The sequence below is a fragment of the Oryx dammah genome, unplaced genomic scaffold, assembly GCF_014754425.2.
Source record: "Oryx dammah isolate SB20612 unplaced genomic scaffold, SCBI_Odam_1.1 HiC_scaffold_10, whole genome shotgun sequence".
Lineage (NCBI taxonomy): Eukaryota > Metazoa > Chordata > Mammalia > Artiodactyla > Bovidae > Oryx > Oryx dammah.
In genome coordinates, this window is record NW_024070194.1 from 46,623,994 (window position 1) to 46,912,351 (window position 288,358).

The 288,358-nt window shown below is 39.5% G+C and overlaps 2 protein-coding genes and 1 non-coding gene across 5 annotated transcripts in view; 1 reads left to right on the plus strand and 2 right to left on the minus strand.

Annotated features, from left to right (window-relative positions):
- Positions 1–25,681: 25,681 nt before the first annotated feature.
- On the minus strand, positions 25,682–187,803 carry ODAD2 (outer dynein arm docking complex subunit 2). 3 transcript variants are annotated; one of them, XM_040248017.1, is made up of 20 exons: positions 187,764–187,803; positions 183,638–183,902; positions 176,561–176,718; positions 174,050–174,251; positions 173,314–173,420; positions 173,010–173,146; positions 170,171–170,287; positions 156,419–156,615; positions 145,258–145,356; positions 137,402–137,549; positions 119,092–119,238; positions 118,461–118,670; positions 114,213–114,455; positions 113,548–113,658; positions 110,880–111,034; positions 109,631–109,873; positions 85,970–86,084; positions 71,027–71,215; positions 68,894–69,115; positions 25,682–27,220 (listed from the first exon to the last, which is right to left on the minus strand). In XM_040248017.1, the coding sequence occupies exons 2-20, from the start codon at positions 183,859–183,861 to the stop codon at positions 27,107–27,109; spliced, it is 3,138 nt and encodes a 1,045-aa protein (XP_040103951.1). In that variant the 5' UTR covers positions 183,862–183,902; positions 187,764–187,803; the 3' UTR covers positions 25,682–27,106. The 3 variants fall into 3 exon arrangements, with proteins under 3 accessions (XP_040103951.1, XP_040103952.1, XP_040103953.1); XM_040248018.1 differs by lacking the exon at positions 187,764–187,803 and having other exon boundaries at positions 183,638–184,640; XM_040248019.1 differs by lacking the exons at positions 173,314–173,420; positions 174,050–174,251.
- Positions 117,628–117,700, plus strand: TRNAC-GCA. Its single transcript has one exon. It is a non-coding gene; the product is annotated as a tRNA-Cys (tRNA).
- A 57,716-nt stretch (positions 187,804–245,519) lies between the features above and the next one.
- Positions 245,520–288,358, minus strand: part of MPP7 (membrane palmitoylated protein 7) — a 226,725-nt gene continuing 183,886 nt past the window's right edge. Inside the window, exons 12-17 of the mRNA XM_040248020.1 lie at positions 275,960–276,130; positions 259,465–259,545; positions 252,959–253,052; positions 251,138–251,246; positions 249,931–250,074; positions 245,520–248,419 (exon numbers count right to left, since the gene is read on the minus strand). Coding sequence (XP_040103954.1) covers positions 248,240–248,419; positions 249,931–250,074; positions 251,138–251,246; positions 252,959–253,052; positions 259,465–259,545; positions 275,960–276,130 — 779 coding nt within the window. The 3' untranslated portion in view covers positions 245,520–248,239. The remainder of the gene's footprint in view (positions 248,420–249,930; positions 250,075–251,137; positions 251,247–252,958; positions 253,053–259,464; positions 259,546–275,959; positions 276,131–288,358) is intronic.

Consider the following 288,358-nt stretch of genomic DNA (forward strand, 5'->3'; position numbering starts at 1 on the left):
GCAGATTTATTGGATAGGAGATGTGAGAGAGGGCATCTTTTTCTTGTTCATTTGCTCATGAGGTTCTTGCTATCAAATAACATAATCTGGAAAAGTCTCCCACCCAGCCCTGGCACATGGTAGTACTCAATAAATGTTGCCTATAATAATAATAATTGCTTCAATTTCTATTATATTACAAAGCAGTTGGTTCTGTTCTATTCTACTGAGGAGCTTGTTATTATATTTAGGTAATCATGTATTTTCTCAGAACTTCCAAGGTCACAAATTTTCTTCTATGGAGTAATGTGGAATAAATGTAATATCTCTTCCAATTGAGGAGACTTCAACTATTTGGAAGAAATGTACGCTGTTTTGTACTTTGGACATTCCTCCCCATCTTTCCCCCTTCTTTTGGCAGATTGCCTCTGCTTCATTGCATGCAGTATCAAGAAAAAGATCAGCCAAATGAATTAGTTTGCTCAGGCTGCCCTAACAAAGCACCACAGACTGAGTGGCTTAAACAATAGAAATTTATTTTTTAACAGTTCTTGAGGCTACAAGTCCAAAATCAAGATGTCAGCATGGCTGATTTCTTCCGAGGCCTCTCCCCTTGCTTATAGACAGACATCTTCATGTTCACGGGGAATTCTCCCTCTGTAGGTGTCTGTGTCTAAACGTCCTCTTCTTGTAAGGACGCTAGTCATCTTAGATTAGGGCCACACTAATGACCTCATTACAACTTGTGTGTGTGTGTGTGTTAGTCACTCAGTTGTGTCCAACTCTTTGCGACCCCATGAACTGTAGCCCTCCAGGCTTCTCTGTCCATGGGATTCTCTGGGCAAGAACACTAGGGTGGATTGCCATTCCCTTCTCCAGAGGATCTTCCTGACCCAGGGATCGAACCCTGGTCTCCTGCACTGCAGGCATATTCTTTACCATTTGAGATACAGGGAAGTCCCATTACAACTTAATTGCCTCCTTTAAGACCCCCTCTTCATATACAGGCATCACGTTCTGAAGTACTAGGACTTCAACATACGAACGGGAGGAGGGCACAGATCAGTCCACTCCACCACACTCCAGACTCTTCTCCAGGACTCTGAACCTCAAGCACAACGACCAAGGGAAAACATGACTGCCTCACCAGGGCAGGAGTGTCTGGGGGGGGGGGTCTCTCTATCAGAGCCCCATGGTTGCTCTGTCTTAATTTCTGTCCTTCCTGACATATATTTCTCTTCTTTTCTATGAGTAACCCTGGTATCATTATGTTAAATTATTTTTCTTTTCCTATTTAAGCTAGTCAGAGTCCATTTCTACTGTTTTCAATAAAAAGACTCTGAGACCTACCCCTAAGTCCATTCCCCAAATGCGTTTTCTACACCATGGGTGCTAGAAACGAGTCTCACCTCTTTGAAGTTCCTGTTACCAGAACCAACACATTCCCAATTTGAGTTGGAACTAAAGAAAACTCTGATTGTGTATGTGTTTCTATAGATATTTCACTTTACAACTGGATTAAATTGTGTATATGTTTAATATTAATATGTGCTGTAAAGTATTAGGATAAAGTGCTCAATGATTTTTTTAAAAAATTATCATTGGGAACCATTATTATAGGCAAATAATCTTTTTTGTTTGCTTAGTTTACAATTGTGATCTGTGATGAAGACCAGGAAAAAAGCTGAGTTAGAAGCAGTTTCGTTGGAGCACAGGTTTTGTGTGCAAAGACAAGTGTTGCTTGGGAATCAAAGGTTACAATGGAAGGTCAAAGCCATAATGCTTGATTCACAGGAAATAGTTGGCAGCTCTGGCAGATACTGCTAAACGTAGTCAAGATCCATGTTTTCCCTTTTTTATATTGTTGTTATTGTTTAGTCACTAAGTCAAGTCTGACACTTTTGTGACCCCATGGACTGTAGTCCACCAGGTTCCCCTGTCCACGGGATTTTTCAGGCAAGAATACTGGAGTGTGTTGCCATTTTTTCCTCCAGAGGATCTTCCTGACCCAGGGATCAAACCTGTGTCTTCCGCATTGGCAGGAGAATTCTTAACCACTGAGCACCTTTATGGTATTAGACTATTCTAGCTGGGCACATGGGCACCCAGAATAAAGGTGGCATTTTCCAGTGTGTCTTGCTGGTAAGTAAGTAAGTGTTAGTCGCTCAGTCTTGCCCGACTCTTTGCGACCCCATGGACTGCCGCCTACCAGGCTCCTGTGTCCATGAGATTTTCCAAGCAAGAACACTGGAGTGGGTTGCCATTTCTTTCTCCAGGGGATCTTCCCTGATCCAGGGATCAAACCTGGGTCTCCTGCACTGCAGGCAGATTCTTAACCAACTGAGCTACAAGGGAAGCCCTCTTGCTGGTAGGTGTGACTGTATATGACTGTGCTCACCTGGATGAGATACATACACATATTTTCTTGATGTCATAGATGGTAAAGAATCTGCCTGCAATGCGGGAGACCCAGGTTCAATCTCTGGGTTGGGAAGATCCCCTGGAGAAGGGAATAGCTCCCACCCAGGACTCTTGCCTGGAGAATTCTATGGACAGAAGAGCCTGGTGGGCTATAGTCAGTCCATGAGTTGCAGAGTCAGACACGACTGAGAGACTAACACTTTCACTCTCATCATATATGCAACCTCTGAGATTTGTACATCGTCCTTCTTTTTCTAATTGTCAATCTAGTGAGTTCTTCTGGGTTATGAATACAAAGCAACACTGCAGAGGATTACTAAGCTAAGAGAGAAAGAGCACAGACATCCAACGATCATACAGGATAGAGCTTTGGCACCAGCTTGGATGCTTGTGTGATGCAGAAAAATAAGCATCTGTCTTCTTTCAGAGTCTCTATTTTTGTTTGACCTACAACAGTTTTTATGTTCTAAGTGATATGCATGCATGCATGCTAAGTCACTTCAGTTCCTTATGAACCCACCCCCATCTCTTACGTCTCCTGCATTGGCAGGCAGATTCTTTACCACTTAGCGCCACCTGGCAAGCCCAATTAGTTCAGTTCAGTTTAGTTGCTCAGTCATGTTCAACTCTTTGCAACCCCATGGACTGCAGCATGCCAGGCCTCCCTGTCCATTACCAACTCCCTAGTAGTGGCCATTAATATGCTTTCTATCCTTGATTAAATATTGAGACAATAAAGACCATTTCAATGACTTCTGGTGGTTTGCTAAAGGAACATGTGTTTCAGTCTAATTGTTTTTGTTAATGCTTGATTCTATCACTTTAGAGCCAAAAATAACTTAATTTTTAATGTTGAGGATGAGAGAAGAGAATATCTTAAGAAAACCAAACTCTGGTGCAAACAGCTCTATCACTATGTGTATGACTTCTCAAACACTGAATATTCAATTTTCTTCCATCTTTAGAGGGAAAAAAATAATGACATCATATTGGGCACATTATAAAACCACATACATATGCTGTAACAGTGGGAATGCTTTCCAGAGTCCAGTGAAACCAAAGAATGGAAACCATTTGCTCCAAACTCCCAAGTCGAAGCCTACAGCAGTCCAGCTTTTGAGTGTGTTATACTCCTTGATTTAGTCTTTGACAGAATGTTGAAAGTAGTTGGAAATTTCTCTATAATTTCAATCCAGATATCCACATCCATTTGTCAGAGCCAGAAAACATTTTCTGCCTGTTCTGGTGAACTGTAATTGTGAGTTAGAACTTTCTTATCTTGTAGAATAAAAAAGAAAAAAAGAAAAAAAATTTGGACCTGGACCCTGACCTAATACTTAGCTATTCCTTTTTAAGATTGATGTAGATTTTTGGTAAAAAGATTGTAAATGTTGAAATCCCTTGACAATTACATATATTTTTAAATCCTTATGAATCTTTCTGGAGAAATTTACCTAAAAATGGATGGTCTGTATACACATCCAATGTTCAATTAGAGGATCTTATAGAAATATAAAGAAAATTACTAAAATTTAAAGAAATTTAAAGAAAATTTAAAAGAAATTTAAAGCAAAACTACTCAAAATCCTTTTTTTTTTTTCCCCTAGAGTTTTCATTCTCAGATTCCTTAGGATTGAGATTTTTAATTTGGATCCCTGAGTAGATTTCTGGGACTATAATATGGATAGAAATGACAGGCAAAATTTCGAGAATACATATCCATGGGTTTCATCAGATGCCTATAAGTGTCTATGACCTCCAAATAGATTAAGAACCTGTAAAGTATCGAATAATAGGTAGTAAATAAGTGTCTAATATAAGCCTGGCTCTGTAGCATTTAGAAGATTAAAGCAGTTTAATCCTGTTGGAATGACAAAAGCAGAACATCTGTTGCAAGAGTCCGTGGTTTTCAAAAACCTTGCTGTTTTTCCTCAAGTGTGCAAAATCCTGCTTGCTGTCTATGACACTGAAGCCAGAGCCTCGCAGAGGCTTAATGGAGGCTATAACCCAAGATTGGGATAAGAGTTTGATGTTTACTGCATCAGTTTCAAAGTCCAGCTGTAAATATACTATAGTTGAGAGATGGAGCAATATAATCTTTTCAAGCTTGAACAAACAGTGATGCATAGCCAAATACTTGGAACTGTTTGCTTATTTAAGAAGAAGTCTATTTCAAGATTTGATTACCACTAACTCAGACAACTTTTTCATCACTAAGTCCTTTCAATTCCATATCATGTGTTTCAAATTTAGTCTGCATAACTTATTTTTGTTCTACTTTTCTGTCAAAAACAATGTGGAAATCCCAGGTTATATAATTGAGGTCTTGGAGAGGCAATATACATCTAGCCAACCAAAATAAAATGAAAGCTATTATCATGAAACATGCTTAAGGAAGTCTATCCTTTGTTCGGTTATGAGTGCCAATATTTGTGATCCTAGGATGAAGTCAAAGGAAACTAAAATGGGTTTTCCTTAATGCAACCATGTGCAGAATCGCTCTTTATTGTAGCAGATGATCTGTAAAAATATTTGCGGATTTTTAAATACCCATGAGAAGAAATCAACTTAAAATATAACAAGAATGTATTATTTTTATAATGTAGGTGGAAGCTGAAATCATTATATTCATCCTCCTTAGTTAAGTTTATTATCAGCCCTATTAGACAAGTCAAATGAGAGACTCTTCTGCAAACCCACTCTCTTCAGGGCAGACACTAAAATGATCATTTCTTCCTTCCTCTTTCTTTGCATCAGGTTGATCACACAGTTCATTTGAGTTACAGCTAGAAGGGACATGTTGTATGGTTTTGCACCAATAGAATAACTTAAATCCATAGATTTTCTAATTCACATATGAGGAATGTTCCAGCAAGAAATCACCAGTGTGCAGAGTTGTGAAGCTAATGATGAGTAGACGAGAAGATGGTTAGTCTGGCAATACCTGGGGCAATTTCTTGGTCTTGTGGTCCAAGAAGGGAGTAAGAGATTCATTGATAATCACTTGATAGAATAAAGAGAACATTCCTGTCTCTCTGTGTGTGTCTGTCTGTGTGTGTGTGTTGCGGGGGCAGCACAAAAAGGCTAACCGTTACTGAACTGGCTATTTCTGTAAAATTGCCACAAAAATGCTTACTAAAGAGAAAATGAACAGCATATGGACTCTAGTTGAGACTTCACAGAAACACCCAGGGAAAGAAAGAACAGAGGGCAGTCTTCCCAATGAGCATGGAAGAAGTAAAATGTTTCCCTAAGTTTTTCTATCAGTGTCAACATTTTGGATGGAATATGCTATTAGGGGAAGATTAGCTTCGGTTTGCTTAGAAAGAATTTTCCCTGCAAATAATCCTGGGTGAGCTTTTAATATGTAGGGCTTACATTGTCAATCATTTCTATTTGGCTGTTTTTAATATGATTTCTTTTTTACCCATGAATTATTTAGAAGTGGGTTTTAAGTTTCTGAATATATTGATTCTTGGCTATCTTTAGCTATTGATTGTATTTATCAATTGTATTTCTAATTTTAATGCATTAGTTGAATAGTGTTTTAGGGTGAAGAATATGATCAGTTTTTGAAGATGTTCAATGTGTACTTGAAAATAATATGTAAACTATATTTCTGTGGGATTATATACATGTACAGTGGGCTTCCTAGGTGGTGCTGGTGGTAAAGAATCTGCCTGCAAATGCAGGAGATGCAAGAAAAGCAGGTTCAATCTGTAGGTAAGGAAGATCCCATGGAGTAGGAAGTGGCAACCACTCCAGTATTCTTGCCTGGAAATTTTCATGAACAGAGGAGCCTGGCAGGCTACAGTTCATGGGTTGCACAGAGCTGGGCATGACTGAGTACACGTGCACACACAGGGTGCTTAGAACTCAGTTGAAACACAGCAGAAGAATGTTCAAGGAAAGTAAGAAAGACTAGTAAGTCTGAAGTTATGACATGTGAGTCTTGGTAACTTACCAAGGAAAAAGTTCTGCCATTTCAAATGCCTTTGAAAACCAATAGCCTTAGTATCTGTGCCTCAGTTTCCTCTTCTGTAAAATGGGATAATAAATAATACCAACTCCCTTTAAGTCTAGTCTGAAGACAGGGTGAACAGAGGTAAAATGGGATAACAATGATATTAAGGTTATATAAAAAAAGGTAAAGTAGAAGTTGCTCAGTTCTGTCAGACTCTTTGTGACCCCATGGACTGTATCCTGCCAGACTCCTCTGTCCATGGAATTCTCCAGGCCAGAATACTGGAGTGGATTGCCATTCCCTTCTCCATGGGATCTTCCTGACCCAGAGATCAAACCTGGGTCTCCTGCATTGCAGGCAGATTCTTTACCATCTGAGCCATTTGGGGAAATTGCCAACATCTGCTGGATCATCGAAAAAGCAAGAGAGTTCCAGAAAAACATCTATTTCTGCTTTATTGACTATGCCAACGCCATTGACTGTGTGGATTACAATAAACTGTGGAAAATTCTGAAAGAGATGGAAATACCAGACCACCTGACCTACCTCTTGAGAAACCTATATGCAGGTCAGGAAGCAACAGTTAGAACTGGACATGGAACAACAGACTGGTTCCAAATAGGAAAAGGAGTACGTCAAGTCTGTATATTGTCACCCTGCTTATTTAACTTATATGCAGAGCACATCATGAGAAATGCTGGGCTGGAAGAAGCACAAGGTGGAATCAAGATTGCCAGAAGAAATATCAATAACCTCAGATATGCAGATGACACCACCCTTATGGCAGAAAGTGAAGAGGAGCTAAAAAGCCTCTTGATGAAAGTGAAAGAGGAGAGTGAAAAAGTTGGCTTAAAGCTCAACATTCAGAAAACGAAGATCATGGCATCTGGTCCCATCACTTCATGGGAAATAGATGGGGAAACAGTGGAAACAGTGTCAGATTTTATCTTTTGGGGGCTCCAAAATCACTGCAGATGGTGATTGCAGCCATGAAATTGAAAGACGCTTACTCCTTGGAAGGAAAGTTATGACCAACCTAGATAGCATATTCAAAAGCAGAGACATTATTTTGCCAACAAAGGTCTGTGTAGTCAAGGCTATGGTTTTTCCAGTAGTCATGTATGGATGTGAGAGTTGGACTGTGAAGAAAGCTGAGCACCGAAGAATTGATGCTTTTGAACTGTGGTGTTGAAGAAGACTCTTGAGAGTCCCTTGGACTGCAAGGAGATCCAACCAGTCCATCCTAAAGGAGATTAGTCCTGGGTGTACATTGGAAGGACTGATGCTGAGGCTGAAACTCCAGTACTTTGGCCACTTCATGGGAAGAGTTGACTCACTGGAAAAGACTCTGATGCTGGGAGGGATTGGGGGCAGGAGAAGAAGGGGACGACAGAGGATGAGATGGCTGGATAGCATCACAGACTCGATGGACGTGAGTCTGAGTGAACTCCGGGAGATGGTGATGGACAGGGAGGCCTGGCGTGCTGTGATTCATGGGGTCGCAAAGAGTCAGATGCGACTGAACAGCTGAACTCAACTGAACTGAATGAAGTTTTTGTTTGTTTCTTATGGGCACAACCACCAACTTTAAGTTTTAATTTTAATGCTGAATTAACTGATTTCTCTTTGATAGAAGCTCTGGTCTGAAGGGTATCTGGCAGTCAACGTTGGAGGGATGGCACTCTTTACCCATAAAGTTCATGACTCAACCTCTCTATGATGATGTTGTCACTGTTATCACCTGACTGGTCAACGAAGGTGACAGAACACCTCAGCTTCACCTGTCTTTGAGGGGGTACGTTATTTGGTCACTTACTTGACTAGATCTGCCTACGGATATCCTGGCCCCCGGTGGTAACAGAGAAGAATATCTGAGTGGTGCCTCCATACCACTTCAAATCCACAAGAACCACACGGCACACTCCTTGTGGGGTTCAGAATTGTTATTTAAGCAAATGGTAAGACAGTCACTAATAACTTGGTTTTTATTACTGCAGCTGATTAAGTACTTTCTGATGTCTTTTATTTCTACCCTACCCAGTATTATCTTTCCCACTTTTGATGTGGTCCCTACCCATTTGTTCATCCTTGGTGATCTGGCTGGACGATGTTTCTTAGTTCCCTAATTTGCCTTTCAGACCTTTGCACAGCTCTGGTTTGCCAATTTGGCCAGCTGTTCCCTGTCCCGCACGCCCTGTGCAGTCTGTTCACCTGCCAGAATTGTTTGTTTAAAGACCATCCAGCTGCTTGGGCTCCTTTCTTCCTAACAGGGTTTTGTTTTTTTTTTTTTTGCCAGTGCCCTAAACTTGCTGAAATTTGCTTTCCCAGAACTGATTATTTTTTTCTCATCAGCTTCTTTCCTTTTCCTTAGGAATGTTCAGCCTTTTAAAAATTATTACTTTCACAGAAGTTTCAATTCTCTTTTAGTTATGAACCCTGCCATTATTAAAAATTGAATTAGAAAGGCTCTTTGCCTTCTGATGAATTTGGTAACAAGTAATTATCTCCAGTGGACTTAAAATCTATTTCACAGTTTGTGGGTGACCTATTTTCTATAGCAAATAGCAGGATAGTTAGAAACCTGTCTGACTACCACAATGGAGTGTTAAGATGCATGTCCTTATGTAATTCTGTATTGGATAAAGCAAAATAAAGAAGCCGTAAATATGTATTTATATTGTTGGCGTATCTTAATGACATTACAAAATTTAAAATGAAATTAACATCATAAACCCAGGGGACTTTTATTTTTAATGCCCATGCCCCAACACACACACACTGGCCCTATTTCTATAAGTTCTCAGGAAGAGACAACCCAGGGGCTTCCTTGATGGCTCAGAAGCAAAGCATCTGCCTGCCAATGCAGGAGACACGGGTTTGATCCCTAACCCAGGAAGACCTCACATGCCTTGGAGCAACTGTGCACCACAGCTATTGAGCCTGTGCTCTGGAGCTGGAGAACTACAGCTACTGAGTCCACATGTCGTAACTACTGAAGCCTGTGCATCCTAGAGCCTGTGCTCCACAACAAGAAAAGCCACAACAATGAGAAGCCCTCGCACCGCAGCCTGAGAGTAACCCCTGCCCACTGCAGCTAGAGAAAAAGGCCACGCAGCAGCAAAGACCCCAGCAGAGCCAAAACTAACTAACTAAACAAATAATTTCTTTTTTTAAAAAGACAACCCAGAACTTTAAGAGGTGGTCAAAAAATTCTCTGAGGGGGAAAAAACATAATTTTTTGTAAAAGCAATTTAAAGATTATTGATTGTGGAAAGATAGCCCTAAGGATTTGTCCTGGATGGGTTCAGAGTGAGGCAAAGAGAGCTAAATGGCTGTCTGTCAGGGAAGTAAGAAACTGTAGTAAATTATTGGTTAAATGCTCTGGTATTCCCCACCCACCCCCCGCCTGCCATGGGCACACCTCCTGCAGTGTGACTTGTAGCTCACGCAGTCAATGGAGACATTGCACTTGCTCTGACAGATGAGTGCAGCACAGAGACGGTGGATCAGTTGTTCCTAAGGTTCAAGAGCCTTTTTATAGAAACCAGCCCAACCTCTTTGTGAACAAGCCCTGGCTAGTCCACTGGAGGATAACAGACTGCCCGATGGCAGATTCAAATCAGCCCATTTGACCCAGCAGAAGCCCTAGGGAACACAAGAACCCAGCCTCTGAAAACAAAGTCAGTCTGCCCTGTCAGCAGATGTCTGAGGTGCCCAGCCAAGTCCAGTCCAATTGCTTCCCAGCAAATTCATGATTCATGAGGTCAGCAAATGGTTGTTTGAAATAGGTGACTTCCCTGGTGGCTCAGACGGTAAAGAATCTGCCTGCAGTGAGAGAGATCAGGGTTCAATCCCTGGATCAGGAAGATCCCCTGAAGAAGGGAATGGCTACCCATTCCAAGATTCTTGCCTGGAGAATCCCATGGACAGCGGAGCCTGGCAGGCTATAGTCCCTGGGGTCGCAAAGAATTGGACGTGACTGAGTGACTAACCCTTTCTTTTCACTTTTGGAATGGTGTGGTGAAGCAATAAAAACTAATTGATACAGAAATGTTTAAATCTCTAAGGATAGCCTCATGGGGGCCAGGAGGTGGCGTGGGGGAAGGGCAAGAGTCTGGGAAGGAAAAACAGGAGGTAAGGGAGAAAAGGCCAATATGCTTTGTTAGTTTCAGGCACATAGCAACATAATTCAGTTATATTTTTCAGATTATTTTCCACAGTTTATTACACGATGTTGATTATAGTTCCTTGGACCATACAGTAAATCTTCGTTGCTTATTTATGAATAGTAGTAATAGTTTGTATCTGTTAACCCCATACTCCTGGTTTACCCCTTCCTCCTTCCTCTGTGGTTTGTTTTCTGTGTCTGTGAGTTTGTTTCTGTTTGGGTATAGATTCATTTGTAGCATTTTTTTTAATTCCACATATAAGTGATATCATACAATATTTGCCTTTCTCTGCTGACTTATTGCAGCTAGTATGACAATCTCTAGGCCCATTCATGTTGCTGAAAATGTAAGATTTCATTCTTTTATATGGTTGAGTAATATTCCATTATAATGGAATATACATGTAATATATGTATATATATATATAAAATTTTCTTAAACCAGTCATCTGTTGATGGGCACTTGAGTTGTTTCCATGTCTTGCCTATTGTAAATAGTGCTGCTATGAACATTGGGGTGAGTGTATTTTTTTTTTCCCAAGTTAGAATTTTCTCCAGATATATGCCCAGAAGTGAGATTGCCAGAAGTGGGAGGTTCTTGATGGGGAGAAACACTGGGAGACAGAGCTGAGGCTGGTATTACAGAGTGACGTTTTCCTCATGCCGCCCTAACCCCAGAACCTTCTGCAAATGTCTCCTGCTCATATTTGTCTTGGATGAGTAGCATTTTTCAGAAATCAGAGAAAAGGAGTTGTGTTACATATCACATACCTGCCATCACACAGTGAGGAAGGGAGGAAGGAAAGGGAAGTTGCCAGAGGTGAGGCGGGAAACAATTGAACATTTAAAGGAAGCAGGCAATGACCAGAATCATGAGGTCACTGGGAAGAACATGTCCCGCTCAAGAATTCCTGGAAATGCTCAGAGTGTTGAGTTTTTCACTCTGTCGAGGTTCAAGCCAATTTTTGTCTAAATCTTAGTGGGCAAAATCACACCCGCAAACCAGAGAACTTTCAGCCACCAGGAGCTGGCATCAAGTTATACAGAGTTTCTATTGACCATACATAATGTTTTTTATTTCATTCATTTTGAAATTGTGTGGTATATCAGTTCAGAACCAGTACGAAGTTGTTTTCGTCGCTTCATTGCTAACATGTTTTTAATACGTCTGGAATCAAAGGAAAAATTTCTCACCAACCAACATGAAAAGCCAGACAACAGCAAAGTGTGAAGTCAAAACTGAATTCCTGGATGTGTTTGAAGGGACGGGAGCAACACGGGCAAGATGTGGAAGCAGCATGGTCCAGCATATTTGGGGGAATAGAAACAGTTTAGCTTGGCTGATTACAGTGGGCAGTGTTTTGAAATGCCATACAATGTCTTTTTCCTCCTCAGTAGTTCCAGAGTTGGTTTTTGTGTTTGTTTGTTTGGTTAGTTGGTTGTTTTTAAAACCCGGCAGCCTTCCCCTCCATTGAGCCAAGAAGCTGGGGTTATTTTTTTTTTACAGGGAAAAGAAGACAAATACTACCCAGAACAAAAGAAAGCCTTGCTCGGTTTTGCATTTCAAACTAGATTTTTCAATATAAAGTTGATAGATAAATAGGAGTCTCAAAAAATTAGACTTTCAAGCAGGAATCGGGTATTTTTTCTGACCTCTTCCAGCAGAGTTTTTATATAAAAAGCTTGGAGGGTTGCCTTCAAAGAAAAATGGAGAATTTGTTTCTAAAAAGGCCAGCCACACAAAGGAGGACTGAGTGCCTGGCAGAGTCGGGAAGAGAAGGGAAAGCTGTTGCCCCAGAAGCTTGGCCTGCTTGGAGGTTTGTGGGAAATGAGATTGGAGAGAGCCTAGAGCGGGTGTGGCCTCCAGAGTCCGTAAAGGAGCAGGTGTGGCTGGGCTAATGGAGCTCAGGGGAGCTTCCCCAAGTCCCCACATCCGGCTTTACGGTCCGGCCCCTCGGAAGGCCTGGCTCTGCCTCCCAGACCTTCCCCGACACCGGAGGAGGCCAGGTTCCCAAAGGAGGCTGCAGAGATGGGGCGCAAGGGGACCCAAGGCACTTCTGGGGTCAGAACCCCAAGGACACGGGCGGCTCAGCTCCTGGAAGTCTCTGCGCGCTGCCCCCACCCCGCCCTCCGCTCAGGGCGGGGCGGAGGAGGAGAGGGGAGACGCTTAAGAAGCAGGAAAACTCTGAAACTCTGAAGTCTGTAGGAGTTAACCCCAAGGAGCAGTTTTTGTTTTTGTTTTTTTGTTTTTAAATCCTTTTTCACCTTTATTGGGACTTCCCTGGTGGTTCAGCTGGTAAAGAATCTGCCTGCAATGCGGGAGACCTGGGTTCCATCCCTGGGTTGGGAAGGTCCCCAGGAGAAGGGAAAGGCTACCCACTCCAGTATTCTGACCTGGAGAATTCCATGGACTGTATAGTCCAAGGGTTCACGAAGAGTCTGACGCGACTGAGCGACTTTCACTTTCAAAGTGAATCAGCCATATATACACATATATCCCCTCTTTTCTGGATTTCCTTCCCAGTTAGGTCACCTCTGTCCGTGGAATTCTCCAAGCAAGAATACTGGAGTGGTCGCCATTCCCTTCACCAGACGATCTTCCTGACCCAAGGATCAAACCCCGTTCTCCCACACTGCAGGCAGATTATTTATCATCTGACCCACCAGGGAAGCCCATTTAGGTCACCGCAGAGCACCAAATAGAGTTCCTTATGCTCTACAGTAGGTTCTCATCAGCTATTTTATACATGGTATTAATAGTGTATATGTGTTAGTCCCAATCTCCCAATTCATCCCACCCTTCTTTCCCCTCTGGTATCCATACGTTGTGACTTTTGTTTGCTTTTGAGCAGAGTACATGTGGAGTATATTTGGAGCAGAACCTTGAGGGGAGGAGACGGGGTGGTAGGTTGAAATGAGAACACAGGAGAATCTCTGAAGAGAAAGGTTGGGGTTATTCTTGATAATGTGAGAATAAATAGAAAGCTTTCTCCTGGAGGACATCATGCTTAGTGAAATGAGCTAGTCTTCGAAGGAGAGATAGCACACAATTCCACATCTGTGAGGTTGTCTAAAATTGTCCAACTCACAGAGGCAGAGAATACAGGAGTGGTTGGGGGTGAGGAAATGGGGATCTAGACGTTCAAAGGTGTAAAGTTTTATTTAGAGTTACACTGCCCTAAACAGTGCTAGAGACCTTTGTACCCATCATTGCTACAGTCCCAGACACTGTGCACTTCAGATTTATTCAGAGGGCAGACCTCATCTTACGTTCTCTCCACCCACAGCACACACACAAAAGCCGCACACAGCTCTGGGAGGTGTTATATGTCTAGTATCTTGATTGTGGTGCTGGCGTGACTGGTGTTTGGTGGGACCAAACTCCTCAAATTGTGCAGATTTGAAGTGTGCATTATTTGTATATCAATTGAAAGGGAAAGTGTTAGTCTCTTAGCCATGTCCAACTCTTTGCGACCCCAGGTTCCTCTGTCCATGGAATTCTCCAGGCAAGAATACTGGAGTGGGTTGCCATTTCCTTCTCCAGGGGATCTTCCCGACCCAAGGATTGAACCCATGTCTCCTTCATTGCAGGCAGATTCTTTACTGGCTGAGCCACCAGGGAAGCCCACTGCGTATCAATTAAACCTCAATAAAGCTGTATTGTTTTGTTTTTCAAGAACTGAGGGTTGTCTAATGCTCATGAAATATTCTTTCATTCTTTCTCTGAAACATCAGTCCTCTGCCTAAAGGGCATAATAAATACCCTTTTTGAGGAAATGATCGACAATATTATCCCCTCCTAAATGAAAATCTCACACAGCCAGAGAGGAGGGAAGGTCCGTTTGAGCACCTCTGGGCCCCTGTTCAGAACCTGCAGAACTCGGAGGAGGTGGGCCACAGTCTTGGCTGGAACACATCTGTCTCCTGCATTCATTAACGCTCCTTTCCTTCTCACCTTCAACTCTGTTGTTTTAGCTCATAAGTAACTCAGTTTAAGGGAATAATCCAAATAAATTCACCTCAGGGATGACAGTGTGGTTGCTTCTCTTCTGTTTTAAATCAGTGTCAGCTGCTGTTTTTTGCTTCAAACAGGAGATGATAATTAAGGTGATCCCTTCATGTTTTATACCTTGCAAATGAAGATTAGGAACAACCATTGAAGCTGAAAAAGGCAACACATTCCCTTCAAAGCAAAACAGGGCTCTAACTGTGACATCCTCCCCACACGTGCACAACATGTAAGGGAGATTTGGTTGGGGCCAACACCTCTGTGCGGAGAAGGCAACGGCACCCCACTCCAGCACTCTTGCCTGGCAAATCCCATGGACAGAGGAGCCTGGTAGGCTGCAGTCCATGGGGTTGCTAGGAGTCGGACACAACTAAGCGACTTCACTTTCACTTTTCACTTTCCTGCATTGCAGAAGGAAATGGCAACCCACTCCAGTGTTCTTGCCTGGAGAATCCCAGGGACGGGGGTGGCCAGTGGGCTGCCGTCTATGGGGTCGCACAGAGTCGAACACGACTGAAGCGACTTAGCAGCAGCAGCAGCAGCAACATCTCTGTGTTGCAGAAGGGACGGCAGTACAGACACAGACAGAGGCATCTGCAAGCCGTCAGGGAACCAGGCACACCATCTTCATGGGCCTGGATCACACCCATGATGCAAACTGAGCAAATTCTCACAGCAGCTTCCATTCTGGGAATAGTTCTCACAACTCCAGCACTAACTTTTCAAAGGCCTCCAGCCTCTTTTTCTCTCTAAAAGTGCTGAATTGTTCATAGGAGTTGCAGAAAACTCACATTTGCCTTTTAGCACAACCTAAACACCACCCAATGGAATTTATGAGAGTTATGATCATTTTTAGGCCATTTTGATACAATTAGTGGCACAGTTGTAAGACCTTACTATTTTTCCAAAAGTATGACTATGTCTTCTTAAATGCCTAATTTGCACCCACTGAATCACACACTGGGAGAACTTGGCACATTCAGAATTAAAAATATACTGAACTGACTGAGGTAACATGAGGGGATTCTTTGTCTATGAGTCAGTGACTGTGTGACTGTTGAGATGTTTAATAAACAGGGTGCCTGCTAGAGACGCTGTGGAGTGCATCTCATGTCCACTGACTGCTGGTAAGGATACCCCGAACCAATTTTTTTTTTAATTATTATAGATTTCACTAGTTAGGCTTGAAAAAAATGATTTTATTCAATCCAGCTATTCCACTCTTGGGTGTACACACAAGATAATTGGAAACAAGGACTTGACCAGACGTTTGTACACTCATGCATATGGTAACGTTATTCACAACAGCCTCATGATGGAAGCAGCACAGTGACCACCCGTGGACGGATGGGCAAGCGAAACATCGCATGTGCATACAGTGAAATATGTGAGCTACCCGTAAAATAGAAGGGCATTCTGACACACGCTACAGCACGGAGAAAGCTTGAAGGTACTGTGCTGAATGAAATAAACCAGACACAAAAGGACAAATACTGTAATGGTGCTGCAAGGAACACTGGGGTAACTCAAGTCTCTTTGAATTATGGTTTTCTCAGGGTATATGGCCAGTAGTGGGATCACTAGGTCATATGGTAGTTTTTTAAGGAATCTCCATACTGTTCTCCACAGTGGCTGTATCAATTCACATTCCCACCAACAGTGCAAGAAAATTCCCTTATAAAGGAGAACAGATCTGTTGACACAGCAGAGAAGGAGAAGGTGGGATGAACTGAGAGAGTAGAGCTGAAACATATGCATTGCCATATGTAAAATAGATAGAGAATGCGAAGTTGCTATATAACACAGGGAACCCAGCCCAGGGCTCTGTGACAACCTAGAGGGGTGGGATGAGGTGGGGGGTGAAAGGGAGGCTCAAGAGAGATGGGACATATGTATACTTATGTCTGATTCATGGTGTTATACAGCAGAAACTAGCACAACATTGTAAAGCAATCATCCTCCAATTAAAAATAAATTTTAAATTTTTAAAAAATGGACAAATATTGCGAGTCCACTTACTTGAGGTAACTAGGAAGATCAAATGTATGGAAACAAAGTGGTGACCAGAAACTGGAGGGAGGGGAGATTGGGAGTCAGTGCTTTTAAAGGAAGCAGAGTTTAAGTCTAGGAAGATGAAAACATTCAGGAGACGGAAAGTGGTGATGGTTACACACAACATGAAAATATTAATGCTCTGCAACTGTACAGTTTCTAAAAAATGGTTGAAATGGCACATTTTATATTATGTATAGTTTACCACAATAAAAAAAAATAATTGTACACTAAATATAATGTTGACTGTGGTCTGTCAGGAGAAAAAGACTAAGATGGCTTAACCCAAAGAAATAGTAAAAACTCACATAAATTGAAACAGTTTTGATAAAAGAAACCAACCCCTTAAACTAGCTAAATGGACAGACTAAATGTGGCTAGCCCAAATTGAACTGTGCTATAAGTGTGAAATATACACCAACTTCAAAGATTTAGTGAAAAACAATGTAATATATTTCATTAGTAATTTTTATGTTCATTAAATGTTTAAAAAGGTAAAGTCAGTTGCTCACTCATGTCCGACTCTTTGCTACCCCATGGACTATAGCCCGCCAGGCTCCTCCCTCCATTGAATTCTCCAGGTAAGAATACCCAGGTGGGTTGCCATTTCCTTCTCCTGGGCATCTTCCTGACCCACGAATCAAACCCAGGTCTCCAGAATTGCAGGTAGACACTACCGTCTGAGTTACCAGGGAAATGTTTACAATATTTGGGAGACGTTTGGTTAAACTAAGAATACTAAAATTAATTTCATCTGTTTTTTTACTTTAACTACTAGAAAATCTTATTTTGTATATGCATTAATGTGTGTACTTTATTTAAATATAACTGATGTACAACATTAGTTTCAGGTATACAGCATAGTGATACGGTGTTTGTATCAACTGTGAAATGGTCACCACAATAAGTCTACTTAACATCTGTCACCATACATAGTGACAAAAATTTTTTTCTTGTGATGAGAACTTCTCAGATTTACTCTCTTGGCAATTTTCAAGTATGCAGTTCAGTATGATAACTGTAGTCACCATGTTGTACATTATATCCCCATGACTTACTTATAACTGGAAGCTTTGTATACTTTGAAGTTTCACCCATTTTGCTCACCCTGCAACTGCCCACCACCACCACCTCTGGTAACCACCAAACTATCCTTTGTATATCCTATCCTGTCTATGAGTTCAGTTTTATGGAGATTATTTTGGGGGGAGGGTTTATATTCTGCATTTATGGATCATATGGTATTTGTCTTTCTGCCAGATTTCGCTTAGTGTAATGCCCTGAAGTCCCATCCATATTGTAGGAAGTGGCAATATTTCATTCCTTATTGTGGCCAAAAATATTCCATTGTATCAGTCAGTCAGTTCAGTCACTCAGTCGTGTCCGACTCTTTGCGACCCCATGAATCACAGCACGCCAGGCCTCCCTGTCCATCACCATCTCCCGGAGTTCACTCAGACTCACATCCATCGAGTTGGTGATGCCATCCAGCCATCTCATCCTCTGTCGTCCCCTTCTCCTCCTGCCCCCAATTCCTCCCAGCATCAGGGTCTTTTCCAATGAGTCAACTCTTCGCATCAGATGGCCAAAGTACTGGAGTTTTCAGCCTCAGCATCAGTCCTTCCAATGTACACCCAGGACTAATCTCCTTTAGGATGGACTGGTTTGGACTGGTTGGATCTCCTTGCAGTCCAAGGGACTCTCAAGAGTCTTCTCCAACACCACAGTTCAAAAGTATTAATTCTTTGGTGCTCAGCTTTCTTCACAGTCCAACTCTCACATCCATACATGACCACTGAAAAAACCATAGCCTTGACTAGACGGACCTTTGTTGGCAAAGTAATGCCTCTGCTTTTCCATATGCTATCTAGGTTGGTCATAACTTTCCTTTCAAGGAGTAAGCGTCTTTTAATTTCATGGCATTGAATATACTTATACATTTTCTTTGTCTATCTGTCAACTGATGAACACTTACTTATCTTGGCTACTGTAAATAATGCTGCAGTGAGCAACAGGGTGCATGTATCTTTGCAATTCACCATTTTCATTTTCTTCAGATAAGTACCCAGAACTTGAATTGCTGGACCATAGCTTAGATGGTAAAGAATCCACCTACAATGCAATCTATCCCTGGGTTGGGAAGATCCCCTAGAGGAGGGCATGGCAATCCACTCCGGTATTCTTGCCTGGAGAATCCGCATGGACAGAGAAAACTGGTGGGCTACCATCAATGGGATCACAGAGTTGCACACAACTGAGTGACTAAGCACATGGTGATTCTATTTTTAATCTTTTGAGGAAGCTACATACTATTTTTCATGATAGTTGCACCAATTTACATTCCCAACAACAGTGCACAAGGGTTCCCTTTTCTCGACCTCCTTGCCAACCGGTACTCTTGGCCTTTTGATGATAGCCATTCTGATGGGTCTGAGATGTTATCTCACTGTGGTTTTGATTTGCATTTTCCCTGATGATTAGTGATGTTGAGCAGAAAATTCTGAATTACAGTGTCTTGTCTTGTGTTTCTGTTGGATGGCACTGCTCTAGAGGTGTATGGGGTGGTTCATGGTACGACAGCACAGAAGTAGATTTCATGACTATGGGCTTCTTCTTTAAGGCATAAAAGACCAAGTTTTAAGACTGTCAGTTCTGGTAACTTTCTATTCCTATGCTTTAATCTTGGCCTGTATAGCAGGCCCACTGTTCATTCTTTTCATTCCTCTTTATATTCTATTTGTTGTAGCCCCACCAGATTAACTTTTAGGAAATCCTTTGTATACATTTTCTTTTTCATGATCAAAAAAATTACTGCCTAGGAAGTTTGCAGGTTTCCAGGTTTGCAGAAATCCAGGTTTCCCAGTAATTCTGTATGGGTAGGTCAGGGGCAGGACTGACACTTTGCATATTAACAGATATCCCAGACTGGCTTCATGCAGAAGACCTGGGGAACTGGCCTGCAGGATTAAGCCAATTCCTCAAAATATTTCTCAAGGCTCTTTCTATCTTCATAAGCTAGTTAGTCTAATCTGTCTGAGAGAGAATGGGAAGCAAATACCTAGCTATCCTTTGCAAGAGAATCAGCCTCTGTCCTGAGCAGCTTTGATTGAGGGCAGGTAGTTGAGCCCTAAAGGTATGTCCAGTTCTGTGATTCTTTAGCCCTAAACCAAATCATGATTATTTACATCCTCAGAGTACTTTTTTCCAAGCGTCAGCCTGAATTTGAGGAAGTCAGCCTCTTCGATGTTGCATTCTGTAGTGCTGACATCATAGTATAAATCAATTTGAACCAAGACAGTTTTGACATGTGCCCTTTTCCAAAAATTATTTTCCTTGCTTTTCTACTGATTAGCTCCAGGCATCATTAGGGATGTTCATGTCAGGACTTTACACTCTCATTCTAATAGATAAAGATGATGACATTGTAGACTGACAAGCTGAAGGCCGTATTTGGCTCGTGGAAGCATTTTGATTTTTCTGCATGGTTGCTGTTATTCACTGCATGCGTGTGTGTGTGTGCATGTGTGTGCTCAGTTGCTCGGTCATGTCCGACCCTTTGTGACCCCATAGACTGAAGCTTGTCAGGCCCTTCTGTCCAGGGATTTCCCAGGCAAGAATACTGGAGTGAGTTGCCATGCCCTCCTCCAGGGGATCTTCTTGACCCAGCAACTGAACCCACGTCTCTTATGTCTCCTGCCTTAATCCCACAGGACTAGGGTTCTTATAGAAGGAAAATATACCAGAGATTAATCTCTTTGTGAGCACACAGCAAGTTGGGAAAGAGGTCTCATCAGAAACCAACCTGTCAGCCCCTTGTTCTTGGTCTCCCAGCATCTCGAGCTTTGAGAAAAAGAAATGTCTGTTTTCTGTCATCAAACTGGGTGGCTTAAATAACAGACATTTATTTTTCTCACAGCTGGCAAGCTATGCCAATACTTAAAATTTGGAAGAGTGCCTATAAAAGTCTGAATTTCTCTTGAAAAATTATAAGATCCAGTAACCATTAGCTAGAGATGAGTAGTCATCTCTCTTCACTCCCCATTTCTCCACAGTCTCCACAACCCCCTCTTATCTCCCAGACATGGAGGCTAACAGTCAATTGGCAATTGTATCAGTATTATTACCTTTAATCTAGCTCTTATCATTCATTTACAGTACTTACCTTCAGATCAGTCCAGTCGCTCAGTTGTGTCTGACTCTTTGCAACCCCAGAACTGCAGCACGCCAAGCTTCCCTATCCACCCTACCATTGTGAATTTAGGTTTGCAACTGATAATGTAACTAATCTATTGACAAAGATCAGTTTTCTTCCAATAATAAAGTAGGACTTGCATTGAACTATCCACACTATCTTATCTGAACTCCTTTTTGATAGGCGGTCTTTCTTTACGAGGACACTACCCAGCTGTAGATTCTGTATATATATGAACCACATTGAAATATACTATTATACCTGTCTATCATGAAAATAAATTAGGACATAAATCTAAATTGTAATGACAAATCTCAACTCTGAACACCATGAACCAATTATATAATTTGCAAAGGATGTCTTTTATCAACTAATAAATCAGGGTGGCATGAACTGGCAAAAGAAAAGCTCCCTTTTGTTTTGACAGATGTAAATAAAGAGTAAATTACTTTTACCTGAAAATTTGAAAATAATGGATTTGGAGTATAAGAATTCCATCTGTTACATGATTTCAAGTTACCCATGACAGTTGCATCAGAAGCATATTGAAATATTAACTTTATATCTTGCATTTATAGAAATTAAAGCATCAGACATTTTAAGAAGCAGAAAATACAATAACCATTTGTCAGAGAAAATGGGAGCAGAATCTGGAGACACAGAAAGTAGAATAGAGGAAAAGCAAGGAAAGTAATTGCTTGAATGAGGGGAAATTAATGTAACAGAGGGAAGAAAAATCACAAAGAAAAACATGATGCTTTAAAGGAGAATAGAAGTTTATGAAACTGTACTATGTTTATTTATTGATTGGGAGTGTATTTCCATTAGACTAATTCAAGCAAAATATATAAAGAGACAGTAAATCACAATAATATTTGTCTTAGGGATCTACAGCAATAAACAAATGAATGGATCAAAATCATTCTTTTCAAAACAACAGTGTTGTATAAAGCAATCTGTCAGTGACTTCTGAGTTATTTGTTTTCAGTGCCCCTGGAATAGAATTCAGCTGTTAAGGCAAAACTGAAAGTTCAGAATTTACTATGGGCCATTTCAGCATGCATCAAGTATTGCTGTTGCTGTTCAGTCACTAAGTCATGGCTGACGCTTTGTGACCCCATGGACTGCAGCACACCAGCCTTCCCTGTCCTTTGCTATCTCCCAGAGTTTCCTCAAACTCATGTCCATTTAATCAGTGATGCCATCCAACCATCTCATCCTCTGGTGCCCTCTTCTCCTCCTGCCCTCAATCTTTCCCAGCAAGTTCACTGCATATACTTCAAGTATGCTTCCAGTATACTGTACTATCCTTAGCGGTAGTTGAAAGCTATTACAAATGTCTGTTTTGTAGATTAAAATGTATTATAGGATTTTAGATGCTGAAACAACCATTCTTATTTTATATATAAAAACTTATTTATTTTAGGTATGTTCATGGCATCTGGTCCCATCACTTCAAGGCAAATAGAAGGGGAAAAAGTGGAAGCAGTGACAGATTTTATTTTCTTGGGTTCCAAAGTCACTGTGGACGGTGACTGCAGCCTTGAAATTAAAGCAAACTTGTTCCTTGGAGAAAGGCTATGACAAACATAAACAGCATATTAATAAGCAGAGAAATCACTATTTTGCAGACAAAAGTCCATCTAGTCAAAGCTATGGTTTTTCCAGTAGCCCTGAAGGATCTGAAAGTTGGACCATAAAGAAGGCCAAGTGCCGAAGAATTGATGCTTTTGAATTGTGGTGCTGGAGAAGACTCACAAGTCTTCTTGGACAGCAAGGAGATCAAACCAGTCAATCCTAAAGGAAATCAACCCTGAATATTCACTGGAAGGGCTGATGCTGAAGCTCCAATACTTTGGCCACCTGATGCTAAGAGCTGACTCATTGGAACAGACCCTGATCCTGGGAAAGATTGAAGGCAAAACAAGAAGGAGGCTGCAGAGCATGAGATGCTTATCCTCTGATGCATCACTGACTCAATGGACATGAATCTGAGCAAACTCCAGGAGATACTGGAGGATAGGGGAGCTTGGCGTGCTCCACTCCATGGGCTCGAAAAGAGTCAGGCATGACTTAGCACCTGAACAAAAGCAATGAGGAGGAATGTCTGCCTTAGAAGTTTTCAAAGAATGAAAAAAAGAAAATTCACTGGGAGTGTTTTTATCATAAAAAAGTAATTCATGTTTATTGTAAATTAGTTTAGAAAACAGAGATGAACAAGAGAGACAACAGAAATCATTCTTAGTCCACCATTCAGAAATAATCACTTCTTCAACTTATCACAGTTTGGTGTGTATAAGTCATTTTCTTTCACTGTGACTAGCTATGTGTATACAATTTTTAAAATGCACTCACACCATATACACTGCTTCAGAATCTGCTTTCCAATTTAACAGTATCTTATGAAAACCTTTGTCATGAACTATTATCCTACAACATGTTTTTATGCTAAGGTTGAACCTGAATGGAATTAACCAATTTTTCCCAAATATTTGCATCACTATAAATAATGATGTTGTGAATACCCTTGTACATAAACCCTTGCATATAATCCAAAAGCCACAAAAATGTTTAGAGCTTCTGGTATGCATTGCCAAATTGTCCTTGTGGAATAACTGTGCCCATTTCAATAGACCGTAGTATGATGTGAGATTAGCTATTTCACCACTTCTCTATTTTAAATGAGATAGAGGGTCAGTTCAGTTCAGTCACTCAGTCGTGTCCAACTCTTTGCGACCCCATGAATCACAGCACGCCAGGCCTCCCTGTCCATCACCAACTCCCGGAGCTCACTCAGACTCACGTCCATCGAGTCAGTGATGCCATCCAGCCATCTCATCCTCTGTCGTCCCCTTCTCCTCCTGTCCCCATTCCCTCCCAGCATCAGAGTCTTTTCCAATGAGTCAACTATAGAGGGTAGGAAGTACCTAACACAGTGCCAGCATTTGGTAGCATCATATTCCACGTTTTCTCTTCCTACTCCTCTCATTGAGAAGAGATTTCTCACTTTCTGAACTTATGTATGTGAGGAACATAGATATCTTCAGGCACTTAATGCATTTGAGGCAGCAAGGTTCTTAAATAAGTGGGTGTCCCTACTGTTTTAACTGAATCATAAGAATGGATGTAAACTACTCCATCTTAATCTTTTATGGAGATTACACACTGTCAATTATTAGAACTACGAAATAGTTTTCCTAAGTGGAAATAAAATTTCCAAGTATTTTGAATCATTGACCTTCAAGTCCATGCAAAATCCATGCCTTAGAGAGGCATAATGATAATTCCAAAATCTATCAAAATGATAGGATTTGCAATGTCATCTCACAAGACATCTAACCTTCCACTCACTTTCAGAGCCTAGTTTTAAAAAGAAATTATTTTAGTGCAAGTCATTCTGAAAGAGGCAAAATAATAGTGACTACAAACAGCAGAATGATTGTGGCCAGGATTTCTAAAAGGAAACCTTGCAAACTAAAGACAGTGGAAAAGCAAAGAATATCTATTTAAAATTCCTTCCACCTTAAGGTTCTCCAGGCAGAAATAGCCCGCTATCACAGAAAGCATATTGGATTCCCAGGATGTCCTGGGGAAGAATAAAACCTAAAAAAGAACTTGCCACTGAAAATTCAGAATGAATGTCACCAGCTTTAAAGCAGAAAATAACACACAAAAATCTTATACAGAAACCTAGGCCAAAAAAAAAAACAAAACACCACAAGGTGTTCTTCCATGGAGAGGGCCAAGAAATGGTCCTTTGGCCTGGAGTAGCAAAGAAACAGTGTGATCCTCGGCTTGTTTGTTCTGTTATCAATGGATACTTTCACTCACTGCCTCTGACATTTTTCTAATAAGGTCAGAGTTTTCTGTTATACCATTATACACACACATACACACACAGCCAAAACTGACCTTTAAATTCAGTTTCTTTTTTATTTAAAGGTACTACATCCCTGGTACATGCATGCTCAGTCCTGTCTGAGTCTTTACGACCCCATGGACTGTAGCCCGCCAGGCTCCTCTGTCCATAGAATTTTCCAGGCAAGAATACTGGAGTGTGTTGCTGTTTCCTCCTGCAGAGGGATCTTCCTGACCCAGGGATCAAACCCACATCTCCTGTGTCTCCTGCATAGGCAGGCTGATTCTTTAACACTGAGCCACCTGTGGGAAGACCACTACATCCAGGGTGCTTACCAATTAAAAGGAAACAACTCTTAGAAATACCCCCAAATGATTTTCATGTTAGCTTACTGTATCTGTTCCCACAAGTTCAGTTTCCTTTAAAATGGTACTGTTGCTCTCATTTTATGTCTTTAATAATCATAGAAATGAAGGTCCCACACTTGTACATGGTAAAGGAACTTATCCTTCTCCACTACTCATCCAGTTCTCTTTGTGCTGCTGCAGATGTTTGATGGTTTGTTTTCTATTGCTTACTTCCCTTCTCATGCATGCATGCTAAGTCACTTGAGTCAAGCCTGACTCTTTGCAACCCCTCTGTGTGATTCTTCAGGCAAGCTCTCAGGAGCCTCTAATTCCAAGAATATGTAACAATCTTAAAATGATGGCAAAAGCTTCCTTTAACAATAATGTAACAATAATATATTTATTCATTTTCTATAACTGTCATAATCCATGATTTCTAGATGTATTTTTAATATTAGTGAAACACACCTAACCAGTGTCTTTAATAATATCTACTGTTGAGAGTTTGAGGATTTACACTATTATTTAAAAGGCTTCCCTGGTAGCTTAGATGATAAAAAAAATCTGCCTGCTATGCAGGAGATCTAGGTTGGATCCCTGGGTTAGGAAGGTCCCCCAGAGGAGGGCATGGCAACCCACTCCAGTATTCCTGCCTGGAGAATCCCCATGGACAGAGGAGCCTGGCCGGCTATAGTCCATGGGGTCGCAAAGAGTCTGACATGCGTTTGAGGATTTACACTATTATTTAAATTCAATTCTTTGTTAGCATTGATACCATTTCCTTGTTTCTATTATCCTCTTTTATAACCTCCTTTGAAAAGCAATAAAGATGAATTGGTGTTTTACAAAATCTTAAAATTCTCAGAACTGCCTTACCTTTTTATCGGAGAGTCTAACACCAGGATAATTTTCATCCTGTATGGGGTTTTCATTTCATACAAATTATTTACATTTAATTCAATTAAGTTTACGATCTTCTCCAAATTATGACAAACATACACAGTACTTCATATTTTTCGATAAAACCTTGCCTGTTCTTTAAAGCGTGAGATTGTCGGTTTACTAAGTGGATATACACGAAGGCGTTTTCCTAGCTAGTTCTAGATGGGGGGACGGTTAGTTCCCAAACATTGTAGCACACCATAGTTACATATGTGATTCTTTTAAGTGGCTTCTCATGTTTCTATAACTTGATAAAATGCTATTAATCCTTTGTAGCCACTTTTTAAAAAGTACTTTGTATGCTGAAAACAAGTTCACAAACTCCAAGCAAGTTTATGTGAAAGTAATATTATCCTTGTGTTGTGAGGTGTGCTTACATCAGCATAAATTAATTCTTTCAATAAAAGTGTTGGTGTATCCTGTGAGGGAAATAAAACATTTCACTGTTTATGCCTGGGAAATTCAAAAGTGAAAATCTCACTCAGTGCTTATGTTTTTGTGATTTGTGTTATCTGGTACAGTGACAGTTATACGCTGTCTTCTCAGATGTTGGATAGCTTTAGGAGAAACTTGGAATGACCTCAGGACATTCGCTCTCAACCCAGCTGCTGAACTCTGAATTCTGTTCCATAACCGTTCGTCAAGTCAGCACATCTCAGAGCTCTCCTGTGGGTTGCCAGTGATCAAACAAACAAAACTATAGTGACAGGACAGTTAGACTGGTTTAACAGAAAGGGAGTTTTAAAGACATTCATGGATGACTATAAATACACACAACGGGAAGACCATATCTTTTATTAAAATCACCACAAATACAAAAGCATCACTGAAATATATATATATATATATATATATATAAGTGTATATATATATATATATCTGTATACATGTATACAGCTGTATACATGTATATATATTCTCAAATTCCTGAAAAATTATCACAAACATATTGGGTTTATGTGTCACCACATGGCATATCCCTAAATTAGAACAAAAATACCCATACAATTTTGAGATGAATCACATTCTCTGCATTTCTAACTTCCTGTGTTTTGAGTCAGACAGTTGTTTCTAAAGGATCTGCTATGAAGTGTTTCCCAATTTAGGCTTCATGGCTCTGGGAGTGACATGTACAGTGTCGTAAGATTTGGTAGCTGTCATGTCCATTCAGGTTCAACTGTATCTCGCCTTTTCAATAGCAAGAGCCAACCTGCGGATGTTGGATATGCAACCTGCAGCAGCTTCCTGGAGTTCCTCATCAGGTGACCCAACCATGTCCAGTAGAAGCTGCCACACATGGAGGGAAGAGGGGGAGGAGGGAAGCAAGAATAAAAACATTAATCTAAACCTGTAAAGCCAGGCTATAGAAACACATTAAATATGAAATATTTTTTAAGTCACCAAAAAAAAAAAAAATCCTAGAAATTTCATGACGGCAAAGGTAAATATAAATGGTATTTAATCGGATGCAGGAATCTCTCATGAAATTCTCATGCTTTTTATTTTTTAGAGCTGAGCAAGACTGAAGCTCCAATACTTTGGCCACCTGATGCAAAGAACTGACTCATTGGAAAAGACTCCAATGCTGGGAAAGACTGAAGGCAGGAAGAGAAGGGGACAGAGGATGAGATGGGCATCTTATCACTGACTCGATGGGCATGAGTTTGAACAAGCAAGCTCCAGGAGTTAGTGATAGACAGGGAAACCTGGCATGCTGCAGTCCATGGGGTCACAGAGTCAGACATGACTAGGCGAGTACGCTGAACTGAACCTGTTTCTCCCTTCTTTCTTTGGTCATCTGACTTTTTCTGCTTTGGAATTTCCCTTGCATCCACTGTAGATCTTCTACCTCCTGGGACAAGCCAGCAGCATGTCATGCCTAGACTGTTACTGTATCCTCTTAGACTGAATCTCTCTTCATTCCAGTCTGCCCCACCATGTCATGACCTAGGTAGGTCAGTCCCTTAATAGAGACTTTCATTGACTCCAGGGCAACTAACTAGAGGCCAGTCTCCTTACCTGTCCTTGAAGGATTTCTGTGCTCTGGCCTCAGCCTGTCTTGTTGGCTGTTCATCTTTCTCTATGTCATCCTGTACTCCAAGGTCACACTTTCCCATTTCTTTTGCCTTAATCAGTGCCGCTGCTGCTGCTGCTGCTAAGCCGCTTCAGTCGTGTCCGACTCTGTGTGACCCCATAGACGGCAGCCCACCAGGCTCCCCCGGCCCTGGGATTCTCCAGGCAAGAACACTGGAGTGGGGTGCCATTTCCTTCTCCAGTGCATGGAAGTGAAAAGTGAAAGGGAAGTCGCTCAGTCGTGTCCGACTCTTCGGGATCCCACGGACTGCAGCCCACCAGGCTCCTCTGTCCATGGGATTTTCCAGGCAAGAGCACTGGAGTGGGGTGCCATCGCCTTCTCCGGATCAGTGCCACTACTTTACCTAAAATGCCCTCCTATCTCCTCTTTCTGTTGCCCACCTTTCACGACCCAGTTAACTTTTCTACAAAGCCTCCACCGATTTCTGCCAAACAAAGTGCCGTTTCTCCCTCATCGGAGCTCTCAGTCATTTACTCAAATGCCTATTGCTTCATTTACATCTGCCCTTTTCCGCAGGTATTTGTATTCATGCTTTTTGTGCTCCTTTAGATTGTAAACTCTGGAAGAATCTTATACCCTATATATATATATATATGTATGTATGTGTATATATATATATATATATATACACACACATAGAATAGAGAATCTACTATATACTGCTTGATACAGAGTAGATGCCAAATAAATATCAAATAATTTAATTAGAACTTTTAAGATCTATCAATTATAAGTCTAGCTAATAGTTCTGATAAAAGACTTAAAATGTAATTTGAATTAACCATTTTGGACGCTTTACCAGCTTGCGGCTCAACTGGTAAAGAATCCACGTGCAATGTCGGAGACCTGAGTTCAATCCCTGGGTTGGGAAGATCCCCTGGAGAAGGGAAAGGCTACCCACTCCAGTATTCTGGCCTGGAGAATTCCATGGACGCACAGTCCATGAGGTTGCAAAGAGTCAGACACTTTCACTTTCACATATGTGGATAATGTCATAGAATGAGGATATATTGATAAGCAAAGCAATATTGTAAATAAAAATATTGTGAAACATCTTAAATATGACAGGCTTAGAAGCCTGGCTTTTATTCTACAGGGAATGAAAGGAAGTTATTGAAGCACTTTAATCAGGAGAGTGATGTGGTCATATTTGTATTTTAGAAAGACAAATTTTATGGACTGTGGAGGGGGAAGATTGATGAGTACTATAGTACATCAGCCCAGAGTGATATGAACTGAATAAAGCAAAATCAGTAATAGCATAGACAGAAGGAATTCAAGGGATATTTAGGAACTAATTTATTCAACACATGGCCCAAGGACAGTTGGTTATCCAAATGGAAGAAAATAAAAATGGTACTTTCATATCACACATAAACATCCATCCTAGGTAGACTGATGATTTAAATAAGAAAGCAAAACATGAAATGTTTAGGAGGCTGTATACAAGACAACCTTGATCAGGCTAGGGTACTGAAGGCTGTCTGGCCTCTCTATTTCTTGACCCCCCCCCCTCCCCGTCAATGGTCTTCACCACACTTGAGCTCCCATTGCCAGAGTCACACCCTGGTTCTTATTTTTCAGCAGTCTGAACAGACTAGCCTCCAAATTCTCTTACAACAACTTCTTCCCCTCTGATTTGGCCACTGAACTTGTTTGTTCTTATCATGACCTCCAGTCCATTGGCCTATATGCTTTTCCTTAAACCATGTCCTGTCTTCACTTCCTCCCATGACCAGTTTAGATTCCACAGTCCATCTTCTCATTCTCTTACCAGTTTCTTAAACCTCCTCATGACATCCATCCAACAAAATCATAATCAACTCTGTCTTCCCCACGCCCTCAGCTCATCAAGCCCTACTGGGGATGATATGTGCACAACAAAGCAAATGAATTCATCATAAATCCAACTTCAGCTGGGTTCTCTCACTCCCCAGCAATCTAAGTATGTCTCTCTCTAATTAGGTTACTTCCGGTTCTTCTCAATGCCTATTTAAAAATCCTCCTTCTTTTCTAATTGCCAACTCTTCCTCAGCAGACAGCTTGTCAGGGCTCCTTTACAAGCTTGCCAGAAGTCATTAGACAGGAGTGGTTCCAACCAAGTCTGCAAACATCCCTACATCATGGGGCTTCCCAGGTGGTAAAGAATCCACCTGCCAATGCAGCAGATGCAGGAGACACAAGAGACATGGGTTTGATCCCTGGGTCGGGATGATCCCCTAGAGTGGGCAAGAGCAACCCACTCCGGTATTCTTGCTTGGAAAATTCCACTGATGGAGGAGCCTGGAAGGCCCCAGTCCGTGGGGCCGCAAAGCTTGGGACATGATGGAACGAACACACGTGCATGATGCTACATTGAAAGCTTGATTTCCACAAGCAAATGGGATGTAGAAATAGTCTTGTCTCCAAATGCCCAGCATATGCTGTGTAAGAAGTTGGAGAGAAAGAGATCTGCAAAGACCGTCTACAGAGAATTCACCTAATGCCTCCCTCCCAGGGCCTCTGCTCTAGTCTCTGTCTTTCCTTCAATGGGTTTTTGTTGTCATCGTTTTTAAACCTGGGGAGAGGTGAAATGAAGTTCATTACTCAGGTGGTGAACCCAACTACCTGAGTAAGGAACTAGACAGCGCCCTTATGCTGTTCAGTTCCTCTTTGGAAAAGGGTGCATCAAATAGAGGTCAAAGTCAGAGGCGCTGAGATCATAGCTGCATGGATTTGTATCCTGATTCATCCACTTACTGGACAAGTTACGGAACCTTTTGGTTCTGCCTTCTCAAGTGTTTAATGGGAAGATGGGTCATCTGAGGGTCACTGGGAAGATGAAATGAGACAGGACACACCTTTAATAGAAATGCTTTTCCACCTGTGTTCATGGGCTCTCTATATATCTTTTGATCTTTGTATCTGCCCCTTTCCCTCGTCCCATTTTGTGTGATTGTTTCCTGAGCCTTCTGTGGATCCAAGTGTGCCACGTATGAAAGGAAAACTCAAACATGTAAAGAAGCACAGGCAGGGGGAGTTTATGCCAGCAAGGGCAGAGGACTCCTTGTGTGAGAGGAGAGAACTGCAGGCGGGGAAGCAGAGGAGGGAGGTGAAGGAAGGAAAGAGCTCCCTCCCACCCTGTTTTGAAGAGAGCTTGGGAGTACAGGGGTTATTTGGGGAGCAACTTCAGAGAGAGAGAATGCTGAGTGGAGTAAAGGTAGGAGATTTTTAAAGAGCTTCACAGTACATACTTGTGCTCTTCAGCTTCAAAGACAGTGAAACTAGGGTACCAATTACTTTCACTTGCTCCTTGCCTGCCAGGCTTCTGTGTCTAGGACTTCATGTCCCAGTCACGAATGGACCGTGAGGAGCTTGGCTCTATACAGGTTACACATTCGAATCCCATAAACCCAGGGCCTAGGACAAGGTTAGGTGCTCCGTAAATGCTATCCATTATCAAAGTGATGACTTCACCAGGTCTGAAGTCTGGTTCTGGCATTTACTCTTTGGAGCCCAGCCCTGGTTAGTCTGAGGGTTAGTGTGAGAGGGACAAGGGAGCAAGAGTTTTGGCAGTCTGCCCCCATCAGCACTTTGCTCCCGGGGTACCAGTGGTCCAGGCTTCACGTGGCATCACCATTGCCCCCGCTGCCTTGCAGACTCCCTTAGAAAGCAGCCCCTCTGGCTGATGCCTGTCAGAAATAAACCACTGTTTTGCCCCTCCTCCCCCCAGACCTGGTGGTGGTTCTGTGGTTCCCTCTTCAGATTTCCTAGAGTCAGAGGCATTTATTCCCAAGCCCTTGATGCCAGTTACATAATGTCATATTACATAAACCAATGAAGGGTACATGTGAAACGTCTGGCATGCTGTGGGCACCTGGGTCTTTGATGGAGCCCACGGTGTGCTTGCTGGCTGTCCCTGGAGTCTTCCGGACAGGTTTTCTAGAGGCGCGTGCACCAGACCGTCACACACATTATGTCAGAATCCAGTGTTTCCTCAGTGCTGGTGCCCTTTATGACTCAACTCCATACATGACATTGTTACCTAGCTTATAGTCCTGAGTTCACCAAAATGACTCCTACTCTTTGTGGAGTTAACTTTCCCTAAGTTTCTTGCACTAAACATGAGGTTTCCTTCCACATCCAATAATGGTGGTTACTGAATGTTTAGCCTAACAGCTTGATCAGTGGAGTCCAGCAGTCCAGACTTTTAAATGACTAAAAGGTAGACAGGGTTGAAAGTTTTAAAAATAGATGAAAGGAGAAAAGTATGGCTTACAAAGGTACTTGTGGTGGGCAGTGAGAGCGGCTTCCTTAAACAGAACTTCAGTGACTCACTGGCCTCAGGCCACAGCTTACCTAACGTTTGTACAACGTGAAATGATTTTATTAGCTACCAAGCTTACTCTGTGCCAGGCACTGGAATTCTTTCTTTATTGGTTAATTTTATCCTGCTCTGGCCATTTTCCTTAGCCAGGAACATTCTCAATCAAGGGTACAGAGATGGAAGTGTAAAATTTTCTGCATGCTAGAGGCCTGGAGAAGGGCATGACAACCCACTCCAGCATTCTTGCCTGGAGAATCCCACGGACAGAGGAGCCTGGCGGGCTACAGTCCATGGGGTCGCAAAGAGTTGGACACGACTAAGTGACTAAACACAGAGGTATGAAGGGCTTGACACCTGAGAGGCATTTCTAGGGCCCTCTTTTGGTGATGCTGCTCTGTGAATTTAAGTTCCCTAAACTTTATTTTGTTCTCAATAAATGCTACTCATTGCATTCGTAATATACCCAGAGGCTCTGCAGCTAATGCTGCTTCACAAATTGTTTAAGGATGTGTCACCTTTCACAAACCACTCTCTGAACAACATGTGCTGGGTATGTGTCTTGGTTTCCAATCAGGTTCAGGAATAGAGGCTTTTATTTTTCTTAGGAGCTTCACAAGCAAACTAGGCCATCCAGAGAAATGCTTTCAAATGGCTCTAAACAGCCACATAATGGAAACTTAGGGCAAAATCTTGCATTTGAAGGGCAGCTAACAGAAAGTAAGGAACGGCATGACTAACACACAAGGCAAGGGGAAGTGGTATGCAATTCTTCGCAATCATTAATTAACAGGAGTGCTTCCTTAGGAAGAGGGCTTCCCTGGTAGCTCAGGTGGTAAAGAAGCCACCTGTAGTGCAGGAGACTCCAGTTCAATCCCTGGGTCGGGAAGACTCCCTGGAGAAGGGCTAGACTACCCACTCCAGTAAAAAATCTTGCATTTGAAGAGCAGCTAACAGAAAGGAAGGAGCACCATGTTTTCAAATCACTAACACACATGGCAAGAAGGTGGTACGAAATTCTCTGTGATCATTACTTAACAGGAGTGCGTTCCTAGAAAGTGAAAGTTGCTCAGTCGTATCTGACTCTTTGTGATCCCATGGACTATACAGGCCATGGAATTCTCCAGGCCAGAATACTGGAGCGGGTACCCTTTCCCTTCTCCAGGGGATCTTCCCAACCCAGGGATCGAACCCAGGTCTCCCGCATTGCAGGCAGATTCTTTACCAGCTGAGCCACAGGGAAGCCCAAGAATACTGGAGTGGGTAGCCTACCCCTTCTCCGGTGAATCTTCACAACCCAGGAATTGAACCGGGGTCTCCTGCACTGCAGGTGGATTCTTTACCAATTAAGTTATCAGGTAAGCTTCTTTAGGAAGGAGAGATGCAAATTGGGTACAAGTGATTATGGAAGTGGTATGCACTTTTTTCTGGTATATATTTTTTGATTTGTAGACTTTTTCCAACTATAAAAGCATTTAAAATATTATGAGAAGGAAAAACACCTCAGGTTTACTTTTTTGAAGTGTTTGTTCCTTTCAGAAACTTTCCTCGTTTTCACCTCCTCCTCCCCCAAACACACCCAGGTCTTACATTTATTGGCAGTTCCATATATGCGCTGAAGGAAAACCAGCTCCCTTGCTTCAGAACTTAATTGCACAGAGCGCTTTAAAACATCATTCAAACACATAACTTTTTACAGTGTTGGCGTGAACAAGAACAAGGGGAGGGGCAACGAGAGTGGTCTGCGGACTGGGCTCACGCGATCGCTTCCTCCAGTGGCAGAGGCTTTGATCACAGGCACAAACCCTTGGAACACAGCTGTGACCTGAACTTCACATCCCCCTTGGAAGGCGAGACAGAGGTAGCAAGGGAACCCGTATCTGCGTCCAATTTCTGCTTTTACATCTAACAGTTCATGACTTTTATATAATATTTCAGTTGCATGAAAAGTATGTACCAATTTGAGTGATAACAGATTTTCTTGTGGTTTGACTTGACATTGTTTGGGCAAACCCAGACTGGAAATAGGAGTGCTCATTAGAGCCAGAGGAGCCCTGAAATACCTGCATGCGCACCGAGCTCAGCGAGTTTTCCAGGCAGTCCTGGCATTTCTAGAGCTGATCTGAACCCATCTTCTGTTATCTGTTTACCAGGCAATGAGGTGACGTTTGCACAACCTGGGAAAGAGCAGGGCCTTTGGGTCATGCCCTGCAGGCCCCGGGGCCCCCAGGATGTCCAGGCAGCTGGGCTCTGCTGCAGAGGCTCCCAGTGGACCCCCACCCCCACGCTGAGCCTTGGTAATTCATTTCATATGGCAGCTCCTCAGAGCCATGGGCCTCAAAACACATTTTACATTTGATGGTGGGGGCAAATCTTCGATTCTCTTTGGTCAGTGAAGTGAAGCAAGGAGTTTGCCCTTTTGTGGTGTCTGTTTGCCTCCAGGAAACAGGAGTGCATGCCCTGTGACCTGAGATCCACATCCACACAGTTTTGGAGGGGTCTGTTGGTTCCGTCTAGTGCCCTTTCTGCATAGAAAACATCCCTTCACGCTGGAGTAGGCTTTTCCTCTGGTTTTTCAAGTTGTCTTTTCATGAGCCTTCCACTACAGAGTTTCTGTGCCCAGAAACACACCACACCACACCACACCACACCACACCACACCACACCACACACACACACACACACACACACACACACACACACACACACACACACACACACACACACACACACACACACACACACACACACAGAGGAATACTACTCACGCATAATAAAGAATGAACTTTTGCCATTTGTGATAACATAGATGGGCCCTGAAGGTATTATGTCAAGTGAAATAAGTCAGAGAAAGACAAAGACCATACGATTTCATTCACATGGAATCTAAAAACAGAATGAACAAACAAAAACTTATAAATACAGAGAAAAGATTGGTGGTTACCAGAGGGGAAGGGAGTTAGGAAGTGTGTGAAATGGGTGAAGTGGGTCAGTTGTTTGATGATGGACGGCAGCTGGCGTTTAGTAGTGATCTCTTTGTATTGTATACAGATGTTGAATTATATACACCTGAAAGTTAATGTTATATACCAGTCTTTCAATAAAACAGGGCAAAGATCGAATATGCAGAAGTTAGCGGAAACAGCTAAAGTCAGAATTTCCAGCTTCTGAAAAAGACAAAATGGGGTCATGAGTGCAGTGGATGGGAACAGCCTGGAGAAGAAATGCTGAAACGCCAGAGAGATGTTCACACTGAACGTAGCTACAGGTGAATCTGTAGGTGTGGGAAGCTGAGGTAGTTACAGGTGTACATTATAATTCAATGTCTGTATACAATACAAAGTGATCACCTCCAAAGGCCTAGTTACTTAATACATAGACTTATAATTTATAATTTCATGTAGAAGTATTTTAAAACAATAAGAGACATGTACTTTTCAATAGAAAACAATTACCTTAATTATATAAAGGCATTTTCAATGGAAGGATTTTGTTTTGGTTTACAGCTTTGCTCTAGGAAATAGTAAGAATTTATAAAATCTGAGATAAATCTATAAAACTGAACCTTAGCAAGCTAAGTAAGAATTCTAAATTGTTTAAGATTAAGGCCAGGCCAAGAATCATCTAAATATAGAGATATTAAAACGGATGAAAATATTCCATAACAATATAGTCCACAATAACATAACAATATAGTCCACAATATTCCATAACATTGTTGCTGTTCAAGGACTTATGGTATAGCACATGGAACTCTATTCAATATTATGAGGCAGCCTGGATGGGAGATGGGTTTGATGAGAATGGATACATGTATACACATGGCTGAGTCCCTTTGATGTTCACCTGAAACTACCACAACATTGTTAATTGGCCATACCCCAAAACAAAATAAAAAGTTTAAAGTTACACACACAAAAACATGTTGTTGTTCAGTTGCTAAGTCATGTCCGACTCTTTGCGACCCTATGGACTGTAGCCTGCCAGGCTCCTCTGTCCATGGGATTCTCCAGGCAAGAATACAGGAGTGGTTTGCCTTTTCCTCCTCCAAAGGAACTTCCTTACCCAGGGTTTGAACCCTCATCTCCTGTGTTTTAGAGTCAATCTAAATTCTTAATGTTATCTTGTTTGCATTTATATGTATCTCTAAAAAACTGGCACATTATTAGAAGGAATTCAAAATTAAAAACATGTTAGTATTTAAAAATACCTTACTGGGTTTGGAATTCATTCCTCATAGGAGTAAACACGGAAAGATATCCAAAAGAAACGAAGCCAAAGATTTGAAGAGGGGGAAAAAAAAAACCTTTAGTTAAACCACTTTCCCAACTTTATTTTGATTTCTTTTTAACTTTCAGAAGCAGATTAATATGGAAAAATAAAGCACAAGCCTGGAGGAAAGAGCCACAATTTTTCTTCTTCAGTGTCAAAGAAATAGCTTTCCCTGCTCCTACTAAATTGGAACTAAGCTCATAAGGTTGAAAATAAATGACTAATTTCTTGGGAAATAACCTTAAGTGAAAGAGTCTTTTGGCCCAATGACTGCTTTTCTTAAACTGCAGTTGACTTAACCTCGTTCTCAAGGCCTCCTCTCCCTTCTTTCCATCTCACTCTGTCCGTATCAAGTGACCTTAAAAGTCAGTCTCGTCAATTGCTACCCATCTCGGGAATGTTTTCCTTCTCTGATACAATTTGTGGGCAGAAATAAGTCAAAAGTGATTGTGCGCTCTTCATTTCTCTTTTAAAACCTTATCTCTGATGTCAAAGATCTTTAAAAAATGGAACCGAAACAATATTACCACAAAATTTCACAGACATTTTCACCAACTCTGGAAAAAACCATGATTACCCTCTAAAATGTTTTAATGCATCACTAAATGTTAATTTTCATCTTCTCCTTTTGCTAAATTTATACAAAATGATACTTCTTAGTCTCATCTATATAAGAACCTCAAGTTTCAGTGAAAGAAACAATGAATTTTATAACAGAATGATCTCTTCCTCTTCTGGCAACAACCCTGTTCATTTCAGAGCCCATCTTGCATTACTTTTTACCAACTTTAGCTGTTCAGAACAGCAGGGCTGGCTCTAAGCACGGTATCTAAGCCAGTGATTAAATTTTTTTTTTTTTCAGCAGCAGAACTCCTTTCCTTTCCTTAAAAAAAGTTTACTGAGTATTTATCACGTTCATTGGAAGGACTGATGTTGAAACTGAAACTCCAATACTTTGGCCACCTGATGCGAAGAGCTGACTCATTTGAAAAGACCCTGATGCTGGGCAAGATTGAGGGTGGGAGAAGGGGACAACAGAAGATGAGATGGTTGAATGGCATCACTGACTCAATGGACATGGGTTCGGGTGGACTCCAGGAGCTGGTGATGGACAAGGAGGCCTGGCGTGCTGTGGTTCATGGGGTTGCAAAGAGTGGGACATGACTGAGTGACTGAACTGAACTATCACTGAATTGCTGAATTAACAATGTATAATCTCATTTCTAGGCATATTCAGAAGCAAAGTTTACAAACACTTATCATAAAATATTAATAGTAAGTAGCAAGAAAAATAAAATTTTGTTAATCCTGGAACTATCTTGCAATATTAATAAGAATATTTAGGCCTGAAAGTTATTGGTACAAACTGGAATGATGAAATACATCTTTACCAAATGCAGATGCATTTTCTTTTTGTATTACATATATCTCCTCTAATTTTTATTAGCAGTGCCTTGAGTTGGGAGAAATTTTAACATCTAGATGTACCATGTAAAAGTAATACCTATATAATTTTTTGAAAACTGTTTCAGTTTAAATGGAAGCATTCCTTAGCTGTGTAATGATTCTTAGAATCTTTCTTTTAAATGTAGTTCTCAAAAAAGGATAAATACATTAAACTCTGAAAAGTTTTGATATATTTTCTGGCACATCTGCAATTGGTTATCATAAACTTTAAATGACTTAGTAATTTCTTTCTTAATACATAAATGAATTTATATATACTCTTCTATAAAGTTCTGGAAAGACTTAGGAACAGAAAGTCCTAGGAACTTTTAAAGAGTAGGAGAACTCTGTTCTTTTTTTCTCCCCAAACAAAAATTCAACTCTGCTATGAAATTCACAGGTACATAAACATACTATGTCAGGCAAAATGGAACATCAAGAGGAGACGCAGGCTGTGGGTTCCTAGAACTCCTCCTGTTCCCTCTTGCTCCCCATACGGAACCTCAGGATCTAGACAACTCATCTCCGAAACCCTTGACCCTGTCACCTGTTCATTTCCATCCTCACAACAGAACAGCTCCCTTTGCTGCTCACTGCACACACATCTTCCCAGTCCACACTCACTCCCCCACCAGTTGCCCCACCATCCTAAAAACGGTCATGCCCTCAGTTCTGATGGTCTCAGCTAGACAGTTTGGAAAGGAATAGTTTAAGCACACCCCTGGCTCAGTTTTAAATGAGTGACAGACTTGCCTTATGCTTCTTCGATTTCAAAATTTGCGTTTTTAGGCTCAATCTTTAGCTTACAAGATTTCAAATTATGTACCAAAGTGATATGTCTTAGGCAGTACAAATGAAAGAGCTGCATCAAGGAAGGGCTTTGGGGCCTCCCTTGAAGTGATACATATGGAATGTTGTTTCTGTGTGACTTGAGTCAAAATCCTCCTGAGGAAACCCAGATGGACCTGCATCTCTGAGCCTGCTCCAGGACCAAGCCAGAGCTCCTAATCCAACATGTCAATATAGTCATCCTTTCAATCTCACTTTAAAGTCAAGGTGGAACCCAGGTACTAAAGTAGTTCATTTGTGTCAATACTTATTTTGTGTTAATCTAGCTTTCTTCAATGTGTATCTTACATGTCTGGTAAGATTTTCCTTTTAATTTTCTTCCCTCTCACATCTTTTTGGCTGTGATGAGCACAGGTGGGCAGGTCTTTGTTTCCTTGGCAACCAGAAAAAGACTTGGTCACCTGCAATGTGATGTGAAAGGCACGATGAGGGAGTCATGCGCTAACCCTTGAGGAGGGTAGGGGGTGCAGAGTGAGCCAAGTGGTGGATGGCAGTCCAGGAGAGCAGCCCTTCCTCTGCCCCATGTCCTCAGACTCAGAAAACAGGTGTGGGCTGTATCTCTCCCTTTTACAAAGCAAAGCCTAAGAAGACTCAGGCAGGCTTTTCTCAGTTCATCACCGAGTCTCTATCAGAAATGATGTTTCCCACCCCTCCTACCACAGAGATCCAGAAAAGGCAGGGAGGCTGGCTATCTCTCAAGGAGAAAGGGGGTAATAATAACAATGACCAACATTTCAACCAGCAGTTAGTACTCACCATGTATGAGGCACCATCAAAGTGCCCTGTGTGTACTAATTCATTTAATGCTCTCAACAAACCCAGAGTTAAATATTATTAATATTCTAGTGTTACAGATGAGGAAACTGCAGCCCAGTTACAGAGCTTGGGAAAGCAAGGATTTGAACAATTAGATTCCATGCTTCTACCCATTATGAACACTGCCTCCTTTGGCATGAGTGTCCATGGAGAAGGAGCTGGTCTGGCCTGGTCCCTGGACTCCTGGTGCTGGCATTCCCCGAGGCCATCATGCCCACACCCAGTGCTGAAATCTGTAGTCACAGTCAGCTGCCTCTACTTGCAATGATCCCACTCAGAGGCGCCTCTTTGTTTCTGCGAATGCTCCCTGTGGGTCCCCTGCAGACCAAGTGCAATCTGTGGGGTCCAGGCCCTACCAGAGGCTGACCTTTTAGACGTTTGTCTGCACCGGTGGTGCATCATCACTCTGGCACCACGTTGACCTGCAGTATGCTTAGAGCTTCTCCTGAAGACTGAACCCCTTCCTTTCATCTGCGTATCCTCAGTGGCTATGACAGTCCCACATAGTTTTAAAGTTATGATGCTCTACATATTTCAGCTTCAGCAACAAATGAGGCTGAGACGGTTTTGAAATTACTCCTCTGATCCTTCCAGTCATACCCATTTTGAAATGTACTTGAGCTATTTTTCTCTGGTACAAGAGAAAACTTGTCAGTCACTCTTTCCACTCTTTTGGGCACAATGTATGAATCTCTCTGGTTTAATATTCCTAACAGCTTACTTGCGTTCACAGACTGTACTGTGTATGTTGTTTTTCAAAGTGTTCCATAAGATTCTTCCCAATACTGACCCTGGGAGAATGCTGCCAAGGACGGGTGCTTCCTCTGTCTACTCTGCCCCTCGTCAGGTTTCTCACCCATAAAATATCCCCCTGCCCCCTGTGTTGTTCTGCCTCAAAAACACACACAACATTTCTTTTCAATTGCTTTGGTGTAGAACTTTGTCACAAATGTCCTAGAAATCTACATAATGACCAGTTTTCTCCTTTTGGGGGCCATCAAAGAGTCCATAAACTACCTGTGAGCACATTTCAAGCATTACCCAAATATACAGAACCAGAAATGCTCATTTTCCCCCCTCCAGCCTTATTGCTTCACATGTAGGGCAAAATGACTTAATGATGCATTTCAAGAGGATACAGTGTGAATCTTATTCTCCATGAGCCAATGGTATGTTAAAGCTCTCATGCAGTAAAGCTGAACATCTCTTTTTCAGCCTGTCAATTTATTCTGACACAAGCCGTTGCTGAGAAAATCAAACTAACGAACACTAGAGGAATAACTAACATAAACAATTTTAAAAAATTATTTCAATAAAGGTGGAGGGTATAAGAAGAAAGTATCAGGGCAAATGGCTCTGCCAACTTGGCAGTGGCAGGTGGAGTCTATGATGAAATTTTTACCTTAATGCAACAGAATAGCTTTCTCCTTTGCCCAACCATGATTTTGAAGCTTTTCATATACCACAAAATACATAATAGAGGGCAGTTAAAGTCACTGTGCACCCCCAGCTACACGACCATGGCATATTTGCAGGTGACTGTGAGGTGCATTCCCAAATATGGTGCAATGCCTTCTAAATTTACAGTCTGATTTCCTGCTGCCAGTTATGACTGCCAAATGCTTCTGACAGTGCGGCCAGTTTGTGGTGTCCCTAAAAATCATCAGCAATTTGAAAACATTAGCACCCGGCAATAGTCATACTTTGCCATCATTGCCTGTATTTATCACCTCACTTTTCCAGGGGACAAATTGAAAAAAAAAAATCAAAGAGAAAAATTTTCTACTCAAGCAGCAGGGAAAAATACAGAGTTGGAAACCAAGTGCATTAGAGGAACTCAGCCCTTTTCTACATTGTCCATAAATTAAACAGTTTGAGCTCTAGGGCTTAGGTGGCTATGGCGAAGAAAAATATTATAATATGTTTCCCTCTGTCAAATCCTTTTCACTTGGTCTCCACATTCGCAGAATATTTGGATATTTGGATATTACAGTTATGTGGCATGACTGAAAATGCAGAGAGGTTCATTGCTTCATTGGACAAATATTTACTATTTAATATTTCTGCTGTGTGGCATGAACCATGCCTGGAAATGCAGAAGTGGATGAGATAGGCCTGGCTTCTGTCTTCAGCAGCCGTGGTCCCCTGAGACCCACAGTCCCATCATGATAGAAAAGAAGCGATGCACAAGTCTCAGGAGATACAGATGGGGGCAGAGGGTAGGAGGAGATGTCCCTGAGGTACAAGAGGGAGTCTGAAGCCTGAGAGATGGATGTGGAAACACAAAGTGTGGTGCGGGGGCCTGAAGGGCACTGCAGGCTGAGGAAGGGCAGTGGGGACACCTATAAGAGATGTGCAGGACACAGACATGTGACATCCAGCTTCTACCCTGCCCTGCTCTCCACTTGTACATCCTGGCTGGTGGCTGCCTCCAAGGGCATGTTTTTCTTCACACAAAAGTAGCCAGAGCTTGCCAAACCATGTCCCATGAATGCATTACTTTGAGTCCAGGATAAACAGTTCTCACAAAACAACCCCCAAACCCTAACCCTAACCCAGTTTAGTGGTTTAAGCAACCTAGAAGTTTGTCTTCCCTTGTGTAACTCTGCAAATGGTCCAGGGCTGGTAGCGCAGCTCTGCTGTCTTCAACATGCTGGCTAAACTCTCAGTCTAAAGCTGCCTGAGTGGCCTCCACCCCTCAGCCATCGAGTTAGGAATGGGACCCAGGGATATGCATGCATCCTTGATGTACTGCAAGAAATACGAGTTGCCCGCATCACTTCCTCACACGTCCTGGGCTGGAGAACTTAGTCACGTGGTCACAGTGAGGGTCAGGGGAGGCTGAAAAACGTGTTCTGTGCTGTGCTGAACGTGGTGGGGGAAGGAAGAGGCAAGATGGTGGCAGAGAGGCAGGCAAGACTCAGGTTATGCAAGGTCTTGCTCAAAGGAAAGGTTAGTGTTATAAGAAGTGCTGGGACAGACTTATGAGAATTCGCTTGCAGGAAAGGCTGGATGACGGTAGACACAAGCTAAGGTTCCCAGTGAGTCTCCCTTTTAATTATCATGTGTCTTTGTTCAGCAACAATCCAAATTCTGCATTCAGAGGATGCATATCTGAGTCACACAGCCTTGAAGGAACTACTTGAGAGCTTATGTTTCAACAGAAAGGTTTTGGTGGATACAGACAGAAACCTGCAATATTCTGTATTATTCAGCTTTCCCCTGTCGTGACTCTCGGACATGCCCCAAGTTTATGTACAGTCCCAGGTCCCAACAAACCACACCCCTTTTAAGGTGCAGCGGTGACAGCATTTGTAGATAACAAGTGTGGCCTGCACCCTGGCCAAGCCACAGGAGGACCAACCCACTCTCAGGGGTGGCACAGACCTGCCAGCCGCCTCTCTGAGGAGCATCTGATCCTGCCAAGGGTACAGGATCCGTCCACATGTCACTCAGCTCCTCAGGAGAAATGCTGCAGGAAGCCAGCATCTTAGATTGTGTCTACACTGAAAACCCCAAGGCTGAGGACATGAGAGCTGCCATCTGATCTGGTTCACTGCACAAGAAGAGGATCTGGTTCCCAGGAAGAGTGCTTTAGATACCTACCCCACCCCCACAGCCTTCGCCAGTCAAAATTCTGCTCCTAATAAAAACAGCAGCAGCATTTGAATGTACCCCCGGCAGGCAGGCTCTTAATATATACAAATCTCTCTATATATACTCATTCTTCTCCTTTCATCCTCTCTGTAACTCTCTGAGGAAAATATCATCATCCTTCTGGAAGCAGTAAGGACAACTCAGGGCATCAGGGTACCTTGGCAGCTGTACCCAAACCAGGACTCAAGCCCACGTCTAGTCTGGCACCAAACACACGCTCATTTCTCTGCATCCTGTGTTATTTATTTAATGGGTAGTTTTCTCCCTCAGATTCATCAATTTTCTAAATTGGATTAATGAACAACCTTTGGGATATCTGTCTAAATTACACCTGTATATAGGATATCATGGATCTGAGCCACCTAAAATGATTTTTTTCCCAAAACCTATCTAAATTTGCATAAAATCACTGACTATATCCTATAAAAAGTTCTCACTCTGGCAGAATGTTTTGTGGTAGCTTTAGTGCCTACATGCTGTCAGGATCCTTCAATCATTCTTTTTTATGACAGGCCATCACTTCTTTTAGGATTTCAATGAATATGAAAAATATGGGTAAGCCATACTTGGTTTGCATTTCCCTGATGACTAGTGGCATGGAGCATTTTTCACATGCTTGTGTTTGCCATCCATATGTCTTTGCTGAAGTGTCCAGAAATTTTGTGAATTTTTAATTAAGCTGTTTATCTTCTTGAATTATAAAAATTCTTTATGTAATTTGTATAATACTTTTGTCAGATATGTATATGTATATATGCATACACATACTAGTGGCTTTGATTTAATTATTACAAGGGTTAGCAATTAAATTCTGATTCATCTATTATTAAATTAATTGAACAGTTAACACAGTTAAGACTTGAAATGGTGCTAAACCATGGCTGCTGCTGCTGCTGCTAAGTCACTTCAGTCGTGTCTGACTCTGTGCGACACCATAGATGGCAGCCCAACAGGCTCCCCCATCCCTGAGATTCTCCAGGCAAGAACACTAGAGTTGGTTGCCATTTCCTTCTCCAATGCAGGAAAGTGAAAAGTGAAAGTGAAGTCTCTCAGTTGTGTCCGACTCTTCTCGACCCCATGGACTGCAGCCTACCAGGCTCCTCCGTCCATGGGATTTTCCAGGCAAGAGTACTGGAGTGGGGTGCCATTGCCTTCTCCACTAAGCCTCCATAGAGAGCTCCATTCCTCCTGAACTTCTCCTGCCTTCCTCTGCCCTCCACTCCCACCACAGACCACATGGACTATAGCCAGTCAGGCTTCTCTGTCCATGGAATTCTCCAGGCAAGAATACTGGAGTGGGTAGCCATTCCCTTCTCTAAGGAGTCAATTAGTCAACTCTTTGCATGAGGTGGTCAAAGTATTGGAGTTTCAGCTTTATTATCAGTCCTTCCAATGAACACCCAGGACTGATCTCCTTTAGAATGGACTAGTTGGATTTCCTTGCAGTCCAAGGGACTCTCAAGAGTCTTCTCCAACTCCACAGTTCAAAAGCATCAATTCTGGGGCACTCAGCTTTCTTCACAGTCAAACTCTCACAACCATACAAGACCACTGGAAAAGCCATAGCCTTGACTAGACGGACCTTTGTTGGCAAAGTAATGTCTCTGCTTTTGAATGTGCTGTCTAGGTTGGTCATAACTTTCCTTCCAAGGAATAAGCATCTTTTAATTTCATGGCTTCAATCACCATCTGCAGTGATTTTGGAGCCCCCAAAAATAAAGTCTGACACTGTTTCCCCTGTTTCCCCATCTATTTCCCATGAAGTGATGGGACCAGATGCCATGATCTTAGTTTTCTGAATGTTGAGCTTTAAGCCAACTTTTTCACTCTCCTCTTTCACTTTCATCAAGAGGCTCTTTAGTTCCTCTTTACTTTCTGCCATAAGGGTGGTGTCATCTGCATATCTGAGGTTATTGATATTTCTCCCGGCAATCTTGACTCCAGCTTGTGCTTCTTCCAGCCCAGCGTTTCTCATGATGTACTCTGCATAGAAGTTAAATAAGCAGAGTGACAATATACAGCCTTGATGTACTCCTTTTCCTATTTGGAACCAGTCTGTTGTTCCATGTCCAGTTCTAACTGTTGCTTCCTGACCTGCATATGGGTTTCTCAAGAGGCAGGTCACATGGTCTGGTATTCCCATCTCTTTCAGAATTTTCCACAGTGTATTGTGATCCACACAGTCAAAGGCTTTGGAATAGTCAATAAAGCAGAAATAGATGTTTTTCTGGAACTCTCTTGCTTTTTTGATGATTCAGCGGATGTTGGCAATTTGATCTCTGGTTCCTCTCTGCCTTTTCTAAAATCTGCTTGAACATCTGGAAGTTCACAGTTCATGTATTGCTGAAGCCTGGCTTGGAGAATTTTGAGCATTACTTTACTAGCACGTGAGATGAGTGCAATTGTGCAGTAGTTTGAGCATTCTTTGGCATTGCCTTTCTTTGGGATTGGAATGAAAACTGACCTTTTCCAGTCCTGTGGCCATGGCTGAGTTTTCCAAATTTGCTGGCATATTGAGTGCAGCACTTTCACAGCATCATCTTCCAGGATTTGGAAGAGCTCAACTGGAATTCCATCACCTCCACTAGGCTTTGTTCGTAGTGATGCTTTCTAAGGCCCACTTGACTTCACATTCCAGGATATCTGGCTCTAGGTGAGTGATCACACCATCGTGATTATCTTGGTCGTGAAGATCTTTTTTGTACAGTTCTTCTGTGTATTCCTGCCACCTCTTCTTAATATCTTCTGCTTCTGTTAGGTCCATACCATTTCTGTCCTTTATCGAGCCCATCTTTGCATGCAATGTTCCCTTGGTATCTCTAATTTTTAGTATAGCCAATTACAACACTGTGATAGTTTCAGGTGAATAGCAAAGGGACTCAGTCATACATATACACGTATCCATTCTCCCCCAAACCTCCATTCTCATCCAGGCTTGCCACACAATGTTGAACAGAGTTCCCTGAACTATAAAATAGGTCCTTGTTGATTATCCATTTTAAATACAGCAGTGTGTACATGAACATCCCAAACTCCCTGTCCATTCCCCTGGCAACCTTAAGTTCATTTTATAAGTCTATGAGTCTCTTTCTGTTTTGTGAGTAAGTTTATATCATTTCTTTTTAGATTCCACACATAAGGGATGTCGTATATTTCTCCTTCTCTGTCTGACTTACTTCACTTAGTACAACACTCTCTAGGGCCATCCATGTTGCTGCAAATGGCATTACTACCTTCTCTTTAATGGCTGGATAATATTCCATTGTATATATATACCTCATCTTCTTTATCCAGTCCTCTGTCAATGGGGATTCAGGTTGCTTCCATGCCTTGCCTATTGTAAACAGTGCTGCAGTGAACACTGGGGTGCATATATCCTTTTGGACCATGTTTTGTGAATTTTTAAATGAGTTGTTTATCTTCTTCTTGAGTTGTAAAAATTCTTCACATAGTTTGAATAATTCAAGTCCTTTGTTAGATATGTAAATACACACATACACACACACACACAAGGGGACTTGCCCTTTTGTAGAAAAGAGCTGGACCCAGTGTTGCTTCAGTCAGGCTCCTGAGGCTCCCCTTCTAGATCGCAGACAGCCCCACTGCGAAGGTTTCCAGGACTTGTTCAAGCAAAACTGAGGGACATTGTGGCACAAGAAAAGTATATGTCCAGATATATGGTAATCTGTCATCAACACACAATTGCACTTTCAACAAACCAGCACCTTTGCTGTCTCTCCCAGTCACAGAGAGGACATCACATATCCGTCTGTGCTCTCCTGAGGCCACGCATAGGTGGCTGGCTGTCCAAGACGGATCTCTGGTGACCAGGCACCACAGCTTGGATGAGTGTTTCTACCCTTCTTTGGCCAAGGTGACAATGTTCAAAGAAGCTCTTATGTTTTATTTCTCTGCATGCAAATTGGAATGAAAAATAGTGGGTCAACATTCTGACATGAAGTTTCATTGGCAAGTGACCGACCATCTAAGAAAAAGGACCTTAGAAATTTATTTTCTCAGAAATTTGATCAGATTTCCCCCAATCAGAAAATCATGGTCTAGTGAAAAATATCAACATTTGCAGTAGTCAGTGTGCACATTTTAAGTTACTTCTTACAATAATCAGAGGTATAAATACTAAGCCCTGAGTTGTAAAGAGACCCCCTCAAACTGCATGCCGATATTCCTTGCTGTAAATGGAGCATTAGGAGGGCTTTTCTGATTTTTTTCCTCCTCAGGGATTCAAACTTTAAACTTGGGTTATAAAGAATGTTAGCTTAAACTTTAGAAATATTTTTCTTACTTTTACTCACAGGTAAACAAAGACCTAGAGAATGAAGTGATTGAAAAACCAAAAGCATATTGCAAACTAGGATATTATGAACAAGTCTTGACTTGTTAACCAGAAGCGTAAGCCATTCTGTTTGATCACTCCTGAACCACAGGCAATGTTGTTTTAATTTAAATATGCATACATTATAATTAAGCTGATTTTTAAAAACGTAACTCTTATTGAGCACATGTATTTTTAAATTTGTGTCCAAAGGCATTTCAAAGGAAGACATCTTACATCATGGCAATGGGTTGCAAAACAGAGAGAGATCACAGCCTCTATGAACTGAAGGGCTTTATGTTTTTTTAATTAAAAAAAAAAAACTGATTGATCTTGAAGGAAATGAAAAAAAAGAAGCCTTAGAAGGGACTGTTAATGCATGCATAATTTCGGTACCTTAAAGACTTCAACTCACTAATTCAAGCTCTGTTTACTTTCTGTATATAACAGGATTGCTGTTTTCAAGGGAAAAACAGAAGATATTTTCTGAGTGCCAAAAACTACTTATTCATGAAGTCTGAAATACCATTATTATTATTAATTCTTATGTCTAGCATCTGTGAATAGCTTCTTATACGAGAAAACCATTTTGGGTCAGCTGGAGGCCAAAAATAATGAGCTGGCCTCCTGCCTTTGTGCACTGAGGCCAGTAGCTGCCAATTAATAAAATTGATTTTTTTTCTTTTTTGTTCCTGAGATAAATTTCAGAAAGGGAAAACAAACAGTTGTTGGTGCTTTTTCTAAATTTCCAATGGAAACGATGTATTTCTCAGAAGTTTAAAGACCGACAGCACTGTAAGTAACCAAACAATTACGAGAAGCTTCCCGGTATATTTCTGTGGTTTCAAAAAAGGGCCAAGTCGGAAGGAAAAAACATTCCCGGCATTTTCTGAAGCTAGATAAATACAGAGAAGAAATACAGATGAAACATGGAACTACTCTCTAGAACTCCTGCCAGATTCCTCGACTTTTTGGCAGGCTAATTGAATTTGGCAAATGCAGCCAGTAGCACTCTTTTCCATTAAAAGGAGCAGCATATACTTTATTTCACCATACTGTTTGTGCATTTTTGACCCTCTCAGACTGACTCTCTTTTTTAAGAAAGTGATTCTTTCTGCAGAGTTGGCTGCAACTGCATTTATTAGAAACGGATCGTTTATTACCAAAAAAGCTGTGGGGCAACAGCTACTGCTGAAGGGCTCAACGGACCTGCAGTTCGACAGGAAAAGCATCTTTTTTCTGAGACCAGGAGATGCTTTACCTGTGCCAAGAGCATCTTATGCCAACCTAGCACCATGATAGCTGGATCCATTCGAATTTCAGGAGTCCCAGACTGTACAGGCAAGATAAGCTACCTAGTCCTGTCATTTTCTTTTATCTGTGATCAGAAAACTGTAATAGAGCCCAGTGTTCCTAATTTTGGTGACATGATTAGGTTAAGAGAAAGACTCACTCTCCAGCCCGAAATCTGAATTCTGTGGACTCCAACACCCATTAGCCCTAAAATTTTTTATTTGGCAGTGATTCCATAGTCAACTTATTAGGATGTAAGAATAACAAGCTCTAGAAATGTGATATTCAGGAACAGATATCAAGGTCACGGTTTCTGGCTTCACCCACCTCAAGAGGGGAGGTGCACATCTGAGAGTCTTCCATGCCCTCAGATGGCAATGACTATTTGTTTTTACCTTTCATTGGTTTCCTCTAAACTAAATGAAAAAAATTTTTATAAATAGTGTGTTTACTCTTTGCTGTGAAGTTTTTGAATACAGTGTGACGGACAGATGTTTGGTTTTTAAACAACCCCAAATTCAAGCAGCCTTTGTATCTGAATATTGATTTGACAGTAATTTGAATATATTATTGTTCTGATACTATTTGTCATCTTGTGCATCATTCTTAATCACAAAGTAGCAGCTAATTTAAAGACAGGGAAAAGCATTACCTTGGTGTGAGTGCCAGGTAAACCCTGTGGTTTCAATTTAAAGTTTGGAGCCAACAGTGACAGATATAAAAATAAGAATCTGTAATTTGCCAAGTTTAAAATCCCAAAACCAACATGTGAAAGCTTCACAGGTTTATATGTGCATAAAATGAAGACTGTTTTGCATAGCATTTTAAATGGTGAAGGAGTGTCTTTTCTTAAACTTCGGTTGACAGTATAATAGTTTAATCACAAAGTATTTGACAAAAAAAGAGCCAAAAGTTACTGTTTTAAATTTCAGAATGCTAAATCCATACTAGCAGTTGGCAATAGCAAGATCTGGAATATTTTCAGTAAAAATTATAAATAATTACCTCTCACATTTTATGGTTTACATCCATTTAACTCACAAAGCTTGCTTTATGAAAGAGTTCTTTAATAAAAATAAAATACTACTAATAAATAAAGCTAGCCAAAGCTGTTAGTTGAATTTATCATTTTAACAAAAAAGGCACATCATTTTAGAAGTGTTAGGTACATTTTTGAAAGACTTACAATGATACTGTCATAACAAAAGAGTATATATATATAACTCTAAATACAGGCAATAATAGCATGACGGATAAAACACAGTCCACTGACACAGAAATTTCTCATGTTGCTGGGTCCAGAAATCTAAGTCATGGCTTGTCACATTGGTGTGCCCCTTTCTGCTGCCTTCTCAGCTCACCAAGAACACCCCTAGCTGTCCTCGTCCCTCATCCCCAGGGGCCACCTTGGCAGCCATTTGGTAAGAGAATACACTGTTTTCTCATCCACAGCTGGTTGGACTAAAGGTAGGTACTTTTCTCAAAGTGTGCCAATCAGATTTCTTTCTCTGAGATTTTTGAATTAAAAATGAAAATATTATGTGGCCTCCCTGGGTGACTGCAGAGTAAACCTCGTCAAAACAGTGGAGACAAATGTGGAAAAACAGAGACAACTCTCAGAGAAAGAATAAAATGAAACAGACACAGAAAGGAAGTGAAAACACAGGTGAAAGAAAAGATGCTACAAAAGCTGCAGCTCTTTTCCCACCCAGCATCTTCTTAGGCTCTGCTGCTTTCTGGCCCATAAGATCTGTCACAATGCCTATGGTTCTCCTTTGGAGCCCAAGTTTATCTGAGCTGTGTTGCTTGTGATTTCTGGAATCTTAAATGGATCCTACATTCTCCCTATGGGACATTCATGGGACATTGGGCACATCACTGAGACTGCTGAACTAATGCTTCCCAATCTTTAAACCAGTCATGGTAATGTCGGGATCATGGGGTGACTATGAATATAGTGAGAGAAAGAATAAAGCACCTAGCCCAGCAGAAAACACTAAGTCATTGGCAGCAATTTTAAGAAGAGATTATCCTGTAATATATGTTATAAAAATATATACAATTATTCATATTAACTAATCATTAGTCTAAGAAAAGCACTGCAATCTCTTATTATTAAGTCTAATAGTCTAATATTTGCTAACTTTTCATTTAATGGATGACTCCAAATTACCTGGTGAAATTTAAAATGAAAATGGACTTGCAAGCAACTGTTATCACATTACTGTTTCCTTCTTTATAGCACTTGGTCTGTGCTTATGCCCACCAAAAAGTTATGTCAAGGATGCTCAGAGAAGCACCATTTGTAAGAGACCTAACTCATTCTCACTCCGGGCTTCCCCTGTGGCTCAGCTGGTAAAGAATCAGCCTGCAATGTGGGAGACCTGGGTTTGGTCCCTTGGTTGGGAAGAACTCCTGAAAGGCTACCCACTCCAGTATTCTGGTCTGGAGAATTCCATGGACTGTATAGTCCACAGGGTCACAAAAAGTCAGACATGACTGAGCAACTTTCACTATTCTGACTCTAATAGGTAGAGGATTCAAAAAAAAAAAAAAAAGCTTCATGTTCAAATTATCCATTCACAAATTTTTCAGAAGTTGGATAAATACTGTATAATTTGTGACCAAATGTTTGAAATTATATATAAAATAATATATATTCCCTAGAATAAATTAGAAACTGGTATCTAAAATGAACTAGAAAACCGTATCTGGAATAAATTAGAAACTGGTGTCATAGTTAAAAAAGAAAACAGACTGAAGCTACTTGTGGAGTATAAAGCCTTAAAAATAAAATAGAAAGAGCCCATCTGCACACAAATCTGTGTGTGAAAATCCTGAGGATTAGGAAAAGATTCAGCTGGATAAATAATAATAATTTGTTTCCTTGGAAAATACAGCAGTGGATGAACACCACTGTAGTGGATGCTGTGGTATGCTCCACAGTGTAACTGAGTAGAAAAGTAACTGGTTGATGAAAAGCAGCTCTTCATGTACATGATTGCTTGAGAGGTAGCTATAAATGTTAGCATTTAAATTTAACAAATTAAGATTACTAGTGGACTAAACGTGGACCAGTTCATCAAATTTCAGGGCATTCGCGTGTCCTTTTCAACAATGAAGTCAGCAATGCTGGGGAAAATAAAAGGTTGATTTATATGGAGAGTAGGAGATTTAAGGATTTTCTTGTTTAAATGGTGGTTTGGGATAAATATATGAAATACTCAAGAAGGGCTTAGGAAAGTTATAGTGACCACATGTTCTGATCCCTAACCAGAAATTTTAGCAATTTATAGAAAAAAGTTTTATAATCACATAAAAATCACATCTAAGTCAACTTTGCAGAATGTGTTCAAGCTACAACAAATTGGAATAGCCGGTAAAGGCAGGAATACCGCAGTATTGTTTGGTTTCTTTTTCTAAGTTTGCCTGAGAGGATGTGCCTTATCCAAGGCTTCTCAAACTTGACTGTGATACGAATCATCTGGGAATCTTATTAAAATGCAGACTCTGATCCAGTAGGTCTGGAATAGGGTCTGAGATTGTGCCTTTCTAACAAGCACCCTGTGCCGCTCTGTGCCTGGGACCACACTTTGAATAACAAGCCCTTAGTCCTGGGGCGCCAGGAGAGGCTGAGAGCCAGGAAGGGCCCCTGGCCAGCTGCCTCCAGGCCCCACAGTTTTGTCCATTAACAAATATTGAGTGTTTTTCTGATGACAGGAAAAAAAGGTTATTCTGTAGGATAATCATACAACATACACTTTTATATCCTTTCAAAGGCAATTAAGTTAAACTGGATTGGCCTGGACTGGCACACTGTCAGATCCTACATTCCTATTTTCAAAGCTGCAAACTTTGAAGATGGTATTTTAAAGCAGGTAACACATAAATTCAGTCTTGTCTCAGTTAAAGGAAACTTTATTTTTATAATATTAGCAGAAAGTCTTCCTTGTCGGAACTTCCCTGGTGGTCCAGTAGTTAAGAATCCACCTGCCAATGCAGGGGACACGGGTTCAATCCTTGGTCTGGGAACTAGGATCCCACAGGCTAGGGGGCAGCTGAACCCCTGCGCCACAACTACTAAAGCCCAAGCACCTTGGAGCCTGTGTCCTGCAACAAGAGAAGCCACTGCAACAAGAAGCCTGCCCAATGTAGCTAGAGAGTAGCCCCCACCTGCCTCAGTTAGAGAAAGCGCGCACACAGCAGCGAAGTGCCTGTGCCCCACAATGAAAACCCAGTCAGCCAAAAATAAATTACAAGTTAATAATAAAAAAGTCCCCCTTGTCTTGTCTTTGATGAGGAGCAAATAAAGCATCTTAGATACACTGTCTTCACACTGGCAGAGGTCCTGGAAAACAGAGTTCCACAACTGCCTGCTCTCCCTAATTTCACACAGACAGGAGCCACGTGACTCCTGTTCACCATGACATCACACCCCAGAGAATTCCGAGTGCACAACCAGCATTTTGTGGGTGCGAAGGAATCATCATCGGGCTCTCTGGCTTTGCCTGTGAAGAGGCTGAGTTCTGAGTGTCAGGGGATGACAAATGTCAGTAATGGTCCGGTGCCCTCAGTGGATCAGTGGTTCTCAGACTTCCATGTGCTTCCCCATCACCTTAGCAGCTTAGTTAGAATACAGTTTCCTGGTATTGTTTACAGAGTCTCCGTGTCAGTCAATTCAGGGTAAGGACCAGTGAATATGCGTTTTTCAACAAGTTCCATTTTGCTTTGAGATGGGCAGACTGTGGACCATGCTCTGGGACAGGATGCTGTAATGGACCGCAGTACACTCAGGTGGCCCAGGAGTGGGGCTGCTCCTGATACTCAGAATATTGGGTGAGGAGATAGGAGAGTTTTGACTCACAAGATGTTGTATGACTTTAAGAACAGACACTCTCATTCATGATATGCTAAGAGGCCTGAGACTTTTATCCTAAGTTTCCAGGTTAAACTTAGATCTTGAATTTCTTTGATTAGGGATTTCTCCTTTTATAGTGTCATAATTAGTAGTATTTATAATGCCTAGAAGTATGCCCCTTGGTGGTAAGAGATGCTTTTAAAAGTAAAAACAATACAAAGATCATGGAAGTTTGGAATATACCTCATGTAGACCTAAAAACTTGCTGTAGATTAGCAAAAAAAGTTTAAATTCAGCACAAAGCTCAAAGGAACTGTATTTTAGTTTCAATTTTCTTAACTCTAAAAATGTCAAGTATATACATATACACAGAGCATAAAATGCCATTCATATTACTAAATTAACTGATATTAACTAATATATTATTACCATTGGTAAAGGCAGCTACCCTTATTAACATCTAACTCAGTTGGTAAAGAATCTGCCTGCAATACAGGAGACCCCGGGTTCAATTCAGAAAGATCCACTGGAGAAGGGATAAGTTACTTACTCCAGTATTCTTGGGCTTCCCTTGTGCCTCAGCTGTTAAAGAATCCTCCTGCAATGTGGGAGACCTGGGTTCAGTCCCTGGGTTGGGAAGATCCCTTGGAGAAGGAAAAGACTCCAGTATTCTGGCCTGGAGAATTCCATGGACTATATAGTCCATGGGGTCACAAAGAGTCAGACATGACTGAGTGACTTGCACTTTCAAAGATTAGAAATGTAATATTTTAAATCACGAAATCATCTGGTTTTAAGTTTACATACTATAATTCTTTCTGGTAATAATGTTTAATTGGAATACATTAAGAATAAGCAAGAGCTTCAAGGGCAGCATGAGAGGCTGGAAAATCATGAAAATGAAGGAGAAAATTATAGCATTTTGGACATAATTCAAGAAAGGATGTGAGGGTTAGGCTTAGGAGCAGGCACTCGACCACCACAAGCAAGTATGTTCTGCCAAGTCCCATTCCTGTTCTTGCCTCCCCAGCAGCTACTCTGCCCCATAAAGCAGTTTCTCAAGCAGACTCAGTCCTTCAGACAGAGCCTTCAGTGCCAGAATCTACACCCAGGTGTGCACTGGGGAGGGGGGGTGGGCTTCAACTTGACCATGCAAGGGTGGGTGAAGAGAACAGACTCTGTAACCAGATTCCTTGAGTCCCTCTTTCTCACGACCTGGATGATTTGAGGCAAGTTACTTAACCTCTATGAGATTTTGTTTCTTTATCTATAAAGGGAGAAAAATGACAATTCCCATCTCACTGGTTAGCGGAGAAGAATGAATGAAAGAATATATGTGAATATGCTTTTAGAATAGAATCTGTACATACGAAGCTGAATAAATGAAAATGATATGACTTTCATTATTATCTAGTGCTTTTGCTTTACATGCAGCTATCCTCTCATCTTGTCCCACCTTTAGCTTTCAAGAGGTGGTGGATTGTTTTGTAGAGGGGAGGGAAGCTGTAGGGGAGGTGGGGAGAGTGAGTGAGCAGACACAGGGTGGACTCCTTCCTGTGAAGCAGAGCTGGTGTGGAAGAAGACACGTGTTCTGTTAGCTCAGACCCTCTGAGATACAGTCAGTTCTCCCCAAATGCTACATGAATGGTTGAAAGACCACTGACCACCTCAAGGGCAAAGGCATTGCCTAAAGCTCTCCAAGGGAAACTTAAACTAAAAAAAAAGAGTCTTTCTCATATCAGGTTTTTATATGCAGTGTACTTGTCAGAATACAAAGAATTAAGATTAGAATTCTTATTTTCTACTGGAGAGATTCTTATTTTAGAAACCTTCTATCAAATGAAAGCAAAGTGCAAAATAAATATGAAGAGGATGTCTCCTATTAGGTTGCATAAACAACTATTAAAGGACAACATGGCTTCAGGCAGTAATTTTTGATTCTTTTTAAAGCAGCCAAAGCTTTTATGAAGCAATCTCCTACACAAGTTTAATACTCAAAATGGAAAAAATAACTGCTCTGACTAACATGGGTGACTATACCCTGCCTGCCCTGCTTCCTGGGGCCTGACTACCAGGTGCTGATTTTTCCCCCCCGGGAACTCTAAGGGTCATGAGACATGGTTTGAAACTCACTCATCTAATGGAAACAGCACTCAACTAGACATCACAATCATTAATGATGTTATGACCTCTATTGACTGTGCAGTTTCAGGAACTTCACTTACCTGGCTCTTTGTTTTCTCATCTGCAAAACATGTGTTTAAAATGGACAACTTGCCTCTGCCAGCTATCACTTTCCATGAATTTATTACATAAGAGAAAATCTAAAAGGAAAATAAGAATTCTGCTTCATGCCAAGATAGGGTAATAGAGACTGGATTTGCTTTCCTGTCTCAAGTAATGGAAAAATATAAAAAAACAATGGCCTTCAAGTCATTGGACATCAGATGCAAACAAAGCACAGTGATCGCTGAGAAAAGAGAAACAAAAATGGTGAGCCCTAAAGGGTCTCCCAGCCTACTGCCTAGAAAAGATTTACTGCCTGGAGAGACTTTGCTGCCTGGAGAGAGTTTCCAGGTTGCAGCACAGGAAGAGAGAATGCACACAAAGCTCAGCCATCTCCCTGAGCTGAAGAGTCAGAGAAGGGAGTCTGGGGGACTATGGTGACTCGAGTCTTCAGGGCAGGTTACTAGAGGGGAGAGGCAAGACCTCTCCCTGCATCTGGACCTCTGGGCAGTACGGATCATCACCTGTGTGATGGGAGACTACTCGAGGACAGGAAAAGGACCACCTGAAAGATGGAACAATCTCTGAAGTTCACACACAGTCAGGAACAGTACCTTAGAGTAGAAGACTTCATAATTTACAGGGTGTCAGGTAGAATAACCAGAAGGATCTTTTGCCCAGAAAGTGGGGAAGAATGAGACCTACTCTATTCCTACCCAAAACAGCATTAAAGCAAGAAGTGAAAGGACCAACTTGTGTCAGAGTTGCATAACTGCACCCCAGAAAAAAACTCAAGGATACTTATATAAATACAAGAAAAAGATATCCAATACTCAACACATTAAACACTCACGGCCTGATGTCCAATGATTCATGATAGATAGAAAAGTCAATCGATTGACAACAACCCAGAAATGATATTAGAACTGTAATTAGAACTCAACGTTGTACGTGCAAGAAGCCAGAGAGAAGACTCACCATATTAAATAGAGATATAAGACTCAAATTGAATTTTGAGAGGTGAGAATTATAGTATCTGAAATGTAAAACTCACTGAGTGTAAATAAACGCTAATTAACATTACAAAAAATTCTCCTTGAGGACAAAGAAATAGAAATATCAGAAATTAAACACAAAGAAAAAGGACTAAAAAATCTAACACCATGGGAGGGAGCTGTAGGAAAACTTGAAGCAGCCACATATCAATGGAAATGGAGTTTCCAAGGACAGTAGAAAGAGACGGAGAAAAGGAAAATATTTGAAGAATGGTGGTTCAAAAATTTCCAAATCCAAGAAGCTCAACAAACCTCAAACACAAGAAACATGAAAAAAAAGGCTCAAAGGCACATCATAATCAAGTTGCCCAAAATCAGTGAAAATAATACAATTTTAAAGCAGCCAAAGAAAAAAGACACTTGACATGGGTGAAGCGGCATAAAGATGACAGCAGATTCTTTTCAGATATAAGGCGAGTGAGAATAAAATGGGGCAATGTGTTTAAAGTTCTGAAAGGAAAAAAAAAAAGTCAGTGTAAAATTCTACACCCAGCAAAAATATTTTTCAAAAACAAAGACAAAATAAAATCTTTTATAGACATAACAGAAGCTGAAAGAATTTATCATCAAGAGAAGTGTACTCTAAGAAATGTTAAAAGTGCTTTGGGCAGAAAGAATAGGACACCAGATGAAAATGTGCACTACAGAACAGAATAAGCAGTACTTTTTTCCTGTTGGTTTAAATATATGTCAACGGTAACTACTTATAACCCCAAATGAGAACAATGTATTGTGGATTTTATGGAGTTGCAAGAGTTGGACACAACTTAGCGACTAAACCAGGACCACCAGGACTCAAGGGCATGGCAACAGTAGCACAAAAGTTGAGAGGACAGAAATGAACTTATGCTGTCTGATTCTTAGACTATCTGTTTCTATGTATGCTATAACTTGAAGTCCACTACTATGCTGAATTAAATATGTATACTTAAATATGTATGCTTTATATAAATTAAATATATATATACTGAATGTAAATATATATACTAAAATACAACAAAGAATCATAACCAGTAAGGTGACAAAAGAGATTAAATAGAATAATAAAAAACTTAATAAACCCAAGGGGAGACAGTAGAAGGAAAGAAAGAACAGATGGGAAAAAGAGAAAACAAGCAAGATGATATATTTAAAGCCAGTCATGTCAATAGTACATTAAATGTAAATAGTATAGGCTCTCCCTCTTATATCCCCCACAAAGGCAGAGGCAGTGATCTGAATAAAAAAGCAAGTCCCAACTATATGCTGCCTATAAATAACCACTTTAAACAAAGACATACAAACAGATAAATGGATAGAAAAAGCTATAGAATTTAGCATGCTACTAGTAACCTAAGAAAAAAATATCAGGGTTTCTATTAATAGAAAAAGTAGACTCCAAAACAAAAAATATGACCATAGATAAAAATCATGTCATAGTGATAAAGGGTCATTGGTAGGATATACTATTTCTAAATATTTATGCAACTAATAAGACAGCATCAAAATATGAAGGAAACAAAAACTCATAGAACTGCAAATCCACAATAACTGGCAGGACAAATAATTACAAAATCAGTGAAGATGTAGAATACTTGGACAACAATATTAACCAACTTGACTTTATTAAACTTTATAGGACGCTTTACCCCAACTACACCAGAATACTCATTTCTTTCCAGTGGACATAGAATATTAACAAGTCAAACCATGTTCTGGGACATAGAACAAGTCTGAAATGTTTTAAAAGTCATACAATGTGTGTTCTCTGACTACAATGGAATTAAATTTTGTAATTTAATAACAGAAAGAATCATATATAAAGGATCATTTATAATTTAATAACAGAAGGACCTGTGGATCAATAACAAGAAGACCACTGAAAAAATCCCCAAGTATTTAGAAACTAAACATCACGTCTTTAAATAATCCACAGTCCAAAGAGGAAATCAAAAGGGAAATTATAAAGTATTTCTAATTTAACTTATGAAATTAAACAATATAAATGAAACTATAACTTATCAAAACTTCTGAGATGCAGTATTAGAGGAAAATTTGGACAACTAAGGACATTTATTAGAAAACAATAAAGGTATCAAACCAATTACCCTAGTTTCCACTTTAAGAAACTAGACAAAGAAGAGAAAATGAGACCCCAAAGTAATCAGAAGATAGGTAATACAAAAGATCATAAAAGAAATTAATGAAAGAAAAAGAAATAGAGAAAAATCAATGAAACAAAACTGGTTGTTTGAAAAGATCAATAAAATTGATAGACTTCTACCCAGATTGATCAGGATAAAAAAAAGAAGACAGAAGTTACCAATATCAGGAATGAAAGTTGTGCTGTAACTACAGATTCTATATATATTAAAAGGATCAGGAAATACTTTAAATAACTTTAGGCCAAAGCATTTGATAATTTAGATGAAATGAAATAATTCATTGAAAGATACAAGATATCAGAGCTCACTCGAGAAGAAATAACATGAATAGACCTATATTGATTAAAGAAATTGGATCCTACCAAACGTTTAAAGAAGAAATAATACCAGGGCTATAAAACTCTTCAGGAAAATTGAGTAGGAAGAAATACTTCCCAACTCATTCACTGAAGTCAGCATTATCCTGACAGCAACACAGAGGAAAGACATTATAAGCAAAAAAAAACCACTATAAAAACAAATATAAATGCAAAACTATAAGCAGCATGTCAGCAAGTTAAGTTCAACAATGTATGAAAAGGATAATACATCATGACAGAGTGGGTTTACCTCAGAATGCTGGGTTGGTTTAACATTTGAAAATGAATGTAATTCTCCATAATAAGAAACTAAAAAAAACTGTAAGATGGTATCAATAGATATACAAAAAGCACTTGACAAAATGAGCATCTATTTCTGATAAATTCTCATTAAAGTAGTAATAGAAGAGAACTCCCCTAACCTGATAAAGACTGCCTCTGAAAGACCTACTGCTAACATTAAATTTAATGGTAAAAGATTGAATGCACCACCTTAAGACTAAGACATCTGCTCTTACTGCTTCTTTCCAACATTATGCAGAGTTTTCTGGCCAATGCAATCAGGAAAAAAAGAAATAAAAACATTCAGATTGGAAAAGAAGAAAGCCTTTATTTGAGATGACAAGATTGTTTATGTGAAAAGTTGGCAAGGCACAATTTGTTTTTGTATGGCTTACAGAATATAGAGCGGCTTTTCCATTTTTATACGGTAAATAATAACAACAATGGCAACAATAAAAGGAAGAAGAATCTGCAATATAGACTATATGCCATCTATAAAGCCTAAAATATTTAATATCTGACTTTTTTTTAGTATCTGACTTTTTAAAGAAAAAGTTTGCCTACTCCTGGTCTAGGTAGAAAATATGAAAGATCTCCAAAAACTTACTAGAGTAAATAAATAAGTTAGTTTCACAAGATTACAGGATATAAGATTAATATACAGAATCAATCACATTTCTGTATAATAGCAATTAACAACAGAAATTGAAACTCAAAAATACTGTTTACTGTGGCATCATAAAAGCTTGATTACATAGAGATGATGTGAAAAACCCATACGATGAACACTACATAATGTAGCTGAGAGATTTTAAGTGAGATCTAATTTAATGGAAACATAGTTCTTTTTAATGGATCATAAGATTCGATGTTGCTAAGATACCAATTTTTCCCCAAAGATCTACAGATTTAATGTCATTCCAATCAAAAATGTCCAGAAGCATTTACTGTAGAAAGTTATGAACTGATTTTAAAGTTTGTATGGAAATGTAAAAGAATTAGAATAGCCAAAACAACTTCAAGACAATAAAGTAGGAAGACCTATACCATGTAACTTTAAAGCTTTTTACAAAGCTGTGGTGATTAAGATAGTGTGGTACTGGCAGAAATATAGATGAATACAACAAGGGAACAAAACAGATACGTATTCACTGATTTCTTTCCCCATAATTGCAAAAGAAATCACTGGAGAAAGGGAAATCTTTTCAACATATTATGTCCTTATGCCTTCCCCTAAATTAACTTCAATTTACACCTAGCATCATAAACTAAAATTTACTCATAATGGGTCATAGAATTAGATGTAAAACCCAAAGTTGTAAAACTTGCAGAAGAAAACATGGAAAATCCTTGTGTTAGGCAAAGGTTTCTTAGATGTAACACCAAATGCATGATTCCCTTTTTAAGATCAATTGGATTTCATCAAATTTAAGAATGTCTACTCTTTAAAATACACTGTTAATAGACTAAAAAACCTAGCTACAAACTGGGAGAAAATATTTGCAAATTATACCTATGGTAAAGAACTTGTATCCAGAATATATACAGAACTCTTGAGACTCAATAATAAGGAAACAAACAGTGAAATTTTTAAATGGTCAAAAACTGTGAACATTTTCTCAAAGGAGTTATGGAGCTAGCATATAAACACATTAAAAGATATCCTATATTACTAGTAATTAGGAAAATTGAAATTGAAGCCATGAGATACCATTACATATCTATCAAAACGTCTCAAATAAAAATGACTGGACATACCAAGTGTTGGTAGGGATGCTCCCAGACATTGCTGGTGTGAATGTAAAATACCATGAACACTTTGGAAAATAGATTTGGCAATTTCTTCAAAAGTTAAACATGTACCATATGATCCAGCCACTCACTCACAGGTATTTACCCAAGAAGAGTGAAAGCATATGTCCATACAAGACTTGGACATGAATATCTACAGAAGTTTCATTTGTAATAACCTAAAATGGGAAATAACTCAAAAGTCCGTCAACAAGTGAAAGGACAGACAAATTGTATGTCCATACAATGGAATACTACTCAGCAATAAGACTGAACTAGTGATACATGTAGGCACAGAGATGAGGACAGAAACAATTCAGCTGAACTGAAAGAAGTCAAACAAAAAGTCGAGCACATACTGTATGACCCTATTTATGTTAAAGTCTAGAAAATGCTAACATATTCTATATTGCTAACTAATCTATATTGATAGAAAGCAGATCAGTGGTCGCCCCAAGACAGAGTGGAGCAGGAAAGGTTTGCCAAGGGCTAGCAGAAAACTTTGGGACATCATTATCTTGATATTTTAATAGTTTCATGTATGTGTGTGTGGGGGGGTGTCTGTGTCTGTGTGTGTGTGTGTGTATGCATAGTACATACATATAAATGTCAAAATTGACCAAATAATATACTTTAATTATATACATGTATATGTTAATTACACAGAGTTAATAAAGCTATTACATTTGTAAGTTAAAAATAAAAATAAAATGAGGAAAATACTTGACACATAAATAATATTAAGGTTAAATATGATAAACTAAAACCTAATTTACTGGAACCCTACTCAAACAGAAGCATTCTTCCCTTACTCTGCCACTGCTGGGACTACTCCAGGTTGCATTTCTGCAGCCTCTTCAATTTCCTGCCTTTCAGAAAGATATTGGTAGTTTTTATCTGCCTGGTATAGACATCTGCATAAACAAACCCAATGTCACTATGGAGAAGGCAGTTTCATGCCTCTTAAAGGTACTCATCATCTTTCTATTTGATCACTTTTCTGTCTTAGGAAAGCGCTTGTCTTGCTCAGTTTTTCTGCAACTTTTCCCCCTCTTTCAATCATTTTCTTATGTTACAGTTTTGCTATGATCAGCAAATGACTGATATATCTCCTGGATGTCACAGCTCTGCTTCTGTGTTCACAAGATTTTGTGATGACACAGACCGTGGGCTGATACTTGGAGAAGGAAGTCTGCATGAAACCATAAAAGGATAAGAACGGGATTATTCCTGTCCCATTGTATCCATTAGAGCAGAGTATTTACTAGTTCTTATAGAAGAGATTTTAACCTGGAGAGGCTCTACTGCAAGGATTATTTTTTAATAACTCTTTATTTTATATTGGAGTATAGCCAGTTAACAATGTTAAGCTTCAGGTGGACAGCATACAAGGATTATTTTTCATCATAACTGAATTAGGAAATCCTTGTTGACTGCTTAGCGTGTTTAAACACAAACCCTTTGGTAACCTGTTCTTTCTTTGGCTCCCAGAACTCCTGGTTAACATGCTGACTTCCTAAGTTCCCTGTGATGGCTCTTCCTCATGGTTTACAGGCTCCATGACTGACAATGTAGACATTTCCCAGGCTTCTCTAAACTCTCTGCCAAAAACATCTTATCCACCCTCCATCATGACTTAATACCTCTCCAATGACACTTCCTGAATCTTCCTGCTCTTCTGTTCTTAGGCCAATGCTGTGGAATAAGAAAACCACTAACCACCTATGGAGAACTTGAAACATGGCCAGTCCAAATTGAGATGTATCATAAATGTAAAAACATTCACCAGATTTGGAGATTTAGTACCAAAAAAGAGATAATGTAAAACATTAGCATTTTATTTCAATGATTATATATTGAAATAATATCTTGAGTATACTGGGTTAAATAAAATATATCACTAAAATTAATTTTGCTTGCTTCTTTACCTTCTCTTAAACTGGGGTTACTAGAAAACGTAAAATGGCATATGCAGCTCACATTACATTTCTACTGGATAGCATTGCTCTAGACCTAAAACTCAAGCTGACCGTTTGAATGGAACACATTAGAAACTGAACTCAATCTATTCCAGACCCTCAAGCCTGCTCCTTTGCTGTTACTACAGAATAAAGACCAGTTGGCATGAGACAGATATACTGCATAATGGCAGCTGCTACTGTTGAGGAAATTGTACAGGGAAACAGCTAACTCTAGAATAAACTACTTATGAACAGGGTGACAGGATGACTCTGGTAATTGTCAAGGAACCTGTCCACTTTGCTCAGAAGCAGCTGCTACAGGAGTGTTTGCAGGTCTAGGAAATAAAACTACACAGCTGTCCCTCAAGGATTGGTTCTAAGACTCCCGTGGATACCTAAATCCATGGATGTTCAAGTACCTTATATAAAATGATTTAATATTTACATATAACCTACACACATTGTCCTATGTACTTTTTAAAAACTTTTTATTGCGGTATAGTCAATGGTTAATATTACGTTAGTTTCAGATGTACAACATGATGATTCACAATTTGAAAAGATTATATACTCCTTTATAGTTATTACAAAATATTCGCTATATTCCCTGTGCTGTACAATATATGTGTGCATGCTAAGTCTCTTCAGTCGTGTACGACTCTTTGTGACCCTATGGACTGCAGCCCACCAGGCTCCTCTGTCCATGGGATTCTCTAGGCAAGAATACTGGAATGGGTTGCCATGCCCTCCTCCAAGGGATCTTCCTGACCCAGGAATTGAACCTGTGTCTCCTGCAACTATTGCATTGCAGATGCATTCTTTACCACTGAGCCACCAGGGAAGACCAAAATGTATCCTTGTAGTTTATTTATTTTATACATAGTAGTTTGTATTGATGGGCTTCCCTGGTGGCTCAGGTTGTAAAGAATCTGCCTGCAGTGCGCAAGACCTGGGTTGGATCCCGGGGTTGGGAAGATCCCCTGGAGGAGGGCCTGGCACCCCACTCCAGTATTCTTGCCTGGAGAATCCCCATGGACAGAGGAGCCTGGATGGCTGCAGTCCATGGGGTTGCAAAGAGTCAGAGACGACTGGGCGACTAAGCAGTTTGCATTAATACTTGTTAAACCCTCACCCCTATTTCTCCCCACCCACTTCCTTCTCCCCTCTGCTAATCGCTAGTTTGTTTTCTGTGAGTCTGTTTCTTTTTCCTTATATTCACTAATTTGTTGTCTTTTTCAGATTCCATATATAGTGATAACATATAGTATTCGCTTTTCTCTGTCTGACTTATTTTACTTAACATTAACGGCCTCCAAATCCAAGCATGTTGTTGTAAATGACAAATTTTCATTCTTTCTTATGGCTGAGTAATATTCTATTGTGTATATATACATACATTCTATTGTGTGTGTGTGTGTATATATATATATATATATATATATACACATATTGTGTATATATACACACCACATCCTGTTTATTCATCTGTTGATAGATATTTAGGTTCCTTCCTTATCTTGGCAATTGTAAATAATGCTTATATGAACACTGGGGTTCATGTATCTTTTCAAATTAGCATTTTGATTTTCTTTAGATATACACACAGAAGTAGAATTGCTGGACCATATGGTATTTCTACGTTTACATTTTGAAAAATCTCCATAGTGTTCTCCATAATGGTGGCACCGATCCACATTTCCACCAACAGTACACAAAGGTTCCCTTTTCTCCACATTCTTGCCAAACTTGATATTTGTGGTCTTTTGATGACAGCCATTCTGATAGTATGAGGTGTTATCTCTCTGTGGTTTTGATTTGCATTTCTCTGATGATAATGATGCTGAGCATCTTTTAATGTGCTTGCTGGCCATCTGTATGTCTTTAAATCTCTAGATTACTTACAATATGAAATACAATGACCCTGATGCCAGGAAAGATTTAGGGCAGGAGGAGAAGGAGGCAACAGAGGATGAGATGCTTGGAAGGCATCATTAACTCAATGGACATGAGTTTGAGCAAACTCAGGAAGATAGTGAAGGACAGGGAAGCCTGGCGTGCTGCAGTCCATGGGGTTGCAAAGAGTCAGACATGACTGAGAGACTGAACAACAACAAATGCAATGTAAATGCAATGTAAATAGTTGTAAATACAATGTAAATGATATGTAAATATTTGCCAGTACATGTGGCAAATTTCAGTTTTGCATTTTGGAACCTTCTGGAATATTTTTTTCTGAATATTTTCAATCTATGGTTGGTTGAATCCATGGTTGTGGAGTAGAACCCACCAATAAGAAGGGCTGACTGTCAGCATTTGACTAGAAAGGTGCTGTAGCATTTAGGAACAAAAACAGTCAGGGATTTGCCAAATTAGTGGATAAAGTTTACGTACATTTGAAGTCAGAAATGTTAGCATGTTAGCAGTTACACAATGCGACACACTGACTGCAGGTACTGTAACACCCTGATATGCCTATGAGAGTTGGACCATAAAGAAGGATAAGAACCAAAGAACTGATGTTTTTGAGCTGTGGTGCTGGATAAGACTCTTGAGTGTCCCCTGGACAGTGAGGGGGTTAAAACAGTCAATCTTACAGGAAATCAACCCTGAACATTCATTGGAAGGACAGATGCTGAAGCTCTAATACTTTGGTCACCTGATGTGAATAACAGACTCATTGGAAAATACCCTGATGCTGGGAAAGATTGAAGGCAGAAGGAGAAGAGGGTCACAGAGGATGAGATGGTTGGATGGCATCACCAATGCAAAGGACACAAACTCGGGCAAACTCCAGGACATGGTAAGAGACTGCACACTGCAGTCCATGTGGTTGCGAAGAGTCAGAAAGGATTTGGTGACTGAATAACAAGTGCCTATATTTTCTTGCATTGTCTTGTTTAATGGAAACTTCCTCTTCACTTAGCCCAAAACTTGGAGGTAATTTTGATTCAACACTTTCCTTTATTCCTCACATCCAAGAAACTATCTAACCCCACTGGGTTCTACCAACACCCAGTACACTATCATCCACAATTTTAACTCTTATAAACCAAAGAAGAGAGACACAGGTCCTCAGGCTTCCCCCACAGCTACATGAGGGAGAGCCCACCATACAGACAGTCTCTGTGTCAGGACAGAGCAGCCTACAATAAGCTTATAAGAATCATATATTTACACTCACCCTCTATGAGAAATGGCAGGTAGTTGGGAATGCAGGTGAGCAAAGCAGAGAGAACCTCAAGACACCCTTAGCTGACCTGGGAAGGGGTCTCAAGGGCAACAAACCCAATTTTCTTTGTTGTTCTCTATCCTGTCCCTCACCCTAATCATTTTTGTTACTTTCTTTTTTTATTTACATAAGCTATGTGGATGGGTGAACACGGTTTCAATACTTTTCATAGCACAGCACAATTCGTAAATTATTTTAATTACCTATGGATTTGTGTTAGAAGGAATAACTGAGACTTGCATTTATAGCTGGTATAAATGGAAATTGAAGTGTAACAGGTAAATATTATTAAATTTGAATTCTGAGTAGTCTAGAAATTCTCTTCTTAAAGGAACTGGCAATTGTCTAAGCATGGTATATGTCTGACACTTTACCAGGTACTTTTATAGTTTTTAATTTTTTTAAAAGTCTTTAGGCTATGCATATTAGACTGTACTTATTCAATAATAGAATGTATAATTTTAAGTTAGAAAATCTTTTTTGAAGTGTGAACATGATCACATAGAAGTGATGGCATTTTCACCATTCTTTAGCAACTTCAAGTTAACATTCCAGTATATCTTTTATAATTAACTTTTAAAAATTGGTGCTTAGTTTAAAAGGTGCTTTTTATGCCAGTTTTTTTTTTTTTTTTTGCTTGAAGAAATCAATATGGCCTAACTTATGTGCTGTAAAAATGGATTTATAACGGAAAAGCTGACACACTTGGGTTTAATCGGGTTTAAATTCAGAAAAATTAACATCATATTCTTCAGCTATAATAGGTTTAAAGGATAAATTAAAATAATCACCTCAAAAAATTACCAACTGGCATTTTAAGAATCTTATTCCTCTGAAGATGTTTTGTAAGTTAAAAGTTAGTTGCTTAGTTGTGTCCGATTCTTTGCAACCCCATGGACTATAGCTTACCAGGCTTATCTTCATATTCAGCACATATAAGTTTGAAAGATACATTAACTGAAGATTTTATTAGCTTTTGTTTAAAAGATCAAGCTATCTTTAGACATACTTTTCAAAATGTAAATGCCTCTGGCTGTCATAGGCTCCAAACTGAGACACTGGACAGTAAAATTACATTGTACAAGGAAACAAGCTGTAGAAAAGAACTGTAACTTGGAACTAATTTTTCCTAATATTTGTAAGCTATACATGTACTCTTAAGTATTTTTATATACATTGTCATAAAAATACTCCACTCAGAAGCTCTAGGTAGTTCCCAACATAGAGATACATCAAAGCCTATGCACAGAAACTTTCCTACTGGATATTAGTTAAAGGCAAAGAAAATTTGATGCACAGTTTGTTTTCTTTAAAAAAGTGTCTTTGAATTGGCTCTTTGCTTATGGGTGAGACTGGCAGGACTATCTAGCTGCTGTTTGTCAGCTCCTTTCCTGTGTAGTTGGTGCCTCTATTTACTATATAAGTGCTAAGTAAATAAAACATTAAACAGAATTATGAATATCACTGATTGTTCATGCACTATATATTTTGTTTGAAAAGTGTTGTTTGCTCAGTTGTGTCCAACTCTTTTAGAGTCCACGGACTGTAGCCTACCAGGCTCCTCTGTCCATGGAATTCTCCAGTCAAGAATACTGGAGTGGGTAGCCATTCTCTTCTCCAGGGGATCTTCTGACCCAGGAATTGAACTGGGGTCTCCTACACTGCAGGTGGACTCTTTACCATCTGAGCCACCAGAGTCCCTCCCTAAAAACATATGTTTTGTTTAATCCAATTCGAATTATGGAACAATTACTTAGTTAACTGAGTACGTATTATATTCTTTGATTTAGAAGGAATCTATTTTCACACAAATTTTCTGCAGGACAAACCATGATAATGGTAACACACAACCCATCCACAGTCATGATGCAACAAGTGGGTACTTTTGTGTGTTCAAATACCCCTTCTAGTAAAACCTTCACATTACTTAAGTTTCTTTCCAGTGTACACTGACTTAACTTGGACTATCGCACAAAGTTGACCAACAGTACCTTCACAGCACCGTTCTCGTGCATGGTGATGCAGTTGTCGGCATCTTCCGAGAGCTGGTACAAGGCCTGGGCTGTTGCTCTGTGCACGTTGGTGTCATTTGATTTCAGGTACCGCACTAAGGGAGCCACAGCCTTGTGCTCGCCGAAGGCCACTCTGTTTCTGCCCCACATACAGCAACGTGAAATCGTTTCTGCTAAGTGACGCCTCAGTTTGTCGTTATTCTGCACAAAGAAAATGAACCGTGGTATGTGCATCGTAATGACTCTGTGATGTTTATGCTCTAGATGAGGGGTCCCCAAAACTGAACAACAACAAACCTCTAGGCTCTAATGCCTGAAGACCTGAGGTGAAGCCGATAAGAGAAATAAAGTGTACAATGAACGCCAATGTGCTTAAAAGTCAAGGTGTTAGTTGCCCAGTCCTGCCTCACTTTTTGCAACCCGGTGGACTGTAGCCCACCAGGCTCCTGTGTCCATGCAATTTTCCAGACAAGAATACTGGAGTGGGTAGCCATTCCCTTCTCTAGGAGATCTTCCCAATCCAGGGATTAAACCTGGGTCTCTTGCATTGCAGGCAGGTTCATTACCATCTGAACTACCAGGGAAGCCCTTGAATCATCCTGAAAGCATCCCCAACCCCCACTCCTGGTCCATGGAAAAACTATCTTCCACAAAACCAGTCCCTGGTGCCAAAAAGGTTGGGAACCACTCTTAGATGTTAACTACCCACTGGCTACATAGTTGGGGTCTTGATGGAAACTAGTATTTTGGGGGGTCACCAATGGATCAAGGTTCTTTTTATGAACTGAATGGAATACATGCAGGCAAAGTTGATCACGTACCGGGCATTAGTTATTTGCTCAAGGTTCAATTTCCTTCTGAGTGAGTCTACTCACAACACAGAGCTACAGATCAGCAAGTGGTCAAATAATAAAAAATAATTAAGGAGTATTGGACATTCTTAAGGGACCCTGTCAGATAACTTGGATAAGTGGATTCATTCTACTTCTTCACCCAAGGAATTCGTACACATCAGTAAGATACCTTGGTTCCTAAGAGGGAGAAGACAATGCAGTAGACAAAGTCAAGTGTTGAGTTAGCCAGTGTCCTTTCTGATTGCGTGTGTGTGTTAGTCGCTCAGTCGTGTCTGAGTCTTTGCGACCTCGTGGACTGTAGCCCGCCAGGCTCCTCTGTCCATGGGATTCTCCAGGCAAGAATACTGGAGTCGCTTGCCATTCCCTTCTCCAGAGAATCTTCCTGACCCAGGGATCGAACCTTGGTCTCCTGCATTGCAGGAAGATTCTTTACCCTTTGAGCTACAAGGAAGTCCTTCTGTACTGTTTATATAGACTATATCCTTCTTTTTGGATGTAATTAACTCATACAGGTATAATACAACTGCATAATGCTCTAATTTTCTGTTTATTAATTACACTGTTCTCTTGATTAAGGACTTGGGAGTCCTTAACTGGAACTGGCAGATATTCTTAGGAATTTAGCATTAGACCGGCCCAAAAGTCTTCTAGATCAAACAGGCTTCCAATCACTGAATTTCTGCTTTATGATTTTTCTGCCAAGTGGCAGACCAAGCCATGCTCAAATATCTATGGTCATGGTGAAGTCATTATCTCTGAAGGCTGCTTGTTCTATCTGGTACAGCTCTGGATAGAGAATACAGTGATTGCCAAAATCTTCTAGCTTTCACTTCACTTTTCACTTTCATTCACTTCACACTTTTCAAGACTGCCATCGACACAGGCTTGCTAAGCTTAGAAAGGAGCATTTAACTTCTAAAGTTGGCATGAATAATCATCTTAAAGATCATAATAATGATGACGGTGATAGGATAGTTAACACTTCTATAGTAACATTTATATTTGCCACCACTTTACTTGCCAATGATAAGTGAAAAATAGCCTCTATTTCTACAAAGATTCTGCATATTAACATTTTACAGTTTGAAATATACTTTCACGGCTATTTGTCTCAGAGAAATTAAATGAATTTACTAAATCTCATACCTCATAAGTGATAGATATTAAACTTGAATCCAGGTCTCTAGATTTGGAGCTCATTGTTTTTGCTACTACTTATGACAATATGCATTTTGAAATAAAAAGATGCATTACTTACTGTATTTGCTAGCTTGGACAGTAAAGGAACAACTCCATGATCTGTGATAACAGCTAAATTTTCTTGATCTTTTGCTATATTGGTAATAACAGCACATACACTGGCCAACACTTCTTTATTATCTGATTTCAGTAAATTGACAACAAGTTCCAAACCACCAACGAAGGAACGAACCATTTCTCCAGCATCCTAGATAACAATAAAAATAAAGATGATATCAAAAATAAACCCATATTTAGCATTTTTTTAAAAAGCACAAAGTAATAATAAGGCTGTGAGTTGTACCTTTGGTATGAAAAAATTCAGTTTATTTATATGTTATATAATGTTTATGTCTGTATATGTAACACATGCTTTCCTGGTAACTCAGTGTTAAAGAATCCACCTGCCAGTGCAGGAGATGCAGTTTCAATCCCTGGGTTGGGAAGATCCCCTGGAGAAGGAAATGGCAACCCATTTCAGTATTCTTGCTTGGGAGATCCCACAGACCGAGGAGTCTGGTGGGTTACAGCCCATGGGCTCACAAACGATCATACACGACTGCGTGACTAACCATTATACAGCACATACACAGACACGGCTCAGTTTCAACAAATACATACTGAACAACCATCACATGAGTCAATGTGATAACTTCTGGGGATATAGAAGTTAACAAAACACAGCTGAGTCTTAATTAACAAAACACAATTCAGCAAGGCAAAGACAATGGGAAGAAGAGACAGGAATGTACAGATGCAAAGAGGGGAAGAGTTCATTTCCTTCAGGACCAGGTCGAAACAACATTCACGTATTCTCCCAATCTCCTGTCTTACTTCCCAGTATGTTATTGTTGCTGTAAGTCACTAAGTCATGTCTGACTCTTTTACGATCCCATGGACTGTAGCCCACCAGGCTCCTCTGACCATGGGATTTCCCAGGCAAGAATACCGGAGAGGGTTGTCGCTTCCTTCTCCAAGAGATCTTCCCAACCCAGGAACTGAACCTGTGTCTCTTGCATTGCAGGCAGATTCTTTACCACTGAGCCAGCTGGGAAGCTCTACTTCCCATTATACTCTTCTGCATAAACAATACTCCAGACTCTAGGATTATTGCTGTTCCCTAAAGTACCAAGTTATTTTCTTTACCTGGAGTTTAGCCGACCCAACTACAGACTCCTGCTCCCTTCTGAAAATCTGACATCTTTTAATAGCAGCTTAAATAACAGCTCCTCCATGAAGTTCCCCACCCATCCACCAGCCTTCCCTTCTCAGTGTGGTCACTCCCTCCCCTCCACATTCTTGTAGGTAGTTTTCTCCAAAAATCCATTTCCTCATCCTCTTCTGTTTGCCAAGTCCTGGTTTTGCTTGGTTGTCTAATTCTCAGACAAGTATCAGGAGAGACCACCTCTGACCTGGAGCTTCCGCCTGTCCTGGAAGTCTCCTGCCCCTTGCCAACAATTTGCTTAGGGGCAGCCTACACATATGGCCCAATTATGGCACATGAGTTCTGGATGATAAATCAGAAGTCTTCTGGAAGGGTTTTCCTATTTATAACAACACTGAGAATGGTAGAACAGGAGGAGGACAAGAGCCTGGTCCTTGGAGACACTGCTGAGATGCTGAGTCAAGTAATGCTAAAGTCTGATCTGGCTATTTAGAACCAAAGGAATCTATAGCTGTTTTTTCCGTCATATTGTAATGATGTTCTTATCGATCCTTTCCCCATTAATACGTGAGTTCTTCAAGAACAGTCACCAAGTGAGTCAGAAAATCAAATATTGTATATTAACATATATATGTGGAATCTAGAAAGATGCTATAGATGATCATATTTGCAAAGCAGAAATAAAGACACAGAGGTAGAGAGCATATGGATACCGATGGGGATGGGGAGGTGGGACGGACTGGGAGATTGGTACTGACAAATAGACACTTTTGATGTTATGTATAAAATAGGTAACTAATGAGAACCTACTGTATAGCACAGGGAACTTGACTCAGTGCTCTGTGATGACCTAAATGGGAAGGAATTCCAAAAGGGAGGGGATATATGTATCTGCATAGCTGATTCTCTTTGCTGTACAATAGAAATAAAAATCAAATAATAAAATGTAATAAAAATTAAATAAGATTTTATTAAATATTCAATAAAAGTTTTTTTAAAAAAGAGAGATACCTGGTCTTTGACTCTTACTTGGGCTAGCTCACTCTGTCACTCAGAGGACTTTTAATCAACGTTTGTTGAATTATGAAAAAATAAAAGGAATAAGGGGACTATAACTTTAAGATACTTAACCACAGTCACAAACACTAAAAAGAAGAGTGTGCTAGCTTGGTAAAATAGAGTGTAAATGAACTGGCCTGCCAGTCTAGTGACTTCCTGGTTCTCTGAGAGCAGTTATCATGGAGCCTGTGAGCCACAGCACTGGGCAGCCCCAGGACAAATAGCAAAAGTGACTACACCTGCTTCTGATCTGGGAGCTCCCTGAGGTGTGTGGTGCGAGATCCAGGGCACCGGTGTCAGCAAGGTCACGGGTGCGGCTCACCAGGGTCTCATAACAGTTTATATTGCTAATCTGTGCTACACTCTGGAGAAGGCAATGGCACCCCACTCCAGTACTCTTGCCTGGAGAATCCCATGGACGGAGGAGCCTTAGTCCATGGGGTTGCTGAGGGTTGGACACGACTGAGCGACTTCACTTTCACTTTTCACTTTCATGCACTGGAAAAGGAAACGGCAACCCACTCCAGTGTTCTTGCCTGGAGAATCCCAAGGACGGGGGAGCCTGGTGGGCTGCCGTCTATGAGGGCGCACGGAGTCGGACACGACTGAAGCGACTTAGCAGCAGCAGCAGCGCTACACTCAAGGCCACAGGCCCCTCTAGAGTTTGTTTTGAAGGTGAGCTTTCTTTCTTTTTTTTTTTTAGGTTCAAAGGTTTTAGACACATGACTTCTTGCCTCACGTAGTTTCTATGGAAAGGGAGACGGTATACTTGAGGATGGAAAAAGTAATTCCTCTGCCAAAACTGTCTTTCACTAATGCTGAGCGACTGGGCAAATTCACTACATTTTCCACCTTCTCACATATCTTAAAAACTAGTCTTTGCCAGTTTCGTCACTGGTACAATATTGGCTATAGACAATTCAACTTTTCATCTATAATGAAAAAATCTTTAATGATGATGATGATAATGATGATATTAATAATAGTACAATAACAAGAGCCTTTTTTTTTTTTTGCAATTTACAGAAGACTTCGGCATACATTATCTCTTCTGGAGTCCACAGCTCTGCCTAAGGAACCATGGCACCTTCATTTTACAGACAGGCAGTCTGAAGGTTCATGCACAGTGAGTGACAAAGCTAAAAAAGCAGATCTCTTGATTTCTCATTTAGGATCTTTTCACTACACACCGTGTGCATGGACTTGGAAGTACCAATAGTTGAAGTTGTCACATTAAAGTTAGTTTATAAACAGTCAGAAGAAGCCTCCCAATTTAGAGAGTTAATAATTCCAAAAGGGATGAAGCTATTTGCCAGTGAAATTTCCTAAGACAAAACCCACAATTAAAAAGAGAATATGAAACACCTTCATGCTGCTATTAGCTTGAATGGTTGAATAAGTAGGGAAAGGGGTCAAGATCAAATTAAACAAAATTAAGTATTTAATATTAAATATTTTTGGTTAAAATTCAACTAATAGGAAAACATTAATGCAGATTATTATTTACAGACTAATGAATAAAACAGAAAACTGGATGTTTGGCACAGAGCAAGTAAACGAATAGGCTTGAAATTCCCTCTTTTGCCTCCAGCAAAAAGAACCGGCAGCTTTCTGATGAGGTGAGATACATACAATGCAACTTTAAAGCACATGCAAGGCAAGTGTAACGTGACTTAAGACAAAAATTTTTGACCAGAAAGGCTATAAAAACACTACACTACTCTGGGCCATATAGACACCATACACTGTATAACATTTGAAACAGATTTTAAAATAGCACACTGCATATAAAAAAATTTTTCAAAAATGCTACATTCACATTAGAATAGCACATCAGAGAAACTAAAACTGAACAGGCAAATCTTGCCCTAAAGGTAAATTCAATAAATTTCAAATTCTAAATATACCTCTGTATACTCAAGAACAGTTCGTCTGTGGGCTCTATCATAATAAGGGCCTTGTCCCATTGCTAGTAAACAAGTCCTACAGCTTAAAGATATACACACATACATATACATACATACACACACACATACATACATATATATATATATATATATATATACACACACACACACACATGATTTGGAATTACCTGACACTTTCAAATATAGTCCTTCAAAACTGGAAAGTAGAACCTCAATTATTATTCCTTTCCTTCTGAACTGAAGAAAAAATACATTGACTTTTGGTAAAAAAAAAAAAAAAAAAAACAACAACGATGCAGTAGCTCAGTCTAGATCTATGTAGCAGAAAATGTATTAAACTTTGAAGGTGGCTTTATCCAATTAATTTACACAAGATAAAAATTTTTTTAAGTTAATGGTTCTGATTTTTCTCTATTTCCTTAGCCGAATTTAAGATAATTTTTAAAAATATCACAGTCAACTGTGATTTTTTTTTCCATTTTACTACGCCTTGTGTTGATTCTACTTTAGATGCAATTCTATTAATGAGAAAGTCTAAACTGTGAAGCACCCTTGTGAATCAGCCTGCAATGCGGGAGACCCAGGTACCATCTCTGGGTTGGGAAGATCCCCTGGAGAAGGGAATGGCAACCCACTGCAGTATTCTTGCCTGGAGAATTCCATGGATAGAGGAACCTGGCAAAGAGTTGTACACAATTGAGCAACTAACACTTTCACTTTCACTATTGTATATTCAGAGGTTTATAGAGGCAATTAAAGGACATTTTTAACCGATGACATATTTTAAAGAAGTTTATAAGTACAAGATGCTAAATAAGACATATTATCATCTAGTAGCTATTATAGGTAAATCAACTGTGCATATATAAGCTTATAAATATTTTAATTTTAAAATACATATATTTAGAATTTTTCCCACTTGTAATCAGTAACCCACAGATTAAGATGTGTAAAACACTTTCTGGTTAAGATCTAATCAGTGAATTGTATAGGTCAGGCTAAGAATAATACTTGAAACCATAAACTTAAAAAAATTAACTGTATGAAATATTACACTCTTTAAAAAAAGTCTCTAATTTATGAAGAGGTTCTTCTCCAACAGTTTACTTGTTGGGTCTGTTGCATTATATTTTCCTGTTGAACAAATTGAGTTAGGAAGTTTGCCTCATCTGCCATATTCACCTGACCTCTTGACAACCAATTACACTTCAAGCACCTTGACAATGTTTTGCACGGTAAACTCGTCCACAACCAGCAGGAGGCAGAGTTCATCAAATCCTAAAGAGTGGATTTTTATGCTACAGGAATAAGTAAACTTATTTCTCGTTGGCAAAAAGGTGTTGACTGGAATGGTTCCTGTTTTGATTAATAAAGATGTGTTTGAACCTAGTTATAATGATTTAAAATTCATGGTCCAAAACCACCATTACGTTTGTACCAACCTAACACCGGCAATGAATCTTCATGCTCAGGAATGTTCTAACATTTGAAACTGGCTCTCTGGTCTTCCTCCTCTTCTGTGTACCTGCAACTGATTTTCATAGTAAGTGGTTTTCATCGGTCTTCCCTCTCATTTATCAGACTCTCTGAGAACACACCTAGAATTTAGCAGATGTGGTCTGACTGGAGCAGAACTTGGCAGACTTCTCACCTCCAAGAGCTCCACTTGGTGCTTCTGCTGCGGCGGCTACTTCAGCAGGTACAGGGCCAATGAATTCATGGTAAGCTCTGAAATTCAGCCAAAACTCCTACATCTTTTACAAGTGAGTTCCTGTATAGCTAACACTCTCCTATCCTGCATTTGTGAGGATTCTAGCTACTTTTTATTGCATAAATTGGGTTGGATGATTTTCACGTAAAAGAGATAAGCTTTTGATTAAATTTCACATGGTAAAATTTATCTGTTTCTGTTTAATACTGTCCTTTGAGAAACCAAGGAAGCTACCTAGGATATTTAGAGGTCAATAGTTTATCCAAGCATTCTCATCTTAAAAAAAAAAAATCCTTAAGCAGGTAAAAGTACAGTTGTTAAGGCAACAGTTCTGAAACTTTGTGGCACATTAGCCTCACCTGGGAGACCTTTTAATGTTCCATCAGCTCAAGTTGGGCCAAGTGAAACAAAGCATGTGGGGGTGGGAGCCAGCACCCATAAGGTCTTTAGGTGACAATTCCAATGTGCATCAAAGTTTGGAAAGCCCTGGTTTAGGATTTTAAGTCACATAGTGAGAACAGCTGGGAGCATAGCTTGGTTTCATTACTATTGGCTGTATTGCTTTGAGCCGCTACCTTCTCTAACTTTCCATTTCCTCATCAGTAATTAAACAACACACTTGTAAATAACCACTGAGTTAAAGAAGAAATAACTATTTCCTAAAGAAGAAAATAGAAAAACAGTAGAGAAAAATCAATGAAACCAAGAGTTGGATACTCAAAAAGATGAACAAAACTGGCAAATCCTTAGCTAGATTAAGGAAGGGGAAAAAAAAAAAAAAGACTCCAAATCCAAAAAGAAAGAAGGTACAAGACAATTTAGAGAAATAAAAAGGGTTGTAACAGAATGCTATCAACAGTTGTATGCCAATAAATTGGATAACCTAGAAGAAATGGATACATTTCTAGAAACACATTGTAGGGAAATAACAATCAGCCAAAATGGCGGTGGTCAGGCTCTCACCCCATGTTCTCTCTCTCTCGTCCCACATTGTTTACAAAGTCTGTGAACAATGACTTTGCATGGTATGATGCAACAGCTGGTATCATTTATAGCAGAGCGCACATGCATCATGCCTACATAAGCACCACGTGAAAAGCCTTTGCAACCCACTGCAGAAGCGTCAACCATTAGTGAATAAAGCATTTTGGTCTTGCAGCTGCAATACTGTCTGCAGTACCTAGGGCTCCTCGTAGGGACTTTTTCCAGCTTTCCATTTTCTTCCAGCTTCCCTGCTTGTCTACCCTGGGTTTAGCAAACAATGAGACACACATAACCTACACCAACTGAACCATAAAGAAATAGAATATATAAATAGATCTATAACTAGTAAGGAAATTGAATCAGTAATCAAAAATCTCAAACAAACAAAAGCTCCAGGACCAGATAGTTTCACTTGCAAATTCTACAGAACATTTAAATAAGAATTAACAGAAAGCATCAAACTCCTCCAAAGAATTGAAGAGGAGGTACCACTCCCAAAGGCAGCGTATGAGGCTAACATTACTTTGACACCAAAGTCAGATAAAGACAATATAAAAAAGGAGAACTACACTCCTCAACAAAACACTAGCAAACCAAATTCAGTAGGATTATACCCAACAAAGTAGAATTAATACCTAGTAAGTATGAGTAATTCAGGGCTTCCCAGGTGGCACTAGTGGTAAAAACCCTTCTGCCAGTGCAGGAGATATAACAGATGCTGGTTTGATCCCTGTGTCGGGAAGCGCCCCTGGAGGAGGGCATGGCAACCCCCTCCAGTATTCTTGCCTGGAGAATCCCATGGACAGAGAAGCCTGGCAGGGTACAATCCATAGGGTCACAAAGAGTTGACACAATTGAAGAGACTTAGCATGCATGCATGGGTGATTCAACATAAGACAATCAATATACTGCCCTACATTAACAGAATAAAGGTCAAACCCGTAAGAGCATGTCAGCTGCTGCAGAAAAAGTATTTGACAAAACTTAATGTCCTCATATGATTTTTTTTTTTAAGTTCAACAAACTAGGAATAGAAGAAAATGATCTCAACATAATACAGGCCAAGTAGGAAAAACCCACAGCTGAGATCATACTCAATGGTGAAAGACTGAAAGTTTCTCTCCAAGATCAGGAACAAGTGTGCCTGTTTTCAGGGTATACAGCCAATATTTTATAGTAACTATAAATGGAATCTAACTTTTAAAAATTGTGAGTCACTGTGTTGTACACCTGAAGCTTATATCGTATTGTAAACAACCATATTTCAATTTAGAAAAATTAAAAATACTATGTGCCCAGAGAGATGGAGAGACACAACACTGCATCAGAAACTGGGGTCCTAGTCAATGTCCAAGTCTGTGAACTGTGTTGGCACAGTTTCTGATGGTGGTCAAGTACAGGGTGTGTTCCTGGGAGTTCTTGGCTGAGTGGGAGATGATGTAACTTAATGGATGACATTTTTCATTTAACAAAGTAACTGGTAGCTGATAAGCTGTAGTTCAGTAGCTAAAGTGGTGCCCGACTCTTTGTGACTCCATGGAACACAGGCTTCCCTGTCCTTTACTATCTCCCAGAGCTTGCTCAAACTCATGTCCATTGAGTCAGTGATGCCATCCAACTATCTCATCCTCTATCGCCCCCTTCTCCTCCTGCCCTCAATCTTTCCCAGCATCAGGGTATTTTCCAATGAATCAGCTCTTCACATCAGGGGTATGGAACTTCAGCATCAGTCCTTCCAATGAATATTCAGGGTTGGTTTCCTTAGGATTGACTGGTTTGATCTCCTTGCTGTCCAAGGGACTTTCAAGAGTCTTCTTCAGCACCATAGTTTGAAAGTATCAATTCTTCGATGCTCAGCCTTCTTTATGTCATCTGTATATGACTACTGGAAAAACCATAGTTTTGACTATACATACTTTTGCCAGCAAAGTGATGTCTCTGCTTTTTAATATGCCTTCTAGGTTTGTCATAGCTTTTCTTCCAAGGAGCAAGAGTCTTTTAACTTCATGGCTGCAGTCACTCTGCACAGTAATTTTGGAGCCCAAGAAAATAAAATATGTCACTGTTTCCACTTTTCCCCCATCTATTTGCCATGAAGTGATGGGACAGATAAACTGTACTTTCAAATAAAATGGTTAAATGGGGATGTCCCTGATGGTCCATAGGCTAAGTCTCCATGCTCCCAAAGCAGGGGACATCCTAAACTAGCAACCTCATTGCAGCCCTCTTCAGAACAGGGGCTGAGAAGCCTGGAAGGGGAAGCAGTCACAGGGCAGGAGGGGAATCCAGGTGAAAGCAACACATCTGCCCCACAGATAGTGGTCCTTTCAGCTGGGATCTGAAGACAAGCTTAATCACACCCTCACCTGTTGTGGCCCTTTACGTCCCAAGCTGAAAATCAGCCGCACAGAAAAAATATCTGTAAAACAGTTAACTTTAGTTTACAGGATTTTAGAAACCACGGGCTAGATAAGGAGCATACTTGGAACTGTTTGGTGACTTGAAAATAACAGCCGACCCTAGATAGGTAGGCCACCAAACACGGACTTCGTTTTAAACAGCTTTTCAGTGTTTTAAGAACCTGTGCAGCTTCTTTGGCACATGATGGACAGCTATGCATTCTTTGGCCCAAACACGACCAAATTCGAGCTCCTTAAGCTGTGTCTGTGGCCGTCGTCTCAGTGTGAAATTACACCTCTATGTACTTCTTGTCCAGGTTCTCTCTGGCTTCCTCATTGGACACGGCTCATTGGGCAGCTGAAGTTAAACAGAGGGTGATGTCAGATTCCTGCCCGGTTTCATCAGCTGCGTTCTGTCACACCTGTAGTCAGGAAACTAAAACTTCCCAAGCTTGTATTCTAATCTCTCAGAAATTAACTTTTTCTCCTTTCTTTTGGGGAATAGCTCTCAAACATCTTCTAATTGGCTTCTGTTTGGGGCAGATCCTGAGGCCACTGGTTTTGAAGTTACTAGAGATTTTTTTTCCCCTCTAAGATAAAAATTCACAACCAAATATTATTTTCTAAACAAGTAGCAAAATTGGGTTTAAGAAGGTTACAAGGCCAAGTGATTGCATAGATACATTGCCGATTTGGTAGACAGGTTTTCTTCCTAGTGTGACAGCTGTTTTAATTATAGAGAGTATTTATTTCAAAATAAGATACCTGTTTCCCATCTAATTCACAAGGAAGTGGTGACTGCAAATTAATATGAATTATGTGAATCATTTCTTATAAAAAGGCCAATGAGCCTGGTGGGCTACAGTCCATGGGATCGCACAGAGTCACACATGACTGAGCGACTAACACTTTCTACTTTTTATGAACAAAAACTTTTAAAAGTCATTAATGAAAAGGAACAGAATTACGAAAATTAAGTACTATCTTACATCATTCACAAAAAGAAAATATTAAAAAAGGCAGTCATAGTTTAGAAAAGAAACATGCTCTTATCAATGCTGGAAAAATGCTTGAGGTAAGTGGTGTAACATATTTACACATTCTTTATGTGAATTCTGTAATTTTTCATTATCTCATTGTTCACAGAGCACAAATTTGAGTTGATTTTCTGCAGCAGGAAATTTTGGTTCTTAAGAACAAAGAATTTAATACATGGATCTTTGCCAGATTCAGTTTTACATTCTATACATCACAAGTTCATAATGCTGAACACCTGTTCAACCACTGTTTTTCTCCAAAGTGTGTTTGATCATTCAGCTGGAAAGGGACAGCTTTTCACTTCCATTTACAAATATCTTGCACTTTTTACAAAACAGCTCTTCATCTGCAGCCAGACTTGCAGCTCATGAATTTTACTAAATAACATCACTACAGAGGTCACATCTTACGATCTCTGTCCTTTTTAGTAATCTTAACGGGAAAACAACAACAAACTTTCCTTAAGTCTTAAATAAATCCTTTTAAATAAAACTACTTAGCAAAATATGCAGTGAATTTTTATACTTAGTTCACTTTTAGTTCAGCCTCTGTTCTTTAGATCTTAAGAGACTGAAGAACGTTGAGCAGCTTTTAAACTGAAGATGCTCATTTCCTATCTTAAATACTCTTTAAAGTTTAAGGCCATAAAACAGACTTACATTTCACACCCTGATTTTTCAATCATATAAGGTATGAACAGATAGTTATTAGGCTGGTAAAACATTTATCTTTCACTTAGTACATTTTTTAATCACCAATAACTGATCAAAAACTATAATATGTAGGCTTCCTCCAGAATGAAGGAATATTTGAAGCTTCTAGCTGAGACACTGGCCTCCTGGGAAAAATGTCAACATTTTGTACTACAAAAACCCCACATTCCATTTGTTAATACATCTAATTACAACATAATACAATGCAAGTCCAGTGGCTGCTTACGTAGTGACTCTTAATTTGTCACAATTAATTCATTACTGAACTACTCTGTTGCCTCACTCATTCACTGATAGGGAGCTTTAAATATTTCCCTGCAAGAAAAGAGGCAGTCCATTCACTACATGTAATTTTCACATCTCATTTTCTTAACAGATCTGAAAATGTGTTCTCATGGATATGCTGTTAACAGTGTAAAGAATGGGTAACATCTGTCTTCAACAGCTGACATCTCACCACGTCGACTCCACATGGACACGTACGTAGTGTGCTCAGCTTTTACGATGCCTGACAGATGTTCAGGGACCCTGAAGTAGAAATGACCTGTCTGAAGACATGCCTCCTACTTTCTTCCCACTGCGGCTGCCCTTGGCTATAACTGACAATAGCCGCATTGCTGTCAGTGCCATTAATCTAGAAAAAGAAGTTATTTATTTCAAAATGATGCCAACTCCTATGATTCATAAGTTAATAATTCTAAAGTGACTTGCAAAAGTATCTTACGTGAAAATGTGGAAATGCTTTCTTACAAAATAAAAGGAAATTTTTCCTAGAAAGCTGAGTCATAAACTTACCTGAAACAAGGAGGCATGAGGAGGAGGGGGAAGGAAGAATGGGCCAAAATATTTGGCAGGACCTCATCTGATTCTGTTACTTCACTGTGAGCAGGATGCCCAGCATGTTCAAAGTGTTTCTGCCTCTATTCTCCCACAGAACTTACTCTTATTTGAAAACAATTTAAATTCACCTCCAAACAACAGAATATACAAAATGCTACTTGAAGATTCTAAATTGAACATAGCTAAGAGGATTAACCTAGAGAAGGGAATGGCTACCCACTCCAGTATTCTTGCCTGGAGAATTCCATGGACAGAGAAGCCTGGCTGGCTATAGTCCATGTGGTCTGTGGTGGGAGTGGAGGGCAGAAGAAGGCAGGAGAGGTTCAGGAGCCTCTCTATGGAGGCTTGGTGGAGAAGGCAATGGCACCCCACTCCAGTACTCTTGCCTGGAAAATCCCATGGACGGAGGAGCCTGGTAGGCTGCAGTCCATGGGGTCTCGAAGAGTTGGACACGACTGAGCGACTTCACTTTCACTTTTCACTTTCATGCATTGGAGAAGGAAATGGCAACCCACTCCAGTGTTCTTGCCTGGAGAATCCCAGGGACGGGGGAGCCTGGTGGGCTGCCGTCTATGAGGTCGCACAGAGTTGGACACAACTGAAGTGACTTAGCATGGAGGCTTGGGTCTAGACTGGTCCTTCGGGCCAAGGGTTTAAACACAGACAAGATGAGTTGTTTTTAAAGTTTGAATGTGGTTAAGTTTAGGTTGTTAGCAAAGAAGACCGGTTGGGTATTCAAGACAGAAATCCTGGGCAAGAATAATGAATACGAAAACATTAGAAAATCTTTTAAAGCCAATTACAGATAAGTAGGCAGATTTTGAGTTGAAATCCATAGGAATAAAGGATGTAATTAACATATAATAACAACATTAATAGAAATGTTATCCATAAAAATGGTACCTCACCAATGATAGTATTAAATTCCTATTTTCAATGATGATTGAGAGTTAACCAGTGTCTCTAACAAGCTTCTCCAGGAAAAGGAAAGACCTTTGGTATGTTTTTACCTATTACCTTCCACTACCTAACATGCTTTCCTAATCATCTGATAGTTTAGATTCAGATTGTTACTGTGACAATACCATCTTTTATTTTAATGGCTTTTATTTTATGCCATTACTTTTAAAGAAATTCTTTCTTAATAATTTGATAAAAATTGAAAGCCCTATTATAATACAAATTCTTATTTAGCAAAAATTCTAATGATTTACTTGTTTATTATTATTTCTAAAACTCATGTTATTTTCTTTCTTATAATCTTCTGTTTTGCTGGAAAACATTCTAAAGTAATTTTTTTTTTTTTTTTTCAGAAAAGACTCATGGAGGATAACTTTCCTGAATCCTAACATTTCTAAAAGAACAATGTCTTTATTCCATCCTTACCCTACACTCACTCAGGTGCTAGTTTTGCAGGATATAGAATTCCAGGATAAAAAATGCTTTCTTTTAAAGACAGAAATATTTTTGTTCCATTTTCCTTAGAATTCACTGTGAATGATGTTAAGTCTAATAATGGTGTGATTCTTGTTCTTATATAACTTTTTCCTTTCCTTTAATTTCTGGAAATGCCAAATTTGAATTTGTGTCTAGGTACAGATAAATTCATTTTCCCTACTGGGCACTAAATGGATCTTTCAATCTGGAGACTAGAGTCTTTCTTCAACTCTTCAGTTTATAGAAACCACCTCCTCCTTTTATAAATGACTGTTTATTCCTTTTGCTTTCTTTTTGTGTGCTTCCCATTCTTATTTTCTTTTTTACATTTACTTTACATTTTTAGTTGTTTACTAGACTTTATCATCCAGATTAATTGCTCAGTCATATCCCAGTACCATACATAATGTAGTATTTGTCTCTTTTATTAAATTTATTGTTTCCCAAATATATTTTTAATTTCCAAAAGCCCTTTCTTAATCTATGAATACTTTTTCTTTAGCCATTTTGGGCTTAGCAGTATCCCTTGGGTCATTCTAAGGATGTTAATTTTAAAAATTTAATTTTGTCTTCTGTTCCTCTGAAGTTAGTTCTGCTTATCAGTCTTGGCTTGTCTCTAAAACCAATTAGCTTTTGTTAAAGATAATTAAGATCATTAAAGATATGAAAGATTGTTTAAGGAGGATTAAGATCTTTCTTAAAGAATATCCTTAAAGAAATCCTTCAAAGATGTGTAGCAACCTTTCTTCAATAGGCTTCTTTCTTACTCCCTAAATAATATCATTTATATTTTATATTAAAAAAAATTTTGGACCTTATATAGTAGGATTATATTGTATCTCTGCTTCTGAAGCTTGCTTTTATTTTGGTCAGTATGTTCATGAGATATACTGATATCGATGCAGACATTGCTGAAGTACATTCATTTTTTATTGCTGCACCGGATGACATAGTATGACTGTGCTGTCATCTGGTTATTCATTTTCCTATAGGGCTGACATTTGAGGTGTTTTAATTTTTTCCTCTTTCATTGTTATAAAAAAACCCGTCCATTAACCAGTTTGTAATAAGTTTTTTCTAAATATTAGTATATATCACAATTCACTTTTTACAATTACATCTAGTCACAAATATTAGGAAGATAGAGGCATGTTAAATTTATTACAGGAATTAAATGCTTTCTGTAAAAATACTCGACAGAGAGAAATCTCTAGACTTTACATCTAGTCTTTATTAACAGATAAGAAAAGTGCAATTCATGACATTATGTGACTTTTTCAAGGTAACAAAGAACTTAGTGATGATGTTTCATGGTGGTAAATCAGGCAGTAAGTAAGATAGAGGTTATCTTGGGCTTCTGAAAGTAGCAGTAATGTAATTTTCTTTTCACCCAAGAGGTAAGAACAGTATACTTTCCTTCCCCTTGATGTACCTGCGGTATTTGTTTCAATCCCACCAGCCAGGTAAAACACAGTAAGCTCTGCCATTTTAGCCCAGTTTCATTTGACCTCTAAAAACTGACCAGGAAAAGGTATTGCTCAAAAATTATTTTGGCACAAAAGTTCAGTATTCTTTTTCCCAGGTAAAAATCTGACCATAAAGAAGTGAAAAGCAGTTGGTGACCTGTGGTAACATCATTCACCATGGTATTAGATTCTATGATGGACTGACTTTCAGTCTCTTCTTACCTTTGCATTCTGGATGCAGGGACAGAGGGCCCAAGCTGCACTGGCCTTCACATCTGGGTGAGGATTTTTTAGCAGGGACCACAACAAACGAACTCCATCTAAGCGATCAATTATCCTATTGTGAAACAAACAATAAAAAAAAAAAACAAAAAAAAAAAACACCAGAGGTATATACTGTAATTAGTAGATGAAAATAAAATTTAAATGGCCTATCCACACAGTTCTAATTATTTTTTTCTCCTTTTGACATTTTGCTTAGCTTTTTTTTTCCCAAAACTTTAACAACAGCAAGGACTTAACATGCTGTTGATTTGTCAGTTCTCTGATTTCAGTTTTACACTCCTGATGCAGAAAGCAAGCTCTATAATAATTATGATTCACATAAACTAAAAATCAAGCCATGTAATTTTTTAATTAGCTGTATACAGACTGTTGCCTGAATGCAAAAATACTGATTTCTTTCATATAGTAACATCTAAATACTTTTCAAGACAAATATTTACGCCTCAAAACTGTGCAGTAACCTTTTTTATTTGGTCTATGTTTAATTGACTTACCGTATAGCATGACATATTTTAAACTCCTCCAGTCCTAATCTAGCACTAGGAATTAAAATCATTACGCCACACTGCCTCCTTTGTTGGGCAGCAATAACACGTAACTTGTTTTCCATGTGCTTGCTTCCCAGAGAGACTAACATTGCAGACTGTGTTATAATTACTTAAACACACTGTAATCAAAATATCTTCTTGACTAGCTGAAAAATGAATTATCATCAGAGTCATCTCCACACCATCTGTCTTCTGTTTATGCATCAATCAGTCCAGGGAGCATAACCTCGCATTAAGGTCCGTTGAGTACTCACAGTTGAAAAGAAGGCCAAACAAAACTTAATATCCTTTACAAACATGGCTTTGTTCAGAAAGATATACTAAACTATGAGCAGATGGAAAAAGATAAAGAATATCAAAATTTCTTTGATTTTAAACCTCGAGTTAAATACATGTAGTACTTAGCCACAGATAGAATAAATACTACTAGCTTAGTGCCATTCAATTTTTTTTCTTGAAAATTGACTAAAAATACTACATTTCTTGATTATCTGAGATGAGTTTGCCAGAAAAAAAAAAGTATTATTCAAAAGGTTCCAAGTTGGATATAAGTTTTCCATAACCTTAAAAAAATTGGAAGTGCAAATAGCTTATAGTAAGATATAAACTATCTCTTTAAAAGATGATCTTTAATGAGAAAAAGTACATTGAGAAAGTGTTTTAACCCCATGTTTAACTAAATAGTTTTCTAAAACTAAAGCTCTCTGTCACTATCTTGCTAAGGGAAATTAAAGATTTTATTTCTCAATTTACAGAAAGTATAAAGATGGTGAATACACTGTACTTCACAATGAAGGATTTACTTTACCAACTTAAAAAAGCTTACTGTTTTACACATGCCACTGAAAACATAATTAATGGAGATCCCTGGGTCTCTATGTATTTTTTTCACGTGTGATTTGCCAAAGAACAATAGTGAATGATAATCTGTTCTACTCTCTCACCAATGTAGTCAGTACTAATATTTGCATTAGGAATATTTAGCCATACAATGCAGGACATAGCTTGTCATTAGAGTGGAAGTCATTGGGATGACACACATTTTCAGTTATAAAGAGGGATAATTCAACTTTGGATCCCTACCCCAGGCAAAATTTCACAATTAACAATAAAAATTCACTGTTCATTCTAAAACCAGATATACTGTCCTTGACTGTCACCCTAAACCCTAGACAATTCCTCAGCTGCTTAGTTACAATGGATGAGGACTATGACCTCATTACAGATGACTTAAAAGATAGCATGGTACAGAGTAATTACCTGAGATGAGGAAAACATTAAAAAAAATTGCAAACAGAGGAACTAACAAAGTCAAGGGCAGCAAACTTCAGAGTTTAACCTTGTTCCTTCATTTCCCTCATCCTCTGGATCGAGTCAAACTGTGGATTTGCTTCACAGTAAGTCAAGCGTCTCCCCTACTTCTCTCTCTCCCTGCCAGCACCCTAACTCTAGTCTCTGTTACCTCATATGAATAGCTACAGCAGTAACTTGGTTTTGTGTCTTCAGTTTCTCTCAATTCCAATCCACCCTATAGATCCCTACACGATGGATTCCAATCCATCCTATAGAAATTAATCCTGCTGAAAGAGTATTTTAGAGCTTCTGCAGTATCTCCTTGCAAGCAAGGCCCAGGGATATTCATTCTGTCCATCACACCAGCCAACACATTCAGTTAACGCTTGGTGAACAGTTCACAACTGAGAGATCACTCCCAGGGGGCAGTCTCAGACGGTTTCTCACTACCTGCAGGGTAGTCACACCCCAGTCTTGAACTCAGTATTTAACATTTCCAATGAGCTGGTTTATTCCTCCCAATTGCCTATATTCAGGTGTTTGCTCATAAAACTCTGTGGCCACCTACTAAACATTAAGTGCTGAGCATACAGAAGTAACAGATACACTCAATTCTGGTTGCTCAGGGTAGTTAAATTGTATAAAGTCACAGCAAGCAATGAATTTTTAAATACCAAATCATTGCTCTCTGGGGAATATGAAGTTTTGTTCCTAAGAGCCTCTGGTGAGAATGCTTTGATTAACTCATCAACATATAATCTTGTTTTACATGTGTTTCTGTTTAAAGACACTTTCCTTAATAATACATTTTTGATTCATTAACACTGAACCCACAAGCAATCCAGCACACACCTTTTTCTCTGTAAGGCACATGGAAGTCTTCTTGTACTTTGGCATTAGGCTTAGGGGCCATTTCAAACAGGAAGATCATCAGCTCAAAGCACAAAAATGCAAAACATGTGGCACTAAATACCATGAAGATGACACATTTACAAAAGGAGAGCGGAAACAAGGCAGAGTGTGGCCGTGTTCAACTCCAGCTGGTAACACATGCATGGAATAACTGCAGAAGTGCTATAAGGATTAATTAGGAGGATCACAAATACATTTCAGCAAGATATGAATACAAGAATAGTGAAGTGAAGTCGCTCAGTCATGTCCGACTCTTCGCGACTCCAAGGACTGCAGCCTCCCAGGCTCCTCCATCCATGGGATTTTCCAGGCAAGAGTACTGGAGTGGGGTGCCATTGCCTTCTCCAAGAATACAAGAATAAAGGCTCTGCAAATAAAAGGGATTTTCACTGTCCTTCAGGAAACTGCAATCTAGTGAAGGTGATAAAGAGACCACTGCAATCTATTCTGGTAAATGCTATAGGACAGTGGTCCCCAACCTTTTGGCACCAGGGACTGGTTTCGTGGAAGACAATTTTTCCATGGACCAGGGGTTGAAGGAATGGTTTCAGGGTAATTCAAGCACATTACATTTATTGTGCACTTTATTTCTAGTATTATTATATCGGCTCCAACTCAGATCACCAGTCCCAGAGATTGGGGACCCCTGCTAAGAGATGTGGGCATCAGACTCCACATGAACACAGAGGGGAGACACTGGTTAACTCACAAGTCACAGAGATTCTCCCAGCTCTAAACCTTTGCCCACACCACCTCCATCTTTCGCTGTGACAATGCATATTTTAAGGTCTACAATAAAACCCCTCCTCAAATCCTCTGGCTTCTTCCTCCTCTGAGAACCTTTTGAGTCTTGCTGCCCTCGTTTCTGGCTCTCATCATATACTGCCTTGCAGTGTGGTCATGTGTGTATGCATCTTATCTCCCCAAGTGCTGTGTAATATCCTTGACAGGAGGAATCTGCTACTGCCCACCATGCTTTGCACACATTCCTGAGCCAGTGAATATTGGTTAAATGGACCTGAAACAGAAGTCTTTGCCTACTCCTTTTTTTTGCTGAATCAAAAATCTCTCTTGACACAAACACACTCATTTTTAACCTCATACTTGAAAAGCATATATTCAAATTCAAAATCTAACCAGTAAATTTTTATTTGGAGTTCCTTCTAGGTTGAAAGTGCATTTTCATAGATATTCTTTACAGCTTTATTGCTTTTTGAATGTACAATGATGGGCTTATAGCTGGTATTAATTACACCACTGTCCACCACACAATTACACTGTGTCCAATGGACACAGTGTAGTGTCTCCTTTCATATAGTTCTTTAATTTTACTAGTATTTTGCTCTGATTTCATTTCCAGCAATATGTTAACTCTTCTTGTTTTTATTATCAGTAGAATTTTACATTAATACTTTGATATTATAAAAACAAAACTGAGTTATATGTTTCCAAATCTTCAGCTTTATCATAGAAATCAGACTGTGGGCTGACAAAATAACAGTTCTTGAAAGATGAATATATGTTCATTGACTCTTTATAAAAAGAAAAAAAAATACAAGAAAACACACAGCGGCTTGTTATTAGTCTCAGTTTCTTTTGTTATGTTAACTTTTGTCAGGATTGTTAAGAAGTCTGGCTGGCTTGCCTGCCCACCAAGGCCACATATATGAACAAATGTGGACAGTCTGCACCCACATGGCCAGTATGGCTGAAGTTGCAGAATTTCTGTCTGGCAATGCCAGTACATCTATTTTGAAACCATAATTTGATATCGTGTCTAAAAATGTCATAATATTTGCAAATTATGCTGATAAATACCATTGTCAGACAACGGCTCAACCTAAATGCGGTTAGCCGGAAAGAACATGATGTTCTTAAGCCACATTTTAAATTGCAACTGAAATCTATACGTTTTAAAACCACACTGGCAATTCTGTGAAAATGGAAACATAAATGCAGGTCAGGATTAATGACTGTGAAAAAAACTATGATTAGAAAAAATTTAACACTTTTATAAAAATTCTCAAAGTTTTAATGTTTCTATCTCTATGTACTCTTTTAAAGAGACTATAGGAAACCATGTAGGCAGCTGCGTGGCGCTGGAGTGGCAGCTGTGTGGCCCTGGAGCAGCTGTGAGGAGATAACCCACATCCAAGAGCAAAGGAGAAGCCCCAGCAAGATGGTAGGAGGGGTGAAATTGCCTTTAGAATCAAACCCCATACCCACCAGAGATGCTCAGAGGGCTCAAAAATACCTTGTCCACACCAGGACCCAAGACCCACAGAGACTGAGACAGAACTGTGTTTGGTTGTCTTCTGTGGAGGCCCGGGTCAGCAGTGGGCTGCTGGGGGCAGGGGCTCTGGGTGCAGCAGGCCTGGGTATGGCAGAAGCCCTCTTGGAGGAGGTGGCCGTTAACCCACCACAGAGCCGCCAGAACTTACACAGAGCTGGGGAAACAGACTCTGGGAGGACACAAACAGAACCTTGTGTGCACCAGGACCCAGAAGAAAGGAGCCGTGACCCCACATGAGACTGGCCCAGACTAGCCCATGAGTATCCAGGAGTCTCTGGCAGAGGCATGGGTCAGCAGTGGCCTGCTGCAGGGTTGGGGGCACTCAGTGCGAAGTGACCTGCATGGGACCCTTTGAAAGAGGTCACCATTATCTTCATCACCTCCACCATAGTTTGTCCTCAGGTCAAACAACAGGGAGGGAACACAGCCACACCCATCAACAGAAAATTGGATTAAAGATTTACTTAGATTTACTGCCCATTTGAATAAGACTCAGTTTCCCCCTCAGTCAGTCTTCCCCATCAGGAAGCTTCCATAAGCTTCCATAAGCCTCTTATCCTTCTCCATCAGGGCAGACAGACTGAAAACCACAATCACAGAAAACTAACCAAATGGATCACATGAACCACAGCCTTGTCTAACTCAGTGAAACTACGACCATGCTGCGTAGGGGCATCCAAGACAGACAGGTCATGGTGGAGAGTTCTGACAAAACGTGGTCCACTGGAGAAGGGAATGGCAAATCACTTCAGTATTCTTGCCTTGAGAATCCCATGAACAGTATGAAAAAGCAAAAAGATAGGACACTGAAAGATGAATGCCCCAGGTTGGTAGGTGCCCAGTATGCCATGGGAGATCAGTGGAAAAATAACTCCAGAAAGAATGAAGAGACAGAGACAAAGCAAAACAACATCCAGCTGTAGATGTAGAAGTCAAATGCTGTAAAGAGCAATACTGCATACGAACCTGGAATGTTAGGTCCATGAATCAAGGCAAATTGGAAGTGGTCAAACAGGAGATGGCAAGAGTAAACATTCACATTTTAGGAATCAGTGAACTACAATGGAATGGAATGGGTGAATTTCACTCAGATGACCATTATATCTACTACTGTGGGCAAGAATCCCTTAGAAGAAATGGAGTAGCCATCATAGTCAACAAAAGAGTCCAAAATGCAGTACTTGGATGCAATCTCAAAAATGACAGAAAGATCTCTGTTTGTTTCCAAGGCAAACCATTCAGTATCACATTAATCCAAGTCTATGCCCCAACCAATAATGCTGAAGAAGCTGAAGCTGAATGGTTCTATGAAGACCTACAAGGCCTTCTAGAACTAACACCCAAAAAAGATGCCCTTTTCATTAAAGGGGACTGGAATGCAAAAGTAGGAAGTCAAGAAATACCTGGAGTAAAGGACAAATTTGGCCTTGGAATACAGAATGAAGCAGGGCAAAGGCTTACAAAGTTTTGCCAAGAGAATACACTGGTCATAGCAAATACCCTCTTCCAACAATACAAGAGAAGACTTTACACATGGACATCACCAGATAGTCAATACTAAAATCAGATTGATTATATTCTTTGCAGCCAAAAATGGAGAAGCTCCATACAGTCAGCAAAAACAAGACCAGGAGCTGACTATGGCTCAGATCATGAGCTCCTTATTGCCAAATTCAGACTAAAATTGAAGAAAGTAGGGAAAACCACTAGACCATTCAGGTATGACCTAAATCAAATACCTTATGACTATACAGTGGAAGTGACAAATAGATTCAGTATTAGATCTGATAGACAGAGTGCCTGAAGAACTATGGATGGAGGTTTGTGACACTGTACAGGAGACAGGGATCAAGACTATCCCCAAGAAAGTGAAATGCAAAAAGGCAAAATGGTTGTCTGAGGTGGCCTTACAAACAGCTGTGAAAAGAAGAAAAGTGAAAGGAAAAGGAGAAAAGGAAATATATAACCATTTGAATGCAGAGTTCCAAAGAATAGCAAGGAGAGATAAGAAAGCCTTCCTCAGTGATCAGTGCAAAGAAATAGAGGAAAACAATAGAATGGGAAAGACTAGAGATCTCTTCAAGAAAATTTGAGATACCAAGGGAACTTTTCATGCAAAGATGGGCTCAATAAAGGACAGAAATGGTATGGACCTAACAGAAGCAGAAGATACTAAGAAGAGATGGCAAGAATACACAGAAAAACTGTACAAAAAAGATCTTCACGACCAAGATAATCACGATGGTGTGATCACTCACCTAGAGCCAGATATCCTGGAATGTGAAGTCAAGTGGGCCTTAGAAAGCATCACTACGAACAAAGCTAATGGAGGTGATGGAATTCCAGTTGAGCTATTTCAAATCCTGGAAGATGATGCTGTGAAAGTGCTGCACTCAATATGCCAGCAAATTTGGAAAACTCAGCCATGGCCACAGGACTGGAAAAGGTCAGTTTTCATTCCAATCCCAAAGAAAGGCAATGCCAAAGAATGTTCAAACTACCACACAATTGCACGCATCTCACATGCTAAGAAAGTATTGCTCAAAATTCTCCAAGCCAGGATTCAACAATACATGAAACATGAAATTTCAGATGTTCAACCTGGATTTAGAAAAGGCAGAGGAACCAGAGTCAAACTGCCAACATCCATTGGATCACTGAAAAAGCAAGAGAGTTCCAGAAAAACATCTATTTCTGTTTTATTGACTATGCCAAAGCCTTTGACTGTGTGGATCACAACAAACTATGGAAAATTCATCAAAAGATGGGAATACCAGACCACTTGATCTGCCTCTTGAGAAATATGTGTGCAGGTCAAGAAGTAACAGAACTGGACATGGAACAACAGACTGGTTCCAAATTGGGAAGGAGTACATCAAGGCTGTATATTGTCACCCTGCTTATTTGACTTATATGCAGAGTACATCATGAGAAATGCTGGGCTGGATGAAGCACAAGCTGGAATCAAGATTGCCAGGAGAAATATCAATAACCTCGGATATGCAGATGACACCACCTTTATGGTAGAAAGTGAAGAACTAAAGAGCCTCTTGATGAAAGTGAAAGTGGAGAGTGAAAAAGTTGTCTCAAAATTCAACATTCAGAAAACTAAGATCAAGGCATCTGGTCACATCACTTCATGGAAAATAGATGGGGAAACAGTGAGAGACTTTATTTTGGTGGGGGGCTCCAAAATCACTGCAGATGGTGATTGCAGCCATGAAATTAAAAGATGCTTGCTCCTTGGAAGAAAAGTTATGACCAACCTAGACAGCTTATTAAAAGGCAGAGACATTACTTTTGCCAACAAAGGTCCATCTAGTCAAGGCTATTGTTTTCCAGTAATCATGTATGGATGTTAGAGTTGGACTATAAAGAAAGCTCATAGCAGAAGAATTGATGCTTTTGAACTGTGGTGTTGGAGAAGACTCTTGCGAGTCCCTTGGACTGCAAGGAGATCCAACCAGTCCATCCTAAAGGAAATCAGTCCTGAACATTCATTGGAAGGACTGATGCTGAAGCGGAAACTCCAATACTTTGGCCACCTGATGCGAAGAACTGACTGATTTGAAAAGACCCTGATGCTGGGAAAGACTGAAGGCAGGAGGAGAAGGGGATGATAGAGGATGAGATGGTGGATGGCATCACCGACTCAATGGACATGAGTTTTAGTAACCTCCAAGAGTTGGTGATGGACAGGGAGGCCTGGCATGCTGCAGTCCATGGAGTCACAAAGAACTGGACACGAATGAGTGACTGAACTGAACTGAACTGATAAGAGACCAAGTACCTAGGTAGTCCTTGTCATGGAGAAGAACTCATTCTCAATAAGTGTTAAGTGGAAGTTAGTCATCATTACAGTCATCAGATATTAGTGCTGTCATAGTGAACCTCTACTCAAGTGCTGTCATTAAAAAACAAAAATAAAAACAGGTAAAGTGGCTTAACTAATGCTGTATAATGTATTTATTGTATAAGCAAATAAAACAATTTATCTTTTCTTACTTTCATGAAAAAAAGGCAAATGGTTTAGATGGGTGCATTAAAGACAGGTGAGGGAAGGTTCACTCAAAACAGAAATAAAATGAACCAATGCAAATGTTCATATGCTTGGTCACATCCCTACAACCACTCTTCTGGATATAAAAGAATAATTTTGTAACAGTGGTCTGATGAAACTATAAACATCCTTAAACGTTTGGAGTAGTAAAATAAACTCTTTCTCAAAGTAGTTAGACATTGTAAATCATTACTGGATACATTTACATTTGTATCTGTATTTGAGGGGTTTTATGATTATGACTTATATGACTGTGATCATATGATTTATGATATGTATTATCACTGGGGGTTTTCCTGGTGGCTCAGATGGTAAAGAGTCTGCCTGTAATGCAGGAGACCTAGGTTCAATCCCTGGGTCAGGAAGATCTCCTAGAGAAGGGAATGCTGCTGCTGCTGCTGCTGCTGCTGCTAAGTCGCTTCAGTCGTGTCCGACTCTGTGCAACCCCATAGACGGCAGCCCACCAGGCTCCCCCGTCCCTGAGATTCTCCAGGCAAGAACACTGGAGTGGGTTGCCATTTCCTTTCTCCAATGAGAAAGTAAAAAGTGAAAGTGAAGTCATTCAGTTGTGTCCGACTCTCAGCAACCCAATGGACTGGAGCTTACCAGGCTCCTTCGTCCATGGGATTTTCCAGGCAAGAGTACTAGAGTGGGGTGCTACTGCCTTCTCTGGAAGAAGGGAATGGCTATCCACTATTCTTGCCTGGAGAATTCCATGGACAGAGGAATCTGGCAGGCTACCGTCCATGGGGTAACAAAGAGTCAGACACAACTGAGTGACTAACACTTTCACTTTTTCTTTTTTTCATGATTATGACTAAGTGGATACTCTTCAAAAATTATAAAATAGACAAAGGAGTAAAGTTAAGAGTAATGAACACCTAAGTGTGTATCCTGTTTATTGAAAGAGCATAAGAACTGTGGGTTGAAGAAGACTCTTGCAAGTCCCTTGGACTGCAAGGAGATCCAACCAGTCCATCCTAAAGGAAATCAGTCCTGCATAGTCATTGGAAGGACTGATGCTGAAGCTGAAACTCCAATACTTTGGCCACCTGATGCAAAGAACTGACTCACTGGAAAAGACCCTGATGCTGGGAAAGATTGAAGGCAGGAGGAGAAGGGGACGACAGAGGATGAGATGGTTGGATGGCATCATTGATTCAATGGACATGAGTTTCAATAAGCTCCAGGAGTTGGTGATGGACAGGCAAGCCTGGCATGCTGTAGTCCATGGGGTCACAAAGAGTTGGACATGACTGAGTGACTGAACTGAACTGAATTGAAACTAGATAATTATAAATCATGTATTCAAAAACCAGGACTACTACCTAGAATCACGATATTGGGCAAATGTTTAATCTCCTGAAGCTTGAATTTCCTCATCTATTAAAATCAGGTCATATTACCTACTAATGAGATATCCAATATAATTACAAATAGATATGCAATTAATGTTAGTTTCATTTCTGAGATTAATAAACATGCAGATAAACTTAGATTGATCTGTGACTCTATCTATATCCAGTAATTAGGCTAAGTCAAGATTTAAAGTGGATATTTATTCAGAGTATACTATAAACTAAATATACACTAGAAATATAAAGTATTGAACCAAAAAATTCTGATTTTATTCAGGCATACAGCCTCACTTGAGTATATGAGCACTAAGTTATCTGTAGAGATAGGAAAGATAATATAGTTGATTTGGATTTGAATTCAATTAAATAAATTTGCACTGACATTCTATGTGATCAGTAAAATAAATGGTTCTACTTTAGACAACAAAGATTTATCATACACTATTGATTAGAATATTGCAAGAATTCCACATTTTAGTAGTGAATTTAAATCCCTATTTCAACTTCATCAGAAATGTCAGAATTATATGCATATAGACTAAGAGAAATGAAAGAGGCATTTGCAGGCTAAGAAGATGAGCGGGCAGGGAAGGAGGCAACGTGGGCAGAGCAAGAGGGACAAACACTGAGAAATGGAATCAATAGGTAAGGATTTTATATATTTTAAATTTAAATATGTACCAACAGACTGTCTTCTATAAAAGTTATGTTATGTTATGTTATGTTATGTTAATTTGATTCCCATAAGGGCAAAAAATTTTTGATCTTATTTTTTTCCTCCCTTCAAACACACTTAAGAGTTTTCCTAAAAACAGTAAAATAAGCACCAATAGACATAGCCTTCAAAATCTGATCTACTTGTGTTATCTATCAATATGAGTATTCATTTTTTCTAAACTGTTTGCAAGCAAGTTACAGATACAACAGCGTATAACTAAAACTTTCATGTTTTAAAAATAAGCACAATCTTTTGCATTATCATTATACTATTCTTACATTTAAGAAAGGTAAAAGTAATTCCCTGATATTATCAAATATCCAGCTCAGATTCAAATATTCCCAATTCTCAAAACTTCCTTTAGAGCTTTAAAAAAAGCAAATGAAACCTGGATTTAAATAAGGATCATACACTATGTTTTTGATATATCTATTTAGTCTCTTTTAATCTAGAATATTTTTTATGGCACTGACTCTTTTAAAAGATGAAGACTGCTATAGAAAGTCCCACCGTCTGAGTTTGTCTGGTTGCTTCCTCAAGGTCTCATTTGACTTTCCTCTCTTAACTCTGTGACTTCCCTGGTGTCTGCCTACAATGTGGGAGACTTGGGTCCAACCCCTGGGTTGGGAAAATCCCCTGTAGAAGGAAATGGCAACCCACTCCAGTATTTCTGCCTGGAAAATCCCATGGACAGAGGAGCCTGGTAGACTATAGTCCACGGGGTCGCAAAGAGTAGGACACAACTGAGCGACTTTACTTTCACTTTCTTATCTCTGCACAGATCTTTCTCAACTGAATGATGCAGCTATATCCTAACAAAAATAAACCCATCGGAAGTCAAAAGTATCATACATTGAAAACACATTTAACACATCTAACCTACTGAACATTAAGCTTAGCCTGTGCGCATGCATGCTCAGTCGCTTCAGTCTTGTCCAACTCTTTACGACCCCATGGACTGTAGGCCAGCAGACAGCTCTGTCCATGGGATTTTCCAGGAAAGAATACTGGAATGGGTTGCCATTTCCTCCTCCAGGGGATCTTCCTGACCCAGGGATTGAACCCACATCTCCTGCATTGCAAGTGGATTCTTTTACCACTGAGCCATCTGGGAAGCCCTTTTACCCTGTTGCTGCTGCTGCTGCTGCTAAGTCGATTCAGTCATGTCCGACTCTGTTCGACCCCATAGACAGCAGCCCACCAGGCTCCCCCGTCCCTGGGATTCTCCAGGCAAGAACACTGGAGTGGGTTGCCATTTCTTTCTCCAATGCATTAAAGTGAAAAGTGAAAGTAAAGTCGCTCAGTCGTGCCCAACTCTTAGCGACCCCATGGACTGCAGCATACCAGGCTCCTTTGTCCATGGGATTTTCCAGGCAAGAGTACTGGAGTGGGTTGCTATTGCCTTCTCTGTTAAAAGGACTAAATTAAAAAAAAAAAAAAGGAACACTAAACATTGGCATCAATGGGAATGTAAAATTGTATAACCACAGTTGTGTACTATCTGGAAGTTTCTAATAAAGTTAAACTTCTACCCTATGAATCAGAAATTCTACTCCCAGAACAGGCAAAACTAACCTATAGTGATGGAAATGAGAAAGTGGCTTGGGGTTAGGGTGGGGACTGACTGGTAAATAGCATGAGTGCACTTTCCTGGGTGAAGGACATGTTTTACATTTTCTTTTGGCTGGTGGTTATATGATTGTATACAATTGTTAAAATGCATCAAACAGAACAGTTAAATATTAAAATAGCCTACAATTTTGAACAAAAAAAAAATCAGACAAAAATAAACACATACTACATGCTTCCATTTGTTCCCAAATAGAAATAAAACAGAACTATACTTTAAAGGGAGGCATTCTCAAGTGTAAAATGTGTAAAACACGGCAAGATAAAAATTACCATAAAGGTAAGAGTGGGCTCTCCCCAGCCTGCAGGGAGGTGGGCACGGGGTGGGCTGGGAGAAGGACAGGCAGCTAGGGGGTCTTGTAAGGCAACAACAATATTCTGCTTCTTGGCTTGGGGGGCAGGTACATGAGTCTTCCCTTTTAAAAATTTACTAATGTATACACTTGCTAATTTATACACTAACGTATACGTGTACTTTATGTATACAACATTTTACAAATTAAAAGCTTAAAAAATGTGTTTTAACTTCCTTGTGAACACACACACACATACTCTCTCATACACAAGAAATAATACTGAACAATTGATTTATTCAGCTATTGAACTTATGCACATGTCACAACTGGATGAATAAGATATATAAGCAGATAAATAAAATCCATATAACCTTCAAATTAAACATCCTCAGAGCTTGTTTAAAATGAGAAAACTAAGACTCAGAAGATAAAATGATTCAAATAATTACTTTTCATGTGGCATTTCGGTATCTCAGTTAGATTCATATACTTTTGAAAGTATGCAGATGAGAAACAAATAACCAAAAAATGTAAAAAGGAAGGAAAAATATTCTTAATGACACAAACATATGAAACATATGTTCTATTTTATATCTTGCATAAGCCCTAAAAGGTCATAAGGACTGGTTTTGTGGTAAATGAAATTTCTGAGCGGCTTGTTTGTATGCAAACAAGCATAGCTTTATTTTTTCTCCCCTTTTTAAAAAGAAGAAATAAGCCCAATGTAAAAAAAAAAAACTATGTAAATGCAACATAATTATGTTTAAACCACAGAAGACAGGAAATTTAGAGTTACAGATTCCATGGTAAGTTTTAATTCTATCCTTGTGTATATGTTTTATAAAAGAGTCTTTCATTACATGATCACATAACACTGGACTATGTAACAATCAGTTCAGCAAATGTTTGTTTTATAATGTGTGGAAGGAAAATATTTTATAGGATAAATTGTAGGAAATTAGTATATTATTTAGCAAAATTGTTACATAAAACTTCTTAGAATCTTGGGCATTTACAGAATATTAATATAAATATTTTTCTTGATTATCTTCTAAAAAACATGAAATTTAACCCTTTTGTAGGCTCAGTAGTAAAGAAGCTGCCTGCAATGCAGGAGCCACAGGAGATGGGGGTTTGATCCCTGGGTCTGGAAGATCCCCTGGAGGAGGGCATGGCAACTCACTCTAGTATTCTTGCCTGGAGAATCCCATGGACTGAGGAGCCTGGTGGGCTACAATCCATGGGGTCGCAAAAGTCAGACACGAATGAAGTGACTTAGCATGCATGTCGGCAGGCACTTACAGTTGAAAGCTGATCTGTAGGTTTAAGGTTATTCTTAAGTAATGAAAAACTTGAGACATTAGAACTTTAGCATGTTTTGAACCATGTGTGGCAGGAATTCTGTCTTAAAATTAACAGCAGAGACTGAAGTAAACCATGAGGATATATAAGTTCCTACCAAGTCCAAAAAACAGCCTTTATCATCACTGTTGGCATTTGCCAGGGCTCCTGACAACTCATGTATCTGAAATTTGACTTTTTCAAAGGGAGAAAAAAGCATTTATCCTGATTTTTCTCTATTAATTCTATTTCAGGTTAACCAAATGATTAGCAATGAACTCTAAGATAAACCTGGAGATGCGGGTAAAAGTATTAGATCATAAAGGTAAAGAAAAATTTCTCAAGGCCTCCAAGCAAAAAGATCAAAAAACTCACAAAGAAGAACGAATTTGACTAATATCACAATTTTCACAAGAAATGTATGAAGTAAGGCAACAATGAAGCAGACTTTTTTTTTTAATTCAAGAAAGAAAATGGGAACCAAGAATTTTACATCTAGCAAAACTGAAATAAAGAGAAGAGCAAATATAACAGAATATGAATAATTATAAAATATTATGAGACCAAACATCAATGAGTGTATGTGGGTTTAGCTTGATTATTAAAAATATGTTTAATTTGGTGTACAAAGCAAGACCTATCTATAGACTACAATAAGACACCACACCTAAAAGAATGTGGTTCAAGAAAGACTAAAAACAAAAGGTAGGCCAAGATACTCCCAGAAGTGGAAAAAATATGAGAGCAGGGGTAAAGATTCTTATATCAAAGTAGAAATATCAAGCCAAAACCCATTAAACATGACAAAGAAGAGCTCTTGAAGTATTAAAAGCTATAATTCACAATGATTAGAACATTTATGCACCAAATAATATAGAGCCTGCCTTTAAGTAGCAAAAGCTATATGAGCTATAAGACAACACAGGTAGAAGCACGCTAATAATGCCACCACGTTCAGTATGAGACAGATCGTGTGCATGAAAAACAAATAGTAAGGAGAGAGGGCTTATGTAACATAATGAATCAGATCTTAAGAATATACATCAGATTCTACCCTCTGTTGTATATTCTTAAGGTCTGATTCATTACGTACCCTCTGTTGACCTCTGGTGGCTCAGGTGGTAAAGAATCTGCCTGCAATGTGGGAGGCCAAATCCACGTTTGATCCCTGGATCAGGAAGATCCCCTGGAGAAGGAAATGGCAACCCACTCCAGTATTCTTGCCTGGAGAATTCCATGGACAAAGGAGCCTGGCAGGCTACATACAGCCCATAACGTCCCAGAGAGTTGGACATGACTGAGTGACTAAAACTTCACTTCACTTCTAGCCTCTGTTGAAAGGGAATATATCTTCACCCAAAGCACATATAGATGTTTTGGAAAAATTCATCTTATAGTAAGTCATAAAGGAAACACCAGTATGTTCCATAAAAAGTAGAAATAAAACACTCTGAGTAAACTGCAACATAATAAGAAATAGCTAAAATAAACAAAAAATAAAAAGCTTCCCTTTTGTGGAATTAAAAAAAAATTCCATTAAGCAACACATGGTCTAAAGGGAAAATGCAAATTGAATTTAAAGAATTTCTTAAAAATAATAATAATGAAATCACTACATATCAGAATCTACAAGGGACATTTAAAGACGTGTCAAAGAAAAGTTCATAGCACAAACTACTTTTGTTATTATAAAACAAGGGAACTCCCTGGCAGTCCAGTGGTTAGAAGCCCACACTTCCACAACAGGTGGCCTAAGTTCCATCTCTGGTCAGGGAATTAGGATTCCACAAACTGCACAGCACAGCCAAAAAAATAAAATGTCGTCCAAGCTCAAAAAATTAGAAAAACAGTTACAAAATAAATTCTAAAAAGACAACATAAAGATAAAAGAAATTTCTGAGGTAGAGAATAAAAGCACAGTGTATCTAATTAATTAAATTTTTTTCAGAAAAAATCAAAATAGGGAAACTATACCAGATAATTTGATCAGGAAAAACCAGGATAAAGCTCACACACACAAACATAAATTGACAAGTGGGAAATAACCACTGAAAAAAGACAAAGTTTAAAAATCATAAGACATTGCTTTTCAGATCACTGTTTAAATAAATTTGATAATGTAAATGAAATTGATCATTTTATGAGGAAATACAGATTGCCAAAACTGACCCCATTCGAGTAAAAAGCATAAATGGATCAGATTTCATAGAACTAGAGGAAACCAATAAAGAACTAAAAAAACACAGATTGGGCCCACATGACTGGACAGTATACTTTTACCAAACCTTTATCCCATTGTTCAATAAATTATTCCAGAGCACTGAAATAAAAGAAAACTTCATAATTTCTTTTTAAAGTAGGTATAATACTGATACCTAAATTTGATAAAGATAGCCGTTTTAAAAAAGAAAGGAAGGAAAAGAAACAAACTACAGACCAAAATTAACTTGATATCATTATCGAAATATTAAGATCAGCAAATAGAATCCTATACCACATTAAGAAATCCGCACATCATGACCAAGTGAAACTTATTCCCAGAATGCAAGGTTGGTGCAGTGTTTGGAAACCCATGAGTATTATTCATGATGTTGATAGATATAAAGGGAAAATCATACTGGAGCAAATGGAGCATAATCTCCATAAATGCTTAAAAAGATATCTGACAAAATCTAATACCTATTTCTTTTTTTTCCTGTGAAAAGTCTTTTCAATACCTATACATGACTTAAAAACCACTCTTCAAAAATAAAAATTAAGAGGTTTTGCAAAATATGATAAAATGTATATACCTTAGTCCTCAAGACATTATTTCACCTAATAAAATAGCACTAAAGGCATGTCCACTAAAACCAGTAATCTCCATTACTAGTCAGCATCATGGTATGAAACCAGCTAATGAAATCAAACAAGAAATCAATCTAAAGAATAAGAATTTATAAAGAAGACATAAAACTTCCTCAGAAATATCCTAGGGAAGAATTCAGCAATTTTAAATTAAGCCCTGGTAGCAAGTATATTAGTCTTTTTGGGTTATTTGGTCTTTGTCACAACTACTCAACTCTTCCATTTGTAACATAAAAGTAATCAAAGACAATACATAAATGAATGAGTGTGAGTATGTTACAATAAAACTTTATTTACAAAAACAGGATTTGGTCCATGTGCTATAGTAAGTCAACAACTGTGCTAGAAAATCAATAATAAAGTGAACTTGATAAGAGAATTCTGTTAGGTAGCAGCATATAGAATTAATACACAAAATTCAATAGTTCTCATGAAGTGAAGTCAAGTGAAGTCGCTCAGTCGTGTCCGACTCTCTGTGACCCCGTGGACTGTAGCCTACCAGGCTTCTCCGTCCGTGAGATTCTCCAGGCAAGAATACTGGAGTGAGTTACCATTTCCTTCATAGAGACAACCAATTGAAGAACGTAATAGCAGTGAAAAAAAAATTATACCACCAATAAGGAAGTTTAAATACTTGGAAATGAACTGAACAAAAAAGGACAAAATCCACATACCATACTCTTCAAATTCTAAAACATTAGACTTGAACAAATAAAAAATGTTTCTATAATTTCACCATGGTGTGTAGGATGTTAAGGGAATATGGGAACTCTCTATTCCATGCATTCTATATTCTTGCAACTTTTCTGTAAGTCTAGTGTTATTTCAAAATAAAAGTTTAGTTGGTGGGAATGTAAATTTGTGCAGCCACTATGAAGAACAATATGAAAGTTCCCTTAAAAACTAACAATTGAGCTATCATATGATCCTGCAATCCCACTCCTGGTCATACATTGAGACAAAACTATAATTCAACAAAATACATGCACTCCAATGTTCATTGCAGTACTATCCACAATAGCCAAGACAGGGAAGCAACCTAAACATCCATTGACAGAGGAGAGGATAAAGAGGATGTGGTACACATATACAATGGACTATTTCTCAGCAATAAAAAGAACAAAATAATGTCATTTGCAGCAACATGGAGGGACCTAGAGATTATCATACCAATTAAATAAGTCAGGTAGAGAAAGAGAAATATTCTATGTTATTACTTACATGTGGAATCTAATAAAGAATGATACAAATGAACTTATCTTTACAAAACAGAAACAAACTCACAGACAGGAAAACAAAGGGAAAGGAGTGGGAGGTATAAATTAGGAGTTGGGAGTAACATATACACACTACTACATATAAAATAGATAAACAACAAGGACCTACTGTATAGCACAGGGATCTATACTCAATATTTTGGAATAACCTGTATGGGAAAACAATCTGGAAAAGAATATATATTAATATATATACACGAATCACTTTGCTATATACCTGAAACTAACACAACATAGTAAATCAACTATAATTCAATAAAATTTTTTTTTAATTTTCTAAAGGTAAGTAAAGAGCCTGAGGTATGGAAAAGAAATTTTAGACGTATAAGTTTTTAGTTTCAATACTTTTTAGTCGTTTGAAACTTTATAGTACTTTATGAGAAAGTTACATTCCCCAGAACATAAGCGTTAACAGTTTTTTGCAACGTTCATGTGATTTTTATATACTTGAAGGACAAATTACCTCCAGATGAATTCTGTACATATCAAATAGGCATTAACAAGTCAACAAAAAAAGAAAATCCAGCATGAATAAATCTACTTTTTCATGAACCTAATACATCAGGATACTGGCTGTTCATGTCAGGTCCTCAGGAAGGGCATAATTAAAATGAAACTATTTATACTGAGTCTTTAAGTAGTCTGATGTACTGAGAAAAGTCAGTAGAGTTTTCTGAAATCACTGGTGTCTTAAAAACAATTTTTGATTCAGTAGCTAAACTGTTATTTTTAACATGTTTTGTATTCTTACTGAAAAATAGATATGGGAAGAGAATTGTGCATTCTATCACAGAGCTAATAAAACTCTGCTATGTGTATAGATGTTTACCCTCATATGCCACATCTAAGTTTTGGCCACAGCCACAGACATCTCAAAAAGCAACATAAAACTGCTAATCATTAAAACAAGTTCCTAACCTATGAATTATTTAAAACTTACACAAGAGAGAGGTATTTGTCATTTCCTTACCATTTAACTTGAAGCTTGAAGACTCAATAAATCCTACAAATCTAGCAATAATAGCCACGTCTGAAATATGACCACATGTAACGCTGTTGGATCCTTACCAAACTCAAAACACTGTTTTCCAAAACTGACTTTGTGTGTTTCTAAAAATATCTGTAAGAAAACCATATCCACAAGTACAAGAGGGTTCATCAACCTCCCTGTTGCACAAGAAAGAACAGTTTAGTCTTTATCTTATGAGACTCTGTCACAGAATTTGACACTTTTGACCACATTTCCCCTTACACGCTCTCTTCCCTTTGTTTTTTTCCACATCTTGTTCTTCTGGCTTCCCTCACAGCTGGGGCTGTTCCTTTGCTATTTCTTTACAGGCACCTCTTCTCTGGTCCACTCATTCTTCTTAGAAGAGCAGGTTGAATAGGATTCTGTTTTCGTCTTCTTTTCCCTTTTCTTTCTCTTCCTCACAACCTCACGTATATTCATCACTTAAGTTGCCAAATGTTCATAATACTACATGCCCAACCCACATTCTATCCTAAGTTTTAGATATGAATGAATATCCAATTGACTAGTTATCATCACCACAAAACCTCAATGTGTACTGAATGTAACTGAATTCATCATTCATTTCGTGTACTTATAAATGTTCTCTGAGTGCCTATCCTGAGCCTGGGACTGGGTTAGACAATGAATGTACAATGATGAACAAACTGGCTTTGTTTCTACCCTAGTGAAGTTCATTCTGCCTTCACCATTCCTCCAGCTACATTCCCTATATCAGTTAGTGTTACAAACATCCATCTCATCTATTCATAGTTATCCAAGTCAGAAACCTAATTATCACCCACGACTCCTCCCTCTTCTTTGCGACTCATGCTCAGTCATTCACCTGGTTTTATCTATTCTCTTATTTTATTCTTCTTTAATCTTCACTTTTTTTATTCTTTAGTATTATATATTATATTCCATATGCTTAGTGTAAACGACCTTCACCTCTGGCCCACAATGGTTTCCTAAATAAGCTTCTCTGTTTCAGGTTATGCCTAAAATCCTTTAGTAAACTTCAACCAACTTTAAAACAAAACCCAAGCTTAGCACAATACACAAAGGCCTGAATTATAATCACCTACTAACATGTGTATGTCACACCCTCAAAATTCCTGATTGCGGCTGAGAAGACCCATTCAAGATCCTCTTATTCTTGATTTATAGCAAGTTAAATAACATGATTAATTTGATAAAAGAGAAATGGACTCACCTATAGATAAGTACAGATACTAGACACTCTGACTTTAATTTTGTATTTGTGTTATTATTGGTTTAAATTGCTATTAATTAAAGCTACTGCTATGTGAATGATACTAGCCAACACTTACCCAACACTATTATCAAGTACTTTACATACATTAATTCACTCAATCATTACAACAATCCAATGAGACAGGTACCATGACTGTCTCCAAGTTATTTATTTAGGAGCCAAGGCACCAAGTACTTTAATAATTTGCTGTAGGACACATAGTAAGTGATGAGACTGGCATTCCAGGCAAAGCCTCCAGAATCTATACTCTGAACCACTGTACGCTATTCAGGAGAAAATGAGATTGTGCAAGGTACTAAGCAAGAACTTTATTTTAAAGATGACACATATTTATCATACAAATTGTATAGAAAATATAAAAAAAGAAAGTACAAAGATCCCAAATACTACCATGCAGAAATAATAATCATTAAAATTATTCCAGGGCTTCCCTTGTGGCTCAGTGGTAAAGAATCCGCCCGCCAATGCAGGAGACACAGGTTTGATCCCTAGTCCAAGGAGATCCCACATGCCACAGAGCAACTAAGCCCGTGCATCACAACTACTGCACTTGTACCTAGGGCCCTAGAGCCACAATTTCTGAGCCCACATGCGACAACTACTGAAGCCCACGCACCCTTGAGACCGTGTGATGCAAGAAGGGAAGCCACCAACAAGGGAAGCCACCACAAAGAGAAGCCTGCACACCACAGCAAGAGAGTAGCCCTGCTCACTGTAACTAAAAAAAAAGCCTGAGCAGCAACAAAGACCCGGCGCAGCCATAAATAAAATTATTTTTAAAAAATCATTTCAGTTCAGTTCAGTTCAGTCGCTCAGTCGTGTCCGACTCTTTGTGACCCCATGAATCGCAGCAAGCCAGGCCTCCCTGTTCATCACCATCTCCCGGAGTTCACTCAGACTCACGTCCATCGAGTCAGTGATGCCATCCAGCCATCTCATCCTCTGTCGTCCCCTTCTTCTCCTGCCCCCAATCCCTCCCAGCATCAGAGTCTTTTCCAATGAGTCAACTCTTCGCATGAGGTGGCCAAAGTACTGGAGCTTCAGCATCATTCCCTCCAAAGAAATCCCAGGGCTGATCTCCTTCAGAATGGACTGGTTGGATCTCCTTGCAGTCCAAGGGACTCTCAAGAGTTTTCTCCAACAACACAGTTCAAAAGCATCAATTCTTCGGTGCTCAGCTTTCTTCACAGTCCAACTATCACATCCATACATGACTACTGGAAAACCAATAGCCTTGACTAGACGGACCTTTGTTGGCAAAGTAGTGTCTCTCCTTTTGAATATGCTATCTAGGTTGGTCATAACTTTTCTTCCAAGGAGTAAGCATCTTTTAATTTCATGGCTGCAGTCACCATCTGCAGTGACTTTGGAGCCCAAAAAATGAAGTCTGACACTGTTTCCCCATCTATTTGCCATGAAGTGATGGGACCAGATGCCATGATCTTCGTTTTCTGAATGTTGAGCTTTAAGCCAACTTTTTCACTCTCCACTTTCACTTTCATCAAGAGGCTTTTTAGTTCCTCTTCACTTTCTGCCATAAGGGTGGTGTCATCTGCATATCTGAGGTTATTGATATTTCTCACGGCAATGACTCTACATATGACATCACCAGATGGTCAACACCATAATCAGATTGATTATATTCTTTGCAGCCAAAGATGGAGAAGCTCTATACAGTCAACAAAAACAAGACCAGGAGCTGACTGTGGCTCAGATCATGAACTCCTTATTGCCAAATTCAGACTGAAATTGAAGAAAGTAGGGAAAACCACTAGACCTTTCAGGTATGACCTAAATCAAATCCCTTATGATTATACAGTGGAAGTGAGAAATAGATTCAAGGGACTAGATCTGATAGAAAGAGTGCCTGATGAACTATGGATGGAGGTTCGTGACATTGTACAGCAGACAGGGATCAAGACTATCCCCATGGAAAAGAAATGCAAAAAAGCAAAATGGCTGTCTGAGGGGGCCTTACAAATAGCTGTGAAAAGAAGAGAAGCAAAAAACAAAGGAGAAAAGGAAAGATATAAGCATCTGAATGCAGAGTTCCAAAGAATAGCAGGAAGAGATAAGAAAGCCTTCTTCAGCAATCAATGCAAAGAAATAGAGGAAAACAACAGAATGGGAAAGACTAGAGATCTCTTCAAGAAAATCAGAGATACCAAGGAACATTTCATACAAAGATGGGCTCGATAAAGGACAGAAATGGTATGGACCTAACAGAAGCAGAAGCTATTAAGAAGAGGTGGCAAGAATACATATAACTGTACAAAAAAGATCTTCACGACCCAGATAATCAGGATGGTGTGATCACTCACCTAGAGCCAGACATCCTGGACACATGGATAGATAGATAAAACTTCTGTTTTAAACACTATCTATTGATTTATTTATGTGCAAGACAGAATTTGCACACCTACTCATCCACTCTTCTCATTTTGTCAGTTGTATTATTATATTACTGTTATCAATATCTATAAAATATAGATGATTCCCCTAATGATAATTCCACCACTGTTTTGATTGATCACTGGGTATTTTAGTCAGTACCTCCAGCTTATTCAAGGGAACAATCTGGCTTTCTAAGTCCGATTTGGTCACCTTGCGGTTATTTATAAGCACATTTTACTCTCTCATCACTCATGCACACCAATTCTAAGAGATGACACTCTTCCATGACTTCTCAGCATTCCTTCTAACACTCTCAAAACCTTTCAGCCTTGAGGATCACTTACATCATACTTTCAGGCTCCATCGCACAAGCACCAACTGCTTTTGTGACATTGACAAGTAGAGCTTGGTTTATCCCAACGAGGAGGTTCACGAGTGGCTGGATGCCACCACATCTCCGGATGATGACTCTGTTCTCATGTTCTTGGCAGCATTCTCCCAATGCACCAACCACGTTCACAAGCACTTCCTCGGGCTGGTCAGTTAAAAGTCCCACCAGGGTTTCGATGGCTTTGTATTCCCGAAATCTGAGTTCATCACAAAGCAAAAGAGGGTAGGAAGGGAAGGAAAGAGGTGAACAGTGTTATTCTGATATTAGCTGATAGCAATCTTAGTGATAATATTAATAGCTAAAATGTACTAAATGCTAACTATATGCTCATTCAATCATTATAACAATTCTGTGATATGGATACTATTATTACCCCCATTTTCAAAAGGCTAATCTGAAGCTTGGTAAACAGTGAAGCCTGCATCCACACCCACTGTCTGTGCTCTTAAGTACCACACTGTACAGCCTCTGAGACAATTATAACTTTTTTCAAATCTGAGCATCGACATTCTCACTGCCCTAGGGGTTTTCCCTCACATTTCAGGAATTATTTTACATGAACAAAGCAAAATAAATCATCATTGCATTAGACAGAACATGTAAATTTCTTGTCAAAGAAAATCATCACCCTGAGATAGGAAAAAGCTTGCCTAGAACATCCATCATAGAGTGTGTAAACTCTAAAAATATATATAAAGATAAATTCAAAGATTAAAATCAACCAAATGATCATAAAGTTTACAAATATTTTAAAATTCAATGAAAGCGTATTTGAAAATGACTACACTTGAAGATTAATTGGTTAGTTGGTCTTTAGCTGACTCATCTTGTTTATCTTTAGAAAAAGAATAAAACCAGTTCCTTGTCTAAAGATTCTGTGGGAAATTCATTCTTTCACCTTGAAGGGTCTCTACAGGAAATATCAGGGGTGCTTCTCATTTAAATGGCTGCCCACATGCAAAACAGCCCACGGAACAGGGAGAATACGTCAGCCCCTTCTTTCTATTAAGGCATGAAAATCATTTCCGGGTGGTGGGGTGAGAAGCAGGCACTTTCATTTCATTTCATTTAGTCCAGAATGTGCAGCTTTCAAAATTATAGGAGTAGCATTAGAATCAACTCTTTATTAAAATAGCATTAAAATGGAAGGATGTGTTTTGATGGCCGTAGCTTAATACAAAACACGGAATGCCTTCTCTTACTTGGTCACATTCTCTTTGCTGATGGAACATTTCCATATGGCCCCTGTGGCAGCGGCCAACCGCTCTTTGTTGTCAGTGTTGTTGAGGAGGGAGGCCAGGGGTTTAAGTCCTCCATGCAGCCTAACCAGGTCGCGGGTTTCCTCGTCTTCCGCACACTACACAAAAAGCCAAGTCAGACGCTGTCATGGTCAAGGTTTATCAAGCTTTCAGTGACTGCTAAAGAGGCTGCCAATCTAGTTGCCACGAAACTACTTTTAAAAGAGTGTCATTTTCTGAAACAGCCTTCCAGTAAGACATAATTCTAGTCTATACTGGCCACTGTCTGACAGTGTCTCTCTTCCTTTACGTGGTTTTGGGAATATTAGCAGTGTTTATATCCTGGGTTAACCTCCCAAGCCAGTTCTGGGGTAATCTGGGCTTCTACCAAGACAGAGGCAAGGTCAGTGAGGAACCTAGAAAATGACACGCATGGCAGGAGAATTTCTGCAGTGACGTAACCCACAGCCTTGGGAAAACACAGTAGAGAAGACAGATGAGGGAAGGGAGTTCAGCCAGATCTTTAATAACCCCCAAAGTGAGGAATTTCCCCAACAGAGCCCAGAGCAGCGGGTGGTAGGGACAGCAACCGACATTTTATTCATACATGTTTATCCGTATGTTTGTGTTATCCTCTGAAATAACACTAAGACTGCACAGTGAAAAGTGAAAGTGAAGTCGCTCAGTCGTGTCCGACTCTTTGCGACCCCATGGACTGCAGCCTACCAGGCTCCTCCGTCCGTGGGATTCTCCAGGCAAGAGTACTGGAGTGGGTTGCCGTTTCCTTCTCCAGGAGATCTTCCCAACCCAGGGATCGAACCCGGGTCTCCCGCATTGCGGGCAGACGCCTTACCATCTGAGCCACCGGGGAAGACTGCATAGCTGTTCCCAACTCATGATGCTTCCCAATTTATGAAGCCAAGAGATGACACATGCAGCCGAGATTTGCTATTCTAAGCATACGATTGGGCTCTAAGGTTGTGGGCTGCCTGTCATGTACCATATGTGCCAGGTACAGCCCGCGGAAGGACTTGAAGGGCATTATGCTAAATAAAGTAAGTCAGAGAGAGAGAAATACTGTATGCTGTTGCTTATATGTGGAACCTAAAAAAGACAACAAACGTGAATATAACATAAAAGAAGCAGACTCACAGATCTAGAGATCAGCCTAGTCGTTACAGTGGGGGAGAGGGGCATCCCGGGGGTGAGGGGGCGGGACAGGTACTGTGGATGAGACAGGATTAAGGATGCACTGTACCACGTGGGAATACAGCCAATATTCTGCAATAACTAGGCATGCTAGTCGCTTAAGTCATGTCCAACTCTTTGCGACCCTATAGACTGCAGCCTGCCAGGCTCCTCTGTCCGTGGGATTTCCCAAGCAAGAATACTGGAGTGGGCCACCATGCCCTCCATGAAAGGATCTTCCCGAACAAGGGATCAAACTTGTGTCTCTTACAGCTCCTGCATTTGCAGGTGGGTTCTTTATTACTACCGTCACCTGGGAAGCTCTGTGATAACTGTATACGGAAAGTAACCCTTAAAATTACATAAAAACTAAAAATGCAAAAGTTTGATATATCCCTGCTATGTGTGAGCTGTTTCCTCTCACAACTCAGATGTTGAGGGCCTCACCCCCCTATGTCAGAATGTGATGAAGGTAGTTACAGTTATATGAGATCACGGAGGTGGGCTTGCGTCCAGAGTGCCAGGTGTCCTTATAAGAAGAGGACATCAGGCCACAGAGGAAGACATGTGAAGACAGAGGGAGGAGAGCAGGGGAATGTGAAGATGTCCGTCCACAAGCCAAGGAGAGATTGCCCAGAAGAAAATAATCCTGCTGACACCTCCCCTGAGACTTCCAGCTTCCAGAACTGTGAAGAAACCGCCTTTCTTGTCATTGAACCACCCACTGTGCATGGCAACACACTCCAGCATCTTTGCCTGGAGACTTTCCATGGACAGAGGAGCCTGGTGGGCTACAGTCCATGTGGTCACAAAGAGTCGGACACAACGGAGCGACTAACACTTTCACTCATGTACAGTTATTGCAGCTCCAGAAAACTAACACAACTCTTCACTGACATGAACCTTCCTCTGACTCCATCTTTCTGGCTCATTCTCTCACTTTGCACATTTAAAATGTGTTCTTCTAGGAAATCTACTCTGATTAGGCAGAAATTGGTGCTGCTTGTAGCCAGCCAGAGACAAATCTGTCAAGACCAGCTCTCTGTCCCCTTTACCATTCTAATTTGGTGTTTTGGTATACTATGGAACTTGTAACTCACAAAGAGTTAATGAAGATTTAAAAAGCAAATAAATAAAAAGATAAAATTAATAAAAAGGTAAAACAGGAATACACCCACTCATTCATCTATTGCATCTTGGTGAGAGATGTATTTCCCAAAACTATTGTGTTTGAATAGGACATATGAAAGGCAACACAGAGCCACCATGTACATATCTGGCTATTTTACACAAAGCACATCATAACAGAATAGTAGTTCTCAGACCTACGTGTGCATCAAAATCCCTAGGGGTTCTTATATATGCAGATTCCTGAATCCCACCCCCAGGCAATGGGACCTCATGAAACACCACCTTAAACTCCACGCAGGAGAGCCCATTGTACCTGGTAGATGGCCATGGCGCAATGCTCCTGCAGCTGTTCATTTTCACTGTTCAGGTTCTTTACCAGATTTTCAATTATCCTTTCAGCTTTGATTGCAGCTCGGTAGTTTTCCTAGGAAAATAAACTTCAATAGTTATACAACGCTTAAATAGGCATAAATGTGTCTATTCACATTTGTTAATAACAACACTGAACAAACTTTCTTAATAAACACCATAGTCTGAGCTTAACATACTGATATAACAGTAAGAGAATTTAGTCAACATTTTAAAAAATATATCACCCAGGTACCAATGTAATTGGGCTTCCCTGGTGGCTCAGTCAGTCAAGAATCTGCCTGCAATGCAGGAGACCTAGGTTCAATCACTAGGTCAGGAAGATCCCCTAGAGTAGGAAATGACAACTCACTCCAGTATTTTTGCCTGGAGAATTCCATCAACATAGGAGCCTTGCAGGCCACAGTCTATGGGGTCACAAAGAGTTAGACATGACTGAGCGACTAACACCATTGTAATTAATTTTCTATCTGATTAGAAAATCTCTCGCTTTTGTAAAAGAATTGTGTCTTCTTAAAAACAAATTCCTTAGTAGTTATCATAAGTTATTTTTCCACTAAAGGAAGTCAAGGTAAATTAGAGCACAGTGGGCAGAGCTGGCCTGTGTACCTCTGAGGCACATTCCTGCAACGTCCCCACCACCGGGATAAGCATGTTTTCATGAGAAGTCTTCAGGAGCCGAGCCAACAAAGGGATGCCTCCTGCTTTACGAATGGCCTCTTTGTTCGCATAGCTCTTGCTGCAGCTCCACAGTGCCAGCGCCCCACAGCGGGCCACCTCCACGTCTCGGGTCTCATACAGGCTGGACTGAGCAGGTTCTGCAGAATGCTTCCTACAGTCAAGCAGAGCGACCTGCGAGGGCAGATCAATACAACACATACGGAGATCTTTAAACCACTCACAATAGCCAGGACCTGGCAGCAACCCAACTGTCCACCAACAGAGGAACAGATAAAGAAGATGTGGTGCATCTATATGATGGAATATTACTCAGCCATAGAAGGAATGAAACTGGGTCATCTGTAGAGACCCGGATGGACTGAGAGACTGTTACACAGAGTGAATCAAGCCAGAACGCGAAAGACAAATATCATACCTATATTTACACATATATGTGGGTGTACGTGTTAGAAAAGTGGCATAGATGATCTTATTTGCAAAGCAGAAACAGAGACACAGATGTAGAGAACAAATGTATGGATACCAAGGGGAAGGGGTTGGTGGAATGAACTGGGAGACTGGGACTGATATATATATATATATATATATATATATATATATATATATACAGACACACACACTATTGATACTATGTACATAAAATAGATAATTAATGAGAACCTATTGTATAGCACAGGGAACTCTACTCAGGGCTCTATGGTGACCTAAATGTGAAGGAAATCCAAAAAAAGAGGGGATATATGTATATAGATAGCTGATTTTCTTTGCTGTACAGTAGAAACTAATACAACATTGTAAAGCATCTATACTCCAATAAAAATTAAGTTAAAAAAATAAAATACTATTTGAAAAAAGAAAAAGACAACCCATCCTGCAATCACCTCAGGGTTGCTACTAAGCTCACCTCCCTCAAAAATAAGAATCCTTTAAGAAATTAACTTTCAGCAGTCAAAAGAACACACAGAACCTTCAAAACAACGTCCTTCAGATTTGGGAGCTTTTATATTTCCTTCCCACATGAAATTTAATCCCCCCAAGATAGCATTTTCTTAATATGGCTCTGACGTCTAATGAGGAAGATTTGCAAACCACATCCTGATTCCTGGTATCTCAGAAAGTAGGCTCCCTAGAGCCGTGAGAACTTTACAGAGAGAACTGAAAAGTTCTCTGGCCTGTACACGCCTAAAACCATGAGGCCTTTCTGGAGGACACAGCCATCACCCTGAATTTTCAAAACCTACTGGACCAAATGCACAGCTGTCAGGACCCTCTTTCCTCTCTGCAGTAACCAGTCACCGAAGCCCTCAAGGGAGAGGCAAGGTGCATGCACACAGCGGGGTGTCAGGCTGCCCATGAAGGACAGGGTGTGAAGCCAGCCACCCTGAGCTGTCTTTATCCCCCGCATGTCTTCTCCATTCCTCTCTCACCAGAGACCAAATTCCATGGATACTGCCCACTTAGTCTTGACTGCCTTTTAGAAAGGAGCAGCAGACAATTCCTACTTCCACTGATTCCTAATTCCAAGATCATAGAGAGAGGACACTGCCTTTAATTAGTGCTCACTCATGGTCTAATTGGACCTCTCAGGTGGCTCAGTGGTGAAGAGTCTGCCTACCAGTGCAGGAGATACGGGAATCTCGGATTCGATTCCTGGCTCAGGAAGATCCCCTAGAGAAGGAAATGGCAACCGACTCCAGTATTCTTGGGGGGAGAATCCCATGAACAGAGGAGCCTGACAAGCCACAGTCCATGGGTGGCAAAAAGTCGACTGAGCACACATACACAAGCACATGGTCTACACAGCACAGCACATGGTCCCCACCCAAGGACAAGGGTGGAGACTATTTAGTGGCTCTCAGGTAACTTCTGGGCACAGGACAGCAGGAAGATGGGCTTGATCACAGGGAGAACTTTCTAAAAGGACCTGCCCATTGGTTACTCTAACTGTACCAAGTCCAGTCTCCATAGCTTACTGGATAAGACTGTGTGTGATCCTCATGGTCCTCCAGCTTCATCTCACTGCTCAGTCCATCTCATCCTGGGCCTGGTCATGTTACACCACCTACTTTCCAAGCATGCAGTGTTGTTTGCTAGCTCCAGGCTTTGCCAGCACAGCTCCATCTTTAAACGCTTTTCCCTGATGTGTCTGCCTAACACATACCTGTTCACCTTTCAAGATGCAACTGACCTCTCCTCTCTTCATCTCTCTTTTTAAAATTTATTTAAAATTTTTTCTATCTTTATTAATTTAAATGTTTAAAATTTTTATTGAAGTGTAGTTGATTTACAATGTTTTATTATTTTCAGTTGTACAACATTCACTATTTCTATATACTCCATTTAAAGCTATATATTTAGAATTAAAATTAAATAGATGGCATTATTTTGATTAGGTGACTGCAATTGTCCAAACTCCAGTCTACAACACACGTTGCATAAGATGCCCATAAAAACATTTTATTGTTGTATCATTCTTATGAAGCAGTTTTGGTGGACAGTCACACCAGCCTATCACATGATTCATTATTTAAGCAGAATAATGATAATCAAAGTAATAATTCCCTTTCTCTCCACAGTTTATTATGAAAATTTTCAAATATTCATGAAGGCTGAAATATTCATGTGGCAACATCCACACATCCATCCCCTAGGTTCTATAATTACCATTTTTCCACATCTGTTTCATTACATAGCTATCTATTCATCCATCTATCCAGCCACAAGTCCATCTTATTTGTGAGGCAAATAACTCTAAGCTTTAGTGCTCTACAGATTACAACTGACTACACAGCATCTCTTCCAGGAAATTTCTGAACATGTTTCACCATGTACATATTCACATGGAATCTGCATTGATTCAATAGATATTTCTTAACTGTTAATGTGTGTGAGGTCCTGGGTAAGGTGCTGAGGATGACACTGAGATGAATAAGACATGTTTCTCATCTTCAAGAAACATAAAGTAGGAAAGCGGTGATGTCATCCAGTGTGATAAATGCTGTGGGAGCGACTCAAGACACAGTGAGGATGAAAACGCACTTCCATACAGCACGTTATAAATATCCCTCCTGGTGGGGCAGAGACCCTGAGCCAGCTTCTTTCTTCCAGTGACAGTTACTGAAATAATCATGTTTTCTGATTATATATGTAATATAACAAACTGGCCAATGTAGGGAGGAAAGTTGGTAGTCATTTCAGAGAAAACCCCTTAGGAACAATTTTGTGTATTTCAAGTGATTTTTCTACACTTGTTAGCTAAGGTCTTTAAAAACTGGGATCATGGATATCATTAGTTTTTAATCCTGTGATGATTTTATATAATATTAAACATATATTTGGGGCTTCCCTGGTGGCTCAGATGGTAAAGCATCTGCCTGCAATGCAGGAGCCCCAGGTTCAATTCCTGGGTCAGGAAGATCCCGGAGAAGGAAATGGCAACCCACTCCCATATTCTTCCTGGGAAATTCCTCTGTTCGAGGAGTCTGGCGAGCTACAGTCCATGGGGTCGCAAAGAGTTGGACATGACTGAGTGATTAACACTTTCACTTTCACACATACATTTATTCCTTGTTACTAAATAAACTTCTAAGAAACAATACTGACAGCTGACAATGGATACTTCTTATGGATGTGTCACTTATGGTTTTACTAATCTCATCCTGTAAAACATGTTGTTTTCAGTTCTCACTTCTGTAAGTAACAGTAGGATGAGTGTCTGCCGCTCTGTCTCTGTGGGGGCAATTATCTCCATCTCCTCATAGGATGTGGGTCTCCAGACGGTGTCCCACTGCAGAGGGCTTCATCCACTGTCAGCCTCTTTTTTTCAAACTGCTTATTTAATATTGGACTATAGTTGATGAACACTGTTGTGGCAGTCTCAGACTGAATGAAGTCAGTCACCACCCTCTCGCCGCCACTGCCTCCCCTGCATATGAGTGTATCCCCACCTGTGTGATAGATGAAAATGACATCTATTTTTAAAAATTCATTATTTCTTTGAAAAATTAGGTTGAACATGCTTTTTTGGCTGCTTGCCAACGTACATACACAAAAATAATTTTCAAGGGCATGTTACACAAGAAAAAGATTCCCAGAACATAGCCAGGTGTTACTGAGTGTCCAGGAGGAGCAGGAAAGGACAGGGGATACCCGCCCCCATGAGTGGCACCTACTCACCAGCTTGGTGATGCCTCCATGGCGTCTTACCACCCGCCGGGCTCTCCTAAACTTGGCAACATTCGCAATTGTCTCAGCTGCCAAGCATTTCAGACTCTTATGTGGAGAATCAAGTATATTAACCATAACTGGTAAGCCCCCAAGGTCAACAATATTACGTCTGATTTGAGGATTATGACTGATTTCCTTCAGGATTTTTAATGAACCAATCTAAATGAGAAGAAAAAGTTACAGATGAATGGGTGCTTAACGCAGAACCAGTGCTATATTTTTTAAAAATTCCAAGTCTACCTAAAATCCTTCCCCAATTAAGTCTTTTAAGGGAACTGTTTATTCCCAGGTGTTATATACATCCCCCAAGTCCCTGCATTTTCCTGCAGTTAAATAAACAAACATTCATCATTTAAGAAGCATAAGCTAATGGAAAGAAGCCAAAAAGACAAGGAAGAAAAACAGAGAGTTGACAAAGGTAGCTAATTGTAGTAGAAGTGAGTTATCAGTAAAAATTAAAGACCAGCAACAAGCAACAGGAAGGGCAGATGCCCAGCACTGAGAAGAGAAACACGTGAAGAGACGCATGAGAAGCACATGTGTATCAAGGCTCCTCGTCCACTGTGATCAAGACACTCACCTTACATTTGACTTCATCTGTCTCAAGTAAATTTATTAAAACTTCAAGGCCTCCAACATCCCTGATCGCCAACTGGCAGGTCTCTTGTGCTAAGTTAAAATCCTTCATTGAACACAATGCAATCACGGTAGCCGTCTGATTTCCTCCCTGCAAAGACCCAAGGCCACAGAAAGGTTAAATAAGATCACGCTCCCATAGAAATTTACTAAACGTTGATGAATCCATGAACTGGGAAGTGTGTGTCCCCATACACAGCATGTTTCGTTTTTTAAAATTCTCTGAGTGGGTTATAATTTGTTAAATGGATCATGCTGAGCTAAAGCACAAGAAAGCTGTCCAGGGTGTCATAAAACATTATTCCAATTAAGAGTCGACCATGTTAAGGTGGTCTGTCTGCTTTAAACAGCTGCAACATCAGGTGGAATTATGATATTAAATAGAGTCAGGGGCAAGCCTTGAGAGAGGTTCTGAGGAAGGTGAGGTTTGCGTGGGGTTACAGGCAGTCCCTGAACTGTGTGAGCTGCAGTGCAAACTGTGTCTGAAAGTTATTCTTACAGATGTACACAGTATAGTCTAGAACACAGAAAACGTGCAGAAAGCAAACTGCCTGGTAGGCAGCACAGTGATCCATGTGGGATGGAGAATAAGCAGGGTGAGGCTGTGAGGCTGGGAAAGAGGAAGTGATTCCCCTAAAACCTGGGAACCAATGGGTGGACTGAAGGAGAGAAATGTCATGAATGAAATGCTGGCCAAATAACATGCAAATCAACGTCTGTTTAGCTAATCACCACATGTAAAGAGCAGTGGGGAACAGCTTCTTCAAAAAATCCAAGAGATATAAAAATTTTTTAATGATGATCAGTGAATCAGGCCTGCTAGGAAATTAAATAAGAATTCATTGCTGAAATTAAGTAACATCCACTGATCATTAATGCTTTGAGAAATTTTTAAGAACACAGCATATATTACTTCTACATGCATATATTACTGCTACTGCTATTGAGAGTGGCTGCTAAATAAGAGTTCCTAGAATAGTTAATAAGACAGAAAAGCAATACTTCTAACGGAGCCAAGAAAAAGCTATTTTATGCAAAAGGTGTTCATAAGACAGCCTTGGGTTTCTATGTCAAAACACAGTAGCAACGGCCTAAATACATATTTTTCTTTTTTTGAGGGAAGACATCTTCAAATTATAATTACTATCATTTGCTAATCATGGCTTTACATTGCTATATTATATATATATATATTATATGTGTAGGTAGATAGACTTAGCACAAAAAAATGGAAATTATACTCAAGCTTCCCACCTTCATATCATGCAAATACATGCATGCCAATCCTCCTATAAATTCAACACAATATGTTTATAACTAAAGTGGGATCTGTAGAGGGTGAGCATCAAAAAGTGAAGAAATAAATGTTTAGGCTTCAGAGACTCTGCTTGCTCCCTTCCAGAATATTCCCTCCACATCTCTAAAAGTGCTCTGAATGACATTTCTGCTTTTCCTTCTAATTTTCCCTCTGGGTCATCTAGGCTGTCTTTTATATTCAAGATTAAGTTTAGAATGACAAGAGCCTTAATTTTATCACTTACATTTAAAATAATAAGTTTTGTTCTTAGAGCTTTTAGCATCTTTTTCTCAATAACAAGAGAAATTTAATGCCACCAATTTTCCCACAGCTGGTTTTAAAACATGAAGCACTGTGTCTTCTATCATTACTGTCAGTATCATGAACCCCCTGTTTGGGACACAGGACCCCACACACCAGTTCCTCTGGTGCCTCTCTTAGAAAAAGGTAGATATTTTGTAAACCATAAGAGAGAATCTAAATACTAACCGTAATTAACTAAGGAAAATAACATAGAAAAAAGAAAAGCAAAGAAGATAAGAGAAACAACTCATTAAACAAGGCTCTTTTTCTGAATTTAAATGGTGAAAAGGAGGCAGAAAGTTCCTCCCAGGCACCTGCAGGAACAGAGCTGGGTTCTTAAGGGTTGGACAATGGAAGCTGAGAGCCTCAGATCAAGAGGATTCTTCAGGCAGTGGCTTCAGACTCAGCACAAGCAGGAGTCTGAGCAGGAAGCAAGTAGTTGTTCAACAACGTGTCCCGCCCCAGTCAGGCCAGGAAAGCCCTTCCCACCAGGTCCAACTCCCTGAAGAAGAATTTCTGTCCTGCTATTCCCAGTTATACATGATGGGGAATCTTCCTGACTCCCTATTCCTGTGTCTAGTTTCTTTGGTAGCAGTTTTCTGCTTAGACATTCAGCACCAGCTTGGCTTCCTCTTTCAAGTTCTTTTCATTTTTCTCCTGTAGAGTATTTCCACCTTTTGAGTTTTACTTCATTATTTACACTATAACGGATGACATAAACTTTTAAAAGTCATGTAATTGCAGCTGATGCCCCAAACATAAGATCTTGTATTTTGCTGAACTATCTTTAGGCCAATTTTGAAACCAAATGATGGAAAATATACATTTGTCATTAAGAAGTTAGATCTTTATAGAAAAAAATTTTTTTCTGTAAATCAGCTTTTTTGAAAATCTGGAAACATATTCATAGGCTTGAGGGATTTTTTTAGAACAGTTTTTTATGAGGGAAAGTTAGTTTTTCCACATTTCAGGATTTACTTCTACTCTTGTCACTGACCACATTCCCCAAAGGATTATAAATCTTTCAGAATGAATACCAGCAGATGGGAGCCAAAATATTCAATGTACAGAGCCACAAACGTTAGCCAATTGCTATTCTTTAAATACCAGCTATGTCAAAGGATTTTCAAATGTCCATTCTACTTTGACCAGATGCCATAAACATCTTACTGAAGAGAAATAGTACAAATATGCTCCTTTTAAATTAAATCTCCCCGAGAAAGTAATTAGTTGCCAATACTTATTTTCACATTTTATCAGAGATTTACGTTTGTGAGGCTTTTTAAGAGCTGGAGAAAAACAGAGTGAAGTATTATTTTACTAGCTTCTGAAGGGTTTTGAAGAATGCTTCCAATAAGCTTTTCCATGTCTTGAATTAATGCAATTCCTTTGCTAGTTGTCCTCCTTCCTCTCCTGCTTCTTTAACATCTCCAACTTCTGCCAGCCTTCAGATATTTTACAGTTCATGCTCCTTTCCATGACCAGCAGACCCTCATGCGTGGTTGCAATCACGCTTCAAACACGATGAGACTGGATGAATGTTGCTTCTCGCTTTTCTCAAAATTTCTTCTTAAACGATGAATAGAGGATTTTTTAAAAATAATAATAATGATAATGTTTTCCTGGACTTAAATAAAATTTTTGAAGTAAGTATTACCCCCTCCAGTATAGAGTAATATCCTCCCTTACTGTTGATAAAGAAGCGATACACATTGTCTAAGTTGAGATGAAGAATGTATTCAGGAATAAAACAGAGAGAAAGCTGCCTGAAATCACTTCTGTATTCTTTCATTCAACAAATTTGCTTACTATTTACTTAGCTACTTGCCAAGTCTGATGCCAGGCCCTGGAGACATCCTGGGAAACAAAAATAGACTTGGGCTCTGCTTTTATGGAGCTCACAGTTTAGTAGAGAAGAACGATTTTAATTTTCTAAAGTCCGTCCATCCCAGTAAACGGAAACTTTAAGTCTGAGCGGGGCTGTAAGGGAGAGGGGCACAGGGCCGGGCAAACCCACAGCGGGGAGGCTTTAACTGGGCCGGGGGCATCAGGGAAGGTTCCCCTGAGGAAAGAATGCCTGGGCTGAGGTCTGGACAGAAAGCAGGCTCAGGTGAATCATCAGGCGCTGTAATGGCTTCAAGTAACCCAGTTCAGGAAAGGATGCCAGAGTTGGCAGATGGGACTGTGATGGCAGACACGCTCACAGGGTCATCCCTCCTGGTGTCCTGTGAGACTCAGGGAGACAGCAGGGTGGGCAGGGGTGGCAAGGGGAGCAGAGGTCCCTCTGTTCCCGTCTCCACCATCCACAATCAGAGGGCGGCGGGTGAGACCTGGTGTGGTGATGCAACCATCACAGCCATCCAACTGGCTTCCAAGGTCCTCAGCAGTTTTTCCTCCAAACATGCCACTCACCGAGCGAGAGCCATGACCACTGCCAACGACTGTTTATTAATGATGACGGGGGGCAGGCACCCAGCGCGGGGCTTGGCTCAGAGACACTTTTTGTCTCTCAGGAGCAGAAATGGTCGAGAGTCAGAGCCCCAAGTGAGTGGCACAGAATCACATAAGCTGATGTAGTAAAACATATTGCTTTGCCTTCTGTTTATTTGAAGACTGATTTTATGCTGAGATTCGGCACTCTTAAGCCTGGGCTGCAAGAGATGAGAATCAAAAGGAAACTGCAAGGAAAAAGAGAGAATACTGTTCCAGAAGAAAAAAGAAATTAGGCTCAGATTGTTGGATTGCAGGCTTGCTAAGAATTTTATTTTATTTTTTTGGTCAGGAATGGTTAAGGAACAATGCAAGGATTCCCTACGCATTTTTTTTAAATCACCATGGAACATTTACAGAAATTGATGATTTACTGGAATGTTACAGCAATGAGGAAAAGTCTGTAGGAAATGTAACAGTCTTTCTAGAAAGATTCACAAGAATGAACTGAATAATTATGGTAATTAATAACAGTAGCTCAGTAAAGTGACTGGATACAAAGGAAATATTCAAAAATGAGTAGCTGAGAATAACAAATCAAAATATGTAATCTGAAAAAAGTTCCCATCCCAGTATTGGCAAAATAATAGTAGTAAAAATATCTATGAGCGAATCTCACAAGAAATGTGCTGCAAATATATGCAGGAAAAGCTATGAAGTTTTACTGAAGTATAGTAAAGATTAAATAAGTGAATGGTCATACTATATTTCCTAATAGGATAATTCAACATTATTAAAACTGTAATTTATCCAAAAATAATTTACAAATTAATGTAAGCCAACCAAAATCCTAGCAGCATTTTTTAGCTTTTTTTTTTTTTAAAAAAAACTTGGTTCTGGAATCATTGTCAAGATGATCTGGAATGGAAAATATGCAAAAAGTAGTTTAAAATATTTTAAGAAAACTCACTGGCCAAATATTTAAATATACCAAAGCTATAATAATTAAAACAGCATGGGAATATCCAAATAAATCAATGTAGGAAGATCTGGACACAAAGTCTTAAAGTGAAATGACAGTATTTGATAAAAGAAGCAACTCAGATTACTGAAGGAAAGAGTGGCTGAACCTGTCATCTGACTTTGACATATGACAAATTGAGAGAAACTGGCACATAACAAAGGATTAATTTGCATCAAGAATCAAAAGACATCCACACAGGGAAACAGGCAAGGTACACAATACAAAACTCATATGTTAACTCATGTGTCAATCTCACTAACAATCAGGAACATGCAAATTCACATAAGATACATTTTTCCCCCTATAAAACAAAAAAAGACTGCAGGGTAAAATTTATAACAGTAAATCTTAATCCTAGTTGAGTAATTTTAATACCCTGGGGAGATTTTAAAGACTATCAATGCCCAGACCCCATTCCAAACCAATTAAATCCAAACTTCCATGAATGGTACCTGGGCATCAGGTCTTTGTTTTGTTAAGAGCTGGGCTGATTTCATTGTGTGTCTGAGGTTGTAAACCTTTGATGTTATTACTGATAGAGTGTAAATGGATGTTTATTTTCTGAAGAGAGTTATCAATTTTTTATGTGGTTGATTACTTTTCATTATATTTCCCTCTAAAATAAAAAAATGCAGTACTTCTCCAACTTCACTGTGCACATATTCTTTTTTAAAAAACACATCCTTACTGAGGTATAATTGATATACAAAAATACTATATATATTTGATGCACACAATTTAATGAGGATGGACACATTCATATACCTGTGAAACCAGCACCACAATCAAGACAATTAATATACTCATCAACTCCCAAAGTTTCTTTATGCCTCCCCACTTTTTGTATGCTAATGGAGCATGGCAACCCGCTCCAGTATTCTTGCCTGGAGAATCTCATGGACAGAGGAGCCTGGCAGGTTAAAGCCCACGGGGTCACAGAGTTAGACACGACTGAAGCGACTCACACATGGCACAACACAATGTGAGATCTCCCTCTTATAATTTTTAAGTGTAAACAGCATTGTTAACTACAGGTACAATGTTACAGAAGTTGTTCACCTTTCATAACTGAACTTTTACACCATTGAACAACAACTCCCCATTAGAACTATCAACATTTGAAATGTGCATACTCTTTCATGCAAGCAATTCTATTTCAAACAACTCATCCTATGGAAATACATACAACGTCCGAAGCATACATAAAAATATCTGTGGCTGAATCATCAGAACAAAAATTGATTTGGGGAGAAAACCTAAAAGGTTACCAACAAGGGAATTGTTAAATTACTGATATATGCATAATGAAATACTATGGAGCAATTAAAAGGAGGAAAGTAGATATGAAAGATCACCAAGACAGAGTACAAAATATTAAGACAAAAAGTACAACGTAGAATCATAGTCTGACTTCATTTTATGTATGAAAGTTACATATGTGTATGTATACACACAGACATCTGGAGGGCGTTCACATTTATTCTTTTGTGTGGCTTGAATAGGTACAATGAGCATATGTCAATGTGTTATCTTATAATACTCTAAATACAGAGGAGATAAAGGATGGACCGGAAGAGGAACACAAGCCTCTGACAGCCTCTGTGTGTCACAGAAGTATCAGCAGGGCATTGCCAGCCAGACCAAGAGCTGGATTAGGATCCACAGCCCCTGCCAGCAGGAAGCTCAGAGGCTAGTGGATGAGAAAGGGACAGAGGATTTCTAGAAATATGTGAAATGAAACATCATTTATATCAAATCTGGTACCTCTTACTCCTCAACCCCTACACTTAGAAATTCTTCAGCATTCAAACTTCTGTAACATGTGTTTTTAACCCCAAAAAGTGAAGCATCTACTGGATTACATAAATCGGGAACTAGACATAAACTTCTTTTCTCTATTTAGCCTCTCAAATAACTTTGGGTTGGAAGGCATGCTTTGAGGAATAAAAAATATTGTTGTTGCAAACACATCAGTCAGTAAATTCACTGAACAGATCTGTTACATTTTCAGATCATTACACAAAACTGCCTTAGATATCAATATTCTTTCTAATCAAAAATCATATGAATTGCTAGATGGCAGTGTGTATGCTCTAATTATGCTCTAGCTGAACTAGTTAGTGGTACATGTTCTTGAGAGAATGAATAGAGTTAAACCTTAAGAGAGACCTCCCTAGAGATTTTTCATATTGTCATTTTTCAGTAGTTAAGTGGATGTGATTGCATAATGCGAGCTAGGGGCCATACACATGGTTACGATTCAATGGTGTATTTACCATAGCCATATAGTTATCTTTGCTTTTTCTCCACTCTTTTATTTATGATTGCCCAGAGGCAAAGCAAGTTTAAAGCTCAAAAACTGAAAACAAGTTACTGCTGTATCTGTAGAGCTCAGAGGGTGAGGCCCCTTCACCACTTCCACCGTCTCTTCTGCTATAAAAATAAAAGATGACTAATCCTTTCTTAGTGGGCATTATACAAGTCACACATCTCAATCTGAATAAGTGAAATTCTTAAACTACACTATGTAGCGGTTTCTCTGGTGGCTCAGACAGTAAAGAATCTGCCTGCAATGCAAGAGACCAAGGTTCGATCCCGAGTTGGGAAGGTCCCCTGGGGAAGGGAATGGCTACCCACTCCAGTATTCTTGCCTGGAGAACCCCATGGACAGAGGAGTCTGGCAGGCTGCAGTTCATATGGTTGCAAAGAGTTGTATACAGCTGAGCGACTAATACTTCCACTTCACACTATTTAAGAAAATGTACATGCAGACTCTGCTGAGTAGGAATTTCATTAGAAAATGGAATTGAAATATCTTCTGATGAGTATCAGGGAACTTTTTTTAAAGTCCTCCCACTCTTTTCATCTTGGAGACTATTTTCAAAATCAACTCATAACACTGTCAAAACATATGTATTAACTTAAAGCATGTTTCTCAGGAAAATGGTACTAATTTTCCTTCTCAACTACTGGAGTTTATCTGGATGCATAAGCAGTGACCGCTGTTTCCCATTTTTGGAAGATTCTTTTTAATAATAATAGCACTGCTCTGTCACATTCTTTTCCATCTTTTTAAGTAAAACCCTAGTGTACTCTGATACTGCCTCCCAAAAATGAACACTGAATTCCTTTGTGCAGAAGTAGTCCATGCGTAACCAGTCACTTACTCAGAGTGAAAAAAAAAAACCAAACATGAGAGAAAATAGGAGGAGAAAATAGTTCAACAGTGAGGCCTTTGGGTCCCCTGGGCTCTGAGCTTCTGGACAGAGGGACAGAGCAACCAGGCAACGAGCAATAACCATAGACCCTGGACACCTTCCCGGCCGACAGCCACCTTCTGTGTGGCCTGGAGTGAAGTATTTCTCAACTTTTCCACCAATGAAACAGGGATCACACTACCTGCCACTCCATCCCCAAAACCAAGTAATGGGAAAGGAATTTAATTAACTGTAATTGACACAAAGTACATCAAAATTCCCCTGATGAAAAACCATATAACTCCCAGCTTCCACTTAGGAGAACTTTCTAACCAATGAAGGTCACGTGTGTGTGAGTGTGTATGTGTGTGTGTGTGTGTGTGTCTATGTGTGTGTCTTAATCAATTCGTGGACGATCATGCAGGAACTGAGCCCCACAAATGCAGTCTTTAACAAAGGTTTTTAAGTCTGAAAATGTCTTTGCCAAGAATACTCCTCCAGAGAGGAAATCGAGACATTCCAGGGAAGGAGCCTGGAAAGTCTCTTCAGAAGCCTCCTGGGATTTCTGATGTGACATCCTCTATTAATAGATGTTGCCCTGAAGTAGAGTCCTTGTCACTGCTGAGCTGGGGGAACCACCATGTATCTTCACATCTCATGGCCTGAGGATTCAGAGCTTGTGGATACATAACAGAAGAAGAACCATCAAGATCCCTGGCTCACGTGAAAGGTGAAACCAACACAAGTTTAATCACAGAGAATAAATAAATTAGTCACTAGCTCTCACCAACACATCACGGATGGCGGAAGAGGATTAATATGTGATGCTTCGCCATGATCATAAGCTGCCACTGAGCAGCCTACGCCACCCACTCTCTGCTGAGTGACCTGTGATCAGATGCCACGGTCACCCTTCTAGAACTTGGGAACAAAGTTGGCCCCACAATCATACTCTAGGCTGATACCACATTTCTGAATTTAAAAAGCCCTTCTTTCCCCAGCCTTCATATATCTAGCTCTTCACAGTGTTAACATGTAGGAGTTATCAACTGAAGGGAAAAATGACTTTAAAATAAACATTTTTTCTCTTATTGCTTTAAACTTTAATTTTTTGTCTTCCTTTAATTAATCTTTTTAATCCACTAACTGGTTGCATAAAATTACCAAATAAAATTTTACCCCTTTTTTAAAGACTTTTTTTTTAATGTGGACATTTTTAAAGTCCTTATTGAATTTGTTACAATATTGTTTATGTTTTGTTTTTTTTGGCCACAAGGCAATGCAGGATCCTAACTCCCTGACAAGGAATCAAACCCACACCTCCTGCATTGTAAGGCGAAGGCTTAACCACTGGACGGCTAGAGAAGTCCCCAAATGTTACTTTCTTTAAGATTGAAAAAAAAAAAAAAAAAAAGACCAAAAAAAGCAATCTGCTTATAAGGTGGCAAACTAATATTTAAAGGCTGCCATTTAACATAAATATTTTGATTCATAAACACTGTGTTAGTTGTATGCACTAATTCAAGCACTATAGTTTCTGATTAGCTTGTTAAGAGGTCACGTTCAATCATGAATAAAAAGACACAAACAGGCCCATCTGCTCCACGTTTTCCTAAGCCTTTCATTCCTCTACCAAAAAGGTAAACCCATTTCTAACGAATAATTGGAGCATCAACCCTTTATTTCCAACTACTGTATGGACCTTTCTATTTGGATATTTCACTCTCTCCAAACTTAATCTGCACCACCCCAGACCCTCCTGAGAAACTGGCCTGCCTTCTCTCTTGGCCCTTTCCTGGCTGCTTCCAAGAACACTACCCCATTCCAAGGCCCCAAACACTCTCCATCAGGGCCACAGGTCACTGGCTTCTGGTCTTTCCACTGGAATTCACTTTTCAAACCACCTGCTGCTGAACTCAGGTTTTTAAAGCAATGCTTTTATCTGCCTGCTTCCCCAGGGTGGACGCCAATCAAAATCTCAGGTGCAGAAACAGTCATCCTGCAGGGAGGAGTTACACCTGGGGAAGCGGCCCTGGGGAACACACCCTGGATTCCTCCATTAGGGCAGCAAGTTCTCAAGAGTAAGTCCAGAGGAACAAAGCACTTCCCAGTAGGGCTCCAAATCTGCTCGCTAATGTCATCCCAGATGAGCCTGGGGCTACGGGGGCAGAGGTCTTATCCTCAAAAGACATCCCTCCAAAATGCCCACAGGGTAGATAAAGCAGGATTTTACAGCCAGCCTCTGAGATCCCTTCCAGCTATCTAAAAGTTCACCAACCATTTTCTAGTCTCCTCTATGTTCTCTCGAATTTCTTGATCCTATAGTTTTAAATTCCATATCCAAACCACCTTCAACCCACAAAGAAATGGATTCCAACAGGCTTTCAACTCTGGATCCAGAAATTCATTCTTCAGTTTTAAGGATACTTACACCAAGGCAGTAACACTGTGTGGATCACAATAAACTGTGGAAAATTCCGAAAGAGATGGGAATACCAGACCACCTGATCTGCCTCTTGAGAAACCTGTATGCAGGTCAGGAGGCAACAGTTAGAACTGGACATGGAACAACAGACTGGTTCCAAGTAGGAAAAGGAGTACGTCAAGGCTGTATATTGTCACCCTGCTTATTTAACTTCTATGCAGAGTACATCATGAGAAACGCTGGACTGGAAGAAACACAAGCTGGAATCAAGATTGCCAGGAGAAATATCAATAACCTCAGATATGCAGATGACACCACCCTTATGGCAGAAAGTGAAGAGGAACTAAAAAGCCTCTTGAAAGTGAAAGTGGAGAGTGAAAAAGTTGGCTTAAAGCTCAACATTCAGAAAACAAAGATCATGGCATCAGGTCCCATCACTTCATGGGAAATAGATGGGAAAGCAGTGGCTGACTTTATTTTTTGGGGCTCCAAAATCACCACAGATGGTGACTGCAGCCATGAAATTAAAAGACGCTTACTCCTTGGAAGAAAAGTTATGACCAACCTAGATAGTATATTCAAAAGCAGAGACATTACTTTGCCGACTAAGGTCCGTCTAGTCAAGGCTATGGTTTTTCCTGTGGTCATGTATGGATGTGAGAGTTGGACTGTGAAGAAGGCTGAGTGCTGAAGAATTGATGCGTTTGAACTGTGGTGTTGGAGAAGACTCTTGAGAGTCCCTTGGACTGCAAGGAGATCCAACCAGTCCATTCTGAAGGAGATCAACCCTGGGATTTCTTTGGAAGGAATGATGCTGAAGCTGAAGCTCCAGTACTTTGGACACCTCATGCGAAGAGTTGACTCCTTGGAAAAGACTCAGATGCTGGGAGGGATTGGGGGCAGGAGGAGAAGGGGACGATCCAGGATGAGATGGCTGGATGGCATCACGGACTCGATGGATGTGAATCTGAGTGAACTCCGGGAGTTGGTGATGGACAGGGAGGCCTGGCGTGCTGCAATTCATGGGGTCGCAAAGAGTCGGACACGACTGAGTGACTGAACTGAACTGACTTGAAAGGAAAGTCATGACCAACCTAGATAGTATATTCAAAAGCAGAGACATTACTTTGCCAACATAGGTCCGTCTAGTCAAGGCTATGGTTTTTCCAGTGGTCATGTATGGATGTGAGAGTTGGACTGTGAAGAAAGCTGAGCACCGAAGAATTGATGCTTTTAAACTGTGGTGTTGGAGAAGACTCTTGAGAGTCCCTTGGACTGCAAGGAGATCCAACCAGTCCATTCTAAAGGAAATCAGTCCTGGGTGTTCTTTGGAAGGACTGATGTTGAAGCTGAAACTCCAATACTTTGGCCACCTCATGTGAAGAGCTGACTCATTGGAAAAGACTCTGATGCTGGGAGGGATTGGGGGCGGGAGGAGAAGGGGAAGACAGAGGATGAGATGGCCGGATGGCATCACTGACTCTATGGACATGAGTTTGAGTGAACTCTGGGAGTTGGTGATGGACAGGGAGGCCTGGCGTCCTGCAGTTCATGGGGTTGCAAAGAGTCAGACATGATTGAGTGACTGAACTGAAGTGAACACCAAGGCAGAGGTCCCCAACCTCTGAAATCTAATGCCTGATGATCTGAGGTGGAGCTGATGTAATAATAATAGAAATAAAGTACACAATAAATGCAAATGCTTGAATCATCCCAAAACCACCCTCCCATTCCTGGTTCCTAGAAAAATTGTCTTCCACGAAACCTTTCCCTGATGCCAAAACAGCTGGGGACTGCTGCACTAAGGCATATGAAATGTAGATCTACTTATAATTATGATCTTTTAACATTTTATATCATGTTACTAAAGAGTACCTGCATACATGTGTGCTAAGTCACTTCAGACATGTCCGATTCTTTGCGACCCTATGGACTGTAGTCTGCCAGGCTTCCCAGAATTCCCAGATGGGATTCTCCAGTCAAGAATCCTGCAATGGATTGCTGTGCCCTCCTCCAGGGGAACTGCCCAACCCAGGGATCAAACCCTCATCTCTTGCATTGGCAGGTGGTTTCTTTACCACTGGCACCATCTGGGAAGCCCCCAAAGAGTACCTACTTATATTAATACTATTAGAATACTTGTGATGAAGAAATCCACATTTCCAAGCCACAACAAATCCCCCAACTTGCCGCCTATCTCACAAAGGTGTTCAATACATTTCTGATTTAGAAATGAGTAAAACTTGCTGTATTTTTAGAGCGTTAATGTGGGGTATAGACCTTAACAACTATCTCCCCCAATCACTAATACTCATATATAGAAAAATATTTTCATTGCAAGATTTTGAAGCAACCATGAATGGGGAGAAGATAATATTCATACAAATGTGGCAAGGAAACAATACATCTCCAAGGAGAAGGGGGCAAGAAAGGGAGGAGAAGGGAGAGCAAGAGAAGGTGGAGAACGACACCAACAGCAGAGGGAACAGCACTATTCTCAAGGAGCTGAGAGTGAAGGATGGTCTGGCCCTTTGGGAACCTCATTTTGTCACTGTCCCTCCCGAGCAAAAGATGGAGAGGCAAGCCTGTGCTCACTTGAACACATACTGCAAGATTCAGAAATGAGATTAATCAGCTGTAGCTAATAAGATAGACAAGCTGGGAGAAGATAAGTACAGAAGGTAGCTGAATAAGGAGCTTATTACTTCATTTAGAATTGAAGCCCAGAGTCATCAGTGATGTGGGGGAAAAGACATTGGAAGGTTGGTGAATAAAAATGCAATGTATCCATTAGTTTAAAAATTAAATTGTGTTCTAAAACTCCAGATTAAAAGAATATACACAGATGTAAAATGTGCACGTTGAAATGGATGTGTGTCAAAGCCAAATTATTAAAGACTTAGTCCCTTTATCATGTGCCAAGATCTGAGCTCATAGCTCTGGATAAATACTAAGCTGTATCATTCATTGGCTTGTTTGGGTATTAATGAACTCATCAAAACTTTTTCAACAATCACAGACATTGCTGTACTTGGAAAACGGTAAGTGAAGAGTCAACTCAACATGAACATTTCTCTGCTGGATGAAGTCTAAATTTACATAACTTTGTCAATTACAGTATCAGGTTTATTTATTTTGAGATTACCTAGAGACATTCACATTTGCATTTCATAGATTTTTCATATCCTTTTGTGTCTCCACAGAAAAACATTTATCTGTGTTGAAAATCCTGAAAGCTTTTGTAGATATACTTTTTCTTTTATTGGGTATGTTAAGAATATTTACCTGTGGGGAACTATAATAATTTCAAGCCATTTACCGTCTGGCCAAAAGTATCACATTTGCACACGAGTTACTGAGGGGTAACTTGTGTGAGTTTGAGTAGCACTTCATCAATACACGCTTTCCTGAGCTGTTCTGGGAGCGCAACAGTGCACCTCTTTTTGATCCACCACTGTATGCATTTATCCCAAATAGCTGAAAAATGCAAGCTCCTGGCGGTGTTCATGGGGAGGATACTGTGGAGGATGTGGGGCACCACCGAGCCACGGTCTGCCCCTTATGTCCTTGGGGAGGAAATTCTTTCTGTTCTTAGCACCAGGATCAGTTACACTCATTGGCAAGGGGGTTGTTTTTACCTTATGATGGAAAGAGTCCCTCACTGTATGAACTCACTGTATTTCTTCCTTTTATTGGTTACCAGAATCTTAAAGCAAAAGCTGAAGACCATCTGTGCAGGTCATTAGACTCCCCACCTTACGTTGTTTATAATAATAATGTTTGTTTATAATAATAATGTTGTTTATAATAATAATTGCTAACAGGGGCTGAGCCCTTCATGCTAAAGCACTTAAATGTGTTAGATCTCACCTAATACTAATAATAATCCTAAAAGGTAAGATCTTTTATCCTGCCATCTGGAACAATTAGGAGACCAAGCTTACAGAGGATGGCCAGCACCCCCAAGGCTACTGAGATAGTAGGCGGTGGAAGCCCAACTCAGTTGAAGACTTGTTGACATTGAAGGTCATGTCTCTAACTGCTCCATTATTCTGCCTCCTGACCTGGCTGATACTTCAGCTGTTTGGACTCTTTATCTCCTTTTATTAATGAAAAAAAGTTAACAGACCCAAATTCTATGCATAACACCAGGGCTCTTCCAAATCTTCTTCCAGAGGCTGTGTCCAAGCCTCAGCGCCTGTCTGACTCAAGTGTTGGTGGCAGAGATCTCTGCAGCCAGAGTGCCCTCAGATAACACACTCCTTGTGCGTAGAGGCCATGGGTGGCCCTGTGACTCAGGAAAGATCAGGAAGGTCTCCAGAGTCTGGACATGGCTGCCCTGCCTGCAGGACAGGCCACTGTGTTGATTGGGTGGTTTGTGCACAAAGACTCCTGCCAAGGTGGGGGCAGAACTGTAGGACTGAAACGTCAGTTTGTGCTCCACAAGACTGCCTCCAAATTCCCAGCAAATGTGAATCTTCCAGATTCCAGAATAAGAAACTGGAATTCCCAGCAGTGCTCAGAAATTCCTGAAATCATGTTACTTCATATGTGTTGCTAAATTTTATTTACATGCAACTAAATAATAAGGATGACTATAATGGTAAATTATTTCTGTAATAAACCACAAGTCTTTTTTTGTGATAGAAATGCTAAAAATTTCAGAGGCTTTTTTGTAAGAAAAAAAAAACACTATACATATTACAATCCCATGTAAAAGTGATCTCCACCTGATATTTGATAACAGTAAACTCTAGAAGAGGGAATATCACACAAAATAAATGCTAAAGAAAAGCCATTTAAAAAGTTGAAAGAAAAATGTAAAATATTTATCATTTATAAGATATTCTTAAAATATAATTTTAAAATACACAAAGCAAAAGCGTCAATTTTCCTAATCAATAGTCTTGATTTGTATTTCAGTACAAATATGCTCGATGTTAAAAAATTTTTTTCGTTCATTTTGCATTGACAGCAGTCAAATTGTTAAGAAGCTTCCAAAAGCAGAGCCAAGGTGGGCATTAGGGTTTGCCTCATATACCCTCATTTTCTTTTTCAATGATGAAAATATTTTATCTGCTTGCCCTGATTTAACCATTGAGGTTAAATGGTTTGCTAATTATCATTAGCTAATCAGGTCGTTTGCTAATTCAGATTTAAGATCAGTTTCTGGTATCACGATGGACTGCTGCACAACCCACATTCACATCTTCCTCACTCTGCATTTCTTCTGTTAAATTACTTGCAAAGAACAAACTGTAATACACAGTATACACAATATAGTGAATATTTAAACACTGAAAAAGTGTTCGAGTACATCTAAATGACTTACTGTTCAGATTTCCAGCAAGTTCAGCAAGGCTACAAGAATCATAGGTGAAAATTTCACATTTAATGACTTATGTTGCTTCACAAATTTGTTATTTCTTAGAACACCACTAATAGGATTTGTGTAAAGGATATGATGCATATAAATGCACTATTTATTTCTGCAAGAATGACTCACCATCCTGCACATACACATTCAGAGCACGGCAATAAGTGAGGCTGACCACCTGGGCTGGGACCACTTTTCTCTCACTGGCTCCTGTCCTGATGCCTGGAAACGTCTTCTTCCACCTTTGATTCTGCTGCCAGAATTTCCTTTTTCTAAACTTTATTGAGGGATAACTGGCAAATATAATTGTATATCTCAGCAGTCCTCAACCTTTCTAGCACCAGGGACCAGTTTCATGGAAAACAATTTTTCCATGGACCAGGATGGCGATGCTTTTGAAATGATTCTCATAAGAAGCATGTAACCTGGACTCCTCACATGCGATGCTCACAGTAGGGGCCACACTCCTATGAGAATCTAGTGCTGCCACTGACCTGACAGGTGGCGTACCTCAGGTGGTAATGCAAGCGATGGAGAGCTGCTGTAAACACAGACGAAGCTTCACTCACTAGCCTGCTACTCACCTCCTGCTGTGTGCCCAGGTGCTAACGGGCCACTGACGGATACGGGGACCCTGATACATTGGGAATCCTTGGAATATCTAATGGGCACAGTGTGTTGCTTTGACAACCACAGACGAATGGTTACTAAGATAATCAACTTGTCCTGCTCTCCATGATGTCAGTAGGTTCCTTTGAATCTGTCATGTCTTCAGGAAGATTATCAAACTTTAACTGTCAACTTTAATTCTAATTTCCCATTTTCCCAATTTCTTGGCTAATTTTTCTCAGGATTCAGGAAAACATAAAAGAATTTTCTGAGAAGTACTTTAGAATTGCAGCTGAGATGATGCCAACAGAGGAAGTGGACATATATTTTTCTTTTAGGAAAAACTTTTTTAGCTTACTTATACCTACCAGACTGCTCACCTGGCGGCAGGGAGGAGCTTTTCTGAATTCATGAAAATGTGCATATAGGCTGTTTGAGCTGTCAGCTTGGGATGACCTCAAAGGTACAGGAAAAGTACCCTTTAGTAATTTAGGAGTCATATAAATTTGTTTAAATATGCAAAGCCTAGCAAATGCAGGAGGACAAGCTGAGGTAAGTCAGAGTGTTGTTTTCATAAGGACTTCTGGGTGGTAACTTTAGACAGGGCCTAGCTATTACCAAGGAGAAGGCAATGGCAACCCACTCCAGTACTCTTGCCTGGAAAATCCCATGAACAGAGGAGCCTGGTAGGCTGGAGTCCATGGGGTTGCTAGGAGTCAGATATGACTGAGCGACTTCACTTTCACTTTTCACTTCCATGCGTTGGAGAAGGAAATGGCAACCCACTCCAATGTTCTTGCCTGGAGAATTCCAGGGACAGAGGAGCCTGGTGGGCTGCCATCTCTGGGGTTGCACAGAGTCGGACACGACTAAAGCGACTTAGCAGCAGTAGCAGCTATTACCAAGATTCACTGTCCAACATCAGAAATTAACATTGATTTGGGTTTGAGCAAATAATTTTCCTTGCCCCACCCTTATTTGAGGACTTAAATACAATATTATATGGGTCATTTATTATTACAAAATGTTTTCACACATGGCATCTCACTTAAGAGAGTAGCAGAAACAGACCAACATATATTTTAAGTACCTACAATGTATCAGACACCACACTACATCTTTCAAGTGTGTTTTCTCAGTCCCAATAATCCTAGAGTGGATATTACTAATTTTACTCCATGGGTCGGGAAGAGTAAGGCTGCAAACCATACTTTTCAACAGTCACAGATGGTTAGCGACACAATCTAGAATTTAGTCTAAGTCCAACTTCAAAACCCCTTGCTCTTTCCATCATGTCATATTGCTAGTCACACATGGTGTAAGTCACAATATCTGATGGCTGCCATGGTCCACTGCCTTCTCCCCACCTAGCGGAGAGGGCTGGTACTAGGCAGCCCAACTGCTCCATGAGGACAAATCTCACTATCCTCAGAGTAATAAGACCTTCCCATGTGCACACTTAAATAATAATAGGGATAGTTACTACCCTTACTTGAAAGAAATATATAGTAAACTTGAAAGCAGAATATATATTTTTGGGAAAAAATTTAAAATAAACATTGCAAATACAGTATAAAAGGTTTGTCTCTCACCTTCAAATATTTCACCAGCTTCTGAATTTGCCAATATTCTGATGGCAAATCTGCATTTGCTTCCTGACGATGATCAGGTTGTTCTTCATCTTCCTCACTTTCTGAGGAGCTGTCACTAATAATTTCCTCAATCTTTTCAACACTCTTACTAGGAACAACAACATATAATAAGTATGTTTATGCTACAGTATGCTTATGTTACTATTTCAGCAACATACATTGATACATAAGCTATGGATAAGATACCAACACCATCTGAATTGTGGAAGATCTTTGCTAACGTCTACATGAGGGGATGAATAAACACATGCCTTTATAGCAGGTGCATTTCAATATTATTGCTATGGTGCAATAATAATTTTTAAAAAGTAGTAAAAAAATGAAAACAGTATTAGGTAAATGACCTAAGACTCCCACTTGTCATAGTGATTAGATAACTTAAATAATGGGTGGCTATTTATATTTATGTTTCTTCTACTTCTTTACTTGAAATTGAATACAATTAAAAATTCAGTTTTCCAATTGCATTGGCCATACTGCAATTGCTCAACAGTCATGTATGTCTAGTGGCTACCACACAGGACAGCTCAGAAATAAACCAGTTCTATTATTGCAGGAAGTTCAGTTGGGCAACACTGCCAGTGTCCCAAAGGGAAAGGCATTTATTCCCTTACCAAAGAGAGTTCACTTTATTCCATCCTTCTCTGAGGCTTTTAACTCAATATCAAGGTCCTGGACATATGGAACATATTGAATTCATTCTTATTTTCTTTCTTTCTCTCTCTATCCCCCAAGCTGTGCTCTCCATAAATATTTTTTATTTTATTTTTTCCATTTGGAAGCATAGTAGGAGGACGGGTAGTTGTCTAGTTTCATTAATTCTAAAGGTTCTACCATTCTCTTAATTTCTCAAAGACTTTTTGGCACAGAGAACTCCAATTCTTGTACTTTCAAAAGTCAGAATGGTACAACTGTGCTCTCTGAGCCACAGTGTGGTGAAATCCTGAACCGAAGTGCCTGGTCCAACTGAACAAGCCACATGAACTGTCAGTTTTACATATTCTCTTGTCCAAAAGATGTCAGAAAACCTGAATTGGTTACAGAGGAAAATCTGACAGATCAAATTAGTAGATCAAATATGTATATATAAGTTATTAAAGGGTTCACCATAAGCTTTGACTGTGTAGATCACAACAAACTGTGGAAAATTCTTCAAGAGATTGGAATACCAGACCACCTGACCTGCCTTCTGAGAAATCTGTATGCAAGTCAAGAAGCAACAGTTAAACTGGACATGGAACAAAAGACTGGTTCCAAATTCAAAAAGGAATACATCAAGGCTGTATACTGTCACTCTGCTTATTTAACTTATACACAGAGTACATAATGCAAAATGCCAGGCTGGATGAAGCACAAGCAGGAATCAAGATTGCCAGGAGAAATATCAATAACCTCAGATATGCAGATGATACCACCCTTATGGCAGAAAGTGAAGAGGAACAAAAGAGCCTCTTGATGAAAGAGAAAGAGGAGAGTGAAAAAGTTGTCTTAAAACTCAACATTCAGAAAACTAATCATGGCATCTGGTCCCATCACTTCATGGCAAATAGATGGGGAAACAATGGAAACAGTGAGAGTTATTTTCTTGGGCTCCAAAATCACTGCAGATGGTGACTGCAGCCATGAAATTAAAAGACACTAGCTCCTTGGAAGAAAAGCTATGACAAACCTTTTTAACAGCATGTTAAAAAAGCTGCTCCTGCTACTAAGTCGCATTAGTCATGTTCAACTCTGTGCAAAAGACATTATTTTCTGACAAACGTCTGTCTAGTCAAAGGTATGCTCTTTCCAGTAGTCATGTATGGATGTGAGAGTTGGATCTTAGGGAAGGCTGAGCAGCAAAGAATTGATGCTTTTAAATTGCAGTGTTGCAGAAGACTCTTTAGAGTCCCTTGGATATCAAGGAGATCAAAACAGTCAGTCCTAAAGGAAATCAACCCTGAATATTCATTGGAAGAACTGATACTGAAGCTGAAGCTCCAATACTTTGGCCACATAATGCAAAGAACTGACTCATTGGAAGACACTCTGATGCTGGGAAAGACTAAAGGCAGAAGGAGAAGGGGACGACAGGATCAGATGGTTGGATGGCATCCCCGACTCAATGTACATGAGTTTGAGCAAGCTCCAGGAGTTGGTGCTAGACAGGGAAGCCTGGCATACTGTAGTCCATGGGGTCTCAAAGAGTCAGACATGACTGAGCAACTGAACTGAACTGAAGAAAAGAGAAGTCTCAATTCAGTAATCTAAACTCACATCTAAAGAAACTAGGAAAAGAAGAGCAAAACAAACTCAAAGCAAAGAGAGAAAGGAAATTAATAAAAAAATGAACAAAACTGAAAATAGAAACAACTTGACATATCAATTTTAAAAAACTGCTTCTTGAAAAGATCAATAAAATTGACAAACCTCTAGCAAGACTGACAAAGAAAAAGAGAAGACATAAATTTCCAGTATCAGAAATGAATGAAGTGTAGCATATCACTTCAGATCCTGCTGACAACAAAAAGATAATAAAACTATGAAAAATTGAACACAGATTAAACTGATAATTTAAAGAAATTGATTCCTTTAAAGGTACAAATTACTGTCACTTAGCCAACATGAAGCACATAATTTGAACAGCACCACAGCTACTAATGGAATTAATTCATAACTTAAAAAACAAGTGTCTTCAGTTTCAGATGATTTCACTGGAGAATTCTACCAAGCATAAAAAAACTAACACCAATTTTACACAATCTCTTCCAGAAAACAGAAGAGAACTTAACTCATTTTATGAAGTCTGATATCAAAACCGAAGTGCATACAAAAATAAAACACTGCTATTGAATATCCTTCATAAGTGTAGATGTAAAAATTCTTAACAAAATGTTAAGCACATATAAATATATATATATATGTAAAGCTGGGCTGGAAGAAGCACAGTCTGGAATCAAGATTGCCAGAAGAAATATCAATAACCTCAGATATGCAGATGACACCACCATGATGGCAGAAAGTGAAGAGGAACTAAAAAGCCTCTTGATGAAAGTGAAAGTGGAAAGTGAAAAAGTTGGCTTAAAGCTCAACATTCAGAAAATGAAGATCATGGCATCTGATCCCATCACTTCATGGGAAATAGATGGGAAAACAGTGGAAACAGTGTCAGACTTTATTTTGGGGGGCTCCAAAATCACTGCAGATGGTGACTGCAGCCATGAAATTAAAAGACGCTTACTCCTTGGAAGGAAAGTTATGACCAACCTAGACAGCATATTCAAAAGCAGAGATATTACTTTGCCAACAAAGGTCCGTCTAGTCAAGGTTATGGTTTTTCCAGTAGTCATGTATGGATGTGAGAGTTGGACTGTGAAGAAAGCTGAGCACCGAAGAATTGATGCTTTTGAACTGTAGTGTTGGAGAAGACTCTTAGGAGTCCCTTGGACTGCAAGGAGATCCAACCAGTCCATTCTAAAGGAGATCAGTCCTGGGTGTTCTTTGGAAGGACGGATGCTGAAGCTGAAACTCCAATACTTTGGCCACCTGATGTGAAGAGTTGACTGACTGGAAAAGACCCTGATGCTGGGAGGGATTGGGGGTGGGAGGAGAAGGGAGCGACAGAGGATGAGATGGCTAGATGGCATCACCAACTTGATGGATGTGAGTTTGAGTGAACTCTGGGAGTTGGTGATGGACAGGGAGGCCTGGCGTGCTGCAATTCATGGGGTCACAGTCGGACACGACTGAGCGACTGAACTGAACTGAACTGAAAGCTATATATATATAAAGAAGGACCAAGTGCGGTTTATTCCAGGAATGCAAGGCTGCTTCAGGATTCAAAAATCAACCAGTGTAATCCATTACAGTAACAACCTACAGAAGAAAAATGGCATGATCATACCAACTGATGCAGAAAAAGCATGTGACAAAATTCAACACCCAGTGGTATTAAAACTCTCAGAAAAACAAGAGTAGTAGGGAACTTCCTCAACTTAATAAAGAATATCTGCACAAAAACTATCATCATACTTACTGGTGAAAGATAGAATGCTGTCCTCTGAAGACTAAGAAAAAGGAAGGAAGGCCTTTCACCTTGATCACTGATAGTTAACACAGTACTGGTGTTTCTACTTCTGGATGTAAATCTAACAAGACATGTACTGGACTTTTATGCTGAAAATTACAAATTGCTGGTGAAAGAAATCAAAGCCTTAAATAAATAGTCATACAGTCTACACAATAAAGATATCAATTTTCTCAAAATTGATATAGGGTTTCAATGTAACTTCTATCAAAACTTTCAGTTGTTGTTGTTCAGTCGCTTAGTTGTGTCTGACTCTCTGCGATTCCATGGACTGCAGTACGCCAGGCTTCCCTGTCCACCGTCTCTCAGAGCTTGCTTAAACTCATGTCCATTGAGTCGGTGATGCCATCCAGCCATCTCATCCTCTGTCGTCCCTTTCTCCTTCTGTCCCCAATCCCTCCCAGCATCAGAGTCTTTTCTAATGAGTCAGCTCTTCACATCAGGTGGCCAAAGTATTGGAGCTTCAGCTTCAGCATCAGTTCTTTCAATGAATATTCAGGATTATTTTCCTTTAGGATTGACTATTTTGATCTCCTTGCAATCCAAGGGACTCTCAAGAGTCTTCTCCAACTCCACAGATTAAAATCTTCAGTAAGTTTTTTCTTTTTTTGTGGATATAGCATGATCATTCTAAAATGTATGTGGAAAGGAAAATAACTAGAATAACTCAAAACAATTTTGGGGAAAAATAATAAAGTGAGAGGAATCACTTTACCAGATATCAAGAATTACTATAGAGCTATAATAATCAAGATTGTGTGCTAGGGCTAGATATAAAAATTAGCTGAACAGAATGGAGACTCAGAAAGAGCCCCACCAAGTACACCCACCTGATGTTTGACTAAGGTGAAAAAGCAGGTCAAGGGTTGAAGGATAGCCTTTTCATCAAATGATGCTAGAGACACTAAACATCAGTAGTTACAAAAAAGAATCTTGACCTATATATACATTTTATATAAAATTAAACTTAAAATGAATACTAGCCTTTAATATTAAATTATTACAACTTTTAGGAAAAATCATTGGAGATAATCTTCAGGATCAAGGGCTTCAGGAAGAGTTCTTAGACATGGCATCAAAAGCACAATCTACAAAAGAAAAACTGATAAATCAGACTTCATCAAAAACTGTTCTCCCAGAGGCCCTATTAAGAGGAGGAAAAGACAAGGTACAGAGAGGGAGAAAATACCTGCAAACGAACAGATACAACGAAGGATATCCTAGAGGGATAGATGAAGAGCTCTCAAAACTCAACATTTTGAAAAACTAATGATTCAATTAAAAATGAGCAAAAGACAGACATTTCATGAAGAGCATAAATAGACAGCAATAAGTTCATGACAAAATATTAACATCATGAGCCATTAGGGAAATACAAACACTACAATAAGCTGTCACTGCACAGATTTTAGGACAGCTAAAATAAAACAACAAAACCAAATGTTGGCAAGGATGAGGGGAACTGAGTCTCTCATACATCACTGGTAGGAACACAAAATGGTGCCACCATTCTGGAAAAGCTAAGTAGTTTCCTAAAAAGCTAAAAACATAGTTACCATATAAATCAGCAACTGGGCATTTATCCTAGAGGAATAAAAACTTTCATCTGTACAAAAACTTGTATGTGATTATTTATAGCAGTTTTATTTTTAATAGCCAAAAGCTGCAGACAGCTAAAATGTGCCTTAATACGTGAAAAACTTAAAAGCTGTGGTATATCCATACAATGGAATGCCACTCAGCAGTTAAAAGTGACAAACTATCAATACATGCAACAATTAGGTGGATCTCAAGGGTATTATGGTGTTGGAAAAAAAGTCAATATAAAAACAATGTATAAATCTATTTATACAGCAATCCAAAATGACAAAATTATGAAAACAGATGACTGTTTCTAGGAAGCGGGGATTATGGGGGAACCAAAGTGGTTGTGACCATAACAGGGTAGCTAGAGGACATGTATGGGGTGAACAGTTCTCTAGCCTGGTCGTCATGGTCACCATAAAAAATTACAGATGATAAAATGACACTGAACTATACCTTGTACCAATGGAGGGAAAGAGCAAATTAGCCAAGATGGTGGTGGTCAGGCTCTCTTGCCCCACAGCCTCTTACTCTTGCCCCACATTTTGTAAATACATGGTTATGTGACAGCTGACATCACTTACAGCACTGCACATCCGTATCATGATGTACCCACTTGGCCGTGTGCCACTTCTGCTCTGATACCTGAAAAGCCCTGGAGGCTGGAGGCTGCCTTATGTCTATGTTACGGCCATGTTATGGCCGCATTAGGGACGTGTTGTGGCTGTGTCTGCTGGGTCAACCACAAGAGAATACAGCGTGTCTGCTGCTACAGCTGCCATGCCAGTCAGGAGAGAATAAATGTGTCTGCAGTTTCTATGATTCCTTACATTTTCTTCCAGCTTTGCTCATTGCCTACCCTGGGTTCAGTGAACAGTGATACAGCAAAACACATATACATTGTACCAATGTTAATTTCCTGGTTTTGATCTTGTACAGTAGTTATGCAAGATGCAGGATTTAACTGTTGGGGGAAACTAGGTGAAAGGCATATGGGATCTCTCTGCACTATCTCTGCAACTTTCTATGAATCTACAAATATTTCAAAGTAAGAATTTTTTAAGAATTGTCAAAAAAATTGAATAATTTATTATTCCTAACTTCCCAAGATGGCATATGTGTTGTAGAGTATCTTAAAGTTTGTTTTCTTTTGAACTGTGCAAATTTTATAATATGAAATTCCTGCCATTTCTCCCTGCCTCCCAAATGTAAAAGCAGCTGAACTTTCTTCCAGATATGTCATTTTTATTGTCAAACTGAAAATTGGGTAAGAAGCTTAACAGTTGGTCTTAGACTAATGGCTGTTTTAATGAGAAATAACATATGTCACTTTAGAATTAGCAGAGCCATTGGTGATCAGTAAGTAAGGCTCAGAAAGATGACGATTTTGCTATGATAGAGGCAAGAGATTAGCTAAGAGTCCCGTTTTGCTACCATTCCCTGGGTTGGGAAGATCTCCTGGAGTGGGAAATGGCGATCCACTCCAGTATTCTTGCCTGAAAAATCCCATAGACAGAGGGGCCTGGCGGTCTACAGTCCAAAGGGTTGTAAAGAGTTGAACGTGACTGAGCAACTGAACACGCATGCAGTTAACTGCTTTTTGCATTCAATACATGTGTTTACAAACAGTTTGCTAATACCAGTAGATTACTGTATTTAACTCCACATTAGGGACAGACAGTTTTCTGGGGCAGGAGCCCACTGTACCCCTCTTTGCCTGGCCAAGCAATAAAGCTATTCTTTTCTACTTTATCCCCCCCAAAATAGTTCCACATTGAAAATTATCCTATATATTTAAAGAAACCCATTATTACCATTCTTATAGCATTTCTACTATATCAATATAAATATCATAAGACCCTAATGTGAAAGTAAAGCACCATTAACCAGTATTAACTAGCTGTTATGTAGGAGTGGCTTTAAAGAACTGATCCTCAAGTGGTAAAGAATCTGTTTGCAATTCAAGAGACTCAGAAGACATGGGTTCAATCCGCAGGTCGAGAAGATCCTCTGGAGAAGAAATGGCAACCCACTCCAGTATTCCTGCCTGGAGAATCTCATGGACAGAGAAGCCTACTGGGCTACAGTCCATAGGGTCGCAAACAGTTGGACATGACTGAGCACGCACATGTTAACAGAAACTCACCGAATTAACTGTGCTCTTCCAGGTGAAAGAGATGATCTGGACTTTTCAAGTTTTCCTCCATGTTTTTCTCCTTGGGTGTCTCTTAGTGTATTTCTGCTCCTAAAGAAATATTAATTGTATTAATTACTTTAGGCTAATAGAATATTAAAAATATAAATGTGTTCAAATATTCCATCATTATCATGCACTCGAATGATGTGTTTTCCTGACAGAGAATGACTATGAGTATCAGTCTCATCTGACACCTGAGAGGTCCCTTCTGTCCTGCAAGCAGAACCATGCATTTTATATAATGGAGAAACACTTGTCCAGTATTTCTTCATGCCAGAACAGGTCTTCACAGGTTGCTATCACTGGAAAGGTCCTTCAGTCTATGTCTTCTGCCCTGAGTCCCAACTGCCTGTGTTCTCCTTGCCCACCCAACATCACAGCAGGGCCTATGTCTTATTTTCTGGACATTCTCAAGCTTAGTATACTCTTTGGCACAAACTGGTTTACATCAAATCCTTGTTTAGTAAATTCTTAACTGAAAAAAAAAAATGCCCATGGAAAAAGCAGTATTTTATAATTCCATCCCTCAGTTAACAGATGAGCCCATACACTTATCATTTTCAGACTCACCCTTTCAAAGAGAGCCAAAAGGTCAAATACCCCCAAATCAGGGAAAATCAGAGGAGCAAGGTGTCTCACCTCCCTCTGACCTCTCTCAGCTCTCTGAGTCTATATCCAAAATACAATCACCTGTGGCTCTTGGAATCCCTATAGGTGAGTGTCCTCACATGACCAGTAGGAGCCGGTTCTTAAATCAATAAGGGGACCACACGGAACACTAAAAATGACTGAAACTTGTTAACCCATTTGCTAAAACTTCACAAAGTGCTCTAGGTGCTTCTGAGTGCTTTGGTGTTGGTAACATTGGCCTTTATTCTTTGCTTTGGCACCAATTTACAAAGGATCCTGAATGGACCCAGGCTTGTACATTTCAGACTTTCATAAAATCAGGTCCACTTTACTCAGGCCTGTAACATGTTTCAGATTCTATCCTTTTTATAGTATTCATTTAAAGTTCTCTTAATACACATGGTACCACTGCTATGAAGTTTCCCCTAATTAATTCCACATGATTTTATATATTTTTTTAACTAATTTATTTAATTGGAGGCTAATTACTTTACATTATTGTAGCAGTTTTTGCCATACATCGACATGAATCAGCTATGGGTGCACATGTGTTCCCCATCCAGAACCCCATTCCCACCATTGGTCATCCCAGTGCACCAGCCCTGAGCACCCCATCTCATGCATCGAACCTGGACCAGCAATCCGCTTCACATATGATAATATATACGTTTCAACACTACCCTCTCAAATAATCCCACCCTTGCCTTCTCCCACTGAGTCCAAAAGACTGTTCTTTACATCTGTGTTTCTTTTGCTGTCTCACATATAGGGTCATCATTACCATCTTTCTAAATTCCATATATATGCGTTAGTATATTGTATTGGTGTTTTTCTTTCTGACTTGCTTCACTCTGTATAATAGGCTCCAGTTTCATCGACCTCATTAGAACTGATTCAAATGCATTCTTTTTCATGGCTGAGTAATACTCCATTGTGTATATGTACCACAGCTTCCTTATCCATTCATCTGCCGATGGGCATCTAGGTTGCTTCCATGTCCTGGCTATTGTAAACAGTGCTGCGATGAACAAGATGAACATTGTCTCTTTCAATTCTGGTTTCCTCGGTGTGTATGCCCAGCAGTGGGACTGCTGGGTCGTATGGCAGTTCTATTTCCAGTTTTTTTAAGGAATCTCCACACTGTTCTCCATAGTGGCTGTACTAGCTTGCATTCCCACCAACAGTGTAAGAGGGTTCCTTTTTCTCCACACCCTCTCCAGTATTTATCGTTTGTAGACTTTTTGATGGCAGCCATTCTGACTGCTGTGAGATGGTACCTCATTGTGGTATTCATTTGCATTTCTCTGATAATGAGTGATGTTGAGCATCTTTTCATGTGTTTGTTAGCCATCTGTATGTCTTCTTTGGAGAAATGTCTGTTTAGTTCTTTGGCCCATTTTTTGATTGGGTCATTTATTTTTCTGGAATTGAGCTGCAGGAGCTGCTGGTATATTTTTGAGATTAATTCTTTGTCAGCTGCTTCATTTGCTATTATTTTCTCCCATTCTGAAGGCTGTCTTTTCACCTTGCTTATAGTTTCCTTTGTTGTGCAAAAGCATTTAAGTTTAATTAGGTCCCATTTGTTTATCTTTGCTTTTATTTCCATTACTCTGGGAGACGAGTCATAGAGGATCCTGCTGTGATTTATGTCAGAGAGTGTTTTGCCTATGTTCTCCTCTAGAAGTTTTATAGTTTCTGGTCTTACATTTAGATCTTTAATCCATTTTGAGTTTATTTTTGGATAGCAAGTATTAGCAAGTGTTCTAGTTTCATTCTTTCACAAGTGCTTGACCAGTTTTCCCAGCACCAATTGTTAAAGAGACTGTCTTTTCTCTACTGTACATTCTTGCCTCCTTTGTCAAAGATAAGGTGTCCATAGGTGCATGGATTTATTGCTGGGCTTTCTATTTTGTTCCATTGATCTATATTCCTGTCTTTGTGCCAGCACCATACTGTCTTGATGACTGTAGCTTTGTAGTATAGTCTGAAGTCAAGCAGGTTGATTCCTCCAGTTACATTCTTCTTTCTCAAGATTGCTTTGGCTATTTGAGGATTTTTGTATTCCCATACAAATTGTGAAATTATTTGTTCTATTTCTCTGAAAAATACCACTGGTAGGTTGATAGGGATGGCATTGAATCTATAGATTGCGTTGAGTAGTATACTCATTTTCACTATATTGATTTTACTGATCCATGAACATGGTATATTTCTCCATCTATTTGTCTCATCTTTGATTTTTTTCAACAGTGTTTTATAGTTTTCTATATATAGGTCTTTTGTTTCTTTAGGTAGATTTATTCCTAAGTATTTTATTCTTTTTGTTGCAATGGTGAATGGAATTGTTTCCTTAATTTCTCTTTCTGTTTTCTGGTTGTTAGTGTATATGAATGCAAGTGATTTCTGTGTGTTAATTTTATATCCTGCAACTTTACTGTATTCATTGACTAGCTCTAGTAATTTTCTGGGAGTCTTTAGCGTTTTCTATGTAGAGGATTATGTCATCTGCAAACAGTGAGAGTTTTACTTCTTCTTGTCCAATCTGGATTCCTTTTATTTTTTCTTCTTCTCTGATTGCTGTGGCTAAAATGTCCAAAACTATGTTGAATAGTAGTGTTGAGAGTGGGCACCCTTGTCTTGTTCCTGAATTTGGGGGAAATGCTTTCAATTTTTCACCATTGAGGATAATGTTTGCTGTGGGTTTATCATATATGGCTTTTATTATGTTGAGGTATGTTCCTTCTATTCCTTCTTTCTGGAGGGCTTTTATCATAAATGGATGCTGAATTTTGTCAAAGGCCTTCTCTGCATCTATTGAGATAATCATATGGTTTTTAATCTGTCAATTTGTTAATGTGGTGTATTGCAATGATTGATTTGCAGATATTAAAGAATCCTTGCATCCCTGGGATAAAGCCCACTTGGTCATGGTGTATGATCTTTTTAATATGTTGTTGGATTCTGTTTGCTAGAATTTTGTTAAGGATTTTTGCATCTATGTTCATCAGTGATATTGGCCTGTAGTTTTCTTTTTTTATGGCATCTTTGTCTGATTTTGGTATTAGGGTGATGGTGGACTCACAGAATGAGTTTGGAAGTTTACCTTCCTCTGCAATTTTCTGGAAGAGTTCGCATAGGATAGGTGTTATCTCTTCTCTAAATTTTTGGTAGAATTCAGCTGTGAAGTCATCTGGTCCTGGGCTTTTGTTTGCTAGAAGATTTCTGATTACAGTTTCGATTTCTGTGCTTGTGATGGGTCTGTTAAGATTTTCTATTTCTTCCTGGTTCAGTTTTTAAAAGTTCCACTTGTCCATTTCTTCCAAGTTGTCCATTTTATTGGCATATATTTGCTGATAGTCTGTGTTGTCTGTTGTGATTTCTCCACTTTCATTTCTGATTTGATTCTTCTCTCTTTTTTTTCTTGATGAGTCTGGCTAATGGTTTGTCTATTTTATTTATCTTCTCAAAGAACCAGCTTTTAGCTCTGTTGATTTTGGCTATGGTCTCCTTTGTTTCTTTTTCATTTATTTCTGCCCTAATTTTTATGATTTCTTTCCTTCTACTAACCCTGGGATTCTTCACTTCTTCCTTTTCTAGCTGCTTTAGGTGTAGCATTAGGCTACTTATTCGACTTTTCTCTTGTTTCTTGTGGTAAGCTTGTATTGCTATGAACCTTCCCCTTAGCACAGCTTTTACTGAATCCCATAGGTTTTGGGTTGTTCTGTTTTCATTTTCATTCATTTCTATGCATATTTTTATTTTTGATTTCTTTTTTGATTTCTTCTGTGATTTGTTGGTTATTCAGAAGTGTGTTGTTTAGCCTCCATATGTTTGTATTTTTAATATTTTTCCTGTAGTTGACATCTAATATTACTACATTGTGATCAGAAAAGACGCTTGGAATGATTTCACTTTTTAAAAATTTACCAAGGCTCCCTGGTGGCTCAGTGGGTAAAGTGTTTGCCTCCAATGCGGGACGCCAGGGTTTGATCCCTGGCTTGGGAAGATCCGCTGGAGAAAGAAATGGCAACCCACTCCAGTACCCTTGCCTGGAAAACCCCATGGACTGAGAAGCCTGGTAGGATACAGTCCATGGGGTCACAAAGAATCGGACATGACTGAGCGACTTCACTTCACTTCACTTCAGATTTAATTTACCAAGATGTGATCTATCCTGGAGAAGGTTCTGTGTGCACTTGAGCAAAAGGTGAAATTCATTGTTTTGAGGTGAAATGTCCTACAGATATCAATTAGGTCTAACTGGTCCATTGTATCATTTAAAGTTTGTGTTTCCTTGCTAATTTTCTGTTTAGTTGATCTATCCATAGGTGTGAGTGGGGTATTAAAGTCTCCCAATATTATTGTGTTACCATTAATTTCCCCTTTAATACTTGTTAGCATTTATCTTACAGATTGAGGTGCTCCTATGTTGGGTGCATATATAATTGTTATATCTTCTTCTTGGATTGACCCTTTGATCAATATGTAGTGTCCTTCTTTGTCTCTTTTCAAGGCCTTTATTTCAAAGTCTATTTTATCTGATATGAGTATTGCTATTCCTGCTTTCTTTTGGTCTCCATTTGCGTGAAATATCTTTTTCCAGCCCTTCACTTGCAGTCTGTATGTGTCCCTTGTTTTGAGGTGGGTCTCTTGTAGGCAGCATATATTGGGGTCTTATTTTTGTATCCATTCAGCCAATCTTTGTCTTTTGGTGGGGCATTCAACCCATTTACATTTAAGGTAATTATTGATAAGTATAATCCCATTGTCATTTACTTTATTGTTTTGAGTTCCAGTTTATATACCCTCTCTGTGTTTCCTGTCTAGAGAAGATCCTTTAGCATTTGTTGAAGAGCTGGTTTGGTGGTGCTGAATTCTCTCAGCTTTTGCATGTATGTAAAGCTTTTGATTTCTCCTTCATATCTGAATGAGATCCTTGCTGGGTACAGTAATCTGGGTTGCAAGTTTTTCTCTTTCATCACTTTAAGTATGTCCTGCCATTCCCTTCTGGCCTGAAGAGTTTCTATTGAAAGATCAGCTGTTATCCTTATGGGGATCCCCTTGTGTGTTATTTGTTGTTTTTCCCTTGCTGCTTTTAACATTTGTTCTTTGTGTTTGATCTTCATTAATTTTATTAAAATGTGTCTTGGGGTGTTTCACCTTGGGTTTATTCTGTTTGGGGCTCTCTGGGTTTCTTGGACTTGGGTGGCTACTTCCTTCCCCATTTTAGGGAAGTTTTCAACTATTATCTCCTCAAGTATTTTCTCATGGCCTTTCTTGCCGGGAGCCAGCACGGGAGATCCCACCCATGACAAGGTCATGTGGAAGAGACTTGACGAGCAAGGTGATCAGGACTCAAGGGACCCCCTAGACCTGCTCAAGCATCTACCCTCAAAACCAGAATCTGTCTTACTATTTTATGGCTTTCACCAACTCTTCTGACATTAACAGGGGGCTATCCCTGACCACCTTTCTCTGGAGAAAATCAACTTAGGGCTATAGCTAATAAGTCCCTTGGGCATGAAAGGAATATTTCAATTCAAACCCCCTCTGATGGCTTTCTAGCTTGCTTGGCAGGTTTATCCAGACTCTTGCAGCTACACATGTGATTGTTCACAGCCTCCCAACTGCGAGAGGCACAGGAAGCTTAAAACATTCTAAAAATATAGAGCCTTTCAGAGTTAAAAATATTAGAATAGTGCTGCTGTAGGATTTCATTGTTGAGCCAATGCTTGCTGCCAAGTTCCCATATCTCTTATCCACTGTGCACCTGGAAGTGCAATAGTTAACGTAGTTGGAATTTAAGAAAAACAAGCAGTAGCCTTGGAATTAACCACATCAGACCTTTGAGCTAATTGGTTCTTTCTTTGTTGTAACTCACTGCACCTTTGCTCCGTGAGAATGTAACTCTGTTTAGCACTTCTGAGGCTGACACAGATTAGAAATATAAAGAAAAAAACATTTCAAGGGAAAATAAGTTTTATGGTTGAGCAGCTTTTATCAAAAGAGGGCCATAAAACGTTCACAGGCCTCCAAGGCCAGAAGATAATGTACACAACATTGTTTATGGGAAATATATGCAGAAAAAATCCTGGTTTCAATAAAGACAAAACAGATGTAACATTTGGGCTGACTCTGTATGACTTTGCATCTTTCATTTCCCTCTATGTACAAATCAGGGTATAAAAGTTCCTGTTGAAAATAAAGTTACGGGCCTCGGTCACCGAAGCTTGGTCTCCCCGTGTTAATCATTCTTTCTTTCTCTCCCTCTCTTTTTCTCTCTCTCCCTCCCTCTCTTTTTCAGGCTGATCCCTTGGAGCACAGGGGCTCTCTGCGTTCACTTTCCTGCCTGGGTTTCTAAGACCCAATCGAGAAGGCACTCTGCATCTTCATTCTGGCTAGAAGGCGCTCTGCATCTTCACTCCAGTGAGAGGGTGTCTGTGGCCTCTGTGAACAGAGCAAGTCCCTTGTCTGGGGCTTTATTGGCTTTCTGCATAAACCAAGGAATATTAGCCTCTATTCTTTTGTCCATTCTGAAGGAGATCAGCCCTGGGATTTCTTTGGAAGGAATGATGCTAAAGCTGAAACTCCAATACTTTGGCCACCTCATGCAAAGAGTTGACTCATTGGAAAAGACTCTGATGCTGGGAGGGATTGGGGGCAGGAGGAGAAGGGGATGACAGAGGATGAGATGGCTGGATGGCATCACTGACTCGATGGATGTGAGTCGAGTGAACTCCGGGAGTTGGTGATGGACAGGGAGGCCTGGCGTGCTGCGATTCATGGGGTCGCAAAGAGTCAGACATGACTGAGCGACTCAACTGAATTGAACTGAACTGATTCTTTCCTCTCTCCCTTCCCCCCTTGCTGATGCTGTCCATCCTGAGGGTACCCCTGGATCCTGCTGGGGCTGGACCCCAGCACTTTCTTTTTGTGTTCTTCTGGGACTCATGATTCGAATGTTGGGGTGTTTGACATTGTCTCAGAGGTCTCTGAGGTGGTCATTTCTTTTAATTCTTTTTCTCTTTTTTCCTCTCTGCTTCATTTATTTCCACCATTCTATCTTCCATCTTACTTATCCTATCTTCTGCCCTCAGTTATTCTACTGCTGGTTCCCTTGAGAGTATTTTTTATCTCAGTTATTGCATTATTCATTATTGATTGACTCATTTTTATTTCTTCTATGTCCTTGTTAAACTTTTCTTGCATCTTCTCAATCCTTGTTTCCAGACTATTTATCTGTAACTCCATTTTGTTTTCAAAATTTTGGATCATTTTTACTATCATTATTCTGAATTCTTTTTCAGGTAGACTCCCTATCTTCTCCTCTTTGGTTTGGTTTGGTGGGCATTTATTGTGTTTCTTGACTGCTGAATATTTCTCTGTCTTTCATCTTATTTAGATTGCTGTGTTTGGGGTGGCCTTTCTGTATCCTAGAAGTTTGTGGTTCCTCTTTATTGTGGAGGTTCCTCCCTGTGGGTGGGATTGGATGAGTGGCTTGTCAAGGTTTCCTGGTTAGGGAAGCTTGCATCAGTGTTCTGGTGGGTGGAGCTGGATTTCTTCTTTCTGGAGTGCAATGAAGTGTCCAGTCGTGAGTTTGGAGGTGTCTATGGGTTTGATGTGACTTTGGGCAGCCTGTGTATTAATGTTCAGGGCTATGTTCCTGCGTTGCTGGAGAATTAGCATGGTATGTCTTGCTCTGGAACTTGTTGGCTCTTGGGTGGAGCTTGGTTTCAGTGTAGGTATGGAGGCTTTTGGATGAGCTCTTGTCAATTAATGTTCCCTGGAGTCAGGAGTTTTCTGGTGTTATCAAGTTTTGGATTTAAGCCTCCTGCCTCTGGTTTTAAGTCTTATTCTTACAGTAGCCTCAAGATTTCTCCATCATACCACACCAATGATAAAACATCTAGATTAATGGAGAAAAGATTCTCCACAGTGAGGGACACCCAGAGAGGTTTGCAGAGTTACATACAGAAGAGAAGAGGGAGGAGGGAGATAGAGGTGACTAGGAGGAAAAGAGGAGGAATCAAAAGGGGAGAGAGCAATGTAGCCAGTAATCAATTCCCTATGTGCTCTCCACAGGCTGGAATATCCAGAGAGGTTCACAGAGTTACATAGAGAAGAGAAGAGGGAGAAGGAGAGATGATCAGGAGGAGAAGAGTGGGAGTCAAAGGGACAGAGACAGATCTAGACAGTAATCAGTTCCCTAAGTGTTCTCCATAGCCTGGAATACCCAAAGAGATTCACAGCACTGGGTAGAGAAGAGAAAGGGGAGGGAGGATATAGAGGTGACCTGGGGGAGAAAAAGCAAAGTCAGGGGGAGAGGGCAATCAAGCCAGTAATCATACACCTAAGTAAAAATGAGTACTGAAGATTGGATTCTTAAAGGTACAAATACCAAAAAGCAAAGATTAAAAATCTAGTGTAGAGGTTAGACTCTTAAAAATACAATAGTAAAAAAACAAAACAAAATCACAAAAATAATTTTAAATATATATGAAATTTGCTTTAAAAATACGGTCTTTTTTGTCAAGGTAATAGGTTATAAAAGTGAAAATTAAAGGAGTAATAAAAGGCTTAAAAATTTAAAAAAATTAATTTAAAAGTGATAATAGTAAAATATATCTAGGAATTTCTCTAGAGCTATTGTGGGTAGTATGGGGTCAGTTCAGTTTCAGATAGTTCCTTGTTCCAGCTTATACTTCTTTTCAAGGCCTATAGGCCCCTTCCAATGTAGTAGGTGCTAACTATAGGGTTTCAGTCTGTTGCACCTGTCACTTCCCTCTGTTTATTTTGGCTTCTTCTGTTTGCAAGTCTCTTCAGTGTCTAATTTCTGCCCTGACACACAGAGGCACTTGTTCAGTTGTGCTGTGGGGAGGGAGGAACACTGCAAACAAATATCACTAGCGTGTGTAGGGAGCACTTGCAGTGTCTGGGCCACACTGGGTTGGCCCCCATTCACGGCATGTGTGCCTTTGCAGTCTACACTGCTCAAGCTCCAGGTTGCTCTGCAGGGGAACTGTCTAAAGCGGGCCCTGGGTTGCATGCACTTCCCAGGTCTAAGCCACTCAGGTTCAGGTTCTAGGGTACTCCACAAAGGTACAGACTCAGTTGGGCCTGTGTTTTGTGCTCTTCCCAGGTCCAAGCAGCTCAGGTAAAAAAGTCCTTGGCAAGTGCACTCTCCCCAGGTGAGGCAGTGTGTCTTATCTCCTCCCCTGTCCCAGCTGTTCTGTTTCCTGGATGTGCAGCAGGAGCACCATCTCAGGTGTGCCGTGTCTCCTTTAGGGAGCTGATCACTGGCTGCAACCTTCCTGGTGGATGTCAACAGTCCAAGAACTCAGGAAGACTTGGTTAGCAACTGGGAGGCTGCTCAGAGAATGCCATCTCTGGGGCAGAGATTGCCCCTCGCTGGCTCTGGCTACTGCCCACCTGCCTCTCTGCCTCTGGTGTGAGATGGGCTGATCTGCAGCTGGCTAGCTCTCCTCTGGTATTCACTCAGTCCTTTGTTCTGTGAGCAGCCTGGCAGTGCCTTAGGTTAGAGCTTTTCGTGGGAAAGTTCTCTCTCTCACTTGTTTTTTTTTTTTTTTTCTCTCTGTCTATCCCACAGTTTGGGTTGCTATCTCATGTTAGCTCCCTCAGATTGCCCTCAGGGCATTCAGGCCTGGTCCTTAACCTAAGCAATGCAGCCTGCACCTCCCTGTTCAGTCCCAGCTTGCTGGTGGCAGATGTGAGCATCTGGGCTACTTCCCTGCCGGGAGTTGTAGTTAGGCACGTAATCTGTGGGTTTTATTTATTTTTTCCTCCCAGTTATGTTCCCCTCTGAGATTCCAAAACTCCCCTTAGACCTGCCGGTGAGAGGGTTTCCTGGTGTTTGGATACTTCTCCTTCTTCGCGACTCCCTCCCCAGGACGGGTCTCTGTCCCTAACTCTTTTGTCTCTCTTTTTGTCTTTTATATTTTATCCTACCTCCTTTTGAAGACAATGGACTGCCTTTCCGGGTGCCTGATGTCCTCCACCAGCATTCAGAAGCTGTTTTGTGGAATTTTCTCAGTGTTCAAATGATCTTTCAATGAATTTGTTGGGGAGAAAGTGGTCAGGACTGCCTCCTGATTTTATATTTAATCACATAATTTAACACTACTTAATCAGGTCCCTATCACAATGTTTACATTCCTCCATGAGATTCCTCCATGTGTTTTATCATCATTTTCATTTGTTATTTGCCCTGACTCACGAAGCACATGAAAGTGAATTGTGCTCTCCTTCTGTGGTCCTCTGTACACAAACCCAGTTTGATGTCAAATCTTTCTGCTTGGAACATGAAGAGGGGAAAAGGGAACCAACCTGTAATTACTTTGGAGGGAGGTGTATGTATATACTCTGTATTTTCCTTCAATGAAATAAAGTTATGTGAAAAGTTAGATAAACATGTGGTAGGAAAGTATGTATCAGAAAACCCATTATGTTAATATCTACCTACTCTTTGGAACTGACACTGGTCCTCCAGTTTAAACTTGGCTCCAATCTCTTGGTCAGTTGACTCCTTCCCAGATTAATTCGGTTCTTCTCCTGTGTACTCTTGCGGGAAGTAATACTAGTTTTATGTGTAATGGCCACTTCCTCCTTAGGTGCCTCGTTAGGCTGATCCTTTTGTGGTTGTTCACTGAATTTAATTTCCTTCAATTAATAAAAAAAGGAAAAAAAGCATATTTTTATAATGATACCACTTCTGAATTATCTCATGCGATCTGAAAATTCGCCACCCTAGTGATAAATTTAAGATGTCTCAAGATGCTCTAACTTGTGTTGCTTAGCAACACAAATTGAATCTGGGCAACTTCAAGACTAAGCCCTCTACTGGAGTTAGGCTGACAGTAATGGGATGATCCTAAACTCATAGCTCTTATGCAGCCCACACAGATACTGCAACAGGGCTGCTGGATTGACTCACTCCTCACCACCACCTGAAAAAAATTATACTCAAACCCTATAAAGGCTGAGATGCATCTTAGTCAAATTGCTGAGACCAAGGATAAAGAGATCATCTTGCAGGTAGCCAGAAACTGAAGACACTTTATAGACAGAGGAAAAAACATAACAATTAAAACACACTTCTCATCAGAGACAATGCAATCCAGAAGACAAGGGAGGGATACAGTTAAGGTGATGAAAAGGAAAAAAATTCACATCCTCTCAACTCAAAATTCTATGCAGAGGAAAAAAAATCTTTTGAAAATAAGGATAAAATAGACATTCACAGATGAAGAAAAGCTGAGAGAATTCACTATCAGAAAGACCTAGGATAAAAATTATTCATGGAGCTCTTCTGTCTGAAGGAATCTCATACTAGACAGAACATAGATCTATATAAAATAATGCTGAAATGATAAAAATAAATATAAAAGACTCTTTGTGGTGAGGGATTACTAGCATGTTGGAAGTAAAATTCATGACTACAATAGTACAAAGGACTGGGAGTGGCATTTGAAGCCACTTGTAAGGTTCTTAGACCAGTGGTAAAACTGTACAGTATTGTTCAAAGGCACACTCTATAAATAAGACACATATATGCCCAAGTGAGATACTTTTAAAAAGTAGCATAACTGATGAACTAATACCATAAACAAAATGGAATCATTTCTATAAGTTCAATTAATCCAAAGGGGGAAGAAAAAAAGGAGACAAAGAATAAATGGCACTAATAAAAGCAAATAGCAAAATAGTAAATTTAATTTAACTCTACCAGTAGGAACTTTAAATGAAAGTGATTTAAAGACTTCAATTAAAAGAAATCATCAGATTGGACGTAAAAGAAAAACCTAATTATTTGTAGTCTAAAAGAAACCACTTTATATATAAAGATATAAATACATTATAAGTAAAAGGCTGAAGAAAAATATTCTATGAAATCAGTGATCAAAGCAGAAATGCCTATATTAACGTCAGACAAAAAGGGACTTCAAAACAAATAATATTATCAGAGGTAAAGAGAGAGACACATAATGACAGAGCCAATTACCACCCAATTCTAATTATGTTCACAATAGAATTTCAAAAGACAAAGCAGAAATAGAACAGGAAAAACAGATAAATCCACAATTAGGAAACTTCAAAACTCCCCTCTCAGAAATCAACAAACTGAGCAAAACAAAACTTAATAAGAATATAAAAGACCTGAGGAAAACTATCAACTACCTGAATGTAACTGACATTTATGGAACACACCACACACAACAGCAGAATACACATTCTTCTCAAAAGCACAAGGAAAAATTCACCAAACTGACCAAATTGTAAGCCATAAAACAAACATCCACAAATTTAAAAGAACTGAAATCATATAAAACACTTTCTCTTAATAAAATGGACATAAGCTAGAAACTCGTAAAAAGACATGTGGAAAATCTTCAGATATATTGATTTGCATGAAAACATATCAGAGTCTCTGGGAGACAGTTCATATGGTGCTGATAAAGAAACTCATAGCATAAAATTTCATATTAAAAAATATAGGTCTCAAACCAATTCCTAAGCTTCCAACTCAAGAAATTAAATAAGAGCAAATTAAGCTTAAAGAGAGCGGCCAAGAAATAAAATTATAAGAGCAGAAATAAAATAAAATAGAAAACAATAAAGAAAATCAATGAAACAAATAATTGTTCTTTGAAATGACCAGTAAAATTGATCACTTCTTTCCAGATGAGTTAAGAACAAAGAAAAGATATAAATGACCAATATTAGGCATGAAACAGGGATCCTTCAGAAAGCAAATCCTCTAGACATCAGAAGATAATAGTGGAGTAGTATTTGATGTCAATACATTAGGTAACTTAGACAAAATGTACAAATTCATTGAAAGCTATGAACCACCAAAGCTTAGCAAGAGAAAGAAATATGAATAGTTCTGTATCTATTAAAGAAATAAAATTCTGAACATAAACCCTTTCAACAAAGAAACCTTCAAGTAGAGATGGCTTCCTTGGTAAACTCTACCAAACATTAACAAAGAAATAAGACTCAATCTATATGAAGAATTCCAGAAAGAAGAAAAGTAGTGAATACTTCCAAATTCATTTGCAGCCACATTACCCAGATACAAAAACCAGACAAAGACATTAAAAAGATAACTACTAAGCCATAGCCTTCATGACTATAGATACAAAAATCCTCGGTAAAATATTATCAAATTACATTTAACAATGCTGAACAGGGTAAGAGATCATGACCAAGTCAGAATTATCCTGGGATTCAATATTAGTTCAACATTCAAAAATCAATGACCATATCAACAGACTAAAGAAGAAAAATTATGTGATCATCTCAAGAGATGCAGTAAAATCACCACCTCCAAGCAGGAATGGACTCATTTCCCACAGTGTAAGTTGAGCCCCCACGGGAAGCATGTGCTCCTGGTCAGGTGAGTGTAAGCAGAGACGCAGTGGGGAGACCAAACTTCTACTCACTGCCCAGTGGTCTTGAGGCACCCTACACTACTGGAGTAGGGTTCTCAATGGAGTCTAAGCGAGGAACTTGGATTTTTACATGCACTTTGCAGTACCCCAGACCTACACCATGAGACCTACACTTAGAGAAATCCTGCTAAAACAAAAGACTTCCATGAAATCCAAAGTTTCGTAATATAATCCAAAAATGTCCAAGACACAGTTTCAAAAAGATCACTCATCATACCAAGAACAAGGAAATGTCACAACCTGAATGAGAAAGGATGATGAATAATTGATGCTTATACCAAGATAAAATAGATGATGGAATAATCGCAAACAGATGTTTGGAGTAAGATTTTAAAGTAGCCATCATAAAAATGGTTCAACAATCAATAATAAGACTTGAAACAAATGAAAAATTAGAAAGTTTCAACAAATAAATAGATGATATAAAGAAGAACCAAATAGAAATTTTGAAATTTAAATTTACAAACCAAAATAACTCCCTGGATAGTTCGGCAACAGGATGGAGAAGAAAGAACCCGTGATCTTGAGGACAAACAATAGAAATTACTCAGTTTGAACCACAAAGAGAAAATACATTGGAAAAAAAAAATAAACAGAGCCTCAAGATCTGTGGGACAGTAGAAAAAAATCCAACATTCATGTTATCAGAGCACCAGAAGGAGAGGAGAAATAAGGTCAGACTCTAAGAATGTCAGAAGTTTTCCCAAACTTGGAAAAAGACATAAATGTAAGATTCAAGAAGTTGAGCAAACCTAAACAGAATAAACCCAAAGAAATTCTTATCAAGAGACATAAAAACCTAACTCCATAAAACCAAAATCAAGGAAAAGTAACAGCAATGAGAGAGAAAAAATATTTTACCTATAAGACAGAAACAATTAAAATAAAAGCAGATTTCTCATTAGAAAACATGGAGGCCAGAAAGACTGGAAACATTTTCCAAGTGCTGAAAATAAAGAACTATCAACACAGAATACTATATACAGTGGAAATATTCATTAGGAATAAAGGGGGATTCAAGATGTTCTCAAATAAAGGAAAACAAAGAGAATTTGTCACCAACAGACCTACCTCCAAAGAATAAGAAGTTCTTAAACAGAAAGGAGATGATAAAATAAGGAAGTTGGCAACACCAGAAAGGAAGGAAAGAATCAGAGAAAGAATAAAAGCATTCAGTTCAGTTCAGTCGCTCAGTCGTGTCCAACTCTTTGCGACCCCATGAATCGCGGCACGCCAGGCCTCCCTGTCCATCACCAACTCAAGACTTTCATCCTCCTCTTGAGTTTTCTAAATGATGTTTGATGGTTGAAGCACAAATTATAACATTGTCTAATACAGTTTATCAATGTGAAGGAAATAAAGACAAATATAAATGAGAGAGGGTATAGGGACTTAAAGGAAGACATGATTTCTATACTTTACTCAGATGGTAAAATATCAAACCAGTATATTATGACAAATTATATATAACACAAATATCTACAACAACCACCAAAAACTCTACACAAATAGATATACCTAAATACTATGGAAAAATCAAAATGGTATTTTAAAAAAACGCTCAAGCCAAAGAAGACCAGGAAAAAGAAAAAGATAAACAAAACAGAAAACAGAAGGAAAAAACAGAAAATAAAACTAAGCTGGCAGACTTAAGCCCTAATATCAATAAGTAAAAGTAAATAATCTAAGGACTTCTCTAGTGATCCAGTTGTTAAGAAGCCACCTGTCAATGCAGGGACACAGGTTCAATTCCTGGTCCAGGAAGATCCCACATGCTGCACGGCAACTAAGCCCATGTGCCACAACTACTGAGCCAGCATTCTAGGGTTCAACAACGGAAACCACCACAATGTGAAGCCCTCACACAGCAAATAGAGAGTAGCCCCTACTCACAGAAACTAGAGAAAGCCTGAGCTCAGCAATAAAAACCCATCACAGTCAAAAATGAAACAATGAATGAAAATAAATAGTTTTTTTAAGTAAATGATCTAAACACACCATGGATATGATACATCAATATACAGCATTTCAGAAAGTAGATTTTAAAAATGACTCACCTATATGTTATTCACAAGAAACTCACTTCAAATATAATGATATAGGTAGCTTGAAAGTAAAAGAAGGGGAAAAGATATACCACGCAAACATTAGTTAAAAGAAAGCAGGAGTACCTATATCAATAGTAGATTAGCCTCCAGAAAAAAAGAAAATCACCAAAGACAGAAAGGGACATGACATAATGATAAAATAGTCAATCAAAAAAATGTAATCCTAAATGTGTATACAGAACTGCATATACAAAAACAGAACTAAGAGGAGAAACAGACAAATCTACAATTATAGTTGGAGGATTTTAAATCCCTCTCAAAAATGATAGAAAATCAGCAAGGATATGAAGAATTCAACCACACCAAAAACCAAATTTATAAAGTTGTTCAGAATTTGTTCTCTGAATACAGTGGAATCAAACTAATAATGAATCATGTAAAGGGAAAATCTAACACTAAGTAACAAACTTCTAAATAATCCTGAGTCAAAGAGGAAGCCTCAAGGAAATAAAATATATATATAAGGTATAGTTGACTTAAGGGAATTTTTTTTAATACAAAAACTGAAGGAAAATGAAAACGATGAGAATAAAACACCAAAATGTGTGACAGGTAGGAAGTTCTTCAAGGAAAATTTACAGCACTAAATACTTAAGCCCTAATAGACTTAAGCCCTGGTAGACTAATACTTAAGCCCTGGTAGACTTAAGCCCTAATATCAATAAGTAAAAGTAAATAATCTAGGGACTTCTCTAGTGATCCAGTTGTTAAGAATCCACCTGTCAATGCAGGGACATGGGTTCAATTCCTGGTCCAGGAAGATCCCACATGCTGCATGGCAACTAAGCCCATGTGCCACAACTACTGAGCCAGCATTCTAGGGTTCAACAACGGAAACCACCGCAATGCAAAGCCCTCACAAAGCAACTAGAGAGTAGAAAGGAAGAAAGGAAGAAAGCTCTCAAATCAAGACTTTAAGCTGTTACCCTAAGAAACTAGAAAAAGAAGAGCAATATAAACTCAAAACAGGCAGAAGGATATAGAAACAGACACATCTCTGAAGTGTCAAAGCTTTGCTGAGAGCAGGAAAGTGGAGTGTTCCCAACATCTTACCACTGCCATGCCTGAGAGAGGTGCTCACTGTGTCTGAGAGACAAAACGTCTGAATGTGTGTCCAAAAACCAAATAGCTTCTCTATAGATGAATGTAGACTGAAGAGAATTCTTTATCTTAATATTGGCCATATCCGAAATCACCAAAATTCCTTTCAATGCAAGTATGACTAGATTAAATGCATGGTTTAAAAAAAAACTAGAGAAGAGTAAATGAAACCAAAAGCGACTTCTTTGAGAGACTTGAGTAAAATGATGGACTTCTAGCCAGATGGATCAAGAAAAAAATAAAACACAATGATTAATATCAGGCACGAGACAGGTAACAATAGTTACAGCTTCTACGGTTGTTAAAAGGTTAACAAAAGAATACTATAAACAAGTTTACACCAATCAGTTCAACAACTTTAGACAAAAGGGATACACATTCCTTTAAAAACAACCTAGCAAGCACCCTCAAGAAGAAACATAACCTGAAAGGCCCTATAACTAGTAAGTACATTGAATTTGTAGTTAGAAATCTCCCCACAGTGAACACTCCAGGCGCAGATGGCTTCGCTGGTGAATTCTACAAACAGTTAAGACAGGACACCAATTCTAAGCACTCTTCCAGAAAACTGAATGGGAGATAAAGTCTTCCAACTCATTCTATAAGGCCAGTATTAATCTGATACTAAAACCAGACAAAGATATTGAAGAAAAGAAATCTACCATTGATAATCCACACATTGATAATCCTAAACAGATGCAAAACTTCTTAATAAAATGTTAGCAAATTTAAAATTTTAAATAAATAAATAAAAAGGATAATACACCCTGCACAAATGTAGTCCCAGAAATGTAAGGCTGGTTTCTCTTTCAAAAATCAATATAATTAACCAAGTTAAACTAAAAAATAAAATGACTAATGCAATAGGTACAGAAATATCATTTGATAAAATCCAACATCCAATCCTAATAAAGTTCTCAACAACTTTGATAGAGGGGAACTTCCTCAACCTTATAAATTTCGTCTATGAAAAGCTGACAGGTGACGATAATTAGAAACTGAAAGTTTTCCCTTTACCACAAGAAACAAGCAACCACGTCTACTCAGTTCTGTACTGGAGGTTCCAGCTAGTGCATTAAGGAAAGAAAAAGAAATAAAATGATGGAAATTGGAAAGGAAGCAGTAAAATGATCTTTATTCAGAGACAATATGATCATCTATGTAGAAAACCCCTCAGAATCTACAAACCAGACAAAACTATTAACTGACTTTAGCAAGGTTTCAGGATATGAAATCAATATACCAAAGTGCATTTTATATAGTAGCAACAAATAACCAGAAATTGAAACCTTAAAACTATTGTTTAACAATAGCCCTGAAATAGGAAATATTTACAGATGTTTCACGAGAGATGTGTAAGACGTGTGTTGTAAGTTATAAAACAGTGCTGAGAGAAACTGAATAAGATGGAGAGACATGCTGAGTAACATTGAACAGGAGAAACACTGAGTTCCATGACCTGGAAACTCCAATACTGTTAAGATGTCAGTTCTTAAATTGATCTATAGATTCAATACAGTATCATTGATAAATCCTTCAGGGTTTTTATGAAAAAACTGACAAGCTGACTATAAAATTGGAATGGACATGCAGAAGATACATAATAGCTGGCAACTCTGAAGAACAGCAGCCACACTGGAGGACCGACAATACCTGAACCAAGACTGACTGACTACAGTAACCAAGACAGTGTGGCTCTGATATAAAAATAAACAGATCAGTTCAGTTCAGTCGCTCAGTCGTGTCCGACTCTCTGCGACCCCATGAATTGCAGCATGCCAGGCCTCCCTGTCCATCACCATCTCCCGGAGTTCACTCAGACTCACGTCCATAGAGTCCGTGATGCCATCCAGCCATCTCATCCTCTGTCTTCCCCTTCTCCTCCTGCCCCCAATCTCTCCCAGCATCAGAGTCTTTTCCAATGAGTCAACTCTTCGCATGAGGTGGCCAAAGTACTGGAGCTTCAGCTTTAGCATCATTCCTTCCAAAGAAATCCCAGGGTTGATCTCCTTTAGAATGGACTGGTTGGATCTCCTTGCAGACCAAGGGACCCTCAAGAGTCTTCTCCAACACCATAGTTCAAAAGCATCAATTCTTCAGCGCTCAGCCTTCCTCACAATCCAACTCTCACATCCATACATGACCACAGGAAAAACCATAGCCTTGACTAGACGGACCTTAGTCAGCAAAGTAAGTGGAGTGGAAATACACCCATACAGACGGATAACTGGGCAAAGAAAGGACAATTCTTTTCCAACAAATGATGCTGGAACAATTAGGTGTCTGCATGCAGAAGAAAAAAATGAACTCTGATCCATACCTCACAGCACGTACAAAACATATATTAAACTGGATCATACACCTGGATATAAAACCTAACATTTAAAAACTTTTAGAAAAAAAACACTGGAAAAAATCTTTGTGACACTGGATTTGGTAAAGCTTTGTTAGATACAACACTCTAAAAAATTAGTAAGTAAGTTGGACTTCATCAAAATTGAGGACATTTGTTCTTTGAAAGACTTTTTGGAGAATAAAATGACAAGCCACCACCTGGGAGGAAATATTTTATGAATCCTCTCTCTGAAAGAAAATATAAGCTTATATGTATGTGTATATGTATGTAGGTAGGTAGGTATATATCTCACAACTAAATAATAAATTAAAAAAAAAGAAATGGGCAAAAGATCTGAATATACACTTTACCACTTAAGATATATGAATCACATTCAATAAGCATATAAGAAGATGCATTCAAGAAGTGTCAATTAAAATTCAGTGAGATAGTGGTACACACCCATTAGAGAAAGTCTAAAATAAAGGAATGGCAGTACCACTCATTGACAAGTATGCAGCACAGCTGTCAGTCTGGTGCACAGAGTGGATGGAAAATGTTACAATCGCTTTGGCAAGCAGTTTACCAACTGTTTAAAAAGTTAAACGTATAACCACCACATAACCTTGCCATTTCAGTCCTAAGTTTTACCCAAGAGAAATGAAAGAATATGGTCTGAAAAAATATAAACACCCCAAACAAAACATTAAAAATATGAAAGCTTAAATTTTAAAGATTTACACAATGTTTGGAAGACAAAGTAAAGGTGTATTTCCAGAAAGTGGGGTGGGGTGTACGAGAGAAAAGAAAATCAGAAGATCAACCTCAGAGGCCCCAAATCCAACTAGAATCTCAAAAAGAGAACAAAGAGAACAGAGAGGGAAAAACATGATTAAAGATGTAATACAAAAATATTTTCCAGTTCTAAAAGACATATGTCATCATTAATGAAAAACAAACAGAAACCAGCACCAACCATATCATCATGAAAATTACAGAACATCAGGAATAAGAGAAAATCTTAAAGGCTCATTATATGAGAAAAGCCAAAACAAACAGGTCACATAGGAAAATGCCTTTAAAATTCTAAGAAAAAAATTATTTTGAAACTGTCATTATAGAAACAACAACTAAGAGAAAAGAATAAAGATATTTTCAAACATGCTAACCCTCAATTTTTCTCCTCCTATGTGCCTCTTTTACTCAGGAAGCACTACCAAAATGATGGGGTACACCAAGAAAAAGAAAACTGATGAGACGATAAAGGCCATATATGGAAAGCCCACAACTAACATCATATTCAATAGCAAAAGCCTGAAAGCATTTCCCCTAAGATCAGGAGTAAGACAAGGAATCTACTTTTGCCACTTCTATTCAGCATAGTTCTGGGAGTTCTAGCCATGGAATTTGGTAAGAAAAAGAAATTTAAAACATCCAAATGGGAAAAGAAAATGTAAACTACCTCTGTTCACAGATGACATGATCTTATATGTAGAAAAACCTAAAGATTCAAAAGAAACTGAATTTTTAATTTGGCAAATTAGCTGGATTCAATTTTGAATTTCACATTCAAAAATTACTTCTGATTTTAACACTCAAGTATCAGTTGTATTTCTATATGCTAGCAGTGGACAATCAAAAAGGAAATTAAGAAAGCAACTCTATTTGCAATAGCATCAAAGAGAATAAAATACTTAGGGATAAACTTAACTAAAAAGACAAAAGACTTACATGAAAACTACAAAATACTGCTGAAAGAAGTTAAAGTAGACATAAACAAGTGGGAAAACATTCCACATTCGTTGGTTAAAAGATAATATTATTAAGATGACAATACTATACAAAGCAATCTACAGAGTCAATACAATCCCTATGAAAATCTCAATGATGTTTTTCTCAGAAATAGTAAAACCAAGACTAATATCCACACAGAAAGTCAAGGGACCCCAAATAACCGAAACAGTCTTGGAAAAACAAGGACAAAGTTTGAGGATTCATACTTCCCGATTTCAAAACTAACAGAAAGCTATGATAGTCAAGAGTATGGGACTGGTATACAGATACACATACAGACCAATGGGACTGGATTGAGAGCCTAAAAATAAGCCTTGAAATTTATAGTTAATTGATTTTTAATGAGGATGACAAGACCGTTCAGTGGGGGAAGGATAATCTCTGAAACAAATGGTGCTGGGAAAACCAAACATCCATATGCAAAGGAGTGAAGGTAGACCCTAACACTATACACAAAACCTAACTCCAGACGAATCAAAGACCTCAACTTGAGAGAACTTGAAACAAAAAATTGTAGAAAGGTAGAAAAGTTAAGGGCAAATCTTCATTATGACAGATTTAGCAATGGTTCCTTAAATATGATACCAAAAGCACAAGTAACAAAAGAAAAAATATAAATTAGACTTTATCAAAATTTAAAATGTTTGTATACCAAAGGGCACTATCAAGATAAGATAACCCACAGAAAAAGGGAAAACATTTGTAAACCTTCTAATAAAGAATATCCACAATATATAAAGAACTCTAGCTCAAAAATGAGACAATTTAATTTTATAAAATGGACAAAGGATTTGAACAGACATCTCTTCAAATAAGATATACAAATCACTAATAAGCACATGAAAATATGCTCAACACCACTAATTATTAAGGAAATGCAAATCAAAGCCACAATGGGATACACCATGTTCACACTTACTAGGATATCTATAGTAAACACAAATACAGAGAAAAGATCAGGTGTTGGTGAGGATGTAAAGAAGCTGGAATCTTCATACACTGCTATTGGGAATGTAAAATGATTCCGCTGATGTGAAAACAACTTGGTGTTTCCTCTAAAAGTTAAACATAATTACCATATGAGCCAGAAAATCAACCCTGATGTGTACACCCAAAAGAACTGAAAACAGGGACTCAAAGAGATACTTGTACACCAATATTCATAGTATTTTTCACAACAACCAAAGGTGGAAAACCCAGTGTCCATCAAAAGATGAACAGAGAAACAAACTTTGGTACATACATAAATGGAATGTCATCCAGCCATTAAAACGAATGACGTTCAGATACAGGCACGTCACAGATGAACCTTGAAAACATTATGGTATGTGAAATATACTAAACACAAAAGGACAAATATTGTGTGATTCCACTTATATGAAATATGTAGAATATGTAAATGCATAGACACAGAAAGTAGGTTAGAATTTACCAAGAGCTAGTGAAGAGGAACTAAAAAGCCTCTTGATGAAAGTGAGAGAGGAGAGTGAAAAAGTTGGCTTAAAGCTCAACATTCAGAAAACGAAGATCATGGCATCTGGTCCCACCACTTCACGGGAAATAGATGGGGAAGCAATGGAAGCAGTGGCTGACTTTATTTTGGGGGGCTCCAAAATCACTGCAGATGGTGATTGCAGCCATGAAATTAAAAGACGCTTACTCCTTGGAAGGAAAGTCATGGCCAACCTAGATAGCATATTAAAAAGCAGAGACATTACTTTGCCAACAAAGGTTCGTCTAGTCAAGGCTAAGAGAAGGCAACGGCACCCCACTCCAGTACTCTTGCCTGGAAAATCCCATGGACGGAGGAGCCTGGTAGGCTGCAGTCCATGGGGTCGCTAAGAATCAGATACGACTGAGCAACTTCAGTTTCACTTTCATGCATTGGAGAAGGAAATGGCAACCCACTCCAGTGTTCTTGCCTGGAGATCCCAGGGACGGGGGAGCCTGGTGGGCTGCCGTCTGTGGGATCGCACAGAGTCAGACACGACTGAAGTGACTTAGCAGCAGCAGCAGCAGTCAAGGCTGTGGTTTTCCCAGTGGTCATGTATGGATGTGAGAGCTGGACTGTGAAGAAAGCTGAGTGCCAAAAAATTGATGTTTTTGAACTGTGGTGTTGGAGAAGACTCTTGAGAGTCCCATGGACAGCAAGGAGATCCAACCAGTCCATTCTAAAGGAGATGAGTCCTAGGTGTTCTTTGGAAGGAATGATGCTAAAGCTGAAACTCCAGTACTTTGGCCACCTCATACGAAGAGTTAACTCATTGGAAAAGACTCTGATCCTAGGAGGGATTGGGGGCAGGAGGAGAAGGGGACGACCGAGGATGAGATAGCTGGATGGCATCACCAACTTGATGGACTTGGGTTTGGGTGAACTCCGGGAGTTGGTGATGGACAGGGAGGCCTGGCGTGCTGCAATTCATGGGGTTGCAAAGAGTCAGACACGACTGAGTGACTGAACTGACTGAACTGAGAGGGAGAAGGAAGGAAGAGTTACTGCTTAATGGAGTTGTTGCTTAGTTTCAGATGATGAAGATGATTTGGAAATAGTAGTAACAGTTGCACAGCTTTGTGAACGTACTTCATGCCACTGGATGGTACACTTAAAATGGTTAACATGGCACATTTTGTATTTTACATATATATGTGTTTTATGACAATAACAACAACAACAATGGAAAACTGAAGTCCACGAAACAGGTGATCAAAGACCAGCAAACAAAAAGAATTCATGAAATGATGACAAGGAGCCATGCTGAATAACAACAGTCTGGCAAGAAAACAGAGCAGAAGCAGGGGCAGCAGAAACACAATGAACCTGATCAATGAGCTCTTGCCAGGGAGTCTATAGAGCTGCCATCAGCCTGAGAATCAGCCCAGAACATAAGTGGATCATGTTAGTATTCTTAGAATTTTGTGTTCTGCCTACATCAGCTTTAACCAAAATTTTATTTCACAAAATATCACATTGACTGATTTCTTTGTTCAGCACTATTCTATAAACCATGGGAGACATAAACACTGTTCTTATGCACATGTAGTTGACACACTTATCAAGGCAATCCAATTAGGTAGTAATCATAGGATTCCCAGAAAGGATGAAAATAATCAAAACATGAAGGCTTCATTACCAGGACTGAGTCCTTTCTTCTCAGTGTAATTAATTCAAAATGGAAAATGAAAAAGTCCTATTTAGAAATCACTTTGAAATATCATTCCTGTCACCTAAAGAAAACCAGAAACATTCTTAAATTGCTACATTTACAACATGTATTACTTTATACTATATTGTGGAAAACACTCCAATAATTGAAAGTACTATCCAAAACAAGGCAGCATTAGTCTCCAATTTTTTCTACTATAGAAAGTTGCAGCCAAAAACTATGATGATATAAAAGTTCAAAAGAGACTGTAAAACTTACCTGTTTAGACATATTTTCTGAAAATATTGCTGATTTTTCTTTTAAAAGTGTGACAAGGTCTTTATAAATTTCTCCTTTTCTCTCATAATTAATTTGCCCTTCATCATCTGTTTTGCCCTTTGGAGGAAAAAGTTTGGTGCTGTAATTAATGGACTAGCAACATAAGAACCTGATCAATAAATCACAACCCAACCACAAGTAATGTTTTCTTCTCTAAAGGATCCATGTGCTTGTCTTTACACATGAAACGTGCAGGCAAACCCTTCCCTCTTAATATAATGTAAATCCATTTATTTATTCACTCATTCAGCAAGCCTTTACCAAGAGCCTCCTAGACACACAGGGCTTCTAGACACATGGCTCGCTGCGTCAGCAGAGACCTGAAAGCCCCTTCCTTCTACTGTTCTGTCGTGTGAAAATGCATTACGACCTCATGAGACTTTGACGAAGTCATAAAGGCCTCTGAGGTGAGAATGTTACCACACAAAAGCCTATGTTTCTGTTGGTCACAGCCTGCTCTTATTCTGTGTGGAGCATGATTACTAAAGGCTCATTTTCCAGGGGTTTGAGCTCCATGTACCATCTGTCCCTCTTCCCTTGGCCTCTGTCTGGCTTTCTTGTCTCTTTCCATTCCTGTTCCTATACCATATATGTATATATACATACACACATATATATATATATACATACACATACACTGTAGTGTGTTACATATATAACTGTGTCTGTGTGTGTATATATGTCACTTCCCAGGCGGCTCAGACAGCAATGCAGGAGACCTGAATTCGATTCCTTGGGTCAGGAAGATCTGCTGGAGGAGGTAAAGGTAACCACTCCAGTATTCTTGCCTGGAGAATTCTGTGGACAGAGGAGCCTGGTGGGCTTCAGTCCACAGGATCACAGAGTTGCACACTACCATATACATATATACACACACATACACGTATATATATGAAAAGTGAAAGTGTCAGTTGCTCAGTTATGTCTGACTCTTTGTCATGTCCCCTGGAGGAAGATTGCCATTCCCTCCTCCGGGGGATCTTCCCAACCCAGAGATGGAACCAACATCTGCTGCATTGCAGGGGAATTTTTTTTTACTGCCTGAGCCACCAGGGGAGCCCCCTGTGTGTATATATATGTACACACATATATAACATAGTTATACATATCAACTGTAGTGTCTAATACATTTCCTTGTGATTACTGAACAGCTTCAGTTCCTTGTCTTCCATTTATTAAGGTGAGGAACACCTGGGTATTTCCATATCAAACCAAGTTGTATGTGCATCAACAGCCTTTTATAGAAGCAAAGGCTCCTCATCCCACTCTGGAAGGCCAAAGAAGACCATTCCTCTTTCTTTCTCAATCTCTTATTTTCCAATTGGATATTCTGCTTTTCTATTAATAAAAACAAACTGAAAGCAAAATCATATTTAGGTTGTCTGCTTCCTCTGTGCCGAAACAAGCCCAGGGTTACACTGACAAGATGAGCACCAAAAGGCAGGTTAGAAGAAGTGCCTCCTGCCACTAAGAATACGGCTCCGCATCTCGATACCCACCCAGGCCGAGGCATGAGCACTCTCCAAACAGTCCTCTGGGAAGCCTGGGTCCCCGTTAAGAAGTTGGATCCTCCCTGCAGAATTTTGCTGCGAGTCCCAAGTTTACATGAAGACAGCGAGGGCAGGGCTTTGCAGAGAAGAAAGCTGAGCTGCTCCTTCCAGCCAAGTTCAGTAAAGTAGGTGTGGGCCTCAACATCCAGGGTTTAATCCAGAAGATTCAAAAGGCCATGTGCCACCTCCCTCAGGTGGAGGGCCACCCACCCACACTCTGCTGACCCTCGGGCCGAAGTCTGTAGAGCTGTTTCTCCATTGCCAGGCCGGCTGAATTTCCGTCAGCAAGAGGGGAGAGGTCGCCGGGGAGGCTGGACAAGGCAGGAGGGACTTGCTCCCTCCTATGTCCTCTCAGAGTCACCGAGCAACGGCCCCTCACCCCACAGTGGCAGTTGCTTCCAGTAGCAACAGTTGGTTCTAGTTTCTGGGGGCTTTTCCCAGAGGCCCAGAACCAGGCTCATCAGGATCCCTCAGAAACACCAGCAACAGCTGCTGGGGTCCCTCCTCAGAGACCTGGCTCTGTCAAATCCTATTCAGCCCCTGAGATGCCAGTTGCTAACTGGGCAGCACCCACTCTTCAGGGGCCCCAGCTGGTTTCAGGGAGATACCTGGGCTCTGAGGGGACCAGCACTGCCTGGAGGTGCCTGTTCTGCAGGTGTGTGAGCCCCAGCTCTGTGGGGACCCTCTGGGCATTTAAGGAACCACTACCAAATGCAAGCAGGGCCCACTCTTCAGAGGTGTAAGTCCCAGTTCCGTGCAGGCACTGCCCTGAGATGCTGAGGTCCCAGCACAGCCTGGAAGCCCCTCCCTGGGTAGCAGGGTCCCCTCTGCAGGAGCCCCTCCTCTGTGGACCCCCTCCTCTCTTTTGTTGGTCCCATCAGTGCTGAGGACAGAAGCCAGTTATGGCTTTTGCATTACCTTGGAGCTCCTTTTTTGACTTATTTTTTCCCCTCTAATACTTGTATCATTAATCAGCGAACTGATCATGTTAAAGAGGTTTTAGTTTTAGATAGCAGAATGGGTCACTATGAAGGTCACTTCCTAGAACGCTGACTTGAGGACCTGTAGGGGACACTGAGGCAGCAAACACAGCAAAGGGATCTGCTTGAATCCCACAGGACAATCCTTCAATTGCCTGGTTTTGGGGTTCAATCCTGGAGACATGCCTGCACTTACAAATCAACCTCAGGACTAAAGCAAATACTAGTTTTTTTTAAAAAATTACTTACACCATTTAAAAACACTCCTTCTTTGCTGCAAGTAACACACAAAGTTTCAGCATCATGAGGTTTCACCAGCACGTAACAAATTTCGCCTTTAATCTGTCTCCAAGGTGGGGCTCGACATCCATTTGAAAATTCATAATCTGAAACCAATTATCACACAAGTAAAAGGAGCTCCTTAACCTCAACTTGTAACATAGCTTGGCTTCAAAAAACAGGATTGATATTTCAAGTTTTTGTTTCTTAAATATTTAGCTATTGAAGCATTTTGAAAATGTAATTATGAAGATAAACAGAATGTAACATGAACCTGAGGTGTACTCGATAGATTCCAAGACTGTCTGTTCTCCCTTTCCTGAGAACTGTTTAAGCAGCTCTATGTCATTCTTCACAGTCCCTGGATTTAATCGTATTTCTCTGAAATAAATGTTTAAGAGATTCATTTTAAATACTTTAAAAGAGAATCCATAGAAAGCAATAAGAAAACATTCTATTATATTGGATAATATTGTTTTTATAATTAAAATATCAGTTAAATTATACATCAACAAAATTGTAGTGAATTTTAACCATGTTACAATCTCATAACAGTGCCAGACATTAAAGAATTAGTGATTTGCATTTAGTGCTGAGAATGTTGAATGTAAATACTCATTTAAGTAGTCACTTCATTTCTTAATGAAAGTATTAAAGTACTAGAAAAGACTAGAAAGATGAACAAGTTTTAAATCTGACAAACTCTACATGATAAGTGTATTATAATTTTAAAATTTATCTAATGATTTAAGAGACTTTGGGGATAAAAAGCCACATAATGGCTTCAGAACTAGATGAAATTCTACTCGAATGTTTTAGCTGAAAATTTTACTATTTGGAACTAGAAATATTCATGCAAAAGCTGAAATTTTATTCCAAATAATGTAATGTCAAATCAATAGCAAACACTTCTAAACATTATTTTTCTTATGCTTTCCTCTAAAGCTCTAAAAGTACTTTTTAGAACCCATTTTCAAAGGTTTCTTAAAAAAAAAAAAAGACAGACTCACAAGGAAATATGTTTCAGAGAATGATTGAGTAAGTGCAGATCCAGCTGCTTGAGTTGCAAGGCAATCTTCATCTTAATCTCATTTTCAGAATCATTATCTTTGGTAATTTTGTCAAGAGTACTAGATACAAATGAGCTTCTATTTTTTTCATTTATTATATTATAATCCAAGCCCAAGATTTTTGCTACTGGATTTCTGTTTGCTGACCAAAAAAGTAAATTTTGAAAATTATCTTCTTGTTGTCAATTACTAGAGCCATATAGAATATCAAGTCCTTTAGAGCCCACTCAAACACGTTTATTTCATTAAACTTTCTCTGACTGACCCAATTTGAATTAACTTCTATTTCTCAGATTCTACTATACTTAGAAACTTTCTTACTCCTCTTGAGATGTTCACCTTGTGCTATAATATCATGTATATATGTCATCACCCTAATAGGCCAGAAGCCAAGAGGTCTGTTTAAGTTGACTATAGGGCCTTATTCAGAATAGGCATTCAATTAATACATCCAGAATCGATTTGAAGATAGAGAAATATTAGTCTCCTTAGAAAAATGATCACTAGAACTGTGTGTGTATCAGTGAACAGTATTCACAAATGTTTTCTCTCCAAAATAGCATGTTTTTCTCAGTCTACAGATCTACTGCCAATCTTTTCCACCTGTTTGAACTGCTTATATTTCCAATGTCCTTAGATGTTAACTGGGAAAACAAATATAACAAGTATTTACATAAATGCTAAAATTATAGTGAAAATTTTAAATACCAACTCATAACCAAGGCTGAAAGTTGAATCTAGAGATGTTGAAAACAGGATTTAATAAAGGCCAAATCGGGGCTTCCCTGGTGACTCAGACAGTAAACAGTCTGTCTGCCTGCAATGCAGGAGACCCAGGTTCAATTCGTGGGTTGGGAAGATCACCTGGAGAAGGGAAAGGAAACCCACTCCAGTATTCTTGCCTGGAGAATCCCATGGACAGAGGAGCCTGGCGGGCTACAGTACATGGGGGTCACAAAAAGTTGGACATGACAAAGCCACTAACACTTTCAAAAAACTATATGGTTGAAAATGAGGGAGAAATGGGCAAAACCATGTTTAGGAAGGAAAAATTCAAGTCAGATGAAAATATGTGTGCATTTGGATTGAGGGGCAATGCCCATGGGACTAATTCAGAAAGCATGACCTGATGGACATGAAGAGAAGAGAGCAATGGTTTTTAACTTTCCCACAGGAAATGGACTGTTAGCAGGAGAGGCTGGGGGCTGTTAGAAAAACCTGCATCGGGTAGGGTGCGGCATCACAAGGAGACCCAGGGACCAAGCACTTAGTGAGCATCTCCATTCATCACCTCACAACTGTCATCTCTAAAGATTATGAAGAGAAATATTAGGTGAATTCTGGGGAAAGACACAAGCTGACTTCCAAACTGCCAGGTACTATACAATTTGGACCTAAAACTAAGAGATTTACCTAGAACTCTTACAGAAAGGGCAAAATGCAGCAAAAGTTGCATATTTAGCCAGATTGGGTGTATAACACTTTGTGGATTTAAGTTTACAGATTAAGTTGAATTTAATGAATGGGCTGTGCCCTCAATTAACTCTTCTGAAATTCAGTTTTATTCTCAAGATATCATCCCTCCCCAGAAAAATAGCTTTGATGTACAGGAGGAGTAGACAAGGCATAAAAAGAGGCTGCTGTCCTAAGGTTCACATCTTTCAAAAAATTAAAAGAATATAAAATGAGCAACTTTCTACCTCACAGACACAGATAGTGGCAAAGAATGATGAGAGACAGAACCCATGTACATTATGCCTGGGAACCACATGTCACATGATCACAAAGAAGCCAAGCACACACATGACATAATTACCTATTAGGTATTTCTACTCATAAGAAATATTTAAAGCCCAGTTATAGCAGACAATCACATTCTGTTTTGCATGTCAGATGATTAGGCAATAAGAATAACATTCTATAACTTTAGTGAAGAGGAAAAATATTTCGCACTGAATGAATGTAATGATTCACAGAAAGCTGTGTATTCGGGCTAAGACAAATGGGAAGTGAGATTATTATGGGTTGTCTGCTAAAGGAAGAGGCTACATTCATTTTAAAGGAACCTGATCACCATCTGGTACAGCAGAATGTGAGAGGATGGCTCCTAACGCTGGCCCTGGATATCTGTCTCTTTCCCTGACATGAACCTTAAAGGCCACGGGTCTTTCCAGAAACTAAGAAGGCTCGCTTTAAACCACACACGGAGATTAGAAATCTAGAAGTGGACTAATGGTAAAGCATTAGGGTTTTCATTTAAAGTGGAAAGCTGACATGAACATAACATTTCAGCCAAGAAAAATCAAGGACATTTTCATGAAGCTGAACTTAGTACTTTTTACCTTTTAGTTTAGAGAACTTTTTCAAGAGACTATAACAAATGATTCCCTCCCCAGCCCCGAAGATTATGTTTCTGAAAGTTCAAATCACAGAGTGGAGTATAAATATCACCTTCAATACATGCTTGTGCTTCCTTCAGCTTCATATTTTTAGCAATATATAACATACGTGACAGCTGCCCAAAGCTCCTAATTTTAATTTGTGGTACAGAGAGATATAGCAAAGGCTCTCCATTTTTATCAACTTCTTCTGATTTGACTGTTGTTCCACTAAAAAACGAAAAAAAAAATTTTTTTTTCCTGAAGGCTTAGGGTTACCTGAATGCCAGTTGAAGTTAATTTAAGACATCTCAACACATTATTTCCAGAGAATATAAACAGGTCTTGTTAGAAGCTCATCTATTTTCCTACTTTCAACCACTTTTAGGCCCTTAAATCCCCAAACTTCTTTAGCAATATGATATATCCAGGAAAAAAAATTTTAAGCAATCTCCTGAATACCTATATAAACTCACAGTTTGGGGTTTTGTTTTTTTAATAATGCAATGGACATCTTTTTTAAAATCACTAGTTCTGTGGGAATCATTTATGTTTTGTGGATTTCCCATGTTATTTTATTTAGAAAATTTTTACACCACAGTAATTAGTGGTTAGGAACTTTCTTGGCTACTCTGTTTCTGAGCCCCCCCCCCAAAAAAAAGTGCTATGAAAAAAGACAAACTAGATTCTCTCTGTGGATTATTTTTCCCCTCCAAACCCCTAATTTGGTTTACTTTAGGATAACAAGCAGTTTTTCTAACTAAGCTTTTTCCTGATCAGAAATTGTTAGCTCTCTTAGATCAGTATTTTTCCCATTTTAACTTTTTTAGGTTGTCATTTCTAAAATATTAAGATTTTTTTCATGGCCATGATACATGTATACTACTTACAACATTACGTAAACTGCCCAGTTTTTCATTACATACTGATAATCCTAGTAAAAGTGTCCACATCTGATATTTTTCTTTATTTTTAAAATATGTATCTATTTATTTATTTGGTTGTACTGGGTCTTAGCTGAGGCATGTGGGCATCTAGCTCCCTGACCAGGGATGGAACCCTCACTCCCTGCTGTACTTAGTCACTCAGTCACGTCCGACTCTTTGCGACCCTAAGGACTATAGCCTGCCAGACTCCTCTGTCCATGGGGATTCCAGGCAAGAATTGTGAAGTGGGTTGCCATACACTCCTCCAGGGGATCTTCCCAACCCAAGGATCAAACCTGGGTCTCCTGTATTACAGGCGGATTCTTTACCGTCTGAGCCACCAGGGAAGCCCTGCATTGGAAGGCAAAAATCTCAACCAGTAAACCAGCAGGCAGGTCTCAAGACCTGCTATTTTAAATTGTAACACAGATAAATAGTTGTGAGATGTTGACAGTTCATCATAAAAAGTAAATCGACAGACTCAGTCAATCTATTACTATTTCACTAAAATAGGAAGAGGGTCGAAACTGGGGGACGGGGGGTGTCCCTAAACCTTATGTGGCAAAAGGGACTATGCAGATGGCTGACATTAAAGACTGTGACATGAGACAACTGCTCTGGGGTATCTAGGTGGGTCAATGTAATCAAAGGGATCTTCAGAAGAGGCAGGAAGCAGGGTCAAGTCAGAGATGGCAACATGACAATGGAAACAGGGTTCAGTGATGCAGGCCACAAGCCGAGGGATACAAGTGGCTTCTAGAAGCTGCAGAAGGCAAGAATGAAGGAACACAGCCTGCCCACACTCATTTTTAGAAATGTTGTCACCTCCAGAACTGTAAGATTTAAATCCATGTTGTTTTAAGCCATTAAGTGCATTGTAATTTGCTGTAGCAGCAACCAGAAGGGAAGACAGGAGCTTTATTCGTCTCCCCCACTGCTCTGTTCCCAGGACCTTGAAGAGGACCTGCACACAGAAGGTGTTTGACAGATGCACGAGGAATAAGTGAAGGAGCAAAATGGTTTTAGATTTGCCAGTGCTGGGCATAATTTACAGAATGTTTACTTTCCCTGGAATAAAGCTTTTGAAAGAACTCCCTTAGGACTGAGGAGTGGTCTTAGAGGCCTGTACTGGGGCAGGGCCACTGGGGCACAAAGGATGCGGAGAGGATGAAGTCACAGGCAGAATGAATACCCACAGGATCAAGCTCCTGACCTTGAGAAAGTGAAACTCCTGGGGAGACCAGGAGAATGGCAGGGCATGTGGACATGTTTCATTGTCCTGCCAGCTGAAGCCTGCAGCTGAACAGAGCCGGAGGGGCTAAAATGCCGGCGACCGAGAGGATTCTTAAAAAGCAGGCTCCCATTTCAGGCTTGCAGTCTCTAGCCCTGAAGACAGAACTCTTTGGAAGAAAACTACTATAGACATCTTGATAAGGTTAAGAAGAATGAAAGAATAAATGAAATCCATCGACATGATCAAGAGACTTTTAAACTGGAATTGAGGAGGGAGCTAAAAATGCTCAGCTTATACAATAGAAAGCAGGAAAAAATGTCTCATTTATTTAATCCCCAAAGTCAAGTTCCATGTCCAGAACACAGTAGTTACTCCACAGATATATGTCTGAATAGTAACATAGGAAATAAGGCTATAGTTGAGAAACTATTCAGTAATTCTCAGGGATGAAAAGCAAAGAGTTCAGTAACAGAATTTCAGGCCACTGATCTGTGACTGTGAAATTGTATCAAAATAAAATAATCATTGTCTCATCAAACAATACCATTTTAAGGCTGGAGATCATGTGTTTCAGCCCTTAGTGATATTGATCAGAAGATTAAGGACCATAAAGGTATGAATTGGGTGTGAAATGTGCATTTCCAATAGAGGAGGTGTCCTCCTCCAACGTCTTGATGTCTCCTCCACACAGAACTTATACCAGCATATAATTTCTCCAAAATCATTTATTTATAACAATGGAAGAAACACTAGCTGGAATCAAGATTGCCGGGAGAAATATCAATAACCTCAGATATGCAGATGACACCACCCTTAAGGCAGAAAGTGAAGAGGAGCTAAAAAGCCTCTTGATGAAAGTGAAAGAGGAGAGCAAAAAAGTTGGCCTAAAGCTCAACATTCAGAAAATGAAGATCATGGCATCCGGTCCCATTACTTCATGGGAAATAGATGGGGAAACAGTGGAAACAGTGTCAGACTTTATTTTGGGGGGCTCCAGAATCACTGCAGATGGTGACTGCAGCCATGAAATTAAAAGACGCTTACTCCTTGGAAGAACAGTTATGACCAACCTAGATAGCATATGCAAAAGCAGAGACATTACTTTGCCGACTAAGGTCCGTCTAGTCAAGGCTATGGTTTTTCCTGTGATCATGTATGGATGTGAGAGTTGGACTGTGAAGAAGGCTAAGCGCCGAAGAAATGATGCTTTTGAACTGTGGTGTTGGAGAAGACTCTTGAGAGTCCCTTGGACTGAAGGGAGATCCAACCAGTCCATTCTGAAGGAGATCAACCCTGGGATTTCTTTGGAAGGAATGATGCTGAAGCTGAAACTCCAGTACTTTGGCCACCTCATGAGAAGAGTTGACTCATTGGAAAAAACCCTGATGCTGGGAGGGATTGGGGGTGGGAGGAAAAGGGGACGACCGAGGATGAGATGGCTGGATGGCATTACGACTCGATGGACGTGAGTCTGAGTGAACTCCGGGAAATGGTGATGGACAGGGAGGCCTGGCGTGCTGCGATTCATGGGGTCGCAGAGAGTCGGACACGACTGAGCGACTGAACTGAACTGAACTGAACTGAGACACAGAAGACAGTCATTCACAACTAACATACAGCAATATTAAAGCAGATATGATTCAAAAATCCTAGTTCTACCAGAGGGGAGGAAAGGACAGGTAACATCATTTTCACCAAGTGATTCTGAATGCTTACCCAATTAAAAAAAAATATGCATACTAAGGGAGAAAGAGGAGGTGGAATGAACTGGGAGATTGGGACTGACATATATACACTGTTGATACTGTGAACGAGAACCTACTGTATAGCACAGGGAGCTCTACTCCATGCTCTGTGGTGACCTAAATGGGAAAAAGTCCAATAAAGAGGGGATGTATGTATACGTATAGCTGATTCACTTTGCTGTACAGTAGAGACACACACGGTAAAGCAATTATACTCCAATTAAAATTATAAAAAAGAAAAGAAAAAGGGCAAAGGACTTAACATACATAGCACTAACAGGGATTTACAGACGGCAAATAAGCAAATAAAAACTATTCAAAAATAACTAGCAATTATACATATTCATGAATCGGTTATTTTTCAAATTCTTTTCCCATTTAGGCTATTACAGAGTATTGAGCACTTTGCTGTCCACTTGAAACTAACACAACATTTGATAATCAACAATGCTCTAATATAAAACAGAATTTTTTTTAAACAAGAAAAAAATGCCCAAGCTACTCTGTAGAGACTCTAAGTAACTAAGTTCTGGGTATCACCCACGGATAGTGTTACCACGGAGTGCTGTCACCTGTCCTTAATTTGCAGTGATTTGGGGTTCATTCTGAGGTGTTTTAGGAAGATTATTAATCTCATCCTGTGTGATAAGAAAAAAAAAAAACTGGAAACAGTGATAGAGACCTACGATTTCCATCAGAATGAAAGCAGAGATATTTCCTCCTCACCACTGACTGTGGAGAGATAATACAGGATGAACAGGTGCACTTTGGGAAGGAGTCTAAAGGAGATAACAGAATCGGGCCAGTGCTGTGCTTGTCTAGTCAACTGGTAACCAACTGCACAAAAGGAGAGAAGATGGGCGATGAAACACAAAACTTCCTCACTGTGTGACAAAAGGATCAGTTTCGATGTCATCTGCCAACAAGTCTAGCTCGGAAGAAGGCTCATCATACCTGTGTTGACAGATACAGAGTGTGCTCTTGGGGATGCACAGCAGCTGAGAAGTAAGGCCACATGTCAAAGTGTGGTCTCCAATATATCTGCAGAGATCAGCAAAAGTGGGGGGGGGTCATTTGGCTGCTTTAACAGAGTTCTGGTATAGATGAAAACTGCCTTGCTTTGGAAGAAGAGGGCTGAGAATGAATAGCCCCAAGAAGAATCTGCCTTTGTTCTGAAACATCCAAGGGTATTACTATTTGGTAGAAACATGTCTGGAAACTCCAGGCTTAAATTCTGATGATGACTTGGGTATCCACGTGGTCTTACAGATATGAATCTTGACTAGGGGGCTTCCTCTACTTTAAATAAATGAATAAATGTGTTCTAAGGCCCTGCAGCTAATCAAAAGAGTACATATGAACCAAAGAGCAAAGAGGCAGAGGGACTGTTTAATTACACATTATTCTTGCCATTGAGGGCATCTCTGGTTTACATCACATGATGTGCTGCCGGATGGACCAAACACCACGTGACTTTGGGTGCTGAAGGTTCCTTGGTTTAGGGGATAGAGCACAGAGTGGGTCAAGACCTGGATGTGAGAACATCTGGTGTTCTCCTTCACTCCCTCGTAGTTCAGTCGGTAAAGAATCTGCCTGCAACGCAGGAGACCCAGGTTCAATTCCTGGGTCAGAAAGATCCCCTGGAGAAGGAAATGGCAACCCAGTCTAGTGTTCTTGGCTGGAGAATCCCACGGACAGAGGAGTCTGGTGGGCTACAGTCCATGGGGTCGCAAGAGTCGGACATGACTTAGCAACTAAATGACAATGAACACCAAAATCTCAACTATATCTTTTGCCTTCTTTGGGTCAGTCAGTATCTGCCTGGTTTCCATCAAGACACACAGGAATAGTTTCCACCCTATGCAGCAACGGCTACTATCACACCTCGCTCATTTCTTCCATCATCAAAGAGATCATCAACCAAGGTCAGAAACAGGAATGACAAATAGAAAAACTGGCCCACCGAAGAGCTGCATGGTAAACTTGACAGAAGCGAGACAACAAAGGGGTAGCTGGTTCAAAACATACCTGGTGTCAGAATGTCCAAACATCCGGCTTGATGCTACACTGAACTCAGGTGAGAGAAATAAAACACTTTGGGAGAAAGTGACCATTAGCACAGTTAAACATAAAATATAATTAAAAAAAAAAGATTTCTGAAAATTCAGAGAGAAAATAGACCATGATATCAGAACCAAAGCATCCTTGAAATAAAGTTCAAGAATGATTTTCCAGGGACTTCCCTGGTGGTCCAGTGATTTAAGACTTCCAGTTAAGGGGTACAGGTTTGATTCCTAATCAGGGAGTTAAAATCCCACATGCCTCGGGGCCAAAAACCCAAAACATAAAACAGGAGCAATATGGTAACAAATTCAATAAAGACTTTTTTTAAAAAAGAATGATTTTACAGTTCTAAAAATTAAATTCTGAGTTTATGCTCAAAAATAATCCCAAATGGAAAAGGCATGTATAACAAACTTTGGCCAGAGAACTGTTTTTCATAAGATCAGACTTTAAAAGTTCATATGCAAAACTAAAGAGGAACAAAGGAAGAGGGTCAGAATGCCTAAAGTGACACATAAACTGAAGGTGACCCAAAAAAAAAGAATATATGAATTTACATATATTTATCATCTACAATGTATGCTTACAGAATACATTTTATACAAGTATAATTATATTTATATAAACCTATGTAATTTATATAAAATATATATTTAGCTATGATCAAAAGAGATAAATTGCTAGCCTGCTGTTTGAGGTGGAGGTAAGATTTTTTTTTTTGAATCTCAGATTTGGAAGGTTCTCATTTAAGGACAATGCTAATTGTTAAGAAGTCTTTTCCTTATATTAAGCAAAATGTACCATTCTCCCTTTGCTGCCCCACAGATTTTACAGATTTAAATACCAGAAGGGGTTTTGTCTTTATCTCAGGTCATGAAACCAATGCCTGGTGGCATCTGGCAGTTCGTGTGAGTGGAAAGACCAATCACAAAGCAACAGCAAATGTTGGAGAGTGAGGTGACCTGGAAACACATTCCCTATCAAAAGAAAATTCAAATGTAAAAATTAGATAAACAGGGTACTGGCCAAACTACACATCCTCAGATTTCACCCAAGTGCCTCCAGGTTTCTGAGATTTCTGAGATTCACACAGGTTAAGCGATTTGCCTTAAACCTACAACCAATCAATAAAAAACATGCAACCGAAGACATTAAACTCTAGAAGCAATTCACTGGCTTACCTGACAGCATAGCCTGATCCAAATGCTGAGGGGTCCAAATTTGTTTTCCATTCCAGCGGTTCTACAAAAACATAGTTTGCCTCTTGGGGATATTTATAGATAAAACTCTCCACAAACATAATAATTTCCTTCACTATAGCCTCATTGAGAGGAGTAACTTCCAGGGTCTTGGCCCCATGCCCCGCAGCACTCCACTGCGCAGACCTGGTCAGTGCCACGCCCATGGGATCCCACGATGCTCAAACCTGAGCTCAGCGCACACACACTGCATCAGAGCAGAGAGAGAGAGACAATAGCATCCATCTTCCTAGAGGAACATTTCTCATTTTCAGGATTTTAAGCTAGTACTTACCCAACCCATATTCTGCTTGTTCATCTTAGAGACGGATTTTTTTTTTTTAATTATCCAATTGCTCTTCAAGTCAATAAAATAGTTAATGTTCCCTGAACCAGCTTTAAGTAAAACTGACCCAAGGACATAAGGATTTTCCAGTATCTGCCTGCCCTGGAATGAATAACTTCTTTCTCATTTTCAGCCTAAGACAGAGAATTCCGGTCAGAAAATAGAAACAGAAAAGTCCAAAAGCGGAAAAAAAAAGAATCGGAGGAGGCATGGCTTCTGGTTTGCAGCTCTGCTGGGGCCAGCGATTATAAGAGATGATCTTTTGAGCTGGGTCACACGTTGCTTAGAATTATGCTATTAAACTGAATTCTGTCATTCTTTGTTGTAACATATATCTGTATCTGTGCAATGATGGCTGATGAAAGTTCCCCAAATGTCATCAGAATTCATAAAAAATGGAATAAGAACATTAGGTAAAATAGAATTTTTTTTCTGAAAATTGGTAAGGTACATATTGATGGTATTAGTCAACATATTTGAGTAATTCAAATTCCAAACTCCCTGCATATATCCTGCCCAGAATATTTTATCATAATTTATAACTTGCTTAAGAGCAAATGTGAGCATGAATCTTTTTAGCCTGTTTATCTAAATTGATTATCAGAGGATTCTAGCACTAAAATGTAAAACAAATTGAAATAGTTTCACTTTCAATAAAATTAGCCTTTAAAAGAGGTATCTAAAAAGATAACATTATCTGCACACTTAAATAAGAGCCAAGTGAATAAATAAGTCCTGATATTACTATATTATGGAACTTTGTCTTTTTTTCAAATAATCTATACTGGTTTATTTTCTCATTGGCAATTAACACTGATGATTAAAACCTTTCACCTGGAATAATAGAAGAATTGTTTAAAAGTTAAATAAAAAATATAACTAGCTTCCTGCTTCCCATAATTATTACAAAAGCTCAGAACCAAGATTTTTTTTTATAGAAATGGTTTGGAGATTTTACTTTCCTTCCTGCTGTTATATCTTCAAATCCAGTATCAGGGACATCTAGATCAGAGGTCCTCGACTGGGCAGTATTGGCTGCTGAACAGCAATGAAGAAGTATCGTACAGATGTTTTATTATCAAAACAATAGGGGACATTGTGAGCACTTAGTGATGAAGACAGAGAATGCCAGATGCCCTGCCCTGTGCAGGACGGTTCCCTAGAAGGAAGAACTATGATGCAACCTCCAACATTTAGCACATAACCAATTTCAGATAATTCATACCTGAGCCTACAACCTATTGCTACTTTACAAATAATCACAAAGGATTTTTCACAGTTTAAATATGCATTGAATTTTCCAGAATTGAAACTACCATATAAATCAAAGGATGGTTGTAAATACTTATTTTATATGGACCTTTACCAGGAGGTCAGCATTTTGCAAAATCATATCATTGACTGAAATTCTAGTCACACAATTTAAGTTTGTGACATGACTGTATTTGGGGTCACTGCATACACAGCAATTCAACATAAGGCTGGAGTAATTGATTTTGTTGTTCAGTCGCTAAGTTGTGTCCAACTCTTTGTGACCCTATAGACTTCAGCACACCAGGCTTCATTACCTGAGCATTTGCATGCTGATATTTTATTACAATTATCTTCTTTTATTTTACAGTTAGAGCACCATTGAGATTTAAAAGTATGATTTTGATTTCAGAAGAGTAAAGTGAGCATTACAAAATGTTATAAGAAGCAAGTATTGGATCAGAAAAAGTTTAGAACAATATAATATACATACATACACATAATATACATCCACATACATATGTATATCTGTAAAAATGCTAGTGAAATAAAATGAATACCAAAAATGTATAAATTTGTTCTGTGCATTCATTTTAGCATTCCAGTTTCTATTGCTAGATTCTGAACACATAAGCAAGCACTGATGTGTGACACTCTTGAGTTTCCCAGTACTATGAAAGAAAGTGCAGATAGATCTATTTCATATGGAAAGGCTCAGGTGGATGGTTCTGTTTGTTTTTAAACTAAAGGTAAATTTGTTTTAGTTTATAAAGTTATTAAATCATTTCCTTCTTGCACCTTTTTTAAAAAAAATGTGAAATTACATAAAGCTATAGGAGTCCACATACCAGATACTAATTTTCTGGAAGACACTTAAAAAGGAGCTAAGAAATGCAAAAAGTTCTTTCTTTTATCATGATAAATTTTTCTACGGAACGTGTGTAACATATTTAACACTATTCAAATTGTTTTTCTGAGTCTAAGAAACCCAGGAGCTGCAGCAATGGACAGGTTTGACTTAAGAAGGCCTAAGAAAAAACTGGGGCTTCCCTGGTGGCTCAGTGGTAAAGAATCTGCCTGCCAAGCAGGAGATGCAGGCTCGATCCCTGGGTCAGGAAGATCTCCTGGAGAAGGAACTCCAGGAGTGGCAAAGCACTCCAGTATTCTTGCTGGGTTAACCCCACGGACAGAGGAGCAGCCTGGCAGGCTACAGTCCACGGGGTTGCAGAGTTGGACATGACTTAGTCAATAAACAACAAAAAGTGAGCCTATGACCATCCAGAAGACAAGCACAATATTATTAGAATTAGTATTAGGGGGAAAAAAGTGGAACAGAATCGCAAAAAAGGCTTTGCAGACCCAAGTGAGTTTTTAAAAGAAAAAACAAGTAGTCTTGTATTTTTTTTCTTAAGTATGAGAATTTCTAATGACCTCTTAATTTGCAAGGAGAACAAAAGCTACAGCATTTATTCCTCTAATTCCAGTAACGTTCCAAAAATTTAAACACTAATTTTTTTTATCAAGATAGGTTGATGAGATGTTTACACCCAGCGCCAATCCATGAGATCTTAGGGCCTGAGACCCATGGTTACAATGAACATATGTGAATACACAGTACTTATTTTGAGTTAAACCAAGATTTTGAAATTTAACAATGACAAGGGAAAAGGTTTTTGTGCATGTTTGTTTCCATAAACTGAGAAGTCACTTTACACTCATATTGTCTACTCATCAACAGTTTTGTTTTTTTCTTTTTAAGGGTCCGTTGCAAGCCTCTAGTATCATTTATAAAATAAAACCCATTCGTGAATAACTTCTGGAACACCTGAGCAGAAGCAAAACTCAATTCTTTACGAGACTAGGGAATATAAGCGTCCACTCAAGATCTAGCGGGTTAGGAGCAGCGCCTGCGCTGGCCTCCAGAGAATGAGGATACCAGGCGATGAAACCTGCAAAAAGACTGGTTTCAGGGCTGACAGGAACCGAGCCCTGGAATAAAAACAAACAGACCCGATATGGAGATGCGCAAGGATGGCACCAGCCGGTCCTCGAACTGAGTAAAGTCGAGTCAAGTATTTGCGCGGGAGGCCGCGGTCCTGGGCTGGGAAGACGGAGACAGGCGCGAGGAAGCGGCAGCGAAGACGCACGGAGGTGGAGGCAAAGCTGCGGAGACGGAGCGGGGAGAAGGGAAGGCAGGCCAGGAGCAGCGGGAGCGGCAGCCGGGGAAGGGGGACATGGATGCGGTCCGGGCTGGGGGCTGCAGAGTCAAGATCCCAAGCCCGGGAGGAGCGGGGTGTCCGCGAGGAAGCAGGGGCTGGACGGGATGGGAGAGACGCGGAGGGGGCGGATACCGGGTTCGAGAGAAGAAAGGGAAGCCGGGAGGAGACAGAAGCGAGGCCTGAGCGCAGCTCCTCAACTTCTCCATGCCCGCGGACTGCTGCAAAGACGCCAGCGCCCGCCGGTCACACTCACCGCAGCCCCCGGCTCAGCGCCCCGCTCCGCCCGCGCGCCCGCCGGTTGCTAGGACGCCGGGTAAACACGGCGCCGGGCGCGCGCCCGCGTCCAGCCCGGAGTCCCGCCCCCGTCCCAGCCCCGCGTCCAGCCCGGAGCCCCGCCCCCGAGCCGAGCCCGCATCCAGGCTGGAGTCCCGCCCCCACCCCAGCCCCGCGTCCAGTCCGGGAGTGCCGCCCCCGCCCCGAGCCCTGCATCCAGTCCCCGAGCCCCGCGCCGCCTTGGAGACAAACGCGCTCTGTACTTCTCTCTTCTCCAGCAACCAGAGGTCGCGTCCTCCTGGCTCCACCAGGTGGGAAACCTGTCACCTTTCCTAACGCGCGGTGAGAGGTTTTAGCAGCAATTTCACAGTAGAACCGAAAGCAAATAGAAAATAGTCATTGGAAACGCCGTTTTGTTTCCCCCTAGGCTTCTAGACAGAAGTCCCATCGCGTTCCTTGAGGAGTTCTGTGTACCCGAAATCTTACCTGGGTTCTGAAAAATAGCACAGAGCCTCTTACAGGATGTTTGAGATGCACATTTTTCTCTCCAGAAAGCAAATAAACTAGAATTCTAGGATATTAACGGGAAAAGCAGAAACTGCTCTTGGATATTCTCGTTCATAGAACTAGAATGAAATGAGGACATTTCCCCGTGTTTCTAAATGCCTTTCGCCTCTGTGTGCCAAGATGACTTTGACCCCACCAGCAGACACTCTACCATCAGGAGTTGTTATTAAGTCTTAGTTGGGTTAAGTCGTGTCTGACTCTGCGACCCCATGGGCTTTAACCCTGCAGGCTCCTCTGTCCGTGGGATTTCCCAGGCAAGAATACTGGAGTGGGTCGCCATTTCCTTCTCCAGGGGATCATCCTGACCCAGGGATTGAACCATGTCTCCTACATTGGGAGATGGATTCTTTACCACTGAGCCACCTAGGAAGCCCACTAACAGGAGACCAACCTTGAAAAACCAGAGGGAGGGAGTGGAAAAAAGGAAAATATTCGTTGGGTGAAAAAAAAAAGGGGGGGAATGAGCGGTGTACTGTCTTGGCTGATGGAGTGTTTGGGGACAGCCCAGATAGTTGGGGCGGGGGGAGGTGGAGGGAGGGAGGGAGAGAGACAGTGTTAAGGAACTAGAACTGGATTGTTTTTCGTTAAAGCCAGCAGGTCTATGAGGATGTCAAGTGTCATATGTGAGGGTAGTATGTTGTTGTCTCTCAAAAACAGCTTTCTGCAGACACAGAGAAATAAGGTTGATGTGGCCTTTGCTTTGGATTCTTATCTTCTCTTTTTGAGATTGTGAAACTTGTTAGGAGTGGAATCTTTTTGCCTAAAGGGACCTCCCTTCCAGAGAAGCCTAGAATTGCAAGCACCAGAAAGGAAGATTATGTGCCAGTAGGTGTAAGGGGCCCAATAAAAAATTTTTTTAAAGGTGGTAAGATTACATTCAGGAGCACAGGATCACACCTGTAGAGCTGACGCAGGGTCATGACCTGGTGAAGGTCAACAAGCTGGGGAGGGGCCGCCTTTCAGAGGCATGAAGCTTTTTCTGGTATTCATTTCACTTATGGATTTTAATCAGCTGTAGAATATGAGAACACATTTACTAGGCCCACTGTAGAAACTGGCCAGAAATCTACAGAGTGCTGGACAGTGGACCTTGGTTTGCAAAGCAGAAACAAACCAGCACCAACCAAGATCTGAGCATTGGCCAAATTCATGCCAAGTCAGAATCTATCATTGCTTAATCCTATTCCAAATTGGAATTTATTAGCTTCGAGATTAAAAAAAAAAAAAAAAAACTTCTAACAATATTTAAATTTGTAGAATTCCCAGGGGGCTTCTTCCAGTTTTTTTCTCGCCATGTGGAAGCACTAACTTGGCTGACCTTCAGTTCTCAGCTTAACTGACCATTTCTCAGGGTACGCACCATCCCACCTAAAGAAGCCTCCCAGTAGAATTTAACTCCTCTCAGTCTTTTTGCCTGTCTCCTGCCACTGCAGTCAGCACCATGAAACAGGGACCTTTTCTGTTTCCTTCCAGTGTGTATCCCTAAGAGCTGGAAGGCAGACTGACCTGCAGAAGGAGCAAAATTGATGACTCATCTGACCGAAGATGGCTTGCTACTTGACATTCTTTGTTGAACCAGGAAGCAGACAGGTAAGGCCGCGTTTCCCTGGACACACTTGATAGAACCAGTTTGACGATTCTGAGTGGCTGTGTATGGAAAAGAGCTTTCAACACTGAGGGCGCACAGGTGTTTGCTGTAGCAGAGGGCTCTCCCAGCATTGCCTACAGCTGAAACACGACCCAGTTTTGTCCAGTGGAACTTCAGACAAAGTCTGCCATGGGCATCTGAGAAAGGTTGGAACATTTTTGGCTAAATAAGCCCTCCGTGAAACCATCCACCCCGGCTCAGAGTGGCTCAGCTCCCCTGGAGCACAGTAAACGTTGAGGCACAGATTCCATGTAAGCATTTGCTAGGATTGCCTAACAAGGTATCATAGACCTTAAACAACAAAAATATATTGTTTCACAGCTCTAGGAGCTCAAAGTCCAAAATCAAGGTGTTGGCAGGGTTGATTCCTCCTGAAGGCTGTGAGGGAAATATCTGTTCTGGGCCTCTCTCCCTTTCTTGTGACAGCCATCTTTATGTCTTGGCATGTCCTCTCTGTACACCTGTCTCTGCAAAAGGCCCCTTTTCCAAAGACAATCATCGTGTTGGACTAGGGTCCATCCTCATTAACTCACTTTAACTTGCATTACCTCTGTAAGACCCTATCTCCTACAAGTTTGCATTCTGAGGAATGGGGTTTCAATATATGAATGGGGAGGGGAGGACACAGTTCCAGACACGGCATTCTGTAAACACAGGAGTCGGTGGGTTTCAGGGGCCCATTCATCTGTATTAGAGTGGAGCCCCTTGGTGTGGGGCAGCCAAGAGGAGCATATCAGAATAGGAGGAGGCCAGAATCAGGAGAAGGTTGGTCTGAGTGTCTGATACCTCAATCCGGAAAGGACTGACAGTGGAAGAACCTCACAAATCTAGCCGAAAAGTACAATCACTCTATTGTGCAATAATGGAGTTAAGTCTCATGTGGGGACAAGATCTCCTGTTAATGGAATTTTTCAGACTTCAACAGAATTCTGCATGAAGTCTGATGAAGCTCTAAAGGCCAAATTCCCCAGGTCCAACCTTTGTTTAGAGTCAGAGACCAACCATCTAAAGAATGGCAGCCTCAGCTGATGGACTGGGGACCAAGTCTGGAAATGAAATAACTCTTTCTGTGTACATTCTAACTTCCTAGACTTTCATTTATTTGATAAGTATTTTTTTTTTTTTGATATTGGTATGTGCTGCCAGGCACTCTGTTCACAGAACTGGGTTGTCCAGTTCCAGTTCTGGAAAAGAAAAAAAAGGAGTCTGTTAAACTCTATTCAAAATCCCTGGAGTAAGGCCCGTAGCAGGGAGCACAGTAAGCAAAGAGGAAAAGAAGTTGCAAGGTGGGCAGTCACAGAAGGTAGTGCCTTAAAGCCATGATGAAGAGGCAGATTGTATTCCAAGAGCAAATGAAAGTTATTGGAGGGTTTTAAAGAAAGAGTGGCATGATCTGATTCATGTTGCTAAGAAGTCTAACTGTTAAGGTGCAAGAGTAGAAGCAGGACGACTATTAACCTACCACCGTGGGTCAGGCCCCTAAGAAACGGTCCAGGATAGAAAGAGGCCTCTGAAGGATGCATTGAGGAACCCTTCCAGGGGAGTGAAGGCAACAGGACTGGACAGGGAGAAAAGCTAAATTGCCCTGGGTCTGGGATGGCCCTACAGGGTTTTCCCATATTAAGGCGAGGGGGCTGGTGGGCCTTTGTATCTCGTTATCTTTACATTTTCTACCCCCACATCCAAATCGTTATTCATTTGTTAACCTCCGTTACATACTAAGTTCATCTTTTTGTCTTCCAGTGTTACTGACATATTTACATACAGCACTGTGTAAGTTTAAGGTGTACAGCATAATGATCTGAGTTACATCATAAAATGATTGTCACAGTACATTATCACAGTGTCTTATTGTCAGAAGTTTAGTGAACATTCAATCATCTCATATAGATATAAATTGTAAAAATAGAGAACAGTTTTTCCCTTGGGATGAGAACACTTAGGGTTTACTCTCTTAGGAACTTCCAGATATAACCTACGGCTGTGTTAATGATATTTATAACGTTGTACATTACATTACTAGTAATTATCTGTCATAACTGGAAGCTTGTATCTTTCGACCACCTTCATCTAATTCCCCTCCTCTCACCCTCTGCCTCTGAAATCACAAATCTGATCACTTTTTCTATGAGTTTGCTTGCTTGTTTTTGAAGTGTAATTGGCCTGCAACACTATGGGTGCATATGCTCAGTGGTGTCTGACACTTTGCCACCCCATGGGCTGTAGCTCACCAGACTCCTCTGTCCATGGAATTCTGCAGGCAAGAATACCAGAGCAGGTTGCCATTTCCTACTCCAGGGGATGTTCCTGACCCAGGGATTGAAACTGAGTCTCTTGTATCTCCTGTATTGGCAGGTGGATTCTTTACCACTGCACCACTTGTGAAGTTCCATCTACCAATATGGCACTGGTTTAAACAGATACAGTGTATCCGTGGGAAGGACTATTACACAGCTGTTTTAGAAGAGTGAGCCAGATCAGTGTTTGTTGATACCACATTGCTTTGATTACTATACCTTTCTTTGTAGTATAATTTGAAATCAGAGTGTGATACCTCCAGTTTTGTTTGTCTTTCTTAAGATTATTTTGATGATTCAGGATCTTTTATGTGTCTACAAATTTTAGAATTATTTGTTCTAGTTTTATGAAAAAATGCCATTGATATTTATAGGGATTGCATTGATTCTATAGGTTTCCTTGGATAGTATAGTCATTTTAACAGTATTAATTTTTCTAACCCATGAGCACAGTATATTCTTCCATGTGTTTGTGTCATCTTCAGTTTCTTTCATCAGTATTTTATAGTTTTTTGTTTACAAATCTTTTACCTCCTTCAGTTCAGTTCAGTTCAGTTGCTCGGTCATGTCCGACTCTTTGCGACTCCATGAATCACAGCACGCCAGGCCTCCCTGTCCATCACCAACTCCCGGAGTTCACTCAGATTCACCTCCATCGAGTCAGTGATGCCATCCAGCCATCTCATCCTCTGTCGTCCCCTTCTCCTCCTGCCCCCAATCCCTCCCAACATCAAAGTCCTTTTCAATGAGTCAACTCTTCGCATGAGGTGGCCAAAGTACTGAAGTTTCAGTTTTAGCATCATTCCTTCCAAAGAAATCCCAGGGTTGATCTCCTTCAGGATGGACTGGTTGGATCTCCTTGCAGTCCAAGGGACTCTCAAGAGTCTTCTCCAACACCACAGTTCAAAAGCATCAATTCTTCATTGCTCAGCCTTCTTTACAGTCCAACTCTCACATCCATACATGACCACAGGAAAAACCATAGCCTTGACTAGACGGACCTTAGTTGGCAAAGTAATGTCTCTGCTTTTCAATATGCTATCTTTACCTCCTTAGGTAGGTTTATTCCTAGATATCTTATTGTTTATGATGTGATGGTAACTGAAATTGTTTTCTTAACTTTTCTTTCTGATAATTAGTCACTAGTATATACAAATGCAACAGATTTCTGTATATTAATTTTATATCCTGCAACTTTACCAAATTTGTTGATGAGTTCTAGTAGTTTTTTGATGGCATCTTTAGGATTTTCTCTGTATGGTATTAATATCATGTCATCTGCAAACAGTGACAGTTTTACTTCTTCCTTTCCAATTTGGATTCCTTTTGTTTCTTTTTCTTCTCTGATTGCCATGGTTAGGACTTTTAATACTGTGTTGAATAAGAGTGGTGACAGTGGGCCATCCTTGGTTTGTTCCTGATCTTAGAAGAAATGTTTCAGCTTTTTACCATAGAGCATGATGTTAGCAGGACAGGGAGGCCAGGCATGCTGCAGTCCATGGGGTCACAAAGAGTCAGAGGTGGCTGGGCGACTGAACGACAGCAGATGTTAGCAATGGGCTTGCCATATATGGCCCTTGTCATGTTGAGATATGCTCCTTCTAAATCCTCTTTCTGGGGGAGTTTTAATCATAAATGGATGATAAATTTTGTCAAAAGCTTTTTCTGCACCTATTGAGATGATACAATTTTATTCTTCAAATTGTTAGTATGATGTGTCACATTGATTGATTTACAGATATTGAACTATCCTTGCATCCTTGAGATAAACTCCACTTGATCATGGTGTGTAATCTTCTTAATGTATTGCTGAGTTTGGTTTGCTAATACTTTGTCGAGGATTTTTGCACCTCTTCACCTGTATTGGCCTGTGATTTCTTTTGTGTGTGTGTAACATCATTCTCTGGTTTTGGTATCAGGATGATACTGGTCTTATAGGATAAGCATGGCCAGCTTCTTATTTGTCCCTGGTCTTCACTATTTCCTTCCTGTAGTCCCACTCTAGCCCTTTAGGTGAGAAAGGACAGTGAAGGGAAAAGTAGAAGGACAAGGAGTCTCTATAAATTGTCCTGTCAAAAACTAACTCTGCGTTCTTTGCATTAAGCCTGATCTGGCTCTTTCTCTTATGAATGTTTTTCTTGGGATTTCAAAAATATTGCAGTGTTGGTGTCCTTCTCACTGTATTTTGTGCCATCCCTAAACAAGCTTCTTCCTCTGACTTTATTCCTGGGAATTTAGCTGTTTATACATTTATTTCTGCTGAGGTTTTATAGCTGCCATCCCACCTGTTCCAACTCCCACTGTATTTTTCACCCACAGCCAAAATTTGACCCATGGGAAGCACTCATACATTATCTGCTCCACTAACTCTGCAGGTCAGTCCTGTCACAGTTGAGGCTTTCCTCAATTGTCCTCTGCATGTCTCTCATCCCCCAGGCTCATCCACTGTCTCCTCTCCCACTCACAACTGCACAGAATGAAGGATATGTATTAAGCTCTCTAAGTAGTCTTCTTAAAGTCCCTCTTCTTCCTTCCTTCTAAACTGAGGTTGAAGGGCACATGAACAGAAAAGAGATGGCCAGCACAGCTCTCTCCAAAAAGCTCTTCCCTGGAAATCCACTCATTTCCCTTCTATAACTTCAATATGGGTGAGGCAGGAAATTGACTTTCCAGTTATAACCTCTACAATTTTACATCTCAGCCTAGTGCCTTACTCTGGAATAAATTATCTATTGTATCTCGAATCCTAATGTCTTGAATGAATGAAACAATTTTAACATATTATTTCTTAGCTGCATGTTCAAATCGTGGATGATGTACAAATCAGTACTATACATTGCCTCAGAAAGTGGATGGATGGGGAAGAATTATAAATGTTTTTGTTTCTATACCTTCTTATCTTTTGGTGTGTTGCAATGAGCCTGTGTTCCTGTAGTAAATGATTAGGACCGTGTAAGAAACAATAGACATAGAATGCACGAGTAAATTTAAATTCTTTATACAGATAATTCAAATTTAGGCCATATATCAACTGTCATTTCATATGCATCAAACAAAATGATTTTTATTCTAAGGTAATAAAAGTGTAGGATTGCCTTAAACATTTGAAAACACCAAAGTGTTTTCTCTGATCTTTATCTCACATTTCCATGTTGTGCAATTGATTGACCTTTAATGAGTGAGAAGATAAAATAAGAGAAGTCTCTAATTGAATGGGAGGAGGGGGGCCTAGGGCTAGTGTGTTGTAAGCTTCATTTCCATATAAGTGAAAAATGAAAAATAAACCCAGAGAGGTGCATTCTCTTATCAGTTTGAACCACATCTATAATAATGATAAAAACTGGTCTGTAGGATTAATTAAACCTAAATTTATAATCAAATATGTGCGTTGTGCACATCACCAAAACTCACAAAAATGACAGTGAGGAAAGAGAATGGGAGGGAAGATGAAATGGGTGAAACATACCAGCAGAACATGGGTAATAGAAAACAGAAGGGTTGAAATGGCTTAACCGAGAGGAGAAAGCTGAATCCTAAAAGCTTGAAGGGATCAAAGCCAATAAAAATAAAACATTTGCAGAAAAATGGACCCTGGAAAAACTCAGAACTTGGAGGCATCTCTGAAGGTGCAGAGTGGACTGAAAACAGGAAGACAGCTTGAAAGCCTTGTTCAAGGAGTAGCTGGACATATCAATTTCCCCCCCAATCTAAAGGTTTATCACTCAGAGCACCAGGAACAGCTAAAAACACTGTACAGAAATCATGGAACTAAAGAAATATGGGCTCCCAATTACACACACACACCCTCACCCTCCCCCTCCCCCTCACCCTCCCTGCTGTCTCCTGGCCCCCTTCCTCACAGTGGCAACCCGATGTCTTTCAGGCAGGCCTGACGCTGACCAGCATGGACGCAGAGATCAACAGGTGCTGACACTTGAGAGTTCTTCCAATCAAATAGACAAGTGTTGCAAGAGGGGACATGTGTGGGTAGCAGGGGGCAGGAATGGTGCCAACAGAATTATGCCTTCTACTTCCAAAGTAAGAAGTCAACAATAATTCCTAAAAAGGAAAACCAAGCCATAGCAGTTTAAGGATGTCATTTAGAAATTTTGAAACATTGAGCAGTACCAGAGATGAGTAAGACTCTTGCCCATCTCTGTGATTTTTTTGGAAAAAAAAAGGATTCAATCAATTTCTCAAGAAGAACCAGGGCCAACCACTTTGTGGAAAGCTTGTGCTCCATCATCCATCACACAGACTTAGAGACACCCAGTTCTGATGAATTCAGACATCAGAAGAGGTGAGGCTTCTGTGACAAGTAACTAGTGCTATAATACTGCTGCCTAACCCAGCACCCCACTCAGTAGTACGGATGAATTCATACTTGCACTCACAGACCTGTAGGTCAGGTGCAGCTTCTTGCAGTTTGGCTCATCTAGATGAGGCCAGAGTAAGTACTCTGGTTCAGGCTGTGCTTCTAGGCTTGGCTCCAGGCTGTGAAACCTGTTCCACATCTCATTCCAGAGCTCAGGCAGAGGGCTAGTGGCTATGTTTGGCATGTACTTGTCATCGTGAATCACTTTCATGAACATTCCAACTGACATCCCATGCGTTGTGTCAACTGACATCCCATGGATCCAAAAAATCACATGGTCAAGCTCAAAGCCAGAGGCTGGGGAGCTGTTATTTGCCCACTATGAACTCATGGCCAGGGTGTAGATAATCCGACACCACTTCAGCAGATGGAAGAAATCGCTAAAACTGATAATCCAGTCTACCAGCACACCTTCCTCAGTGTACCATCCAACAAGTGTGTTTTGATATTGGTCTTCATTCCCATTACATCATCATGGTAGTTCTGTCACCTTATCATATTCTCTGTCCTCTAGCAGGCAAATCTAGGATTGTATACAAATAATTTAAACACATTGTAATCATGTGTTTAAAAAAAAGAATACAATGAATAGCTTAGAGAAGTGTTCTGATTTGTCTCTTTATTTTTATGCAGTCATTTTGAGTCTTTAAAAATCTTTTTCTAAATTACTTTGTTCAAAGTCTCTCTTTTTGTTTTAAACTCTTTTATCTAAATAAGAATACATAATACCATAAAAAAATGTACCCCATTTTATGTCAGGTAGCACTTGGTCCCTATTCTGGATTTTTAAAAAGTAGAAACTCAGAGCAAAATACACTGGAATGCAGGGAAAGTTATTTGATATAGAAAATGTGTAGTCTAGCCAAGAAGTGATTACTCCAGAAATCCTCATGGAGAATAAAGGATTTAATGTGAGACTTGATATTTTGGAAAAACAAACTGAGGATTAATAATATCCGGGTGATGTCTCCTAAAAACACCAAAGGAAACAGTGAAGACATCTTAAAAGAATGGCTTCCAGATGCCTAGTAAATCATGTGTCTCTTCCGAATGAGAACATGACTAAAGGGGGATATTACTTATTTTGAGAAAAGAAGCATTCTTTGAGTGACTAGTCGTCTTTTGCCCGTCAACTCTGTAGTACTATTAAAGATCTAAAAGCCAAGAGTATTATCCTTTTCAAATAATGAAATGATGGATACATTATTTGCAATGAAAATTAGTTTAACTGCACAGTGTGATTTATTTGTAAGAAAATAAGTAAGTTAGGGTTTTATGGTGAGATGAATTGTCTTCTTTGGTGACTGGAATATATCTCGGAGTTTTGTAAGGTAGAGGAAGGATGATTGTAAAAAGAGAGGATGGGAAAACCAGGATGGGGCTTAGTGCTTCAGAATATATTTAGGTACATTTCAGAAACAATTTGTAATCTGGAAACTGATTTCCTATAAAGTATCTAGACCCACAGACCCTTTTGCAAGAGTTCATGTGTTCCCAGTTTGGAAGCCACTCACTTGGTTCATTGATGGAGTGTCTCAGGCCCCATGTTCCTCTGCCTTTTGCGGTCTTAAGTCACACCCCCCAGTAGGCTCCAGTATGGATCTGCACCAGTCACAATGTGCCAGAACTCATTAGCTTTCAGAGTTAGGGTCCTGACGAGCAGTTATTGAAGTCACTGGTATTGGTTTTCCATATTGAAATCTTTCTTTGACTTTCTCAGTGATTCATAGTCTTATGCCTGTAAAATTACCTGGCAAGTGTTTGGGCTCGAAGCAGTTCTTCTCTGGGTTTTGTCCCTGGATTAAAAAACAACAGCAACAGCAGCAGGAATGAAACTAGTCTCTAGGGATGACAAACAGATTGTAATCTGATATCATAGAACAGAAATTAGAATGCTTACATTCTCTCTGCGGGCTATTGCATTTACTCAATTACATTTCCTATAGAGGATTTTAAACACAAATGGGCCATTTTGTAATTTCCATGGATATTAAGTTCTTAAGGTAGAAAAAGGAGGAAAAACGGAAGTCTAAATGAACTAAATTAATCTTCTATTTCCTTCCTAACTGACAAATCAGCTGAAAGAGGCAGAAGCACGATTAATAAACCATATGCAATACTTTGCCAGTTGTCATTTGAGGAAACTGTTTTTTCTCCTGTCTTATTGATTACCTAAGTGTTATAATAACATTACAGGAGCTTTTGGGGATTAGGAAAGCCATGATGATTTTTTTCCCCCTCTTTTGCAAAAGTGTCTACTTCCTCAACTTCTGTAAGCTCACTCTGTATTATTTAAGATTAGGTTCTGGTGTGAGAAAAAACTGGCTTACGGAGGACAGAATTTTATTACAACAGTAGTCTGCAGCAGCAGTCAACTCTGCAGAGTGCTAGGGGATTCAGGCTCCTCCTCTGCTGGGCAGGACTCACATTTCCAAGGTCTCCCTCCTCTCCAGCATGAGGACCACTTTCCAGCCAACAGGAGAGAAGAAAGCATGAAGGGGGACAAAGGTCATGCACTGGCTTTCTTTTCAGGAAATTGCCATACCACAGTTCTACTTATATCTCAGTGGCCAAAATTAATCACATGAAACATTTTGGCTTTTTACATTCTGAAGCTATCTTAATAGATACACAGAAATTTAAATGAACCAAATTAAATTTTTCTTTCTTTTTTGGCTGCACTGCACAGAGCAGCATGTGGGATCTTAGTTCCCTAACCAGGGAATGAACCTGCACCCCCTGCCTTTCAAAGCACAGAGCCCTAACCACTGGACTGCCAGGGAAATTTCTTGTCTTTTCTAAAGATCTGACCCTTTTATCATTAAAAAGTTACCCTGTTTTTCTCTAGTAATGATTTTTGCCTGGGAGTATATTTTGTCTGATTTTAATAGAGGTACCTCAGCTTTCTGTTTGGTGTTTTCCTGATGTATCCTTTTCTATCCTTTTACTTTCAAGTTTTCTGGAAACTTACATCTTAGATATGTTCATTGTAACAGAATATAGCTAATTTTTTTTTAATACAGTCTGACAGTGTTTGGAATTGACATGTACATGTTGCTATATTTAAAATGGATAACCCACAAGGACCTATTGTATAGCAAAGGGAATCCTGCTCAGTACTCCATAATAATCTAAATGGGAAAAGAATTTGGAAAAGAATAAATACATGTTTGTTTATGACTGACTACCTTTGTGGCACACCTGAAACGTACACAACATTGTTAATCAACTATACTTCAATATAAAATAAAAAAATTTTAATAAAGTAAAAAAATATATAGTCTGACAACATTTGTGTTTAATGAAGGCATTTAAGATAATTACATTATGTGAAATCTTGTTTTATGTTTCCATTTGTGCCATCTTTCCTATGATTCTTTTTCTCTGCTCTGTTGCCTTTTGCTTGAATTGATTAATTTTTTCCTAATTCTTTTTTATTTACTATTATTTAGAAGTCATGCACTCTGATACTGTTCTTTTTGTGGTTACCCCAAAAAATAACAGACATAATTAACTTATCAAAGCCTCATATTAGTGTCTTTGCCCAACTGCTGAGCCCTATGCATGCTGGAGTTGTGTCCCTTCTGGTACAACATGCTACTGCTGCTTTATACAGTCATCATTTCATATTGTTTGTTTCTGTGCATATATTGACCATTTTCTCTGCTTTCCTTTTCTTTGGAAAAAAAGAATCATTGAGGTATGACTGATGTTCAATAAACTACATGTTAAAAGTGTTACAATTTGATCAGTCTCAACATATATGAAACAGTCACTACATCTAGGAGAATGAACATACTGTCGCCTCTAAGAGGCTTGTCATGCCCTGTTTTACTACTTCATCCAGCCTCTATATTCTGTTGGTGGTGGTGGTGCTTCAGGCAGGAGACTAAATCCAGATCCTGTTACTTTGTCATGGCCATTAGTGGACATTTCTCTCCAATTGTATCTCAGACTTTGAATATGATATCACTTTCCTTCTTTCTCTCTTTTATACTCATTAGATTTTCCCTCAGTAGAGGTCTGCTGGAGAAGAAAATGGCAACCCATTCCAGTATTCTTGCCTGAGAAATCCCATGGACAGAGGAGCCGGGAGGGCTACAGTCCATGGAGCTGCTAAGACATGACTTAGCAAGTAAACCACTACCCAAAGATCCGCTAATGGCAAATTCCCCTCAGTACTTGATGACCTGGGAATATCATCAGCTTCAGTTCAGTTCAGTTCAGTTGTGTCCAGCTCTTTCCGACCCCATGGACTTCAGCACATCAGGCTTCCCTGTCCATCACCAACTCACAGAGCTTGCTCAAACTCATGTCCATTGAATTGGTAGTGCCATCCAACCATCTCATCCCCTGTCATCCCTTTCTCCTCCCGCCTTCTATCTTTCCCAGCATCAGGTTCTTTTCCAATGAGTTGGTTCTTCATATCAGCTTGGCTTCATATAAAAGATTTTTCCCCCCTAAGAATAGAGGTCTTGGTTAAAAATAGTTTTCTCTTTGTACATTGAATATATCACTTCACAGTCTCCTGACTTCTTTTTTTGTCATCAAGAAATCAGCTGTCGATTTGTTACTCCTCTAAAGGTAGTACATCTCCTTTTAAGATTTCTTTTCATTGTTTCTTTCTGAATAATAAGCATTTATAAAAGGCATAGGGCATAGACATAGAGAAAAAGCTAGTTAACTACCAGTAGGGAGAGAAATGGTGGAGGGGCAAGGTAGGAGTGGTGAATTAAGAAGTACAAACTATTATTTGTACAATAAATAAACTATTAATACAAAATGTATTGCTCAACATAAGACATAGAGCCAATATTTTAAAATAACTGGGGTATAACCTTTAAAAATTGTGAATCAAAATATGCTGTATAATTGTAACTTTATAAGATTGTGCATCAACTATATCTCAAATGTTCAAAATAGCTAAGAATAACAGTAGCATAATAATAACTAAGAGCAAAAAAAGCATAAGATGTATAAAGATCAAATACAGCTTGCTTCTTTTATAGAAGTGAGGATCTCTTTTTCTTTGATGCTCTACAGCTTCACCATGATTTTTCTAGTTGTGAGTTTTCTTCTTATTTATCCTGCCTGATTTTTGCTGTGCCCTTGAGTCTGACCAAAGATCCTTTTCAACAATCCTGGAAAATTCTCAGCCATTTTATTCTCACACATTAACTCTGCTCCCTCTCTCTTTTCTTTCTGAAGCTCTGTTCGTCCTAAGTTGCTTCAGTTGTGTCCAACTCTTTGTGACCCCATGGACTGTAGCCTGCCAGGCTCCTCTGTCCGTGGGATTATCCCAGCAACAATACTAGAATGGGTTGTCATGCCCTCCTCCAGGGGGTCTTTCCGAACCAGGAAGCAAAACCGTGTCTCTTATGTCTCCTACTTTGGCAGGCAGGTTCTTTACCAGTAGTGCCCCCTGGGAAGCTCCAGGTAGGCACATATCTCCTCTGTCCACCCATTTTCTTAACCTATTTTCCCATATATTGCATGTGATTTCTGTGCCACCTTCTGGATAACACCCTCATGATTATTTGTCCTTGAGATCACTAATTCTCTCTTCAGCTGTGTCTAAAGTGAAGTCGCTCGGTTGTGTCTGACTCTTTGTGACCCCATGGACTATAGCCTACCAGGCTTCTCCGTCCATGGGATTTTCCAGGCAAGAGTACCAGAGTGGGTTGCCATTTCCTTCTCCAGGGGATCTTCCTGACCCAGGGATTGAATCCAGGTCTCCCACACTGCAGGCAGACGCTTTACTCTCTGAGCCACCAGGGAAGCCCTCAGCTATGTCTAGTCTACTGTTAAACCTATCCATTGAGGGTTTATTTTGTTCATTTCAGTAATTATGTTTCTCATTTCCAGGTACTCTACTTGCTTCTTGCTCAGATTATGGTCATTTTATATAGTCTATTGTTCTCTATACAGATTTTCAAACTTTTATTTATACATGCTAAGCATAATGCTTTTGAACTGTGGTGTTGGAGAAGACTCTTGAGAGTCCGTTGGACTGCAAGGAGATCCAACCAGTCCATTCTGAAGGAGATCAGCCCTGGGATTTCTTTGGAAGGAATGATGCTAAAGCTGAAACTCCAGTACTTTGGCCACCTCATGCGAAGAGTTGACTCATTGGAAAAAAACTCTGATGCTGGGAGGGATTGGGGGCAGGAGGAGAAGGGGATGACCGAGGATGAGATGGCTGGACGGCATCACGGACTCGATGGACATGAGTCTGAGTGAACTCCGGGAGTTGGTGATGGACAGGGAGGCCTGGCGTGCTGCGATTCATGGGGTCGCAAAGAGTTGGACATGACTGAGCGACTGAACTGAAGTGAAGCATAATACTTACTTATACATGCTAAGCTAATTATGTTATATGCATAATATAACAGTATCTGAAGTCCTGTGGCTTTATTTCTAATATCTTTATTCTTGCTGCTTCTCACTCATGGTACCTTGTTTCCCTGTGTGTTGAATAGTATTTTGCTGTGAGCTGCTCATTTCCCTTGAAATTTTTTTTTTCAATGAATTCTTTGAGAACTGGGGAAAAATGTTTCCCGTAGAGAGGATTGCCTTTGCTTCTGCCAGATTCCTGTATATCTAAGGCTACTTTGAATTCCTGGTATCATTTTGTATATTTGGTCTGTAATTTTTCATTTAACAATATATCATGAAATCTGTGTTACTCTAGATAAATTCACCTACTCATTATTTTTAACATTGCACGGCATTCTGTAACAATGATATATTATAATTTATTTAATCCTTTGACTGTGTGGAACACAACAGGCTGTGGAATATTCTTATATAGGAATACCAGACCACATTACCTGCCTCCTGAGAAACCTGTATGCAGGACAAGAAGCAACAGTTAGAACTGGACTTGGAACAATGGACTGGCTCAAAATTGGGAAAGGAGTATCTCAAGGCTGTATTTTGTCACCCTGCTTATTTAACTTATATGCAGGGTTTATCATATGAAATGCTAGGCTGGATGACTCACAAGCCAAGCTGGAATCAAGATTTCTGGGAGAAATATCAACAATCTCAAATATGCAAATGATACCACTTTAATGGCAGAAAGTGAAGAGGAACTAAAGAGCCTCTTAATGAAGGTGAAAGAGGAGAGTGAAAAAGCTGGCTTAAAACTCAACATTCAAAAATGAAGATCATGGCATCCTGTCCTATCACTTTACGGCAAATAGGGTAAAAAGTGGAAACAGTGTCAGATTTCATTTTCTTCGCTCCAGAATCAATATGGATAGTGACTACAGCTAACAAAATTAAAAGACGCTTGCTCCTTGGAAGAATAGCTGTGACAAACCTAGACAGTGTATTTTAAAAAGCAGGGAAATCACTTTGCTAACAAAGGTCTGTAAAGTCAAAACTGTGGTTTTTCCAGTAGTTTTGGAAACTAACCATACGTAACTAATGGAAAAACCATAGTTTTGTATGGTTGTGAGAGCTGAACCATAAAGAAGGCTGAGCGCCAAACAATTGATGCTTTCAGACTGGTGCTGGAGAAGACTGTTGAGAGTCCCTTGGACAACATAGAGATCAAACCAGTCAATCCTAAACATAATCAACCCTGATTATTCATTGAATATTTGAAAGGACTGTTGCTGAAGCTCCAATACTTTGGCCACCTGATGCGAAGAACCTACTTATTGGAAAAGACCCTGATGTTGGGAAGGATTTAGGGCAAGAGGAGAAGGGGGCCACAGAGGATGAGATGCTTGGATAGCATCACTGACTCAATGGACATGAGTTTGAGAAACTCAGGGAGATAGTGAAGGACAGGGATGCCGAGTGTGTTGCAGTTCATAGGGTCGCAAGGAGTCAGACACAACTTAGCAACTGAACAGACCAACAATTTATCCTTCAACTGTTTACTTTTTAGGAGACATCACTAAAAATGTGTATCTTTATATACATAACTTTACATGCTTGCATAATCATCTCTAATTTTTATGTACATATAAAACTTATATACCCTCTAATCATATACATTCATTATTCAATAACAATGGCATCCCACTCCAGTACTCTTGCCTGGAAAATCCCATGGATGGAGGAGCCTGGTAGGCTGCAGTCCATGGGGTCGCGAAGAGTCAGACACGACTGAGCGACTTCACTTTGACTTTTCACTTTCATGCATTGGAGAAGGAAATGGCAACCTACTCCAGTATTCTTGCCTAAAGAATCCCAGGGATAGGGGAGCCTGGTGGGCTGCCATCTATGGGGTCGCACAGAGTCGGACATGACTGAAGCAACTTAGCAGCAGCAACATATATTGAATGTATTCATTTACACATTCAAATATATTAATACATACATTATGATATATATGTACATATATGTTCCAGAAAGTTGGACTGCTATCGCCAAAAAAAATGTGTACTTTAAAAATGTTTAAAACATGCTACACATGACCTTCTAGAAAGATTCTGTCAATTTGCAACCCACCAGTGTATACCCATGCCCTTGACAATGCTAGATATTATCAATCTTTGAATTTTGCTGATCTGCTGAGAATATTATTATTTTAATCTGCTGATATCTCATGACTAATGAGGCTGAACATATTTGCTTACATATTTGACTGCTTTTCTCTTCTATATGATTGCTGTTTATTTATTTTTCCCATCTTTATAGTTTTTTCTGAGTCGTTTCTTATAGTCCTTGAGGCTTACAAATTTTAACATCTTTCTTTTAAACATTTGATCCAGAAACAACTTTTACAATGTAAAAATGAACTAGTATGAATTAGAACTGAAATGCTTTCGTAATAGATACTGTTCTTGGGACAAAGCTGTGCAGTGAATAATTGTAAGCGGTGTACGTGGTGACAGTCTGCTCCATCACCTCTTTCATAGTCTCAGGGTTTACACCACGAATATTATAGCGCTCTTTGTGACTACTTTTAGAATCTGTATTTTCTCATTTCCCGTTCCTGATCATTACCTAAAGTGAGTGCTTTACTTGAATAAATGGATATTTGAATTGAAGCAAAAGAACCTACCAGTAGTGATTGTATATTTTATTGTTGAGAAAATTAAGCCTAATTGTTTCCTGAATCTTTGAAAAAGGTATTAGGCATTCATGTACTGATAGTCATACTTAGGGAGCTATTTCTGGTCAGATTTCTGATGATTTACTAGAGATAAACTTATTTTCAGAGACCTTAATTTTTTTTTAATTTCAAGTGTTTTAGCATGTAGCCAGTTTTCACCAGATGTTTCCATCATCATTATTTATCTAAAGCAGTAGTATTTATATTTAACAACTATTGTTGGAGGGAGATTATAGCATTGTTGTAATTTGAAGTTTTATTAATGCATATTTTACTCTTTTGGAAAATGTCTAGTATTTCTAATGACTGTTCAAATCTGCGTTTCTTATGAAATTCTTCCTTGGTTTCTATAGTGAATTCTTTTGAGCTATGAATTTTTTATAAAGATATTGGAGAAGCCATTTTCTGATAATTATAAGGCATTGGCTCTAGCCATTGATGATTTTTATAAGTGTTTATAGTGTGAGAGAAATTTGACTTTGCATAGTGAAATAAACTGAAAATTATGAAAAGTTTCTTAATTCTTCCATAGGAGTGCATTCCTTAGTCATAGAATCATACAAAATGATATAATGCCAAAGATTTTTTAAACTTCTTTGAATTCATAGCTTACATAGTTCATATAACTAGGAGCATTTAGGACATCATCAACTCAAATTGGATAAGGAATGTGTAAATTGTCTTAAAAATAAAATTCGTTAAGAATCATCAGGGCTTAGAAATTATATTTTTCAGAATTTTCCCAAGAAACTTACAAATAAGCATGCTAAACATACAAATTAATCTGATTCAAGACTGATCCAAAATTTAAAAAGATTACAAAGTCTTAGTAAATTTTATATTTCACTGAATATCTGATTAAAACAATTTAAACATTTTTGGCCTTTAAATAAAGTCAGATATTCTTTCTTATTTATTATTTTCAGAACATATAATTTAAGGTTACAAAAGTTTAAATTATGCTTTTTTGAAATGTCAGATCCATTTGACCATTTAAAATTATTAAAAGCAGACAGGATAGAAGGCTGATACTGAATTCATGATTCAGGATGAATTTGGCCTGAGAGAATAAATGACTACACATAACTGGGTTTCTCAAAATAAGCTACTGAGAGATAAGAACTATAAATCTGGTTTGTTGTAAGAGATGCTGGTCCTTATAAATGTGATAATCAGATTATTTGGAACCTGATGCAGCCAAGTAAAAGTTACCTTGCTAAGTTATCAAGCAACTTCTGAAATTCTCTGGATTTAGGTATCAGCCAGGGCCCAAAGAGATCAAGACCAAAAGGGAACCAACATAGCAAGCAGAAGAAGAACTCAGAAAGACTGGGGAAATAAAATCAAGTCAAAAGTAAGAACTTGAGCCTCTAGAGATACACCAGTACAACCAAGTTTACAGAGAAGGTAGGTAAGCAGAACTCAGTGGGTTATACTTTTACCCCAGCCCCCTATCAGAGAGATACTATCACAGAAAAAAAAGAGTAAAGAAAGACTTACCTTATAATCTACCCCAAGGTAAAACCTTCAGCTACCCTAAGGAGTCTTCAAATATGTTCTAGTCTTAGTAAATCTGGAAAGTTAGCTTGTATAACTGACCCTAAACTTCGTAACAATAAATGTGTAAGTCACATTAAGTATTGTGTGTGTCATATGTAACTATTTATGATTATTTCAACAATCAGATAATTTTCTTTTTAAAATCTTTTCATCATCTATGCTGAATATTTATTAGTAGCAACTTCTGTTTACAAACTAAATGTTTAACATAGTTCATGTATTACTTGGCAATGTATAAACAAAGAATCTAGTCAGTGCTACATTTTGCTTTGCAGAAGTGTTTAGTTAACTTACCTCTGTACTTAAATCAGTTAAACAAGGCCTGAAAATCAATAAGTAAAACTATATTTGGGGAAAATACTTCCCTGGGAAGAAAATGTTGTGGTCTTCATTTTCAAGCTGGCAGACACCATCGACTTAATTAACTTTCAGTTGTCTATTAAAGTTAATTCAATTGATCAAGAACCGAAATACTAACAAAATGTTTACGTTTGTGAAAGTTGAAGTAGTAGGTGTTTCACTCAATACCATTTTCTATATTTAGAACCAGAAAGTGACATCAATAGCCCTCAACAACTTATTTATTGTCTTATTTTTGGTCTCCAAACACATCCATACAACCATGTGCTCTGAACTTTCAGTCCCCAAAAGAGAATCCCAAACATTCACTACATACATATGTCTGTGGTTACTTCTGACCACAACAAAACCTTCAAATGAAAGTAGAAAATAAGAATGCAGGAGTTTGTTTCTCCGTCTTGCAACTTTGTTATAAGTACACACAAACACATTAATATCAACTTCACCAAGCAGGATACAAAAATTGTATGTAAATGATGATTAAAACTATGTAAAAACTGTAAATGAAAAAAAGATGGGAGGCTAGGAATCCACTAAAATTGTAACAGTGGTTATGCTAGGGTTAGAGTCAGGGGCCTCTTGCTTGCCTTTTTGTTGACTTTCCAGATGCCCGGCAGTGTGTGGATACTGCTGTAATGAAGCGTCTACTGTTCTCTTGTCTTCTTTACTGAACACCCCCAAAAGACTTTACTCGAAAAATACGTAGTGATCAACATGCAGTTTATTGGCAGTTTGGTAGGAGAGGATTTGCATCAGAATTTGCAAGTCCCTACACAGGCTGTTGTCCAGCATCCCTTTTGTGCTTTAGTATCAGGAAAGCTCTTCTTCCTTGCCCTCGCCTTCTTCTTGCAGCACCACCTTCTTGCAGCCTTACTGCTCTCGTCTTTAGTCTCCAAAATGCCATGCGTCTCCCATCAACTTTCTTCCTCTTGAAATTATCTAGGAAGGTTTAACTGTGCCTTACATTCTCCCTCCAAATTTGCTTATCAAACCCATCCCATCAAAGCACTCAGGGCACAAATGGATTTTGGAGTCACCAGTAGCCACCCTCATTATGTTTCTGTGAGTGTAAACTGGCATGAGATTCCGAGAAGAAAATGCATCAGTCTCTCTCAGAATTTAAAATATACATACCTTTTGGCCTAAAATCCCACAGTTAGAAATTCATTCTATGGAATTAGATCACCAAAGATCCCCAAAGGAAAATGTACATGGGTATTTATTGCAACAGCATTTGTCATCGCAAAAACTAGAAATACATGAACTATCCAGTGGTATGTGTGCACGTCAGGCGTGTCAGGCTCTTTGTGACCCCATGGGCTGTAGCCCACCAGGCTCCTCTGTCCATGGGATTCTCCAGGCAAGACTACTAGAGTGGGTTGCCATGTCCTTCTCCAGGGGATCTTCCTGACCCAGGGATCGAACCCGAGTCTCTGCATCTCCTGTATTGGCAGGTGGATTCTTTACCACTGCACCACTTGAGAAGCTTCATCCACCAATATGGCACTGGTTTAAACAGTGTATCCATGGGAAGGACTATTACACAGCTGCTTGATGAGTGAGTGAGAACATGCTAATCCAGAAAGTGCTTGAGATATGTATATCTATGTATATCGAATAATAAATATCCATATATATATATTAAAGTCAGGATATTAAACAATCTTTAAGGATTTTTCAGAGGGTGAAATGCAAGCTATATACTAAACCAGAGGTCCCCAACCTCTGGGATCTAATGCCTGACAATCCAAGGTGGAGCTGATGTAATAATAATCAAAATAAAGTGTACAATAAACATAATACATTTGAATCATCCCCAAACCATCCCCCACCCCACCCCTAGGTCCATGGAAAAATTGTCTTCCATGAGACCGGTCCCTAGTGCCAAAAAGCTTGGGGACCTCTGCACTAAACCAGATCCTAAAAAGAAAAAGCAAGTCTATGGAGGAGTACAGTGGGTCCTGCCATGAAGTCGCTGGGCCTTTATCAGCTGCAGACTGCAGGTGGGGAAGTGAGGCTAACCTTTCTGGCCCAAGTCCTGGGCCAGCCATGTGATCTTTTGGGAGATGCGTTAGTAGTGCAAGTAGCTGATGTGGCCAGCACAGCAGGTAGTCACAAAAGATAGCAGATCATATCTGCACAGCTGCCCTCAGGTTGCCCTATTGTGACCCACATGGGGCAGCACCGTGGCCAGGACAGGGGCAGGCTGAGACTTGCCACAGGGAGAGGGTCTGGTGAGTTCTGCCATGCTGTGCACTTTTCATTGTTTTGGCCTGTGTATTCCTGTTTCTTGGGGAGAAGCCAGATGGACCTGGTTTGTCTGGTGAGTTACCATCACACATGACCTGTGTTCTTTAGTTTCTTTCATTATATCGCTTTGAGATGCTGAAACATCCCCCCTGCACTTTAACAAATAGCACCTGGACGGTCTCATCTTGTTTCTTTGTGAAGCAATCGCAAAACACTTTAGTAAAAAAGATTTATGACAGCTCTTCTATTTTTTTTCCATTTTATATGTCTGCTAAATTCCATTTTTAAAAAACATTATAGAGAAAGCCACTGGTGGAATTGCAACGTCTAGAAATGTTAACGTCTCCGTAAAAATAAGGCCACTCGAATCTTGTTAAACTGATATTGTATTCGTTGTGCTTCTTAATGCCCACGTTCATTCCAAAGGACTTATAAAGTGAAATCATCAAAAAGTTCCCAGCTGCACAAGTCTTTTGAAACTTTTCTGTTGTAACAGAGTCTGCGTTACCCATTACAAAATCATGCAAGGGAGCTTAAAGATAGTTTAACAAAAAGACTAGAAACGGAGAATATCCAGGTGGCTTTTTAAGTGTGGAACACAATAAAACAGTGTTTGGAAAGTACGATGCCAAGATATAATAACTAGAAAACAAAAACGTCCATTTATAAGCTGAAGTGTAACTTTCAATCATAAATAGAAGAAATGTCGAGCATGCAAGGAGGGGAAATAACATGAGCACTTAATAACTATGTAACAGACTAAAAGCCTTCAGATGTAGAAGAGCAATAGGACAGTATGTGCTGGGCCCATCCTTCTGAAGCTCTGATCTAAGGCTTTGAGTTACACTATCAATCAGGGCCTCCTCAAGGAAGAGAAATCACTTGAATATTTAAAACAGAGGGCCTGATGCAGAAAACCGGTCACCCACGGGAAAGCAGAGCTGAAATGCCCAGTAGCAAGACAGGGAGGCAACCCAGAGGTTAACACACCATCCCTGGGCCAGACTGAAGACACAAAAGGCGAAGGTAATCGCAGAGGAACCAGAAGTGTCCCACTGTTGATCAGATGTTCCCAGGGACAGAAAGGGAGCAGGAGAAATACCCTGGCTTCTCCCTCCTTCCTCCCCCTATCTCCTGCTCGTGTCTGCCTGGCCACTCCCAGCTTGGGAACTGGTCCGCCGGGCTCATTGCTGCTGCAGTACAGAGGACTAGATCCCAGGACAGACGGATCCAGGACCAACACAAATATTGCTGCATTAGTGGATGCACACCCTTCCTCCAGTATGTTAGGGGAGAACTTCCCTTGAAGGGACACGTACCACACCGGGATGACCAGGGACTCTGTCCTGCACATGATATTTCACTCAAAGCAAGTAGAGTCACCCCTGACTGCTCCCTGTGTCTTGACAGAGTTGCTCTGCTGCATTACTTAAAGTAATATTTCAGTTTGGTCATACACATTTTTAAAGGGCTCATTTGGCTTGTAGTCTGGATGTCCTGCTGTAATTAATCCCCTGGCCTTTGGGCAGAGCACACTTCATAACACCAAGGGCAAGTTAAGTGGAAGCCCAGCTGGGCAGTTGTCCATGACACCAACCAACGAGAAATGCTAAGACATCAATGGGACATTAAAACATCTCTGGGAATGTCACTAGCTGGGGAGAAAAAATAAACAAAAAAAATCCTTGCATTACCCCAAATTCCTCCAAAGGAGATAGAAGTTACTTTAGCTGGTTGAATGTTGGAACCCACTTTCAGACACTGCCTCGTCCACACCCTCAACCTACAACTGCTCTTAAGAACAATCAGGAAGCCAAATCCAAACAGTAAAGGGAATCTGTTGGCTCATCTAATTTTAAAAAAGATGAGTCAAGGTGACCTTCAGGCAAGTCTTGATCTGCAGCCCAGTGATGTCCCCAGGCCCGTAGCTTCCTCATCATTAGCTCATGGTTGTAGGAAGACTCTCAGTGGTCTGTCCACGAGGTGAGAAAAGCCCTCTTCTCTCAACACGAGATATTCAGGGTCACCAGCGATTATTGGCCAGGCTTGGGCTTCTTGGGAAATACAGTTTCCTTAAAAAGTAGTGTTTCCTCCCCATTTGTCTGGTTGCTAATGAATAACTTAAGGTGTTTGAAATGAATACAGGGAGTGAGAGGACTCAGGACTACGCTTGCTCACATTTATGAGAAATTCCCACCTTCCTGCTTTCTCTGGCACCTACCTCAGCTTGTGAAGGAGAATTAGCTTTTCCAGCCTTGAGAGGCTTCAGATGTCTGGGCCCCCAGACACCATGGATGGCCGGTTCCCTTAAGTATCTCTTAGCGAAGTCAAACGGTAGAAACCTCTTAAACATAGTGGGAAGGACTGCTTATAGCTCAATTTAAATTCAAAAGGAAACATAAAGAATAAAAATAGATTATAAACATTTTATTTTCACTCATCCGTTCATCAGTGTTTTGGCATGAGGCCAAGGCCTTTTCTTCAGATGTGAGTCCTTTCTCACATTAAACCTTAGACGTAATGCATTGAGGCATAAGATTTAGTTTCTTCTATTCTTGTTTTCTTTTAATGTGTAGTGAGAATTTAAAGGAACATGTGATGTGAGGAGAGAAAAATCCTTTAAAATTTTTACAATTTCCCCCAATTTTTATAGTTTGAGAGCAATTTTTAAGCTGTTGACTTTTATCAAGTCTTTCCAAGCATTTAATTTAGCTTTCCTAGGGTGAGAAAAAAAAAATTCCCTCTGTTGTCATATTCATGGCTCATTGGTTTCTGTAATTCTTTATTTCTTACTAACTTATAAAATTATAATAAACGTAACTGGCATAAATAAGTTTAGGAGAAGACACAAATAAATTGGGAGCTGTGAAACTCAGTTGATGGAAACAAGTGCCTAAACCCGTGAGCATTTGGAGGACTATGGGCTTATGTTAAGATGTTTTACAGGAGAACAGAACATATTAAATGGCCAAGAATTCAGTCCAGCAGACATTGGTTGAGACAGCAACCACTGCATTATGTTTCCTTTCTGCTTTCAGAAAGGCCACCTGCCGCCTAAGCTTGTATCACTCACGTAAGACCTACCTCGAGGTCATAATACAGATTTAAAATCTCCAAAATCCTGATTTTTTTATACCAGATGTCAGTGCCACAGCCTTGTTAGAAATGTACTCAGAGTCTGGAAACACAATAGGAAGTATTTTAACCCACTCTTTGCTGCAAATACAAAGGTGTCCAGCTTCCCTGTTTGAGATCTGTAGGATCATCCTGTTACCCTGCAGCCCACCTTGTCAGTTCACACAGTTCCATGTTTTTTAATCTATTCTTTGTAACACCTCATTTTATGTAACAAATTCTGTGAGTTGTGAAAATAATAGAAAAGTTTTAAACTGGCTTAATCAACAAAGGAAATATATTGGCTCATTTAAAAGCTTCAGAGGAAGAGCAGGTTTCAGGCAGGGCTCAGAAATCCAGTGTATAGTTGCACAGTCTGTGCACTGCTCAAAGGTGTCTGAGCAAGGAAGCAAGTGGGAGCTGGATTCCAGCTCACAATCCATATGCCCAGGCATGGAGCTGGGTCTTCCTGAAGGAAGGGGTGCTGTTTTATTCACACAAAGGAGCCATGTAGTTAGCAAAGCCATGCTCCTACAGGCAGAACTTTTCCAGTTCATCCACCCAGAAGTACTTTCGGTCCAAACAGTGGGAACCCTACTAACCCAGCAATGTCAGCCAAAGGTCCATTTCTTTTCCCCTATCTTTTCTGCATTTTCTTTATGTTAGCAACATCCATAGGCTGACTCCACACGTGCTCACCAGGTAAAGACCAGCATTAACTCAGTCATCCTTTTTCTTGCCGAGTGGGAGACTGATTCCCTGATTACTGACTAGGCTAACTTTTTATTGGGTCAATCTGGGTCCTATATCCATTGCTAAACCAATCACTGTGGCAGGTGACTGAAATACACTAGTTGGCTAAGGTAGGATTTACATCTGCCGTTTTGATATTTTTCTTTCATAAGTCTTTTCATTTCTCTGTTTCTCTAGTAGTACCTTCTCTTGTGTTAAACAGACATTCGCTAGTATATCATTTTAATTTCTTTGTTCTTTTAGAGTATTTTGTTTTTGTCTTTTTAGGGTATTTCTTTTAGAGGAATTATTTGTTTATTCATTCACCTACTGAAAGATATCTCACTGTTACTTTAATTTCCATTTCCCTAATGACATATAGAGTTGAGCACCTTTTCATATAATTATTTGCCATCTGTAATCTTCTTTTACTTTGGCCACCTCATGCGAAGAGTTGACTCATTGGAAAAGACTCTGATGCTGGGAGGGATTGGGGGCAGGAGGAGAAAGGGACGACAGAGGATGAGATGGCTGGATGGCATCACCGACTCGATGAAGGTGAATCTGAGTGAACTCCGGGAGCTGGTGATGGACAGGGAGGCCTGGCGTGCTGCGATTCATGGGGTCGCAAAGAGTCGGACACAACTGAGCAACTGAACTGAACTGAATCTTCTTTGATGAGGTGTCCAGGTCTTTTGCCTATTTTTCAATGAGTTGATTCATCCTCTTACTAATTTTAAAGAGTTCTTTACGTATGTTGGATAACAGTCCATTACCAGATGTCTTTTATAAATATTTTCTCTTAGGCTGTGGTTTGTCTTTTAATTCTCTTGACATTGTCTTTTGAAGAGGAGAATTTTTTAATGAATTCTACCTAATGAATTATCATTTTCATAGATTGTGCATTTGGTGTTAAAGGTTGGTTTTTTTACTGAAGGAGTTTGAAAATTCTTTATATATTCAAGACTACTCTTTTGTCATATATGTGGTTTGCAAATATCTCCTCCCACTTTGTAACTTAAAAAAACCTTAATATGGTCTTATGTAGAGCAAAAACTTTAAAAATTTTGATGGAGTTCAGTTTGTCCATTTTTTCTTTTAGGGAACAAGGTTTGGTCTCAAATTTAAGAACTCTTCAGAGATGCAAACGACCATCTCCTTTTTTCTCAAAGTATTTGTAGTTCCATATTTTATATTAGAGACTATTTTAGTGATCTGTTTTGAATCAGTTTTTGTTTTAGGTGTAAGACTTAGATCAACATTTTTTTTTTTCCTGATCTCTGGATGTCGTATTGCTCAAATAGCAGTTGTTGAAATGCTGTCTCTCCTCAATGGAATTGCTTTTGCAACTTCTCCAAAAATCAGTTGAGCTTATCTTTTTTTTCTTTTTGGAAAGGACAATTCATTTTTTATAAAGCTTTGATTTATAGCATTATCTAAGTTTCATGTGTATGATATCATATTTCTACTTCTGTATACCCTACAATTGGAGAAGGAAATGACAATCCACTCCAGTACTCTTGCCTGGAAAATCCCATGGACAGAGGAGCCTGGTAGGCTACAGTCCATGGGGTCGCAAAGAGTCGGACACAACTGAGCAACTTCACTTCACTCACTTCATACTTTATCTATGGAGAAGGAAATGGCAATCCGCTCCAGTGTTCTTGCCTGGAGAATCCCATGGACAGGGGAACCTGGCAGGCCGTGGACCATGGGGTCACAGAGAGTTGGACATAACTGAAGTGACTCAGCAAGAGAGAGAGATACCCTACAATACAACATGCTCACCACCAAAAATTTAGTTTCCATCTATATGGAAACTTACCACACAGTTGGTCCCCTTTATCTATTTCACTCACCTCTTCATCTACACTGTTCTATGTAATGTATCTAAGTCAAATTTCTTTTAATATATTAAACCTAACTGGTGCCATTGGCAGTATCAAGAGAGCATTTAAAATAATTATTTTGAAATTGCTCAGTTTAGATTGGGACCAGTTGAATCTGATGATAATATGTCATCCAAAAAGAAATGACCTATGTGCAACTGGAATAATGGAATTAGGGCTAATTTGTGAAGTGGAATATCAAGCTTACTAATCTTACCACTTTTTAAAAGAGAATTTTGCTTTCTTTCTTTTTGCTCATAGTGTTTTACCTAGATTGAGTGTAGTTTACTATGGTGAAACAGAAATCAAAATTAATACCTGGCATACTCCTCTCTAGGTTGTGTGTACAATCATACATAGGAAGGAAAATTAATTTTCTCTGTACAGTTCAGAAACTTTGCTTGTGTCCTTTTTATCCTGCTGTTACTTACTTAGGCTATGAATGCAAGGATGGATTTCAGAGAGAAGCCAAAGCTGAAATGCTCTGTTTTTTAATTGAGGTTTAGTTGATTTACAATGTTGTGTTGGTTTCAGGTGTACAGCAAAATGATATTACATGTTCTTTTTCAGATTCTTTTCCATTTTTCTACTATACATTATTATACTGATTATAATTCCCTGTGCAATACAGTAGGGACTTGCTATTTATCTGTGTTGTATTTAATAGTTTACATCTCTTAATCTCATACAGTAAGTCCCCTCCATACAGATGAATCAATTCTGAGAGTGCATTCATAAGTCCAATTTATTCATAAGACTGACAAAGTTAACCTAGGTACCTAATTAATACAATCAGCTATATAGTACTATACTGTAATATGTTTATAATACTTTTCACACAAGTAACACATAAAAAAATACAACATTTTAAATCTTACAGTACCTTGAAATGTACAACAGTACAGTATAACAGCTGGCATCCAAGGGCTGATATTGAGTGAACAGGCAAGAAGAGTTACTGACTGGAGGAGGGAGAGGAAGTGGGAGATTGTAGAGCTGAAGTATCGAAAGTTGTAGATGGAGGGCGAGCAGCGATTTTGCTCACTGGGGTGTTGGAGAAGACTCTTGAGAGTCCCTTGGACTGCAAGCAGATCCAACCAGTCCATTCTGAAGGAGATCATCCCTGGGATTTCTTTGGAAGGAATGATGCTAAAGCTGAAACTCCAGTACTTTGGCCACCTCATGAGAAGAGTTGACTCATTGGAAAAGACTCTAATGCTGGGAGGGATTGGGGGCAGGAGGAGAAGGGGACGACAGAGGATGAGATGGCTGGATGGCATCACGGACTCGATGGACATGAGCCTGAGTGAACTCCAGGAGATGGTGATGAACAGGGAGGCCTGGCGTGCTGCGATTTATGGAGTCACAAAGAGTCGGACACGACTGAGCGACTGAACTGAACTGAACTGATGTTGGTGTCCCAGGTTCTGGTTCCTTGCTGCATTCATCTGTAGCTACCTTCTTGAAAAAGTGCTCCTGTGATATCTGGGTTAAGTACCTTTCTTTTTCTTAGCATAGATGACATGGTAGCCCTGGATTGTGTTCTGAACCTTGTGTACCGTTTTACATTTGGGTTCTGTGCCTCAAAATTGAACGCCTCCTCAAATAAAGACAGTCCCGTCACCATTTCCTGCTCATAGATCTGTTTTGTTCTTCAGTTACTTCTTCCTCTTGTCTCTCTTTGTCCTTTCTCTGAGTCTCCAGTTCCTTCAGGTCTTCATAAGTAAGTCCTCGTGTTGCCCAGCAAGGAGTCAGTGAAGTTGTCCTCTAGCAGATCTAGTCCCAGCTCCTTGCTGAGGGTTACTCAGTTGCTGAAGACCTCTTTGGACTCCTCATCCACCTTCTCAAGTCCATGAAAATTGTGAATAAGCTGTGGGCAAAAATTATTCCAAGCCCCATTCATGGTGATGGCCATAACTTCACACCAAGCAAACTCAGTGTTTTTTATGGACTTGTAGGTGTTAGGGTCCTTCCAAAATTGTTGCAAGGCGGTTCCTGATTTATCAGTTGCCTTCACTGCCTGATGAAAAGTTTGACATATATAATATATCTTGAAAGTCTCTGCAGTACAACTCCCTGGTCCATAGGTTGGAAGAGCAACCCAGTACTTGATGGCAGATGCACTGCTTTCACATTGGGATGAAAGTCGTTCATGAATGCGGGCGGCCTGAGCATTGTCAAGCAGCAAAAGAATGTTGAATAGGATGTTCTACTCCAAGCAATATTTCTCTACCTGCAGGATTAAGTGGTTGAAAAACCAGTCCTGGAAAATGGCCTGTGTCACCCGGGGTTTGAGGTTACTCTTCCACATAACAGAAAGAGAGCCCGTGGCTATATATATTTTTTCCATCTTTCTTTTCTTTTTTTTTTATTTTACTTTACAATACTGTATTGGTTTTACCATACATCAGCATGAATCCACCACGGGTGTACACGTGTTCCCAATCCTGAACCCTGCTCCCACCTCCCTCCCCATACCATCTCTCGGGGTCATCCCAGTGCACCAGCCCCAAGCATCCTGTATCCTGCATCGAACCTAGACTGGCGATTCATTTCTTACATGATATTATACATGTTTCAATGCCATTCTCCCAAATCATCCCACCCTCTCCCTCTCCCACAGAGTCCAAAAGTCTGTTCTATACATCTGTGTCTCTTTTGCTGTCTCACATACAGGGTTATCGCATACAGGGAGAACAGTGTGGAGATTCCTTAAAAAACTGGAAATAGAACTGCCTTATGACCCAGCAATCCCACTGCTGGGCATACACACCAAGGAAACCAGAATTGAAAGAGACACGTGTACCCCAATGTTCATCACAGCACTGTTCATAATAGCCAGGACATGGAAGCAACCTAGATGTCCATCAGCAGATGAATGGATAAGAAAGCTGTGGTACATATACACAATGGAGTATTACTCAGCCATTAAAAAGAATACATTTGAATCAGTTCTAATGAGGTGGATGAAACTGGAGCTGATTATACAGAGCGAAGTAAGCCAGAAAGAAAAACACCAATACAGTATACTAACACATATATATGGAATTTAGAAAGATGGGAACGTGGCTGTATTTTTAAGGGCTCTTGGATTCTCTGAATGATGAACTAAGAGGGGCTTCACCTTCATTTCGCTGGAAGCATTGCCACCAAACAAGAGTTTGCCTATCCTTTGCCACTTTATAGCTTGGCATCAGCTTTTCCTCCTTACTGATGTAACCTCGGTCTGGCATCCTCTTCCAGTACAGTCCTGTCTCATCCACCTTAAAAACCTGCTCAGTTAAATACACACCTTCATCAATAATTTCTCAAAGCTTTTCAGGAAATTCCTAGGCAGCTACCGTATCTGCACTCACTGGCTCGCCGCTTACGTTTACATCATGAAGGTTGGCTCCTGCCTTGAACCATCTGAAACCAGCCATGGTTGGGCATTAGAAAATGAGCCCTCTGATTCTTCACTGTGTTTCTTCTTCAGGTCTTCATAAAGGCTTTTAGTTTTCTCTTGAATCAGCATTAAGCTGAGCAGGACTTGACATTGATGCTGATCCTGCCTCTGCACCCTGAGAAGTTTCTCCATCTCCTCCATCACGGTTCCTCACTTCTTCAATATACTTGTCGAGATCATCAGCATAGCAGACTTCATGTGTTCCATGATCTCGCCCTTATTCTTTAGAATCGTGCTGATGGTTGAATGATCCATGTTAAAAAAAATGCGTGACTCCTCCCATCTTTTCACCTTGCTCCGCTCTCTCATTTTCACTTTTGTTTCCATTGTTACTGCTTTGCTTTAGGATGTGCAGGGCTTGGAAAAAAAGATACTGTACTGCTGTACTCCATACAGTACTGTACAATAAAGTACACAAAAGTATAACCCCTTGTAGAGGATGTACTCAGACGACAGTGTATGTCAGACACGTGCACTGATTTATGTGATTGGACATGGTAACACATTCACATCTTTGAAAGTTTACAACTTGAAGGTTCAGATGTAAGGGACCCCTGTATTCCTTATTTACCCTTTCCTCCACCTTTCCCTTGGAAGACCATAAGTTTATTTTCTATGTCTGTGAGTCTATTTCTGTTTTGTAAATAAGTTCATTAATATCATTTTTTTAGATTCCACATATAAGTGATATTATGTGATGCTTGCTTTTCTTTGACTTTACTTAGTGCGATTATCTCTGGGTCCATGCATGTTGCTGTAAATGACAGGATTTCATTCTTTTTATGAAAGCAGAATTCCACTGTGCATGTATTATGTGTCTATATTTTATATGCCGTGCTTAGTCGCTCGGTCGTGTCTGACTCTTTGTGAGCCTGTGGACTGTAGCCTGCCATGCTCCTCTGTCCCTGGGGATTCTCCAGGCAAGAGCACTGGAGTGGGTAACCCAGGAATTGAACCAGGGTCTCCTGCATTACAGGTGGATTCTTTACCAGCTGAGCTACCAGAGAAGCCCCATATGTGTGTGTGTGTATAGCTATACATGCATAATCTTCTTTATCCATTCGTCTGTCACTGTGCACTTACCTTGTTTCCTTGTCTTGGCCATTGTGAATAGTGCCACTGTGAACTTTGGAGTGCATATCTATTTTTGAATCATAGTTTTTGTTTTTTCCAGATATATGCCCAGGAGTTGGATTGCTGGATCATCTAATAACACTTTTTAGTTTTTAAGGAAACTCCATACTGTTCTCCATAGTGACCTCAACAATTTATGTTCCCACCAACAGTGTAGGAGCATTCCCTTTTCTCCACACCCCTCTGGCATTTGTTATTTGTCGATTTTTTGATGATGACCATTCTGAATTGTGTGAGATGATGCTTGATTGTAGTTTTGGTTTGCATTTCTCTAATAATTAGCAGTGTTGAGCATCTTTTCATGTACCTGTTGGCTGCCTGTATGTCTTCTTTGGAGAAATGTCTGTTTGAGTGTTCTACCCGTTTTTTGATTGAATATTTTCTTTTTGTGACATTGAGTTATATGAGCTATTTGTATATTTTGGAAATTAAGCCCTTGTCAGTCTCATCATTTGTAAATATTTTCTCCCATTCTGTACATTGTCTTTTTGTTTTGGTTTTGGTTTCCTTGGCTGTGCAAAAGCTTATAACTTTGATTAGGTCCCATTTGTTTATTTTTGCTTATATTTCTTTTGCCTTGGGAGATTGACCTAAAAAAAACATAGCTACAGTTTATGTCAGGGAATGTTTTGCCTATGTTCTCATCTAGGAGTTTTATGGTGTCATGTCTTACACTTGAGTCTTTAAGCCATTTTGAGTTTATTTTTGTATATAGTGTGAGGGAGTTTTCTGACTTCATTAATTTACATACAGCTGTCCAACTTTCCCAGCACCACTTGCTGAAGGGCCTGTCTTTTCTCCATTGTATATTCTTGCTTCCTTTGTTGACTATAGGTGTGTGGGTTTATTTTTGGGCTTTCTGTTCTGTTCCATTGATCCATATGTCTGTTTTTTTGTGTGTCAGTAGCATGATATTTTGATTACTGTAGCTTCATAGTATTTTCTGAAGTCTGGGAAGGGTTATGCCTAAAACATTTTTCTTTTCCCCTCAGAATTGCTTTGTCAACTCTGGGTCTTTTGTGGTTCCATATACATTTTAGGAGTATTTTTTTTATTAATAGTTCTGTGAAAAATGTCATGGGTAATTTGATAGGGATCACACTAAATCTTTAGACTGCCTTTGGGTGGTATGACCATTTTTAACAATATCAATCCTTCTAAAACAATGGTATGAGATATCCTTCCATTTCTTTACATCATCTTCAGTTTCCTTTATCAGTATTTTATAGTTCTCACTGTAGTAAGTCTTTTAGCTTCTTGGTCAGGTTTATTTCTTGATATATATATATATATATATATATATTTTGATGCCCTTTTAAAGGGGATTTTTTTTTTTAACTTTCTGATACTTCATTGTTAGTGTAAAGAAATGCAACTGATTTTTGTATGTTAATCTTGTATCTGCTACCTTGCTGAGTTTGTTTATCACTTCTAATGGTTTTTGTATGAAGTCTTTTGGGTTTTCTATATATAGTATCATGTCATCTGCATATAATGAAAATTTTACCTCTTCACTTCCAATTTGAATACTTTTTATTTTTTTCTTCTCTGATTGCTATGGCTAGGACTTCCAATATTATGCTGAATAGAAGTGGTGAGAGTGAGCATCCTTGTCTTATTCCAGATTTTAGGGGAAAAACTTTCAGCTTTTCACTGTTGAGTATTGTTGACTGTTGGCTGTGGGTTTGTCATAAACAGCTTTTTTTATGCTGAGTTATGCTCCCTCTGTACCCACTTTGGTGAGGTTTTTACCATGAATGGGTGTTGAATTTTATCAAATGATTTTTCTATATCTATTGAGATGATCATGTGGTTTTTTAGTTTTCTTTTGTTGATGTGGTAAATCACATTGGTTGATTCGTATATTTTGAACCATCTTTGTGACCCTGGGGTAAAACCAACCTGATCCTCTTTATGTGTTGTTGGATTTGGTTTGCTGATATTTTATTGAGGGTTTTTGCATCTATATCCATCAAATATACTGGCCTGTAACTTTTTTTTTTTTTTGGTAGTATATCTGTCTGGTTTTAGTGTCACAGTGATGGTGGCTTCACAGGATGATTTTAGGATCGTTCCTTCCTCTTCAGTCTTTTAGAAGAGTTGAAAAGGATCACTACAAGTTCTTTGTATGTTTATTTGAATTCCTCAGTGAAGGCATCTGGTCCTGGGCTGTTGTTTACAGGTGGTTTGTTTGTTTGTTTGTTTGTTTGATTACAGAGTCTGTTTCACTTCTAGTGGTCAGTCTGTTCAAATTCTATATTTCTTCTCGATTCAGTTTTGGTGGGCTATATGTTGCTAGAATCATGTATGTATTCTGTATGCTTCTAGAATCAGTTGTTATTTCTCCTGTTTTATTTCTTCTTTTTTCTTCTTGGTGAGCCTGGCCAGAGGCTTGTTGATTTATCCTTTTAAAATACGAGCTCTTGGTTTTACTAATTTTTTCCCCTAATCTCTGTTTTACTTATTTCCTTCTTGATCTTTATTATTTCCTTCTTTCTCCTGACTTTGGGTTTATAATTCTTTTGGATGGTAGGTTAAGTTGTTTATTTGAGTTTTTTTCTTGTTTTTTTTGAGGAAAGTCTATATTGCTGTGAACTTCCCTTTTAGGACTGCTTTTCTCCACCTCACGGATTTTATATGGTTTTGTTTTCATTGTCATTTGTCTCAAGGTATTTTTAAATTTCCTCTCTGATTTCATCACTGACCCATTGGTTTTTTTAGTAGCATGTTGTTTAGTCTCCATATAATCTTTTTTTATCTCTTGTTTCTATTTGTGTGGTTGATCAGTTAAACATATTTTTTTTGAGTCTATTTCTGAGTTCTTCATTCTGTACCATGGATCTGTTTCTCAACTCATCCATCAATACTACACAATCTTGATTACTATAGCAATAAAGTAAGTTTTGAAATCAAGTAGAATAATTCCTCATACTTCATTCTTCTATTTTCAAAAAACAAGTCATTTAAGTTCCTTGAACTTCAATATAAATTTTGCAATAATTTTGTCTATACCTAAAAAAGTCTTGCTGGGATTTTGAAAGGAATTGCATTAAACCTACATATCAATTTGTGGATAACTGATGTCTTTACTGTGTTGAGTCTTGTAGTCAATGAACATAGTATGTTTTTCCATTTATTGAGGTCATCTTTGATTTCTTTAATCAGTATTGTGCAGTTTTTGGCGTACACAAGTACTGCTCATTTTGACAGATTTACAACTATTATTTTTTAATATAAATTTATTTATTTTAATTGGAGGTTAATTACTTTATTGTATTGGTTTTGCCATACATCAACATGAATCCGCCACAGGTATACACGTGTTCCCCATCCTGAACCCTCCTCCCTCCTCCCTCCCTGACCATCCCTCTGGGTATTTTAAGTGATTATAACAGCATTGGATTTTAATTTTAGTGTTCACGTGTTTATTGCTAGTATACAGAAATTATATTTCATCTTTCTCTTGTAACCTGTGACTTTCTTGAATTTTCTTAGTTCTAGTTCTTTTGTAGAATCTTTGGAATTTTCTATGTAGACAATCATTTCATCTTAACATAGGGACAGCTATATGTCTTCATTTTGTATCTCTCTGTCTTTTATTTCCTTTTTCGTACCTTATTGCTCCGAATAGAACTGCCAGCACTATGTTCTATGAGAGTTGTCAGAACAGACATCCTTACCTTGTTCCAGGTCTTAATAGGAAAGCATATCATTTATCATTAACTAGGTCTTTTATCAGATGACACCACCCATAAGACAGAAAGTGAAGAGGAAATAAAAAGCCTCTTGATGAAAGTGAGAGAGGAGAGTGAAAAAGTTGGCTTAAAGCTCAACATTCAAAAAATGAAGATCATATCATCCGGTCCCATCACTTCATGGCAAATAGATGGAGAAGCAGTGGAAGCAGTGGCTGACTTTATTTTGGGGGGCTCCAAAATCACTGCAGATGGTGACTGCAGCCATGAAATTAAAAGACGCTTACTCCTTGGAAGAATAGTTATGACCAAGCTAGATAGCACATTCAAAAGCAGAGACATTACTTTGCCGACTCAGGTCCATCTAGTCAAGGCTATGGTTTTTCCTGTGGCCATGTATGGATGTGAGAGTTGGACTGTGAAGAAGGCTGAGCACCAAAGAATAGATGCTTTTGAACTGTGATGTTGGAGAAGACTCTTGAGAGTCCCTTGGACTGCAAGGAGATCCAACCAGTCCATTCTAAAGGAGATCAGCCCTGGGATTTCTTTGGAAGCAATGATGCTAAAGCTGAAACTCCAGTACTTTGTCCACCTCATGTGAAGAGTTGACTCCTTGGAAAAGACTCTGATGCTGGGAGGGATTGGGGGCAGGAGGAGAAGAGGCCGACATAGGATGAGATGGCTGGATGGCATCACGGACTCAATGGACATGAGTCTGAGTGAACTCCGGGAGTTGGTGATGGACAAGGAGGCCTGGAGTGCTACGATTCATGGGGTCGCAAAGAGTCAGACACGACTGAGCGACTGAACTGAACTGAACTGAGGTCTTTTATCATTAACTAGGATGTTAACTGTAGTTTTTTATACATATTCTTTATCAAGTTGTGGAGATTTCCCACTCTTCCTTTTTGTCTGAGAGATTTTTTTAAAAAAAATCATGAATAGGTTTGAAACTTTATCAAATATTGTTTCTCTATTAGTTGATATGATCATAAGATTTTTCTACATTGATTGATTTTTGAAGATTCTACCAACCTTGTATCCCTGAAGTAAATCCCACTTGATTTTGTGTATATTCTTTTTCAGTTCAGTTTAGTTCAGTCACTTAGTCGTGTCTGACTCTTTGTGACCCCATGAATCGCAGCACGCCAGGCCTCCCTGTCCATCATCATCTTCCAGAGTTCACTCAGACTCACGTCCATCAAGTCGGTGATGCCATCCAGCCATCGCATCCTCTGTCGCCCCCTTCTCCTCCTGCCCCCAATCCCTCCCAGCATCAGAGTCTTTTCCAGTGAGTTAACTCTTCACATGAGGTGTCCAAAGTACTGGAGTTTCAGCTTTAGCATCATTCCTTCCAAAGAACACCCAGGACTGATCTCCTTTAGAATGGACTGGTTGGATCTCCTTGCAGTCCAAGGGACTCTCAAGAGTCTTCTCCAACACCACAGTTCAAAAGCATCAATTCTTTGGCACTCAGCCTTCTTCACAGTCCAACTCTCACATCCATACATGGCCATGTGAGAGTTGGACCATAAAGAAACCTGAGTGCTGAAGAACTGATGCTTTTGAACTGTGGTATTGGATAAGACTCTTGAGAGTCCCTTGCACCGCAAGGAGATCAAACCAGTCAGTCCTAAAGGAAATCAGTCCTGAATATTCATTGGAAGGACTGATGCTGAAGCTGAAACTCCAATACTTTGGCCACCTGATCCAAAGAACTGACACACTGGAAAAGACCCTGATACTGGGAAAAATTGGAAGGTGGGAGAAGAAGGGGATGACAGAGGATGAGATGGTTGGATGGTATCACTGACTCAATGGACATGAGTTTGAGCAAACTCCAGGAGTTGGTGATGGACGGGGAAGCCTGGAGTGCTGCAGTCCATGGGGTCACAAAGAGTTGGACATGACTGAGTGACTGAACTGACGAGAGATATTGGTCTGAAGTTTTTTAATTGTATTTCTCTGGTTTTGGTGTCAAGGTAATAATAGCTTAATAAAATGAATTGACAGGTACTCTTCCCTCTTCTGTTTTTTGAATGACATTATGTAGAACTGGTGTCAATGTTTTACAGCCTTTTTCAGTGAAATGATCTGGAGATTTCTTCTTGCACATTTAAAATTTTTGAATTCCATTCTCTACTATAGGAGGTGGATCAAAAAAGATCTTGCTATGATTCATGTGAGGGATAGTTCTGCCTATGTTTTCCTCTGAGAGTTTTATAATACCTGGTCTTACATTTAAGTCTTTAATCCATTTTGAGTTTTGGTGTTAGAGAATGTTCTAATTTCACTCTTTTACATGTAGCTGTCCAGTTTGAGACTTCTGTTTGATAGATGGTTTATTGGGAAGTATGTTATTTAATTTCAAGTTTTTAAAGATGTTCTCTTTTTTTTAACATTTTGTTACTGGTTTCTAGTTTGATTCTATTGTGGTTAGAGAACATATTCTTATGATTTCCATTCTTTTAAAATTTGTTGAGGTTTCTTTGATAGCTCAGGATAGCATATGTTGCATGGATGCTTAAGAAGAGTATGTATTCTAACATTGTTGGGTGGGCAGATCTGTAGATATGGGTTGTATCTTGTTGGTTGACGGTGTTTTTAGTTCTAGTCATTCTATCGGTTTCTGAGATAGGGATTTTGAAGTCTCCAGCTGTAACTATGGAGATATCCACTTGTACTTTCAGCTGTCTATCTCAGTTTCACATAACTAGAATCCTATTTTTTGGTTCAGGCACATTTTAGATTGCTAGATCTTGGTGGATTGATCCTTTTACCAGTATATAATGCCCTCCTTTGTCTCTGGTAATTTTCTTCGCCCTGAGATCTATTTTATCTGTTATTAATTAAGCCATCCTACTGGTATTTAATTAATATTTATGTATCTTTTCCCATGCTTTCAGTTTTACTCTGCCTATATTATTATATTTTCTTCTTGAGCCTCAGTCCTCGAAAGCTATGATCCAATCATGTGATGTTTCTTCCATATTCCTACCCCTGCACCTTCAGCAGCCACCCCTCTGCTCCGGATAGCTCTGCTGACTGTCTTCAGGTGTTGGCTAGGATGCCTTCTTCTAAGAACACTTCCCAGCTCCACACGTCTAGATTATGTGCCTGTATCATGTGCCTACTATTATACAGGAGTACACCTAGTAAGAAACTGACCTCAGCCCCAGCCATGGAAGGCACTCTGGCCATCATGGACTGGAGGGCTGGCTTATAGTCATTCATCCTCCACTGGTGATAAACCCACTTGAAGATGACCTTAACTTCACTTATATTTGAAGATTAGAAATTAACACTTGTTATTAAGATGGAAGAAAATCTATTTAAATATGAGTAAGAAATCTGGTGTTGGAAAAGACTCTTGAGAGTCCCTTGAACTGCAAGGAGATCCAACCAGTCCATTCTAAAGGAGATCAGTCCTGGGTGTTCTTTGGAAGAACTGATGCTGAAGCTGAAGCTCCAATACTTTGGCCACCTCATGCAAAGAGTTGACTCACTGGAAAAGACTCTGATGCTGGGAGGGATTGGGGGCAGGAGGAGAAGGGGGCGACAGAGGATGCGATGGCTGGATGGCATCACCAACTCGATGGACATGAATTTGGTTGAACTCCGGGAGTTGGTGATGGACAGGGAGGCCTGACATGCTGCAGTTCATGGGGTCGCAAAGAGTCGGACACGACTGAGCGACTGAACTGAAGAAATCTGGAATTTAAATTTTTATTAATTCACCTGAGGTGGGTGTGTGTGTGTGTGTGTGTAGGGGAGGGGACTTGAAAATACACACAAATAAGACATCAGCTTCTGATATCTTATTTGTGTGTATTCCCCCAACCAGTACACTTTACTTTATACTGTTAAATTAACTTGATGAAAATGTAAGTTTGGGTAAAATTGAGAGAACAAGAGTAGAGGGTTTTATTTGTTTTATTTTTTGCCTGCCCTGGGTCTTCACTGTGACATGAAGGCTTTCTCTAGCTATGGTATGCAAGGGCTTCTCTGTCATGATGGCTTAGTTGCCCTGTGGCATTGTGGGATCTTAGTTCCCTGAACAGGGATCAAACCCGCATCCCCTGCATTGGAAGGTGGATTTTTAACCACTGGACCACCAGGAAAGTCCCAAGAGTAGAGGATATTATTTATAGGAGTGTCAAAATTCACTATCTAGACAGACTTTTTTTATTTGACTTAAGAGCAGAAATCCACACATCAGGAGTATAACAAAAAAAAAATTTTTTTTTTCTTTGTGCTCCTGGCAACAGCCTGGAATAATTTTGCAAAAACTCCAGCTGTGAAGAAAGCCACTCTGACTATGTCACATCATCTGAGTCCCTGCCACTGTGCTTTGTGCTCGGGCATTTTTCACCCACCTGGTTCTAATCTCCTGAGCAGGGCTTCCATTCTATGTGGGAGAAGTGAGGCTTCCCTAGCCTCATTTTACAGGACACGCCAGGTGTATGATAGATACAGGCTCTGAAGGGTAGAGAATGGGTGTAGAAAGCCCTTTGTCTTCTTGGGTAACTATACCCCAACGTCCTATATGCAGATCAGTGGTTCTCTGGGTGTGGTCCCTGGACTGGCAGCATCAGCCTCACCCAGGCACGAGTTAGAAATGCAAATTCCCAGGCTCCACCCTAGACCTCCTGAATCAGACATGCCAGTGCAGGGCCCAGAAATCCATGTTTTAACAGACTCTCTAGGTAATTCTGCTGCTACTACCATGGGGAGCCCCTCTCCTTCCCTAATCTCAGGCACCCCAGATCAGGAGCGGAACCCAGGTCCTGTGCTTGCCTAGTTAAAGTAAATGTCTTGACTTCATCCAAAGCTCCCAGAAGACTCCTGTTCTTCCAACTGCTTTGGACTCAGTTCCTTGTACAGGCTGGTTTGTAATCCCAAATGGAGAACCTGTCTGAGAATGAAGCCAGTGAGTGGAAGAAAGCCTCGTGAGCTGGGCCAAGCCCTGCGCCTTGGGCAGAGAGAACCAGGTCCTGATAATACTGCTGGAGCCCGACATCCAGCACATTCAAGCCAGCTCTGCCGTGGGCTATCCAGATAGAAACGCAGATTACCTTTTTACTGAAGCCAGTTTGGCCTGCATATCTTGACACTTAAGACTGAAGGAATTCTAAGGAATACAACATGCAAACACTATTCTAAGCCAGTCAGTGAAGATAAGTGTTTTTTTTTTTTTTTTAAACAAAAAACAATAAAAGCACTAATCTAATGAGAACTCACTCTTAGCAGAGAACCTTCTCTCCTGATTTATGGATAAAATTAAGGACACTTGGATACTCTTATCAACATGGCCCTTTTCTTCCTCCTTTCTCAGATACGGTGCTAACTCCTGGGGAGGGCTTTCTCACCCCTGTGCCTGTGACCCTCTGCCTTCTTGCGCCTCCCAGGACTTTGCTTCTTAGGTCACTCTTCCCCCTGCTGTGTGCCCACCTCTCCATCTCTGAAGCCTCCTTGCCATAAATATACTCAAAATTCCCACTCTTGGAGTATGGTCCAGCTTAACCACCACTTCCCACTCAAACCTTACAAGTAAAGTAGCATCAGTTTACTATTTTCATTGCCTCACTTCCTAATGTACTTCAGTTTGACTTCTCTCATCACCACTTATTTGAAAATGTTTCCATTAGGATTACCAGTGGAATCCTAACTAGTGGGTTACCAGTGCCCAACCCACGCTGAATCTAGTGGATAATTTCGTAGGTTCTCACCTGTGTTTGACATCATTGGTCATTCCTTTCTTCTTGATATCTTTTAATTCTTTGACTTCGATGACACCACTCTTTTAATTCTCTCCACAGTTTGGGCTTTTCCATCACTGCCTCCTTTATTACTCCCTCTTCCATGTACCTGGTGAAAGTTGGCACTATCTAGGATTCTGTTTTTCGCACATTATTCCTTCCCTCTTACATGCTCTCCATATGTTCTTATTCCATTCTTCTCTCTTGACTAGCACTGTGTTCCACGGATTCTAGAATCTGGATACCTATCCCAGACTTTCTCCTAAGCTTCCACCTCTGACAGCCCACTTGTCTCACGTTCAACAGGTCCAAAATGGACCCAGTAATACTCCCCCAGCCCCATCGGATCCTCCTTCCATTACACATTTTCTAGTTCAGTTGGCAACACACCACCACCCAGGCACTCAGGTTAGAAACCTGGCCCCTCCCTCTTCTTGACCTCTCACTTCTAATCCAGCACGCATCCTACAGATTTTGCCTACCAAAGACTTCCGAAATGTTTCTTCTCTCCATCTTCACCACTTCTTCACATCCAAACCATAGTTTGGATTATTGTCATTTTCCCCAAGGATTAGGTCTTTCTTTTTCTGTTCAAATTAAGCATCTTACAAGCCTCCAGAAGGCCTAGTATAGAAACGTACCCAGGCAAAACTCCACTTCCTCCTGGCCTGTGCAGTTTCCTTCATTGCCTCCTCATTGCCAATGGTGTTTCTCAGATTGTCAACCAGACAGTATCCTCATCAGGCTTACCTGAGCTGCTTGTGACAGTCCTGATTCCTGAACCTTACAACAGTGCTGCTAAATCATACCCTCCAGCGGCTGCTTAGAAATTTTGTTTCCCCACATGTACCTCAGTGATACACACATTAAAATGTTGGAACCTTTGGCCCAGTGATACACAGGACCCTCCTGATCCTGGCTCTTGCTTCCCGCATCTTACTTCTTTCTCACTGTTCACTGACTTTAGCTCCACATTTTTATGGTCCTAAATGCCCATATTTTACCTCCCTGTGTTGCATTCAATGATTTTGTTCATGTCTCTACTGAAGTACCCAGATCCTGCCCCTCACTCTATACCCTCCTTGCTTGGTTATCTTGTATGTATTCACTGAGCTTTTTAGCTCATGTCTCCTTTCTTGCAGCAAGCCTTAATGTCTTATCCTCCCAATCTTCTTCTCTCCCTCATCTTTTCCCCTTCTGTTCAGCAGGCCAGATCTTCTTTTAAGCTTCCATGTGTATATCTCCATTATTGCTCTTATGATGGTTCTCAAAATGCCCAATTTGTGTGCCCCTTCCTCCCTCTACAATGTGAGCACCTTAAAGACAGGGCTGTGTGCCATTCACTTCACTGGTCCTCATCTCAGCACAGGCTGGTAGACAGCAGGCACTCAAGTGTTTCTTCCAGAAATAAAGTGTGCCTACTTGTTCTCCCTACCCTTGCTGGCTGTTCCTCTGCTACAGAAATGGGAAATTTGTTAACAGTATAAACAGACAGAGGGGCAGATGGTAAGAGAACAATGAGGAGATGGAAGGTGGGAGTAACAGTTACAGTGTTAAGAATGAACCAAAAGGAAAGATGCTCATGGAAAAGGGGGCCATTAAGCCATTGTAATGGTGGGAGAAAGGAGATCATGAGCTTTTGAACATGGAGGTAATTTTCCTCTTTTTCTAGTTTATAAAGTCAGTGAACAGTGAGAAAGAAGTAAGATGGGAGAAGCAAGAGCCAGGATCAGGAGGGTCCTGTGTATCATTGGGCCAAAGGTTTATGATTTTATTATGAAAGGGTATTGAATTTTATCAGGTACTTTATTTGCATTTTTTGAGATGTCGATGTGATTTTTATCCTTCATTCTGTAATATGGTATATCACACTAATTTTCATATGTTAAACCATCCTTGTATTCCATTGATAAATCCCATGTGATAATGGTATATGAGCCTCTTCATCTGCTGTTGAATTCATTTTGCTAATATTCTGTTGAGGTCTTTTATATCTATATTCATTAGGGATATTGGTCTGTAATTTTCTTGTAGCATCCTTGTCTGACATTGCTATTGGAGTAATTCTGTTCTTATAAAGTGGTGAAGTTTGGAAGTGTTTCCTCCTCTTTGGTTTTCTGGGAAGAGTTTGAGAAGGATTGGCATTAATTCTGCTCTAAATGTTTGGTGGAATTCACCAAGTGAAACCATCTGGTCTTGAGCTTTTCTCTGTTGGAAAGCTTTTGATTATTGATTCAGTCTCCTTGCTAGTTATACATCTGTTCACACTTTCTATTTCTTTGTGATTCTGTCTTGGTAGGTTGCATGTTTCTAGGAATAGTTCCATTTCTTATAGGCTATGTAGTTTGTTTGTTGGTATATGTAAAGGCCATATAAGAAAAATCCATTGCCAATATAATCAATGATTAAAAAGTGAAAGTTTTCCCATTAAGATCAGAAACAGGATAAGGATGCCCACTCTCACCACTTATATTAAACCTAGCACTGGAAGTCCTAGCTGGAATATTTAGGCAACAAATAAACAAAAGCAGAAATATAAAGGTGTTAGCTTCTTTCAGGCTGCTCTAACAAACTAGCACAGACCAGGGTGGTTTATAAACAGCAGAAATGTTTTGCTCATGGTTCTAGGGCTGTAAGTCCAAGATCAGGGTGACAACATGATCAGGTACGTGCCCTCTCTGGGGTTGCAGAATTCTCATTGTTATTCCCACATGATGGAAGAGGCTAGGCAACTGTGGGATTTCTTTTTGAAGAGCCCTAATACCACTCATGATTTTCCAACCATACTTAGGACCTAATCACCTCCCAGAGGGCCCACTTTGTGGGTTAGGATTTCAACATATGAATTTTGAGGAGACCCAGACATTTGGACCATAGCAAAAAGGCATCCAAATTGAAATAAGTAAAATTGGCCCTATATGTGGTATTATGATCTTATATAGAGAAAACCTAAAGACTCCACACAGAAGAACTGGGAGAGCTAGTAAATGAATTCAGTTAAGTTTCAGGAGATAATATCAATCTACAAAAATCAGTTGAATTTCTGTACACTAATAGAAAACTGAAAAGAAAGTTAGGAAAATAGTTTCACTTACAGTAACATCAAAAAGAATTTAATAGGAATAAACTCAAGACATTCAAAGACTTGTACACTATAAACTACTGATGAAAGAATTAATGACACAAACAAATGGAAAGACATCTTGTGTTCATGGACTGAAAGACAATATTGTTAAAATGTTCATACTACACAAAGAAATCTATAGATAAAATGCAATTGCTATTAAAATCCCAATAGTATTTTTTTACATAAAAAATTCTAAAATTCATATAGAACTGAAAAAGACCCAAATAGGCAAAATGGTCTTAAAAGAGAAGAACAAAGCTAGAAACATCACAACTCCTGATTTCAAAATGTATTACAAAGTTTTAGTAATTAAAACAGCATAAATACTATATATATATGTGTATATATATATATATAAGTGGAACAGAATAGAGGGCCCAGAAATAAATCCACACACATATCTTGTTAACTGATCTTTAACACATGTGCCAAAAATACACAAAAGTTTAGTCGCTAAGTCATGTCTGACTCTTGCAACCCCATGGACTGTAGCCTGCCAGAGTCCTCTGTCCATGGGATTCTCCAGGAAAGAATACTGGTGTGGGTTGCCATTTCTGTCTCCAAAAAATACACAATAGAGAAAGAATAATCCTTTCAACAAATGGTGTTGGGAAAACTGGATGCTGCTAAGTTGCTTCAGTTGTGTCTGACTCTGTGCGACCCCATAGACAGCAGCCCACCAGGCTCCCCCGTCCCTGGGATTCTCCAGGCAAGAACACTGGAGTGGATTGCCATTTTATTCTCCAATGCATAAAAGTGAAAAGTGAAAGTGAAGTTGCTCAGTCGTGTCTGACTCTTAGTGACCCCATGGACTGCAGCCTACCAGGCTCCTCTGTTCATGGGATTTTCCAGGCAAGAATACTGGAGTGGGTTGCCATTGCCTTCTCCGGAAAACTGGATATCCACATGCAAAATAGTGATATTGAACCTTTATCTGACACCATACATAAAAATCAACTCAAAATGGATTAAAGATTTAAGTGTAAAACCTGAAACGATAAAACTCCTAAAACAAAACGTAGGGGGAAAGCTTCATGACATTGGTCTTTACAGTGATTTCTTAGATGACACCAAAAGCACAGATAAGTGGAACCACATCAAACTTCAAAGCAGAGCAAAGGAAATCCAACAGAGTGAAAAGGCCACTAGTGTAATGGGAGAAAATATTTGCAAACCATATATCTGATAAGGGATTAGGTTCCAAAATTTGTAAGGAACTCTTACAATTCAATAAAAAAAAATCTTGATTTAAAAATGGTCTCAGGACTTGCATAGACATTTCACCAAAGATTTACAAATGACCAACAGTATATGAAAAGATATTCAGTGTCACTAATTATCAGGGAAATGTGAATCAAAACAAAAGAGACAAGAATTGTAGAGAATCAGTTCTTGTACTCTTGCTGGGAATGCAAATGATGCAACCACTATGGAAAACAGTATAGAGGTTCCTCAAAAAATTAAATATAGAACTACCATATGATTCAGCAATCCACTTCTAGCTACTTATCCAAAAGAATTGAAATCAGGATCTTAAAGAGATATCTTAATTTCCATGTTCATAGCAGCACTATTCACAATAGCTAAGATGGAAAACAAATGTCCACTGATGGAAGAATGGATTTTTTAAAATGTGATATATACACAAAAGGCTTCCCTGGTGGCTCAGATGGTAAAGAATCTGTCTGCAGTGAAGGAGACCTGGGTTCAATCCCTGGGTCGGGAAGATCCCCTGGAGAAGGGAATAGCAACCCACTCCAGTATTCTTGCCTGGAGAAGTCCATGGACAGAAGAGCCAGGTGGGCTACAGTCCATGGGGTCGCATAAAACAGCATGTTATTCAGCCTTGAAAAGAAAGAAATCCTGCAATTTAAGATAACAAGGGTGAACCTTAAGGAAGCTATGCTAAGTTAAATAAACTAGTCACAGAAGGACATATATTGCACGATTCCACTTCTTAGAGGTATCTAACATAATCAATCTCCTAGAAGCAAAGAATAGAACAGTGGTTGTTGGGGTTGGGGAGATGTGGAAATGGGGGATTACTAATCAACAAGTATATTTTAGTTTTACAAGATGAATATTAAAAATATTAGAGATCTGTTTATAACATTGTGCCTATAGATGACAATAGCATATTGTAAACTTTAAAATTTGTTCAGTTCAGTTTAGTCACTCAGTTGTGTCCGACTCTTTGCAACCCCATGGACTCCAGGGCTCCCAGTCCATCACCAACTGCTGGAACTTGTTCAAACTCATGTCCATCGAGTTGGTGATGTCATCCAACCATCTCATCCTCTGTCATCCCTTTTTCCTCCTGCCTTTAATCATTCCAGCATCACGGTCTTTTCCAATGAGTCAGTTCTTTGCATCAGATGGCCAAAATATTGAAGCTTCAGCTTCAGCATCAGTTGGTAGGTTTTAAGTGTTCTTACCACAATAAAATAAGAGAAAAAGAGAATGTAGGATGGAGTTAAGAGATTTCTGATAGGATTCAGTGGCTGAACATCCTAGTTTTCTATTCCTCGGTAGCACTACAAACTTAGTAGTTTAAAACAACACTCATTTTGAGCTCACAGTTCCATAGGTCAGAAGTCCAGGCATGGAGTCTCACAAGTCTAAAGTCAAGGCTTCAGCAGGACTCACTGCTCATCTCACTTGGAGCTTTGGGTTCATTTCCAAGCTCAGCGGGTTGCAGGCAACATTCAATTCTTAGTTTGAAGACGGAGGTCTTAGCTTTGTCGCTGTCAGTCAGGGGCTGCTCTCAGGTCTATTGCATTCACTGCCTTGTGGTCCTCTCCATTGTCAAAACCACTAACAGGGAATCTCCTCAAATCAAATCCTGCTCACACTCCAAATCTTTCTTTGTTGTTCAGGAAAAGCTGAGTCACTTTTTAAGGGCATACTTGGTTAGACCAGGGTAAATCCTGCCCCCTAGCCCTTTTTATTTCAAAGGCAACTGATTTGAAACCTTAATTGCATCTGCCACATGCCTTTTTAGGAGCGCCTAAGTTAGGATTTGGTTGAACAACTGAAAGTGTAGGTACACCAGAGGGTCGGGGTTCTGGGGGTCAGGTCCACATTTTGCCTAACACAGTGGAGAGGTGAGGGTAGCCTGGGAGAGTCCTGGCTAGAGACACTGGAGGGAGCCTACCCTAAAAGAAATGTTAAATGTTCTCATGAACTCTCATAGTTTTTGCTTATCTGAGTTTTTTTTTTTTTTTTAATCTCTCCTATTCTAAATGATTATCTTGTTCAGTAGATAATCCTAGGTTGCAGGTTTTTCCCTTTCTGCATATTAGGCCACTCCCTTTTGGCCTGCAGTTTTTGCAGAAAAAGCTAATAGTCCTATGGGAATTCCCTTGGATGTAACTCTCTTTTGGTGATTTCAGAATCTCTCTGTAACTTTTGCCATTTTAATTATGTCTTGGTGTGAATGAATTTGCATTCACCCTGTTTGGGACCCTCTGTGTTTCCTGTACCTGGATATCTGTTTCCTTCTTCAGTGATGTTTTCAACCTAATTTCATCAAATACATTTTTGACCCCTTTCTCTCCTTCTGGGATCCCTATAATGTGAACGTTGGCATACCTGATAGTGTCCCAGAGGTCCCTTAAATTGTTCTCATTTTTTAAAAATTTGCTTTTATCTGTTCTGACTGGATAGTTTCCATTATTTTGTTTTCCAGATCTGTCACCTTTTTGTTGCTGTTCAGTCGCTCAGTCATATCCGACTCTTTGCGACCCCATGGACTACAGCACGCCAGGTTTCCATGTCTTTCACCATCTCCTGGAGCTTGCTCAAACTCATGTCTATTGAGTCGGTGATGCCATCCAACCATCTCGTCCTTTATCGTCCCCTTCTCCTCCTGCCTTCAATCTTTCCCAGCATCAGGGTCTTTCCACCTAGTCTACTGTCTATCAGGATCTCTATCACCTAGTCTATTATTAATTCCTCCTATTCTATTCTTCCTTTATGACTGGTCCTTTTTTTTTACATTTTCTAGTTCCTTGCTAAAGTTTTCACTGTGTTGATCTTTTCTTTTCCTTAATTGAGTTAGCCTTCTTATTGCTGATGTTTGAACTCCGTATCTGGTAAATTATGTATTTCTGTTTCATTAGGTTTTCCTTATTGTTTCAACTGAAACAAATCCTTCTGTCTTCTCATTTTGCTTATCTTTCTCTGTATGAGTTAAAGTGAGATAGTTACCTCTTCCCGCCTTGAAGGGATGTGCCCATATGGGAGTGTCCCTGTACTGTCTGCAGGTGCCCTGTAGCTTTGGTGGGTCAGCTGGAAGAGGGGAGCACCAGTCACGCTTTCTTCCGGGTGTGCTGGCACCTATTACCTTGGTAGGAGGTGGGACTTGACATGGATGGGCCAGAGCCGTACTAGCCAGGCATGTGTGCCAGTGCTTCTCCTCTGGTCAGTGACCAACCACCCCTACTGCAGGGTTGCTCAGGTCCTAAGTTGCTGGAATGGAAGTCCTGAGGGTCTGGTCAGAGATGACTCTGTTCCATCCAAGTGTGTATCCTCCTGCCTCCTAGCATCAGCACCTTTGCCCCAGAGAAGTAGTGCTGGAGCAAGAAGGGGCTAGAGTGAGCACTTGGTGTATGGACAGGGCCTGTCCTGGCCCCAGAGTCCTGGGCCTCTCTCTGAACACCAGTAATGGTTGTCCTTGCCCCATTCAGATGCCATTCCAGGCCCAAGCCAACTCCAGCCGTCCCCTCCCTGAGCAGCCCCCTCAGCCATGCCAGCTCTCATGCTAGTGTGGAGCCATGCCACAGGGCAGATGGGGCCTGCATGGGCACTTGGCTCAGGCTGGGGCATGCTGCAGGTTGCTTGTGGGAAACTGCTAGTCCTGTGCAGTTGCAGTCTTTCTCCACTTCGTTTCAGGAGTAGGCAAGTCTGTGCCCTCTCTTCACAGGCAGACTCTAGGTTTCTTACAGGCCTCCTGTTAGTCCCACTGATTTTCAAGCCAGCTGAGGTGACTCGTCTTTCCAGTGTCAGACCTCAGGGCTGGGGTACAGAATATGTGGCTCAAAGCCCTCATTTCAGGGAGAATCTCTACCCACGTAACCCCCATCTTCTGTGTCCCCTCCCAGGAGCACAAAGTCTCAATCTGATCACTTCCCTTCCCACCTAATTCCATGTGGATTTTCTTACAGCCTTGGTTGTACAGGAGTGTTTCTGCTTGTCTACAGTTAGTTTTCAGTGAGAATTGGTCCACATGTACATGTACTTTGGGAGTGTTCGGCGGGGAGGTGAGTCTGTCCTCCTACTCTGCCATCTTGATCTCCTTCTTTTTGGATTTACCTGCCATGTCTCAAGATTGTTCTCAAATCTTATGCTGTTAAAATTGTATTCTGGGAGAGACTATGATCTTTTAGTATTTAGGTCTGCAATAATGTCTCTTCTCTTAGTTAATTCCATTACCTAGTTTTGGAAAATATTTTAAACTGTAAAACTATTTTCTTCTGCAAGAGCCTATTCGTAGCAGCAGTATACTCAAGGATACTACTTGATACTCAAAATGTGTGTGTGTGTGTCTGTGTGCGCTCAGTTGTATCTGACTATTTGAGACCCCATGGACCATAGCCCTCTTCTATCCATGGGATTCCTCAGGCAAGAATACTGGAGTGGGTTGCCATTTCTCCTCCAGGGATCTTCCTGACCCAGGAGAACCCACGTCCCCTGAGTCTCCTGCACTGCAGGCAAATGCTTTACCACTGAGCCACCAGGGAAGCCAAGTGCAAACAATAGATACCTTCTAATATTGTAGCCAAATTTCAATGTAACTTGATGCTCAGTTACATATTCATCATATCAAAATATAATATTTTTAAAACAGCTAGCTCAAAGTCTGCAACATAAATGGGATCTATGTGGCCATCTGTCTGAAGCAGCAGTAATCACTCCCTATCATACTCAGTGTTCCTTGTCTATAAGAGATTTTGTCCCAGAAGCTTCCCTGGTGGTCTAGTGGTTAAGAATCTGTGCTTCCACAGCAGGGAGCACAGGTTCAATCCCTGGTCAGGGAACTAAAGCCCCGCATGGCACATGGTGCAGTAAAATAAAATAATACAATGGAACCCCATTATAATAAAAGGGAGAAAGAAAAGGAAAGCAATGGAGAATAAAATAGTTCACACTGTGAGATATAAATGCTCAAGCAGCAGTCCTCCGAAGACAGCAGTGATCCATGCATAGGGTAGGTTCACACACTGTGGCATGGGTGTGTCCAGACACGCCGTGCAGGAGACTCTGACACCACGAGTGCTATTGCCATTAGTGACATGATGTTCCAAAATAGTGAAGAAAACTTGGTAAAGTTCTGAAAAAATGAAGTACAGTCTTCCTTTGATTTACATGGTAGCGCATTCCTGGAAAAGTCAGTGTATATTATAACCTAGCCAAAATACCACTCGTGTTATTCTTTCCCGAGTTGCTTGAGCCAGTGTTTATTTTTATTTTTTTCCCCTTGAAAAGCTTTTAAGGCAACAAGTTTTCCTGAGCTCAGTTTTTCAGTCCTAGTCCATAGATTCTGATAGTTACGTTGTTATTCTCTGAATAATCTACAGTTTTATTTTTAATTCCTCCATGATCAGGATGTTTTGTTGTTGAGTTCTTCTGAGAGGTCTGTTTTGGTGTCTACTGGTTATTCACTTTAAGTTCTGTTGGACTGTAGTCATTAGATGTGATTCGAAGTACTTAAATATTTTGGAATTTAATGAGGCTTTTCTTGTGGCTTGCTTTATAGGATTGGGTTTTGTAAATTCTCAGTGTGGCTCTTGAACTGAAGGTGTCATCTGTTTGCAGGAAAAAGCATTCTTTCCATGGCTATGAGATCAGCTGAGGAGTTGTGATATATGAAATTTTGTGGGGGCCTTTGCTGGGTCTTCACTGTGGCATGTGGGCTTAGTTGCCCTGTAGCATGTGGTGTCTTAGTTCCCTGACAAGGATCAAACCCATATCCCCTGCATTGGAAGGTGGATTCTTAAACACTAGGCCACCAGGGAAGTCCCTATATGGACCTTCTATAACCACTTCTTTTTGAGGTCTAAGAGAAGTATTTTAAAGATGGCCAAATAATGTGGTTTTATTGACTGCACTTCTCAAGGTTTTACTCTATGTCTATAACACTCTTCCTTTTTTGGCTTATACCACTGATTACTAAAGAATGACTTTTTGCCCCAAGCATTGACCTCAATTTTGATATTATTATCGTGTCTTCTGCTTTTTGTTTACTTCTGCCTTGCATTTGCACATTTTGCCAATCCTTACTTTAAATCTTTCTCTTCTTAAAAAATATGGTTGATGTACATTTTTGATGTAGTTGAAAAACAGTCTCTTACTACATGAGTTTATGCCATTTAAATCTGTAATAAGAGACCCATTTGGCCTTTTTTGTCTTCTCATTTTGCCTGATTCCTCTTTGCATTTACTTTCAATTCCACAAATAATTGCCTTCAAATACCTAAAATATTTTAACTAATATTTAAGCATGTTTGCTTTCATCCTTCTTTCTTCCATCCTCAGCTGTTTTGGTATCTTCTAGGTTCCTAAGAGCAGTATATTTTCCTCAGTTATTACTTTATGCTATATAGCTTTCATTAGCATGTACAGTAATTATATTGTTTTGTAGCCATTGTTATTTAAACATATTTCTATTTAGGTCCTTTATCTGTTTAAGTAGAGCTGATGATCACAAACAGGTCACCTACTACTAACAAGCAGAGTGCCTGGCACAGGGCAGGGGCGTGACAAATGGAACCTTCAGGTATTACTTAGTGCCCAGGTCAAATTTAATCACAGAGATATCACTTTGCCAAAATTGTAGACTCACAACCATGATCAATTTGTAAATCCCAAAACACAGAACAACTTTCCCCAAACTTAAATGTTATATTGTGGAAGAAGGAAAAAAAAAAAGCGGACCACAAGCAAAAGAAAATGTAAATGGAGTCTCTTGCTTTATTTTATGCTACAAGTTACAGAATGTTTTAAGGTTCAATGCTTCATTGCAGGACAAGTGACATTTTTGGTAAGTGATGCAGACACTGGGAGTGGCCTGGGTGGTCATGGATACTGCTTTCCATTAGGAATGCTTCCAGCAGCAAGCAAACAGCAACCTAATAGTAACACTTTTAAGAGAACATCTTCTCCAGTTTTGATATAATTAACATAAAGTTGTCTAAGTTTAACATGTACAGTGTGATGGCTTGATATATGTATATATGGTGAAATGATTACCACAATAAAGTTATTTAACACTTCCATCACCTAATTACCTTGTGTGTGTGTTAATAACATTTAAGATCTACTCTTTTAGCTACTTTCAAGCATGTAATACAGTGTTGTTAACCATAGTCACCATGCCATCACATCCCCAGAACTTACTCATCTCATACCTGGAAGCTTGTGCCTTCTGACCAACACCCCCTCTTTTCCATCCAACCCCTGGTAACTACCATTCTACTTTCTATTTCTGAGTTCAGCTCTTGTAGATGCCTTATACAAGTGATTGTTGTTCAGTCGCTCTGTTGGATCCAACTCTTGGCAGCTCCATGATCTGCAGTGCACCAGGCTTCCCTGTCCTTCACTATCTCTGTGAGTTTGCTTAAACTCACATCCATTGAGTCAGTGATGTCATCTAACCATCTCATCCTCTGCCACCCCCTTCTCCTACCTTCAGTCTTTCAGGGTCTTTTCCAGTGAGTCAGCCCTTTGCATCAGGCGGCCAAACTATTGGAGCTTCAGCTTCAGCATCAGTCCCTCCAATGAATATTCATGGTTGATTTCCTTTAGGATGGACTGATCTCCTTTCTGTCCAAAGGACTTTCAAGAGTCTTCTCTAGCACCACATATAGTTATTTGTCTTTCTCTGATCTATTTTACTTAGAATAATGCCTTCAAGATACATCACAAAAGGCAGAATTTACCTATTTTTTTTACCATTGAATATCATTCCTTTTTACGTGTATGTAAATGTGTATATATACATCCCCTAGATTCTTCATTCATCTGTTGATGGACATGTTGTTTCCTTGTCTCAGCTGCTGTGAATAATCTTGCAGTGCATGTGGAAAGTCGCGGTGCAGATCTCTTTTAAAAATAGTGATTTCATTTCCTTCAGATATATGCCTAGGAGTGGGACTGCTGGCTCATATGGTAGCTCAATTTCCATTTTTTTGAGGAACACCCCCCCTACCGATTTCCATAGTGGCTACACCAATTTACATCCCCACCAACAGAGCATAAAATAACATTGTCTTGATTTGCATTCTGCTAATAATGAGCACTGTTGAGCATTTTTTCATGTGTCTGTTGGCCATCTGCATGTCGTCTTTGGAGAAATGTCTGTTTAGGTCTTCTGCCAGTTTTTTTTTTTATTGGGTTATTTGTTTTTCTGATATTGAGCTTCATGTTTATCTGATATTGAGCTTAATTAGATGCTTATATATTTTGAAGATTAATCCTTTGTCAGTTTCATTTGCAATTATTTTCTCCCACCCTGAGGGTTGTCTTTTCATTTTAAGTTGTTGAATAACACAGGGAGCTCAACCTGGTCCTCTAACAGCCTAGAGGGTCAGGTGGGGGGTGGGAGGGAGGTTTCAGAGTGAGAAGCCATATGTATACTTGTGGCTGATTCATGGTGTTGCATGGCAGAGACCAACACAACATTATAAAGAAATTATCCTTCAATTAAAAATACATTAAAAAAAACATTGTTTATTCAGTAATTAGAGGAAAGAGGTCCCAAAGACTTTTTCAACAGCTCAGTGACGTTATGGATTTAGGATCTTCGTTTTTACTCACTCATTTATAGATTGACCTTTTTCATCCATTGATTTAGGGTTAGAATTCTGGCTGTCATCTTGTTAAGCACCACAATGTAATAGAAGCATCTCAAACAGGAGGAATGGGGGCAGGAGCATAGAGGATTTTAACCTCTTGCAGGTGTTTGCTTCAACCAAGGAAACAACTCAACTCACAACTCCTCTGACAGACATTACCTGGAATCGAGTGGCTGGACCAACTCAGATCAATCCTGGTGGAGAGGAGATTATCACAAGTGATTAGACAAATCATGCTCCATCATTAAGGACTAGGACTCAGACAAAACAGAAAAATTGCATATTATGCTAACTTTTTTGTATGCTTTTGATAATAGTCATTGTTTGAAGTTCAGTTCAGTCTCTCAGTCATGTCTGACTCTCTGCAACACCTTGAACCGCGCAGCACACCAGGCTGTTTGAAGATTAGCCCACAATAGAGGCACAGAGAAATCAAGAGCTATCTGACTAAAGCAACAGTGTTCTGAGAAAACTCTTTGTAAATTGCCTATGCATAAAAAGGATGAATAATCACTCCTAATTACCAAATCTCACCTATTTCCAGAATTGGCTCAAGTTATAGCAACACCAGCAAGCAGTGCAGTGAAAACATCCTGGTGTTGGAGGAGCCTGACCACAATTGAACCCCGATCCTTACTCATCACCCCTGTTACCTTGGGCAAGGCACATAAGCCCACACTTCTATATAAGGCACTATACTTCCATATAAGGTACTATTACTGTATAATGTAGTTATGAGGATTAAATGAAACTGTATATAAATCCTACAGATGTTTGATGATGTAGCCCATGTAGGTATATGTGAATAAGAGCTGTTATAAAAGTACAATATTCCTTGCCCTCCAGATAACGAAATGCAAGTGAGCAAGCATCTGGAAAGGTGTAGCAGTCTAGGAAGGGGCATGAATACAGTTAAGGGACACTTCTTTCAGTTGATATCAGATATATTCCCTATCAGTGGCTAAAGATAAAACGTGGTTCACTTTCCTGTTGAGGACCACCAAAAGCAGACTGGGAGCTGACTGTGGCTTGGATCATGAACTCCTTATTACCAAATTCAGACTGAAATTGAAGAAAGTGGAGAAAACCGCTAGACCATTCAAAGTGAAAGTGAAGTCGCTCAGTCGTGTCCGACTCTTTGTGACCCCATGGACTGTAGCCCACCAGGCTATTCTGTCCATGGGATTCTCCAGGCAAGGATACGGGAGTGGGTTGACATTTTCTTCTCAAGGGGATCTTCCCGACCCAGGGATCGAACCTGGGTCTCCTGCATTGCAGGCAGACGCTTCAACCTCTGAGCCACCAGGGAAGCCCCTAGACCATTCAGGTATGACCTAAATCAAATCCCTTATGACTATACAGTGGAAGTGACAGATTTAAGGGACTAGATCTGATAGAGTGCCTGATGAACTATGGATGGAGGTTCGTGACACTGTACAACAGACAGGAATCAAGACCATCCCCAAGAAAAAGAAATGCAAAAAAGCAAAATGGCTGTCTGAGGAGGCCTTACAAATAGCTGTGAAAAGATGGGAAGCAAAAATCAAAGGAGAAAAGGAAAGATATGCCAATTTGAATGCAGAGTTCCAGAGAGTAGCAAGGAGAGATAAGAAGGCCTTCCTCAGAGATCAATGCAAAGAAATAAAGGAAAACAATAGAATGGGAAAGACTAGAGATCTCTTCAAGAAAATTAGAGATACCAAGGGAACATTTCATGCAAAGATGGGCTCGATAAAGGACAGAAATGGTAGGGACCTAACAGAAGCAGAAGCTATTAAGAAAAGGTGGCAAGAATACACAGAAGAACTGTACAAAAAAGATCTTCACGACCAAGATAATCACAATGGTGTGATCACTCACCTAGAGCCAGATATCCTGGAATGTGAAGTCAAGTGGGCCTTAGGAAACATCACTACGAACAAAGCTAGTGGAAGTGATGGAATTCCAGTTGAGCTCTTTCAAATCCTGAAAGATGATGCTGTGAAAGTGCTGCACTCAATATGCCAGCAAATTTGGAAAACTCAGCAGTGGCCACAGGACTGCAAAAGGTCAGTTTTCATTCCAATCCCAAAGAAAGGCAATGCCAAAGAATGCTCAAACTACCACACAGTTGCACCTCACACGCTAGTAAAAACTAATAATAGGCAAAGCCAAACTTAACAAATCGCTCCAGATCCCATGGTCATGTGTCACTGGAAGCAGGGCTGGGCTAATGGGCTCAACCACTGAAGCCAGGCCAAAGCTAATTAGCTTGTCTGTAAGAGGTGACAGTGCCACCCCACTCCAGTACTCTTGCCTGGAAAATTCCATGGATGGAGGAGCCTGGTGGGCTGCAGTCCATGGGGTCACTAAGGGTCGGACGCGACTGAGCGTTTTCACTTTCACTTTTCACTTTCATGCATTGGAGAAGGAAATGGCAACCCACTCCAGTATTCTTGCCTGGAGAATCCCATGGACAGAGGAGCCTGGCGGGCTACAGTCTGTGGGGTCACAAAAATTGGACACGACTGAGTGACTAACACTTTCACTTCCACCTCCAACTCAGGCAGAGGACATGGGTAATGCTCCATTCCTGATGGGAGGAGTAGGGGCGGGGTGTTTCCACCGTGGAAAGGCTGGGATCAACCATCCCATTTTTTCCTCCACATCTTTGATTGGCTGGACTGAGTAAGATTGAGGCTAGTGGATTTCATCTCTCCAACAACTTTGATGAAACCAATTAATGTCTGAAACAAATATGAAATTTTGTTTTAGACAGAAGCAGTTCAAATCATGTGGTGTCAGTAAAAAAACAACTTGTTCTACCATCAGAAACAGTGAAGGAGATACCAAGTGCAAGAGCAATCTTCAAGAAAGTATTTGAAGATACTTTATTACGCTCAAAGGTTTTCCATTCCCTTTATTTATAAACTCTTTCTAGTCAAAAGAAAATAAATAATAAAAATCTGTATCTTCAGGAAACTTTTAATAACATAGTTTTGCTTTATATGCTTGTCAATTTTAAATTATTACAATTTAGATACATTCAGTCATTACATGATAACATGATACCAGGAAGGTCAGCCTTAAAGATATCAATAATGTCTATACTGGTAAGTAAAATAATGGTAAAAAATGGTATTTCAATTTCACCTAAAAAAAGAAAAAGCAAACAGATTCCAGTTTGTTATTGATGGGAATACAGAGTTATCTTCTTAATCTTGGATATTAAATATTTGGACTTAAAAAAATAAATATTCCTGTTCTCTCAAATAGTGACTGACATTGTCTTGAGAGCAGGCTGCCTAAAGAACCAAGTCTCTCCTCCCTCAAGAGGAAGCCAGGGGTACACCAAGTACAGGATCAAGGGCCCTTTGCAACATTTATCCCCAAGCCCATGGAGCTACTAGCCTTACTAAATTAAAAAGAACGGAATATCTTTCTAAGCATCAAGGTGGCTATGGAGACGTCACTAGCAAGACCACATATGTGTACTACTGATGAAAGAGTTTTCAAATTGCTGAATTGCCCCTTTTCCATTATTTAAAAAAATACTTTTCAGCTCTAGTGTAAAAAGGGAGAGAGATTGGACAATTATATTTTTATAACACCTCCATCACCACCCCCACCACCAAAAGGGACTCCATTGTTATCACACACTCTCTACCTCCACAGTAAAGAATTGAGGCAAAAAACAAAAACAAACCATGTTCTATTTCTGAACAAAGAATTCGGACTACCTAAATTATAATTCATTTCCTAGAAAGGCAATGTACTGGAAATTTCAATCAGTGTTCAAAAAGAATACTACCCAAACCATCCAAGGAAACTTGTACTTTCTTAGACCAGCCACACAACCAAGAAGTATGGCTTCAGTATTAGACTTGGAAACCCCAAACCTCTTTTTAAACTGAATTGGTTGCTGTTTACTTAATTAACTTAGAATTTGCTGTTTGGATTAGGTTGTCAGGTAACATTGGTTATCTAACTATTTAGCTACGAGTGTGTATCAGGTATGAAATCTCACATGTATGAAGGAAACCAGTGAGTCATGCCATCAGATGTGCACAGAGCACACATGTGGATCTGAGTACAAACAAAGGTCAAAATATTTACATGGAATGTTGACCCTGATTTTAAAAACTATTTTAAATTAACGACATCTTTACATACAATTTGTTTTATGAATAGCCTCATTTGATAATTAAAAAAATATGCCTTTCAAATATTTCATAAATATATAAAATTTCACTACACTATTTTTCTTTAAACAGGACATCTAAACTCTCTTTAGAAATCAACAAAAATATTTTTTTTTTCTGTTTAAAAGTCACAGATACAATGATTCTCTGATTGGCAGGGCCTTACTGCATGCAAGAATGGGACGCATATTCTCTTATGCAACTATGCACATTTGTAGTATTTTGAGCTGTATAATTTACTCGCTGAAGGTCAGTAGTATCAAAGAAAAATGAGAGATCCCATCTACCTATTTACAATGTGAGAGTCTTTCTTAAACTTCTTTAAAAACAGCAAGATTAGGATGGTATCTGGCCAATGTAAAGAAATATTTTGATGACAAAGAAGTAAGTTACCATTACATGAACAGTTTTCTAAAATACAATTTATAGTGAAATTTAAATATAGTGATAACTGCACATATTTGGGGAAATGGTCACATTTTCTTTAACTGTATCAGTAACATGTAAAACCTACATTTAGAATAGGATTCATTCTTGTAATCTACTGGGAAAATGCAAAGTCAGATAACTGGCTCCAGAATTTCTGGTGAGTCCAGAAAGAAATGTCTGAGAATTTATAAATAAAATTGTCCTTTGTAATCAGTGCTTTTGAGTATGTAATCACCATTCTAACAAGGAAAGGTTTTTAGTTTCATATGTAATAATTTTCAAAGCCTACCCTCCCTTATTAAACATTTATTGAGTCACTAGTATATGTACTCACAAAGCCTTCTCAAACTATAACACGAAGGCCACTCGCTAAGACAGATTTTCAGTAATTCCTTTAAAGAGAGATTCCTGAGTGCACACACTGTGACTATACTGTGTCTATGTAAGAGAAAATGTTGCACTTTTAAGATAGTAAGAGGACTCCACCTTACTGCCAGTCCAGGTGCATCTATGATGATCCACCCAAAGTACACCTAAGCTGTCTTGTCTGGAGGTGCTCAAAGCTGTAAACTTATCATCTTCAAAGGCTAACATGCAAACGGCAAAGGCAGTGACCACATCTGAGACCCGCAGAAGCACTGGATGCCCATGTGTATACTCTAGCTGAGACTTTCTATAAAAAGTTCCACCTCCTCTTGGAGGTAGAGCTTTGTACTCAAGACAGCCAGACGGTTCAAAGCTCTGCTCAGAATACAGTACTGTGCACATTTTAATTCTGGATCTTATACTCAAACACTGTGTTTGAAATAAGACTATAAAAAGATACAAAACCAACATTCAATTTTAACCAAGATTGCACATCTCTAACAGTGATATAGATTAAAAAAAACCCTACCACCAAAATGGTAACTGATTTAATCATGCACTCTACAAAAAAAAAAAAGATAATTATGGAAACTTCCCTTAGTTATGAATGTAACCAGCTCACTGGAACCCAATGAGTATCTGTCTCCAATTTGTCAAAAGTTGTTTTCAGCTCATTGAAGGCCACAGCAAGGTCATCATTTACTATAGTTTTGTCAAAAAGATGACCATACTGACTCTCCATTATCTGGGCAGATTTAATCATTTCTTGAAAGTCATCTTCCTACAAAAGTATTAAATAGAATTGGTTAACCAGGCAGTTCCATCACATCAGTGCAGTTATTACACAACTGGTTTATCTAACGCTGTTCTGTGTTCACTATTTCACCTCAGCCCTGAAAGAAAATTACCCTCTTTAACTGTAAATTCTTCAGAAGCCATAATTTCTAATATTCTCTATTTGCTTGTAACTAAAACTGCTCTGACAAGAGTCAAAACTCCCACCTTTCAGGATAACTAGTCACTTATCATTACAGGGATGTTTCAGTATTAAAAGTAGAAGTGTTTATCCTGATGCTTTGCCTGCATTGTCCACATTTATTCATGGCAAGGAATGTATAAGCAAAACTACTTTTTCAGAGTTGGATACATTTATGAAAGGACATGTATACCATCTCCTTTGTTTCAGTACAAGTGGGTAAGGGGCCCTCCATACATTTTTGAAACCAGGAAAAATTTTAGTTGGTTATATAGCAAGACCATATACATAAATGTGAGTTAAATCTTTGGACTATGTTATCGTTTATTATCTTCATTGAGAAACCTTTACATTGTAAAAGACTGTAATAAATAATACAGTAATTCTTTATACTGTGACATCCTGAAGTCATTTCAGAGTCGATATCTCAAGGTCACAGATTTTCACAACAGAGATTTTAATTTTAGTGTTAATCCAGAGCCCTGAGTAATTAACATCATATAACAGTACCTACTTAGTATGGTTGTATACTGTCAGTACTTTTGAAAAAAAGATATTTTAAAAATACTGGAAATCAAAAACATCATGTGTATTTGATACCCACAATTAACAGTTTATAGATTAATACGGACTAAGGTTAAAGATGAGTTACTTAAAAGAGGGAGGGGAAAAAATGCTTCTGCCATTCTCTTGATCCTAAAGTATAATACACTGTCTCAAGGTTAAAAACAAAAAAACAGAGACCATGCCAGTCATTCTAATCATTAACCCACCACAGCTGTGATTTCTTTTTTAAACCTTTTATTTTATATTGGAGTATAGCCCATCAACAATGTTGTGAAAGTTTCAGGTGCCATTTCTAACAACAGTCAAAGGAAATACAAATTGAACAATACGAGTCTATTTGTCCTATACCCCAAATGATGCTTTTTCTTTTATTATGCTATATATGATGTTGGTACAAAAGGCAAATTATTAAATTTTCATCTAGACTATTAATGAGTAATAGTAACCAACTGGTATTTTCCCCTTTAAAAATAAGGCTAGTTGAAAACTCAGTGGTTTTTTTACATGTGCCTTCAGAAATTTTATAAGTATGCATAAAAGCATACAAAATAGGTTTTGAGTCAATGTAATATGAAGATCCATTCACAATGGCAGAAAAAACAATCAAGGTAATCACTTAAAATCTATGCAGTTCTGTCCTGCCTGGATGTCTGGACCACAGCCTCATCTCTCTCCTTAATGTGGTCACTACTGCATATATGACTTTAACTCCTGCTTATATATTTTCAGTAAAGCACCCTAATACTCACCGTAAAGGGCTTTGCGGCACCTTGGTCGTCTCTGCTTGAGATAATCTTTGCATTTTTTCTTGTCTCCCTCAAACGCTCTATTGATGGAGGCTTTATAAATATCACAAATGGCTTAAATTCTAGTGTCCTTAAGTGCTTCACCGTCTGCAAGGAAGGAAATACATTTTCTTTCATTTCTTCCTAATATCAGGAGTATGTTTTGTAGTAAAACTGAATTTTCTTTCTAAGGAGAAAATTCCTTAAAATTATTTCCTAATTAAGGTTAGCAGGCCTTTCACTATATTATTGTTCAATCATTTGTTGACAATTAAATGCTATTAGATACCTCTGGACAAATGGAGAATGTAACCTGTCTTTGAAATGCTTTGAAATATGCCATCATTAAATCTTGAGTAGAAGCAGCTAAAAATACCAAAAAGCTAGTTCTTAGATCTAATACCCAAAAGATGCTATGAGTTAACTGTCTTTACATGCAAGTCTTCCAGCCATGCCATCTAAGCCTCCTCCTGCTCTCAGAATGAGGTGTCCCTTCTCTTTCATCCTGCCTTCAGAGTCCCCTTCAGGGGCAAGTCTCCTGCTTTGAAGTCAGCACTGCTCCCGGGTAGTGAGGAGCATGCTGTGGGTGGGCCTCTGCAGGGGTGGGGTGGTGGGGGCTGATGGAGGTGGTCTATGGTGAGACAGGAAAGTGAGCTGCTTCACCCGCTGTCTCTCAGTCCACCTGTACCAAGTCCCCAGGGTGCCAGGTGAGCTCTACCCAGCACCTGTACAACTCCTATGAGGCGCCCACAGCTCTTATCAGGGTTTTACATTTCGAAGCTAATTATAGATCCAAAATCCATGAAAGAGGACCAAGAACCAAAATGTCCGTTGCCAACAATTATAAACACTTATAATACATTTAGGAGAATACATTATACACACAATGTAATATATTTTTATATATAAAATACATAGAATAAATAAGAGTCATTATACTTGGCAAACACTGAATCTAAGAGTTACAAACACACATCTCCAGGCTTTCTTCTAACAACATGGGTTTTGCTTTGTTTTGTTTTTCAGCAGAGCCATCTCAAATTACATTTAAATGCTTTTGTCACCTTAGGAAAGGCACCTAAATCCCCAAAGTGAGTAGATTTCAGATTTACCCCATAATGAAATGCTCAGATGGGCTAGAAGTGTGTTGACTAGGTCACTCTTCACTTACATGAGGCTGAACATCCAACAAACAAACTTTGTTTTTAGCCAGGACAGACCGAACTGAGTCTATACTTGTGCCATAATAGTTGTTTTTATATTCACCATATTCAATAAACCTGTAGAAATTAGAATCATTTGTGAATTACATGTATATATACACACACACATATATATATGGCAGATGTAATTCATATATAAAAAAGATGTTTTGCTGAACATGTAATTTTCAAACTGTTTTTAATAAAATAACTAGGTCTAAGTACTTCAGAATGTCAATTTCTAAAAAATCTTCTGTTTTACTTTTTCAAATCAGTAACACTTGCTTGTATTACACTTAAGCAGAAAGAAGTACTTTAGTCCAGCAGTACTCTAATGTTTTCCATCACCTCTTTTTCAGAGCTAATGCAATGCAATAAAACAGTGAATAAACCAAACAATAGAAACTACTGAAATTTCACTACACACCAAGCTCAGCTTTAGCATATGAGGAGGGACTGGCTGGTGGCTAATGGAACCAGGGCGGCTGATCACGTGCTATAAAAACTCAAAATCACTGTGCCAAACATGAAAAAAGCATTTTGATGTTTCAATAAAATCCCACAATCTTGCATTAATACACACATTGCTCCCTGATAGCCTAAAATATTCATCCTTAAGCAAATGGAAAACCTGGGGGTGGGAGACTTAGGGCTTGCATGAAGCTACGGTATAAGCAAGATGCTTAACATTATTTTTTATTTAACTTTTTGAAAAGCCAGTGAGAGACAGAGATAATGTGGCAAATGCTGGAACTGAGGCAGGAGGTAGATGAGCCCTACCCACACCCCCATTCCCCCCCACCATCAGCATAAAGAGATTGGGAGATTCATTCCCTATTGACTGTAACTCCAGGAGGAGAATAGCAGGGCAATTAAGGGAGGAGTCTGGGCCCTGCCCTGATGACACATTTCTCAAAGTCAGGAGACCTCCCTGACCATGCACGTGCCAAAAAGGCTTCTTGGAGGCCAAAGGGAAGTTATGTTAAGGCATGTTTCCTACCCATATGCCTTTGTGGTAGGATTCATCTTGGCTAAGAGATGCATGTGCACACATGGAAGGATCCTGAGATATACCAAATAGGGACTGTGAACCAGGCAGATCAAAGTGATTAGTCAAAGGAAACCCAGAAGAAAACGCCATAAAAGTAATTCAGACTGCCACGAGTGTGCAGCTCAGTGACTCTCTCGCCACTCGTGTCTGTCCACACATCATACTGTACTCTTTTTTCCTGTTAATAAATACTTCAGTTGCTTCACTACTTTCCGTCTTTGTGGAAATTCTTTTCCGCAAAGCCGAAGGGCCAGGGCCCTTGTCACTGACCATTGGTCTAGTGGCTACCATCTGCTGCTTCCACCATCATGACCCAGCCCCATCTCCAGCTGGGAACCAAGCCCCGCTTCAAGCCATTACAGGCCAAGGCCACCCGAGATTGTATCTAGGGATCTATTACACAGTTACTAGTTTTTAAAATAAAGTTCTATCCAAATTCTATGTTAAGATTCAGTTAGTGGGATGGGAAGAGGTGACAGGAATACACTAGCAACACTCCCTTACTCTTCAAAATAATCCGTACACATTCAACATAACCAGATACACAACAGCTCTAAGTTATTGAAAAGTTAAAGGCAAAGGTTAGTAATAACCACTAATTGAATTATATTTTATCAGTTTCAAATATTATTATAAAAGTGAAAATTCACTTCAAATGGAATTGCTTATAACTGCATATATGGCCACATGCTTAAAAACAGTAGTTTCATGAAAATTCTTCAAAAAAACTTCCACATACTTGTTATTTTGTACATCTGTCTCAAACAAATGCTTGGAAATGAAAATATATTCAACACCATCACTCTCCTGGCTTCTTCTTGGTCTGGTGGTATCTGTGATTTAATTAAAAAGAGTTCAAAAAAGTATCTACATCATCCACCCTAAGAGAAATACTAAAAAAGAAATTATGTATTTGATTAAAGGATTTTTCATAAATAAGATTTAAAACTTTAAAAAAGCACATTAGCTAATAAAATATAGGAATCCCATTAATTCCATTTTTCCACTAATACTAAAAAGTTATATTGACTTGAGAGTGGATTAAATATTGAGCTGCATTGTGTTTATGCCATTAATTATTCTGAAGGGGAATTAATATGTCAATTAAATAAAATGGTATTTAAATTTGAGGGAAAAGTTCCTTTTTTGCAAATAATACACTTATTATCATATTTTATTGATTCTTTATTCATTGAAGCAAGTTTACTGCTCACTAGATTGAAAGGTAAACTCTGAAATTATTTTATTTTACACATGGTACATAGGATATGCCATTAATGTTTGCTTTACTAAACAAAGACCTCTATTCATTTCTCCTTTGCAAAATTATAAACACCTTCTTGAAATACAAGGGAACTTCTAAACTTTTTAGTCATTTTGGCTAATTATTTCCTACTGAATTATAATGGAGCAGAAAATACAGAATTAACTTTAAAAACCAAAGTAAAACCCTCAGGAATTGCAGTGCTGAGGTGGCAAGTATAAAACTGACTGCAGTCCATCCCTCCTGATTACAGCTAAAAACTCTGAACCCAAAACATCTATTTTTGTTTTGAGCACTTTGAAAACAAAGCAGGTAGATTGTGGAAAAGAGTCAGCCTCAGTAAGGGAGAGTTTAACTTTTATTTCCCTTTAGCTTTGCCCTGTGGGGGACTTCCCTGGTGGCTCAGATGGTAAAGCATCTGCCTGCAATGAGGGAGGCCCTGGTTCGATCCCCAGGTTGGAAGATCCCCTGGAAAAGGCAATGGCAACCCACTCCAGTACTCTTCCCTGGAAAATTCCATGGACAGAGGAGCCTGGTAGGTTGCAGTCCATGGGGCTGCAAAGAGTCAGACATGACTGAGTGCCTTCACTTTCTTTCACTTTGCCGTATGGGTGGGCTCGTTCACAGAGTAGTATGGAGGAATGTGTGTCTAAATTCCAACAGAAGCCCTGACTTTCTGGTGAAAGGAACCAGGAAGAAAACTCCCCTGTGCATTGAAGACTGTGCAAGGAATCCAGGAAGGGAGAAAGCTGGAGAAGGAAATACGCCAATCCTGTGAAGAAATAAACACTAATCTAAGAATAACCCCTAAGCTGTGCACATGAAGCCCAGACTCCAACCAGCAAAGTTTTAAGAAGTGAACTAAGATTAGAATTGCTTCCCAGGGGGCTTGGTGATAATGAATCTGCCTGCCAAGCGGGAGACTCAGATTCAATCCCTGGTCAGGAAGATACCCTGAAGGAGGAAACAGCAACTCATTCCAGTATTCTTGCCTGGGAAATCCCATAGACAGAGGTGCCTGGTGGGCTACCGTCCATGCAGGTGCAAAAGTCTGACACGCTTAACAACAAACAACAAAGATTAGAATACACAAGCTTCAGCCTAACCCACAAGTAGTAGAAGCACAGAACATGCCCAAACCAATGTACAGAAGGCATAGAGAGTGGAGCTGAGACCTGCGCTAGTCACATAAAGTCGCAGGCTGATCCCTTAACTGCACAAGACAGGGCAGACTCAAACCAACATAGCAAAGCTTAGAAAATTGAAGTGTGATTTAAACCATAATTTACAGACAATGAGATAAAACTTATGGTCTAAACAAAAACTAGTTGGTTACTTGCTTACTATAAACATTACCATTTTTCAGAATATTATAACAGGATCTGGAGTCAATACAACATAGCATTCATAATATCCCGGATGCAATTTTATATTATTCAACATAAAAGAACTGAAAAAAAATGGGCATTTATTTCTCAAAGGGAAAGATAATAGAAGACAGCCCTGAATGACCAAGAAGTTAGAACTATCAAAGACTTTAAAGCAACTGTTGCAACTATGCTTCATAAGGTAAAGGAAAATACACCTGAAATGAATGAAAACATGAATTCTTAGCAAAGAAATAGAAACTAGAAAGAAGAAAACAATGGAAATTTTAGAACTGAAATATATTTTATAAAAAGCAACCACTAGATAGGCTCGATAGCAGAATGGAGATGACAGGGGAAATAGCCAGTGAACTTGAAGACAGATCAATAGGAATTATAAAATCTGGGCAACCAAGAGAAAGAAAATTGAAAAAAAAAAAATAAATGGAGCCCTAAGACCTGTATGAAAATGTTGACTGACATGTCTAACAGATGTGTAATGGGGATGCCAGAAAGATTGAAAAAGACTGAGGCTTAAAGTATTTGAAGAAATAATGTCCCAAACTGCTAAAATCTGATTAAAGACATACATCTTACAAATTTCAGAACTCAACAAATCACAAACAGGAAAAATTCAAAGACATAATACTTGGACATAGCACATCCAAACAACTCAAAGTGAAAGAAAAGTAAAGAAAAAGTCTTGAAAGCATCTAGAAAACAACAACAACAACAAAAACAAAATCACAGTACATACACGGGGAATAGACACGTGAGTTCAGTAACTACAGATTTCTTACCATATGCATAAACATCAATGAAATCATATCTTTAAGGTACTAAAAGCAAAGACCTTCAACCAAAATATCTTTCAGGATTAAAGGCAAAATAAAGACTTTCTTGAATGAAGGAAAACTAGTAGAATTCATCAGCAGATCTGTGCTAAAGGAAATATTCAAGGAACTTTTTCAGACTGAAAGGAAATGTTAAGAAGGAAGCATATCTTCAGAAATAAAGAAAGAACAGGAAGAATACATAGTTGAGTAAAAATAGAAGTCTACTTTTTTCTGCTTAAGTTCTTTAAAATACATATAACAGATTTAAAGTGAAAGTTATAATATTATCGTTGGAGTTTTCAATGTATGTAAATATAATACATTTGACAACTACACAAAAAGAAGTGGAGGTATAGGGACTTACATAATTGCAAGTTTTATATATTTTATGTAAAATGTCACAAAGTTACTTAAACTGTGAATGGTCAGATATATGTATATTGTAATCCCTAGAGCAACCAGTAAAAAAGCAATGCAAAGAGATATAAGCAGAGAGCCACTAGGTAAATTAAAATGGAATACTAAAGAACATTCAAACACCACCATCACAAAGTAGACAAGGAATTAAAAAACAAAGGGAATAAACGGAAAACAAATAATAAAAGTGTGGCTTAAATCATTTCATCAATTCAAAAAATGTTAATGGTCTATATATTTCTCTTAAAAGGCAGAGAGCCATAGAATGGGTGAAAAAGCAAGATCCCAGTACATACTGTCCACACGTCTACAGGAAAGACACATTAAATATAAAGACACGGATATGTTGATAATAAACACAAGATGATATACCATATAAACACTAAGCATAAGAAGGCTGAAGTGGCTACTTAGATAAGATTCCTCAAGGAAAAAAAGAATATTTTAAAATGATAAAAGATAAATGTATTCTGTGCAACCCCATGGACTGCAGCCTACCAGGCTCCTCCATCCATGGGATTTTCCAGGCAAGAGTACTGGAGTGGGTTGCCAGTGCCTTCTCCGACATACATAATAACAAAGCAAAATTGGACTGAGTTAAATGGAGAAGTGGATAATCTCACAATCATAGTAAGAGATTTCAATGCCTCTCTTGCAACATTTGATAGGACCAGACAAAATGTCAGCAAGACACAGGTGATCTGAACACCACTACCAATTTCCTGGGTCTAGTTAATGTCTACGTAGCATCACATCCAGTAATAGCAGAATACACATTCTTTTCACATGTAAAATAGTAAAGAACAGAAATTAACAAAATATTTTTAGAAAACAAAGGAAAACAAAATTTAAAAACTGAGTCAAAAAGAGAAAATCACCAATATAAAGGATGAAAAAGAGGTTGTGGGAATGGAGATTATGGAGTTAAACATCAAACAGAATACTGGTGGTATAATCAAAGCAATTTCTCTCCAAATAATCATGACTCTGCCTAATAAAGTCTTTTACCTGCTGCGTGTTAAGTCGCTTCAGTTGTGTCCAACTCTCTGAGACTGCATGGACGGTAGCGTGAGGCTCCTTTGTCCATGGAATTTTCCAGGCAAGAATACTGGAGTGGGTTGCCATTTCCTCCTCCAGGGGAGCTTCCCAACCATCACCTGGCAGATTCTTTACCACTAGTGCCACCTAGGGAGCCCAAACCTATCTAAAATTCTAAAACTGCTCTTAAAAATATCTTCTTTAATTAATTAAATCTTCCACATTTGATACTATGGCTGTTTTCCCACACATGTCTAATACAGTGAATCACCTGAGATGCTGTCTGTGAACAGATTTTCAGGAATTCTGTCAGATCTCCAGGAGAATCTCTCTGGAATCTCAAGGGATCTTTATTATCAGGCAAGTATGGAAAACATTGTTCTGGGGATCTTTTGACATTAGCACCTGTTAAAAAGGATAATTACCCCTCTAGGGATTTCTTTGGGGCGTCTCAGCCCTAGAACACTTCTGGATGTTGTTCATTTCTGTAACAACTTTAGATGTAGATAATATTTTAATAGATGGATACACTGAGTCCAAGGTGCAGTGGTGACTCTTTGTGACCCCATGAACTGTAGCCCACAAGGTTCCTCTGTCCATGGAATTCTCCAGGCAATACTTGAGTGGGTTGCCATTTCCTTCTCCAGGGAATCTCCCGACCCAGGGGTTGAACCTGGGTCTCCTGCATTGCAGGTGGATTATTTACCATCTGAACCACCAGGGAAGTCCAAGGTGCCTTGAATAATATCAAAACTACAGGGGAGGGTTACATTTGATAGACACTCTTATTAAGATTTATCCTCTTCACAAGAAGTTAGTTTTTACTCTAGGTGGTGCTAGTGGTAAAGAACCCGCCTGCCGATGCAGGAGACCTAAGAGACGTGGGTTCAATTCCTGGGTCGGGGAGATCCCCTGGAGGAGGGCATGGCAACCCATTCTAGTGGTCTTGCCGGGAGAATCCCATGAGGAGGCTGGTGGGCTACAGTTCATAGGGTGGCAAACAGTTGGACACGACTGAAGTGACTTAGTGCACACACTCACTGGGCTACAGTAAAGAGGATCTGGAGCTGGAAAGGCTTGTGTAGTGTTACATGGGAGGAAGAACATGAAACCTGGTTTCAAATCAAGTGCGATTATTGCCTACACAACTTCTGGGTAAGTCACAGTATCCTTTTTACCTGTTTCCTCCTCTCTGAAATGGGGATATTGACCATCTTATATCATTGTTGGGAGGACAAAATAAGACAAAGGCAATGAAGAAACTAGTAAATTATTAAATTTGTTTTTTCCTTTGTAATCTGTTTTCCTCTAGGATTCATCTGTAATCACTCACTTGTAAGCTTATTAATTGTTTTTCAAAATTTTCTAATGACTTGCATATTACAATTCAGCTTTTGTGAGAGTAGTGCATAATTAAAGGAAAAATAAAAAGAAACGGTTTAATTACATATTTCCATTTTTCCTTTACTTTCATCTCTTTTGGTAGAAATTAGCAACCCTATAACTTATGGCTGAAAATGATTATGAACAATAACTTGGAAAAATGTAGTAATGAGGTAACAGAAAACTATAATTTTAAAATAAAGTCAAACTCATCCAAAACTGGAGAACACTGCTAAGGGCAATATACAAACAACTTTTTTTTTTTTTAAACATTACTAAAACCACTCAAAAAGCCAACATTTCAATCTAGTCTTTTAGATGGCTCCCTAATATCAACAAATTATTAAGTAGTTAAATGGCATTTATTCTGAATATCAAAATGCTTCCAGGATCATGTTTCGTTTGTAAGCATGCCTGTGAAAACCAGTTTTATAAAAACAGACCTTATTCTCTATCCTGAAAAGAAGCCTACCGCATTCAGATTATATGGCCATGAAAAGCTCATTTTACTATATGTCAATGACTACAATATGAAAAGTAATTAAGAAACATTTATATTACAAGAAGCCTCCTTTAGCTCTCTGTAGTTTGGTCCTTCTGATCTTAAAGCTTGTTGAAAACTCTGGAAATTAAAGAAGTAGAATACACTTCTATTTAGAAGAAAACTTGTAAGTAATAATTAATGTCATGCATGCGCTAAAATTCACCATAGAAACTGAGTGGGAAGCTGAAATCAACAAATGCCTTGCCTGTGTAATCTGGGGCTTTTCCCTGAACTTTCAGGCCTCAGTTTTCTCCTCTGTAAAATGTGGATAAGGTCACTCTGTCCTCCCCAGGGCTGGGGTGAAGGCTAGCTGTGAATGCTGGCCACCAGCTTGCAGCACACATGCTGTGTAAGTGCTGGGCCAGCATGCGCAGCATGAAACGGGCCAGAACTTACGGGGCACTGTCACGCCATAGTGCTGTGTGTCACTGATCAGCAGCTTTCGTTTCAGTTCATTCAAACCTACTCCGACAGGACCTGCAAGACAGGATAACAGAAATTCATCCCTCAACAAAACACCATAGAAACATTCCTACAACTGACCTGAATCCATGAGACAGACTGAAAATGTGTATCGAACTTCATATGCATCCCAAGTAAAGAGATTATCTCTAGTCAAGTCGTACATAAGAAAAAACTAGGGAGTTACCTGTACATAAGAAAAAGCTAGGAGTTATCTGGTGGTTTTTCTACTTTTTATTTTTTAATGATTATTTTTTGTATGTCACTTTTCTACTTTTCAAATTTAAATTCCCACCTTGCCATTAAAAAGATCAGAAATCTTTGTTTTCAATGAAACATACTCAAGAGTGTTTGTTTGAGTACATTAACAGGTAACAGTATCCAGAAGAGCTTAAAAAATAGGTTCACCTTTAAAAAAGTGGAATTACACAGTCTGGATAGGGATCCCTTCAATTTTAAATATTTATATTTAAATATAAATATTTAAATTTCCATAAAAGAAAATCTTTGAACCTTGATTTTAGGTGCAAACCTAGCTATCCATTGTAAATTTGCACGACTGGCAGCACCATGTTAAGACCCTCTGCAACCCTGTATATTCTCAGTTGGTCCTTAAGTCTTTGAAAACTTGCAAAGAATTGTGTGGTGCTGTGTGCTCAGTTGCTCAGTGGTGTCTGACTCTTTGCGACCCCGTGGACTGTAGCCCACCAAGTGGAGTGGGTTGCCATGCCCTCCTCCAGGGGAATCTTCCCAACCCAGGGATCGTACCCAGGTCTCCCGCATTGCAGGTGGATTCTTTACTGTCTGAGCCAGCAGGGAAACATAGACCTTACGTATTCAAATCAGTGTGCACATACTGAACAACCTGGAGCAAACAAGGCGTATGTAAAAGCTGTGAAGAATAAGAGGTGATGCGTGAAGTTTGCCTTCAAAGAGAAATAACTAGGTTGGGAGAGTAACACGAAACGATTAGGCGACAGGGGACAGAAAAGAAAAAGCAGTTTCAAACACAAGTCTGAAATCGAAAGTCAGAAGGACACAAGTGCTGGACAGCTAGCTGCCCACAGCACTGCCATCAGGGCCTGTTTAGTGACCTCCACCCTGCCCTTCAGCTGAAGCCCCAGGCAGTCCTGATGCGTCCTTCAGAGCTCTGCTCAAACAACCCTTTCTCAGGAGTGTCTCTCCTACCCCTCTGTCTCATCCTTAAGTTATCAGAGTATCCTGATACCTCCCTCATAATACTTAAAAATCGTAACAAACAACTGGAGGATGCATTGCTTAATGGCCTCGCGTCTGCCTATAATGCAGGAGACCTGGGTTCGATCCCTGGGGGTCGGGAAGATCCCCTGGAGAAGGAAATGGCAACCCGCTCCAGTATTTTTGCCTGGAAAATCCCATGGACTGAGGATCCTGGTAGGCTCCAGTCCATGGGCTCACAAAGAGTCAGACAGGATTGAGCGGCTTCACTTTCTTTTCTACCACCAAACAGAGGCACCGTGAGAGCAGGAATCATATTCTGTTGTTTCCCTTCCCCATAAGGTCAGCCCTCCAGACCGTTGCTGAGTGAACCTAACTTCTAGGGCTCCCATCACCACACGAGGCTCAGGAGACCTCAGCAATGTGGAGAACAGAGATGCCCACACATGCATGCCTCAGAGTCCTCCCCAAAACACACACATCTAGATGTGGCAGCACCCCCCCAACAGCCTCCTCTCCAGGCACACGCCCGACGCCTTCTCTTAGGAACATCCCTTCCTGCGTCTTCACCTCTCTTGCTTTCTGTTTCAAGCTCCTTCGCAACAATACTCAAAAAGTTAATATTGTCACATACCTTAAAACAGTAAGAATGACCAGGAAAAGTCGAAAACACCTCCCCCTAACCTTATATTCTCCTTCAAGTCACTGCACACTCCTGTCCCAGCATCTCTAGGCTTTAGCCACTTCTCACCAGCATCACCCACTCTTCCTCCACCGGGAAGAGAGTCAAATATGGATCCTTTGACAGGTCTGCACAGATTGCATGTTGGGAGCCATGTGTTTCTCCATAAACTTCATTCTCACCTCTCTCCGCACACTCCAGCTACATGAGAACCCCCACGTCCTGGAATGTAGCGAATTCTCCTTTGTGCTGCTGGGTCCTCATCACACGCCTCTCACTTTTGCAGAAACAGTCCTGTCCTTTCCTGGCCTGCAAAGTCATGCCTGTTGTTCGGGATTCGGCTTAGCTGTGGGATTTTTCCCTAACACTTTAAATGTGGGTCAAAGGCCATTTTCTTGTGCTCCCTGTACTTGCGCATCAATAGATCACACTCTGCCGCAGTTGTCTACTTGTCTTTATTCTCTAACAGAGTCAGCGATGTCATCTGTTTGTTCACCAATTGCTTCTTTTGGCAAAATGTAGACACTTATTAGTTTGATTTATTTATTTCAGTTACATTCAGTAATTACTGAGCATCTACTGGCTCAGATGGTCAAGAATTTGCCTATACTGTGGGAGACCCAGGTTTGATCCCTGGGTCAGGAAGATTCCCTGGAGAAGGGAGTGGCAACCCACTCCAGTATTCTTGCCTGGAGAATTCCATGGACAGTGGAACCTGGTAGGCTGCAGTCCATGGGGTTGCAAAGAGTTGGACACGACTGAGCAACTAACCCTTCACTTCACTTCAGTCATTATGCTGTGACAGAAGTAAAACTATTTGCCAAATGAACCCAAGGCATGGGAGTTAAAGGAAGAAGTGTTTGCACCTAGAATGTCTGGATGTGCTGGTGAGATAACATGCTCAGAGTGATAGCAGAGGTTGGTGGAGCTCACATTTGAACTTGGCTCCTGAATCTTAAGACAAAGCAGAAGTGGGGTGATGGATCTGCCTCTGCAACAGTGAGTTTAAGGGACAGAAACCTGTCCCCCTAAGTTCAGGAAAGGAGTACAGTGTGATAGGAGGTGCAGGGTGGGGGTCTCCCTGTGCGTGAAGCAGAAGGGAGAAAAAATGATGAGCACTGGTCTCCAAAACCCAGGCACCATGCAGGGGCTGATGTGTTTGATCTCCTCTGAAGGGACCAACAACATTTTGAGTAAGTACTCAAACTTCCTCCTTTAAATAAAAACAGAAAACAAACAAGAAAAACAAGGGGTTTTACGATGCTTTGTGGATGATGCAAACCTGATTGTATATGCTCCAAAAAAAAAAATGAAAAAGAGGCAAAGAAAACACTAAAACTTAACTAGCGGGTGGGCCCTGGCCTGCCTGCTGCCCACCAAGGCACCAAGAACTAAAGGGGGACATGAATTCACTGCTCCTTCAGCAGGTCTAAGTTCTGGAGTACTTCCCAGAGTGTGAGCTAATTTGCTGAGTGAAAGTCTAGCATTTTTTCTTTTTTTCTTTCTTCTTTTACCCATGCCAAAAACCTACAGTGATTTATTTTAACTCTGGAGGAAAAAACTAGGTATGTTTGAATTAGTGGGGGGAAAGTATGCTGCTTTTTAACGTGATACCCTTAAATTTGGACTACTTTCAATTCCAGCCCTTATAACCTAACTCTTACTAGGGACCTTGCTTTATTGCACACCCACAGACCATGCCAAGAATGTGCAGTGGCAAACAATTTTAAAAATTTCCCCTAGATTAGGTTATTTGAAGACATTATCTTCATGGTGGGATACTGTGTGGGATACTCTCACAAAATAACTAAAACAGGGATGTAATTTTAATCATTCTTATACAAAATTGCCTGGCAGACCAATAAACAGCATCTTCCCTGCCAGGTCCTTGAATCAATTCTATTATCCATACTGGTGAAGTTCTGGGTGTTTTCCTCTTTTAGATCCTGACCTTAAGATCACATCTTATATATATGTGCTCAGTCGCATCCAACTCTTTGCAACCCCTGGACTGCAGCCCACTGGGCTCCTCTGTCCATGTAATGCTCCAGGCAGGAATACTGGAGTGGGTTGTCATTTCCTTCTCCAGGGATCGAAGGGCATACACTCACATTTTTAGCTGAATGGTTTGTATTTAGACTACTTACACCACAGTTGGCTTAGGGATACACACGGAGTTAGGTTCATTCATACGCCTTTAAGGAGACACATTCATTTACTTTGCAGTGTATAAATTTTTTACCACAGTTGGTGAAAGGCACTGACAAATATGTATACAAATAAGTTACTCAGAGTTTGTGTCCAGCTGTGGTTGTCCAGGGCTTCTCTTGTGGCTCAGCTGGTAAAGAATCCGCCTGCAATGTGGGAGACCGGGATTTGATCCCTGGGTTGGGAAGATCTCCTGGAGAAGGGAATGGCTACCCACTCCAGTATTCTGTCCTGGAGAATTTCACAGACTGTATAGCCCATGGGGTTGCAAAGAGTCGGACACGACTGAGCAAGTAGTTGTTCATGCTAAAGAGAAGCAGAGAAGACAGCCTAAATAGTGCATATTTAAATCACAGACAGCAGGCTTTGGAAAGGCAAAGATGATGATGATACAATGAGGTCAGGCTTGTATCACGTGGTTCACATACACCATGACTAATCTTCAAAACATCCCTGCAAGAAAGGTATTATTATCCTCGCTTTACAGATGAGAAAACCGAGATGATGAAAGGGCAAGTAATTTTCCCAAGATCGCACATCTGGAGTGTGGCTTAGCTGGTATTCAGAAGCCTGTGTGTCTGCTCAAGAGTCCACATACTTTCCACCCAATCCATCATCTTATCGAAAGAATGCTGACAGGACACAGGCTCAGGTAACGAGGTGCTCAGCTGTTTGTAGCTGTGACCCATAACTTCAGAGAGTCTTTCACCCCATTTCAAGTTGCCTCGCACTTTAAACAGTGATGAAAAGTTATACTTGTGGAATACAAGACTCAGGCTACAAAAAATGGCAGAAGTCAAATCCAGTGAACTCAGATCTTACCCTGTGCAGAACTTCTGAGAACTCTAAACTAAACTTAAGGAAGATGACAAGCATACCAGGCCTGGGCAACATACACAGGGCATGTCTATTCCGATTCTTGATTCAGGACTAAGGAAAATCAGACGGACTGATGATATCAAAGGGGAAGGCAAAAAAGCACGTTAAAAAATCATTTGGAGTTCACTAATTTGGAATGCATGCAGTAAATGGGTATTCATACAGTGGATGGGCTTGCTAGCTTTAAAAACAAAGGAATGACTCTATTCAAAGCAGAAATGTAAATAAGTCTTTTTTTAAATCTGATAACAATTTAGAAAATCATTTTGCATTCAAATTCTAGAAAGAATAAAGTCATGAGTCATCTGCATTAGTTGAAATTCTTGTAAAAAATATATTAAATGGAGAAGTAAGATAATTAGAAAGGTATATATTTTTCTTTTTTGGCTGTAGATTATGATTTTATTATGTATTTTCACCCAGAATACCACAGCAGTGATAATATGTCTTGTGTTCTTCAGAAAGGCATATTACTTTCAATACTTGAATGCATTTAATTAGTAACTCCTTTCTGAGAGTAGGCAAATGTGTTGTGTGTGGTTTTATATAAAGGCTCATTCATTTCAGCCACAGAAATACAGCCCATTTGGGGGTTAATAAAATGATGCTAGTAAAATTTCTATTTAAAGCTTTACATTTAGGAAAATATGCACATTAACTAATGTAAAAATGCCTTTATTTTTATCTTATAAAGAAAGATTTTGAAGGGTAGGGTCAAGATGGTAGAGTAGGAAGACTGAGCTCACCTCCCACCACGAGCACACCAACATTAACAAATATTTACAGAGCAACTATCAATGAAAACAACCTGAAGACAGGTAGAAAATATCTTACACAACTAAAGATATAACGGGTCGGAGGCGTGGAGATAAGGTATAATCAAGACCCACCCACCCCAGGTAGGTGACCCACAAACAGGAGGAAATTTACAATTGCAGAGGTTCTCCCCAAAGAGCAAAGCATCCAGGTCCCACATCTAGCTCCCTAGCCTGGGGGTCCTGCATAAGAAAATGAGCTCCCAGAACTTCTGGCTTTAAAGGGCAGAGGGGCTTACTTTCAGCCGTGGGGAATAGAGACTCCGCTCTTAAAGGACAACTATAGAACCCTACACACTCTGAATCCCTGCATGGGGCAGAAATTTGAAAGGAAATTTGAAGTCTTTCCCATTCTATTGTTTTCCTCTATTTCTTTGCATTGTTCATTTAAGAAGGCCTTCTTATCTCTCCTTACTCTTCCCTGGAACTCTGCATTCAGTTGTGTTGATCTTTCCCTTTCTCCTTTGCTTTTTGCTTCTCTTCTTGCCTCAGCTATTTGTAAAGCCTCCTCAGACAACCGCTTCACCTTCTTATATTTCTTTTCCTCAGGGATGGTTTTGGTCACTGTCTCCTGTACAGTGTTACGAATTCTATCCATAGTTCTTCCGGCACTTTGTCTACCAGATCTAATCCCCTGAATGTATTTGTCACTTCCACTAAAATCGTAAGGGATTTGATTTAGGTCTTAGCTGAATGGCCTAGTGATTTTCCCCTACTTTCTTCAATTTAAGCCTGAATTTTGCAATAAGGAGCTGATGATCTGAGCCATAGTCAGCTCCAGGTCTTGTTTTTGCTGACTGTATCAGCTTCTCCATCTTGGGCTATAAAGAATATAATCAATCAGATTTCAGTATTGACCATCTGGTGATGTCCATGTGTAGAGTCCTCTCTCATGTTGCTGGATGAGGGTGTTCTTACACTCTATGTAAGAGGCTATGATGTTCTTACATCAAAAAAAAAATTTTAAAAAGCCGCTCTCTGACAGTGTACTTTTAAACTTCAACCATCTACTTATTTATATTATAGCACAAAGTCTGAGTCACTGAACAGTGAATAATTATTTACTAGAACAATAATGTATTATTATTGTGAAAATCATGTTTACAGAGACCAATGAAATATGGTATTTTTTTCAAATGACACTCATGATGTAGTCCTACAAAGAGTTAGCATAAAGTAATTTCTCTTTTGTAAACATCAAGCACAGAATTTAGTTGTAGTTTTTCTAAAGGCTGATGAATTTAATAATGTACATCAGGATGGGTGGTACCTTACACATAAAAGGTCAATATGCTAAAAATCATAGTATTAATCTGTTAGGAAATAAACTTCTCAGAGATTCAGGTAGGTAGAGATTAGCCCAATTAGTTTTAACATACTGTACACTCATCTAGAAAGCCATAGTGTATGAATAAGATAATTTTTATTTGCATCTAATAGTAAGTTGTATATTGGAAAGAAATCTGTTGCTCTGGCCAAGTACTATTCACTTCTGTTCCTGATCTTTGAACAGGTTGGCACAAACATGAAGACAGTATATTATGTGGAAAGCAACTAACACAGATGCAGCTTTTACTGCGTGTTTACCTCCAGTGTACCTGTACTGCTTAACATGACAATCCTTCTGCGTTTTCTCCCAGACATTGGCCAGACTTGTCACTCTTACTATCCGATGAAACATCAGAATTACTGAAGACTGCAATAAATATCCAAACTGTTTTTGTGACCTAAAAAAGCCACACTTACTCATCTGATTTATTGCAAAACAAATGAAAGCTCTGGGTATCCCTTGGATCAGACCCATGTTATAAAAAGTCTACTTATCATATTGTAGCACTACTATATTTGCTGCTCAAGGCATAAAATAAAAACAAGCTATTTGGCTCATAATCTTATAATGATCACATTAGTGGGTGGCTGAAGTTTTGTGTTGGGGAGTGACAGATCTGTTTATAAAGCTCAATTTAAAGTTCCCTGGGAATCAAACTATATAGAAAACATAGCAACTTAGCAGTTCGTAACGAGCCTTGAGAGAAATTGATTTTCTGTCCTCTGTTGTTCTATAGTGAGAGAAAAATGCAATTAATGAGGCATCAATTTTTATATTGCTGTCAGGAGGAGGAGGAGAAGAAAAAAAGGAGAAGGAGAATGAAAAGAAAAAGGAAGTAGGAAGCTTGTTGAAACAGCATTATTTTTTCCAAAGCAGCTATTACACCAGACTTAGATAAGAATGACTTTTAAGTATTTGTCTCACCCTTGACTCAGGGTTATGACAGGAGTGCAATAAAACTAAAAGGCAAGATAAAACCATCCTTGAGTCTCCCTTAGCTGTGTAGAACAGAGCATGGATCATTTCCTTACTTGTTCAAAAATGCAACTTTTTCAATGAGGCTACCATGATCTTTATTTAAAATAGCCAATGCCCAAGTCCCCTGATTCTACTCTGTTTCTATGTTCTTCTACATCATTTATCACCCTCTAAGTACAATATGATTGGCTTTATTATTTATTAATAATTTATTATGAATAAGTTTTCTGTCTATATGTTCTTCCCAGGGAAACAATGTTTGTGCTCTTCAGTGATGGACTCACGGATCTAGAACAGTGCCAGGCACTGCCTGTTCCTTCCCACACAAATGCACTGAACGAACATCAGTGTGATTTATGCCCAGAAAGGCTGCCAGAGTGTAAACATGTAAGACAGACCCAACAGCATAAAAAGCCAACTGTGGTTCTAATAAAGATCATATTTACCTCTTATATACAAGGATTATAATTTTAAATCCATCACACACTCATAGACTCAATTATAACTTTGGTGTTTACAGTTGTCCATATAAAACCCTGCAGAGCAGACTCTTAATTCCCACCAACATTCAATCAACCTTCAACAAAAGTTATACGAATTCTGATAAACATATTAACATTTACAGTTAGTCTTGACTGCTTACTTTCCTCTCTGCTTTATGTGGAAGACTTTTTGTTTTGCCAGTTTTATGGGAAAATGGTGACAGTCTTACAAAGGTCGATTTATTCAAACTACTTCCCCAAGGCAGACTTTAGGCGACATACAAGACTCCGCAGAAAGGAGAAGGAACAGTACTTCATACTCAAGCTAGAAACGTGAAATATACAGAAAGATTTATTGTCAGTTTCCTCCTATGTCTCATAACCAGACAGAACAAGTCACAAATTGTCTGACTATCCGCAAGATGAATTTGTGCTCTTTACCTCCTTAAGCTGTGAAATGTTTTAGTAGCTTTTTAACACCAAAGCTTTCTCCCTGCAAACACGCACTTAGTATGTGGCTTTATTACTTTACTCTTTAAAAATTCAGGTTTCGCTAAAGATAACACTTATATAGAAAATACACTAAATTTAGTATATTTAGTTTTAACATACTTTTGGAAGATACTTTTAAATGTAGAGGGGAATATAACAGAAACTGTCACAGAGATGTTTTAGTGGCTGAAATGTAGCTTGAAATAGCATCTTTTCAAAATGAAGAGAAAATTAAATACTTCTGATCAAGGTTCAAATTCCCCTGTCATATTTTTGTCATGTGAACAACTTGGATGATTTTAACTTCCTGAACATTAAGTCCAAGAATTAAAATCACAAAATATTATGGTTAAAAAAAAATGTAGATTCTGAACAGCCTTTTAATGATACTTATCTAACAGTTTCAGGGCAAACACCTTTATTCCCAGTGGCTTTGCAAATACTGGGAGGAGACAAATGAGGCCGGAGGAATCTGCTTATATTCTTTCCAGCTCTGTAAATTATGGGCTTCCCAGGTGGCGCTAGTGGTAAAGAACCCACCTGCCAATGCAGGAGACATTAGAGATGTGGGATCGATCCCTGGGTTGGGAAGATCCCCTGGAGGAGGGCATGGCAACACACTCCAGTATTCTTGTCTGGAGAATCCCATGGACAGAGGAACCTGGCGGGCTAGAGTCCATGGGTCACAAAGAGTTGGACACAACTGAAAACTTAGCACACACACGTTACAGCATCTGAGAACTATTTTTAAATATAATTTTTACAATCAGGAAAGGCAAACAGTTAATGCAGGAACAATGAGAATTTCCAAAAGTTTAATTCACTGCTGGACACACTCTTTCAGATGATGATAAACGGCTAAATGATCTAATTTATTAAGTATTTTGAACACCAAGCTTCCAAATCAGCAGAGGCCTATTCATATTTGAACATTTCAATAGTATTTTTAGCTAAGATACAAGAGCTCCATTTTATTAAAAGACTAGTAGAGCCAGGTATTGGTCTAAACCCATTGTAAATATTTCCTCTAGCTCTCAAACAAACTTAGAAAGCAAGAAAGTGATCTTGCTATTTTCATTTTTTAGATGAAGAAACTGCAGCCAGAGGACATGTGAAATGTGCAGGTGTCGTGTCCCCAGATACTGAATTACAGAACTGAACAGGGATGAGCCTGTCCTGCCCAGAAGTCTGCTTGTCACCGTCCACACTGTCCTGCACTATACCATCATGGGACCTAATAGACAGAGATTCCTCAAAACAATGAATGGATACCTTCAACAGCACCATATGGGACAAGCTGGAAGATTTTCTGAGTGGTGAGCACACAGAAAAAAGTGAATAATGGGAAATTCTTAGAAGCCCAGTCTACAGAGGCCACAGTGCAGGAGAAGACAAAAGACACAGCTGAAGGCCACTTCCATACCTCCACTTGTACAAGCATTCCTGATTTTAAAAGGTTTCCAAACCCTTCCTTTAGTAGAAACAAGAGAAGTAGCTTGTGTGAATTTAGTATTTTAACATGATTTTCTTTCTCTATTTCACATAGAGAGATTCAGGATATTCTATTTGCCTGGGTATACTATGTACTTTAACATCACAAAAAAATAAGACCAGTATTCTCCATTAAGTCTGTTTTGCTATAATGCAATAATATGGACTTTAAAAGTTCTGCATTATTAAAAATTATCTTTTACCAGCAAGGAACTAGAGTTTCATATAAACTTATTTTTCCAATAAAAATTTCAGAATAAAGACTAAAAATAATAATAAACCAGTTACTCTAAATAGATAAATATCACTGAGCAAATTCAGAATAGATTAAGACAATAGATTGTCTATTAAGACAAAATCAGAAGTTTTAAAACCATCATTATAACATATGCATGACAAAGAACAAAATGGAAGTGTGATGTTAAGAAAAGTAGAAAATCAAAATATTGGGTTGGCCAAAAGGTTCGTTTAGGTTTTCTCATAAGACATTATAGAAAAACTCAAATGAACTTTATGGTCAACTCAATAAATTGCAGCCAGTTGGCAACAATCAACAAAGAACGCAGTGGCAACTGAACCCAACCAACCAGAGCAAGGGGCTTCCCTAGGGTATATGGGCTGAGCACTTCAATGTCACAAGGAGCAACAGGTAAAAAGCAAAATGCAGAATCTCTGGCCTCACCTGGGACTCCCAGATCAGAACCTGCATTTTAAGATTCACAAGTGACTCAAATGCCTTTTGAAGTTTGAGAAGCGCTGGAGTCTGGGCTGGCTGAGTCGGTGTTCGTGGCCTCAGGGATAACGGGGGTCTCTGTCTACACCAGCATGACAGGACTGGGGGACTGAAGGTTGTAGACAAAGCAGATGGTAAAAGCAAGCCCAGGAATCCTCCCGGGTGGCCGAGAGGGCTGCAGGGTAGGGGCCAGCCGAACATGGGAACAGACTGGGGGAGAGAGCAGGCAAACCTGCTAGGATGCTTTAGTGAAGTACTGGTAAACTCAAGGATCAGGAAAGTGGACCGCTCATGCCATGTGCAACGTGGTGCCCCAGATGGCCAGCGCGGGGGAGGCAGAGCTGACCAGACCCTGGCCCACCCCACCTCCAGAGGAAATGTGACTCAGGCTGGGGCTCTTGTGCACAGAGAGGCTCTCAAGAGACTCGGAACTGAACTTGCACAGAATGTCGAAGTATCTGTTAGAAAAATGAATGTAGGGCTCTAAACCAAAGGCAAAAAGAGAAAAGTAGGATATTCAGGACTGGCACACAGTGTCGACACAGCCCTGATTTTGCAGATCAAAAGCAGTATTCCACAGGGAGATAAGGAATAGGCTCTGGTCCTGAACTGTCTGGGGCAGAATGGGCTCCACGGCTTAGAAGCTGGATCCAGGGCCAGTGATTTACTTCTCTCATCTGTGTGCTTGAGTTTCTTCTTCTGTAAAATGGGGACATGAAAAGTATTTACCTCATAGCCACAGCGAGGGCTAAGGAAATAATAAAAGCATACCCCTGAGCACAGTGCCTGGACTCAATACACATCAGCCACTGTTATGACACAGGGCTCAGGAAGGGCGGGACCTGCCTAAGAAACAAGTTAAAACTGAAAAACAGTTGGGACAGTTTCAAAGCAGTTGGGTACAGCAGAGAGTAAGAAAACATTACAGTTAGATCTCAGTTTGTAATAGAGAAACCTAAGTCGCAAAAAGGGGTGTTTTAGTTGTTGATGAAGAAATGCAGTGAATTATTTACTCAAGGCCTGGAAAACTCCAAAGAGGAAGGACACGTTAATGGGGAGAAATACATAGCAAAGGAAATAAGACTCTTCACTGACTCTTCACTTTGAAGCATCAACACTGAGCATCCCCAGTGTGGGAGTATCTTGGAGTTAATACCCCTTTGGGGAGATGAAAGGAGAATTTCCCCCAAGAATCACATCTCTGAAACCTAAGGAATTCCAAGAAGGAATTAAAAGCAGTTAAGAGCAGTCACTGCAGGCTGAGTGATGTCACAGGCTGAACAACTAAAATTAAAGTGAAGAAAGCCCTAGGATCTGGCCTAGAGTATAAACATACAGTGACAAGAGCACACGGTATCTGGTTAGAAACTAAGGCACCTGGCTCACTACACAGATCCACATTCAACTTAGAGGTCAGGTGCCAGGAACCCGAAGATCAAGGGACAAAAGGGATTTAGGGCAAGATAAGTGCCCACAGTTAAATTAGCCTCAGGACTCCCGTGGTGGTCCAGTGGTTAAGAATCCACCCTCCAACGTGGGGGATGCAGGTTTGATCCCTGGTCGGGGAACTAAGATCCCACATGCCACGGAGTAACTAAGCCTGCACACCACAGCTACTGAGCTCATGCGCTGCAACTAAGACTCGATGCAGCCAAATAAATTAAAAAAATAAAAAATTAACTTCTTCATTAAAGATTTTCCCCAGATATATTTTAGTTCAGTGATCGTGGATCTAGACAATCAGTGCTCATGTAAAGCAGCACCCAAAACACTGCAGATCACTGTGACTGGAGCTCACAATGGAACGCTGTGATACAGTTTTCTGGGAGCATTAATTTACCTGAAAAGGTAGCTGGGGTGATGCTGTGTTTTTATTCTGTCCCAACACCCTTTGAAACTGGGTAGGAGATATGTCAGTGAGGGCTGTGTTGTCCAGTTCTGAGGAGGCTGATTGGGAATGCCTGTCTCCACAGAGGCAAGCTGTGTATGATGGGAGTTCCAGCTTCACGCTGGTGGGGAAAGCCTAACACAGCCTGTCTGTCCCACTGATTACAACTGAAACCTCCGGAGAGCACACAAAAAGCAATGATCTGGGGGTTTTGGAGAAGCAAACAAAAGCAGGCAGAGTGTAAAAGGAAGTCAGGTCCTGAGAGGTGAGCCCCAAGGAGGTGTGATGGTGGTGGTTTAATCACAAAGTCATGTCCGACTCTTGCAACCCGATGGACTGTAGCCTGCCAGGCTCCTCTGTCCATGGGATTCTCCAGGCAAGAATACTGGAGTGGGTTGCCATTTCCTTCTCCAGGGGGATCTTCCCAACCCAAGGATTGAACCCAGGTCTCCTGCATTGCAGGCAAATTCTTAACCAACTGAGCTATGAAGGGAAGCCTCCAAGGGGTGAAGGTTCCCATTTTATTTTTCTTCTCTTCTTTGACTTTGCCCAGAGGATGAGGCTCTGTCTCAGAGCTGCACCATGGAGCAGGAGGCTGTGCAGCTGAGATCCCACAAAAGTTGTGATGACCGAGATGAACCTGAAGCAGCACAACAGAGGCTCTGAGAAACGAACTAAGATGTAAACCAATGTCTAAGTCTCTCTTACCCCAGGGATCATATGCATGGCACAGACCAGAAGCAGTGAAGAGCCTGGCCTAACCTGGGAGCCTAGCCAGGTTAACAGCCTGCTGAAAACAGCATAATCCAGAGGAATTTAGTAAGACCCAAAGTCTATATCAAATAATGTTCAGAACATCCAAGAGATGGAACAAATGATTCGACAAGCAGAACAAGGTAAAGGTGAACAATTCTCAAGGAGAAAGAATCAACAGATGCCAACCCTAAGATAACCCTGATGCTGGAACCATCTAAGACGAGAGAGTGGCTAAGCTTCAGAAGGTAAAACTAAACACACTTGAATGGAAACGTACAGTTCTTACAAAATAAGCAAAAACTATGAAAAAGAGCTAGTAATTTCCCAAATGAAGAAAATACCTGAAAGAAAAAAAATTGCTCAGTGGGCTAAACAGCAAAACAGATAATGAGGAAAAGAGTTAGAGATCTTGAGAGGAAAAACAAACAAACAAACAAGAAATCAAACTTGAACAACAGAGAAGCTCTGAGAAAAAACTTGTAAGAACTTGTGAAACTGCCTTAAAGGATCTAACATATGTGCTACTGGAGTCTCAGAGTAGAGGGGAAAGGATGGGTCAAAACAAACATCTTGGGGAACAAAATGGCCAAAAATTTGATGAATGTCATAAATTTTCAGATTTGAGAAGTCTGGGAAATCCAGACAGGTTAAATTCAAAAGACACATCATAATCAGTGCTAAAAACCAAAGATAAGGAAAAAACTTGAAAACAACTAGAGAATAATTACACACATAGATAAAGCCAAAAAGTCATCAATATATTAATATAAAATAAGAAAAAAAATAATCACATTACCCAAAAGAAGGCAGGAAAGAGGAACAAAGAAAAATTTTGAGAAGTACAAGGGGCCAAAGAGAAAACAAATCATAAAATATCAATAGTAGGCTTAAATCCAACCATATCAATAGTTAAATGTAAATTTAATATGAACATATATGTGGGTGCTTAGTTGCTCAGTTGTGTCAGACTCTGCGATCCCATGGAATATAGCCCGCCAGGCTCCTCTGTCCATGGGGATTCTCTAGACAAGAATTCTGGAGTGGTTTGCCATGCCCTCCAGGGGATCTTCCTAACCCAGGGATCAAACCCAGGTCTCCTGCATCGCAGGTGGAGTCTTTACTGTCTGAGCCACCACAGAAGCCCTATATTAAATTTTAAACATATCAATAAAAGACCCTGATTATTAAACTGGACATCTAAAACAAGACCCAATACTATCCTGTCTGAAAGACATAGATGGATTAAAGTAAAAGAAAGTGATGTACCAGGCAAACAATAAGCAGAAGAAAGCTTGAGTGGCTATGTTATATATCACATAAAGTGACTTCAGGATAATGAATATTACCAGGGGTAAAAAAAGAACATTACACAATAAAAGTGACTTCACTAAGAAAACATAATACTCCTAAATGTGTATCCACCCAGCAACAGAGCTTCTAAATCTATAAAGTAAAAGTGGATTAATGTGAAAAGAGAAATAGACACATCTACAGTTAGAGAATTTAACAGTCTTCTCCCAACAATTAACAGAGCAAGTGGACAAATAATAAAAATACAGAAGACCTGAATAATAATATCAACCTACTTGACTTATTATATGTATAAAACACTCTATTCAACAACAACGGAACACATTCTTTTTACAAATACAAAGAACACATTCTTTGTATTCTGGGCTAAAAAAAAAAAGAAAAAGAAATTTTGACAAACTTAAAAAAATAATTGAAATCATACAAAGCATATACTCTGATTATGATGGAATTAAATAAATCAATAGCCAAAAGATACCTGGATAATCCCTAAGTATGTGAAAATTAAACAACACATATGTGAACAACTCACTGATCAAAGAAGTCACAACAGAAATTAGAAAATATTCTGATCTTAATGATATGTTATAAAAACACAATCAAAAGTTGTAGGATGCAGTGCTTAGAGGCAAATTTAAATTTATGCCCAGTTAGTACTTAAACATTTGTAAACGGGTTTTTGCTCAGTGATCAAAAATTCAACTTGATAAAACTAGAAAAAGAAATCCAAAGAAGGCAGAGAAAGGGGCTTCCCAGGTGGCGCTAGTGGTAAAGAACCCACTTGCCAATGCAGGAAACACAAGACACGGGTTCTAATCCTGGGTCAGAAAGATTCTCTAGAGGAAGGCATGGCAACCCACTCCAGTATTCTTGCTTGGAGAATCCCATGGACAGAGGAGCCTGGTGGGCTACAGTCCATGGATTCACAAAGAGTCGGACACGACTGAACTTAGTATGCACACACTGCTACAGAGAGAAGGTCCAGGAAAACGCCAATCCCATGACACAGATATCTTGTAAAGTCTCAATGTCATAAGTACAAAAAGACTACAAAGATTTCATTTTAGAGGCCAAAAGGTGTTCAAGATGAGATTTTTTTTTTTCACTTGAACACTTCCAGCATTGTGCCCTCTGAAGTTAAATTCTCACTGTTTTACTTCCTCAGCATCACACAAGCCATTACTTACCAACCAAGACAACGAGTCTGTATTTCTCATTCGTCTGCCGTCGATAGGGTGTTACTTCCTCATACGTGGGCACATCAGCTGTGTCGTACTGGTCACTCCTCTTGCACTCGTACATGGATTTATTTGTTTTCTTATCTTTTCTACTAAGACGGAAACTTCTTCTAAAACCAGCTGCAAATACAAAAAAAAACCTTTTTAGCAGTTAGAACTAAAAAAAGACACCCCCTCTAAAAAAAATTTTTTTAAACCCCTCAAAGTTGGGCTGGATTTTATTTACCATAATAGCATTACCAGTGCACTGAATAATAAAAGGGAAATAGATCCTCATGATTTCATTAAAACCACTGATAAAAGAATCATAACTGTAAGACTTTTAAGTTTTGTTTGCTTCCCAATCATAAAGAGTTCTTTTCAAAAATCAGGAAACAAAATAAAGAGGTCAGATATCATAAAGAACATTTTTGCACAGAGTGATGAACACAATTGTAAGAAAAAGTTAAAAGCACTGCAGAAACCTTTTAAATAGAAATGATGAATTCTCCCATTCATAAATACTAGAATCTTTTACACTGTGTTCTAAGCACAGCCTAACAACATCCCTGTGGCACAGACAGCATCTATTGTTAAACAGAAAGAAAACGAAAGTGTCCAAAATGTGTCCTACAAGTGGCCCACAAAAGTGGCCTAATGTGTCCAAAAGACCTCTGACTGGATCAGGCAGACAGAACCAGAGTATCACTGACAGCAAGTTACTTCACCACTCTGAGACCCCAGTAGGTGGAGTAAACGACCAAGCCTCAGGTTCTTTTCTCCTATAGAAATTCTATGCTAATACTGAAGTGGAGAGCCATTCCCTTCTCTGAGGCATCTTCCTAACTCAGGGACCGAACCTGGGCCTCCTGCATTGCAGGCAGATTCCTTACTGTCTGAGTCATTAGGGAAGCCCTTTACAATGTGAAGCTGACTGGAATTTGAAAATAAGTTTCTGAGCCACAGTTGTGTACTCTTACTAATACCGTGCCATATTTTACTAAAACACCTTTTCAAGTATTTAATTAAGTTTCCTGTCTGCTTAAACAGCTCCCTCCAGCACACTGCTGTCATTCGACATGTTGGCTTAGAAAAGCGAAGGCAAAAGTTCCTTGTCTCAGGCAAACCCTATTTCACTCTGCTTGTTCTTCACACAGTTATAACATTCTGGTTTAATGTTTTTTCTTGAAGAGTGGTATTTACCATACACATCATTCAAGGATTCTTGGCCTAACCAACACTCTCAAAATCCAGACTTTAAAGGGAGGCAACAGCCTGTTTATTACAATATGATAAATATTCTATATCAGTTTCATAACATAAAACAAATGCAAGCATATTTTTAAATGTATAAAAACAGATTCTCTTTAAAAAGAATACTAATCAAATCTGGTAAACAGGAACAAAACCTTAATAAAGGTATTTTACAGTAAAATGCAATAATGTGAAGTTTAGAGAACACAAAGAAAAATAAATATTACTATTGGATTTAAAAATTAATATTCAAAATAAAGGCAGTATTAAAAAACAATTAATGAATGTCCATGGAGTTCTATCACTCACCTTATAGATTCACAGTTTAATAAAAATCAAAATATTAAGAATGGAGTGATAAATATGTTCCTGGAACCCACTAAGAATTGGTCTGATCTTGAGATACTGAATTATTTGAGGAAGAAGATTTACAAAGAATTTGAAACAAGGAAGACAGCTGCTCTAATAATCTATTAAAGACAAAAGGAAAAAGCAAACAGAATAAATGATGAAACATATCATCTTACAAAGAAAGGTGAGATTTCAGGGACAAAGAAGAGGAAATGTACCAACCTGGTCCTAGGATGAAGAAAAGATGGGTGAATTCTAAGAATCTTAACTGCACAAAGAAGTCAAACTTCTATGGTGACGGTCAGAGGACAAACTGTAACTATGTTTTGTATTTTTTGGGGGAAAGACTCATGAGACATCCTGTAGGATTAGCAGGTAGAACTAAAAATCCCTTCACAATTATTCCTCATGGATTTCCTCAAGTCACTGCAAACATCTGGCACAGAAATGGATCGAAGACATACATGCCTCATCCACAATGAATCCAAAAGCAAAAACCAGAAAAATTCCTGATCGATGAATCCCAGCTAAATCCTGAATTTCAGTGAAAATGCTTATCTAATGGAGTCTTTATGATTAACTGAAGTTTTCACCTTTGTTGTAAGCAGTAATGATATAGTGGGGGAAGAGAAAAGGGAACCAGATTTCTAATGTGAGATCGCCATGGACATGCAGGGTGAGGAGCTGGGGGTCACTTGGGGGTGTGAGCTGTACAGCACTTAGTACAGAAAAGGTACTTAATTAAAATCTCTGGTGGCTCAGGGGTAGAGAATCTGCCTGCCAATGCAGGAGACATGGGTTTATTCCCTGGATCAGAAAGATCCTTTGGAGAAGGAAATGGCAACCCACTCCAGTACTCTTGCCTTGGAAATCCCATGGACAGAGGAGCCTGGCAGGCTATATATATAGTCCATGGGGTCGCAAAAGATTCGGACATGATCTAACAACTAAAACCATGAGAACAGATTTTCTAAACAGGATTTTAAAAAGGCAACCCCTAAAATTCTACTATCGTTTCTGTTTCATTTCTTTAATGTAAATTTCGACAAAGAAAGCCGGACACATTTGGGATTTTCACAAAGATAACTGCATGAAGCCGACAAAAAGGACACAGCACCGCGTCCACGAAGGTTCAGGGCTGGAGCGGCCCCGGAGAGGAGAGCATCAGGTTGCTGGGACCCCGCCCGGCCAGCGCATCAGGGACACCCCAGCGCTGGCCCGCGCACGACACGGCCCTGACCTCATTCACGTGTTTTCCAGGTGGCCACGACCACGCACACAGAATTCCCACAGGTTCTGAGGCCTGAGTGTCTTGGCCCAGCGCCTCATTTAGAAAACAAAAGGGGAAAAGTCAGCCAGGTCCACTGGGATCCCACGGGTACAGGGGATCCTTGCTGAGTATTAAAGGCTCAGACCTGGGTCACTGGCTTCCTTACCAACTTGGGTGACTCGCCAATGTTTTAAAAACTTTCTGAAGCCTCATTTCTCAGCTTTAAAATGAGGATAATATTATCGACCTCTTACAGGATATTAAGGATTAAACAATTTATGTGAAGCATTTGCCCAGGACCTGGCGTATGGTAAATGCCTTACACAGTAGACAGATTAGCACCTGACTGGGTCCCACCTAACCTCAAAGTGTCTCCAAGGCAGGAACACACTATGTTCCCTGTTGTTCCATAGCACACGTCTAGCAGGAACGGGAAAAGCAAACGAAGGGGCTTCATGTTTGAGTAATGTCATAAAAGACACAAAATATTAAATCCAGATTTAAATATGTTAACTCTTAAAAGTAGCTGATTAAAGCAGTAAGGCATTTTTAAAGAGATAAAGATTCAGTATATGTTACCTGTCCTTTTTTTTTTTTTTATACTCTTTCTAGGGATGTACTATCTCTGTTATTACAGTTACATTTAGACAGCATCTCTCTTTTCTGTCCTTACTTATGATCCCTCACTCCCTCAACACACACACATGTATATATGTCACACATTTACACCATACAATAAATATATACACTCATGTACCCATACATATGGACACACACACACACACAAAATAGAGTCAGAAAACAAGAAAAATCCCCAACTCAGAACAACTAATAAAACAGCCAGAATAGAGGATATAACAAAAGGTATGAAATCCAGAGTTGTTACTTGTTTCTCAGATAAAAACAAAGCCAAACGAGGTAGCACAGAAGTCTGCCACTCAAGGCAGGATAGAGACCATCATTTTCAAATTTCAGTGACACAGTGCGGGCATCTCAGCACAGCTTGGTTAAGTCTAAGCTTAAAGGAGACTGAGCTCTACATCAGGAAAAGGGGTTAATCATTTCTGGCCTTCGGGTCTTAGGTGGTTCTCTTATTAAAAGGAAGCTCAAGAATGTGTACTTAAATTGAAAGCAAGCAGAAGGTTCTTTCCAGTAAATGGGAATAAATCACCTAGAACGTATTTCATTCTAGTTCGTTTTTGGTGCACAAGTCTTAGCAAGAGCTGGCTTTTAGACACCAGGAGCGGCAAAGCAGCACTAACGAGGAATTTGGAGTAAAGGAACGGTTTCATGCAAAATATATTTTTCCTTATATTTCACATTTTTGTAATTTATAATTGGCTCAACATTTTTATGGACAAGCTTTTTCCATGGCTCTTACCCACAGCTGCTAGAGATTTGTGTTTTTTTTAAGAGAACAGCACGTCAGCTTTATTACAATAGGAAAGTGGCTTCACAGAGAAACCGCAGGTGCAGGTCAGCCCTTCATCACTCGGAGACACTTCTTATCTAATATTTTCCAGCAGGAATAATTTATGATAACTCACTAACTTACTTAGTTGCATGGTTCTGCTTAAAGTAAATTTTATTTTTTTATTATAAAAGATGACACAAGTTGCAATAAACATTCCTGTACATTCCTCTTACTCTGTGTCACTGATGACTTCATTAGGGCAAACTGCAAGAAGCTTGATGGATCTTGTCCAAATGCTTCTCAGATGGGTTAATAAGAACGTACATCTCCACTGGCAGCAAGCCCCACTGCGTGTTTTACCATTCTCTCATCAAAGGACTTCTATCATTAAAAATCTTTAGTGATCTTACAAGTGAAAAATTATATACCGTTTCATTTTAACTGTTAAGTTGAATCTGTTTTTCATATTTGTAACTCATTTGCATTTATTTCTTCTGTGAATTGTTAGTTAATACTTGTTGATCATTTTTGCGGGGGTCTACATAAACAGCATACACATTCATGTATCTTTTAAAGTCATAACCCTTGGCCTTATTTATTGCAAAGACGTTAAGATTTTCAGTTTTCCTTTTCAAAGAAATTTCAACGGTTTATTTATTTGAATCTGTGAATTTCTTTCCTTTGTAATTTCTTCCACTATTTTTATGACTTTCCTACCCTTAATCTGATAAACACCCAAATTTTCTTAAATTAAAAAAATAGGTTACATAGCTTTACAGCTAATTTTTTAAATTCATCTGGAATTTAGGTATGATTATGAGATCAACTTTGTGAGATGAGGCTGTAACTTTATAGTTTTCTAAATAATTAGCCAATGGCCCCAGAAATCCTTACTGAACAACCCTTTCACAACTTTATGTTAATACACACTTTGTACTGAAACACCAGATAGTGAGTTATGATGTTTTGACCAAAAAAAAAAAAAAAAAGTGATTCTTGGTTTGAGTTTAGATCATTCCCTTATTATTAATTTCAATATCAAAACAACAGAAGCAGTGGTGGTGGTGGTAGTGGGCATTTGTTGAGAACTTACAGGTGACAGACACCGTCTGAAGCACTTATATGGATTGGTTCATTTAATTCTCACAACAACAAATGGGGCAGGCATAACAATCTAACAGATTTAAGTAACTCTTCTTTTAGTGTCATAAAAAGAAAACAATCCTTGGTTCAAACATTAAATCTTGAAAGTCCAGAAGAAAGCTTGAAATGTTATTCTACACACACAGATGTTTAAGAGAAAAACTGGTAAGCTTTTAATGACTTTTTTTTATTAAACTTTTAATTTTGTACGTGAGTATGCCTATTAATAATGTTGTGATAGTTTCAGGTGGACAGCAGAGGGACTCAACCATACATATACTTGTATCCATTCTCCCCCAAACTCCCCTCCATCCAGACTGCCACATAACATTGAGCAGAGTTCCCTGTGCTATACAGTAGGACTGTCAGTGGTTTTATGAAATAACTTACTAGGAAAAGTTTATCAAAGAGAAGCAGCAGTTTAATTTAGGGAGTAAAAATCATAAGCTCTTTTTCTATTAGATATTTTTCAAATATAATTAAAAATAAATATTTGATATTCCTCTGTATTTAAGATGATGTGTAAAATAGAAAAATATATACAACAGTGTCATTGCCCTCAAAGTATTCCTGATCTACTAGGGGAATAGAGATTATTCCAAATACTTGTAATTTAAGTGTTTTCACAACATAGGCTCAGGACAGAAACTAAAATTTTTTAGCAAGTACTTCTAATCTGATTTAACTTGACATTTCTCTTAAGAAAAAAAAAAATTAAACTCAGGCAGTTGTTATTTGGTTATCTTCAAAACTACTTTACTATATTTGATATAATAATATTGATATAACACCATGGATTAACACTATTCATCAAAAAGGGTATTAAATTTAATGCATACACATGTAAATTAAGAATCATTTGGTATTAAAATTAACTTCAAATAATTATAGAGAAGTATTATATATATCCATCCTATAATTTCAGGCTTCCCTCTGGCTCAGCTGGTAAAGAATCCACCCACAATGCAGGAGACCTGGGTTCGATTCCTGGGTTGGGAAGATCCCCTGGAGAAGAGAAAGGATACCCACTCCAGTATTCTGGCCTGGAAAATTCCATGGACTGTATAGTCCATGGGGTCACAAAGAGCTGGACAGGACTGAGCAACTTTCACATCCTATAATTTCAAATGTTAGTGATATTTTTAATAGTAAAAAACACCTTGAAGCATTCAAAATATATAGAAGTATGGGAATGATTAACTATGAAACACCTTTTCAAAGAAAGGGGGCTTAAGACACTGCTATATTTAAAATATATAACCAACAAGGACCTATCGTATAGCAAGGGAAATGCTGCTCAATATTCTACAATAACCTAAGCGGGAAAAGAAAAGGAATAGATACATGTATATATATAACTGGATCACTTTCCTATACACCTGAAACTAATACAACACTGTTAATCAACTATACTTCAATGTAAAATAAAAATTTTAAAAGAACTATACAATACCATTAAGAAATGTATTTGCTACAGCAATAAATGGAAAAAACTGGACATATACAATAGTCATAATTATACTGAGTTTTACTAATATAAAAACTGGTATGAACACAGAAAAAAAGTATAAAAGCAGATAATATACTAGGGGGAGAAGGCTAGGGGGCAACTATTTTGTCCTATTTTTAAAAGACTTTTCATAATGTTACATAACTTTACAATTTAAAAAAATACACAAAAACACCAAACAAATGAAATCCAGGACTGGTAGACGTATCTGCGAGGTTACATCAATATATAACAGAAAATACATTTTGCCTGTCTCAGAGGCCGGTTCCACTTTGCTGTATTTTGAAATGATTATGAAAATAGATCAAATTTTTATATTCTTAAAGGTTAGGAATAGCCAATAGATTAAAACACTTAAATACTTAAGAAGCAATGAAAGCAAAAACAATGGCAAAAAAATTTTAGTGAGAATATAGTATAAAAACTAAAGATCAAAGATCAAGGAAGATAAAGAGAGAACCAGTGGACTCAACTAAGAAGTGAAGAGGGTAAAAGAAAAGCAGCCTGGGTGTTGGAAATTTAGAACTAAACTAATAAAACTGAATGTGATTTTTTAAAATCACAAATTGTTATCAGTTTCTTTGGCTCCTATAAATAGTTTCGGTGAAGATTTTTACAATGTAAATATTTATCATTTTAATGACCTTATTTTCATAAAATTTTGACATTTATGATGACATTTTATATTAAAAAAATACATGATCATTTTATGGGCAGTATCTGCATTAACAAAAAAGGCCTTCCCCTCCAACAGAGTCGTGGTAACTCACTACCAACACTAACAGCCTCAGAAATCACATGTGTGAATGAGAGTGTGACCTGCCTCTCTGTTAACTGTAAGAAAATACATACTAGTATGTGACCATTTGGACTTTTCAAATGGTACAGGTTCCATCTTTGGTGATATTTCTGTAACCAGTCTGGTAGTAACATTAGAAACTATGCATCCTCAATGTTTCTAAGAATATAAGCTTTTAATATGTTAAATGTTACAGATGCCTACAGTAAGAGTTTCAGTGAAAACTGCTTGAATTAATAGCAAAGCAATATCAGTCATAAGCATCTCAAATTTAAGAGATTTATAGAAGTTCCTAATTTTTTGAAGAAATACATTTAGTTTTTGCAAACATAGTAAAGAAAAGGGCTTAGTTTCTTAAAAGAAAATAAAAATAAGCATTTTAATTCTTTCTTCTCACCTTAAATATACTAAAATATGCTACTTTTAAAAATCAGGAGAACTGCCAAAAATACTGTATGAAAGTTATTTTCTTAAAACAGTGATTTAATTTGACCAAGCAAATATTTAATGAGTTCAGTAGGTACCTTAATTACAAGGAAGAGAAAATATTATGATGAATGAACTTTTTAAGACTTTTAAAAAACTCATGTACACATTAATAAAAACTAAGTGGCTGGAAGTGATTATATAATGATAGACTTCTGACAACAAAATGTTGAAAATTTCCATTAAAATAAACATTTTGAACATAATGCCAATCTTGTTATGATGATATAAATCATAACAGACATGCAAAAACTATGTAGTAACATGATTCTGACAAAGTTATTGATGAAGTGATGCTCCCAGAGTATGCCAGCCATAAAATTATCCCAAAGACAAAGAAAGATAATTAAGAACATCTTAAAACAACAAACAAGTAAAAATCTTGGGGAGAAGTTTAAACTGAAAAGCAATGCCAGCACAAAACTGCAAAAGTTACAGAAATCTGGAGATGGAGAGACTGAATTAGTCACCTTCTACATCCACCTTATAAAACAGTATCAGGGAGGGGGAAAAAAAATAAAAAGAGAAACATGAATGTCATCATGGATTATATTAACTGGCCATACAATGCTAATTTTGTATAAAAAGGAAGAAAAGGCTTTTGAACAGGGAAAATTCACTTCTGGAATGTTACAAGTACAAAGTTGCTCTGAGTATAAAAGAAATGTTCAAATGCCATAAATACCCTTGAATTTTTCAGCTCATCTCCAGCTAAAAGTAAAAACAGAAACTCAAAGTATCTAATGAAATCATGGAAGCTAATATAAAATATCAACCTGCAATGTCCAAGAAAAAAAAAATCACCTAGGTCTTAAAAAGTTTTCCTGATACCATCGACAATATTTTTTTAAGTATAGCACAGCATTACCATTTAAGAAAAAGAAAAACCATATGAGAATTTAATCTTCTTCCAGCCAGCTAATAAAGAAATGAGTCTTACTCTTTCAAAATTATAAGAAAATACAGTATGCACACATAAAAATGAATATAAAAATATAATTCTGAAAAGGGGAAAATTGGATTTGAAATTTTAATGTTATTTTTTTAAGTTGAGTCTATGCAACCTAAAATTCTCCAAGCAGGAATGGTTTCTGTCAGAGAGAATATTTCCAAGTAGTATTCCAGACATGTTGAGATTATGCAGAGTTCTTTCTTACTCAAGAAAGAACCTGTACCACGTTTGAAAGAATACTTCTAAATGTTCTCTTTGTATAAATTTTATTTTTTGGAAAAATATTAAAGCAGTATATTTTGACATAGCTGTACTTACCTACAAAACATTCTTTAATAAAATGAGTGAATATTGGAACAAGTGGAATCTTATGCTAGATTTATACAATAGGCAATGTAACTAGAGACTCACTGGTGCTTAAACATGGGACAAATAAGAAACAGGATTAGGAAGAAATACACAATTAGAGATGGGTAAATAGTTTTAAAAGAAATAACAGCAAACGAATCGATTTGTTTTTACTGAATTGTATGGTAAACACTTTCGTTAAATAGAAAGAACAGTCTTAACTTACAGAAGTCCCAAAACTGATCTTGTTTTAAAAGAATGCATGAAGTGCTCCAGCAGGAGCAGAAGTGGAGAAAAACTGATGATTTTTCAGGAGATCATTTGCAAGAAATTGTGTTGGAAGACAGATGCGTGATAAGCAGTGCTTTGTGAATTGTTTATAACACAATTTCTATAATGAATTAAACAGAGCGAAAACATTCTGTAATTCTTACCAGTTAAAGAAAAGGCCAGTTATTCTTCAGGAAAAGGGAGACAGAATCTTTAAAGCTTGCATTTCTACCACTGAGAAGCAATCACCCTTCAGAAGTCAGCATACGCACGTGTACACACACACACCAAAGACACACTAACTCTCACACCACCCATCAAAACTAAAGGAAGTTGTTTAGAGTTTATAGGAGGAAGTGAGTTATTAATAATTCACGTGTGTATATATGTGTGTATACTTTAAGTATTTATATATACACACACACACACTGCAAGGAGCTCCAACCAGTCCATTCTGAAGGAGATCAGCCCTGGGATTTCTTTGGAAGGAACGATGCTAAAGCTGAACTCCAGTACTTTGGCCACCTCATGTGAAGAGTTGACTCCTTGGAAAAGACTCTGATGCTGGGAGGGATTGAGGGCAGGAGGAGAAGGGGACGACAGAGGATGAGATGGCTGGATGGCATCACTGACTCGATGGACGTGAGTCTGAGTGAACTCCGGGAGATGGTGATGCATAGGGAGGCCTGGTGTGCTGCGATTCATGGGGTCGCAAAGAATCAGACACGACTGAGCGACTGAACTGAACTGAACACACACACACTTTCAAAGGTGTAATTTTCTACGGTTCATGTTGATAGCATACTATCAATTTAACCTCAGTTTATTAATTTTATGCAAACAATGCACAACTTACACTGCCTAGTCAGTAAGCTTTTTTTCCTTCCCTCCACTAATAACCAAACATCTTTTATCGATAAGTACAGTGACCTTTAAGAAATCCAGCGTTACACATCAATAAGAATCCTAAGACCCAGTGTACATTCGTATCAGTGATGGCTCACTAAATACGATTTCAAGATATAATTCTTATACAAAGAGACGTTCAATGCTTGGAGTATTACAATGCTACTTCTTTCAAGAGTCAACTTAGATCAACTTGACATGGAATGTGTTTTTCAAAAATGTAATTAGTCATCAGGGAAATGGCTACTTATACTGTTTTGTGCTTGACTTTATGCACATCAGAGAAAGTGAAAATAGTCAAATGTATTCACTAAATGATTATCGGCCTCACTTAGATCAATAGCGACCCTGGGCATTTCCACTTGGGGTCCAAGAATATTCTGTCGGCAGGGTAATCACTCCCGCTATCCTCCATCTGTGGACTCAGGAAATAACAGTGTGGAGGCAGATAAGGAGTGAGGGGAAGAAATCCTATGTAAGAAGTCCTTGGAAATGACCTCATGAGAAGGCAGACTTTCTAGGAACTCCATTGGCCATATTCCAGAGGGGTCCTAAAGCTGGAGAAGGTGTCCTGTGCTGAGGATGGATACAGACGCATCCTGTGCAAAGGCTATTCTTTAGAACCAGGCACGTCTGAGAAAGCAGTGGTAGTGGCTGAGCTCTGGAGTCACCAGAGTACTGTATGACTGGTAGTAATCGCCTGAAATGTCACAGATCCATTCCATGTTGTTGACTTGTATGGTTTAAATTACTTCTTTTAGTGAGAGAAACATTTGATGTGCAAGACATATCAAATCTCCACAGGGTAAACTTTCCCTCACCACAGTAATTACCATAGATATATTTAACGTAGAGTAAGAGAATGGAGAATGTGATACTTAATCTTACATGTCAACTTGGCTGGGTCACGGTGCCCAGATGATCAAACATTATTCTGGATGCCTCTGGTAAAGGTGTTTCTTGGATAAAGGCTAACATTTAGATCAGTAGCCTTGGAATAAAGCAGGTTACTTTTTCTTTTTTTTCTTCTATTTTTTATTGGAGTATAATTGCTTTACCATGTTGTTAGTTCCTGCTATATTACAATGTAAATCAGCTATAAATTTACATATATATCCCCTCCCACCATTCCTCATCTAGGTCTTCACAGAGCACCAAGCTGAGCTCCCTGTACTATATACAGCAGCTTCCCACTAGCTCTCTACTTCACATGTGGTAATATATATACGTCAATGCTATTCTCTCAATTCATCTCACCCTCTCAAAGCAGATGACTTTCTATAATGTGGGTGGCCCTTATACAGTCAGTTGAAGATCTTAATGGAAAAGAGACTAACGTCTCCCCGGGCAAGAAGGATTTCCAGCAGCAGACAAGCCTTTGGCTCAAACTGCAGCTCTTCCCTGGTCTCCAGTCTGCTACCTAGCCCTATAGTTTTTGACTTACTAAGCCTCCACAGTCACATGATCCAATCCCTTAAAATTTCTGTGTGTATGTACATGTATGAGTGAGTGATAGTGTCCTACTCTTTGCGACGTCATGGACTGTAGCCCACTTGTCCTCTGTCCATGGGATTCTCTCCAGGCAAGAATACTGGAGTGGGTTCCCATTCCCTTCTCCAGGGGATCTTCCCAACCCAGGGATCAAACCTGGATCTCCTGCAGGCAG

Bases quoted from the DNA above. Each gene is read 5' to 3' on its own strand.
- ODAD2 (XM_040248017.1), bottom strand. From the start codon at position 183,861: ATGGGCGTGGCACTGACCAGGTCTGCGCAGTGGAGTGCTGCGGGGCAT. The intron at 118,671-119,091 runs GTGAGTGTCTTG...CTTCTCATTTAG, and splicing joins CAGATGAAGTCAAATGTAAG to ATTGGTTCATTAAAAATCCT. The intron at 111,035-113,547 runs GTACAATGGGCT...CTTTTTGTGTAG, and splicing joins GCGCCATGGCCATCTACCAG to TGTGCGGAAGACGAGGAAAC.